At 48.4% G+C, this 288,358-nt stretch overlaps 1 long non-coding RNA gene and 1 pseudogene across 5 annotated transcripts; one reads left to right on the top strand and one right to left on the bottom strand.

The window, feature by feature from the left end:
- Window positions 1-65,365: 65,365 nt before the first annotated feature.
- LOC110349152 (uncharacterized) lies at window positions 65,366-288,106 on the bottom strand. 5 transcript variants are annotated; one of them, XR_015443605.1, is made up of 8 exons: window positions 287,320-288,106; window positions 266,330-269,813; window positions 225,771-263,523; window positions 224,060-224,169; window positions 74,881-75,370; window positions 72,640-72,834; window positions 71,938-72,324; window positions 65,366-71,073 (listed from the first exon to the last, which is right to left on the bottom strand). It is a non-coding gene; the product is annotated as an uncharacterized LOC110349152 (long non-coding RNA). The 5 variants fall into 5 exon arrangements; XR_002394915.2 differs by having other exon boundaries at window positions 225,771-269,813; XR_015443607.1 differs by lacking the exons at window positions 65,366-71,073; window positions 71,938-72,324; window positions 72,640-72,834; window positions 74,881-75,370 and adding an exon at window positions 169,121-189,819 and having other exon boundaries at window positions 225,771-269,813.
- Window positions 139,013-156,985, top strand: LOC101698828 (uncharacterized; annotated as a pseudogene).
- Window positions 288,107-288,358: the final 252 nt, after the last annotated feature.

The raw sequence follows: 288,358 nt of genomic DNA, 5'->3' as shown, positions 1-288,358 counted from the left end.
ATATTATTTGCTGGATGAATGAGAGATAACTTTTTATTACCAGAAAATGTAAATAAAACACAAAGGGGGTAGACAGGGGATGCGTTCCCTTCAAACAGGAACTTAGCTGTGGGGGAGACGGATGCTGACAAATGTCTCAAATTTCAAGGCCACATCGATGGTGCTGTGATGTTTGTGGCGTCTGCGACATACTAAGCTTCCCTCTGTGAGTCCCATTGGCACCCCGCACAATTGTCACAAATCTACTCAAATCTCACTTAAAATAAAATTCCTTTAAAAACCTGGCCCTGTTTTCCCAATAACAACAATTTTTAAAAGTCAACTTGGAAAAAGCCACAGTCAAAAAGTATCATATTTTATGTGTCGGGAGCATTGTGTAATTTTGAAAGACCTTTGAGCCCCTGGATTGCTGCAGCTTTGCCAAGGAGTCTTGTTCACCCCATTTTACAGCCAGGGAGACCAGGAAAGTGGGAGGACAACGTCCCCATGGCTGTGACAGAAGGGAAGTGGTGAGACCAGGATCTCTCCAGGCCTCCGGACGCCAGGACTGAGGATCTCTTTGCTTCCCCAACTTTGCTCACTCATATTTTGGAGCATGAAGTGAAATCACAGTGAAAATCCTTTGCAGTTGGTAAAACATCTGACAAGTACCCTTCTTATGACTTTATTACTGCTGCTACTCACATTCACAGAGCTTATTTTGAGAACTACGAGTGAAGAGTTTGGACAACAGCCCCTCATGGGGTCTCTTTCAGCCTCAGTGCTCAATAATTAATTTCCCTTTAAGATCTGTGGGCATCACTAAATGGGCTGGGGCAAGTCCTTCCAGAAGAAATCAAATAAAGGTTATCAGGGAGGAGAGGCAAACATGAGAAAGTTCAGGACCTTAAAAAAGTAATTATTTCAGAGCAGGAGAAGGCAGCCAACAAAACCACCACGCTTGAGGATTGCGAGAGAAAGTGTCTTTTCAGCCACAGCTTTAATGGGAACCACTATGAACTGGAATAAGAAACAACGGCAAAGGGATGTTGGGGCAGGTGGATACAGAGGCTGAGCCCAGGGAGTGCAGCAGGACTGGAAGGTTGGCTGACTGTGCTGGGAGGAAGTAGCAGCAAGCACATTCACTTGTTCACCTGCTGGATGTCAGCTAAGTGCCAACCACTGTTTCCTGAGACAATCACTTCCTGATCCCTTTCTGGTTTGGCTAAGAAGCAAGGAAGACACTGGGAGCGTGGCTTAAGCATCACCTTCTTTAAATACCAGACCCAAGGAGCGGCTCGGTGGCTGTGTGTGCATGTGCAGAAAGCAAGTGCCCTGTTCTGTGTGCCAGGGTGGCTGCTGCCAGCACTGCCCAGGGTGTCGGAGAGGACGGAGATGCGTGGACTCCCAGTCCTGAAGTCCCGCAGGGTTGGTTCCCGTGGGCAGCATGGGACTTGTCCCGGGCCTGCCTGCTCCTCTCTGGGGATGCGTGTCTTCACACGGCCTGTGCTCTCTGTGTTCTCTTCCCGAGGACACCAGTCCCGCTGGCTCACTGCCACTCGGTTGTCTGCATACAGACCCTACCTCCAAATACCTCCTGTTCTAGGCACTGGGGCTTATGTGTTCAGCATGGGAATTTTCGGTGGATAAAATTCAAGCACAGCTCACCGCTGCTCTGTGTCCAGCCAGGGAGAGCAGCAGGCAGCAAGGAAGGCAGTGAGCTCAGCCAGAATCCAGCGGCAGCTCTGCCACACCGCAGAGGCTGAGCAAGGGGGTGCTTGGGACGGCCCCGCCTGGACAGTTCACCTTCTCACTGCCACCTGAGTCTGGGCTGCTCATGAGAGGGAGGCGAGGACCTCGGCTGGGCTCCAGGCATGGGGAGGTGATTAAGAGGTGACCAGAGTTGTCCAGAGAAACAGCAACTGCAGAAGGAGAAAAATCCGCGCATCTAAGCTGAGGCTGAGGCTGCTGGGGTGCTGCAGCTGGAGGGGACCCCTGAGCCTGATCCTGGGACAAACGGAGGAGGATTCCTTCTCTGCATCCATCACCAGGAGCCAGGCGACCCTGGAAGAGTGGATGCTGCAGCAGAGCTCAAAGGCTGAGCTCCCTCTCCCTCCCAGCTCCGTCTCCCCCTCAGGCCCACACAGCCCGGAGAGCAATCTGCATTACCCAGAGTCTGCTTGTTTCCTGTGAATCCAATGTAAAACATCCCCCAGCAGCTGCGAGGCCAGCATGTGAGCAAACATCAGGGAACTCTGGCCTCATGGAGCTGACTCAGGCAGCCTGGCTGCCTGTCGCCATGCCAGGGACAGAAATGCCCAAGCCCGGCTCCACCCCGAGTGCGTCACTGTGCCCCATCTCACTCACCTGAGCTCGGAGGTCCTCTGAGCTGGATCCCACGGGCCCAGGTGGGTGGCGGGTGGCCCCCAGGGCTGGCGTGAAGCCCCAAACTCACTCAGGCCACGGATTCCATTCACTCAGTGGATGTGCTGGCCAGACAGGGGTGAAGCCTAGGGTGTGTCCGCTGTGCGAGAACTGAGGGCAAAGGGTGATGCCACCAGGGAGGCTGCCCTCGGCAGCTGTGCAGGCCGGCTTTCCACCAGGACAGCTCCTGCATGTCTGCATCGTCCCTCACAGGAGACCTGCCCTCCCACCCCGGCCGGCCCCAGCCCTTTCTTATCTTACTCCTACCAAAGCTGTTTCCAGGAAAACATCCCACATCTGGCCCATGGGGTCTGCTGCATAAGAGCCAGCGCTGCCGCGGGCAGAACCGGTGTGTTTGTCTCCTGCAGTGCAGCGTCAGGCTCCGAGGACAGGACGGAGCCTGCTCACCGCAACTCCCAGAACCCACAGGATCTAAGTGGTGTCAGCTCATGGGGTAATGAGTGACTGTGGAAGGGAGGATGGGAGAAAGAAGGGGACAGCCAGCGGGCAGGTAGGAGGAAGAAGGCTAATGGAGCTCGGCAGCAGTGATCACGAAGGCTCAGCAGCTGTTCAGATGGACCTGGCACCACCCCAAGGGCTTTGCAGTGACTCCTCAGAGTCACCCTAGGAGGCCATTGTGTTATCATTGTGTTCCCTACTTCAGAAACACCCGAGGCACAGGGAGGTATTAGCTCTGTGGAGTTATAGAACTAGAATGTGGCAAAGCTAGGATTTGAACTGAAGGAGTTGGATTCCATGCTGTCTTGGACAGCCCCCTCCCTCTCCCGCTCTCTCCCTTGTCACTTGTTCCTTCCTTCCTTGAAGGTAAGGCAGTCGGGCTCCCCAGTAACCTTCCTCCATGCAGTATCCCCCATGTTGACAGAGGGACTCCCTGTGGCTCTGAAAATCCAAGCACAGAGAGATTTCTCGGTGGGCGTGGAGGCCATGCCCGCTCCCCTGCCAGCAGCCTGTACCGCCTGGGCCCGCGCTGTTGGCAGTGGTGCCCCCATGCCATTGTAAATTGTATTGCTGTTGTAGATGCACCTTGGGGTTATATTCGTTCTGACTCTGTGTGCTGCATGGACAAGCTACACATGTGTGTGTAATAAAACAAAATTTGAACATTTTTACCTTTGTTCTCATAATGCCTAAACCAGGGCCAAGCACATAGGATCAATGCTAATAAGCTAAGAAATAGTTACACTACGACTCATGAGGGCATTTCTATCAACTGAGCTCATCAAGCCACTGGAAGATAAGCATGTTTCATTTGTGTTAGTACATGTTGGCAGCACGCAGCAATTCCATTCAGCACGGGGAGGGGACCCATGCACATAACAGGTAATCCGTGCATTTATGCTGATAGCCCGGGGATTTTCCGAAACTTCCGATTTCCTCTACGAACCAAACTCTGACCTACCTAGCACGGCATCCAACGATCCCCTCACCTGGCCCATCTTACTCTTCCAGCCAAGTATTTTACCAGTTCCCCAAGTCTTCCTCACACAGCATGCAATCCTCACAACTACAACTTGTGCTAATGCTGTTCCCTCTGCCTAGAATAGCATCTCCCCTGCTTCCTCAGCTAGATAACTCTTATTCATCCTCCAAAACCTTGTTCAGAAATCGCTTGTGCCATGAAGTACTTATCAGCAGCCCTGAAGATAGTAACCTCACTCTGTGTGACCAATTCTTGCTATACCATATTGTGGCTGCACATAATTTAGAACAATTTATCTTAGAAAGAAACATTAGTTTCTGTATCCTCAGTTCCTGGGTTCCCAGTCTTTTTTGAGTGATTATTCCACTCCGATATCCTTTCAAAAGCACCGAGCTGGGAGCCTGGGGCATAGGAGACCCCAAAGCTCCATCATCAGTGCCACCTGGGTGTGCCGGAGACGAGGCCATTGGACACGGGAGCTACTGCAGCTGACAGTCAGGCACAGGACACAGCAGACTCACATTTTAAAGATACCTGGGCAAGAAACACTCTTAACCCCTGAATTCTGCATGCTAGGCTATAAGGCCCAGATGGATTCTATTGTCGACCTAAAAATTCCTTTTGAAAATAAATTTTTATAGTCTCTTTTTAAATGGTTGTTTTTCTTGATAATTGAATTGTTCCCACTACTTGCACAAAACTAAAAATGCTATAATCTATAAAGAAGATGATAAAAATAAAACATACAATTATACATTCTTTAAAATAACCTTTATGAACATTTTTATCAAATGTATGCTAGTCTTTTTTCCTGTTAGTATATCGTATTGAGAATTAGTGGTAAAACTCAATGAAAAGGTTTACTATTTCTATTCTTTTGACTTCATAATATATTGTGGGCTATTTTCCAAGTCATTAAATATCACTTGAAATATGATCTTTATGATGGAATTCTCTCTGCCCATATTTACTTGATTGCATGGTTTGTGCTGTGGTTCTTTAGCCTCTGTGCACAATGTTGCGTGAACATAAAGCTTTCTCCAAAGTGGGCTCATGTGAAGGGGCCTGCTCATGGCTCAAGGGCTACAGCTTCACCTCCCAGAGCCGCTGGGGATGAATTTCAGAATACGTTCATCACAGACCTGGTTTGAAAGAGCCTGAAGCGGTGCAAGGGTGAGTGTGGTCACCAGCCATTCCCTGACCCATCCAGCCACAGGGCAGTTTCAGGGGGCGGAGCTATGTGAGTCCATGTATGAGGGGCCCTGGTCCTGAAAGGAAGGGCCATATGGTCCCACGGATGGTTATCATCCTTCCAGATCATGGAGCCCTGGCTGCGTTCAGGAGAAAGAAGTCTGGAGCCCAAGGAGAATCGAGACAAGGAACAGAAGGAGGCCTGTGGAGCAGCTGAAGTAGCTCAGGGTCTGTGACCCAGGGCAGCATCAGCACCAGCACAGGCGGAAGGGGCAGGCTGTCCACAGCCGGGGGTGAGCACAGACTGCTGCCTGACTCTCCTCTGCACCTGGTCTGGCCCTGGCTTTGCTGCCGGCCAGCTCTGGTCTGGCAGGAGTTTGACTGCTCCACAGCCCATGCCCCTCTTGCTGGGCAGGCAGTGTGCTCTATCCCACTTGGAAAGGATGGGGAAGCATGGTAAAATTCTCAGAACAGTGTTGAGAATGGAAGAAGAAAGGAAGGAAGAGACAAGGGGAAGCACACTGTGTTGGTTTGCTCTGATTCAGAGTCACCTCGAGCAGGACATGGGTGGGAATAGTCTCAGGAAAGAGATGGCAGGGAGCCAGCGCTGGGCGGAGCAGGAGCCAACCACCGAGACCTCCAGCAGGGACCCTGGCCAACCCTAGGACCCTGGCAATGGGAGGCCCTGCAAACTGCTCTTGAATTAAGGCAGGGAGCCCAGGCTCTGCTTCCCAGCAATGGTAGCTTGTGAGGTACAGGATAACACCAGGCCCATGTGGCCTTGAGGAGGGCGCTCTGTTCAGTAGCTCTTCCAGCACCAGGGAGGAGGCTGGTGGTTCCAAGAAGAGTCTGTGGTCAGATGCTGCCCCAGCTCTAGGAGAGACCTGCTGTTGACCAAGTACTCATGCCACAGTGGCATCCAGAACTCTCAGGAGTTACCCTTCCCCAGGCTCAGCTCCAAGCTGCAAATGTCAACTGGCTCACTCCTGGCACTGACTAACAACCCTGTAAGATATCTGCATAGCTTTTACTGATGATTGGCCCAGTAACTGAACTTCCAGGATAATAAGGAATAACTCAATTTTTCACCTGATATGAGACAAATTCCTGCTAAAGGCAATCTATTAGTTTTCTACTTTCCCTCCCCTTAATATTCATTCACTTTGTGTTCTCTACTAATATTTACTTCCTACTTGGTTCCCAAATTTGCCTGGATTTTGGTGTTGTTTTTATCTCCCTTTCCTAACTCCGTCTTTGTTGCCCACACTTGTTGAAGAATGAGGCTCCCCTGGTGTTTACCCTTGTCACCTGCCATTAGAGCTTATATCTAGATGCCTCCCCTTATATCTATGCCTCATGTGCTCATAGGTGGGGCTTTTTAGAGTTTTCTGGATCTAGGGTGTGTGATACTTCTATTAAGAGTATGTTGTACTAAATTTGTCCACTGATTAAAATTACTATGGAATTAGCATGGTTCTGGGTGTGGTTGAATGGATTTATTGAAACCCCACCTTGGGTGTGAGTTTCACCACCCAAAAGTCTTCTAGCCTGGATGGGATAAAAGCAAAAGGGAGGCTCCCTGCTGCTGCTTTGCTGCTTCCTGCATACCCTGCCATGGACTGTTTCTCCTCTGCCATGCTGTCTTGCCTTGGAGCCTGATAACTATGGACTGAAACCCCTACAAACTCTGAGCTGAAATAAATCTTTCCTCCTGTAACTTGTTGGTGTCTGGTATTTTTCCTCAGCACTGAGCAAAGTAACTAAGACACCTGCCATAACAAAGCTTCTGTGTGCATTGGCCCATCCAAGACTCCCCTGACCCCTGCACTTCTCTGAGACCCACTCATCCCAATGCTGCCCCGTCCCTACCCCCAGCTCACTCAGCTTCTAATTTCCCTGCAGGGCAGGAATGGAACTTATTTGTATCTGTAGTCACCACTGTGGAATATGGGCTGGCACAGAGCAAGGAACCATAGAAGTTTGTGGACCTTGAAAGGAACGGGATGGGATGGGTGGGTGAGTGGATGAGAGGACTGAATAAATGAAAAAGCTCAGGCACACAAGCTCAAATATCATATGGTTGCTCAGTACAAAGAAATCAAAGAGCAAAATAAAAGTCAGACTATGGGAATCAGAGAGATCTTCTGGAGAAGGAAAGGGGACCAAGCGATGAAGAGGAGGAGGAGGCAGAGAAGGGGAGGTAAAGCAAATGAAGACATGTGTGCAACTCCCAGAGGAAGGCACAAACATGGACTAAAATATAAAAAGGGGAGAAGCTCAATTAATGCTGAGCACTGCCCTTTCCTAAGTGTGCTGTCTCATGAGTTGGGCCAGTGGGGTGAAACCCAAATGTACTTTACTTTATAGCTCATTTATTAAACAAATATTTACGGAGTGCCTACTATAAATTAGATTCTGGAATTGGTTCTGTTGGTGTTGAGTGAGACTCGCCCCCTGGTCCAAGGGAAGTTTACTTTCCATCAGAGAACACAGCTGTGTACTCAGCTGCTTCCATTTCTCTCCCTCCAGTTTCTGGCCAGTCCCTTGCTTGTTGTCTTTATCTACATTTCTGCTCCTCCTTCCTAAGTCCTTCCCATGCCCCATCCCACCCCAAACAGTGGCCGGTCATTCTGAAAAGAAAGAAATTTCTCATTTTTGGTTATTTTTTAGAAGCTAAACATGTGGAAGGGTTGGGAGCTAGCTAAATATCTTTGTTGGCAAGAAAGGGAACATGAAAGAACTTTAAAGAGTTGTATTATTTTCTCACTGAGGAGAAACTGAAATAAATTCTCTAGCTTTGCGTGTTTTGAGTTGGCTTTATAAAAAGTCACCAGTGTTGCAGTCACACAGCTGGACAGTGCACTATCATCAGTCTCCTGCCGGCTTTGCCTTATGGGTTAAAAAAACATTTTCAAGTGAATGAGCCCTCCTCTGCCCTCCAGGAGAAAGCTGCTTTTCTCCACCTCTGGGAAAAGTAGCCTTTTGCTATCTTCCCCTGTTCTTAGGAAAGAGGTGCCTTTTGCATTCTGTTAATTAAGTGCAGAAAAATTAAAGACTCGAGTCATAAGACTTTCTACTCAGTGACTTTCCTTTAGACTTACAGAACCCAGAACCTCCACTGACATAAGTGGCCATGTGCAAGAAAAGCAGCCCACCCAGGATTTGTAACTTCCCTGGAGCTTGGAGCTGCCCTGCACCGGCCCATCCGATCAGAGTCCCCACAGCGCTCTGTGCAGCCTGCTCCCTCAACTCCTCAGCAGGACTGGCCCTCGCCTCTGTCTCCCCTGCTTTGCCAGCTTGCCAAGGGGCTCTTTCTCCTTCCTTAACCCGATCTTTGAGCCACTGGTCTTCCCTAGTGGCCAGCAGCAAACGTGGGCTCACAGTACATCTGAGTTGTTTGACGGCTGCTCTTGAGGCCTCTGTACTCAACTGCTGTTCTTTCTGGTGCAGACAGCCCAAAAGAGGGCCAGCTCCATGCTCAGAGCCAACTGACAGTAGCCCCAGGGCCGAAGCAAAGCAAGAAGACTGCTTGGGGCCTGAGTGGCTGGGGTTTTCCTGCTGTCATCCCTCTTTCCTTTCATTGAGGCCAAGTCCATGTGGCACAAACCATTTGAAAGTGAACCATTCAGCGGTGTTGGATATGTTCATAATGTCGCGCAACCACCATCCTGCCTGCTGTGAAAATATTTTTGTTATCCCAAAGGAAACCAGGAACCCATTAAGGAGAGGGCTCCACTTCCCTCTCCTGAGAGACCCTGGCAATCACCAAGCTGCCTTCCTTGGTCATCCTCCTGCCCCTCTTCACCTCTTTTTTCCCTCTCCTGGATTTCTGCCTTTGGTCCTCCATCCTTCCTTCCCTCCATTCCAGGAAAGGAGGGGCTGTGTGAGTGGATGGTGCAGGAGGACGACAGCTTTAGGCAGCCCAGGTGTCTTCTTGGGCGCTGGTGTTGGGGTAGAAGGTGGAGAGTCCCCATGGCCAGGGAGGTTAGGGGAAGAATCCCAGGTTCCAGACTTGTAAATCAGGCCACACAGTGTTGGACCTGAAACGGACACTCACAGCCAGCTCGTCCGATTGCTTGTTTCAGTGAGAGGACGCTGTGCATCAGGGGACGTGGCCATGCAGTGGGCTCCTCACCTGCTCCCATCGGCGGTCTCCTTCTGGGCCTGCTCCAGCTGAGCCAGGACCACAGCATTCTGCTCCAGCATCACCTTGCCCCTCACCTGGCAGCACCCTGCCAACCCCGAGTGTGGCCCGGGGTGTTGCAAGCTCATGAGGACCGCTTTATGAGCTAGGAATTGCTGTTGGGAAGAATAAAGAAGGCATGATACTCCATCCAGAAAACAGAGCTGAAGGGCACAGTATGGTGGAATTAAGAAAACAGGACAGTGTGAAGGTCACAGAACCCAATTGCTGCCTCCACTGTCCACACGCAGACTTGCTTCACTCCTTCCCTTTTACCATGTCCTCTCTTTCTTCACATCTTGTTTCCTCAGTGCCAGAGAAATGCTGGTAATACGGACTGGACACTTGCCATGCACTGCGCGTGCCGACCATCACCAGGAGTCCCCAGGAGCTGCGATCCTCACCATTCCAAAGGGAGTAAAGCATGGCTCAGGACACCCAGGACATTTACCTGAGGTCACAGTCGGGAAGTGGCATCAGGCATCTGACTCCAGGACCTGTGCTGATCTAAACACCTAACTCCACTGTTCACTTCCTGTTTGGCCAACGCAGCCTCTGGCTGTTGGTTTTGTACCTGCACTTCCTTCCCTCAACCCCAGTCCAGGAAGCCTGACCAGGAAGGAAGTGACAACCAGGCTGTGCTGTTTCTCTCCTGACTGCCTCTGGTACTAATATCTTCTTGTCATTCTTTTGACTTGCAGATTTCTCACCTCCATATTCAGGGTTTGTCTGCTGAGCACAGCCTTCTACAGATGGCAGGAGTGGAAGAAAGTCTGTTGACACACCGGTCACTGGGTGCCCTCTCTACAGTGCTAACCAGGGCCTTGGCGATCCTGGAGGCGACAGCAGGCTTCAGGATGAGATGACAGCAGCACCTTTCTGGAGCCTGCATCCTGTGTGCTCACCTCCACTTCCAGCCAGCTCAGTCACCCTTGGTCATGTCTGCGGTGCTCTTGTTGTGACCTTTCACCTTTGACCCAGAGCCTGGGTCAGCCCTGGTACTTCCTCTGGTGGACCTCATCTGCCGCAGCACTCAGCCAGGTTTGGTGCCGTCCATGCTGCAAGTCTTGCCTGCTCCTGCTCAGCTCACCTCTCCCTGCTCCTGTCCACCATGGTGCAGTCCAGGCAGCCCATCCCAGTGCTGTCTTACAGTGATGACACAGCTTCCCGTCCACCCACCAGGATGGGAAGGAGAAATAAGCAGGGTGGGAATCCCACGGACTTTGAGGGCAGAGGGACCTGAGGGCACTTGCTAATCGTATCACTCGGCAGCTCCAAGACAACATGAGTTCTAGAAACTCTCCAACACTCAGCTTCTTTGTCTGTAACAAGAACATCATAATGTCCACATCCCAGGCACTGTGAGTGCTAAATACAGTAAGGAAAGACTTGGCCACAGTGCCTGGCACATCAACGGCCAGTAGATAGTAGGTGTGGTTACCTTTGCTCTTAAATAGTTGTGGGTTTGAATCCCAGCTGCACCTCTCACTAATCGTTTGACTTTCGGTATTGCCTCAGCCTCAGTTTCTTTATCATTAGGGATAATACTAGTGCTTGATAGGATTCAGAATGAAGGGTGTCAGACATAAAATGCACAGCATGGTACTTGACATAAAATGCCAGGCATCCATTAAAGGTTTATGGTGTAACTTAGTAAATTAATACATGGGCACAATGATGATTACGTGAATCGGATAATTTTGGCTTCTTCAAAGTTTACATGGTCACTTATTGAAGACCTTATTAAATCAAAGCATTATTCCTACAAGCCATTTCATGAGCCCCTTCTAAACGCAAATATTTAAAAATGTATCTGATGACCCCAGAAGGCAAATATTGCCCTCAACAAAGCTCTGTTTGATTTAAGATTTAAGCACCTAAACTTCATATATTGGCACCCATCAAGTGGGAACCCAAGTTTCATCTGGTTATTTAGTCTAAGTGATAGGAAGGCAGCTCAAATAGCTCAGGCCAAAGGGTTGGTTCATATGCCTGGGCAGAATATAGGAGCTCTTTGGGAATGGAAAGAACTCTCTAAATCCTATGTTCTCCAGATACCCTAAATGTGCCCATCTGTTGTGGTCAGGGTTTGCAAGGGAATAGATTTAATACAGGACACATAGTTTATAGGATTATTTTATAATATTCACCCAAAAAGTCAAATGCTGCCTGGGGATTTAGCTCAGTGGTTCCACCGCCTGCCTCGAAAGCACAAGGACCCAGTTCCATCTCCGATTCCATCCCCGGTACCAAAAAGTCAAATGCAAAGGAGTACAAGAGATCTATCCACACACTAGAAATCCAAAGAATCCATCTGAGGGCCTGGATCCCATAGCAATGTCCCGCACAAGTCCAGCTGATGGCCTAAAGTCCAAGGCAGTGTCCTCCCTGAGTCCAGCCAAAGGCCCAGAGCCCACAGCAATATCTCGTGTTTGTCTGTATTGAGGATCTGCACTGGGAAGGCCCAAAGGCCAGTGGTGGAAGCCAGAAAACCTACACCTGTAGGGTGAAGGATTTGTGCCACCAGGCTGAGGGATCCACACTGGAGCCAGAAGTGATGCTCATGGTGAAGATCAGAGCTCCTCTGATGAGAATAGCTCCATTCCCAGCAACAACAAGGCCCCAAGCTCTTCCTGGAGAACAGTCAAGTTCTCATCAGGAAAACCAACTGCAGCAATCTTCTAGAAAATCAACAGCTAACGATCTTCCCCCTCCAGTTCTCCTTTTATGCTATTGGCAACAATCCTCAGGCAGGTCTTCCACCACCTAAACCATGCTGATTCAGTTCAGCTGGGCGTTCCAAGTTGACCATTAGTTAATCCACCATACTATCTAATTTCCATCAGTTAAAATTTGCACATAAAATGTAAAATCAAATGTTGTTTCTTTGCATTCTCTTTCTCCTTCTCTTCCCCACAAAACACTAACTTCTTCATCCTCAAATTCCTCTGAATACTTTATTCATGCAAAATACTTGCCACATTTTTCCTAGGCAGTGGTACCTATTTTTGTATTTATGGGCATCCTGTACATATTAGGTGCCAAAAATCCTTTTTAATAGGTTGATAAATAGATCAAGAAGTGGATGAATGGGAACATGGATAAATAAGTGGGTACAAGTTAGAGATAATGAGTTGATAGGTCAGTATATGGGTGAATGGATAGATAAAATATATTGATAAATGGAATCCTGATTTGATAAATGGATTGCAGGATGGGCAGATGAGTGGGTAGAAGAAAGTGGTGGATCAGTGGTGCTTGACTGAACAGGTAGACCTGCAGGTGCAGAGATGAGAGGACAGGAGACTCAACCTGTGCACTTGGAAGATGCTTCTCCTTTCTGTAGGTATAAAATCTACCTCTCTCTGACAGAGGTAAGCACATGGCTAGAATGATTTTCCTCAGTTTTATTTTTCACCATTATGCTTGTAGAAGATACCAAGAGGAAGTTGCTATCTTCTTTAGATGAAGACTAAAGAAATACAAGCAAAAGGTGTTACCAGTCGTGGTTTCTATATTACACACTGCAGTGCATTTGAGCACCTTGCTGGAGAGAAAAAACAAACGAGATTTGATCTAAATGTGTGACAGCCCATTAATCTTGATGTGCCTCTGTCTTGGACTCTGAGAGCAATTCAGCCCCAGTGACGGGGCTTGGAGTGGGAAGATGTACTGGTTAATCACCTCCACTGACGGCCAACACTGTGCTCTGGGAGATGAACCCTCTCCTTCCCTCGTCCTCCTCCAGCTGCATGCCCAGCACGGGCTCAGCTGCTGCCTTCTCTTTGGAACGAGCAGGAACAAAGTCCAATGCTGGAGCTAAAACATGAAGAAAAGTCCTACATGTCTGGGCACTAAATGCAGCACCCACCATTCTGTCTCATAAACTGGAATAGAGTGGAGCCCCAACTGCAAAGGTGTTGGACGCAGTGTGGCTCAGAAGCTGCCTAATTACAAAGGCTGAGCACCCTTGGAGGCGGCAGATACATGCCTATGTTCAGACTCTTTTCCTTACTACATGAAGGACTTATTTTCTGGAAAGTGTAGAAAAATAAGTGTCTCCTTCCGGTGCCCCTCCCTCCCTAGTCCTCCTACTTAAAACAACTATCAATACAGGAAAACACCTTTTTCTGTCTTTTATTTTATTTTTTTGCTTCTTCATGATTTTCCTCAATTTATTTGCCATTAACATGAACATATTCCTCTTCCATAAAGCGGCAGTTTTGTACCTCATTTAATTTTGACCCTATCTAGGTATTTTCTTTCTTTTTTAAATTAAATTTGTTTATCGGTACATTTTAGGTATACAGTACAGTTACACTCATCCTTGGGATCTTGTACCATTACATGATGTATCTTGGTTCTTATTTTTTTCCCCCTTCCACTGCCTTCCCTTCAACCCCTCCATCCCTCCCTATTTACAAAGACTTTGTTTCCATTTTTTTCATTTTCTCATATTAATTCCATTCCCTTCTTTCCTTTCCCCTACCCCTCTCATTTCCCCTTCCCTTGTGCCCCTGTTCTTCCTATTTCACATTATCTATGATACTTTTTAGTCCTTATTTACACTTTCAGTTTCTCACAGTAGAGAAACTATTCGGTATTTACATGTGTGTTCTATTTATTTCACTTAAGAATATCACTTCAATTTGCATCCATTTAGCTATAAATGTCTCTAATTTCTCATTTTTATGTCTGAGTAGTACTCCACTTTGTAAAAAAAACCCACATCTTCTTTATCCAGTTTCCAGATGATGGGCACTTGGGCTGTTTCCAAGCTTTAGCTGTTACAAACTGTGCTGCTATAAACATGGGTGCACATATATCGGTGTGGTATGATTCTTTTAACTCTTTTAGGAAGATTCCCAGCAGGGGAATAGCTGGGTCAAATGGGACCTCTAGTCCTAGTTCTTTGAGGTATCTCCATACTGATTTCTACAGTGGTTGCACAAGTCTGCACTCTCACCAGCAGTGAAGTGTTCCTTTCTTCCCACACCCCCACCAGCATTTGTTATTGCTTGATTTCGTGATGGCAGCCATTCTTTCTGGAGCGAGGTGGAATCTCAGTGTTGTTTTCATTTGCATCTCTCGAATGACCAGTGATGTTGAACATTTTTTCATATGTTTATTTGCCATTTCTACTTCTTTATCTGAGAAATGTCTGTTCATTTCAGATGCCCATTTTTGGATTGGGTCTTTAAATTTGGGAGGTCTGATTTTTTAAAGTTCTTTATAGATTCAAGATAGTGGACCTTTGTCTGAGGGACAGAAGGTGAAAATTTTTTCCCACATTGTGGGTTGTCTCTTCACACTGCTGGTGGTTTCACTTGCCATGCAGAAGCTTTTTAATAATTAGAGATCCCACTTGTTGATTGTTTGTGCTAGTTCATGGGCAACTGAGGTTTTGTTCATAAAAGCTTTTCCTACACCAGTGTCTTCAAGAGTTCTACCTAACCTCTGTTCCAGCTGCTTTAGCATTTCTATTTTAATATTTAGATCTTTAATCCATCTCGATTTTAGTTTAGTGCATGGTGAGAGATATAGGTCTCAGTTTAATCTTTGGCAAGTTGTAACCCAATTTTTCCAGCACCACTTATTAAAGAGGCTATCTTTCCTCCAGTGAGGGTGTTTGGCTCCTTTGTCCAAGATGAGATGGCTGAGTGTGTCTGGAGTTGTTTCTGCATCTTCTAATCTATTCCACTGGTCGTCAGGTCTGTTTCTTTGCCAGTACCATGCTGTTTTTATCACAGTAGCTTTGTAGTATACTTTCAAGTTGGGGGTTGTGATACCCCCTGTCGTGTCTCTGTTGCCTAGAATTGCTTTTGATATTATGGGTCTCTTCTTGTTCCAAATGAATTTTTGGATTGTTTTCTCAAGGTTCGTGAAGTACGCTGCTGGGATTTCAATTGGGATTGCATTGAATCTATATAACAGTTTTGGAAGTATGGCCATTTTCACTATGTTGATCCTTCCTACCCAGGAGCAGGGGATGTCTTTCCATTTTCTGATATCATCTTCAATCTCTGTTTTCAGAGTGCTATAGTTTTCAGAAAAGAGGTCTTTGATTTCTTTTGTTAGGTTGATTCCTAGGTATTTCAGTTTTTTGGATGCTATTGTGAAAGGAATTGTTTACCCTATTTCTGTCTCAGTGAGTCTGTTGTTCGTGTAGAGGAAAGCTATTGATTTTTGTGTGTTGTGCTTGTATCCAGCTACTCTGCTGAATTTGATTATTAAGTCTAGAAGACCTTTTGTGGTGATCTTGGGGTCTTCTATATCTATATAGAGTATCATGTCACCTGCAAATAATGACAATTGGACTTCTTTATTTCCTATCTTTATTCCTTTTATTTCTTTCTCTTATCTAATTGCCATGGCTAATGTTTCCAAAACTATATTGAACAAGAGTGGTGATAGTGGACATCCTTGTCTTGCTCCTGATTTGAGTGTGAAGGATTTCAGTTTTTGACCATTTAGTATGATATTGGCTGTTGGTTTTTCATAGATGGCTTCTATCAGATTGAGGTAGAGACCGTCTATTCCAATTTTTTTGTAGGATTTTTATCAAAATGCGTGCTGGATTTTGTTAAATGCTTTTTCTGTATCTAATTGAGATGATCATATGGTTTTTGTCCTTGGCTCTATTGATATAGTGTATTACACTTATTGATTTGTGTATGTTGAACCAGCTCTGCATCCCTGGGATGAATCCCACTTGGGTAGGGTGTATGATCTTCTTGATGATCTTCTGCATTCTATTTGCCAATATCTTATTAAGGATTTTTGCATCTATGTTCATTAGTGAGATTGGCCTATAGTTCTCTTTTTCGGTTGGGTTTTTCTCTACTTTGGGGATCAAGGTGATACTTGGTTCCAGGAATGAATTCGGGAGTATTGCTTCTCTTTTAATTTCATTGAGGAGTTTAAAGAGTAGTGGCAGTAGTTCCTCTCTAAATGTCTTGTAGAATTCAGCCACTGGGACCTGGGCTTTTCTTAAGTTTTCAATTACATTTTCAATTTCATCGACTGATATTGGGTTGTTTAGAATTTTTAGGTCTTCTTCTTTCAACTTTGGTAATTCATATGTATCCAGGAATCTGTCTATTTCTTGTATGTTTTCCATCTTATTGGCATACAGGTTTTTGAAGTAGGCATTGCTGATCCTCTGGATTTCTGCTGGGTCCGTTGTAATTTCACCCTTTTCACTCCTAATTACATGAATTTGGGCTCTTTTTTTCCTTTTTCTTATAAGGTTGGCTAAGGGTTTGTCAATTTTGTTTATACTTTCGAAGAACCAACTCTTGGCTTCATTGATTTTTTTTTTATCATTCTCTTAGTCTCCATTGCATTTATTTCTCCTCTGATCTTTATAATTTCCTCCCTTGTATGAGCTTTGGGTTTGTCCTGCTCCTCTTTTTCTAGAAGCTTATTGTTCAGCATCAGGTTGTTTAATTGGGCTCGCTCTGTTTTCCTAATATGAATAGTCACTGCTATGAATTTCCCTCATAAGGCTGCTTTCATTGTGTCCCATAGATTCCAATATGTTGTATTGTCATTGTCATTTAATTGAAGGAACTGTTTGATTCTTCTTTAATTTTCTCTGTGACCCATTGGTTATTCAGAAGTGTGCTGTTCAATTTCCATGTGTTTATGAAATTCTTGTGGTTTATTTTGCTGTTGATCTCCAATTTCATCACACTATGGTCTGATAATATACAAAGGATAACATCAATTTCTTTGCACTTACTTAAACATTCTATGAGCGAGTATGTGGTCTGTTTTGGATAATGACTCATGTGCAGCTGAAAAGAATGTGTATTCTGATTTGGTGGGTGGAACACTCTGTAAACATCAGTTAAGTTCATTTGTTCCAGAGTTTGATTGAGTTCTAGTATTTCATTACTTATTTTTTGTCTAGTTGATCTATCTATTTGTGAAAGTGGGTTATTGATGTCCCCCACTACTATTGTATTAGTGCTTATATGACTTTTCATGTCCATTAGTATTTGTTTTATATAGTTTGGTGCATATATATCTATGATTGTCATCTCTTCCTCTTGGACAGTTCCCTTTACAAGGATGAAGTGTCCCTCTTTGTTTCTCTTAATCAGTGTTGATTTGAAATCCACTTAATCTGCAAAAAGGATAGCTACTCCTGCTTTTCTTCAGGTTCCCTTCGCATGGAGTATTGTTTTCCACCCTTTAGCTTTCAGTCTATGAGTTTGTTTTTTAATTAAGTGCGTTTCTTGTACTCAGCATATTGTTGGATCTTGCTTCTTGACCCACTCTGCTAGTTTATTTCTTTTGATTGGTGAATTGAGACCATTAACATTGATGGTCATAACTTATACATATTGACTTATCATTGTCATGACTTTTTCTTTTTGTTGGATTCTCCCCCTTTGCATTTAATTTCTTGTCACACCTGATGGATTCATTCTGCTGGGCTTCCTGGGGTTATGATCCTCATTGTCTTTTCCTAGGATATTGTCTAAATTTTTTTGGAGTGCTGGTTTGGTATTCATGAAGTTCCTAAGGTGCTCTTTGTCATGAAAGTATCTTATTTCTCCATCAATTTTGAAAGATAATTTTGCAGGGTACATCAATCTGGGTTGGAGGCTGTTTTCCTTTAGGGCTTGGAATACATCACTCCAAGCTCTTCTTGCCTTGAGGGTTTGCATTGAGAAGTCTGTTGTGATTCTGATAGGCTTTCCTTTGTATGTGATTTGTTTCTTTTGTCTAACTGCTTGTAGAACTTTGTTCTTCTGTTGGGTTTCTGGAATCTTAACAATTATATGCCTATGTGTAGATTTTTTTTGATCAAGGCTAGTTGGGGTCCTATATGCCTCACTTATCTGTATGTCAAGTTCTTTTCCCCTGCTTGGGAAGTTTTCTGCCATCACTTCTGTGAACAGCTTTTTTTATGTCATCTGCACTCTCTCCTGATTCTTCACTGCCTCCAATCAGTCTTATGTTATTCTTCTTTACATCGCCTAGCAGCTGCTGGATTGATTTCTCATGTTCCCTTACAATTTTAAAGCAATTTTCCTTTTTCTGGTCACTAATTGCAACCTTATCTTCTATATCTGAAATTCTGTCCTTACATTGGCTCATTCTGCTGCTTAGACTTTCAATGGAGTTTTTAATCTCCTGGAAATATGTTTGTATCTGTTTTATGGATTCCATTTGTTTCCTATGTTGGGATTCCATCATGTTCCTCAGCTCCTCTATTTTTTTTATCTGTGTCCTCTCTAGATTTATTAATCATGTCTTGCACTATGGGTACTATCTCTGCTGTAATGTGAGAAATTATTTCTGATTTCATTTTTTTGAGATCCTCTTTTGTTGCCAGTTCAGAGAGTCCAGGTGGTTGAGTATCAGAGTGTTCCATCTGGTTTCTCTTTGGGGTTGCTGTAGGTGATCTGGAAGTTTATTTTTGAGGCTTGTTTACAAGTCTTCTCATTTTGACAGGGGGTGTGGTGTACTGCTGGCACCCATGAGGCTCATCTCCTCTGGCCTAGCAGTGGTGGAATGGTGGCTGGGGAGCCTCCTCCTGGGCTCTGGGATTGGCTCACCTCCTCTGCCCTGGGAGTGGTGGAATGGTGGCCAGGGACACTTGGAATAATTTTCTAAATGTACAATTGTTAAAATGAAGGAAGATTTAAGTCATCTAATTCCTAATGAGATAATTTACACAAAAAAGCCTGTGAACATCAGTGAAGTAAAATATGAGGGACTTATTATTGTTATGAAGAGATAGGGAAGGTTGAAGATTAACAAAGGCATCAAGTTTTATTTTAATTAATTTAGCAAATATCTCTTAACTTCATGTTAAGAGTTTGAGATCAAAGAAATCCTAGGTGCTAAGTTACAGCCATGAAACATCACAATCTTTACCCTCCAGAAACTAACCATAAATAGAAGATCGGTAAATAACTGTATGAGGTATGAAAAATATGGTGTGTGTTTAAATAATAAAATGATTATAGTAAAAGAAATTGTCATTATTTCCTTCAGAATGCACCTTCTCACTTTGAATACACTTACCCATTGTTCTCACCACTTTCTGTAGCAGCTCTGGAAGTCCTCTTTCTTGAGTGTCTTTGATTGTGCTGTTATGGCTGCCTCCATGCCCTGAATCGATTAAAAGTTGACCTTTTGTGGTCATTTTAACTGTGAGGAAGAACTGGAGGTCATGCAGTGCCAGATCCAGTGAATAAGGTGCATGAGGACACAGTGTCATCTTTTCACAAGCTGCCTCTCTGTTGGATGGCACTCAGCAGCAGTACTCACTATATTTTTTACCACAAATCATACAGACACTCAGGAAAGAGGACTTCCAGAACTGCTTCAGACAGTGGAGAGTATGACAGGAAAAGTGTGTTTGAGCAAAGGGGAGAATTTTGAGGGGGATCAATGGCAATGTGTCTGTCACTGTAGTACATTTTTAAGTTTTAGACATTCACCATAATTTTCCCTCACCCGTCGTGTCTCCGGTGCTTTGAACAGTGCCATCATGAAGTAGATGATGCTTGATAAGCACTTGTTGGGTTAGATAAACAGGCGATGAGGGCCTAGTGCTGCCAGAACAAGGTGGGAGTGCTTTACTATGAGCCAAAGCAGAGACAGGATGTGTTTGATAAGGAACTTGGGACCCAGCTTCCTAGTGAAAAGCTAGAGCCCCAGAGCAAGATGGGAAATGTGCAGGCATGTCCTTCCCTGGAGGCTTAGGCCAGATACCACTTCCTTGGTAGAGAATCTTGGGGAGGGGATGCAGCAGAGTGGGGAGGTGTTGGAGGATGGAAGCACATGGTACATCAATTCCAACTTAGCTGAACATTCCCAAAGCAAAATCAATACCACGCAACACTGAACACAACTCTAAATGTGCTGTTTTCCACAGTTCCCACGTCTGGCCCTCTCTTCTGCACTGTGGCTCGCTTATGGTAATGCCTTATTCCTCATTTCCTCATCCTGCATAGATAAAGTAGTTCTCCTTTCAGAGAACTTTCTTGGCCCTCTTGGCAGTTGATCTTCCTTCACCCTGCCTTACTCATCGCCATCTTTTTACTACTATTCTTGATGTTATTGTTAACTCTTCTCTAAAAGTGAATAAAGCATCTTTGTCTCTTCTTCACTATTGTAACCTCATGTTCCAAGCAGATATGTAGCATATAGTGAACCTTAATAAATATTTGTTGAATGACTAAACAAATGAGTAAACAAACAAAAGATTTTTTTTCTGGGAAAATTATCTTAAGGAAAGGGCATTGTGTTTAATTTTGGTTTTCCATTATCACCCAAGGAAGATATATAATAAGCTCTACTTATGTTCTATTTTATAGACAGAAATTTTTCAAGACAAAGAAATTATAAAATGTTCTTAACACAGTGACTTCCACTTATTGGTTTTGCTTCCTGTAACATTAAGAGAACTTTGTGTGTTATCCTAATTACATCACCTAGAACTAACATAGCGGAGTGAGTTTGTGGAGAGACCATGGATTCAGAGTCAGGTCACCTGAATCCTGGCTCCAGCTCCTCCTCTGGTAAGGGCTGGGACTTTGGTGGAGTCTTGCTTTCCTCATTCATGACATGAGAGCTCTTCATGGGATTATTCTGAGCAGAATGCATGTTAATAAATGTAAAATCTCTTAGCAAGCCCTAATTTGCTATACAAACCTGGCTATCCTTTTAAAGCTATGCCCTTGTGGGATCTAAGTCTAAAATACCTGAATCCTGGACTTCCAAGTTTATCTTCCTCTGCATATTTAATGTGCCTGACTTTGGAGGACAGGATCATCAATATTAATATTCATGAATTATGTACCTGAACTGAGACATTTTTGTTCTACCATTTCTCATCTCCCAGGCACAGTGAGCTTCAGTCAGTAACAGAGTCTTCACAGGAAATGAAGACAAGATACTTCCTTGGGTGCCAGAACCTGTAGTCACCCCACATCAGGGACCATTCACTGCCACCTGAAAGGCAAGCTGCAGGCACATGGTAACATGCATTTAAATTTCCAAGCATTGATCTCAGTCTTCACAAAAATCCCACTGCATCACTCACTACCTATTGACTCAGTCACTAATGATGGAAACCCCTGCAGTGGCAGCCTGGTTACATGCTCAGGCAATGACTGTCCAAAAAGTATGGGGCCCTGAGGATGCTGAAGATGCTACTCTAAAGGAAAAGAGGGGAGAACATGCATGTCTGGTAGAAGATGCTATAGTATTTCACCAGGGAGGTAGAGGAAGATGCTTATGGTAGGCAAAATAATTCCTCCCTCTTCCTCTGCCAAAGATGTCTGCATCTCAATACCATGAAGCTGTTAATACTTTTCCCTGCATGGCAAAGAGGAATTAAGACTGCAAATAAAAATAGGTTGCTGATTAGTTAATCATGAGATGGGTCAATTATTCTAGACTCTCCAGGTGGGCCCAGAGTATTCACAAGAGTTCCTATATGGTTAGGAAGGAGGCAGGAGAGAGACTATTAGAGCAGTACTCATGCCACAGCCTAAACATTAGGCTGTCTTAAAGTTTTCTCCATGAGATTAATTAGTCCACCACCCTTAATCCTGGTCTCCCACCAAGTGTCAGATCATTGGCAAAATGAAGACAAATTTTGTCAGGATATAACACACATAGCCTCTACCTCCAAATGCCAATGGAATCTTTGTTCCAGACTGAAACCTGCTGAGTTTGACCTTTAATGTCTGCATTTCCATCAGTATTATGGTCTTCTGGGTTCCAACTGGAATCTCCTATCAAGCTTCTTACAGTATTCTAGGACTTCTCTAACTGGCATCTCCAAATTCCTCCTACAAACCAGTTTCAAAAGCTTTTAAACCACATGATCAGATACAGTCAAAGCAATAGCCCCACTCCTGATACCAAAATCTGTCTTAGTCACTCTGCCATCATTAGAACAAAATATCTAACATCCACAACTTAAAAGAGGAGAGGTTTATCTTGGCTCACAGTTTTACTGGATTCAGCCATGGTTTGCTGGCTCCAGGCAGAAATGGCATGGCAGAACACCATGTTGGAGGGAAGATGTTTACCACATGGAAGTCAAGAAACAGAGAAAAAGGAGAAGTCAGGAAGAATACAACCTTCAGGCCACACTCCCAATGGCCTACATCTTCTGACCAGGCCCCACCTCCAAATATGAGATTTTGAAGGATATTTTAGATCTAAACTGTGTCAATTACCTTAACATCTAGAACACTGAATTGCTAAATCAATCTGGAAGTTAGAAGGTCAAAGACATTATCCCTACACTAAAGCCAAACAGCTGAAAGATCAAAGGTTCCACTTCTTTCTCTCTGAGGACACTGGACATTGGTTTATAAGATTCCTACAGATCTGAAACCAAAGTCTCCAGTAGTGTGTTGCCTTATGGTTGGCAACAACTGTCCTGATAGGAATGGAGCCACTTGCACAACTGTGGAAGGCTGGGGACCAAACATCAAGATCACTTTTAAAGATAATGCAGTATCACACAAAGCATTTCAGAACATTGCTCTATTTGCTTGCTTTATTTATATACACAATAAATTATACCAAACTTAGAAGTTTACAGCAACAACCATTCATGATTTCACAGATCCTATGAGTAAGGATTCCTGGCATGGTTAGCTGGGTGCTTGCCACTCAAGATCTCTCTTGTGGTGTCAGCCAGGGCAGCAGGCACATCAAGACCTGGAGGACTTGTGCTTCCAAGCTTGGTTGTATGGCTGTTCCTGGGCCACAGGTCTCTACCAATCTCAGCCTGCAGAGTAGTTATATTCCAGCAGACCTTTCACAGAGCCACTCACAGCAGGGTGGCCAGCTTCCTTTAGAGGGAGCAAGTCACAACCTTTATGGGAACTAATGTCTGAAGGGACATTCCACCTATCTCCTACGTTCTGTGCATTAGAAGAGAAATCCTAAGCTGAGCTCACACTTGCAGGACGTGGCACAAGGCATGGATATGAAGAGGTGTGGCTCACTGGGGGCATCTTGGAGGTCACACATCTCAGTCACACTGCACAGTATGGAGAGTGAGGAACTGGTGGATGTGTCCTCCTATTATGAAGGATAATGAGTCTGAGTCTCAGATGAGAGAAAATATCATATTTTATTATGGCTGGTTGGACCAACATTCAGTAGACCACTGTAATGAGCCTGGAGTTGCATCCATGAACCCCTGGCAGTACATCCTCCCAGCCTGGCCTGGGGCTGCAGGGATGAAGGATGGAGTGTTTCTGCTGCTGTCTGTGTGAGCTGCCATCATTTCACACCTAGATGATCGCAAGGGCTCCTTAATGGCCTGTCATCTCTTCATCTTGCTCCTTTTCAGCTCATTTTCCACAATGTAGCAAGAACATCTTTAAAATAAATTATGCTACTCCTTTTTGTAGGGTATTTCAGTGATTCACATGCACTTAGGAGAGAGCCTGAGACTCATAGCAGCCTGCAGGACCAGCCTCATCTGGCAGCTGCCCTTCTTCCTCTCTTGTTTCATGCTCTGCCTCCCCTTCAATCACTCCTCTCTGACTTCCATGCTCTCTTTAAGTCCCTTTAACCTGTTCAATTATTCTTTGCCCCAGAGCCTTCACCCATGTTGTTATTTCTGACTGCTACAAGGTTCTTTGAACTCTATCTGGGTAATTTATAATTAGTTCAAATGGCATATCTTCAAGTCATGTAATTTATGATCGTACAAATGTGTGGGGTTTTTGCCTAAAGTCTATCTCCTTCACGTGCCCTTACCATACTTCACACACTCACTGCTATGTACTAGCATCTTGGGAGAGTGCCTGCACACAAGAACTTGATCCATAGTTACTGACTGAATGAGGGGAACCCAGGAACATCATTTGGAGAAGGGAGATAGAAATATGGCAAGGCAGGAAATTAGAATGAAATTCACAGTGTTGGATTACAGTTGGGATGAATTAATGTAGCCAGGGACTAGAACAGACTCACACATATGCCCTGGGACTGTCCACTGAGAAGGTCTGGGAGCAGTGACATCCCTGTGGCAATGAACACACCCTCTGCCCAGGCTTTGGTAGCTTAAGCCCATTCTCCATGAAAAGAATCTAGCGCTCCTTGTGAAAAGACTGAGTTCAGGGCTGGGAAAGTATAAGATGACCTTGGAGATCTCATGACAGAAATAATGAGGACAACTTGAGGAGTACCCAAATCAGCTTGAATGGACCCCAATAGCTGGGACTCCTTCTGCCAAATTGTAGGCACCCCGAGTATCAAAATAAATAAGTGTGATAGATCATAGTACACTGAATAAAAGAGGGAACCACAAATCCATACTGATGAGCTTGATGATGGTGAGATCTTTACTTGGTGTCAAAGCATTTTGCTATAAAATACTTGTAAGTGCAAAAGTTTGTAGCTGAAAAAGTTTGAGGAGTGACTTTGTAGGAGAGAAGTCTGGCAGAGACCACCTTAGTCAAGAGATCAAAGTGAACAAGTGGGATGACCCGCCATCCCAAGGGTGCCAGGACGCACACTGGGCATCATGCCTGCCATATTCCTGCCAGGAACACATAAGGCAAATCCAATAATAAAGAAATGGAAAATAAAGCCAAATTGGCAGACACTCTACAGAATAAATGGCCTGGATTCTTCAAAAGTCCAGACATCATGAAAGTCAAAGAAAGACTGAAGGATATTCTACACTTGCATAAAACTAGTGCAATGTGTGATTTATAACTGAGACCGTTAGCTGTGAGGGGAATTACTGGGGAAATGGAGGCACTTCAATGGGCCTGTGTGGCAGAGGGTGATGATGTATTAATGCAATTTTGTTTTGTTTTGGGTTTTTTTTGGTACCAAGAATCGAACTCGGGACCTTGAGCTTGTGAGGCAGGCGCCAGAACCACTGAGCTAAATCCCCGGCCCTGCAACTTTCTTTTGATTGGTGAATTGAGACCATTAACATTGATGGTCATAACTTATACATATTGACTTATCATTGGCATGACTTTTTCTTTTTGTTGGATTCTCCCCCTTTGCATTTAATTTCTTGTCACACCTGATGGATTCATTCTGCTGCGCTTCCTGGGGTTGTGATCCTCATTGTCTTTTCCTAGGATATTGTCTAAATATTTTTGGAGTGCTGCTTTGGCATTCATGAAATTCCTAAGGTGCTCTTTGTCATGAAAGTATCTTATTTCTCCATCAATTTTGAAAGGTAATTTTGCAGGGTACATCAATCTGGGTTGGAGGTTGTTTTCCTTTAGGGCTCAGAATACATCCCTCCAAGCTCTTCTTGCCTTGAGGGTTTGCATTGAGAAGTCTGCTGTGATTCCGATGGGCTTTCCTTTGTATGTGATTTGTTTCTTTTGTCTAACTGTTTGTAGAACTTTGTTCTTCTGTTGGGTTTCTGGAATCTTAACAATTATATGCCTATGTGTAGATTTTTTTTTATCAAGGCTAGTTGGAGTCCTATATGCCTCACTTATCTGTATGTCAAGTTCTTTTCCCCTGCTTGGGAAGTTTTCTGTCATCACTTCTGTGAACAGTTTTTTTTATGTCATCTGCATTCTCTCCTGTTTCTTCATTGACTCCAATCAGTCTTATGTTATTCTTCTTTGCATCATCTAGCAGCTGGTGGATTGATTTCTCATGGTCCCTTACAATTTTAAAGTGATTTTTCTTTTTCTAGTCACTAATTGCAATCTTATCTTCTATATCTGAAATTCTGTCCTTACATTGGCTCATTCTGCTGCTTAGACTTTTAATGGAGTTTTTAATCTCCTGGAAATCTGTTTGTATCTGTTTTATGGATTCCATTTGTTTCCTATGTTGGGATTCCATCATGTTCCTGAGCTCCTCTCTAGATTTATTAATCATGTCTTGCACTATGAGCACAATCTCTGCTGTTATGTGAGAAATTATTTCTGATCTCATTTTTTCCAGATCCTCTTTTGTTGCTAGTTCAGAGAGTCCAGGTGGTTGAGTATCAGAGTGTTCCATCTCGTTTCCCTTTGGGGTTGCTGTAGGTGATCTGGAAGTCTGGTTTTGAGACTTGTTTATGTGTCTTCTCATTTTGGGGGGGGCAGGTGCTGCTGGCACCCGCACGGCTCACCTCCTGTGTGCTGGTGGGGGTGGTACGCTGGCCTGGAAGCCTCCTCAATGCAACTGTCTGATTCAGGCGATATATGTGCTTATGCAAGAGGACCCCATCCATGGCTGGAGACACACTCCTTGCAGTCTGGGAAGGAATATCAGGTTGCCAACTTACTCACCAGTGGCTTAGGAAAAATGTTTGTGCACTGTGTTTGGAATTTATTTTGTATGTTTGGGGTTGTATCAGTTTTTTTAAAGGCAAGTGGAGGGATAATGTTACCTTTGCTTTTATAAGGGGATAATACTGATAATAAGCCTGATAATACTGCTGGTTTTCTTCTGCTTATCACAAATTCTAATTTTCAGACATGGATGTCTTTGATTTATCTTAATAAAAGGGTTAAGGAGGAAAGAGAAGAAATTAAGCACTCCATCCAGTCCATGGATTCTTGGGAGAAAAGACTAATGGAAGCTTTAGTAACAGCAACAGCTAACAAGCTCTGTGAATCTCCTGTATTTTAAGTGTTATTCTGTGTGTTTTATATTTAGTAACTCAGGATAATACTTTATAGAAACCTATGAATCAGGTTTTAATTTACAGACAAAGATATGAACCTAGTAAGCAGCAGACCTAGGATTCAAGTGCAAGCATTTTAATGCCTGAGTTCAAATTATATTCTCTGTATTAGTAATACTAACAGTTTGGTCAATAATAGTTCACACTTGTCAAGTATTTGCCACGTCTAAGATATGTGAGGTGTCACCAAACTGTGTGGTGACTTTTTAAAGTTTAAAAAATTTATTACAGTAAAAGACACTTTGCCATTGACCCCCCTCTCTTCAAACATCCCATCGTTTTTGCCACTTTCTGAAACAGTTCTGGAGTTCTCTTTCCTGAGTGTCTTTATGACACATGATCAATCATATGGTGACTGCTGCTGCCAAGCACCATCCAATGGACAGGCAGCTCATAAAAACATGACGCTGTGTCCTCATCCACCTTACTCACCAGATCTGGCATTGTACAACTTCTGGCTCATCCTCAAAGTCAACATGACCATGAAAGAAAAATGTTTTGACCCCCTCAAAGACTTTGTTTACATTTTCTCCTTTTCTCATGATTTTTCCTTTCCCTTCTTTCCTTTCCCCTTCCCCTCCCACCTCCCCTACCCTTTTGGACCTTTTCTTCCTATTTAAAATGATCAATTATTCATTTTAATCCTTATTTACACTTTCATTTTCTCATGCTAGAGAAACTATTTGGTATTTACACATGTGTGTCCTATTTATTTCACTTAAGAGTAACACCTCAATATGCATCCATTTAGCTATAAATGTCTCTAGTTTCTCATTCTTTATGGCTGAGTAGTACTCCACTTTATAAAAAAACCACATCTTCTTTATCCAGTTTCCAGTTGATGGAGACTTGGGCTGTTTCCAAGCTGTAGCTATTACAAACTGTGCCGCTATAAACATGGGTGAGCATATATCACTGTGGTATGATTCTTTTAATTCTTTTGGGAAGATATCCAGCAGGGGACCAGCTGGATCAAATGGGACCTCTAGTCCTAGTTCTTTGGGATATCTTGGGGTGAAGGGCACACAGGGAATGGGGAAAAAATAAGAACCAAGCTACATCATGTACAGGTACAAGCACTCAATGATAAATGTAAATGTATTGTATACCTAAAATGTACCAATAAAAGAATTTAAGCAAAAGGAAAGAGAAAGAAAAATGCTTTGAATGGATTTAGGATGGAGGCAGCCACAACAGTGCTCCTGAACTGCTTCAATAGAAAGAGTGCTTTCCGAACTTTTACGGTAATGAATTTCGGTTTAAAAATTTAAACATACCTTGTATTTTTAATCACACTGGGTAGCACTGAGTAACTTAACATTTTTAATATACATTTATATAAACCCTATAAATTAAGGATTCCAGATGGAGAAAATTTGATGAATGACATCTACTTAGTAAGGGAGGAAGCAGGAATTTAAACTCAGGCCCTAAGCCATCGGTGGAAAGTGAGAAGCCCACACCTTCAGACCGGCCTTTCTCTCCTGGGGCAGGGATGTGAGAATCCAGGAGGTATCATTTTTAAAGTAGACGAGAGATCTGATCTTTGTAAAGTTCTGTCAACAGCTGCCAAGGGCGAATGATCCCGTCCTGTGGGTGGCCGGAGAATTTGTCAGTCTACTTCTGAGTAACTTTTCCTAGCAAAAATCTGACTGTGCAGGTCTTCCTCCCTGCCTGCTCTCACTCAGACTGTGCCTTCTCGAAGAACACGCTGGCCAAAGCCTAGCCAAAACCAAGTTGTCTAGCATCCTCATCTAACGAGTCAGGAGCCGCCAGTGCACTCAAGCATGGTGCTGGGAAGGCAAAGCTGGTCAGCGATGGTGGGGAAGAGAGACTGGCTGTCAAGGCAGCTCTTCCTGTCATCCAGAATTTCAGGAGACCCGGGACAGGGACAGGTTTCCCACATCCTAAAGTGAAGTGCCAGGTGCCTGAGTGAGGCACAGTGAACTGGGTCTGCCCAGGAAAGCACCTCCTCCTGGTGCAAAGACACTGAGTGGGAAGGAAGTGGGGAGAGGAGGCCTCTCAGAGGGCTGTGGGCGCACTGGAGGTCTCTCCTCTCCTCTTCCGTCCAGGCGGAGGAACAGGGATGCATCTCTTGCTGCTAAATTAAATGACAGGTTAACAGGCACATGGAGGACTCCACTGTGTCCTCTCGAGGGGAGCTTCAGGACTAGAGGAGCGGGTGCAGCTCCACCGAGAGCCCCCTTCCCTGCCAGTGGAGCAGAGGTGGGTGCTTCATGGACTACATATCAGCCACGAATAAGAGAGCTTGCTGGGGGCATCTTGGATGGATGCCTAGAGTCACGCATGAGAGGGTGGAGCCCCAGGACAGAGGGGCTGACAGAGAAACGTGACATTTCCCCACCCCGAGAATGAATGGATTCTAGCAGGGGAATCGTCCCCATGGAAGCTCCAAGAAAAGCACACAGAACTGATTCAAGAAAGGAAAGAAAGCAGCCTCAGCCCCGCTACCTGCTGTCGACAGCACCAGCCACACAGACTTGGCCTTCTTCTGGACAAACACAGAGGTGGGAGGAGCCACAGGTGCCGGGATAGAAGGTGACCCAGGGAGAGACAAGGAGCCAATGATGCCCTTTGTCACCGGAGAGCCTGCCTCCAGGCCGAAGGAGGGGAATGAGCTTAACTTGAATTGTATTTGGCCTTATACTGCATCGTTAGTTCAAACCACGTGAAGTTGCCATTTACTTGGGCAAAAAGTTTTCAAATATTGGCCATTTTTCAAAGTTCAACCTAAAAATGTAGACAGGATGGGACAGTTTAAATGCCAAAGGGAAACTGTCTGTGAGTAGGAGAGGAACTCACCCAGCGATGAGAGCTGCAGGACGTTTCCTCCAGGGTCAGGGAGGTGAGTTCTGCCCCGCAGATGGCTTGGGGGTGGGGTGAGAGACATAGGTGTGTGGCAGTGGCCTCTGTCTTGTCCCGCTCGCCCCTACATAGGAGCATGTGTGATACAGTTTCCTGTTGGAAGCAAATGAGAACCTCTTGTATGCAGGAACTGATGTGCTCTAGAAATACTATTTCTTTACTAGTAGATTCAGTCAATAAACACTGACTGAGGTACTAGCACTGTTTAGGTCACAGGAATATGTACCAACGTGAGCAAGGCAGAGAGTCCTGCCCTCAAGGGACACATGCTATTTAGGGAGGTGAGAGGGGCTGGGCCCACTCCCAGGAATCGGCCCTGGGCCTCAATCCATGCCTCCTGCTGGGGATCAAAGGCGAACCTGAGCGGTTTAGGCCCCGCAGCAGAGCTGTCTAATGGTCTCAGCTCCCGCACAGAGAGGGCTGCCCGCCGGCCCCCTGTGAGGGCCGCAAGGGGGCTCGCTGGGAACAGTGCAGTATGAGCAGGAGGGGACGTGGTACTTCCTGGGGAAGTGTCCCCACTGGGGGTCAAGCCCGTGGGTGAAGACCCACCTTGTGCGATGTGGGCAGCAGCCCTAGAGAGGGACCCACGCTGCCCGGAGATCTCACTGATGGGGAGGACGCTTTTGCTGTCCCCGAGGAGCCAGAACTAACACGCTAGCCGTAGTGTGCACAGCCCTGCGTGTGTCAGACCGAGCTCACACAGGTGCAGTTTCCCGGGTCCCATGCAGAGGCTGGAGTTTCTCCAGGCCTGGGTTCAGGTTTAAGGACCTGTCCCTCTCAGGCCTCTGGTGGCCGGCCAGCTGCGTGGGCACACGAGGGCTACCATCACCCTCAGAGTGTGAAATGGAAAGCTCTTGTCATGTGAAAGGTGGTGGGAGGGACTGGCCCTGGACAGCCATTGTGCTGGGGGAGTCGGAGTCACGGGAAGCATTGCTTCCTGCCTGCCATGTGCTGAGTCCAGGCTCCTCTGCTCACCGGCGGGGTGGCCACCCAAAGCCCTCTGTTGCCCTGGGTCTCTTCCTGGAGTGTCAGGCAGACAATAAAGCCCTTTCCGCCAGGCCTTGAGTGCATTGGTGGCATCAAGCAAATGGTGCTTGCCTGCCACAAAGAGGCTGCTGCCCGAGCTGACAAAACAAGTTAGTGGCAGAGGCGGCGCTAGGAAGGCGGCTTCTACTTCCCCAACTGCCTGTGAGCCAGGAGCCGGCCTTGGGGCACAATTGGGCCCGCTGAGGCAGGGAGAGCTGAAGGCCAGCGCCCCCTGGAGCCTGGGGACCAGGCTGGTGGGCGCTTCCTGCCTGGGGCCCTGGTGCTTGGTGAGAGGCAGGGTGCAGCCTCACAGTTAAAGCTCTAAGGGTTTTGAGTCGGAGTCGGAGCTGCTTCCTGAGCCAGCAGAGCTGAAGCACTCCAGGTTGCAAGAGAGGGAGGGCAGCCGGCCCAAGGGCTCAGCTCGGCACCACCTGCGGCCCTCTTGTGCTCCTCCCAGCCTCCTGGCAGGGGCAGTCAGCAGTTCTGGGGACTCAGGCGCCTGGGAGTTGGGCCAGCCTGCTGCTCCCCATCACACCCAGCCGGCCCCCCTGGGCCTGGCACTCACAGATGGAGCCGTGGGTAAGGCCAGGCCCTGTGTGCAGGCCGCTGTGAGCTGTGACAGCCCCTAGGGTGCCCAGCTGGACACCTACGATCTGGCACCAGCTCTGCCTGTCACTAGTGGGGTGACCTCGGGACGGCCACTTCCATTCTCCTTGCCTGGATCTGTACTACAGGCTTAGGGGTTGGGGCAGAGAATAACACAGGCCCCAGTTATCTAGGGCTCTCTGTCTTGGGCATTGGTATTAACCTGTGGACCAATTAATTTGAGAACGAGTCTATCTTGCCATTTCCAATTTACAGATGAGCAAACCGAGCCATGAGACATTTGAATGATTTTCTCAAAAGCACCACTTAGAAACCGCCAGGGCCTCATCTCTCGGCCTCAGCCCTCACGGCTGCTCTCGATAGCGGCTCAAACACGCAGCACTGCACCGCTGGTCTGCGATGGCACACGGGCACCACGCGGGCTTCCGAGGGCCAGTCTCGGACCTGCGGCGCTCAGAGTTCCCCTAGCGGGAGCAAGACCATCAGGAGGGCCACTCCGAGGGCGGAGGGAGAGTGGGGGTGCAGGCCCGGGAAGGCGTGGAGCGGGCAGGCAGGTGCAAGGGGGAGAGCCGGCTGTGCCTGCGGCAGAGTCGCCTCTCCAGGCCCACACGGGAACCTGTGCGCGTGCGCCAAGGGCTGGCCCGGGCGCTGCCCCTGTCCTGGGAGCCTGGTCCCGGAAACCGCCGCCTTCGCTGCGCGGACGTGGCTGCGCTCACTTGGGTGCCCTCGGTGTCCCCCGACCCTAAGGCCCCGATCGGATCGGAGCCCGCTCCTTACTGTCCCCACCCTCGAGCTCCGGCCCGGACGGGGAGCAGGAGCCGCCGGATCTGCGGAGGGGGCGCGTGGGCTCGGTCTTTGCACAGAGCGGGCTGGGCTGGAGTCCCGGGACCTGGAGCCGCCGAGCCGGGCCGCGCAGCCCCAGGCAGTGACTCCCGCTGACCCCTCCTGGCGGGAGGGGCGCGGCCAGGGGCGCCCTCTCTGGCCCTCGGGTGCTGCCCTCCACGATGCCTTCGCCTAAGTCAAGAAGGGGTTTGCCTTGTTTGTCCTGCCGCCGCCCTCATCCCAACTCAGGTTCCAGGACAGTGCCTTTCACCCAGTAGCTTTAAAAACTGCCGCGAAGGACAGCGCCTCCTACAGCCTGGACTCAGGGAATTACAGGCCGACCACGCGGTTACGATTTGGGGAAGACGCTTTTGTAAGTTGTCCGGGTAGCTATTTCAGCGTTACACCACTGCGAAGTGCAGGAAGTCTTTGTAACTAACCACACTCCCGCTGCCTTGGGACACACGAGAAAGAGGAGGAAAGGCGGGTTCCGAACCCAAAGCCAAACGCACCCACAGCGCTTTTCTAACAAAGTGGAAACAGACAAAACTGAAGATAAATCAGGGCAAAGGGCTTCAAGGTGGTCCGAGGAAGGAGGAAGGGGCCAGGTGCTGCTCCGATTGGAGAGGGGACCAGCGGGTGAGCAGGCTGCTGTCGCTCATCGCAGAACCAGACAGTGGAACAACAGTTCTCAGGGGCAGCTGGAGGGGCTGAGCCCCGGCCCAGAAACAAGGACCAGAGCTACAGGGACAGGGCAGCCTCGGAGCAGGCCTGACCACACCGTGAGCGGGTTCTGAGGACCTGAGGCTCGGGGCCCAGCTCCTTGAAAGAACACACACACACACACACACACACACACACACACACACACACACACGAGCCCTGATGTCCTCATGAGCTCAGGCAGGCAGATCGGGGCCACCTCAGTCCCACGTCCCAGGCACCCCCGCCATCCACACAGACTGGACACACGCGCACTGCCACGTGTCAGCACCAGCTCCCCGCCCACAGCATTCATAACCACACACATAACACGCTACTCCCTCACTGCCATGCTCCGCCACCACACGGGCCCACCGTTCACTCCCAACACACGCACACATATGTTCTCCCAGCACAGCACCCTGCTGTCCCACTCAGAATGCACGCTTGGACACGGAGGCACCCACGTGAGCTTCCCTACAACCACACTTCAGCTTCACCAACATGCAGTATAATTCCGTGTGTGCCGCATCATTGTGTATTCTGATACCCACAGATCACACTCTGTCTACATGAAGATGCACACTTCATGTGCACACGCACACACTCATGGCAGGTCTCACAGTCAGCGCCACACCACTGCATGTGTGCTTCCGGTCTTATTTAGCAACTTGAAGAAAAACCATCTGTCCCTGTAGCTCCCAGGTCATTTCCTTATCCTGCTCTGTTAAGAAAAGACAGAATATGATTAAAGCATGTCATATGTATGGAAATGTCTCGGCACAGCACATTAACTTTACAATTACTATGACTGGAAAGTTGTAATAAAATTAATACTTAACAAAGAAAAGGCAGAGCTTACTCTGTCCCAGGTCCGGTGATGTCTATAGTGATGCAGGGAAAACCCTGTATTTGGCCGAGGCCTGGTCAGGTGCTTCCTCGTATTTCCCTTGACGTCATTGCTGTGAGGACTTTGCCTCTTTCTTCTCCCGCCTTGGAGTTTGCAGTTTCTTAGCTGCTATCAGCCACTCATTGTTGAAAACAAATTCTACTGCAATCTGAGTCTAGCAGGCACGGCTGGGATGTGTCTCAGCCTACAGTGAGTGAAATAGGAGCCGGCTGCCGTGCCCTAAGCTGGTGGGGTGGCTCACGGGGACACAGCCATCCCCAGTGTGCTTCCGTTTCCTGTTCCCCAGCAGCTTCGCATTGTCCATCTATTAGATGGTCTCCAATCCGTAGGTCACGGCCCCAGCTCAGTGTGACCAGGCTCTCTGCTCAGCGTCCCCAAGGCTGGAGTCAGTGAGCCAGCTGAGCTGAGCTTCCATCTGCAGGCTTGGGAGGAATCTTCTTCCAAATTCATTGGCAGCTTGGATCTGACTCCTTGGATTTGCAGGACCGAGGCCCTCATTTCCTTGTTGGCTCCCAGCCAGTGGCAGCTCTTGTTTCCTGGATGCTTCACACACACACACACGCACATGCACACACACACACGCGTGCACACGCACACACGGTATGCAACCCTCCAGCATCAGACCTCTGACCTCCAGGCCCACCCTTAATGGCTCCTGGGCTTAGGGCCATGCCTATGGTTCTGTCCACGGAATCTCTTACTGGTACCCAGATTAGGGTTGGATTGAGCAAGTGGGAGAAGGTAAGGGTAGTTATGGCCTGGGAATCTCAGGGTCCTGCCTGCCACACCCTGGCAGTTGGTATTGGGCTGCACACAGCCCCCAGGGTCTCTTTGGGGCCTCAGCCAAATTTCTCCACTTCCACTTTGCTGTTAGCTCCTGCCTCAATTCCCTGGGAGGCCTGAGTGCGTGCTCTTTACCGTCCGGCCTTCGGCTGTCTGAAGTCGACCAGATGTCGTCATGGCCATCATCTGGCTGCTCGCACACAGCCAGAGCCTTTGATTTTTCCTCATCAGGTTCTCTTGACAGGTTTCCTTCTCTCGACTCTGACCCAGCACTCCAAGAATGGTGAGTAGTCAGCCCTGAAGTGGCATTAAAATCCTGAAGTACAAGTGTCTTATTGTGTTGGGAAGGAAGACTGAGGTACTGGAGAAATGCTGAAGGCCACCCAGAGAAGGGCAGCATGGCAGAGTCACAGGCCTGAGCTAGATGTCAGACTCATGCCCCAACTGGGAGGAGGTCGAAGCTCTTCTCTGTGCAGGGAAAAGAGCCAGAGACGGGGCGGGAAGGAGAGGAGCAGGTGCTGAGCCAGATCACATGCAGGCGTGGTGGGTGCTGGGCCTCTGGCAGTGATGGTGAACCTTTTAGGGTTTTCTAGGACAGCAAACAACAGCCTACTGTGGCACATGTGCCATAGGTTTGCCACCACTGGCCTACTGTGTCTTACATCACAGAATAACCCTCGGAGTCAGTGGTGCTTAGCAGAGATAACTCTGTCCCCACCCCAGGACATTTGGGGAACCTGGAGACATTTCGGTGGGATGCACCCAACTGCGAGTAGACAGGAACCAGGGCTGCCCCACCTGTTGTGCGACTCACAGGACGGCTCCTCACAGTGAATGACCTGGCACCAGATGCCAGCGTGTCAGGCAAAGGAACCCTGCTGCCAGCTAGTGGCTGTGATTCTCCACTGTGCCTGCCTCCCAGCTGGCACCAGGATCCCAGGGACTTTGCTTCTGACAAGAGCAATCTTTGCAGTGTAGGCTGTGACCGGCTCCTGCCCAAGTGGAGACTCAGTTTCCAGAGTTGTCAACTGCCTAAATGTGAGTCACATAAAGAAGGTGTCAGCTGGCTTGAATTTGCTCAGGGCCAGGGTGAGCTTATTTCCACGTGTGCAGAGCCAAGCCGAGCCACCCAACCTCCCACTCCCTCTCTGGGGTCCTAACCCTGCCCCAGTTTGCCTGGCCTCCTGCCTGGGCCAAGCTTGGGTGCTCTGCTTTGCCAAGGCCCCCAGGTTTCCTTTCTGGGTGCAGAGGGTCCTTTCTTGGCCAGTCATGGGACCTGCAGTCCTGGGTCCTCACTGATGGATAGAGCCAGAAGGGAGGAGCCATGCACCTTGCAGCATTAGGGTTTCCCACAGTGATACACAACTGGCCCAGTATGCACCCAGCCCAGCTCCTTCCCCCTTGTTCTAACCCGGCTCTGGCTGCCAATCCCGCATCAGGATCACCGGCAGCGAACAGTATCTCACTCATTGGTCAGAAGTGGAACCCGGGAGTGGACATTTTGAATGATTTTTCTTACTCAGGTAACTCTTATGATCAGCCACACTTGGAAGTCACTGTTACACCCATTAGCAATCTGGCCAGGAGAGCTGAGGTTCCTAGCTTCCTGTTCCAGCCAGGGCCTCCCAGGGGGAAGCTAGGGCCAAGCTGAAGGGCAGCATTGCCAAAGCTAACGCTGCAGCCTTCTCAGTGCCCCTCTGACGCAGAGGTGACATCGGGGTCTCAGGAGCCAGATGCTACTTCAGGAAACATGTCGGATGGCGTCACCCGGGCTCTCAGGTGCTGTGCGGTTTGCACACCCATGTATTGAGAGGCAAAAGCACCCCGAGGAGCTGGGCTTCAGCTGTGGCACGTGCAGTGGCAGGAGCAGCGCCATGCTGTGGGTTGACAGCAGGGCTCCAGTGGAGGACCCCGGACTTCACACCAGCCAGATGTCAGGCCTAGGACCATGGTGATGCACTAGGGGCTGCAGGTTGTGATGCATCCGCTAGGAGCTCTGAGGGGAAAGCAATCATGACTTTCTGAAAATCATAAAAGGCCTTGCTAAGAGTCATCGGACTCACACGTTAGCCAAAGAACAGATGCAATTTGTTCTACTTCCTTGTACTTTACATACCAGAAAGGCTATGTGGTGATATTTCTAAAGTCATTCTCCCAGGAGTTCTTAAATGTTATCAGGACCACATGTTTGGAGTAGGAAATAAGTTAGATGGCATATCAAACAAAGGCATTGTATAAAAGTAGAAAGTGCAGAAGGTAGAAAGGAGAGTATTAAAATGACCTTTAATTCTGCTCTCTGCTATAATCATTGTTAACATTTTGGTGTATTTCCTTTTCTTTCCAAATTTCTTTGTGTGTGTTTAAAGATTTTATGGGTTGTAGTTTTTCATTTAACACTATATTGGGAGTTGTTTCCCCTGTCTTTAAATATTTTTAAAATATTACGCACGATACTAGTTTAAATCTGAGTGCCACTTGTGTGCCTAACACTGGCTTTGACTGGGGATGGGAGGAAACTCCGCCACAGGGCTCCTCCCGGAGCTTGGTGTCTAGGAGGAGGGCTTCTCACGGGAGCATGAGAGTTTCAGAAACAGAGTGCTCCCATGGCAGCTGTGAGCTTAATCTCATGGGTGCAGGGGAGCCCTAGGGAGAGGGAGAGACAGGTGTGGGTATTGGGAGGCATGATGGGCAAAGGCACAGCCTGGGCAGGCTAGTGAGTCCCCCAAAAGATATGCCCACGTCATAAGCCCAGTACCCATGAATATGACCACATTTAGAAATAGGATCCTGATGGATGCAATCACATTAAGGACTTCAAGCTGAAAGCACTGGATTTAGGGTTCACCCTACCACTTAGAACTGGTGTCCTCATAAGAGTTACAGAGGGAGAAATGTGAATCCCAGAGGCACAGGGAATAAAGCCACCCGAGACCGAAGCAGAGACTGGTGTCCAGAAACCTCAAGCCAAGGACACCAAGGGCGGCCGGCAGTCACTAAAAGCCAGGAGAGGGACGTGGGATGGACTCTCCTTCCAGCCTCTGGAGGAAACCAAGCCCGCTGCTACCTGGATTCTGCACTATGTTCTCTAGAACTATGGCAGAGGAGATGTCACCTAGGAGAACTAAGAAATTAACGCAGGGCTTTCCTGGGGGACGGCTTGTCTGCAGTGTCTAAGGTGCGGGAGGGTGTTGTCCAGGAGGGGTCCAGGCTGTGGAGCCAGCTGGCTGGGCGGAATCTGCGGTGGGAGGCAGATGGGTGTGTTAAGCACAGAGGAACTCAGAGGGGGCCGATGGAGCCCAAGAGCAGAGCAGAGTGCAGAAGTGGGACTAGACCGGTATCCCTGGGCACACAGTCAGAACCACGGTCTTTGTCCACAGAGCCAGGAGCACCATGCAAGGTCTTTGTAGGCAGCACTAGAAGAAGCGTGTGAGTCAGGCAGCAGGAGCAGCCTGGGGAAGCAGTGACATCAATCCTGAGCCAGAACCTCTGCTGTCAACAGGAAACCATGGCATCCTAGACCAACCCAAGCAGTAGGCGCCATGACTGTCCCCACTTTGTAAGTGAGAAATTGAAATGAGGAGGCTGTAACTGACTGAGCTGAGGTTTAAACCCATGGAGTCTGGCTCCAGAGCTCACTTTCCCAGGAGTTATTCCAAGCTGTTGACTGTAGAGATGGAGCGGAAGGGACATAATCCAGAGGGTGGGTGGGGTTAGGTAGGAAGGCGTGCATGAGAGCACATTCCAGCAAAGGAGAGAAGTGTGTATGAGAGGGAGACATGGCATACGTGCCCCACAACGAGGACAGCGTGTTCTGCATGGAGGCTCAGCTGCCACGCACTTCTCTGGAAGAAGGTAGATGCCCCAGGGGTGTGTGTGTGTGTGTGTGTGTGTGTGTGTGTACACTTGCCCTTTATACTGGTCACTGCCCCTTCCTCTCTGGCATTGTCCCCCTGTTCTGCTTCCCAGCCACCAAGGACTAAGAGGCTTTGCTCAGCCAGGCCCTTCTGCCATGTTTTTGCAGTGGAGCCAGCTGACCATGGACTGAACGCCCTGAAACTATGAGCTAAAGTAAACCTCTCCGCCTTTAAGTTGTAAGTGTTGGGTGTTATGTTCCAGCAATGGGAAAATTGGTTAATACAATTTTGGATATTAACCCCCTATTGGATATATAGCTGGTAAATATGTTCTCCCATTTTGTGATCTACAGATTCAATGCAACCTCTACCAAAATTTCAATGGTAATTTTTACAGAAATAGAAAAAAATCCTAAAATTCATATGGAACTATAAAAGACCCTGAATAACCAAAGCAATGGAGAAAGAAGAACAAAACTAGGGAATTATACTTTCAGTAAGAAAGAATAATTAAAATAGAGCGACACTGGTATAAAAACAGACATACAGACCAGTAGAACGCAAGAGAGATCCTGGAAACAAACCCACATACATATGAACAGCCGAGCTGACAAGCGTGCCAAGAATACACAACAGGGAAAGCAGTCTCTTCAGCACATGGCACAAGGAGAACGGATATCAACGTCCAAAACCATGAATTTGGACCCTATGTCCTACCATGCCCCAAACTCAAAACGGGTTGAAGATTAGAATGTAGCACCTGAGGCTGTGAAACTCCTAGAAGAAGACACAGGGGAGAGGCTTCATGATGCTGGTCATGGTGATGGCCTCTTGGATGTGCTGTCACCCAAAGCTCAGGGAAAGATAGAGGAGGCCTGAGGCTGCATCCACCCGAGCCTCTTCAGTGCGGGTCAGGAGCTCTCAGCCTTGTGGAAAGGATTCACACGGGGCCAGGGCCCAACAGGCCAGGTTAGGGTGCTGCCAAAGGAGAACAAGAATAAGCTGGTCCAAGAGGGGAAGACAAGGCACAGTTACTCCTCCTCCCTGGAGAAGCGTGTGTCCTCCTCATTTCCTGCCTCTCCTTTTGTGTCACTTAGGGGAGGAGCCGGGAGAGTACTGGGCTGCAGAAAGTGAGCCAAAAGCTGGGTGGCAATCCTCACACCCTCCTCATTCACAGCTCTGGGTGTCTGGGCTGCCAGACCCTTCAGCGGGGTCTGCCGGGGACGGACCCGTGTCATTCCCAGCCCTGTTCCCCACGGTGCCCTTCTGTGATGGCGTCTGCCCAGGCTTTGGGTCTGTGACTGCAGCGCCTCCCGGAAGAGCCCTGAGGGTTAGCTGACTGAGAGAGACCACAAGGCCACCCAGTCTGAGCCCCTGCCTTCCAGATGTGGGTGACCAGGCCAACAGGAGGAGAGCTCCAAGGCCTCCCAGTGCGCGGTTCGGCAGGCTGCTCGAGGTCAGCGAGCTACACAAGCAAGACCACTGGTGGATGCCTCTCAGCTCTGCCAGAGAGTATCAGCGTGTGAAGCTGTGGTACAGGTCTGCCTTGTGGATTATGCACGCTACTTACATCTTCAACCATGGGTTACCTTCCTGTTAGGGTGAGAGTTTCTGGGGGTCCACTGCTGCCTCCTGAGCCCCATTCTAACACACAGGAGCAGGGAAAATGATGGATGGATGGGTTGGGGATGGATGGATGGATAAGTGAGGTAGAAGCTTTCTCCCTTCTACCTCTTTCTCCAAAAATGATTTTCCTCTGGGATTGCACCAGTGCTTTCAAAGATTCTAGGCAGTGTCTAAGGTTGAACTGGAGAAAATTGTAAAATTAAGCAAACCTGTTTCCAAGACTGTTTCCCTTGTCGGCTCGTCTGTCAGATCTCACGCCCTGGCCTCACCACTCCACCTCAGCACCTTGGCCTCTTCTCTTCAGCTCTGCCTCAGGTGCTGGATCTTGGATCACACCTGCTTCTCATCGAAACGTCCCTGCCCTGCCTCCCAGTCTCTCCTCTCCTGGTTAATTCTAGGAGAATGAGAGAGAATCTAGGGCAATCTAGGATTAGAAAGGTTTGCTAGTCATCAGTGCCTTTCTCCTCTCCAGTGTCCAGCTGTGAAACCGGGGTCCCTTTGCTTTGGCCCTAAGCCAGCAATCGGGCTGTCACTGAGCTCCCTTGCTTCTTCGTCCCCAGCCCCTCTCTGGTCATTGGTTCTTCCCTGTCTCTGGCACTGTTGACTTTTTCAGACCTTCATTGCTTCCTCCCTGTTGTGCCAGCAGCCTAACTAGTGTTGTTCCCTTACCTCGACTCATGTAGATCAGCACCAAACTGATGATTTTTGGTCCTCTCCCTGCTGCCCCCACACACATACGAACAACTCCACGTACACTCATATTTTCTTCTCCATTTACGAAATAGGTTCGTTGGCAACTCTTTCTGATGGTTCTGTTGGGCAAGGGCATAATGACCACATTGTCATTGATCAGGCACAACGAGAGACAGGGCTGCACTGCCAGTTAGTGTTACGCCATCGGTTTTCACAAGAGTCCCAGAAAATAAGTGTCTTTCACCTTTATTTTATGAATGAGGACCGTGAGGGACAGAGCAGTTAAATAAGTTGCCTGAGTTTAAGAAACAGATTCTGAATTTAAACCCAGTCAGTCTCTCTTGAGAGGCTTGCACTGGGCTACTGAAGAATACACCCTATTAGATAAAAGTCCCACCAACCTCCCCAGCAACACGGGGTGCTCGTTTAGGGTTTTCATTCATACCCCACAGAACTGTCATGGCATGGAAGAAGTCATTTAATATGTCATTGAGTTTGATGCCACTGAAATTAGAATTTCAAATCTCATCCAAGTTGGAGTTGCTTGTATCAGATCAGCCTTCTTGCCAAGAGCAACTATAAAAGCTGAATGGACAACAATAGCAACTATAAAACCTGCTGTTCAGGGCCTTGGAGAGCCCCTGGCCTGCCAGGACATGAGGAGCCTGGGCTGGGGGAAGAGAAATGCAGCAGAGGAGCCCAGCCATCCAGCCTGAATCTCTGTCAAAAGACTGTGGCTCTGTTTGCCGTGGGAGCCAACAGGCCGAGCTCTTAGCATCTTCAGGGACTGAAGTTCGAGGCAGGCAGCAGCACCACTGAGCTAAATCCCTGGCCCTTTTTTTTTTTTTTTTTGAGGTACTGGGGATCGAACTCAGGACCTTGTGCTTTCGGGGCAGGCAGCAGCACCATTGAGCATCCCTAGCCCCAGGGACTGAAGTGCAAGGCTGCAAAGTAAGCAGCACTCGAGGGGCCAAGCTCCTTACAGCACTGGGTGCCCTGGCTTCATCCATCAGGGTGTGTGGACCTGGGGCTGCAGGCTCAACTGTGACCGCTTTGCTTCCAGCACAAGGCTGATTCACCATGTCTAAGAGACCTGGGGAGAAGTTCCCTCCTCCCCTCCACCATTCCAGCAATCACCCAGTCCTGTTGCTCTTGCAGCCTCAATGTCTCTCTAGTCCTCCTTCCCTCCCCAGCCCAAGCCCAAGCCCCCTGCCTGGACTGCTCAGCTCCTCCTGTCCCTCCCTGCATTCCTAACCAGTCTCCTGCCCTCTCCTGACCCCAGGCGAGTCTGTTCTTTTCCGAGTTGCTAACCTGTCCTCCCAAAGCACAATACTGCATCAGAGTCTGAGAGGGAAACCTCTCCGCATTCCGCGCTGCTCAGCAATCTGGTGCCAAGGTCCACTCGTGCCCTGGCCCCACCAGCCCTCTGGTTCCCTTCTCTTTCCATCCTCCACCCTCTGATGCCACCTGGGCCGACAGCCGTTCCCCAACCCTCTCCCCTCTCCCCTCTCTACTCCTAACGCCCACCTTAGGAGAGCTGCGAGCGTGTTGTCCTGCTGGGCACACAGGACCCCACCAGGAGACTGTCTCTCTCGGCTCTCTCCCACCCCGTGTCACTGCAGCACCCTGGTGATGTCCCTCCAGGGCTGGAGAGCACTGGCCAGCAGCCACCACTTGTCTCACTTGACTCTGAACTCAGAGGGCAGAGCCTGTGTGGTCGGTCTGGAAACTGAAACGGAAGCCCAGCTCTGCTGTCTGGAGCTTCCTGAAGACCAGCTGGACAGAGGCCTGGGGCAGCGCACCCGGCCAGGTCCGCTGCGGGTCTGAGGGTATGGGGAAGGTGTTTATTATGCAGCAAGGTTTTTCTCTGAGCTCTGGTTGTAAGTCACACTGGCTGGACACAAACTCACCTAGGCAAAGAAAAGATGCTGTCCATGCACATGGAAGCCGCAGCAAGCCAGTTGTGGCACACAGCGGGGGCTCCAAGCTCAGTGGCAGAGCCCCTGCTCGGCAGCCTCTCTGTCCTCCAGCTCCACTCTTGTAGACCAACTTCTCCTTTGGGTGTGGTAGCTTTGGCCTCCTTTCTACTTGGAAAGAAGCTTCTCCTACTGTGCCTCAGTTGCCCTAGTGTGCAGCCCCAGGCAGGACTCTGCCTGCCTGGCGTGGTTCCTGTGCCCTTCCTCCATTGGGAAGGAAAACACTAACTTTGTCCATATGCTCCTCTCTGGCCTGGGAGGGGCTGGCAGCACTCCCTTCGGCTGCACCACAGAGAAAGTAGATGAGGAGGAGCAGCCTTGCAGCTGCCCGGCTCAGATGCCGGGGGCACAGCTGGAGGGAGAAAGCCCGTCTGTGCCCAGGGCCAGAGCTTCCAGAGGAGGACGTAGAGGGAGGAAATGCAGCCAGCTCCATTTAGCCCCTGCTGCAGAAGAATCAGTGAGCAGACCCAGTAGTTTAAGGCGGCAGCGCTCAGGTAGCTTGGTTCTGCAGGCCAGGAACTGGACGCGGCTCGGCTGCACGGTGTCCCTAGCCTTGGCCAGCGAGACCTTAAACCCGTGGTCACCTGCCAGTCAGTTAGTAGCTCTGCTTCTGGAGGCTGACTGCTTCAGTGACAGCTCCAGGAAAACGGGGCCACGGACCCCTGAGGGTCCAGCTGGAAGGGCCGGGCTGCTGAGACAGAAGGCCACACGGAGCAGGGAGAGTGAGGGAGGCTGACCACTGCTGCACAGCTACTGGAGGAAGAGAGAGGCAGAGGGGAGGCAGTTTGGGGACGTGGAGGGACAGGGGGCTGGGGGCGCGGTCTCGGACGTGCCCTGGGTTGGCAGGGACTCAGCGCCAGGCAGTCAGTTGAGAAGCCCTCTGGGGGCCTTGCTGGTGGACTCCAGAGGACGAGCACCCATGCTGTCCGCCTCAGGGGCCTTCCCTGGGCGACGCTGCGTCTCTGCAATGCTTCCGGCCTTCTGACTCGAGCTTTCCAGGGAGACGTCAAGACTGCAGGGCGGGGCTCTGGCAGGGCTGGAACAGCCACGAGCACTGGGGGCACTGCAAAGGCAGGTCTAAGTTTGGCTCTCTCCTTTTGCTTATGAATTTTGTTCTACAAAAATTAAACAGATAAAACAGAGGCGGTCCCTCTGCGCCACTGACACTGGCTGTTTGGAGACTCCGGAGGCAAGTCAGCAGTCCTGTGATGAGGACAGCATCGGGTTAGGCCAGCTAAGGACTCTTCCGACTCTGCTGCAGGGCTGGGTGGGGCCTCGGATGGCTGATGCCAGGATCTGTTCCCTGCAGCGACCTTCGAGGGGCTTGCAGAAGAGGAGGCTTTGGGATGCCAGGGCCCACAAGAGCTCGTGGCTCAGCAGCAGAAAACTTGTAAGTGGGAGAAGTTCTGTTTTTTAATTTTTTTATCTTTTCACTTTACTTTTTCTTCCAAGCAGAACTATTTTCATCCCCGTTTAGCCTGCACACATCCTCCCGTATACTTTAGTTTTCTATTACTCCGCGTTTGCAGTACATGATGACCACATTCCTCATGGGGAGTTGCCACGTGTACACGACACATCTTAATTCTTTTTCTCCCCTCCCCTCTCCCCAAATCTTGGTCTCCTTCCCTTCTGCAAAACATCTATGTCCTTGTTTCTTACTATCTATATTTTATTTTACTCTTTAATTTATTTATACTTTGCATTCCTCGGGTAAGAGGAACCATTCAATATTTAAGCTTAACATTACGGTCTCAAAGTGCATCCATTTACCTACAGATGATTCAAGTTTATCCTTCTTTATAGCCGAGTAGTACTTCATTGTGTAAATACCATGCATCCTTTATCCATTCATCTGCTCAAGGACATTCAGGCTGCTTCCAAGACTTAGCACTTAGGAGCTGTGTGAAGTTCTGCTCTGCCTGCTCAGTAAGGGTCCTAACAAAATGCACTCCCTCCAGAAAAGGTCAGAGGTGCAGTCAGAGCAGCTGTGGTGCAATGAAGTGCAAACCCAGCACGTCGTCAGCTGCTGCTGTTTCATGAAAGTTGAGTCCACCAGACAGAGGGGAGGTGCAGAATGAATGACAGACTCTGGTCTCTAAACTGTAAGAACCTTCATTCCAGTTTCAAATAAATTGGACCCGGTCGTGGTAGTGCACACCTGTAAACCCAGCACTTGGGAGGCTAAGACAAGAGGATCGGATTGCCATGAGTTTGAGGCCAGCCTGGGCTACATAGTGAGCTCAAGGCTAGTCTGCACTACACAGCGAGATCCTGTCTCAAAAACAACAACTACAAAAAACCCCAACCAAATCAAAAAAATCACATAAGTTGGACTTCTCCACTTGGAAATTGAAAGAGAGAGACAGAGATCACCCAGAAACACCTGCACAGTGGGACCCCCAGCACCTCAGATCTGCTGTGTGACTGTCCCAGGTGTGGCAGGTGGCCTGGGCCTGGGCCGTCTCTGCCTCCCGGGCTCTGCCTCTGTCCTGGGAAGCCCGGAAGTCAAGCTTGGGTGGAAGCACCATGCACCAGGGAGGAACAAACTCATTTTTATTCAAACCAGTTCTGGAAAAGGAAAAGTAAGTATTGTTCACATTTAAAAAAATAAATTATCTTTTAAAATATGTAAAACCAGGGAACACAATGAATGCAGCCACACATAAGAGCTGTTTGCTGTTTCCTTGTTGTCAAGCTCAGTGTGTGTGTGTGTGTGTGTGTGTGTGTGTGTGTGCAGATGGCAGTAACTGTGCCAGTAGCACAAACTACCACGTCTTGCTGTATTGCATGCACATCCCCAGTAGGTTCTGTGTGCCCGTGCCATTTGTCCCAGCTTCCAAATGCCACTTCCTGTGAGGGTCAGGAGCCCAAGTCTGAGCCCTGAGCAGCAGCCACTCCCCAGGCTGAGATGGGAAGAGGATGCATTGTCTCTAGGTGTGAAGCACTCATTTGTGTGGCTCTGCACTCCAGGGGTCGAGCCTAAGTGATGGGGCCATGTTTACTCATCAGTGTTTATAAGCTTCTGATACTTTCCAGGCTCCTTTCTAGACTCTGGGGATATAATGATGATGATGATGATGATGATGATAACAAAGAAGAAGAAATTCTGGAGGAGGAGAAATGCTGATGTGGAGCCCCACCAAAGATTAAGAAAAAACAAATAAATAAAAGCTTACATAAAAAGGGCTTTGGAGAAAAGTGCACTAAGATAAGGAAGTGGCGGCTGGGTGTTCAGAGGGGCGGGAAGGGGTCCCTCTGAGGCCAGCGCTCCGGGGTAGGGACGCACACGCAACCCACGGCCTCACCTCCAGGACAGACAGACGAGGGCAGAGCACCGGGGACAAAACCAAATCCCCAAGGCAGAGGGAGCTGGGCCAGGAGGGCCGGGAGGCTGCAGGAGTTTCCATCCCCACAGGGGAAGAGCGGCAAGGACGGAGAGGCTTGTTCTCCTGAAGGCTGAGTGGGGTGCCCGTGTGACACACCCAGCAGACACTCGGCGTCTGACAACAGGACACCGGCAGCAGTCACCAGGAGGGTGACTCAGCATGCTCATGTGCTCGGCGCAGAGCAAGGCGCTTCCCGTGCATGCTTTCACACCACTCTTCCCATGGCCCAGGACGACTCATCAGGCTGACCACGTAAAATCGCCGAGTCGTACCCTCAGTCCAGCAAGATCCCTACTTGACACATGGGAGAAGTTTGGGGTTAGTGATATTTTCACTGCTATAGCAGCTGTCAAGTTTTGAACGTAAGTCCCGCAAAACCAAAGTGTGAGGCAAGGCTGCCACACTGGCTTCTTCTTCCCTTGCTGGGGCTGGATTTGCACTGTTTCCTGGGGCCTCTTGCCCCTCCTGTGGGATCTAAGGTGACGCCGCAATGACGCTGTTCTGTAAAGTCATGGTCTCGTTAAATCTGCCCAACGACCCTCGTAAGCGGAGCGCATTGCTTCCACTTTTACTCTTCCCATGGGGAAACCGGGACTTGGGAGAATCCTTGCATGACTTTATGGTTAGCGAAGGCGAGGTGGCCTTGGAAACCAGGAGTGAGTGTCCTTTCCTTGGGTTACACTCCTCGTGTGAGGTGAGGCTGCTCACTCACCGAGAGCCCAGAGGGACCGGATGGCGCAGAAGCGGGTCTCCGGGAGGAGGGGACGTCCGGGAACGTGTGCTGCGTCACAGGGGCTGCACAGCCGAGGCCCGCAGGAATCTGGGCTGAGGCCAGGAGAGCTTGGGGAAGAAGCCTTAGTGGGTCCCACATGTGCGTGTATGGACAGGGGAGGATGGGCTTGGGTTCGGGGTCTCTCAGCATTCACGAGTCGCTCTGGTTGTGGCCCTGGGACAGTTTCCACCTCGGCAGAACTAACCTGTGTGCTCAAAGCGCTCTCTTAGACCCACAGGCCAACCTACAGAAATAAGCTGTGCGTCTCAGCCATGATTTCCGTCAAAGTCATCTCACACGGTGAGGCAGAAGCCGAGAGCTCTGCACCCTCCGGGCCACAGTCCAGTCTCCAGATGATGCCGAGGGGCTGCGCAACCCCTCCTCACCCTAGCTCGAAGCCCAGCTGCAGGGCAGCTCCCGCTCGCTTCCCGCAAGAGGAGACAGCTGAAGGGTGGGATTCCCTCTCTTCTTGACAGCTCATCACCTAAAATGCGGAGGAAAAGCCCTGTACGTAGCTGGCGGGAGCTCGCCTGTCCTCACGCAAGCGCCCTGCAGTGGTCAGGCCCAGAGTCTGCATGGAGCTAGCGAGTGCATGTGTATGCAGCAAAGCCACCACGTGTCACACACTCACTCTGTGCACATACAGCACACCTCTCTATACACCTAACACAATCAAAAAGCCTCACTGCACGTGAATGCACACAAATGTATGCACACATGTGACACAGGAATATTCACAAGCGAATGCACACCTCCTACACTCTCAGCATCCCATTGGAAACTGCCCCAGGCTGCCTGGTTTTCTCCCGATTCGGAGTCGGAAAAGGCCTGTCCCTTCCCGCCACTCTTGCCCAGAGGAGCAGATGGGAAAACTGCCTGTGTGTGTCCAGGGGCCACATGCTCTCTGCCACCGCACAACCTGGTGTATCAATAATGTCACATCACAGTCCTAGTCCACGGGCTGGGGATTAGGTAGGAACACGGGTTAGTAATCTGCAGATGACAGTCACTCACATCCTCAAATTGGAGACCAGGTGATCTTGGCCAGCTGGAGAAGCATGAAAAGGGCTCCCCGTCTGCCTTGAACAAAATGAACCCTTTCTTCAAATCCTCTTTAGCAGAAAAGTAGGAGATAAGAAGCAAATGGAAGGTTACTAATCTCTCTTTTTGCCACAAGGACAGTACTTTCTTTTTCATTCTCTGTAAAAAGCCAGTGAAATTGTCAACACAGCCAGAGGCAGATGGAAGGGGAGAGAAATAGACATTTCAGCCTCCAGAGGTGGTTTTCCCCTTCCTCCCAAGACTCAGTTTCCCCATCGATAGAATGAATGCACTCATGCTAGGACTTTCTTGATTCCATTCTCTGGCTGATGCCTCAAGCCAACTATTTCATTTCACAATCAATGTCAGGAGCTCTGGATGCAAGCTCAGCTCCACTGCCCACAGGGCAGCTTTCAGTAAAATAGCCAATTTTGCTGCACCTCAGACTTCTGTAACATGGAGAACTAACTCTCAGAAGGTGGGATTAGTGGATCATGAAGCTGCTTGATAACACACAGGGAATCTAAGTGTACTACTTGATAACTTGGTGAAGTACCTCGGTGACTAATTTTTCACAATTGCAGAAGTTGAAAAGTATGGAGAATAAATGTGTGTTAAGTGCAGTGTAGTATGGACACCTTTCCCTTCTAGTACAGCAGCTTATGGTCTTAGTAGAGAGCTAATTCCACACCCATCATGTTTTTGTGATTTCTTTTCTTCATAAGGGGCTTGTCCTACATCTTCATATATAACATAAACTCCCTGAATACATCAGGCAAAAAATACTATGTTTTGTCCTGAAAAATCAGTGTGGTATATTAGCCAGGGCCATGAAGAACAGTACAGTTCTCTCTTGGCTCCTCTGTGCTGGGTAATTCAAGGGCGTCATGGTCAGAATCACAGGCTGTGATCTTCTCATTTGTATTGTGTGGGTAGGACACTATTAATCTATTAACAGTTCACCTCATGGGGCTATCTCAGAGACTGAATGGAATAACTACCGTAAAAGCACTTTGAAAAGTGCTCAGTTATTAATCAGGTTCTTATCTGGATCAGCGAATATCATCCAAGAAGGTACTGGGCAAAGGTACTTAGCTGGACTCCTCGGTTAATGAATAATCTGGCTGGGGACTCCAACATCCTTTCTCCGCAGCTGACAGAACTGCTAGATGGAAAATAAGTACAAAGAGCTGGGGATTTACCTCAGTGGAGCAGCACTTGCCTAGCACGTGCGAGGCCATGGGTTCAATCCCAGTACTGCAAAAGAGGAGGAAGACAAAGAAAAGACCCAAAAACCTGAAAAGGACCTATTTAACACAAAGTCTGTTCTCTGACCATTAAAACAATAGATGTTCAGATAATCTATGGACAAAAAGGAAGTCCCAAAATAAATTTTTAAACAATTCACAGATTAAATCAAAGGAAAACACAAAATATTGCTATGTGCAAGATGCAGCTAAACCATACAGAGAGGGAAATTAATAGCAATAAATGCTTGCATTAGAAATGAGAAAGTAAATTAATAACTTAAACTCTTGCCTCAAGAACAAAGCAAGCAAAAGGAAGGTATTATAATGATAAAATAAAATTCAGTGAAATTAAAATAGGAAAATGATAGACGATCAGTGAAATGAAAGCTCTTTCTCTGAAAAGAAATCAATACAGTTCATAAACCTTTAGCAAAATTGACAAAGATAAAGAGAAGACAAGTCATTAGGATGAGGAACAAAGTGGGCTGTCAACACAGGTCCTGCAGGCATTAGAAGGGGGGACCAATGACTGTGTGCTCATGAATTCAGTACTCAGAGAGAAGGCAGGTGGGGTGTGGCAAGGCTGCGACCCAGGACAGGTGGGAGAGCTAGCTAGGGTTGCAGAAGGGCTCCCTGAGGGCTCCTGTGGCATTGGAGCTGATCCTTTTCTTAACAGCAACGATGGTAGACATGTGATAAAATTGTGTAAATGCTTCACAAACACAAAAACAGCACAGGCTAAACAGAGAAGTCTGTAATATCAGTGGCTTTGTCAACATCAGTTTCCTGATTGTGTCACTGTAGTTCAGTTTTGCACAATGTTACATGGAGGAAAATGGCACCTGTACATGGTATCTATTGCTTTTAAACAGCACCTGCAAATCTATAAGCATCTGAATCATTTTCAGTTTAAAAGCACTGGATGGCAGCCCACGGTGGGCCTGTGAGCCAGTCTGGAGCTCACACCTTGACCAGAGCTTTTCACCCATGGCAGCGCGTTGAAGTCACCTGGGACGATTTTACACACGCAGCCATCTGCCCAGGCTCAGCCCAGGATTTTGATTGCATCCTCCGGGCTGGGCCTGTGGCTGTTATTCTTCCAGGGCCCCCGGCAGTCCAGCATGCAGTCAGGTTGGAGAAGCACAGTCCTGGAAACGTGAAACGTCCAGCACTTTTGCCAGATTTGCTCCCCTTCTCCACATCTTCTCTAGCCCATGTTCTCTTTCATCAGTCTGTGTTCACAGCACGCAGTGACCGGGCTCTCCGTGGACCTCGGCCCCCGCATGTAATTCACCTTAACTCTGTCTTTCTATCCCCTCCCCTCCTCCGGTCCCCTTCCCTCTTGTGGAAGACCTATCTCCATGTTTCCTATGATCTTTTATTTTACTTTTTAATTATTCATCCTTGGAGTTTCTCATGGAAGAGAAACCATACAATATTTAAGCTTATGTGTGTCTGATTTATTTCACTTGACATTGTGGTCTCAAGCTTCAAGACACTGAAGAGCTAGAAATTCACCCACAGAAAGCCTTTAGGCCCATGCATCCTCCCGTGAAGTCCTCCAGTGCCCTAACCCAGCAGAACCAGGGGCTGAAACAGCAGTTTGTGTCCTGAGCTTCCCCTGGAAATGACCTCTAACCGCATTCTAAGCTGCCAGTCTGACTGTGACCCTTTCGGGTGGAATCCTTTGCAAGTCCGGCTTTGCCTCACAGTGCACCTCTGCCCCTCATCTGTCCTTGCTCACCCAGACCCCATCCGGGCCCCTTGCTCAGGGTGCTACGCCCCTCCACCCAGTCCACCGAGCCTCTGCTCTGCACGCTCCCACCTTTCCAGTCTCATGCATCCCCGCATCCAGGTGGAAAAGCCTCCTCCACTGGGAAAATTCCTGCTTTCGAGTCTCAGCCTCTCAATGAAGCCTCATCCAGGAAGAGCAGCTCCTCATTCCTTGGTCCCTTCTCTGCACTTTGCTTCCACCATCCTGCTGTGTGCCCATCCCCCTGTGCACCTGTCCCTCCGTGTGTCTGTCTTCTGTGTCCATCTCCCTGAGGGTCCATCCCTCTGCACATCTGTCCCCTGTGCATCCATCCCCCTTTGTGTCCATCCCTCTGCTTTCCCCCCCTTTGTGTGTCCATCCCCTGTACCAGCTTGTAGTTGTAATAAGCCTGGTGGCCAGGGTTGGTTTATCTCTGCATCTTGGGTGTCTAGTAAAGCACACAGAACACAGTAGCATATTCAAAGTGTAAAATAATCAAAATAAGGAAACAGGGTCAGGTGCCCACTGGGACTCTGCCACTCTCCTCTTATGCATTCTTGGTCTCTTTACTTTCGGGAAGCCTTTTCTGAGGCCTGCAAATGAGGCTTGCTGTGGGCTGGCCTCCCGCCCGAGCTCACACTGAAACCTAAACCCCAAGGTGATGGTGTTAGGAGGGGAGGCCTCTGGGAGATGACAGGGCCACGACTGACTGCAGGGGCCTCATGAATGAAAGTAGTGCCCTTCTCATGAGGCCCAGGCTCTCCTTTATCCACGCCATCCACAGAGGTTGCAGCAAGAAGGCACAACTATGGACTTCATCAGACACCACTTCTGAGGGCACCGTGATCTGGGACTTCCCAGCCTCTGAAGTCTGAGTAACACGTTTCTATTCTTTATTATGTGCCCATTTAATGACATTCTGTTTCAGGAGCCCAAATGGACGGAACACGATAAGGTAGGAGGCCCTCAGCCATGTTCCCAGAAACACATGCATATCTATTTCAGTGCTTAACTCATTTGTTACTGTAATCTCTGGCTTAATTCTGTGTTTTCTATAGGCTATAAACACCAGGAGATGTAGGTATGCAACTGTTACTCATTGCTTCAGGTCCAGTGCTGGTACAGAGTAGATGTTTGGCAAATGGTGCTTCTATGAATGAATGGATGGTTTTCCTCTAGTCATCTGTCCTTTAGCTCATAAATAATATCTTTTTTTTTTCCTTTTCCTAGAACTAGAGCTTCAATGCCCTGTACAATGTAGTATTTCCAAGCCAAACTGCTGAATTGTCCATACTTTCCTTAGGGAACAGTGAAGAAATGACAATATGTAACCAATCTGCTTTGCCAGGCCTTGGATGTGACATCCCTCTGCCTGATGAGTCCACAATAGCCAACAATTTTGCTGGGCCTGAGGACCTGGTTACACTGTTTACAGTGCATCTTTTTGGATGGGATGTAAGAGGATTTCAACTGAACAGGAGGGATCTCAAGAGGGAGGCATCTTTGAAAGATGGGATGTTATCATCTGTGCTATGCAAATTGAGTTTGGGTTGAAATATCAGTTCTGTTTGCCTGACTTAGAGGCACTGGGTGAAAATATCAGTGTTATTGCAAAGTATGGTGACATCTTGGAGTTCATGCCTCATGCGGAGAGGCCTCCAGTACATGGCACAGTGCAACCTGCTCCCCTTTATTCTTTTATTCAGTGTTTGAGGGAGTTGCTGATCTAATAATTAGTTCTTCTTCTTGGGAAGAGGGCACCAGATGAGTACAAAACAGCATTTCTGATTTAAAAAAAAAAGAGTATGTGGGTTGGGGGAGGAAATCATTTTTGCATTTCTTCAGCTCCTTCCATAGAAGGAAGTGGCCCTGGAAAAAGATATGCTCATTTATTGTCACAGCATCAGAGCAGCAGGGGCTCTTCACTGTCTGCCTTTCTAAGGAAAGAAAATGGATCCACAGGAGAATTTCTGAGTCCACACAGCAAGCTGGAGCCTGGCTGGAATGCAGAGATAAAGATGGGCACCCCTCTTGCAACCATAGGGTTCTGGAGCACAGCGCCATCTTCAAGGGCAGAAGAATGGACAGTCTGGCTGCAAAAGTATGTGCTGAGCTGGTGTAGGAGGGGTAGACTTGACTGATATTTAGAACAGCCCCCAAACTTTAAAAATTAATTAACTTTTAAGCTAAAGTTTCAAGCATGGAGCACAATATATCCAGCCCTATTTCTCCCTTGCCTTTTATAAAGAAACTCTAAGGCTCATGAAAACACTTTGTCTCGTTCAAGATTACTATTCAGGATTAGAATAGTACCTGAGGCATAATGAGTGCTCAATAAGTATTGGTTGAATGAAATAACAAAATCTTGCATATATATATATATATATATATATATATATATATATATATAAAATACGGTAATGTATATTCATGCTGTGAAATAGTATGCAAAGTTTAATGCATACTGGGAAATGGAAAACTCTAAAAAAAGAGATACAAATAAACATGAATAGTTCTCATGATTTTTCCCCATACGCCTCAAAATATTACTATCTGCTCCACTTTGGACTGGATGTAAAATTATTTTTTAACTTCAGGGTAAATATGAATCATTACCAAGGGAAGCTTTTTTAGAATGTATATTTTTATACAGCCTCCTCACTCTCTTCCTCCAACCTTTGCCTTCAGATTCTGATTGAATAGGGCCGATTATGCAAGGCTTAGAAATTGTATTTTTAACGAGTGCTGGGAAATCACAATGTGGGTAGACTTGGTACTATATTTTGCAAAACCTTTGTAAAGAAAGTGTTGACTACCTGAAGCCTAGGTTACTACAGCTCCAAGACCCTGGAGTGAGCCAGCTCTACTTTCTGTGGCGATGCAGCTCTTTGGAGCTTGGCTTTCCAAATAGTAATTCCCCCCCACCCCCGCCCCTGTCAAGGTGCTTGACACCCTAAGGGTCATATTCAATTAGAGTCAACACAAAGAAGATGATTCTAAGATCACCATCTCAATTCCTTGGCCAGACAGGAAACTGGAGTGTTCTCAGGACCACGGACAGCTCCCAGGTTACCAGCTGCCCACTTCACAAGCTTTGTAAATATCTTTCTCAGTTGTTTGCTGCCCCCTATCTGGAGAGTGCAAAGTAGTGCATGTGTCTGAAGTATTCTAGAGTCCCGCCCTTGCTCCCTGAACCCCAGTAAAACCTGAAGGACACTGAAGTGGCCTCTCAATCCCTATAACTACCTATTCTTTGGTGGTTCTTTCTCCAGAATGCTCATGGAACTGAGTTCATATTGGCATCAAAGGATTCATGGCTGTAAAATACTCATAAAATAAAGCAAGAATGAGGAAATGTGGGGATGAGAGAAGAGCATACCAAGTGCGGGGAACTGATCCATCAAAGATGTGGTGGCAAAAGAATTTCCCAAGTATCTATTAAGTACTTACACTATGGCAGGTAATACGGAGGAAGCAACCAGATTAAGTACCTTATTTTGCCTTAGCTTAACTGATGGATAGAAACATAAAAATTGTACTTATTATTAAACACATTGTGATGTTCTGATACAAATGCATATTATGCAATTTTTAAAACAGGTTATATATACCTATCTCAAGAATGTACAGAAAAATTACAAAATACAGTACAAAGTATTTGTATTCCAAATATTAACAACTTGATTAACCATACTTCAATTATCAAAATCAGAAAAGTATCATAAAAACTACTCATATCTGACCATATTCCTCTCAATTTTTTTCTTGATCTGAAATCACATGTTGTATTTATTTTCTTAGTCCCTTTGAATCTATGACAGATCCTCATTCTTTCTTTGTCTTCCAAGACCTTAATGTTTTACTATAACTTATTTATTTTTATATTGAATATATTTTATCAGCAATGATTATAACATTGATCACATACAATGGATTGATATCAATAACACTTCCTTTCTGTTATTTCTAGATATCAGAGATTTTCATCTGGTGATAATGAGTACATGCAAAAGCATAATGAGCTTCTTTGTTTCCTTTTTTTATTTTCTTGTCAAATAAAACTTTTTAATACTTATGGCATTAACAACATGATATTTGCTAATTTGTGCACATTGTGGAATGGCTGAATCAAGCTAATTAACATATCCATTACCTCAATCCTGTTTATGATGAGAATACTTAAAATTTACTCTCTCAGCAAATTGTTATGACTTTGATACTTTTTATTATTACTGATCAGCTATTCTGTGGATCATACCTCAGTTTGGGCTTTTCTAACATTTTCTCTCCCTTCGGGTGAGGTTATGCATTTATAACAAGAATACTACAAAAACGGTGCGTGGTATTGGGGTACCTACTGTCAAAGTGTTTTTGTGATCTACTTGATCATATGGTTACGGTGTTGACAGGTTTTGCCACTGTAAAGTTACCATTTGAAATTAATATCTTTGGAGGCATAGTTTGAGAATATAATAAAATACATATTCTTCTCAAATTTCATCAACTAATTTTTGCATCCATTGATAGATTGTGCCTGCAATAATTATTACTGTGGAGTTTGCCTAAAAGTGATTTTACACTTTCCTTTTTTTTTTTTTTCTGGTACCAGGGTCAAACTCAGGACCTTGCGCTTGCCAGAAAGGTGTGGTGCCACTGAGCTACAACCCAGGCCCTATATTTTCCTTATTTCTTCTCCATTATTAATTTAATTCTTCTATAGAAAGGGCTAATCTATCTCTCCCCTTTATTAAATCAATATAAATCATAATAAATTATTCAATAGAGTAAATATTATAACAATATGGACTCAGGGACATTTATTTTACTTTATTTTATTTTATGAGTAATAACACCATCATCCTTCAATTTGTTGCTTAAATTGTTTCAGCTTTGGCCTTTGAGAGGGCCTTATACTAGCTCCGATGCTTCTTTTTTTTTTATCATGTTCTTACGTTCTGGTATCGCACATTTCCAGGCACACCTGGTATTCTTCTTGTCTCAGCCCTGTAATAAGTCATTTTCTTGAGCGCGCTGGTTCTTTTTATTGGAGAATATCACTTAGAAGCCAAAATCTCAGTATGAAGAATGCCCACTGCCAAGTGGGTAACATTGCTTAAATTCTCTCAACAGCCAGAGCTAGGAGCTACATGCAGGCCTGTGTAAATATCCCTAATGGTTTCTGTACCTGCCTGTGTGTAGTTTAGAACCGCGAGCTCACACTGACACCTCCAATTCCAATACAATAACTCTAGCTTTGGTCTAGTTGTTTTACTCTCCTTATCCATAACTTTGTTTTCTGACAGTTAGAGTCTGACTTTCATTACGTACAATCTACTCGCTTGTTAGATCCACAAGCATACACACATCATAGAGAGCTGTAAGCATAGCCGATGGCAATGCTGGGCTTGTGCAGAAGTTGTTGCTGTGAACCTTTACATCATCTTGCTCCAAAGCACTGCTCTCTGGATGTGGACTCTCTGTGATGTGACCAATGGCACATGTGTGTTTTATTTAGTGCCTTCTGTGACTCTAATGCCCCTAATGTGACTCTTGCCCCATTCTCCAAATGGGAAATGAAATTAAACCAGCGGAAGCAGCTGCCGCTCTCCAGATGACTGCAGTAGGTGAGGGAACGACCCGAGCCTCACTCTGGGTCGCTCTGTGTCAGACACTAAAAGCACCTCCCTATCCTCATGCTCCTGACATGCATACAAATCTGCTCCACAAAGTCCAAGATGGGCTGCTTCTCTGAGTATTACATAAGCAACTGCCAAACCCTCTCTGGCCATCATTTTCTACGCAGATCTGCACTTCCGCCGATGCCTCACTTACCTCTCCCACAGTGTCTATCCCCCTCTACTGTCAACTACGTTTTCCTATTCTCTCCCCGTCCCTGCCCGCCCCAGACTCCAAGTCCTTGAGAAGGCAGACTGTGTCTAACGTGTACATCGAGCTCCATCGCTTCTGTGAGTGCCCGCAATGGAGTAGGGAACAACACCTTCCACATGTTTCTAAAATAACTAAATGAACACGAGTCAGAATGGGGCAGCTTTGCTTAAACTGTATCCTTAGATCACCCTCCAAAGAGCACCCAATTATGTTTGCCAAAAATGCCAACTTTGTGTCTCACTCGGAAGTTGGAAGATTCAGTAGGTTGGGACAGTATGTATCTTTTTTTCCTCAGAAACCTTGGATTCTTACCTACTTTCAGGTTGCTAACCATACACATGTGGCTAATGCAATATCAACCAGAGCCATACTGCAAAGGGAAGAGTTTGGTGGAAGTAAGTGATTAGAAGAGGAATCATTATCAAACTCCTAAGACGGACCCAACCAACTCAAGAGAATGCCAACATGCCAGGTAATGGTGAGTCAACAGCAGCCACCCAGGCCTGGATGGTGGTCTGGGAGAGTGAACAGAGCTTTAGAAATGTGCCCGCTCCTCCCATGAGGCCTGGTACCTGGTACTGAGGATAAGTGATCTAGGCCCAGCTCTACTTCACGTGTCTGAGTAACCCTGAGAAATAGCAATAGGAGTTACTATTCTTTAGTTTTATTAACAATGTTATTCTTCTTATTATTTACCAGATGTTTAAAATATTCCATGCACTATGCTAAGCATGTTGAACACTAATCTTAGATGCAGTTCCTATTAGAACTGCTCCATGTCGTGAGGGTGCTCAGGTGAAGATGTGCTGCCTTTCCTAGAGCCATAGAGTAAGCAGTTTCCCCATCTGCTACTGGGGAAGTATCACCTCCTTCTCAGGACTGGGACGAGTTCCACATTATGAGTGTCTTGGAAATGCTCTGTATGAAATGCAAAAGAACTATTAAAGTGACAATTCTAAGCAAAGGACTCAGACCTGGGATGAAAAGCAGATTAGCATTTCCTTGCATTTTATTCAGCACTTTGAGAAGTTTGTGTGAGCTTCCAATATAAAAAAAAGTTAAAAACAAAAGGGAGTAGTAAGAGAAAGCAGGAGTTGTAGACTGCAGGAAGCTGCTTCCATCCTTGGGCTGGAGGGACAAAGAGAGGGGCAGGGTCACCAGACACCAAGGTCAGAGCCGGTGGAAGTGGGAATCAAGCCGTGCCTGTTACTGGAAGCTGGTCACTGGGAGGCTGCAGCCCCCAGCAGAAACAAGATGACGGCGAAAGAAGCCCTGAAGTGTAATAGAGTAGTTAATTTTGCAAAAGGTGTCACTCCTGCCCCACCACAGGAAGGCAAGGTTTCCTATTCTACGTGGACTTGACCATGTGGCTTGCTCAGGCCAAGAGATATTAGCAGGCACGTGAGCAGAGGCTGAAATGTGCTTTGAAAGCCAGGCTTGTGGACCAAACTCTCTCCACTGCCAGACAAAAATATGCCACGTGTAGCCACCTGGTCACTAAAGAGTACGCGGCATGTGGGACAGAGATGACAAAGACGGCTTGCCAAATTGAAGCATGGAGCCAGCTTCTTCCAGCCTCCGGAGGTCTCAGAAGAGCCAGCTCAGCATATTCACTGGGAGCCATTCATTACACAGCAAGAGCTGACTGATCGCCTAGCATCTCCCTTCCTCCTGCCTGTGATCGTCCACTCACACCTGCATACCATTGCTAAACCCAGCTGCAAGCCAGGTGACTCTAGGTCACGGGGAAAACAGGCTCTTTGTGATACAGAAACAAACAGGTATGAGCAGGAAATGGATCGGGGTACGGGGGCAGAGGGGTGCTGGGTACAGGTTTGTCACAGATAATTTCCACCAATAGTGCCTGGCATGGAATGGTTGTATAAGAAATGCAGATGACCATTATTTGGGGGAAATTACAGGGAGAAGTGGGGCTCACCCTTGGGCCCAGGGTTACTAAGCAGGGTAGGGTGCTCAGCTTCTGGCTGAGGAGGAGCACAGCTGAGCAGCACACTCACTGGGAAGTAACACACAACGGTGCCCTTCTCAATGGCAATGATGTTGATCACCAGTAACACGCGTCAAAAATCTGTTCTGACGACATCATAAATGCCATAAAACTCTGTGGACATTGATGTTACAAGCGTGGCTTCAGTTCTTTACTTGTGGTAATTCTGTCCTCAGAATGACTTAAGAAGCTCCAGTGAAAAGCTTGACAGGCACGTGGTAAACATCTGGACAGCACTCGAACACAAACGCACATGGCTTGGCTGTGGAGTTCACGCTGGGAACCAATACCGCAAACAGGAAACTCCTGAGTTTTATTTAAGAGATATGAGTTTGCATGTGTGTGTGCGCGTGCGCACGTGTATGTGTGTGTGTGTGTGTGTGTGTGCGCGTGTGCATGATAAATGGAGACAGAACTGGCTCCCAGAGCTTAATCGTAAGCTCTGAATTTACAAGCTTCTCACTCCCTGGGGAAGATGAACAGGGAAGAGGAGGCTGGGCGAGGAGGGTGCTGACTTGGAGCTGTAAATCCTCCTTCAGGAGCCAGCTCTTCCTCCTGGGAGACTGGAGCTGCCACTGTCACTGTACCAGGCACACTGGGACACTGGCACCTGCACCGTGAACATGACCAACAGGGGCCTTCTCTGTGAGCTCAGGGACTGGCAGCCGTGTGGCAGGAGTGGCCTGCATTCTCTTCTCAGAAGGACAGGGACAAGGCCAGGAACAAGGCCAGGGACTCTGCCGGAAGCTCCATGGGACAAAAGGCTTGAGAACTAGGGAAGCCTAGGCCTAAACCTTGGTCTTCCTCTTAGCAGCTATGTGATGCTGGGAAAATCACTCAACATCTTTCAACCAACCCACAGACGATGTGGGTGACCCCCTTGGAAAACCAGGTGATAATTCTATTTCTTTAGGAAGGTCATTGGGAACACCCAGTAAGAGAATGCCAATAATGGTAGTGAGTGGCTCAGCTGTAGTCAGATTCCAGATGCTCTGGCAGCACTTTCTGCAGGAGGCTCAGTTAACAGCAAGAGGCTCCTGTAAGTTGGAAGCCATGTAGTTGAGGAGCTTTGGTATAGGTCACCTGGGTTCTAAATCCAGCCCAACCTCTCACCAGCTGTATGTTCTGCAAAGGTTGCGTAACATCTTGGAGCTTTAGCTTCCTTATCTATGTGTTACAGTTTGGGTCTGGATGTTCCCCCAAAGCCTCATTCGGTCAGAGGTGGCTGAATCTCCAATGTGTGATGGGGGATTAAGGGTCTGTGATCATTAAACTACTACACGTGAGTGAGTGGTTTGGCGCAGCCCTAATCCCAGCAGTCTGGATGGGATAAAAGGCACAGAGAGATGAAGTGAAGGCCTCTCGTTACCTTTGCCGCCTTGTGCGCACCATGTTGTTTCTCCTCCATGATCCCTGCTTGCCATCCCTGCCTTGGAGCAGCCAATTATGGACTGAACCCTCTATGACTCTAAGCAAATAAACCCTTCCCTTTGAACTTTGGGTGTCAGGTGTTTTGTCTCAGCAATGAGAGAAAAGTAACTATCACACTATGAAATGGGAGGTCATGGTGCCCCCTTATCCCTGCACTGCTAAGAAATCTCACTCCACACACTTGGCCCTGTGCCCGGCTCAGAATAAACTACTCCTCAGGACCAAGAAGGTGCGTGAGGGAAGCTGTGTTGAAAGACCTACCTGGGTCCCCTCTGTAGCAGGCACCCTGAGCAATAGCTCAGCCCGTGTCTCAGCTGCCCACCTATGACATGGTGACTACAATCTTCTCATGGCAGTGGCTGTGAAAATGAACCAAGTCCGTACATGCAAAGCACAGGAAGTGAAGCACAGCTGAGCAAGGGTTCAGGAACCGTAACATTTTCTGAGTTTCTAAAACTATTGTAAGAAGAAGAGGCAAAGGGTACGAAGCCACCACACATCTACTCAGAGTTCAGGCCTTCAGGGGCATGGAGCAGGGGCAATCACGTCAAATGTCAAGGAAACACCAGGAGAAGGAAGGGGTCTAGACAGGAAGGGATTATTCATTTGGCAGGAAGTGAGTCAAAAACTGGTTTCTAAGTTCTGTGGGAACAGAAAAATTCAGACAAACAATTGTATCTATGGTCCAGAGGAGATTCTTAATGATTTATATATCATACATATATATTTTTATATGTGCATATTATATATGTACATGACATATGGTTGTATATTTATATATTTTGCATTTATTTGTAATTGATAAATAATTGTGTACATGGGGTAAATGCGATATTTTCTTTCTTTTTTTTTTTTTGGTACCATGGATCAAACTCGGGTCCTCGTGCTTTCGAGGCAGGTGGAAGAACCACTGAGCTAAATCCCCGCCCCTATGTGATAGTTTCATCTATGTGTACATTCTAAAATGATTCAATCTAGCTAATTAACATACTCATCACCTCATTCATTGTATTGATTAGCTTTCCCATTGCTGGAACAAAATACTCAGCACCCATAAATACAGGAGGGGAGATTTCCTTGGCTCAGCATTCAGAGGTTTCAGTTCATGGTCTTCTGGCTCCAGACGGGACCATCATGGCGAAGAGGTGTGGAGGCCAAAGCTGCTCACCTCATGGGGTTGGGGACAGAGCCAGGGAAGAACCCAAGAGAGAGATGCACCTCCAGAGGCATGGCTCCACAGCTACCCTTCTCCGGCTGCCCCCATTTTCAAACTGCACATTTGGCTGCTAGCATCAGAGGATTAATCCACTGAGCCTGGACCCCAGGATCCAGTCACCTCTTTGGAGCCTCCTACTCCAGTTGACTTGACAGTGCAGATTAACCGGCATGCCCACTTACTGGGTTTATCTATGGTGAGAATGTTAAAGATCCATTCTCTTAATAACTTTGAGATATACAATACCTTACAAAACGTTAAAACTGGTACACGATTCAACAAAGTTGCAGGTTACAAAATCAGTGTACAAAAATCAATAATATTTCTATATACTAACAACAAATTATCCAAAAAGAAATCAAGGAAGTAATCTCATGCACAACATCAAAAGTTAAAATACTTCGCAGTAAATCTAACCAGGAAGGTGGATGATCTGTATACTGCAAACTAAACATGGTGAAAGAACTAGAAGAAGCCACAAATAAATAAAGGCATCATCTCTTATTCATGGGTTGGAAGAATGACAATTACTGAGATGTCCATGCTACCCAAAAGCAATCTACAGATTCAGTGCAGTCTCTATCAAAATTGATAGTACTTTTCTTAGAAATAGAAAAAACAATCCTAAAATTTGTACATAAACAGAAAAGACCCTGAACTAAAACAATCCAGATCAAAAAGAACAAAACTAGAGGCATCCCAAAGTATAATTTCAAAATATGTTATCGAGCTCTTATAATCAAATCAACATGGTATTCAGAGAAAAAGACAAGACCAATGGAACATGTTAGAAAACCCAGAAATAAACCCATGCGCACATATATAACATATATATAAAATATGAAAATATGAATATTTAAAATATGAATATATAAAAATACATTGACTATATAATATGCAATATATACATGAAATATATAAAATATATTATAAGAATATATATAAATATGAAAATACATATCCATATATAAAATGGGCATATATGGTAAAAGTTAAGGACTCTCCATACGTAGGCATAGGAGAATCTACCCTGGCCTGTGGTACAGGAAACATTGCTCTCTCTAATGGTGTTTAGTAGTGTTTTGTTGAATAATGAACAAATGAGTGTTGGCAGTCTATACGCAAAATAACTGATGATGTACATGACCAAAGGACTACGGAGACCACTGGTCCATAGAATTCTTTTCTAGCCGGTCATGCTAGTGCACGTCTGTAATCTCAGCACTCAGAAGGCTGAGACAGGAGGATCATTTCGAGTTCAAGGCCAGCCTGTGCTACATAGTGAGTTCAAGGCCAGCCTGAAGTACATGGTAAGACCCTGTCTCAAAAAAAGAAAACAACCAAAACAAACAAACAAACAACAACAACAAAAACAGAATTCTTTCCCAATTCCTCCCCTAGGAATGATTCCTAACTTCTTCGATCTCAGCTCCTCTCTCCTTCCATATTCCTGTCCGTCTGCCACCCCGACCTACTCTAACGTTCTTCATGCTCCAGACAGGAGCTGCCTTGCTCCTCTCTGCCCTTGAGATGTCCTTGTGTTTGGCTTTGTGAAACTCATCCTTCCAAGCCAGATTTAAGTCTCCTACTCGCTGTTAAATCTTGGCCCGGATCCCATTCTCTCCTTGTTTCCGTACTGCTTTGCCCACCTTTCAGGACGCTCTGTCACTGTGTGCTGCAGTAGTCGCCTGTGCTCTGCTCCTTTTTCTCCTTTGTGCACACAGGACATTGCTAGGCACCGGGGGACACTCGATTTGTATTTGTGGGAAACGAACGCAACGATGAATTAAATGAGCAAGCGGCTGAGGGCTGTGTTAGCTCCAGGTGGGCTTCTGTGTCTCCCACGAACCCTCCCTACCTCCCGCCTCCTCCTGTGGCTGGGTGTCCACCACATCTTGCTCTTCCTAACCCTCCAGCCTTGCCTGTCTCGTCTCCTTCCTTCCAATCCATGCCTCGTGGCCTGCCCGGCCCTGGTCCCCCAATCTCTGACTGCCTGGTTGACCCCCAGTTCCTCTTTGTATCTCAGTCTCTGATCCTCGTGTTCGCAAAATCCCTCAGAACCACCCACCTGGCTCTCTCCTGCTGCACCCTTGGGGTCCGTGTCTGACATCACTCCCTCCATTGACCTTCCTGTGCTATAAACTCAGACTCTGAAGGTGCCACTGAGGATTGGATCCAAACCAGATTGGGACTCGAAATCCAGCGGGGGACCCCCCCACTTCTGTGATAACAGTCTTCACTTGATGCATCTGCAGCACCTGGGAACCTTCCTGCTGTGACACTGGGAGGTCTTTGTCAAACTTGCAATTAGCTAACTACTGCACTTAAGCTAAGCTCTGCCTAATTAGTGGCCGCTCTCCCCATGGGCCAGTTCAAGAGGACCATGTGCCTGGGTCCTGGCTTCCCCCAGATTCAGAGTCAGGAGCAGGGTGTGGCATCCAGCCAGCCTGGTCCATGCTTGGCACTTTTCTGTGCTCTCATGGGGTGGAGCACAAAGATGACTGGGCTGCTGGCCTCGGAGAGCCCTCGGGAGCGCCATCCTGGGCCACATCCAGCCACCTCCTCGGGCCCATAGCAGGGCCCCAGGGGCCGGCCAAGCACAGCGAACTGTTGGCAAGGCAGATCTGCCGACTCTGACTCCTTCCCTTGGTATTGTGTTCACAAAAGTTTCCAAACTTCTCTGCTCACTTGAAGGCAATATAAGGATCCACAACCGAGACAACATAAGCATGCAGCCAAAAGAAATACGAAAAATCAAATTTTTCCATTAGTAAAATGTTTCCTGTTGATTATAGATTTAGAAAATACAGAAGAGGGAAAAGAAGCAACCTCACTAAAGCAGTTTGCAAATAATTCTGATGCATTTCCCTTTAGTGTTTTTCATTTTCAGGGTTGCATAGTTGTGATCATTCTAAGGTTTGTGATTTGTGATTTTGAACCTTGACGTTACATTAATATTTCCTAAGTATCTCCCTCTTGTGCCTGCCATGTATATCCACAGGCAATTTGAATACAACATAATAAAAATAGCTTGCATTGAACATTTGCAGGGTCTATAGCACACGTCATGATGTTATGTGCGTAGTTTTCAGACTTAAATTTGCCACACAGTGAGCTGAGGTTGCCACACTCCTTCCCCGACCAGGACACAGGCTCAGAGCAGGGAAATGACCACCACAGCAGCAGGAAGGCAGCAGGGTTCTGTTTGAACTCGGATCTTCTAGATCCCAGCACCTGCTCCTCTAACCACTAAGAAGGCACCTGTAGTATCACTGTAACCTGTTTTCTCTCTCTTGTTGGTTTTGCATGAGTTTGTGCACATATGAGAGAAAACCTCTGATTTCTATTCTGAGTTTAAGCAATGTGGTGTCGGCTTTGTTCTTTTTTGTGGGTGACTCTCAGTCAATTTGTGATGTGGTAGGTAAGGTGACAGAATGGGAGCTATACAGCAGTTTCTTTTCATCATCAACTTAAGTCTCATCCCCAAGTTTACCTTATCCCTCCTGATTTTATTATTGTGATCCTAGAAGCTCTGTGGCTACTGATATAACATGGGCTTGAACAAAGATTTTTTTATCTAAATGCTAACACTGCCATCGGTTGTTTTCATGGCTGCAAACAAGTTATATAACCTATGAGATCCTCAGTTTTCTCATCCACAAAATAGGAGCGATAGGACACACCCAGCAGAGATCACCATCAAATCTTAAACAGGAAAACAAATCAGTGGCTGAAAAGCATTTCATCTGCCCTTAACAATTAGTAGAGTTCTATAAAAAGTAAATCCCTTTTAATGTCTGTCTTAAGACATCTGGGTTTTATCTTTCTGGACAGTAGCTATCATTCAGCCAGGCATAATTTTCAAACTTTACTAAGTTTTGATTCCGAGCCAGACTTGGGCTGGGTTACAGAGATGTGGAGAGCAGAAATTCTGATTTAACTATGCAGTTCCCTCTCTGTCCTGAGGCCACGATGCTACTGCCTACAAGCAGGACGTTGAGAGAGAAAACTGAGAAGCCCCGAAGTGGTTCCGGTCCAGTAGACAGAGGGGGCTGGGAGGAGGCGGTGCCCCTGCCTCCAGTGCAGAACTGGGTCGCTCTTTAGGGCATGAAGATCCTCGAAGTTCATGGCATTGCTCACTCTAGTCCAGAGCAAAGCTCACCAGGTGCTGGCAGTGTCTGACGTATGTCATCAGCGTATGGACTGGGACAGGTCTCTTCCTCCAGCATTGGCATCATGGGTGGGGCTGTCACCAGGGTGCAGCTTTGTTAAATCCCCATGTGGGCACCGTCTGTACGTGTGCACATCGGTTCTCACTGTGTGATCAGGACCTCACTCTCCAGCAGTTCTTCCTCCTTATCTTCTGATGCTCCCTCTGCCTGCACACCTTTCCTATATTCATTCACGTATCTTATCTGTTTCCACTAACTAATGTTGGTATTGTTTATCTGATATAAAACACTTGCTTTGTGGCCAATCCTGCCTGTTCAGCAGAATACGCTGTGTAACAGAGTGGATAGATGTAAAATCAAATTGGGAAATGTCACTAGGCAAAACGATCTCACACCTATGCAGTATACAGTGGTTAGAGTGCTGACACCGAGGAGAGCAGTGGAATCTCCTATGGCGGTCAGGAGGTCTCCCAGGGAAGGGAGACTTTGCCCTGGGTCTTTCTGCCTCAGCATGAGACAGGCAGACATATTTCTAACTTGTCTCACAGAAGAGAGGAGAAAGGAGAGAGAGAGAGAGAGAGAGAGAGAGAGAGAGAGAGAAACCAAGGCCAGCACATGCAAACCAAAGCACAGAGGCCTGGACCTTCGCAAGAGACCATGCAACCACTGGGGTTTCAGTGGGGCTAGAGCTCAGGGAGTAGGTGATTGACAGCTGGAAGGGAAGAGTGGAAAGGCAAGTTTGAAGCCAGATCAACAGAGGCTGTCACAGTGGAACTGTACACTAAGGCATGATATTACCCAAGATGGAACCGTGAAATGGAAGTGGACCACCATCCTCCCTGTCAGGTGACCAGCAGTGCAGACCCGGTAGGAAAAGGCGGAATGGATCTGAGCTCAGGCTCAGGTTCAACCCCACTCCCGGCCCCACATCATCCGTGCTCCGGACCTGGCCCTGGAAACAGTGAGGCCCACCCACCTCTGAGGCAGAGGCCTGAGTTGGCCGCCACCCAGGGCTGGGCTTTTGAGAAATAACAGACAGCTGCCTGGATGCGTGGCTCAACCCATGTCTGAGGCTCGGAGCGATCAGAACCCCTGGAGCAGCTACTTGGGGGCTTTCTCCAGCTTCACAGCCTGGGGAGCGAAGAAGGGGTCAGGCAGAGGGGGCCTGGTGGGAAAAGGATCCAAGCTGTGGCTCCTTGTCCCCAGGCGCTCTGGCTGCACACCCCGCTGTCGTGCCACTTACAGCTGAGGTGACCAGAATCTCAGAGGCCACCTTGCTCCATTCTCACACCCTATCATCGGAGCAAATTTAAGCAAAATCTCATCACCCTCCACAATCAGTGCTTCTACCACATTTTAGAATGACAGCTGGGCCTCGTGTAGGAGGAAGCCAAAGTCCATGGAGCGCAAGTGTGAGCCATTGACCTGTTTCCTTCTAGGCGCTAGATGCTGCCTTGGGCAGCGGAGACACAGACAGCACATGCGTCAACACCAACTGACTGTCACTCTGTGCCTCTATGACAGGCAATTCATCTCAGAGCCCTGGGGAGAGAAGGTGAGAGGAGGTTGAAAGGAAGCCACATACCGTTTCACTTCTCCAGGTGGGAGGACCCTGAGCTAAAGGAGGGTTTGGAGCGAGAGAAGGGCGGGCAGATGCGCGGGAGGCGGGATGAGCAGAACTGACCACAGAAAGGGACGGTGGGTGAGGGAGGAGGGAGCCTCGGGGCTGGCGGTGAGCTCTCAGGAAGAGGAGGCAGCTTCGAGTGCTCTGCAGCTCCCCTTCGGCGTCCTCCATCCAGACCCTCAGGGTCCGGGTCTCCAAAGCTTCTCCCAAATATCAGGACACCTGCTGGGTGCTCAGCCTTCCTCCTTACTACCTGGAACCCTGAGATGGCCCAGCTGCTCTCGATCCAGCTTCTTGTCTGCTTCCATCTGCCAGTCACCTTCTCCTCACTCTTTGATAAGCCTTCTCCAAGAGCCAGCGTTTCTAGCCCAGCCAGCTCCGGCTCCACGCACAGCTGATTCCCCCGAACGCCCGTGGCTCTGTTATAGAGTGGCAGTTAACTGACATTTACACGCATGACATTTGTGCTTCTGCTGCCCTATGCAGCATCTAGCGCCTAGAAGGTAAACAAGTCAATGAACCTCATGCTTGAGCTCTATGAGCTTCAGTTTCCTCATATATGAAAAAGGAACGAAGTCTTCTCTCTATAGGTGGTTTTTTGGATAAAATGTGAAAATAAAGGTAAAAATATTTTTGCAGGCTTCACTGTACACTATGTATATGGAGGCACATATTTTTTGTTCTTATTACCATAGTTATTCTTCAGACCAACATTCAGGAATGCTTCCCTCCTAGGAAGAATGAGATGCAGGTATGTGGTTAGCAAGAAAAATGTTACTCCAAGGAACATGGGAAGACATAAGGAGCTGGGTCTGGAACTGGCTGGAAAGCCAGACGCACAACCCAAGTCCAAATTCCAGACTCCAGTTTCCATGAAAATTTCTACTCAGGAAGAAACCTCAGCACAGAGAAAACAGCAATTGCCTCATCATCAACTACTAGGCTAAGCCATGACCAGCAGCACAAAGACAAACTGCAGGGCGCACCTGAAGGTCTAGCACACCCCTCTTCATTGCAGTAGATGAAGATGCATTTGGGTTACGTAGGAAATGTGAGGATGAAACAGAATGGAATGCAAAGTGTGCAAAGGTAAAGGGGAGCTTTGACAAGTGGTCCAACACTGAAGCTATAGAAAAGACCAGGATTGCAGAGCCCTGTTTGTGGTAGCTTCTGCTTATGACAGGGAGACCTCAGGGCTTGGAAGAAAAGCCCTGGCTCCATTTTTACAAATATTTAGACTCCAACATCCACTTTCCAAAAGAATCCCTCCCCAGAACCCTATGCAGGAGTAGCCCTGACCTTAAGTTGGAAGAGACTGTTTCCCACAGAGGCTCACACTCAGTTGTCAAGCCCTCATCTGCCCTGGAATGAATTGCCTCGAAAGCTGTGAAACCAGCCACCTCTGCTCTGCAAGGTCCTTGGGAGCCACAGGTCCTCGGGCAGCAGAGAAGCAGGGGAAATACGAGAGAAGTGTCTGACCAGCCGGCAGAGGCTGACCAGTAGGTTCTCGAGTGTCCAGGAAGGGCCAGATATAAACAGCATTCACCTCACTGCTCAGTCTGTCCAGAGCCCTTCACAGAGGAGCAGCCTGATTTTGAGCCAGTCAGAAAGGCATGAGTTTGCTAATGGACAAACAAGAGGAGCAATCAATGCTGAGTCGGGGCCAGGTTGCAGGATGAGAATGCTCGGTTTCAAGGTCGCCGGCCTGAATTGAAAAGGGGGCAGATAATGCGGCAGGCAAAGCCTGCAGCCTTCGGACCCCATTGGTTTCCAGGTGTATGGATTTTGATAGAAGAATTAGTTTTTCAGTATCATCTATTCTACTTTAAAACTATGAAAACTTTATAGATGTATAAACCTCAAGATTTATCTGTTAGAAATTAAAGTACTTTGGGTGCAAATGAGAAAAATCCAATGTAAGTTAAAGGAAAAGGTAGTTTATCTCCTATCATTCAAAGACAAGAAAAACACAAAATTAGGTAAGACAGATTGTGGAGTTTAATAGGAATAGTTGAGTCTGCTCTCCAGTTCTCCGGATTTTTCAGTGAGAAAGGAAGAAAATGGTAGGAACCTCATCTCACAGAAACCCTAGATTCAGAGCTTATTTCCGATGGTGATAAATCTTTCCAAAAACTCCAGCAGAAAGCCCTGTGGAAGACTCCGATTGGTCTGGCTTGAACCACATGTCTATAACCCTAAACAAGTCACTTTGGCCTAGAGAATGGGGTGTCCTATGGAAAGAGGAATCCAGGACAATGGTGAACTGGGTGCTGTAGAGGGAAGGGGAACGGATCTCTTTATTTTTTCCCATTTCTATGTTGTTAAGACCAGATGAAATAACTACCAAATGAGAAATTGTCTTGTAAAATGAAAATTCTTGTAGAAATGCAGAAACATCTAATACCTGAGAATAACAAATGTTGGTGTTTGTTCACCAATGTTCACAAGCGAGAGGTGCGAGTGGGTCCTTTCTTCAACTCCCTTCCACGGTGAGTACCAGGAAGAGACAGCCTCTGGAGTGAAGGGGCCTGAGTTCAAATGCAGCTGCTCCTCTGTCACAGATACACAATCTAGGCCAGTGACGGCGGAAACGTTTAGAGACAGAGCACCCAAACCGCAACCCCAAACCCACTTATTTATCACAAAGTGCCAACATTGCAATTAAACCTGAGTACTGAAGTTGTAATTTAGAAAAAACTGTCATCCGATGCTCAGCTGCTGCGATGGCTTGGCTTGCATGCCAACAGAGACGGCTCTGCGTGCCTGCTGAAACACTCATGCCATAGGTTTGCCACCACTGATCCAGGGTGCGAAACCCGAACTCACAAGACTGCTGGGAGAGTGCAAGGAAAGGCAAACTGTGGGAGTGCACTGTATGCAAACACAAGAGGAAGCCAAGGGAGCTAAGGCCAGCTTAGAAGGCAAGCGAAGTGCCGACAGCCAGGAGCTGAGAGTTCCCCTTGAATCCTGCAGGGCAGCTGCCAGGCTTGAAGTGGAAAAATCAGCAAGACAGAAAATCTGAGCAGCCAGCAACAGAAGCAGGGAGGCGGGGCAGGTGCTGATCCCAGGAGCTTCCGGCAGATACATTAAGAGAGGAGGACCAGGTTCAGCTTGTTCTGCTCAAGGAGTTGTGGAAGCGTCTCTCCATCCTCCAACAGCACTCTGGTCCTGCAGCCTCCACTTCTGTCCTTCGGGGAAGAGTTCAAGAAACAGGGCTTACCCAGAAGGCAAGAGTCTGCGTCGTGTCTCACTGCCCAAGGGTTGAGGAACCCGGTATTCCCGGTGTGCTGAGATGTGGCTGTGGTGGGAATGGCGAGGAGTGTGAGTGGATAGAGGGCAGGGCAAGGGCCTAGGCAGGGTGCAGGGCGCCTTTACCCCGGATTCTTGGATTCAGTCTCCTCTGGTGGACGTGCGCCAAGGCTGGACCAAGAACGGCCTTGCGTTTGGCCAGTGAATTCACTGACTCAATTAGAATACTTTATCCTACACACCTCACAGTGCTGCCCAGTGTGGCTCCATTAGGGTTTGGTGAGTCCTCGCTCTCCAGGTCCTTCGTGGTACCTGGAGGTGTGAAGGTGAGTGACGCGTGGTCCCTGTTATCCCCAGGACCAGGCAGGTAAGTGCAGGACAGCACGGTGAATGCTGTGAGGGGTGGAGGCCTGGCGAGTCCAGGGGGAGAAGATGGCCCCAAGCCCTGCCTGGGGCAGCCTGAGAATGCTTTCCAGAGGACGGGATCACTGACCAAAGCAGCAGATTTCCAGGACTACCTGCAAGGAGACAAGACAGGCAACATAATACGTGTGGCGACTGGGAAAAAGGGTTGTTTTACTCGAGGGTAAAGGGTGAGGTAAAGGTGAGGGTTGAGGGGGCAATGTCTTGGCTTGTGGTGCATGGTAAGAGCAGAGCCTTATTCACCTTTGTTAGGAAGCCATAGACAGCCCCTGGACTTCATGGTCCAGCAGGAAGACCTTGGAGTGCCTGCAGGCATGATCTCCTAGAGGTGAGGGTAGAGAAGAGAGCAACCCAGGGCAATAATTCAGGTGAGTGATCGCAAGGTTTTAAACAAAGGCAATCACTAGCAGGGATAAGATAAGAGCATCAAGGTGTATTTATAAGGCAAAACTGGCCAGACATGACACTGAACTCAATGCCTAGCTGAGGCTGCAGATGCCCAGCCTTAGAATGCCATTAAGCAAGCTGTGGAAAGGGAAGAGGCTGGTTTGCCGGCCACGGTGGCTAGCCTGGTTTAGGCGTGTTTGAAATGTGCTGCTCATGAAGCCTCCAATGGAGATGTGGAGTAAGAAGCCACAAGCCCCAGGCTGCAGGGCAGGGCAGATTTAAAGGAGTGGTCATCAGGCCAGGGTGGTACTGGGAAGCGTGGAACAGGTGGGATCGCAGGAGGGTCACGGGCAGGCTGAGGAGAGGACTTGGCTGTGCCGCCTAAGAATCCAAGACGCAAAGGGAGGAGGATGAAGGACAGATAAAAGCCATCAAGGAAAATCCAAGCAGGAAAGGGAAGATGCAAGAGAGAAGGTTCAAGGCGCGGCGCGGTCCTCGTCATCGAGTGCTGCTGAGGCGACGGGCGAGATGAGGGCTCACCAGGGCCGACCGGGAGGCCACCGGCGACTTACCTGAGAAGCGCGATTGCAGGTGACAGTGACCGGTCTGTGAGAACCAGTGAGCAGCGCCTCTGCTTTCCCGTCTGTGGGAACGGTGGAGGAATCGAGGCAAAAACCAGATGCAAAGCCAGAGGAGGCATGGGTGTGTGGCTGCGGCCTGCTTCTTCCTCTCCTCTGAGCAACCTGACCCCTCTGCCCCAAACGCGTTCGTTCACTTGGCTTGCAGAGTGGAATGCGCCCAACGCAGCGGAAGGCCTGGTGCTCGCTCAGACTGGCAGGCGAGGAGGGTCAGGAGGCAGGCTCTGCCGTCCCAGCGCCACCGGCCAGATGGCTCTGTCCTTCCGGGAGGACACCGTGGACTCCCCTTCTCAGCAGTGTGGGCAACAGCTGCTTTCCTTCCTTGAAACAAAAGAGAGGAAAATTATATGCTCTACTGACAGTGGTGGGGATGAAAACTCAGTCTTCAAGGCACCGAAGAATGAAGGGGAATCGAGGAACAGGCTGTTTGTGCAGAGAGCGCACTCAGCAATGTCTGGAGAAGGGGAGAGATCGCCCGGGGGAGGTTTGGGGCCAGGGCCCAAGGGTGCCACCTGCGCCAGACTGTGGGCTGCCATCTGATCTGGTGGCCCTGCCCAAAGGTGATCGATTGGTCTCCCCTGCTCAACTTTCATAGACCATACACGCAGATGCAGGCCAGAGAAAGTCTTGTCTTACCAAGCTGATTAGCAAAATCTGCCTTTTCTGCCTCAAACATTGTGTCCTGCAGTGTAGAAAGAACGCTGTTTGGAGTCAGAGTGTCGGACTGGAGTGCTGGCTCTCTACACCTGCAGCAGGCACCGGAAGGACTGTCCTCACCTCTGACGTGGAAGTGACTGGTCTTCTCTTACAGGGTTGTTGGGAAGGTCAGGCCTGGTAAACCAAACCCTATTAGGTTAGTATCAATCGGAGAACGCATTTGAGAACGACTCCTCTCAGAGCCCCAGTGCTCAATGCAAGCTTATTGATTCGAAATCTACTTACTGGCTCAATACTCTTCTCTAAAAGCATCTCAGAACTTCCACGCAGGACTGTTACCCATGACAGCCAGCACGCCGTCACCCTACAGGAAGAAATGTTGCCCAGGAGCCTGGCTGGCTGCTGCAGCACATCTGTGCCTGGCCAGAGTTGTTCGTTTCTAGGGTTGGCCTCAGGAGACTCAGATCCTCAATTTTGTCTCAGTACCTTGAGGTGAAGTGGTTCATGGGGGTGGAGTAGTGATGCCCAAACTGACAGAAACTGAGGCATAATCTTGGTACCAATTTATTTTTTTAACAGCTCTTCTGCTGGTTCGATCGCCACTGTCACATTAACTCATGTCTTCAGTTCCTAGTTCCATCATGTGCTGGATCATGTGAGTGCACACAGGCACGCTTGCCTTCCCTTCAGAGTGTGAGCAGAGACAAGCATGCCAACAGATGCGTGCAGAGGAGAAATGGGTGCAAACGACCCGGACGGTGGCCTTGGGGACGCCAGAGAGGCAGCTCTGCTTGATGGAATCAGGGAAGACTGAGGGCTAGCGGCTGCTGGAGCTGGGTCTGGAAGGGCAAGTGGGAGTTTGCCAGGTGGAGATGGAGAGAAAGAGCATGTACCCAAGGAGCAGAACCTCCCAAGCTCTGGAAGGGAGCCCACACACCTTCCAGGACAGGAGCTCCTCCTGCTGGGAACACACTGGGTGGGAAGAGGTCAGATGCCAGTGATGCACACCTCGGCAGATGCAGAAGGGCAGGTGCGTTTCAGGGAAGGCTGTGGACATGAGGAGCTTGGGCTCAGCAAGCAGGCGGAGGGTGGTGATGGGAGAGGCCCAGGCGAGCCAGCCTCTGCCTCAGGGAGGCCCCGGGTGGGACTGTGGTCTCCCGAGAAGCTGCCTATCGAACCCGGGACTCCACAAGCATGAGTTGGTGTTGCCAGTCAGATCCCTGTGCTCAGTGGTTTGTTGACCTGCTGGCCTGCAGGCATCACTTGGCAGAAGAGAACCCCTGCTGTAGGGATGGGGGTGCTCTAGGCCCCGGGCCTGGCTTCTCCTGACTCGCAGTTGGCCTGAATGTGGGTTTAGCTTTCCCTGCCTCAGTTTCCTCACCTGCAATGTAATAATGATGAGGTAACTGCCTCCCTTGAAGTGTTGCTGGCTTAAATGAGTTGAGATGCATGTGTGCATGTTGTGCATATAAACTGCTTGGGGCAGGGCTGAGCTCCCGGGAGAAGCTAAGCGACGTTAGCTACTGCTGTTATAGCTTAGCAATCAGCTCAAGCCTAACAAGCCCACTCCATACCTGAGAGACTTTGCTAGATGTTGTTGGATTTTCCCACGTGTCAATCAAGGAGATTCAAACTACCTAGATTCAAATCCTGGCTGTCACTTTCAGCGTCTACCTAATTTTTGGCAAGTTGCAAAACTCTATAAATCTCAATTACCTTATCTCAAACTTGAAAACACTATGATACAGCTGCGTTCACAGATGTGCCTGCCACAGAGAGGAGATATGGTGATTTCCTGTCCTTTCTCCTAGGAACCAGCCAGCAGCCAGCCTTCCCTGTGTACTGGGGAAGAATATGAGCCACAAGAAGGAGCACCCAGGGCATTTTGTCAGATAGGTCACAGAGAAGCAAAACTGAAATAAGAACTGACTCAAAATCTGCCTTTAAAATCCAGTGAATAGGTTGGTCATGATGCATGCAAATACGACTGCTAAAATGCACTTGGAAGTTGTGCAAAGCATCTCCTTCCTCACTGACCCTACATGGGAGTTACCTCTCTCCCAGCTGCCTTTCATGTAGGTGATTGGGCTGAAGTCTCAGTCACCATGATGCCTCACTTGGGCAGCAGGCTTTGGATTCCATTACGAATCCTTTGAAGTCGACTTTGAATTCGTCCAGCCGCCCTTCATACACTCAAACCTTTCCCCGGTGTGGACTCACCTGCAGCACACATCCATCTACAGTCCTTTCTTTGAAAGTCCCCGTGTGGGTAGCTGACTTCTCACTGCTAAAGCGCATGGTGGGCGTGATCTGATCCATGATGGACATGCGCAGGAATGCAGGGAGAATATGGGAGATGTCGGAGTTTGGGGTGGGTCTGGCTCCTCGCACAGGTCAGGCCTCTTGGAGATTCTGATAGCTGCTGCCTCCGGAGGGAGAGAGGGGAGATGGTGCCCTGGGCTCTTCCCCTGCCTGAACACTGAGGAGAGAGCAATGCATGACCACCACTGTCCCGATGAAGCACACATAGCAGGGACGAGGAGACTGAAGGCCGTTGGATGATAGCATTTCTGAGCACTTGGCAGCTACCGTGGGGCGCCTGGAAGAGCACAGGCTTAGCAGCTGGAGAGGCTTGATTCAACTCCCATGTGCCTCTCTTATTACTCAAGGCGAAAGGTGCTCCATGCTTTCTTGGCCTTGATTTCTCCATCTGTGAAACAGAAATAATGATAGCTAGGTTTCAGCGAGCAGAAGTTACAGATGTGCACCTTTCCATCTCAGAAAGAACTTGCCCACATCGATGGCTTCCTGGCAATGCAATAGACTGCCTGGTGGGATACTAAGCCGTCTCTGCATTGCTAGCAACTGTCAGACACACGCGACAGACCCCTGGCATAATGAGGGTGAAGTAGTGAGGGAGAAGCAGGCAGCTGGACTAAGTGCTGTTTAAACCCAAAGACCTTAAAATTCTTTAAAAGTCCCTCAACTCTTTAAAATTCCCTATGAGGGTAAACTAGATGCTTCTGAAGACATCAAGATGATTCACAGGAGCTCACAGTCAGGTACCCCTGTGACTTAGGGAAGGAAGGCAGTGCCCAAATATGGGCTTGTTCCTGGGAAGGAAGTTCTGCGGACATTACTGAACCTCAGGGGCATCCACCTGCTGAAGACACCATGGAATTAATTGCTCTGTGGTATAAAAATGGAGACTACAGTGTCATGCTGTCAGCTGGAAAAATGAGAAGAAGAAATATTCAGCCAAGCAGCTGTTCATCTGCTTGGCCCCAGACGTCAGATAGGATGTTTGTTCCTGTGGCTGGACCTGAACTAACTGCAGCATTGACTGGAGGGAGAGACATGGCCCAGAGGGTGGCAGGGCACCAGCTTCAGGAGGAGACCGAGGCTTGGTCTCGTACCTGCCCCTTACCACTAAGTCACTAAGTGCTCTGGACTTTGAGCCCAGAGGTACGCCAGATACCATAACACACCTCATAGCGATGTCCTACCACCCAAGACCTGAAGTCCAGAACGCATTTCTCCACTCACTAAGCTCTGCCTGGTGAAGGGGCTGGGTGAAAGGGGCTTCACCCCAGGGTCCAGAGTGGCTTTGCTTCAGTTTAGGGTTTCACTGCTAGGAAGGACTCCAAGGTTTTGAAAGCTTAGAAACCCTACAACTCTTTCATTGATATCTTCACACATTCACTCTGTCCTGATTTAAGCCCTGTGTCATCCTAGAGCCTGGTAATATGACAGTGACCGAGACAAACAAGGTCCTTGCCTTCCGAGTGCTAAACTCTAGTGGGATGGAACTCACAGCACTGTGAAGGACACAGAAGAGAAGGGGTCATTCTGCATCAGGGGAGCTTGGCTCTGAGAAAACCGACAGGCCTGACCAGTTCTTGGGGACTGGGATCCAAGTGGAAACCCAGTCTTCCCCAGGGCTCCGAAGGGGTTGTGTCCATCTGGCCAGAAGAGGGCAGAAGGTTGCCAAGCTGGGCTCCAGGGTGGACCGGGCTTCCTTCCCCGGCTGGGGCAGAAGCACCTGCCAAGCCCCTCCTCGCCATGCCCCAGGTTTGCCACCGTCTGCCCCTCATTTGGATAAATGTTTACGGTGCAGACAAAGGTGGTCTGTGGGTGGCCATGAGGCAGTTTTCCCTGAGCGTGGGCCACTTCCATCCCCTTCTTGAGTTGTTTCTCTTTATGGTCACATCCATATCCTCCATTGTTATTTACCTATCATGTAGGTGCCAATCTACTCACATTTAATGTAAATAAATCTCTGGTAAGTGAAAAACAAGAACTCCCATGAGCTGGAAGTTACACATAATGAATAAAAGCTACACAGACAAACAATGCTATCAGGCTGGGAAATCGGAGGGTCTGAGTCTGGGGCCTGCTCTGTCCTGGTCACAGTGGTCCTAGCAGGGCTCAGTGCTGTGCTAGGTTTTCCAAGGCCTTCATCAGAAACGTGGAAGGTGAGAAAGGACAGTGGTCTCAGCATGTCACTCAGTGTCGCTTGCTCCCATGATCGCACACCAGCTAACCTGCTCCGATCCCCAGCATCGGGAAAGCCACATCCAGGGAGCTTGCTCCGGAGACCTTCCTGTGAGGCTCTGGGATGTGATGTCGGGGACGTGTCCTTGTCCCAGCGTGTGCTGTGCAGACCTTTCACACATCAGCCAGCGGGGAGCAGGGCTGGAGTTCTCAGACTCAGCTCCAACCCACCCTTCTTTCTGTGCTTCTGAGCAGGACCTGGGGCTCTCTGCATGCTGCATCTCTCCTTTGCTGGAGTGCTGTGCCCGACACTGCCTGTAGGAGTGTCTGAGGGAGCCTGCCCAGTCAAGGAGGGACAGGGACTGCTCTTCCCTTGGGCCTGTGGTTCTGACAGTTCTCTCCCAGTGATCGCCTCCATCAGCACAGGTGCTGTTTGCTTCCCCAGTTTCCTTAAACTCCCCCAACAAGCCCTCATTTACCCCTGAGCGAGGTCCGGGCAGCTGGCCAGGGTCCTTCCCATGCACAGATGTGTACACCTGCACCCCACCTCTAGGGGGACTAGCGTCCAGGCTCTGATTACCCAATAGCTCCCTTGGCTCCAGCCTCGAGGTGGTGGCCTCCCCACAATTCCTGGCTTGGTGGCACTTCCGAGCCCCCTCGGGACCCTTCCAGGGGTCCAGCTCTGTGGAGCCAGTTCCTTTCAGCAGGATCCCTAGGATGAGATGCCTGGTGCTGTCTGATTCCTGAAGGCTTTGGACTAGGGGTGTTGTCCACATCATTCAAAGCACAGCTCCTTCAGAACCGTCTCCCAATCAACGTGCTCTGAATGGTTTTTGGTCTCCACTGGCTGGCCCTCTGACCCCTCCTCTGTCCTGAGTAGAGACAGGGGCTGCTCACATTGGTCAGCATCAACACTAGCTTTTTGTCCTCCTCTAGTGCTCGAGGTGCCCATGAGCCTTCCCTGTCCTGGTCTTCCCCAGCTCTATGGAGTCGGCTCTTCTTGGAGCCTATCCACCTTTCCTTCATTCCCACAGGCGGCTCAAGATGCACTGCCACTAAGGTTTTGATTCAAAGGAAAACAGGAGTCTGGTCCTGGGGAACCCTAACTCTAGGGACAAGCTTAGGGTTAGGGTAAGGGTTAGGTTCAGCTTATTTGAAGTGAGGGAGGATTTTGAGGGAAATTCATGGCACTGTCTTTTACTCTAATAACTGTTTGTAAACAGTCACTGAATGGTTTGACTCCATTCGTACCTCGTACACACTGGTTTCCAGTGTTGGATACACTTTCACACCCACCTCCCTTCCCCTGATTCTCTTGATCACCGTTCAGGCTGTGCCCTGGATGGAACTTCCCAGGGAAGCTTTTGAATTATCCGAGTCGCCCTCAAGTGGGTTCCACGTGATGTGCACTGTCATCCAGCATCTGGAGCTTGTCCCTCTGACTGTCTTCCCTACCAGACTGTGAGACTCACAGGGATGGACAGGGGCTGCCCTTGAGGCTGCCTGAGGAGCGTGCCCTCTTCTACCTGAGCTCAGAGTCTCCAGGATGAAGCCACACTAAGCTGTAAGAAAGGCAGGCTCAAGGTGCTGAGGCTCCTTTCCTTCTTGTGCTCTTGCTGGCTTGCAGCACTCTGTATCTGGCCTTCTCAGTGGGATCTGCTTTCTGCTCTGCTCAGGTAGCTGACAGGCTCCTTGGGGTGTTTAGGATGAGGAAGAGTACATAGGACTGCTAAGATATCACAACTTTTTACCTCATAAAGGTTTCATATTTGTAGATATCAAGGGGAAATTGGATCCACTTGATACAGTAACTGGGATTCCTGATTCCAGTACTAGAATCTAACATCTCAAGAGCCAGTGTACCTCGAAGAGCCCAGTGTTCCCGCTTGGAGACGATGGGGTGTGGGCATCCCCCAGCTCCCTTCCACACCTTCCCAGGCCATCCCCGGTGCACCAGTGACCCCCACTGTCTGACCTACAGGGTCAGGAGGAAGCCTGCTTTCCATCACAAGGAACTGCCCTGTGTAGTCCCACTGCCCCAGTGTCCATGTAGAAACCATAGCAAGTTTTCTGAACCAGTGATCTAAACTCACCTAGGATTAGATCCCGACCACACCCAGTGGCTGTGGAGTTCAGACGCCACATCTTGTTCACAACGTATGCCATTGTCTCTAGCTTATTAATGATACAATACACAAAGAGATGAAGTTAGACAACAACATGTGGGGGAGTCTATCCTGAGCCTGTGCTCAGGTGTGTAAATTCACAGGTAGGAGGTGTGTCTTCCTGAAGGTGCTTAATAAATATTCATTCAATGAATCAAGGAGAGCCATGACTTCTAACTAGGTCCGTCCTCTCAGGAATCAACCTCCTCCTCTTGGCTCTTGCCTGAAAGTCAAGATCAATTATCCTCGAAATGACTGCATCTCTGATTGCTTTCGAGTATGTTGATAAAAAGAAAAGTAAGAAGGACACGCAGGAATACATTTTATGGTGGTCGGCTTGGGAAGACAGATTTGGTTCATTCTGCCACGTGCAAACAGAAAGCTAATACACAGCAGTGGAAACTCAGGGTCCGTCTTTCAGGATGGCAGCTGAGTCCCTTCTGGCTCCTCTCCTGCAAGCCCAGCTCTAGGAGCTAGTGAAGCCCTAAGGGTTCAAGGGTGGGCTACCTGCAGGCCACTGGCTGAGGTCACACACAGCAGCCATGCCAGCACAAGGAAGGTGTGCCATGATCAAGCCTGGGCTCAAATCCAGGCTCCCCAGGCCACAGCTCTAGGAACTGCAAGCAGGATTTCACCTTCGGGTCCTCAGTTTCCTCATAACTGCAGTAATGCCTAAGGTTACATATGGCATGTGGCCAAAGAGAAAGTGACTTATCATTTTTGTGCTACTGTACATATATGATGCAAGCTGTCATGTTTATGATTGTAAAAGCAGTGCTGATCTCAATAACGAACAGTCTAATCAGAGACACATCCATGTTTGAAGCTAGGATTAATGGAAACCTTATATTCTTTAATCTCTCCATTGTATTCTCTTCTTTTGGTACCGGGGATTGAACTCGGGACCTTATGCTTGCAAGGCAGGCAGCGGAACCACTGAGCTAACTCCCCAGCTCTCCATTCTGTTTTTTGAGTGATTTGTAATTTCCTTTTGTTTTCTTAAACAAATCTCCACTGCTTCCAACCAGTCAGGCAGGAAAACATTTGCTTAGTCTCCTGGCAGACCTCAAGACCCGGTAGGTGCTGACGCACACACGCCACCCCAGATACTGAGAGCTTCCGAGAACAAGCCCACATGGCTACCTCCCATCTCTCTCCTGACTCCTCACAACCAGGCCATGGCTGCCTGGTATGGAAGGGGGGGCTCTGATCACAGTGGACAAACAGTTTAGTTTCCCTTTGTCCCAAGCCTGGTATTCTAGCCAATGGAATGATTGCAACACCCCGGCCACAGAGGGGTCAGGAGAAGGTTGTTCAGGAAGGAAGGAAAGGCCCAGCAATGGGCTCCTCAGTCTGACATTTTCCTGGGCATAAAAAGGCAATTTGAGATGAAGGAGCACCCGTGTTGCCCTGGGCTAGCTCTTCAGACAATCACCTTAGAAAAAGAACCTCTTAGAGGGTGGGAGGGTCATCACAGTCTCCTGTGGAGTGGAAAAGGTGACAAAGTGGTGACCCCTTCCTCACAAATGCACAAAAATCTGAAGCCATTATCTCAGGAAGGAACTCTGGGGAACAGAAACACAGGGAAGGTTAGGAAATTCTGGTGCTTTCTCCTCTACTTGCTGTTGAGTACACACTGAGCAGTGAAAACCCTTCTTCAAGAGAAGGGGATGCTTCTCTGGGAGAAGCTAAGACAGAGGCTGTGGGTAGCTTTCATCCTGTTCTGCTTCCAGAGAGGGCTCCATATGAAAGATGGTGCAGGGATGCTAGGAAGGCAGTGTGCATCTGGGACCCTGGAGGAGGAGCCAATCGAAGGCTGACCCAGCCTAAAGAAACTGACCTGGGGTGGAGCCCGTGGAAGAACAACAAGGGTTCCCTGCAGTAGGGTTTTAGTTACAAAGTCAGAGAAAAACTTCTTAGGAAAACTTCCTGGGCCCACAAGTGAAGAGATTGAAGCCCAGCATTGTGGGCTTAATGACTGTGTCCACCCAGGATCCATGTGTTGAAATCCAATAGCCAATGAGATGGTGCTAGGAGTGTGCCCACTGGGAGATGGGTAGGGCCTCGGGGTGGTGCCCTCGTGAATGGGATTCATGGCGCTTAAAGAAGAAGCCAGAGAGCTAGCTCAGTCTTCCTCCACCGTGTGAGAAGATGGAAAAGCTGCCATGTGCAGCTGCACCAGGTGCCGGGTCTGCAGCACTTTGGCCTTAGATGTCCCAGCCTTCGGGACTGTGAGAATAAAACCCCTACTCTTTAAGCCACCTGGTCTCTAGCATCTGTCACACAGCTGCCCACACTGACAGCACGACCAGGATATGGGGCCCTTTCCATGGACAAAGTCTCTCCTTGACAAATTTAGTCAGGCTCTTCTGAGCCCTCTCCTAGACTAAGCTTTAAGTCTGTCTCTGCCCTGTTCTTACCAGTCTCGTTTTAGCAAGAATCTCACCAAAGCCATTTAGCAAGAATCCACTACTCTTAACATCTGATCCTCTTTGATAGCCAACCAACTTCTTCGTCAGCCTCTGTGATGTGAAGTCCTGGGCCTGCCTTCAGCAAGAATCCTGTGAGTCAGTTTAGTCACACTCTCCTTGCCTTAGAAACTGAGCCTCTCTTGCTGTTTCCTGGCCATAAATCCCAGCACATTTTCTGGATTCAGGTTGAGCCTGATCTCTCCCCTAGCACAGTCTCGACACCTGGTTCAATTGTCGTGCTCAAAGTCTTCTCATCATTTTTTTAAGTGTCAGAATATGTTTTTCTTAACAATTCTGTCAGCCACACTTCAGGGTACAAACTAGGGCTCAGGAGTCCACCCTAGGGCTGGCTCCTTGCCCACTCAGGTTTCCTGGTTCACAGGGCTCTGCTGGTTTAGGGTTAGGGTTAGGGTTAGGATTAGAGGGTTAGAGGGTTAGGGTTAGGGTTAGGGGCATGGATCTCTTCTCCTCCACATCCTTGACAAGCCCTGTGCAGACTTCCTTCCTGCATATCTCCCTGCTTTCCCGGAAATCAGCACAGAAATCCAAGCACACATACGCCATCCACAATCCCCTGGTGTCTTAGTTACTTTTCTCCTCCCTGAGACAAAATATGTCACACTCAAAGTTAAAGGTGGAAAGGTTTATTTAGCTCACATTTTGCAGAGGTTTCAGCCCATAATTGGCTGGCTCCAAGGTAGGGTGGCACAGCAGAGGGACGTCTTAGAGGAGAAACAGTTCATGGCAGGCAGAAGGCAGCAAAGCAAACAAGAGAACCAACAACCAACCTTAGAAGCTTTTTTCTGCCCCTTTTCATATTCTATCTAGGCTATAGGGATTAGGGCAGTGCCAAACTAATCAGTCCACTGGTTTAGTAATCACACACCCTTAATCCCAGCATCACATACTCTAGATTCAGCACCTTGGAAAAAGCCCCACCTCTGACCCCATGAGGTTTTGGGAGACATCTAGACACAGCCATAACACCTGGGGCAAGCACCCTGAAGACAAGATGACCCTCGGGGAAACTGTAGCCAGATGTGGTCCTCAGAAGTGTATGTTTGGCCCAGATATTCTTTTTTTTGGGGGGGGGGACCAGGGATCGAACTTGGGACCTTGCACTTGTGAGGCAGGTGGTAGAACCACTGAGCTAAATCCCCAGCTCCCAAGTAGTTATTCTTAAAAGGATAAAGTAACTGGGAACATTAACAATGAAAACCATGCTGGATTCCTAGGTGAGAGTATAAATTTCTTCCCTTAAACATATAACCATGTGGCCACACTAGGCTACCATCTCCAAGGTGACAATCCCAGGGAGCTGAGTAGGTGTTGCTCTCCTAGACGAGGCATCTGCTCCCACCCTGGTTGTCCCTGTCCCTGCTACCACCCAGTGCTTCAAACCCAGTCCACCCCACTTGGTGATTTAACTGCCAGAAGTCTGAAGGGGAAGGCAAAGGAGTCTACAGCAGCAGGAGAGAGCTCCTTGGAACCTGCTGTGTTGTGAGGTGTGTACACACTGAGACAGGCTGGTCTGCACCTGTGAGTGTGGGAGAGAGAGAGAGAGAGAGAGAGAGAGGGAGGGAGGGAGGGAGGGAGGGAGGGAGGGAGAGAGAGGAGTGCAGAAATGGCAAATGGGAAAATCAGATGACGTTTTCTAGTACTGTTGCAGCCTAAACACCACCTGCAAAATCCCTACTTACCATTGTTCTTGTACTTTGATTGTGAGTTGTAGAAAATCTTTGAGAATTGGCTGAAGGGAAACACAGCCCTGAAGGGGAAGTTGTGTCAGGGCTGGTCCTGCAGCACCTGGACTGGACAGTGGCCACCCTAGGTGCGGTCCGCAGTCTCTCCTGCGCCACGTCTCCAGCCTCTTCCTACTCGGCCAAAGCATTTCTGGAGCAGGAGTCTCTGTTTTGCCCTTGCACCCTCACTTCCATCTGTTTCATGAGGGAACTGAAGTTTTGTAGACTGGGACACAGCCCCGTTACAGTGCTCTCTCGCTATCCATTTCTTCTGAAACACTACGAACTCCATCTCCAAATGTGCTAATTTTGTGCTTCGTGTTTCCTGCAATATTGAACTTCACCAAGCAAACCTGTTTTCCTGTGAAGCCTCCCTTTAAGTATCTCCTTGCCTTCGAATTAATTCTAGTTCCTGCTTTTCCTCAGCCAAGTGAGTCATTCGTGCTCTGTGTACATCCCTTACCCACGGGGGTAGTTTCTCTCTCTGGGTGACAACCCGAAGGCCCACAAGGAAAGATACTCACAAGCCTGTCTATCCCAGCTGTACCCCCTCTGCTAAAGCTCAGGATCCCACCTTGCATGGCTCTGGACCTTTCACCCCTGTTCTGCCTGCTGCAGAGAGAGTGGGGGATGAGCGCATGTGGCCCAGGACAGGAAAGGCTCCTGCAATGTCCCAGGAGAGATCCCTGCCCCACTCAGCCAGGTTCTGGCCCCACATAGGAGAGGCTTGACCCCCTCCGTTCTCTGTGGGCTTTGCCTGACCCCGGCCGGGGCCAGTGCTGCAGAGGATGCTGCTGCTCTGCCTGCCTGGTGTCCATGCTGTCTTGAGGCCCCAAAATCTCCTCAAGGAAGCCAGGCACTGTGGCCTGAGCATCTCCACAGGTCTCACAGGAAACTCAGGTCCTCAGCGGGGAGTTCAGGCAGTGTGGAGCAGGCCTGGGTGGCAGAGGGGAGCCCTGAGCCGGGGTGAGGGCCTCTCCGTGGGAACAGGACAGCCGTCACGCAGGCTCTGCCTCTTCTCTTCCACATGCATTCACTCACCTTCTAACTTCCACCCAGTTGTGATCCAGGACGAGGCTCCTACCAGGTGCAGCGTGGGCTTCCGAGCAGCCAGAACCAGAAACCAAACATTTCCCTCATCCTGAGCATTGAACCCAAAGCACATCCCTAGCCCTTTTAAAGATTTTTCATTTTATGAGACAGAGTCTCACTACGTGATTAAATTGTCCGGGCTGGGCTCGTATTTTCAATCCTCCTGCCTCAGTCCCCCACAGTACTGAGATTGCAAGTGTGTGCTACTATACCCAGCTAAACCTCCCTTCTTTGAGTTCCCTGATCTCAGGTGTTCTGCTGTAGCAATGGGAATGCACCAAGACCCGAGCGAAGCCTCTGACTGATTCTTCTATGCGTCCTCAATGGACTGTCTTGCCTTCCTCACTGTCCTGTTCCCTCCGGTGCACGAAGCCAGACCTCCAGAGGGTAACACCAAGCACCGCAGTCCTCTCCTCCGGGACTCTGAGGTTCCTCACCCTTCCTCAGGACACTCAGGGACCTTCTGGAGTGGGTCCGGGGGAGCTGCCCGGCTGTGGTGCCCCAGCTTCCGGCCTCCAGTTCTCTTGGATGCCACCTGGACATCGTCTCTCCCATCGCACAGGGCTCCTGAGAACAGAAACCGTCTCCTCCATCTCCAGTGGACACGCAGCACAGCAGCACAAAAGTAGTCACTGTAGTTATTTGTGCAGCTAATGATGCAACCACAACAGTAAAAACCACAATGTCACGTATGAGCACTAGCGTGTATAAGTTATGTCGCTCATTCCCCTCAAATCCTTAGTGGTCATATTTATTTTTTCTGTTTTCCAAATCAAAGCTCAGAAAGGACATGTGGCTTGCCCAAAGTCATGGGGTTTGGAAGTTCTGGCTGAGCTGCACTGAGGACCTACTTCCAGCACACATCCACAGGTGAGTGCACGAGCAGACATCAGAGTTTGCACGTGGATGTGAAGAGCAGTACATCCAGTGTGAGTGTCGCAGAGTGGACATGACCTTCCTGACCTGCAGGCCGGGTCCGAGCAGGAGGTCGGGCCCTGGCATCTCCAGTCAGACAGGCTGGGTGAGAGAGGACCTGGGGTGCAGAGAGGGGTGGACAGCCTCGCCTCCTGTTTATCCTTCCTCGAGCGTCACATAAATTTTCCTCCAACTCAGAAGTAAACAGGAGACCTCGCTTGCCTCCCTCTGCATGTCCAGGCCTCAGCTCTCCCCGGGCTGCAGACCAGCAGAGCTCCCCTGGAGTGGTGAGACAAGTCGCAGCTGGGTGCGGCTCTTCCAAGGGAAGACTTGATCTGTCTCCGCAGTGAGCATGCCGTGTCCACAGGTCCCCGGCAGACCTAGCTGGCTGGACAGAGGGAGCCCACCTTGTGACTCAGGCGAGGCTCCAGAGCCCTCACCCCCATGTGGATCAGACGGTGCCTCCTGGACCACGAACCTCACGGGGCCTCTGCATGCTGGCAGGTCACACAGGAGGGCCTGGGTGGAGCGAGTTCCCGAGCCACCAGGTCAGTACAGAGAGGCAGACAGACTGACACAGGAAGAGCCAAAGACAGAGGGGGAGAGAGAGACAGAGGCAGGGAGAGAGACACAGCGAGAGCGACTGAGCATGAGAATCAGCTCTGGAGACGCACATGGGCACAGTGTGGGGGACAGGCCCAGGGAGAGGCGGGGGCAGCAGGCTGGGGCTGCGCCCACCCAGGCCCCTGTGGGTCCACAGGGCCGTCCCTGGCACTGTGTGAGCTCCGCCCTGGCCTGCGGTCCCCGTGCAGAGGAGCCTGGGTGCCGCTGCCCAGGGCTGGCACTCAGCACCAGGGTGACCTACCCTGGAGGGGACCGGGGCCTCTGCTCCTCTCCTGCCCTCCGTGGCCTTGAGCTCGGCCCTGCCCGGCACAGCGGGTCCTGAGCACAGTCATGGTGACCGGCCCCGCCTCTCCCCCTCACCCTTGTCTCTCCCACACTGGAAGTCTCCGTCCTCGTGGCCTCCACCTCCAGGGACCCCACTGGGTGGCTTCCTACCCTCCTGTCTCCATCAGCTCTCCCTGTGTCTCTGTGCCTCTTTCTGTAGGGGTGAAAGTCTCCAGGCGCCTCTCCCCATCTCGGTCTCTGTCTCTGTCTCTCTCTGTTCCTCTGCCTTCTTGATCTGTTTCTGTCCCTCGTCTGTGTCTGTCTCTCATGGTCTCTATTTCTCTTTGTCTCTCTGTCTCTGTCTAACTCTAGCTGGGCAGTGTTCGGTGCAGCGGGCAGAGGCACCTCTCACACCAGGATGCCCTAGAGTTGCTCTGGTCTCTGCAGCTCTCGCCCTGGCTGCTCTCTCTGCTCAAACTGTGCCGTGATCCCCTCACTGAGGCCTCCACACTGGGATCTCTTCCTCCAGGAGCTTCCCAGATGGGTCAGCTGTCTGTCACTTGAGCAGGAGCAGATGGGATACTTGGCTTGTGGTTTCAGAGGTGTCAGTCCATGGCTGTCTGACTCCAGGGCGGGAACCTCATGGCAGAAGGGCCAGGTGGAGCAAAGCTGCTCCCTTCACGGTGGCCGGGAAGACTCCCTCCAGACCTGCGCCCTGCAAAGGCCCAGTGCCTGCCCCCACCAGGGCCTCACCTTCTGCAGCACCCCCAGCTCATCACCCCTGGGTGAGCAGGGCCACTTGTGACCCAGCACCTCACCAGAGCCTCCTAACCCGATCAGGCTGACACCAAGGTTAACTGGCCCTTTCTGTGACCTCAGACTGTGACACAGGGCAGTGCTACAAGTGTAGAAACTGAGGCCCTGGGCTTGGTGCCATAGGCACTGCTGCGGAGCAGCAGCTTTGGCCGATGACAGAGGCACTCTGTGTCTCGGTGTCTCCTCTCAGTGCTACATCAGGACAGGAATGTGATGACCGAGTGTGCAGACAAGTACCTTGCACAGAGCCGACCCAGACACCCTGAGAGCCCTGCAGCATGGGTCACTGTTGTGGATCATTCCCCCACGGGAAACTGGACACGAGGAGCTATTGCTCGATATCTGCATGTGCTGCTAGACTTGAGACCTGGGAGCGTCAGAGAGCACGTCTGCCTCATTCACCACAAGTTACAAGTGCTGGGCGAGGTGCATCCGAGTGGGGAAAGAGCTGGGGGAACAAGCGACCCGATCAGTGAGCTGCAGCTCAACACATGCCACATTCACTCCAGAACCCCAAGAGCACCTGGAGTGTGTTCTTTTAGATCCCCGAGGCCAAATGCCACTTCAGGCTTCTGGGAGACCAGAGGCACGCACGCTTATGATGAGGGAGGATATGGGGACTAGAGGTGCAATTTCCAAGCGTGTGCGCAGAGGCCCAGCAGTGGCTGTCGTCATCTGTAGGGCCACATAGCAACTGTGGAAACAGCAAAGAAGCAGGAAGGAGACGGCCTGGACACTGCAGGCCAGGGTGGCGGGGTGGCGGTGAGGGAGGAGGAACCCAAGCCCTGCATCTGCAGAGATTCTTTCTGCGCTCTCCACCTGCCGTGCGCTCTGCAAGGACACCCTGCTCCTCCATCCCTGTGCCGAGGGTGAGCCGAGGATGGCACTGCCTTCAGGGTTCGCAGCCCCGGAGAAGAGCGGAGTCCAAACCAGCACAGGACTGAAACCAGCAGCCCTGGACCCTAATCTCTTGCATAAGTCCCAGGAGGAAAAGTCTTCCAAAGTACAGTGGCAGTGAAGAGGCATGAGCTTAGCAGCTGGAACAGAATTTTTTTTAAGTAGGAAGTTGTCTTTGTAAAAGAAATACCTTAGTGAGTGTCTGGGTGGATAGAAGGTGCAGCTCTGAGCACATGAGGTTGCCAGGAGTTCCGGCGGCAGGGAAGGAGCCAGCTGTTCTGGCAAGATCAAAGAGAAGAGGGCAAAGGGAGGGGAGCTCTTGCTGCTGGGAAAGGAACAGTGGCTCAGGAGTGAAGGAATGGAGAAAGGAGGAGGGCAGAACCGGCAACCTTCATGAGGCTGCATGCTGGGTAGGACAGGTGGCAGGGGGACGAATCCCTGCTGGTGTTGAGATTAAAACACTTTCCTAGGATTTCAAATTGATGCGTAGCATTTGTACACATGTATGGGGTGCAGCATGGTCATTCGATCATTCACATTTCCATCTCTCCAAGCTTTCAGACTGCACTTATGTAAAGGCACATAACAAATGGTCATAGACTATACTTGTCCTGCCCTGGGTGGAGCATTCAGCTTCCGGTCTTCCCTGCTTTAGTATCAGAGCAGGTAGAGTTGCATGTTGAAGTGCTGTGCCTGAGCTATCAGCCTCTCTAAAGCTAGAATGTTCAGTAAAGCCAAACAACATAAGTACGCGGCAGATGTGTGGAAGTGGAAGTACATGCATGTGGGGGGGGGGCTCCTGTGCAGGGTGATCGCGTGTGGATCGGAGACACCATGCAGCACAGGGCAAGGCATCTCACATGGCAAGGCAGCGAGGTCAGTGGCCTGGGGAGCCATGAGCAAGGAGAGGGCCAGGAGGCCTCAGAGAGACAGGGCTTTGACTTTCCGGAGACCAGGATGGAGGCCAGAGCATCTCACTTAGGCAGAACGAGGAGGGGAGACCCTGGCTGGCATCCGGGACACATACAAGTTAAGTGCTCATAAAAATATTTCTGTTCTAATGCCTTGCAGAGTTAAAATTGCCTGCTAAACACAGAAGGGCTCATGGGAAGAACAAGGCTGTGGGGGATCATTCCAGAGCATTTGGACCAGACACTGAGTGATGGCGTGAACGAACTGGCTCTGTGCGAGTGGACAGGGCCTGGCCCCACGGGCATCACGTTAGCCATATGGGACAATGCCATGGGCCCTGGGACTTGGCCATTTGCTCCTCTCCATCCTTCTTGGCTCTCAGACAAGAAGATGGAGACTTCCGCTCATCACAGAGCATCCGCTCACCACCCGAGGGAGGCCTGCTGTTCCTGGGAGTATCTTTGGCACGAGAGCTGATGTGATCTTGGGCACAAAGCAGCCGCTCAAGTCAGGAGAGGCTGTCAGAGCTCCAGGTCTTCAACATCTTTTTCTCTTTCAGCAGTGAGTTTTGTCTTAGAGATGTAATTATACTTTCAGGATATTTTCACTGTCATATGGTCTTTTCTATAGTCCTCACCCACTCATTTTCCATTAAATGTGTATTAGATGCCTGCCATTTTGTGAATATATGACATGGCATATTTAACACATATTTTTGTGGGTTATTGCTCTCTTTAGATCTGGATATCATGTAAGTTAAATGCTCATGGTATTAATCAGAACCTGGCATGGAACAGGTATCCACAAATGCTGCCATGTGAATGAATAAAACTACATGTTCCCAACCTACTCAGCATTTACCTTCAATCCAGAAAAAGCCAAGTTGGAGCCAAGGATCATGGAGCACACCTGCAATCCTGCACTCTGGGAGGCTGAGGCCTGAGGGTGGCAAATTCAAGCCCAGCCTGGGCAACTCAGCAAGACTCTGTTTTCAAATTCACAAATTAAAAAGGAGCTGGGGATGTGGTTCATTGCAAAGGCCCTGGTTTCAATTTCCAGAATGGAAAAAAAAAAGCCAAGTTTGAATTCCTGTTCTGCCCCTCTGTTTTACCCTTAGACATGCTATTAACTCTACTAGCCCTAGTTTCCTTCTGTGCGGAGTGGAAATAATAGTTGTTGTTAAATAATTACTTGAAATAATGTGTGTTAAACACTTAGCACAGTGCACAGTGCAATTCGTGTGCTCCATAAGTGTTAGCTGTGGTTGCCTGGGCATTCATACAGCAAGTGGCAAGATGTGTATCTCGCCTCTGCGTGCATTGGTCAGGCCTGGAGCCCGAGACATGACAGGAGTGACCCTTCCACACCCTGGAGACTGACACACAGAGGTCCCAGGTGACTGCTGGAGGGGGCTCCATAGGGTGCGCTGAGGGAGGGCTGGCACCATGCTGTAGCCACAGCTCAGGGTCTGCTGGCCCCATCTCCACGGCTCTCTCTCAGCCACTGTTTTGTAGACAAGAAGAACATGCTAGTGTGCACTTGTGCACTCCCACGTGCGTCACTGTTGTTGCTTCAGAGGCTTTGAGATGTCCCCTGAGAAAGACATGGCAAATGCTAACTTAATGAAGGGACACACGCTCTTCAAGTCACACGCGACGGAAGAATCAACAGTGACTAGATTCAGCAGTGGGGGAGACTGCTGGCTCATGTGACGCTAGGGAAGAATGAAACGGGGCAGCCTTGTGGGCGGACATTCCAGCAGCTCCACGATGGACGTGTTTGGCTCCCTGTCTAAGCTTTGTCTCCAGTGTTAGCCACGCCCCAAGCTGAACAGGCCGGGTCACAGGATAACAAGGAGCAGGAACCTCACCTCAAGCAGGAAATACTTGCCCCTTCTCCTAATAACCGAAATCCCAAACTTTGTGCTGATTGAGCCACCTCTGAACCAACCCCAGTGGCTGGAGATTTGCATTGTACTGATTGGCTCAGGGCAAAGATATTCCCATCCAATCACAGTGGAAAACAAGGTAGAATGAACTTGCTGCTCCTGGATCAGTCAGGGCCTTCCTGAAGCTGTGCATGCGCAGCGGACAGCAGTGACCCCTTGAGAAGAGGGCAGGACGAGGAGCTAATGGACTGGGCCCTGGTTCACTGCTGAGGAGGCAGCGGCTCGGTAGCAGGGTGTCGGTTTTCTTGACTCTCATGCCAGTGAGACTCTGCTGTTTGCTCTTCTGTAAGAAGTGGGCCGATTTACTATGGATGCAGTCTTTGCACTCTTGGGGAGAGGGGGTAGAGCCAAAGCAGGGCCACTTCCACACCAAGGGTGCTCTCTTCTTGGCGTCACTACTTGCCATGCACCTCATCTGTGTTGCTGCACCACAGGAGTAGGATGAGTGGAGGACCCAGAGATCAGGAATCCGCAGTCACTAGGTAGATCATCCAGGGCCAGGCCAGTGGTGACGAGGGGCGGATTAGTGCTGTCCTCCTGCTGGCCCCTGCTTCCCCAGCCCCAGAGCCCACTCCTTGCAACAGTCAAAAGACACCCAGGCCCTGAGCTGCAGATGGCTCCAAGCCTGGAGAGTCTCGTCAGACAGCAGAAGGAGCAGCAGCACGATTGAAACTACACGTCTCTAGAACTTCTCCTGAACTGCAAGTGAGCCCGTGATTCGTGCCAGACACAGACTCAGGGATAATTTTGCCTTTTGAACTTGAAAGAGAGATGTGGGAGGGAGCCCTATAAAATAGAGTCCTAGACTTTGGATAGAAAGACCTGTGTTCAAATTCCGATGGCCACGTAAGACTTGTGTATTGTTGGCTTTCACATCACTGGGACAGGATACTTGATATGTACAACATAAAGGAAGAGAGGTTTATTTGGCTTGTGGTTTCACAGAGTTCAGTCCATGGTTGGCCGATCTAAGGCAGAGAAGGCATGGTGGAAAGGAGTGGTGAAGGAAAGCCGCTCAACCCACTAGGAAGCAGAGAGGCAGCAGAGAGGACGAAGGGAGAAGCTCGGGGATGAAAGTGCACCCTTGCAGGTCACAGCCCAGTGACCACGGTCCAAGTGGGTGCCCCTGCTGACAGCTTCCAGCTCTACACTCACCAGGGGATCAATTCGCTGATGAGAGTAGCACCCTGCGGTTCAGTCACCCTCCAAAGCCCCACCGCTGGACACAGGAGGCTTGGGAGACATCTGAGACCCAAACCACAACCTGCTTATCCTGAATTCTTCTCAACTAACACTCATCTGTTCGCAAGAAGAGTTTGATTCCATACCGCCCCACAGCTACCAAGCTAATCTCTCCTCACCCAGATTTCCCCAGAAGTTTTCTCCTTTCCCAATTCCTCCCTTGATATCAGTCTTTTCAAAACAGCTTTACTGATGATTGATACATCATCCATTTAAAATCTATGATTCAGTGGGTTTTAGGATATGAACAGGTTGTGCAAACACAACTACCAATCGGGAATTTTTCATCTCCCCAGAAAGAACTCCACACTCTTCAGCTATTACCCCCAATTTCCCTCCTAACTATTTGTAGAACTTTTAAGAGAAAAATCGCCATAGATACAAAGGAGTGATTTAAAGCATACGTAAATTTTAATGAAAATAAACAAAATGTCATCATTTGTTAAATAAGAACAGATGAGAGTTAATTCTTTAAAATATTAAAATAAGATGATTCTCAAGCCCTCCCCAGGTTGACAAGTGGAGTTTGGCTAAGAACATCGATGCTTTCCTCCGATTTCACCCCAGGCTTTCCTCCTAGAATTGTCAAATGTCCTGAATATTTAAACATCAATTTGATTGCTTGTCAGGATAATTTTATAAGAAATGCATGTGTTCTGGAACTGTGTATTGGTTTTATCTGTTTTTGAAAGTTGAATAAATGACATCAAACTGTACGTATTCTTCTGCAGCTTGTTTCCCCCCACATTACGGTCTCAGGCTTCTCCACACTGATATCGTAGCTGTACTTCAGCTATTTTCACTGCTCACTTATTTATGTGGGCCAGTGAGGCACCATTTATTTATCCATCTCCTTGTGCACACACATATGGGCCGTCGTTTCTGCAGTTTTATATGCCATGCCGAAATGAGCATTCTGGTCATAACTCTCAGCACTCATAAATACGCATTTCCACACTTACTTGTACCATGCCAGGTAACTTCACCAGGTGGTGCCATGTTGTTTCTCAAAGCAGTTGTTCCAATTTTCACTTCCATAAATTTAGTAACAATTCTCATTGTTTCTTATTTTCAGTACTGATTTTTTCCATTTAAACAGTTCATTTTGCCTTTTCCTTATTATTAAGAAAGTTAAGAACCTTTGTCTTATGTTCATCACCCAATTCTGTCTCCAGTTCTGTGAGATTCCTGATTTTGGTTTTGACTTCTGTTTTTGGCTTGCCTTTTCTGGTTGTTTCATAGTCATTTGCTGTACATTCTGGATGCTAATTCTTCCTTGGTTACATATATTCCAGATATCTAGTGTCATTTTGTGGCTTCTTTTGTGTCATCTTTTGATGAGTAGAAATTTTAAAATTTAACACTGTCAAAATTATCAGACTTTTCGTTTATAAGTTGTACACCTTTTGTGTTGTTAAAAAATCGATCCTACTCTAAGATTGAAAAAATGTTCTGTTGTCTCCTAATATTTGTCAAAGTTTTTTCTCCTACTTAAAGCTTAGATTCATGGTAAGCGTTTTATGTGTTACATGCAGTGAGGATCTATTGCCACGCTCCCTATAGATCTCCAGTTATTACCACACAGCTGACACAAGGTCGCCGTGGCTGCCGGTCCCAACCACTGCTCCTGTCCCACCGCCGATGCGTCAGGGGAGGGCTGGGGTGTGCTCTCTCCACTGCATTCCCTGAAAGCTGCCATCTGCCACACCAGTGCCACGGACCTGTGACCTCGGTGAGCTTCTGCAAGATGAGCACTGGCCCAGTCCTCCTGGGCAGGATCTGGACCCTCTGCGGTCCCTCTCTCTTCCTTCTGTGATTAGTCAGTCATTCAGCTCAGAGGACTCCCTGGCTTACTGACCGGAACCTTGGTGCACGGGGGGATCTATGGGAAGGGACTTGAAATATTTGTAACTTTGCTATCGTATGTCTCGCCCAGGGTTTGGTCTTCTTCAGTGACTTTCATGTGATATTTTTAGCTTTCACTATAAAAGTCTGGAACAATTTAGCTCAGGTATATTTTGATGATTTTAAATTTTTATAAATATTATTACTGCATTTTTCACTTGACACTTGGTAATGTCTGGAAATGCAGTTGACTTTTATCTATTGATCTTTCACTTAGAAAATTTGCTACACTCTCTTAAAGCATTATAATAATTTTCTGTAGATCCTTTGAAATTTTTGAGGTAGAAAATCTCACCCACATATGACACCTGGATTCTTGGTTTTCAATACATTTATCTTTATTTCTTTTGTTTCTTTGATTTTGCTGCCTAGAAATTTCTAATAAAATGCTGAAAATACCCAGTGATAGCTATTGTTCTTCCCTGATTCGAAAGGGAATGAGTTATATAAATATATAAAATTATATTTTATAATTGAGAACACTTTTGCTGCAGGGCTTTTGTGTATATGTAGGAATATATTTTCAATTCCAAGCCTGATAAGAGTTTTAATATTAGCATGAATGAGTATGGAATTTTGATAAAAATTTCAAAAAACACAATCCCCCACCATTTCTGCATCTATCAAGGTGCATCTGTCATTATTCATCAATCATTTATTTCCCTTTAACTGGGAATATAGTGGTTATACTAACAAATGTTTTTAATTTTGAGCAAACCTTGCATCTCTGGGAGAAGCTCAGCACAACTGTGTCACATTACTGTTTTGCATTCTGCTAGGTTTGGAGTGTGTCTGTATTCAGAAGTGAGGCTGGCTGTAAACTCCTGAATTACAATAGTGTGGTACCGTTCTGGCGTCTACATTATGAAAGGGCTAAAATGAGCTGGGAAGCTTTATAACTTTATTTTCCTGTTTCTTGTCCTTGCAGTACTGAGGACCAAACTCGGATTCTTCCCATCTCAGCTGTGTGAGTCGGTGCCCCTGGTATCAGCATTGTTAGCCATGTGGAATATCTTCCCCCTGCGGTCTTCTCCGTGATCGGTCAGATCTTTGGCTTGTTTTTAAAAACTGGGCTGTCGGTTTCCTTACAGTTGAGTTTAAACATCCTCTACATATGCTCAGCTCCAGTCCTGCATCAGATACGAGCTCCCGGCCCTCCTCACCGTCGCAGGCCTGGGCGCTCCTCGGTGGCCAGGCCCTAAGGGCCTTCCAGATTCACAGGCCGCTGATCGTGTTGTTGTTCAGAGTGTATCGTGATTATCAAGAAATGTAGCTTTTCAGTAGAAAACTAATTCCATCTTGAGCTACACCAAAGGTCAGCCCTTTTTCATTCTCTAAGAGCGTTTTCTAAAGATTAGGACAATAAGTCAGACGCAAGACCGCATGCGCTCACCCCCACACACGGATTTCAGCTGCCCTATTATGTTGCTGAGTGGTCACGTGGCCATTCCGTTTTTCTGTTTCTCCTTCAGGCGATTTGCTGGAAAGTTGTCATCTCACTGGTCTTCAAAGTTTTCAGTCCAGGCCTGTTCACAGTGCTCCCTTTTAATCATTACTTCATGCTCAATGGTGGTTCTCTTTCACACTATCATTTCTCTTTGCCTCCTTTTAGGGGTAGGGGACAGGTCACTTTGACAGAGCTTCATAATTACATGATTTGTGAATGTATGTTTGCTTTCTCTTTCATCTTTTCCCACACTATTCCTTGTTTCCATTCTTTTTCTTTTCTCCTCTTGTCTTTGTCCTTTGCAACTACTCTACTAGTGACCTCTTTAGTCAGATGTTTACTCCACCTATCTTCCCCTGTTCTACACTGTGAGCTTTAAGAGCTCTCCCTGCTTCCATTATAAAACCATAGTTCTGCCCCATGAGTGTGGTTTGGGCCTAGAAGTCCTCAGGGTGGACTCTTACCTTTCTATTAGTTTTGCATTTCTAATAGCTCAGCCCAGGGGCAAAATCAGGCTCTCTCTAGAAGCCTTGCTGGCTTCTGGGCCATGGAGGCAGCCTGCAGAACTCCTGCTTGATTCCCCACAGAGTCCCCGCCTGTGCCTGGGGCCTAGGCCTGTTTCCATGGCGGGAGGACCTTCTGGGATAACGGCTGGCAGCAGCTGGCAGCAGCTGGCAGCTCCCCGAGCAAACGTTCTGCTCTCTCTGGAGCTCTCATTCATGTGCTGCTTTCATGGGTCTCCTAGGTCTGTAAAAAATGTGAATTTTCCAATTAACTAATTTTTTGTAGTGGATGCAATGGGAACATGCATCTGCTACACATTACTTAGAAGTAAAAGCCCTGTGTGGACATTTAAAACTATTCTTATATGCACATGACTCATAATTTTATCTCTAGCCCTGAGCTCTGCCTTGAGCTTCAAATTCATGTGTTAAGCTGCCCAGGATGCAGCCACTGAGTGTCCCGAAGTTCTCTCTCCGGGCGTCCAGGCCTGACCCCCTCCTGCCTGCAGCCCTCCCACCTGCCCTGCCCCGGGTGGCACCATGGCCCTCTAGTCACCCACGCGCTTCCATGAGATGCTCCAACCACAGGGCTCTTCTGTGAGTGCTGTCTGCTCCCTCCTTACTGGTGACCACAGGTGGTGAATAAGTAAAATCTTGCGTCACTTGGGCCAGTCAAGGTCTTCCAGGGGATGCTCTGTCTAAATCCTGTGTCTCTCCCACCCGCGGTTTTGGGAGAGTGTGGTCCTCGTTGTGGGCGGGGCTGGAAGTGACACTGGCACAGACAGCACATGACACGGAGGGGGTCTCAGTGTTGAGCTCTGTGCACTGTGGTTCCCAGCTGCTCCCTAGGCTGGGCAGTTTCCAGAGCCTCGGTGAACAGGTTCCATTTCTGTCCTCTTGACACAGAGCTTGGGCCTCAGAAGGAAACCCATGCTCCTCACTGGGCTCCGAGCAGGGCACAGACTCACACAAGGACTTCCCTGGAGGTGCAGGGTAGTGCGGACAGGTGTACTGAGAGATCCACTGAAGTGAGCGCGCTCCCGATGGCAGGACTGTGTGGGGTGCACTTCCGGCCAGGGTCTCTCTGCAGGTTTCTTGGAGCACAGAGAAACCAGGGTCCCGGAGCCCTCGGTGGGCAGGAAGGAGGGCTCCAGGCAGCTGCCCTCCCCATCTGGCACACACCTAGGGCCTTCCATGCATTGATCGTGGGCATCCTTACAAAACTCATGAGGTGAGTACAATTATGCTCCTCATTATATGGATGAGAAACTGAGGCAGGAAGGGGTTAAGTGATGACCCTGGTGCCACAGCACCTGCTGGCTTTCAGCCTCTGCTCTATCCTGCCCCCTGCTGGTCACCCAGGTATTGCTGGTGAAGAGAATCGCATGTCAAGACGATCAAGGTAACAAAAGCTCCTGGTGCTTGGAGTAAAGCTTCCTGCTACAGAAAAGACTCCCAAGATGCAGCTGAAAACTAGCCTGCAGGTCACAGCCAAAAGCCTTGCAAGTCTGGGCTCGATTCTGTTTTCCTGAGGCCAACACCCCTAGACCATAGACATGGGCAGATAAGTCTTCAGACTCACTGTGAACAGCTGCTGAGAGTGGCAGAGAGCAGCTGCACTGAAATGGCCTGTGCGCCTCCCCCAGCCCTGCCCTGCACAGGTGCAGCGCCTGAGGCTGCAGCCCTTTGTGATCCCACAAAGCTCCACCTTAACTGCAATGCCCTGCCCGTCTCCCCGTGGGTGCCTGTGGCTAAAGGAGGGGTCCTTCCCAGGGCACTGCCTGTGCCCAGGCCTGGCACTGCTGGACACCCAGGCACGCAGCTGCCTCACCCACACTGGCCGGGCAGCGGCCGATCCCAGCACACAGACGGGAGGAGGCGAGGGAGGAGACATCACCAGCCCAAGGCCCTGGGCACAGTTGGGCCAGGCTCAGCCCCTCCCACCTCTCCAACATCCAGAGGACACCGATATCCGCCTCTCATCCCATGGCGGAGCCAGAGGGGCAGGAGAGTTCCTGGCGCTTGGCGAGGCGCGGGCGGTGCAGACAGAGCCTGTGTCCCGCTGGGCCCCAGGCCCAGAAGCCAGGTGAGCGCTCCTGGCAGAGACCAGCATGAAAATGGAATCTGCTCCGGCTGCTGGCTCGCACCTCCAGCTTGGCAAACAACTGTGTCCCTGTCAGATTTGCAGAGAGAGAGAGAGCGAGAGCCCCAGACAGAGCAGGGAGCTCTGGGAAGCCCATGTCCGGAAAAGCTGTCCCAGACGTGCTCACGACAGCACAGAGCCGCTTCCTCCTCCCCAGAAGCCTGCGAAGCCCACAATTCAGACAGTGTCTTGGACAGATGGAGACCTCTCCTCCAGGCCAGGAGCAGGACCAGGCAGGAGGTCTGAGACCCATGTGGAAGTCAATTCATGTCACTGTCACCAGAGGAAACGGTGGGCACCAGTCCACACCTGTCCACCAGCACGAAGCCATCCCTGCCACAAAGCTCCTCCTGGCAGCGCTGCCATCATGAGAGCCGATTCCGGCCACTAGGAGCATTCGGTGGCCTAAGCAAGGCCTCCTCTTTCATCTCCTCAGCCACTTTGCGCGCACTTTTCTGTTTGAAATGCGTCAGCCTGAAACCCGAGAGTGCCAGCCATTCCACTGAGGCGGCAGCTCCCAAGCGTGCAGGGGCTGCTCTCCCGGTGGGCGACAGAGGGCGAGTCCAGAGCACAGCGGTGCCGACCCAGCCTCCTCGGCTCCCAGCAGCCTCTTCCAGCCCCCGCACGGCTGGAGAGGAACGGGGTGCTGAGGAAGGAGCAGCGGCCCTCCCACCTTCCCCATCAGCCTGTGCCTCCGAGGAGCTGTGTGGGCGGGTGATGGGGCTCCTCCAGGTTGTCTCTAAGTTATGGGCAGTTAGGTGACTCTTGTCACCCATCTGCCTCCGACAGACTTCTTCTGAAGGCATTTGTGCGTACCTCAAATAGACACATAGCACGTGCTCTTCCCAGAATCCCTCCCTCCCTGCTCCTCCCGCAGTTCCAGCCATGGGGTTAAATGGGTCCCACTGTCCTCACCAGCCCTGTCTCCTCTGTGACGGAGAGCTCAGCTCAACCATCACGATGCTCATCTCTGCTCCTTTTCCCTGGAAGTCGGAGACGAGAAGATGCAAAGCCCAGAACCCGTCTGTGGCCGCGCCCCATTCCCAGGAGAGAGCAGTGGGCACGGGAGGACAGAAGCAGAGGCAGAAGACGAGAGCAAAGGGAGCCAGGTGGTGCTCAAGTCCTCCCCGTGCAGCCAAGCCGTGTCTCCACCGCGGTGCCACTTCCAGGCTCAGAGGACAACATGAGAGTCGGGTGCGTGCATCACAGAGCCTCATGTGCAGTCAATAAAATTACGTCTGTCCTGAACGTACGGACTTTGGTTCCTTATCATTATTCCCCAACAGGACAGTCCCCAGGACCCAGTCAGGCTGACATGGAGACGGATCATCACAGGCACTTGGTGCATACCTGGGACCCCAGACTTGGGAGGCTGAGGCAGGAGGACTGTGAGCTTGAGCCTACTGGGGCTACCCAGGGAGTTCAGGGAAGGCAGGGTACACAGTGCAGCCTCTTCTCAGAAAACAGAGAGACAAGCAGGAAGTGAGCAGAAATATTCCCAAAGCAAAGAAAGAGTAAGAGCAAAAATTGAACAGTATTCAAGAAGAGAAAAGAAGAGTCTTCCACTAGACATGTTTAGAGAGACTGGAGCATTTAAGGAGAAATATGTGAACGCTCATGGAGCGAGGTAGCAGGTCCATGCCTAAGCTTCTTCACTTACTAAAACCAGTGAACAATTCCAATGCCCGGCTTTCCAAGGATCTTTACGAGCAGTGAATGCAATAACACAGGCAATGTGTGCCTAGGATAATATCCGCACACAGGAAGCAATGGCTGGGTGTTTCCCGAGTTTATTTATACAGGCCTTTTTTTTTTTTTTCGGTATCCAGGATCGAACTCTGGTTTTTGCGCTTGCGCAGCAGGCGGCAGAACCACTGAGCTAAATCCCCGGCCCCTATACAGCCTTTTAACAGTAGCACTAGACACTATCAGACAGTGACAGAATATTTTTAAGTATGTAGACATATACACATGATGGAATTTGGCTGGTGAACTTATATTTTAAATTCCACTAGACTATAATTTAAAATTAATATAAAATATATTCTGGGATGTTAAAGGCTTCACAGAGTTTACCTTTAAAAGACCTATTGTAAAAATTCTCATGGAAGAAAAATATATGTGGCAGGAAAGGAGCCAGAAAAACTAAGGGCTCAGCAGTTCAGCGAAAGGCAATAATTGTTTAAATAAATGGTGGGAGGAGGAGAGGGTAGTGCTGAGCTGCTGGAGGAAACCAGCTCTCGGCGTGTGGGGCAAGGGCCACCAGGACCCAGGGGCTGGGTTGCTTTTCTTTCTCAGAGAACAGATGTCCACCCTCCTTTCACCAGGACCTGCAGGTGGCAAGCTCTGCTCCAGACGTGGCCCCTCTCTGGGAGCCCGGGTGGCCTGTGGCAGTGTGGGAGTGGAGAGGGCCAGGCACAAGGCACCACACCTTTGCTGTGTTAGCAGGTTAAGTGGCCCTCAGCCTGGGCTCCAGAGAGTGTGGATCTCGGAAGGACTCCTGTCCTTAGAAGGACTACAAAGTACTGAGTGAACCCCAGCAGAGTCTGAAACGGAATCTGCCACCCTGAAGAGACGGGGAAGCCAGGGTCACGGCCAAGAGCTATGGACCCAGAGCAGAGGCGGCAGAACCACCGCTGGACACAGGAGGCTCTGGTGGAACCCTGAGGCCCAGTGTGGACTCACAACAAGCTCTCGGGTCTCAGCTCAGGAAACCCATGTACTACGGGGTTTGCCTTCGAGGAGCTCTTCTCATGGGGAAGATCCTAGGTGGACGCCCAGTGGGAGAGGCCCCCTCTGTCACACAGGGTGTTATAGGAGAAACGCTCAACAGCGCCCCGACCTAGGGCCCGAGGGAGCCGCCCTCAGCCTCCCTGTCTCCGAGGCAGGAAGTGGGAGTGAAGAGAGAGAGAAGAAACAACCCAGCGGGCCTGGCCTTGCAAGCTGCCCGAGGGGTACAGACGCTGCCCTGCCTCCTCCCCCTGGGCACCTCCAGCAGCTCACGGTGGAGAGGCGAGGCCAGGCCTCTCCGGGCAGAGCCCTAGGTGGGCCGGGAGGCACAATCTGGACAGTAGCGAAATCCTAGGCCTTTGATATGGATAACAAAGGAACACGTTGGAAGGGGTAGGTGGGTCCTAGGGTTGAGTTCAGGGCTTCTGCAGTGAGCTACATCCCTAGCCCCTTTTAAATTTTTTACTCTGGGAAAGGATCTCACTCAGTCACTAGCCTACCTGGGCTGGGCTCAAACTTGGAATCCTCTGGCCTCAGTTTCCCAGAGTGCTGAGATGACAGGCACGTACCACCACACGTGGATAAGAAATTCTTCTTAAAAGGCCAACCCTTAGTAAGATTTAAACGAACCCTCACATTAGGGACCAACTCGGCTGTCTTCCTGTTCCCTCGCCTGGTGTCCTTCTCGATAGTGCATCTCCCTAGGGTATGAGCGAAATGGCTCCGTCCTCCACGTCTTCCTCCCAACACTCATATCCCAGTCTAGTCTGGAGACAAACACCCGACGAATGTCACCTGAGGAGCACTACCAAGATCCCTGACCAGTTCTTCTCAAAACTTTCAAGATCGTGAAAGCAAGGCAAGTCTGAGGAACAGTGGCAGCCAGGGGGGCCTGAGGAGAAGCGGCCATGAGGTCGGGAGTGCCGGGGGACCTGGAGGGGACTCTGCACGAGGCAGAACTCAGGCTAAGAACTTCCATGGCCGCCGCTTTATGAAGCTGGTGAGTGGAGCCCGCGGATGTGAGAGTTTAACAATTGGAAACAGGCCTGGGTTGTAGAGGGTCCCTCGGGCTAACTGCACAATCACCCCTCACTCTGAAAATGTCCCCTTAGAAGTGTATTTGAAAAGGCTGAGCCACGGCCGGAGCCAGCTCCTGAGTCCTGGGCTCTCTCCCCAGACCATGACGCTGACCTCTGAGGACAGTGAAGGACACCTGCCGGAGCCGGATGGCACCGACATCTGCCATCATGGTCACCCTCACACTGAACTGCGGCGGGCGTCTCTGGAAAGGGAGGAAGACAGAAGAGCACTTGAACACACATAATTATTCGCTTAATCACAGAACACATTAGAAAGTGGGAAAGAGATGACAAGCACGAACAATAAAAAGCCAAAGTAACAAAGTTAATATTCAAGAAAAAACTCAAGGCAAAAACAACCAAAATAAACAGGGAGACATCATAAACAAGCGGCATACACAATGGCTGATGGGTGTAATTATCACAAAACATCTACCACAGGTGTAAACTCACAATGTTTACCAGCAGCCACTGACAGCACCGGCTGGAAACAAGAACTTCTCCATTCTTTGCTGGATATTTCAGTTGCTGTAAGCAGTCATAGAAAATGGCATTTAGGGGAAATTTTGGATAACATTTTTAGCAAGTCAAACTCAGACACATGCACACCAAGAAAGGACGGCAGCTGCTGCTCCCGGGGTCTCTTGGGGTTTTGCAAGTCGGAGGTGAATTAGACCTCAGGGGAGTCCAGGGCTCCTCACAGCCCCGTCTGTGGCCGTCTGTCCTCTGAGTTTAATGCATTGATGAATCCATAAGATAGCCTGTTAAATAATTTCATCTACCTATAAAATAAATTCCAAATAATCCATGGGTTAAGGGGAAATCATGGGGAATAGGATAAAATATTTATAGGTGAGTAACAGTGAACAAACACAGGTCAATACTTGCTATACACAGGTAACCAGTTCTCGGCGGACATCTTCGAACTTTAAATTACAGTCACCAGCTAATGAGGAAAATTAAAAACAAGCAGATTAAGCTTTCCAGTAGAGAATCTAGAAAAATAGCAAGACAGTAAATGTGAAGAAAAGGAGGAAGGCCACTTAGAGACAAAGATAAATGAAAGAGAACAGCATCAATAACCAAAAGCATAGCAGGGGTCATTTTCAAGACAAGTTTTTAAAAAGAGAGTATTTAAGGGCCAGGGATTTAGCTCAGTGGTTTCGCCGCCTGCTGCACCAAGCGCAAGGACCGGAGTTCGATCCCTGGCTCCAAAAAAAAAACAAACAGGAAGTATTTATAGTATTGACCAAAATATAAATGTATGTATCTGCACACAGAGAATAACTCATAATTTAAATATGTTTTTGACAATTATCTAAGACCCAGACTGGCAGGCATGAGGCAGAATGCACACTGTAATTCTCACTCCAGGGAGGGGAGTCAAACTCACAATTTCCTGTGGATTTCTTCATTTGGAGACATACAGAATATAAATATAAATATCATTTGGGGCCGGGGATTTAGCTCAGTGGTTCTAGGGCCTGCTTCACAATCGCAAGGTCCCAAGTTCGATTCCTGGTACCAAAATATATATATATATATATATATATATATATATATATATATACACATTTATGTCAATGAAGTTGGACCTTTAAGTCATATACAAAAATTATCTCAAAATCTATCAAACATCTAAAATGAAAGAGCTACACACATACAACTCTTAGAAAGAAAACAAAGGTATACATTTTCCTATTTTTGGATAAAGAAATTATTTATTAGATCTGAAACCAAAAGCACAGACAACAAAAGAAAAAAATAAGTTGGACTTCAGTGGGATGCAAGAGCATGCCCCTGTAATCCCAGTACTCAGGAACCTGAGACAGGAGGGGCTCAAGTTTGGTGTCACCCAGGCAACTTAGGGAGATTATGTCTCAAAATAAAAAATAAAGAGGATTTGGAATGTAGCTCATTGGTAAAGCATCCCTGGGTTTAGTTGCCAGAGGTGAAAAAAACTGAGCCTCATCCAAATGGAAAACAAGTGTGCTACAAAAGACTTCAAGAAAGTGGACCGACTACCCATGGACAGAAAATACCTGCAAAATACATATGCCCTGTGGCTTTATAGCTGGAATATATAAGGAACTCTTACAACTCAATAATAAAGCACAGCCCAACTAACAAGGGCAAAGGCCCTGACAGACGTCTCCCTAGAGAATTCACAGCAGTGGCCACCAAGCCCAGGACGAGAAGCCCAGCGGCTGGGCATCGGGCACGAAGGACGGAGATGGAGCCGCGCCCTGCAGCCACTGTCAGCGAGCACACAGAGGATGGGCCCTCAGGCCTTGCGGGCTCCACCTGCGGCGCCTCCCGGCAGACCGTGTCTCCGCGCCTCAGGGGGTCAGAGAGAGCTGCAGTGGGCCGCGGTGTGCACCCAACAGAAAGGACATCGCGTCACACAGAAGCCCACAGGTGTTCATGCGGCATTGCTCCTAACGGCCAGAGAGGAAGAACTCAGGTGTCCACAGCCAACGAATGGATAAATGGAATGAGACGCATCCATGCCATGGGATGTGCTCCAGCGGTGGAGAAGAGAAGCGTGGGGCTGCGACGTTCCTCACGTGGCGAGCCTGGGAAGTCAAGCGAAGGGAAAGAGCCATCGCCGGAGACCGCGCATTACACGGCGCGACTCCCGCGGAGGGTCCGGAATACACAAACCTGCGAGCCCACGGCAGGGGGTGAGTCTGAGGCGCCCGCTTACTCGGGGTAGAGGAAGACTCAAAACCGAGCCTGGAAACGTTACACAACTCTGTGTCTGCCCTGAAAATATGTAGTTGTACACTTTAGGTAAATGGCATGATACGGAAATTTTATCTGAAGGAAAGAGAAGAGGAAGATTTAGGAAAATTCAGAAAAAAACTTTTAAAACTGGTAACATGAGCATCAGACAAAGTAGAATTCCAGGTAAAACATTTCATGAAGTTCTATTTAAATTGAGAGAATATTGATTCCAGAATTAAAAGAATCATACGTCTTAAAGAGCTAGAAATAAGACAAAAACCTGACACTCTTTTAGATATTAAATGAGAAATTATTAAAACATAATTCTTATGAAAGTCTTTAATACACTGTGCTCAGTTTTTTACAAAAGAGAATGTAACAAAAGGAGGACAGATTTGATCATTTGAACGGTGTGGTAAGATGAATAAAAACACTTACGTAATTATATTAACATCCAACAGAAAATGCACCCTTGTGAGCATTCATGTGATGCTTATGGAGTTTAATTACATAGCAGGAGTTGCAGAGGCCATACTCCCTGGAAACATTACATAAAAGTCAGAAATTAATCACAAAATGTAATCAAAAACACAGAAGTTAAACAACATTCCATTAAATTAGGGCTGGTTTAGAGGAGAAATAAAAATTTTGATTATGTGCCATTTAGAAAATAGCAAGAATAAGAACAATATTTATCAAAACCAATGGGGAAAGGGCACACACTACTAAAGTGAAGTCTTGAAAAGCTTTCCTTATTAAACACAAACGAATGTAATTAGAGTAAGTCAGCATTCAATTTCTGAAAACCACTAAAATAGCACCAACGTCAACACTAGGAAAGGAGGGCACGATAAGGCTAAACGCAGGTTTTGTGACTCATAAGTAATGAAATAGAAATTTTGATTAAAAGCTGAAAGTGATCCCTGGCTCGGAAGTATTGAGACCTTAGAGGCCCACCGACAGGCGAGGGGGAAGGCGTGGGCTGTGAGCCCCGCTGTGCTGATGCTACACCCGGCCCGGATGTCGGATGTCGGATGTCGGGGGCAAGACACGGTCGGGAGGGGAGAAACCTGGGCAGAGCCGCTGGGGCAGCACAGTCGTCGGTGAATTAACGCCACGCGCGCACGCTCAGAAATACTCAATGTGGATTCTTCTCTCCAGTAGGCTTGGCTCGAGATCATGGGAAAATTTAAAACAAAACCAAAAGGTGAACTATTGCACCCGGAAAACCCTTATTTCTGTGTCACACTAACTGGAGTTGCGGCTGTCTTGATCACTGCCCTCACAAAATAAAAACAAAACACATTCTGAGTACCCTGGAGGGGTGATCGTCCCAAAGCCACGTGGCACCGGAAGCAGCTCTTCAATTCAGACCTCAGAAACTCCCGCGCGCGACAAGCCAGGCACCGTGGTGGAGCTGTATCCCAGCACTCTGGGAGGCTGAAGCAGGAGGGTCACAACTTTGAGCCCAGCACAGACAACTTACAGAGACCTTAACTCAAAAATAAATTAGATAGATAGAGACAGAGAGAGTGAGAGAGAGAAAGAGAGAGAGAGAGAGAGGGATAGCTGGCGGGCTGTGGGGATGTAGCTCAATGTGCAAATGTAGCTCATTGCAAAGGACCTGGGTTTGATCCCCAGTACCACACACACACACAAAAGAACGAATCCCACAGATAAAGTTTCAAAGAACATTATCTATAATCATAAATCATACAGCCTATGTGAGGAAGGAAGCCACCATCACAGGAAGCATCGGAAACAACCAATTACACACATCCACTATAATTATAGGAATTATCAGATAGATAACATATAATCGGATATTTAATTATTGAAAATGATCTATACTTCAATGCAATTCCTTCAAAATCCCAGAAATATTTTTGCAGAAATTGGAAAATCCTTCCTACAATTCACGTGGCATCTCAGGAAATCCCAAATAGCTAAAACAATATTAAGAAGGAAAAACAAATTTGGAAGACTCCTACTTCCTTTCAAATTTTCCTGCAAAGGTACAGTAATGAACAGTGTGGTATGGACATAAAGACAGAGGTACAGACCAAGGAAATAAAATAGCTCAGAAATGAATGCCTGCGTATAGGGTCAAACTATCTTCAACAAGGGCGGCACGACAACACAGCGGGGAGAGGATGGTCTCCAACAAGTGGTGTGGGCGACCCAAACATCTGCAGAATAGTGAAGTTCAGCCTCCACCTTATTCAGCTTCAAAAATTCACTCAAAATAATTGGTCAAATATCAAAATGTCAGAGCTAAAACTCTCAAGAGAAAATATAAGGGTACTTTTTATAGTGTCAGATTTGACAGTGATTTCTTGGAAATGATGTAACACTGAAAGCCTAGAAAACAGGCGCTAAATAGTGCTGGTGAGGATAAGCGGAAGTTTGATCCCCTGTGTGTGGCTGGCGGAAATGTAAAAAGGTACAGTTCCTACACCGAATAATTGAATGATTCCTTTAAAATGTGAATTTATGCTATGACCTAGCAATTCCACTTCTGAATATGCATCCAGAAGAATTTAAAGCAAAGACTTCAATGAATGTTCACAGTAGCATTATTCGCAATAGCAAACATCCACAAGACCCATGCAGACGCCCATACATGGGTGGACACACAGCTAAGCAAATTGTGGTGGATACAATGGAATATCACTCAGCCTTTAAAGGAAGGAAACTCCAATACATGATACGGACAAACCATGAACACACTATGCCAACTGAAATAGGCCAGACACAGAAAATAAATATTATAAGGTTCCACTTATACCAAAAAATAGTCAAATTGGTAAGACGGAAGTAGAGCAGTGGCTGCCACAGGCAGTGGGGGAAGAGAAAGCAGGGTCATTGTTCATTGGCAGATTTTAGCTGAGATGATGAGAAGCTTCACAGTGCGACTGTTGCACAGCAATGTGGATGCGGAAGCGCCTGGTGCCACGGGATGCCACATCAAACGTGACCAAAAGGGACATGTTGAGCTACGTGTGCCTTACCACACTGAAAACACTGATTAGATGTTTATGTACATTGTTCCATTTTTAGAACTAATTTTATGAGTACAAAGAAAAAGTTGCTGAAACTACAATAGAGGAAAACAAGACCATTAGAGGAAACTAAGTAGGGTTTTAAAAAGAACCAAGAAGAGCTTATAGAAAAAAATATGATAATAAATAGAATGATATGATAATAAATATATATAAATATATGATAATAAAAAGTAGAAGCCTTTAGATAAATTCAAAAGCAGACTCACACATCTGGATAGAGGATTAGTAAATAGAAAAAGCAGAGCTGCAGCGAGGGCCCCACCAGGGGAGCGGGCAGCAGCGTGGGAGGAGTGGTCCACAGCCAGCACATCCCGAGCATCCGGAGGCCTGGGGGTCACGGGAGGGACCGCCCCCTTGGCAGCACTGAGGGTGGAGCAAGGTTTGCGGTGTTAAGACTGCAGAACTTGCATGGTTGCTCCCACATGAAAAACCCAAAATATAAATAAAAAGCAAAATAAAAGAGAGATAATAGGAAACAGACAGATCTTCTGTAAAAGCTAAGGGAGACGCAGGAGGGAGGGTGGAGAGGGAAGGGCTGAAAGGAAAGGATTAAACTGCATCACATCCATGCACCAACTCCCCACAGAGGTGTGAGTATCATCCACTGCAAGCAGGCAGCAATAGAGACAAGCAATGAAAAATAAAAAATCACTAATAGCACGGCTGAGCTTCATGTGTGCCTCTGAGTTGTGTGGAATTTCTGGCCCTGATGGCCTCTGGCCACTCCCACTCCACTCTGACTTGTGGCTGGTTATTTTAGACACCTCCTATTCACTGAAATCACACAGCCTTTCTCCCTCTGGGACTGGCTTGTTGCGTGTAGTAGTCCTCGAGGTTTATCCATGCTGTGACATATGACAGAGCTGCCTTGTTCTTTACGGCTCAGTAATATTCCACAGCATGCCTAGGTCACATTTCCGGTGCCCCCCCCAGCTGTCACAAGGCTTCTGTTCAGCAGGACGCAGAGCTCTGTCTCCACAGCGAACAGTGCTTTGACCTTGTTGCTAAGGTAGCTCTCAGGTTAAGTAGACTTATCACAATAGAATAACGTTTTTAAAAGTACTCAGAAAATGTAAACATGAAAACTCAGAAATAAAAACCCCTACTATCCGAGCTCAGTACAGAGGACTGGGCAGGGGCCTCATTCCATCTCCTCTGTGTCCCCGGAAGCAGGCCGGGGGCTCCCGAGTGGGGAACGTGTGGACAAGGTATGCACACTGACCGGAGCTGACGGCCCAGCCAGGCCGCTCCCTGTGACTCTGTCAGCTAACATGGAGCTGCACATGGCAGGTGAAGCAGCTGATAAAGGGGGAAAAGGAGTAGACACCGCTATTTTTAGACTGCTGTACTATTCTAACAGAAAAATTTAAATCCAGAAAAAATTATTCTACTCCAGGAAAAAAAAAAAAAGAATAGCCAACACAATTGGCCCTGGGATTTGCTGTCCTGCCCTGGTCCTTCGTGGCTCTCTGACCAGGGCAGCATGGGTGGTCTGGGCCTGGATGCCATGCTCTGAGTGAGTCCAAGACCACGGGAAGCCCCAAGGCCCGCCCTTCCGGGGCCAGGGCTTGAGAAGGCCAGGGAGGCCACAGGAGGGGAGCAGATGCAGGACCGAGGCCAGCAGGCAGCGTGAGTGTGACCCTCTCCTGGCTCCGCTGGTCAAGGCGGCAGCTCCCAGCACGCCATGGTGACGAAGGGACCCTGTAAAAGGACGGCTGCGGTGTGTAATGTGTGCCCTGTCAGGCAACCTGGTGGCACTGAGGCCCCAAACAGAACCAAGCGGGGCAGCAGGTGTGGCTCCTCCCCTCCCTGCTGGTCGGTGGACCCCTGGAGTCTGCTGAGCCTGGCTCTCTCCTGTGGACTTGGCTGGGGTGGAGGGCTGGTCTCCAAGGGGTGCCCTCTTGCTGGAGGACACAGCAAGGAGTCTGTCAGGCTGAGGCCTGGGCACAACAATGCAGTGTGGACCCCATGTGACCAGGGACCAGCAGGGAGAAGGGCAGTCAGGACATTGGCCAAGGCCTTGAGCTTCATCAGCATGGGAGAGAGGGCTGCACATACACAGCAAGCACACTGGCCAACCCTGCAGGACCACCCGACCCGTACCTCATCCCAGAGATGGGGTGATTAGGGAAGGCTCCATTCTCTGAGAGAAAGCTCAGGTCAAACCACAAGCTAAGCCATCCGGACTCGCCGAGGTGACAGCAAAGGAGGAAGGCGGTGAGTGCAGCTCTGGCCCAAGGCCATGCAGTGACAGTGGCTCCACTACCTCCTATGCTCAGGAAGGAAGGACCGTGGGAAGCAGGGGGAATCTGCTCCTCCTCCGAGCAGAGAGGGAGAACTGTGCATGCAAGGGTTGGACTGTGAGGGCCAAAAGGATGTGCCTGCCCAACTCAAGGGAGCACAGCTGCCCAGCAAGCCCTCTGCCTCCTGGGAATGCACCAGAGCACCTGCTGAGGGCTCGCTTCCCAGAGGCAGCTCCCAGCGATGCTGAGGAAGGCAGGGAAGTAGGCTCCTGTCCAGCATGGCTGTGGCTTAGGGTGCCGAAGAGCCAAGGAACCACAGTGCTGTCTCGGATGCTCCCGCCACCTCCTTTCCCATTTAGGGTCAGACCTGCGTCTCCAGCCCAGCCCCTCTACACTTTCTCACAAGAGTTCGCTGGTAAATCTCTTGCGTGGCTAATGCTTGCCTTGGTATCTGCTTCTGGAAGGATATACTAGATAATGAATATATACCTGTCACATATCCATACAATGAACTCTTTGTATTTTACAACAACAGCAATTAAGAGCAACCCTCATTTACAAACACAGTGAAAATGATCAAATACCCAGGAGATAGAAAAACAAAAATATTTAAATGTATGCTAAGAGAGATTTGTAGAAATACAAAGATTTATTACATTTTTGGGTAAACTCAATATCATAAATATTTCAATTCTTCTTATATCCATTTAGAATGTTAATATAATCCAAAAGGAAATATCAACAGAATTCTTTAAAGAAGCAGACTTGTTTTAGATTTTATATGCAAATAGTTCATACCCTATACTCTTTGACCCAGCAATCTTGACTCCATGAAATGCCCTCTACACATGATGAGTTATTGTGGCCTTGTTTCAATGGCTAAACACCAAATAAAGTAACATCCATCAGGGTGGACTGGTTAAACAGGATACAGAGAATCCACACAAGGCTATATAGTTACTTACATATGTCAGGTAAAAGGCCAAAGACCAAGACCAGACCAGGCCACAACAAGCCCTTATTAGGGGAATAGATCTGCCGGGCTGTCTCTGAACAAAGGAGAGAAATAAGCAATATGGCTGGGGCAGGAGAGTCTTTTATAGAGACTGGGGTGGGGTTTGTAGGAGCTAAGGCGGGGTTGAGTGAGGGAGTGACTAGGGAGTGGAGGAGCTGGTGATGTCACTAGGTGAGCAAGTATTAGGTTACTCTCTAGGTGGGAACAGGGGCATGCTGGGAAGAAGGGTTTGTTCTTTGGTGGGAGCAACCATCTTGGCATGACGTCACACAGGGGAGGGGCCAAGGCACCATAGGAAGAGGGCAGCTGCTATACATAATAGCTGCTGAGGTGGTGGGAGACCTATCAACATAGATCTCTAAGTAACTGTTAGGTGAAAAAGCAGAGAACAGTGTGTATAATATGCCACTATTTGCATATAAAAAAGAGGAAACAAAAAATAAACACATTTGTCTACATTTGCATTAAAAGTTCAAGAAGTTATAAAATGGTTGCCTCTGCTTGGGATGGTTGGACCCAGATATACTGGGAGCAGAGGGAAAGCAAGACTGACTTCAAAGCAGGTGCATGAACAACTTTCCAAACATTACATAGATGCATCCACAGTGCCAATGCAACATAACACTCGCTAGCACACCCTTTTACACACACTGGTTTGGCAAAATAAAAGAGTCTGTGTGTTTAGACAACGGGAACACCCCGTGATGGGGCTCCAGCACTCCCTCCTATACATCTGAGAAAGTCATGCGCTCGGACACTAGACAACGCGTGTGGGAACACTGATGGAAGCGTTATTGTATGGAAAAGGTGTTGGGAGCACTTTATGTAATAGAAAAAAATTGAACAATACAAATGTCCACTGGGGGCAGGATAGGGAACTGATTATATAATACCCATGCAAGGGAATGTCACACTCCAATGAAAAAGAAGAAACTTCGCTACTCACATGAACCACAATAAACCTCAAAACTTGATGCTGAACAGAAAAAGTATTTCCCATGAGGCAACGCACTAGAAGTTAAATATGAGCAGAAGTAGACTAGACAACATTTTGTTTGGGGAAAAGTGCATATATCATAAATACAGCAGTGACTTGTACACTATCCAAGGATGAGGCTCTTGCTCAGCAGGGGAAAGTCAGGCTATTCAGAGAGGGCAAGTCTGGGTTCAGCGCTGTCCCACTAAAATGCAGGGTTTATTTCAGTTTTAACATTTGAAATTATTTACATAGAAATTCAGTGTTTTGACTGTGAAGCACATTTCTTGGGCTTTGTCATGTAAAAAAAGTTGTTCTCAATAAAGATTAATAAAATGTACATTTTTGACAGGAAACAAAACATTACTGAGAAAAGAAATTTTGTGACTGATAAGGAAGAGAAAATATTAAAGAGTATACAGAACCATATGCATTTAAATATTGGAATCTCAGGGAACTGGAAAAACTCTGGGGAAACAGGGATTTAAAACATTTCTCTCAAGCAGGAAAAACCCTGAATAGGTAAGTTACTAGAAAAGATGCTAAAAAATTCATGAAAGAATTACTTTGCAAAAGCTTCTGTTCAGACAGTTTTAAAATTTATTTTTTCAAAATTTCTAGGGACCCAAGTCCCCATGCTATTTAAATTGTTCTAGGCATGAAAAGATATAATGCATATTAAATTTTGTAAAGCCAACAAAATCCTGATTCTAAAATGTGAAAGGGAAAGAAAAATTTGTAGTAAAACTGGTAAGAGGTGCAAAAATCCTGAGTAATATATTATTAGACCAAATCCAACAGCAAAATGGAAAGAATTATTCACAATGACCAAGTAAGACTTATCCAAGAAATGCAAAAATCACTCACTATAAAGAGCTATTAATGCAACATTTCATATAAATGTTTTAGAAGAAAATAGGAATAATAATTTTAATAGGGGAAGAAAAGACAGTAACATTCAAAGTATATTCTATAATCCCCAAATTTGTTTTTTTTGAAAGTTACGAGGCAAAAAACTTGATAACATAGTAAGACCATATCTTAACAAAACTATCAGCATTATTTTTACAGTTAAAAACTAAAGACAATTCCTTCTAAAAGTAGAGACAAAAGCAAGCAAAGAAGAGCCCACAGTCATAATCATAATTCAGTGTGGTTCAGAAAATCCTGAGCAGTACAATTAGAAGAGAGTTGATTGTTGTAAAAGTGACAAAATTATCACTTTGTACAATAATGCAATTAAGTTCTTACAAACCTCCAGAGAACCAGTTTTTGAAGCACATACCTTCCAATCTACTTTTGTGAAGTGACCTCATAGGAGATAAATATTTTTTTTTTTTTGGTACCTGGGATCGAACTTGGATCCTTGTGCTTGCGCAGCAGGCGGCGAAACCACTGAGCTAAATCCCCGGCCCTGGAGATAAATATTTTTTAAAACTATGTTCCATATACATGAATATAATCCATGAGAGAATGACTAAAAGGACATTTTACAGTGGTAGGCAACACCCACCATTCTAAGATTTTAAAGAATACATAGAACCATGGGATACATTCAAAATGTACTAAAAATATAATAAACATTTTTAATATAGAGGAAAAAGTTCATGTGTAAGAAAAATCATACATTAATTCTTCTGAAATTAATTTATGGGTTTAATGAAATTCCAATTAAATTTCTAGTGGGATTTGTTTAGAATTTAATTATTGGATTCTTAAATTCACCGGAGGGGAAAGCAATAATAATGCATACAAAAGAGATCAGTGAGAAGAAGACTGCTGGGAACTTTTTGAAAAACAATGCTTTTTCTACAAATAAATCAAAACAGACAACTATCAAAACTGTATCATAAAAGCAGGAGATCCCTGGAGAGGAGGTGAGAGCTGGAATCTGCTCATCACCAACCAGTGCTCAACCTCACAGAACGAGGGAGGGGCAGATCGTTCAGCGCGTTTTCACGGGGAGTTCAGTGAGTGAGGGTGGAAGCCGCTGTCTCAGCCAGCCCGCCAGAAACTAATTCAGGGGTGACGCAGAATGCAAAGGAAAGGAAGACAGAGAAGGCACAGGTTAGAGCAACACCTGGTGAGGCCCGCGGTCCTTAGTCAGCGGGACTTCCCACCGAGCCAACGGGACGGGAGGTTAATTCTGGCTGGCGTCGCAGGAGTTTCCTCCACGGTCAGCAGGCTCGGTGGAAGGGTCTGCAGCGGTCCGGAAGTGGAGAGAGGGGAGGGCCAGGGAGGGAGGTGCACCCTTCCGGGTCGCCCCACTGGCACCACCCGAGGCGACCCGGTCACCTTCCAGAGCCCTTCTGGGTGCACGAGGCTTTGGGGCCCTCTGGATCTGACCATGACCCCTGTTCTCTCCTCACCCGCCCGCCCTCCATCCCAGGGAAGCCAGAGCGACAGCACGTCCCAGAGGCCTCCCCGCCCCTGCTCTGCTGGCCTTGAAGCCCGGCCTCTGCTCTGGACCAGGCGGATCTCCATGGCTCTTCTGTGTCCCCAGCAGCCAAGGTGACCTTGGTCACAGGCATCTCTGTGTACCCCGCCCACTTCCCTCCCTGACCAGCTACTGCGCTCAGGAGAAATCCCAAGTCCCGTCTTGTTCTATCCGACCCCTCGCTGCCCTCCTACCCCACCTTGGGCGCCCCCCCCCCCCCCCCCCCCCCCGCTGCTCCAGGCTCCCTGCTTTACTCAGTTGTCAAAAGCATCAGCTTGGGCAGAAAACGAAAGTGGGCAATGAAAGAGCCGCCAAGGAGGAAAGATTGACAGAATTGACTGCGTAAAACGTTAAACCCGGTGTGCATAAAAATATCACTGAAAAAACCTGGGGAAGGCGAGGAACGTGGATGAAGGGAAGCAGGATTTGTGAGCAACAGCCAGAGAGAGATGCGGGCCCCCACCTCAGGGCGAGTCCTCCGGCCAGGACCCGAATGCTGCTGGAGGTCACCAGACCAGTGCTCACGTCAAAGAGACGAAAACGCAACACATCAACACATTAAATAGTATACACTGCACACAAACACAAGGGATCACTCGGCCTTTAAAAAGATCTTGTCCTTAAAATGTTCTGTTGAATTATGACTTGCATAAATTATGCAAATGTTCAGCCTCTAATTTCTGTGAAAGCTCACTCTGCACTTTCACACGGCTTTTACAGCCGGGTCGAGACCCTGGCGCCACGCCACGCTGTGACTGCCTCCTCCTGTCCGCAGCCTCTCTGAGAAGCACCGGGACTGACTGGCTCCCTGGATTGGTTTTCCTGTTCTTGAGCAGGGTGAGAATGGAATTCTGAAAATGACCCTTTCCCGTACCCTTCTTCTTTTCTTCATCAAGCACCACACGTGGCCCCCTGTCGGTGGTGGCGCGGCTGTTCTCTATAATCGCGCCTGTCTCTTCTGCTGGCTCTCGGCAGGTTGTTTCCGGTAGAGCCTGGTCTGAACGCTCCTCTGTGGGCGTTCCTGCGCACGTGCCCCTTCCTCGGACACAGAAGCCGCCTGGATCACGGATGGGCGTGTGTCCAGCCCTGGTAGACGCATTCCGAGGTCATGGGAGCAAGGACTGCTTCGCCAGCTTTCCAGAGAGAAGTCTGGTGCGCCCTCCTCTCCTCGCAGCGAGTGAAGACGGAATGGGCTCGGCTCCTTTCCCGCGCGTCCTCTCCCCTCCGCCCGCCCCTTAGGCCCGCTCCACCTCCTGCCTTCCACACCCCTCCTTGCCCACACCCCTCCTTGCCCACGCCACTGCAGACCTGAGCAAGCCCCCTTTGCCTCTGCAGCCCCGAATCTAGAGTGCAGTCCGAGGCCGCTCGGGGCGGCTTCTGCTGGTAATTACCTCCAGTCCCCAGCTCGCAGGAAGACAAGGGCATCCGAGTCAGGCGTGGCGGGAAGGCCCTGCATAGGGCCCTGTGGACCTGGCGCCCGGAGCAGGGCGCCGGGATGGAGGCTCATTAGCGGCTCTGACAGGCCAGGGCTACCGCTCCTGGGCCCTCCTGTCGCTTGTCTCTCCTGCCCCGGGAGATGGTTCAGCTTCTGTTCTGCAGCCCAGCTGAGCCTCTGCCCAGCATGCATTATTCAAACGGAACAGCACGCAGTGTGCAGTGTGGATTCTGAACATCAGCACGAGGCAGGTTGCAGTTACTTGGTTCTCAATCACTGAAGGACAGAAGTTGCAGATCGTTTCCTGTGCTGATAGGGAGAGGAGGAAGCCTTCGCAGGCAGTAGCGTGGTCAGTGCTCAGGCCCCCAACTCCCCTCAACCCGAAGGTCACCATGGTGTCGCCCATGGGACACGCAGAGCCTCACGCCACAGAGCTCACCGAACACTCCAGAATCTCTTCTTCTTCTGGCCCCTGTGGGTGGGCAGGAGCTGCTCCCCTCTTCCAGCCCAACCTGCCCAGAAGCTGGAGTTAGAGTACAAGGCTTGGTCCCCAGGCCCAGTGTCCCAGCCAGTGGAGGACCGAGTCCTGGTACCCTCGGTACAGAGGTACTGCAGCTGGCCAGATCGCCTCGGGTCTCCGGTTACTGAGTACCGAGTACCAAGTACTCGTGGAAGGCAGGCTGGAGGTGCCCTCACTGCGGAGAACCAAGGGGAGTGGAAGGCCATCGGTGTGCTGATTGTGGTGATTTGTCATTACCCGTGGCCTACACACCGGGTAGAAAATCACACTGCACCTCACAAATGCTGTGTCAATCAGAGAGCTTGATCATCAGATAATGACAAGCACTCGGCCTCTCCAGGCCAGCCGAGGGGAGACCCTGGCCCCTCTCCCCACCTCCGTCCCTCCCCTCAGGCTGCCCCTGCTCCTTGGATCCTCTCCCTTCAGCCCAGGTTCTGTGCCCTCCACGTAATGGCCCTGCCCGTCCACGACCTCCAGCCGGGCTTCTTCAGCTCAGCCCGACCCCTGCTTACCCTGTGCACCCAGCTGTGGCAGTGACCATGACCCACACCTGGAGGCCAACGCTGGGGAGACTCCCACCTGCCCACCCGCCAGCCGGGTGGGACTGGGACAGGCAGAGGACAAAGAGACCAGGGTGCGAGTTCGCACAACAGTGTGTGACCTGCTCCCTGACCGTCATCCTCCCGGCCCACTGTGACTGCTGTTGGGCGTACTGGTGCCGGGCAAATCCCAGGCCTGGGTTCAGCTGTGCTGCTGGCCATGCTGAGTGGGCCCACCCTCGTGGTGTGGTGGGGGCTGCAGGCAGGAGGACCGGGCAGCAGCCGTGCACTGCGAGCGAGTAGCAGCCCTGCTGTGAGCCACCATGGGACACTGGACTCTGGGCTGGGCCCTCTATCTGGAAAGAGGGGTGTCCACCGGGCCTCCTCGCAGGGGGCTGTGCCGGGGCATCCTCCTCGCTCTGCGGGCTGTCCCACGACCCCCAGGCAGCACACGCCCCACACATCCCACAGCCGGTGGGCAGGACCAAGCCCAGCGGTCGAGCTTTCTCTCTGCACTGAGGACTGTAACCGTACTCATCCAACACAGGAGACCTGGGTGACTCGCGTCATCAGAGGTCTCTGTCAAATGCCTCTGGTGCTCGGCTTTTGCTGGTCAATATTTTGTTGTTTCGTTTTAAACCAATACTGGGGAGGAAACCCAGGGCCTTGCGTAAGGTTGGCAATTGCTCCAGCCCAGTGCTACTCACTCCGCCCTTCCTGTTTTGAGACGAGGTCTCATGAAGTTGCCCAGGGCTGAGATCCTCCCGCCTCAGCCTCCAGAGTGGCTGGGATAACAGGTGTGTGTCACTTTGCCCAGCTCTGCCTTTGGTTTTACAAAACCTAAGTACGAATTGAGTGTTGCTTAATAAGGTCACTTGTAATAGTAACCTCTAAAACAGCAGCTCCAGGGGCTCAGGTACTCCAGATGCTGAGTCCTAACCAGCTCCTCTGCTCCAACAATGCACCAGCACCACGTGACTGGCACTGCGGCCTCCACCACCAGGGGAGGGCATGGGAGTGAGCGTCACCCAGGAGCCAGACTCCACACCGCATTGTCTGCAGTGTAGACAGCCCTCCCCTGGACTTCCCCCTCAGAAACCTGAGGTGTGGGTTACCATCCACCTTCCACACGATGGAGAAACTGGGGCTTGGGCTGACAAGGTGACCTCCACAGGCTGCCCAAGAGGTTGTCAGGTGGGCCGCCTGTGCAGCAGGGCCCTGACCAAGGGACCCGGCGTTGCCTGACAACCGTGCTGAAGCCCAGAGTCATGACTCTGAGATGCAGCTGTGTCAAAGGGAAACTGCAAAGTGCTTTCTTCACATAAAGAGGCGGAAGTCCTGGACTTAACAGGGAAGGAAAAGACAGTTTGCTGAGGTCACTAAGATGGACAGGAAGGTGAGCCTTTCATCCTGCAACTGGGAAGAAGGAAGAGGAAATGCACACTGGTACTGCTGCTGCATGGAAGCCGGCGTGGGATGAGTGCTTAGGAAGAAGCACAGGGTGTCGGGCTGGTGTGTGTGAGTCAGAAAAAAGCATCACATGCACACACTCACACTCATGTGGCCCTGCCCAGAGCTGCAGGCGTCCACTGGGGACTGCGGATGCTTCCCTGGGGGAATGAGGGCAACTGCTACAGAGATGTTTGTGATTGCTGTTCATTCCGTTTAGGAGGAAGACGTTTCTCTCTACCACACTCTTAAATCTGAGGAAGTCACTCATCAGGGTTCAGCTGCCACTTCTTGTCTGGCCGGAAGAACAGTGGTCCTGCCTCCCTGCCCAGCATGAACGCAGGCTTCTGGGTAAAGTGCTGCCCCACACCCCAGTGAGAGGCACTATTTCCCTTCACCACACTGTGCACCTTTCACACATTCAACAAAGGCACCAGTATCATCCACTGTTATAAATCCCAAGCCTCCAGAAGACAGAAACCCTGTTTTCTAAGATTCAGTGCCCAGTGGCTACAAACCATCACATGCGCACACATTTGCACTTGATGACCGCTTGTCACATGTGTGCTGTGACAGTTCATGGTGGTGTCCACTTGGTGGACCAGGAACCGTGGTGGATTCGTGGGGCCCAGCTCTGGTGTGTCTGGATGACTGGCGTGTAAACCGAAAACTCAGAGGAAACCCCGCCTGGATGGGGGTGGCCCCGGCCGATAGGCTTGAAGCCTGGAAGGAGCGCAGAGGGAGAGAGGGAGGTCTCCTTTCCTCTTCAGAAGAGCTCCCATCTTCACTGCGGCCTGTGGACATGGCTCTCCGGCTCCTTCAGGCTCCCAGAGCTGGCTCCTCCCCTTCCAGTGCGGGCCGTTGACTTTCCCAAGCAGACACCCCCAGATTCCACAGTGAGCACCGGGCCTTCACCTTCCCACAGGATCCTACAACTCCAGCGCCTGGACAGCCCTTTGGATTCTTCCACCCCAACTCCACGGCGCCACTGTAAGCCTACTTGGTCGCTCCCATGTGTTGCGCATGAGTTACATCAGCCTGGGCCCCAGGGAGCCCTTGCTGGCTCGTGTCTCCTCACTGGCTCTCACCATCCACCTGTGGATCAGGCATCGCTGGATCAGGTCACCCAAGGGCCTGAGAGACGCAGAGTCCAACGCTTATGTGAATGAGGACCCAAGTCACCAAAGCCCAGCTTCTCTAAGATACTAACATCCTCCCAGAAGAAACTCTGGCCCAGGATGGGTTGAGGGGGAAGAATGGGAGCAAAGGGGCCTGAAGTGGACCAGAAAGACAAGGCACAGGGGAACAGGGCGGAGAGAGTGCCGAGCTTGGGGAGAACGGAGTGCACATCACAGGTGGAAAGTAGGAGAGAGCAGCACAACTTGACCACACTTCCGCAATAAACCACCTGTCCACTTATTCTCTTCAGGGCTGACAAGAGATTCAAATGAGGGAGAAAAGCAAGAGAATGCAGAGGCAGAAACCTTCTGCCCAGAAACATGGAGCGGTGCTAATTCCGTCCCAGTGACAAGGTGCGAGATCCTTCCCCGACGCGGGGCCGACCTGGCCACAAGGTCACAGGGCCCGGGGCAAGTGCATTTCCTCTCTTTGATTTCTCCTTCCCCTGACCAGCTGAGATGGGACAGGCAGAAGGGGTGGACCGCATCTACCATCGGGGGTCAGAGCACGTGGGAAAAGCTCCCATGAACACGCCCGGGTCCACGTCAAAGTGCAGTGGCACTCGGGACCCGACAAGCCCAGGACCGCATGGGCATCTGGTGCCAGGGAGAAGGCAGCACAGCCCCCTCCACGGGAAGAGGTTGTGTGGTCAGAATTCCATTGCTGGAGGAACTTTCTGCAGTAAGCAGATGGACGCCCTTGCCACAAGCGAAGAGCTGCTCCCCGGCAGCTAGGGTGTGAGGGTGTACCTTGGTCACCAGAGGGAGCAGCCCCAGGAGCCAACACTTGCTGAGCCCACTGCACGGCTCAGGACTGAGCCCCTGACTCCCAGGCTGTGACCGGCAGCCTCTGCCTGCAGGTGCAGGGCTGTGCCACCCTCCGGCCCTCAGGATACCAGGTCTCTGCTGAGACAGCAGGTCGGAGGCAGGCGGCCTTTTAGGGTTGGATCTGCAGTCTCAGCCTAAGCAAGCAGCTCCTGCCACTCGGAAGTCTCTAACTCGGGGTCCCAGGAGCACACAGGGGGCCGAGGGGTGGCCCTGCCAGCAGGGCAGGGACCAAGGCCTCACACGGAGTCCCTTCTTCCTTTTCATTTTCCGAAGGTGATCCGTCCAAGACTGTCCCTGCTTTCAGGAGATCCCATGAGACAGACGTGAAGAACGAAGACTGTGACTCACGGCAAGCACACGTCGCTGGGAGGACCCGGGCATGGAGGCTGTCTCCTCTGACATGGGGAGGGAGGGGCGGCTTCCAGGACCAGCGTCGACCTAAGGGTGCAGGGAGGCTGCGCCCTCGAGTCCAGGGGAGAGGGACAGCCGGGGGCCTCAGAGTCTGCCCAGCCACATCGTGGAGTCCGCACCACCGGCTGGGAGAGGACAGCAGGGCCTCAACCCAGGGGAGCCATACCCAGCCGCCTCCCCACAGACCCCAGCGACCCCTCGTCCCCAAGAGGAGGAGGCTGGGGCTGAGTGGAGACGCCTGACAGAAGCTTGCAGCAAGGGATTGAGTGAGCATTTTAAAAAGCCACAACGGAGCCCGGCACAGAGGCAGCCTTGAAAGGAGTCCTAGAGGGCAGAGGTTCAGCAGGCGTGGTGAGGTGAGGCGAAGCTCGAGCCCTCAGGGAGAAAGCACAGGGCAAAATGGGAGGTGAACCCAGGGACCCTGGGCACGGCCTCTGCCAGGACAGAGGCCCTTAGGCTGGGGACACCCCTAAGCCTGTGTCCGCTGTGAGTGGGAGGTGCCAGGAGGCAGAGGAGTTGGCAGGCCCGCCATGGCCGACGCCCTAGGGCCACCATGGGCTCCGGAGAGAGGTTGAGGTCCAGGAGGTAGGGCCTGAGACCCAGGCAGTGGGAGCTGAGCTGGGGGAGCAGCCTCACTGCAGCCCCAGAGGAGTCAGGAGGCTGCAACCAGGGCCTCCTCTCATTCACCAGACACCTCTCTTCGAAGTCACACCACGGCCCCCCGGAGACAGAATGGCAGCCTGCTGACCAGGGTGCTGCACTGCTGAGGACAGTGCCCTCCCGAACCCTGACAGCGAAAGCTCGGCTCCTGCCAGCAGGTGTGCTTGGCCCCTCTCGAGGCCGTGGTTCATCTCCTTGGAGACACAGGGCAGCACGTATTCATTTGTGATGGCAGCGCCTCCCTTCAGAGTGGAGTAAGATGTGGACACCAACCAGTGGTCAGCGCTGGGGCAGCCTAAGCCTGTCACCTGCTCTAAGGGTGACGTGACACAAGGTGGATGCTCCCTTGGACATCACCAGCGCTGTCCCCTCCCATCTCCACACCTCTGCTTCCAAACATCTGACCTCTGCTGGCTACCCGAGGACCTCCTCAGCCTCACCAGTCTCCGCCACTGCCCACACGGGGTGGGGTCAGGATGACCCCCAGTACCTTTGCTGGGCACGGGAGCCAGAGCATGCAGGACAGCCTGGAGAGGTGGCAGCAGACTTCACACTGTGTGGGGCTCGGACTACTGGGAGGAAGGACAGTGGAGAAAGAACAGGAGAGGGAGGTGCAGGGAGGGCACAGCCTGCAGCTGCATCGCACAAGGGAGGAGGGAGGGGCCTCAAAGAGGTTAATGACTCAGCGAGAGCCACACAGAGCAAGCCAGCAGCAGGTCCAAGTTAGAAGTTACACCCAGGCCTGCACAGCAGCCTGTCAACACTTGGTGACTATTTGCCCTGTGAAAAACCCTGGTTTTGGTGCGCTTTACATGAAATGATTCACCTGACTCTCACAAAGATACATGGCAGAGGTCTTGGTTCCCCGGGAGGTGGGCGCTCCTGTGTGCCCCACCTCAGAGATGAGCGGAGCGGGGTCGCAGCTAGTGGGTGGCAGCACCAGGACTTCAGCTCCAGAATGCACTCTGTGCCGTGCAGACTCTGTTTCATTCCTGATCAGTGACCACTTTGCTAAGCCCTCGAGAGGCGATGTTTTGGCATGGATCTAGCTGTCCCCAAAGCCTCATGCAGTCACAGTGGGGCTTTGTGGAGGGGACTGGATCTAGGGTGTGTGCTGCTGGGATCAGAGATGCGATGCTGGGGTGCAGGAGCCCATGCTGGGTGTGAGTGCCCTGCCCTAAGGGCGGGTAACCCGGCTGGAACACAGGGACAGAGAGAGGCTGCTGTCCGCTTGCTTCCTTGCTGCTTCGCTGCTTGGCTGCCTTCTGCTTGGCACGGACTGTATCTCCTCTGCAATGCCCCTCTGCCAGGCCACCCTGCTTTGAAGCCAGCCGCTTATGGACTGAAACCTCTGCAAGCAAACCTTGCTCCTTTAACTTGGAGTGTCAGGTGTTTCGTCTCAGCAACAAGAAAAGTAATGACATCAGGCAGCGCGCACAGGTCAATGACAGCCGATCTAAGCAGGGTCACCCTTGACTTCACCAGCCAAGACCTGGGCTGCAGAGTCTGCTGCGGAGACCTCTGGCAAGATGGACAGGTGGTGCCCTCTCCCTGAAGTGAGTGCAGACACTTCCAGCTCTGGGGGCTGGAGAGGCCTGCTCCATCTCAGCAGCAAACCTGCACCTCATTCCTCCCCGTCTCGGAGTGGGCTGACTCGCGCCTCTGGACTGGCTGTCGTCCTCCACCTCCGGCACCGCAGCGTGCAGTGCAGAGGGACAGGAGTGTCAGTGACAGTGGGGCTCCGGGGCTGTACACCAGTGAACATCAGAATTAGCTGTCTGAGAATCCCTCGCCGCCACTGTTCAAATCACCGGCACCTGTTCTCAGGAGACTAAATTGGAAGACTCAGCTCAGGCCAGCACCCAGCACTTGGACTCCAAGCTGGTACCAGAGGGAACCTGACGATTTGTCCCCTGAATTTTCCACTTGGACTCTCAGACTCCTCCTCCACCCCTGGTGCCCTCATGCTTGAGGTCAAATTGGCTCCAGGCCTAGGGACCTGTGAGCTGGAAGGAAAACTGAGGCCACATCACAGCAAACACCCTTAGCTTCACCTGGGGTGTCTTGGCATCCATATGGTCACTAAGGAGGGAGTGGGAGCTATTGGCCAGTTCCCACTGGTGCTGATGTCCTCTCTGCCCACTCTGCTGTCAGAGCACCCTGGTGAGGGGGGTTTATTCCTCCACTGTAGCCACGGCAGGGATGGGACACTGTTTGCATCAGAGTCTCTCAGCATGGAGCCACCCTTTCTTCTGAACGCCCACCTTACAGCAGCACTGAGTTCCAGGCTGCCCCTGGCCTCCTGTTGTTGAACCTCACGGATCGCAGCCTCCCATCTGCAGTGCTGAGAATGATGCTGGCAGCGCACCTTGCTCCAGGCCCGATGAGGAAGTGGGGAGTGAGCAACATACGTGCTTGGCCTCATGTTTGCGACTGGGAAGAGCCCAGTTGATGCTTACAAGTGTGTTATTACTTTGACAGTGGAAAAGCACTGTGAGACCAATCCCAATGTGCACAGACCTGGGAACTGCCAGCTGGACACCAGGAAGCCCCATGGCGTCCCACTGGCATTGTGGAATGGTCGGCACCGTGGACGCGGCTGCTGTGACCTGCCTAGCCAGGGGTCGTCATGTCAGTGGATGGGAGCCTGCGGCCCAGTGAGCTTTGGGGTGAGCACCCAGGAGAGGGGGTCCAAGCTCACTCCATCCCAGCAAGTGCTCAGAATGGTAATGAAGAGCAAGAAAGGATGTGGGCACAGTACGTCACACCCTGCAAGCCCTGACCTTTACTCGGTCCTCCCAGGAGAAAACGGCTTGTGCACCACCGTGCCTTTGGAGCCAGTGATCTGAATGCATGCCCTGAAACAGACTCGCACGCGTCCACCACCCGTGGGTTGCAGAGGCAGTGAGGCCCTCTGACCTGCCGGCAGGCACGCTCAGCAATTAGAAGACCCAACAGGAACTCGTGTCAGATGCTTCTCTTCGCGGACCTGAAGACCCGGCCTCGCATTCTCACTCATTCCCATCATAACTAAATCGAAACACTTGTCCAGGTCTAAGAAAGCTCTGTATAGAATACGAGATAAATAAGACAGGGACTTGGGCCGGGGATTTAGCTCAGTGGTTCCGGCTCCTGCCTCGCTAGCACAAGGTCCTGAGTTTGACTCCTGGTACCAAAAAAAAAAAAAATCACTGTTTAAGAGAAAGACTTAGACCAGGAGCAAGGCCGATTCCATTTCCCAGCTCACCGCACCCATCAGGAGCTGCAGATGTGCCGGAGACCCAGAGCGACAGGTGCTTCTTGAGCAGGGCTCAGGATGCAAAGCACTGCTGAGAGCCAGGAATGTGCCTGCTCACAGCTGAGCCAGGGCAGAAAAGAGGCCGGCAGCTTCCTGCTAGGTGCCGACACTGGGGTGGGTGCTCTGGGTGCACGGTCATTTACAAGGTAGGCCCAGGTATTTTGTCACTTTGCAAGGAAACGAGCCAGCCCAAGGTCACCTGGAAGGTCAGTAACAGAGCTGGGAGGAGCCCACGTCTCACCGCAAGGCGCGTTCTCAGAGCCAGGATAGAGGCATTTGGTATTGAAGCAGGACTTAAAGAAAATCAGGCTTTCCCAGCCCCGGGCAGTCCCCTCTCTCGACCCTGCAGCTGTAACGCCTTGTTCTGGCACAGATAAAATTGGCACCTCTGTCCTGTAAACTAAGCTCATGTCATCTCATTCTCTCAAGATTCACAAGGCTCTGTCTTGGAAGGCTGAGGTACACGACTGTCCACCCTTACCGTGTCCCCGTGTACTCACTTGCTGCATCATTAAAAAGACTCCCTACCCCCCAGACAATGTGCATCAACTGGAAACGCCTTGCTCTCTACTCGGTCTTTTGGACACGAGTCCAGCAGAGGCAGGGTGCACCTCATAAGCCCTTCTGCTTCCCATTGGTCTCTCCTGTCCTTGGAATTCTGCCACAGTATCAGTCCCATCACCATTGCACGGTGACCAAGGAGAGGTTGACTTTGCTCCAGGTTCACTCTCGAAGCAGAGCAGAGACAGTGCTGGAGGGGGGGGTTAGGGGCCAAACGTGTACCCCAAGGCCATGCCACCATGACCCACCAGACACACCTGGACGTGCGCTCCACTGGCCCTGGGCAGATCCCAGGTTGATCCAGCTGAAACGAGCTTCAGATGCTGGCCCAGTGCCCAGAGAACTGACAGGTTCCCTCGTCCGTCCTGCGTCCTAAGCCAAACTCCTCCTTTGACCCCCTGGGTAGAGCACATGCGCTGTCCTCAAAGTTCTGCAGTTTTCCCAACTGCCCTTTAGGTGAGAAGAGAAATCCCACCTTGTGCATCCGGGAGGGGCTCATGAGAGTTTTCTGGGGCTGCTCTAACAAATTCCCATACATGTGGCGGCTTCAGGCAGCAGAAACACACGTCCCCCAGCTCTGCAGGCAGAAGTCCTGATGCAAGGCGAGCTAGACCAGACGCGGCTAAGCCTTCTCCAACCTCTCCTTCTGCTAGGCAGGTGGGTGAAGAGGTGCTGCAAACCCACTGAGGGGAAGGTGAAGCCTGTGGCAGGCCAAGCCTGACAACCTGAGTCACCTGGAGGGGCCGCCCAAGAACAGGAGCGCCTGGCACATCCGGTCACTTATTGCTGGGACTTTCTGCACAGCACATGGTGTCACCCCAGAGTCACAGGACAGAAGGGCCAAAGGTCCAGCTGAAACATCTCGCCCCTCTCTTTCCTTCCCAGGATATGAAAGGCAGAGGAGCCTGCACACGGGCCTGGGTCGCCATCCCGGAATCCCGACGAGTGTCTGGCTGGAATGGAGCTTTCCCTAAATCTCTAGGGAAACTGAGCGTAAAAATGGGGTGTGGAGAAGCAAGTGCTGAGGGGGTCACACAGAATGCAGGACGGTGGAGTGGGTGAGTGAGTAGGAAACTCATCAAGGGCGAGCGAGGACCACACTAGGAGAGACATAGAGAAACCTCCGCCCACCGGAGGAGCCGCTTTTCCAGCTCTGAAGGCCCAAAGGGAGGCGCCTTCCAGGGCAGCTGCCTCTTTCAGATTCACCGCCTCCTTTCTCCACACAGAGCCACCTCTCAAAGGTGCACGCTTCTTCTTTTAACAAAACTCAGTTTTCCCTTCTTCCCCTGGCTACAGAGGTATATGGCCCTAACACGGAGAAACCCCTAACCACAACCTCAAACATCAGATGCTAAAAGTCAACTGTGAGAGTCAAGAAAAGAAAAGAAAAAGACTTCTTGTACAGCACGCTTCTTTGAAAAGGCTTTGTGTTTCCCATTATTGAAGTGATGGTATTCAGCCAAACATGAGAAATGTGAAGTCATTGTGGAAGATCCAGAGGAAGTTTGCAAATGGCATTTTCTGCCTGAGATTAGCGGCACGTTTGAGCAATTGCTGAGCATTTCATTAAACACAGCCAATTCCAAGCTGGGCTTTGTTAGTGCAGAAGAGATCCCAAGACTGCATGTGACACCTCCCATTGTGCTTAGCTTTCTACACTTGAGAGAACTGGGTTCAAAATGCAAGAGACGTGGAATTTAAGAATTCCTCAAAAGCTCTGGTCTTTGGAACCCAAGGAATACGTGGCTTCCAGTCAGGCTGGCTTCCTCCCAAGGAAGAGAGCTTCCCAAGGGAGAATGGCCAGCGAGGCTTGTTACCAGCAGGGCTTGTCCCTGCAGGGTCTGTGGAGGCCACCAGTGCATGCTCCTGGAGACGGAGGGCGGCACTCACCTGAAGCCTGAGCAGAGGCGATGGCTCCACCCACAGCCAGGAGGATGAATTTCCCTCCACAGTCTACTCGTGGGCAAGGAGCTGGCATCAGTCAGGCCTGGACTCACTAGTTGGGGTGCCCTTCCAGGCTCAGATCAAAACAGGGGAGCTGAAGGCAAAGGTCGGGGTCCCAGCTGGAGCGAGGACGGCTAAGGCTGAGAAGGGACCCAGGAGCCAGTGACATGACAGAGAGGAACTAGAAGAAGGACTGCAGCTCCAGGTCAGAAGAAACAGAAGCCCGGCTCACGCTGGCACCGGAGTACAGGGCATGGCATCCCAGCCAGGCTGTAGACCAGGGATTTAGTCCCTGCCTAGGAAGCCAGTTAGTCCCAGGGCCCAGGGAAGCCCGGCTTGCTTAGGGGGTGAGGAGGCCCGAGCTGCCAGGGACGCAACAATGGGGAGGGATCCAGGCAGGTTACTGTGTCCCCAGGTACTAACTGCAGAGGAGGGGAGTCCGGGACCACAGCAAGGCGGCGCCAGCATCTGCCAACCGTGCGCTGATTTAATCGTTCTGAGGCAGCACTGCTCGGCAGTGTGCACTCAGGAGGCGCCCAGAGAGCTCATGTTCTGGGGGCTGCTGCGGCAGCTGACAGTGGACGACCCCATTCGAGGGGGCGGCCAGGGAGGGGCGGGCAGCAGCGTGGGCAGCGGGTGGCTGGTGGCAGGAAAATGCCCAGCACTGGAGCTCAGCAGTCCTCCTTCCGGGCCCTGATCCCGGCCCCGAAATTCGCTCCTGGAGCCTCTGCCCTGGGGAGGGGAGAGCTGGCTGGGCTTCTGTAGGTTCCCGATAGGCGGGGTGGGCGGGCTCTTCCTTACCCAGAGGACCTGAATGAAGATCCAACAGTGCCGAGTCAGCGTGCACAGCTGGAGCGGCCCACTTCCGGCCTGCGTGGGCAGGCACCTCACTGGGCCCCTGGCTCCTCTAAAGACTCCTGTGCTCTCAGCAGCTCCCTGCTTCATAACGGGTGCCCAAGGCAGGGTGATTTAGGACGGACAGAATCTTAGCCTCTCTGTTTCGGAGCCTTCGAGCCTCAGACGGAGGTGTGGCCTGGCGTGGTCTCACCGGGCCCTCGAAGGGTCGGAGGCGGCAGGAGAAGCAGAGTGGCCCCCACGAGCCCTCTGTGGTTGGCGCTGACCCTTGGGAGGCCCGAGCTCCAGGCACAAAAGCACTCCCAGCAGACCCGCCTCCAGGCGCTCGCCTCCGGAGTGAATTTTCTAAGGCACGAATTTAGGGGAGAACTTCTTAGAGAGCAGGACGGATGTACCGCTGGCTGTTAGGTAGGCTGCACAGGCTCCGCTGTTAACCACAGCAGGAAGTTGCCGGGCAGGGCCTGGCTCCGTGGCTCATCGCCAGACAGCCTCACGGCACCAGTGCAAGTACACGTGCGTGTAGTTTTTTGGTTGGCGGTTAAAAAGTATGTTTTGACTTTGTATTATTTGTGCGTGTGTGGCACATAACGTTTGCGCTCCCCGTGGGGAGTTGGCACACGCACACAACAAGGGGACAGTGGAAGGGGCAGGGAGGGACAGGAAAGGGGATCAAAACCTAATTTGGCCGCAAACATATTCAGTGCCTTTTCCGCCAGGCGCCTCTGGCTGCACAGGTGGACTGCTTGACTGACAGTAGCTTGAAGTTTAAGAATAATTAAAGCCAGCACTCCCTGCACATAGTCTCTAGCCAAAGTTTTCTTAGTCTCCCTCATGGTCCCCGCAAGAATTACATCCTTACCTAACGCTACCACCCCATTGCTCTGCTCCCCTCTAGTGCGAGATAACTTTCCACACCACCTGTCTCTCGTTCATCTCTCCCGCCATTCTCCCTGGTCCCAGTCAGGCCTTTCCTGCACCAATCCACCAGCCTTATTCCTGCACGGTCCCAGTGACCTCCACATGGCCCAGTCTCCCAGTGGTCTCAGCTTCCACCTCCACCACACAATGCACCCAGTCGGCCTTGTGACCTCCTCTGTAACTGGTTCCAGGCCTGCACAAGTCCCGGCTCCTGTTCGCTTTTCGATTTCTCTGTCTCCCTCCTTCCCACCTTTCCAGCTCCCAAGTTCGGTGTGCCCAGCACTCGTGGGTAGGACCTCATTCTTCTGTGTTTGCTGCATGATTGCTAGCTAATGCTCCCTGGCAGGGCTCACAGTACTGAATAAACTTAAGGCTCCAAATCTATGTTTCTAGCACTAAATTCCAGGCCTGAATGTGCAACTCATGTTTTGACATCTCCACTTCAATACCCTCAAAGTTCACACACCCCGAAGTGGACTTTGGACCTCACTCCTTTCCCCAAACCCAATCTGTCCTTGATCTGACCCTTCTTTCTCAGCAAGCGACGGCTCTGTCCTTCTGGCTGCTCAGCTCCCCCAAGCCCTGGAGTCAGCCTTGGCTTTCACCTCTCTGTGGCACACCCTGTCCATCTTGAGGTCCTGCTAGATCTGTCTCCAGTGGAAATCTCAATCAGGCCACTTCTCACCTCCTGTCCTGCTACCACTCTGGTCCAGGCTACCAAGCAGCCACTCCATCCTCTTATCCTAATTTGCTCCTGTTTTCTCCTCGGCGGATGCACTCGAGTGGATTTTTGCCGCTGGTTCATTGTCTTCCTTCCTCCGTTACAAGATCAGCCAGGGTAGGGAATTTGTTCCTGTGTCCTGTTCACCATTGTGTCGAGAGATCCTAGTTCCATTACTGGCACATAGTGGGAGCTCAATAAATATTTGTACACACATTAATTATACAACCCAAGCAGGAAGGCAGGAGAGTAGCTGCAAGAAAACTAATAATCCTCTACCCATCACGTGTCTCTTTCACTAGGGAAGTCTCCAGAAGAGTTCCTGTCTTCTCATTGTTCAGAAACAGGTCACTGGACCACCTCAAGAAGAATAGGCTTGGTACACAGGAATTCAGTGCCAGAGCTGGCTTCCACCAATCATGGTTCATCCCGAGGGTGGTAGTGGGCTTTCCACCTGCTGCCATACAGAATTGGGCTCTGCTCAGCAGGAAGGGCATGGTGTGAGGAGGTTGTTAGCCAGCCGGTCTGGAAGACCTCTGGATTGCCGGACACACCCAGAAGTGAGATACACACCTCTGCCTCAGACGCGCTCTGTGGGAGGGATTTCCAAAGCCACAGTCACATGGTGATGCTGCAGCTCAGACTCAGCTTGTTCTGGAGCAATTTCAGACGTTGTAAGCTTTGGCCCTCTGTGTCTATGAATTTCAGCTTCCTCAATTCATAAAAGGAGATGTTTTAGCTGTTCAGGATAATGTGAGGACTCACGATGGGGAGGAACTTAGCCCCATTCGGTGGATCCCAGAATCAGCCCATGCTGGGACCTGGTGAACCCAGATGTTGTCACTGCAGTTCTCACCCCTCACACAAGAACCCTTCCCTCCTTTGGGGTCATGGGTCCCTCTTGACGACCATGAGCTCTGTGAAACTATGGATGCCCTGGGCTTGCAGCTGGACTTCTTAGTTTGAATCTTAAATAGGTGGCTTTTGGTATACTGCTTAAATTCTTGGAATCTGCACAACTGTTTCTGTCTATGCGACCTATGCCATGAAATTTCTAAGATTAGTAAACAAGAAACACAGCCATATATGTGTATGGCAAAAGTAAGTGAGCAATAGTAACAGCGCAGTTGACCCCCAGTGCCACATATCCCGATGTAGTCTAACTGTGGAGGAGAGAGAGGCCGGCTAACCTGCACTTTCCCATAACCCCCTCTGTGTTCTGTTCTCTGCTGTGAGCATCAGTCTCAGCAACCATCATCCTTTCTGCAGATGAGAACAAGGCAGCTCTTCAGGAGAGCTGATCCCTCTCATCAGAAGCAGGAGAAACCACATTCCAAATGCTGGGTCCCCACCAAGTTGGGGAGGAAGAAGCCAGACACTGGGTGGAATCATGAGCCGAAAGCCCTCATCCTTCCTAAATAAGCTGCCTTCCTCCCCAGCAGAAGCGAATCCACATTGGAGCCTGTGTGTGGGCACACGCTGAGGCCTCCTTATCTCCTTTCCCCAGCTCCTGGCTCGGACTCCGCACAGCCCTAACTCCGCTGTAAATAGCAGCGAGGGCTGAGTCGTCCATCTCAGGGGAGATCAACAAATCCAGATCCCAAAATGTCTAGCGAACATTTCTGTGTGAAGCACTGTTCCAAGTTCTTGGGATGAAGCCATGAAAAAGACAGAAAAGTCCCTGTTTTTGTGGTGCTTTTGTGGTGATAAATTTTAGACACAAACGTGTCTGCAGCTAGGTGTAAGTGCGGCGAAGAAAATAGGAAATGGGGTAAGATGGGACAGGGCAGTACGAAACAAGGCAGCTCTTGGAGGACTCTTCTAAGACCACATTTGAGCAGAGACAGGAAAAAAAATCTCGAATAGGCTTTATTAATGTTTTTCCAAATACAGGCAGTTCCCAGTGGGTTCCGTGGCACACAGCTGTCGACACACCACGCGGGGGAAGAGCGATTTTAACAATGGCAAAATTAAGATTGTTCCACGACCTTTAAAATGCTTCCGGAAACACTATTCTTACTGTCACCTATAAATCTGTAGAGTAACAAAAAGCAATAAAGCCAGCTCAGCAGTCCCGTTTCCTTCCGGGCACGGCCTATCAGCGACGGGACTGCATGCAGAGGAAGAGTGATGTGGAGCAGAGCGGGTCTCGCACTTGCCCAGTCAGGGAGACGCACAACACAGCGTCACTGCTCCGAGCACTCCAGTGAGCTCCAGGACCACGCAGAGGGCTCCATAAAGCAGAGACTGCTGGGCCCACGCTTAGCTTTCCTCCTCCTGTCGCTCTTGGGTGGAGACCAAGAACCTGCATTTCTGACAAGGTCCCTCCCAGGGGCCAGGAACCCACCTTCAAGAACATCTGCTCTTACAGCAGCAGCAGGAAACTAATGTGGTGTCTCTGGGCAGTGAATATGGAGCCACACAGAGCTGCTTCAGTGGGCTGAGAGCTACAGCCAAGGCTGAAGAGCACTTAGGCTACCCCTGAGGTTGAACTTGAGTCACGTGGGGGTTGTGACAGGTGTGTACTAAAGTGTAAGACGCGAGTACAGAGTACAAGAGGAGTGTGAGAATGACAGCACTGGGGAGGCACACAAGGGGCCACGGCGGGAAGACTCTCTCCTGCTAACACACTTGAAGGTCACCTTCAGACTGAAGGTGACTTAAGCTGGGTAGAATTCAAGTAGATTCATAAACTTGAATGGTGGAAAATACCTTATCTGAATTCTCCAATGAAAATCTGGCTTTACTTTTAAATGAGAGCATCTGCAACAAACCAGATTATTAATAGCAGTAACTATAACTTTTTCAGCATTAGAAATTACAGATATTTCATGTTTTGTTAGTACCACAAAATATCATATGCATATTTCACTACTTTGCAAGTGTGTTGCTGACAGCAGCTCTTAGCCTGCTGAGTATCTAGGCAGTCAATGTGCCAATAAAGGAGTATATATTTTGCTATGTTACAGATTTAAAAAGACTTTTTAATGATTTATTTGAAAGTAATTTTCTTCATAACCCTATATATTTAAATCTCATGCATTTGAAACATACACACACACAAGCCTGTAGGTTAAGAATTATCTAAGAAAAAATGGGAAAATATTGAGAGCTTGCAAAAAAGAAAAATATATGATCAGGTTTCAATTTTATAGAAATCACTTGTGCCTTGTTCAGTAGACTTCATTTCAGTATGGTAACAATGGATGAAGCAAAATTAAATAGCAAGGGTTGGGATGTGGCTGAGCAGTAGAGCATTTGCCTAGCATGTCTGAGGTCCTGGGTCTGATCCTCAGCCCTACCTCTCCCCCGACAAAAGAAAGAGAGAGACAAACAACTGTTCTGAGCCACTAAGATCTGGGAGTTCAATTGCATTGCAGCATAACTTAGCTACCCAGTTGGAACAGAGGGGAATGGCCTGGTTGTACATGGACAGGGGAGAGGAATTTGGCAGAAGGACTCCTGGGCTTCACTGTCAGAAAGATTGGAGTTAAAATCCTTCCAGCACTTACCCACACCCCGAGGGGAGCCAGGGTCCCTGTTCTCAGAAGCCTCCACCTTTGGGGTGTTCATCCAGATACAACGCATCTTGATGACTCCTCTCACTGGGGAGTGGCACTGGTGATGCTTCTCAGGGGCTCCATATGGAGCCAGGATGAGTGCACTCAATTTGGTTAGAGACCTTCCAGTGCAGCCTGACTCATGAATTCAGAAGATACTAACTCAGGCTTCTGCTGGGCGGACATCAATAGCTCGTCCTGTCTAAAGAGGGATGAGAAAAGAAGGCCCTCAGAGACGTGTGAGGTGGCCGCTAGCAGAGCGTCCTGAGGTCTTTCCACTCCCTGGCTTCCATCTTCCCTAAGGTCCCTGCTGCTTCCTCCTTGGCCAAGGACGTGCACACTTATACACATTTTATGACGAAAAACCCCAATCCTCCTACTGTTTTTCTTTAGTAATCTGCAATAGATACCTATAACTTCCACACAGGGAGTGGTAAGAATGGAATTTTCAAACAAAAAACCCATACACTGTGATAAGAGCTATGGTATCGGTCTATTGACTGCTCTGTGAATGGTTTTGAAGCATCTGATCGTCCTAACAACCTGGCAAGCACATTCTCCTTATGCTCTAAGATTGAGAGACAGATGCAATTACAGGTTCCTTTGGCAGGATTTAAACATAAAATCACCCACAAAGATACCATTCTCAAAATACCAGACGCTGCTGAGACTGGATACCCTACAGGGAGTGGTAGGAGGTGGGCTGTTTGGTTTGTGCTCAGAGCCGAGGAGGGCGGACATGGGAAGGAAGAGCCTCCTGCTCTGCTTTCTCCAGACTGCACCTGCTGTCTTGCCGGAAGCAGCCCTCAGCCTCAGAGGCCCCTTGCTGGATTCTGCTAACCAGTGCCAGGCCTGCCTCCTACAGCGAAGACCAGGCGTTCTCACCTTGCTCATCGATGTACAGCATTATCTCCCCCCCGGAACGTTTGGTCTCATTTTTAAACTGACATCTGCTCAGTGGAAACACTACATGAGGGGTGATGAGGCATGACCACGTCCGAGGTTCGTCTGCACTTTTATCGACCTATTCCTCCACTCACCACCCACTCATCAACCCTGCACCAGCCATCCCCCTATGCAGTACATATTTGTTTATTCATGTAAAATGGAACTATCAGATTATAGTTGACAATAATACTGCACATCCTAATAATGTGTTCCAATGACACTAATAGGACTGCATATTCCAAAAGACCTAGAAGAAAGCTTTTTGACTGCTCTCACCATAAGGAAATGATACACATACAAGGTATTGAATATGCTAATTACTGATGTTACTTGTTTGATCATCACAACGTATACACACGGCAGATTATCTCTTTGTGCCTACAGATATACAGTTATTATGTATTGATTAAAAACAACAAGAACACTAGTGAAATGTAATTATCAGGCACCTCTTGTGGGTCAGATCTCATGCTATAGTCACAAGCACAAAGACATTGTAGACACAGAAATAAATACAACGATTCCTGCCTTGCAGGAGTTTCCAGTCTCAGGGCAAGTAAGCGCAAGGACTTTGATCTTTGAGGTGATGGCTGGTTTATTACAAATTGATTAAAACATTCATTGAAATAATGCATGTAAATAAACACTAAGAACAGCCTGGTATTCTGATGCCTTTGTACACAGTATATGTTTCCCATACTTTTACTTTTAACCCATTTGTGTCTTTGTACTTAAGTACAGTGATGCCTTGGTTCATGAGCACTTCTTTTTGCAAACAATTCAGTTTTCAAACAAAAGCTTTCAGAAAAAGTTTGCTTGCATTCACAAACTCCGTATTGGGTGAAAACACCACACCCATCTTCCCCAAAATCGTAAAACAAAATAAATTCATAAGCTGAGGTACCACTGCAGTTTCTCATAAACAGCATATCATCACGTCTTGCTTTTTTTAATCCAATCTGACCATCTCTGGAGCATTATACCATTTTGTTTTAATATAATTATCAATATGGTAGGGTTTTAAACCACCATATTGTACATGTTTCCTTTTTATCCCATCTGTTCTTTATTCTTTTTTTTCTGTCTTCCTTTGAGTTGATTCAGCGTAGTTTTGTATTTCATTCTATCTCTGCTATTGGCTTATTCTCTATGCTTTCATTTACTTTTTTAGTGGCTGCTTTCAATTTTACAACACAGCACTTTGATTCATCACAGTCAACCTTCAAGCCGTATCACCCCACTTTGTGCTGAGCACGAGAGCTATGCAGCACTGACCTCCACTTCCTGTTTCCTGCCCCATGTTCTGGTCACCTGAGCTTTCTTCTACAAATGCTGTAACATAAACCCCACAGCACATTTTAGTACCATCTTATAAAGTCAATTAACAGACTACAAATAAGGAAAAATCACATTTATTTCAATATTTACTACTTCTGGTGGTATTCATTCTTTGTTACAGAGTGAAATTTTCATTCTCTGTATGCCTAAAGACCTTATATTTTCTTGTAATACATGGCAATGTTTTGTAAATTATATCAACTTTTGCTTTTTCAAGAAGGTATTTTTTGTTTTAATTTTTTAAAAATATTATCACCGCATAAGCAATGCTCCTGCTCTACTCTGTGAGTGTGTTGCTTAAATGCTGAGCAGCTTGCATAGACCAGGAGAAGTCACCGTCATCGCTCAGCAGCCTGCTCTGCATATGACATCTTCCTGTCCCTCCCCACCATCCTGCTTTTCTCTTTCCCTCTGGTTTTGGAAACTTAACTATGATGTGTGTTTATGTGACAGTCCTCATGTTTACTCAGGATTCACTGGACTTTTTGTTCTGTGATGACATAAGTTTCATCAACTAGCATCAAAAGAGTTTCTAAACCATTATTCCTTCAAATATCTTTCCTGATTCCTTCCTCCTTCTGGTATCCCAAATTCACACAGTTAGATTGTTTTCCACCAGCCCACAGGACACGAACATTTCCTTACAGCCTATTTTAAAGAATTTGAGTTCCCTGAGCATGCAGCTCCCAAGCTGCAAATTCTCTTGGGCCCCCCCTTCTGGCCTGGGACATTTTGGAGGCCAGGGGAATGAATGCAGACTGACACTGTGCAGCCAGCTGTGCTGTGCATAACCAAGCTGCTTTGCCTCGGACCCAGAAGGCTAGGGTCATCTGCCAGAGCCCCAGATGCCAAGCAATGGAGAAGAATCTCAGTGCACAGTTCTTACAGGCAGCTCCCTGTCACCCCTCACTCCACACGGGGATCATGAGGACCCCGCCCCTCGGATAGAGTCACGCAAGTGCGGCAGGAGCTCTGATTCCAGCCAGGGAGACAGGAGAGGAAGCTGCTTCGCGTGCTGGTGGACAAAGCTTTCTGTTCTCTGGGGGGTGGGTGAGGAGAAGAAAACAGGGTCAGGGTGTGGAGGAGGAAGTTGGGGTACACAGACTCTGCACCGTCATCTCCTGAGATGTTTGGCTGAGTGGCTGTTGGCCTTAGTCCCAAGATCAATGGAAGACGCTGGGAAGAGGGGAGCAGAAATGTGGAAGCACTCGGGTCCCTGTTTGTAATAATGTGGCTGAGTCCCTACATCAGCTAACTCGAAGATAAACTTCCTTATTGCTTTTACCACTTTGAGGCAGAATTTCTGGTGTTTGACACCATTATCTTGGGGGCGGGGTGGAGCTATGAAAAAAGCAGAAAAGGGGAAAATAGAGAGGGGAAATAGAATCAGAAAGAAAGATCTCTTCAAAAGGTGCTTCCTGTGGGCTTCGCGGACTGACAACCCCTCCTGTACCCAAAGATAGCAGAGGTCTCCCAGGGGGAGAGCCTAGAGACAGGCTCGGGCTAAGCAGGAAGCTGGCCGCCGGCAATGTGAGTTCTCTGGGATGCTGGAATAGCTCAGCCCGTGACCACAGCCTCTCATGGTTTCAGGGGGGTCTTAGTCACTTTTCTCATCACTGAGACAAAATACCTGAGGCTCAAAGTTAAAGGGAGGAAAGGTTTATTTAGCTGACAGTTTGTAGAGGTTTCAGTCCATAGCCGGCTGGCTCCAAGGCAGGGTGGCCTGGCAGAGGAGAAACAGTCCACGGCAGGCAGGCAGGTGAGGGCACATGAGCCTCTTTCTGTCCCTGACATTCTCTGCAGGCTCCCTTCCCTAGGGCGGGTGCGGCACTCACACCCTCAGTTCTAGCCAGAACTGTGCCAAACCAATCCGCGGACTGGTTTAGTGATCACATGCCCTTGATCCCAGCACCCCTCACTGCAGATCCAGCCACCCCTGAAAAGCCCCCCATGGCTGCATAGGCTTTGGGGGGACATCTGGACACATGCCAGAACATTCTGCCTGGGCTGGTGCTAAGATTCCTACACCTCCTTCAGCCACGCACGCATGCTGGTCCCACAACTCACAGAGAAAGCACAGGAAAGGGTGACCGAGAGCAGCGAGGAGGAACTGAGGGCCGATCAATGAGAGGGAGGGGCAGAAACAGTATGGGCTTCACCTAAAGAGGAAAGGAGAGGAGAGCAAAGCAAAGAGAAGCGCAGGCAAAAGAAAGAAGAGGCTAAAGGAGCTAACTTCTCTCTCTATATTTCTTCTTTATTTTTATTTATTTATTTTTTTTGAGACAGGATCTCATGATGTAGCCCAGGCTGGTCTCGAACTCACAGCAATCCTACCGCCTCAGCCTCCTGAGGGTATGGATTTCAGGTGTGTACCACCACATCTGGCTTCTCTTAAAATGTAGCTCTGCTCCTGTAACCTGGGCCAGATGAAGTCCCCAGGAGCCTGTGTCCTCGGGTACGGAAGTGGGGTGCTGACGGGTGGCCAGCACCCAGCCGTGCACAGAGCCTCCACAGTAGGGAAATGCCTGTCGATCGAACCCATGGCACGGTGACACCAAGTCCCTGCCTGCGAGTGCCCCCCCCCCCGCACCAACTCCTCCACGTATCAGATACACGTCTGTCCGTGGCCTCCTGCAGTGTCACCTCCTCCCTGCCAAGCACGGTGGTGACAGACGGCGCCCGAGCAGTCAGCCAGATGCCGTGGTCTCTGTCCTCAGGGAGCCAGCTATTCAGAAACGCAGGCAGCCTAGGAAGTGTGAGCTGAGCGGATGGAGTGAGGATGCGGTGCCCAGCCCAGGAAGCTCAGGTTTGGGAGCGGAAGGAAACTGCAGAGCCGGGCAGACCCAGACCTTCCGAGGAGGAGCCAGGCCGGGGCTCACAGAGGCCGAGGGCCCCAGTCAGGCGCACACGGGAGAGGACACGTCCAGAGTGACAGCTGGGGACAAGGGCAGCTGACCAAGAGCCAGAGGTCCAGGCTCCGCAGACCCAGCCGGGAAGAGGGGACCCCAGGGTTGGCTGGGGGGAGACACGGGGGACGCACGACTCAGGAACCTGGGTCATCGTACTTGCTCTGGGACGTCTGACCCTGCGAGAGAATGCAGGAGGTCAGCGGAAGGCAGGCAGTTGGAATAGTCAGGAGGCTGATGCGGCCGTGCAGCATAAGGGGCCTTAATGAGGGAGCGGCTGGTGCAGGAGACATAAAGAGCTTCTGAAAACAAGCCTGGCAGAATCCTGGACAACAGGACGAGGAGCAGGGTCTGTGACTTTCTGGGCTGGGCGGGTGGCGGCACTGTCCGCTGTAGTGTAGACGGCGTGAGGGGGCTGAGAGGGCTCAACCATGGCGAGTGCAGCTGCCCAGGGGACCTCGGCAGAGTCCAGGGGGAGTCGGGAGACCGGCCTGGCCCACCAAGGCCGAGAGGATGCGGGCCACCTGGGCAGAAGAGGCTGCATGGCCGAGGGTCCTGCGGCCAGCATGCCCTGCCCACCCTCCTCCTCTGGCTCCGCTTCTCCTCCCAGGCCTCAGCAGGTGGGACAGGGCTGAGCCCCTCAGAGCGGGACTCACCACAGACTTGGAGGGGAGCTCTCAGCGTCCACAGGCAGCAGCGCAGCCTTCTGCTGCTCCCCTGCACCCTACAGAGACCCCTTTGGGGAGCCAGCCGTTTCTGTGCTGCGGTATTTGCTGCAGTCCTTGCCTTCCACTTTCCCATGGTGTTTGTAAAAATCTTCCTGAGACCCCAGCCTGTCGGGGTCATGTTAAGGGGGTTTTGTCAGGGTGGGGCCTGTGGGGCTTGGTGTGGGTCCCAGGAAGCGCTGTCCCCAAGGGCCCAGCCCTGGCACTGTGGGAAGGTGCTGGAGCCTCACAGCTGGGCGGACTCGGAGGGGCAAAGCAGGGGCCCTGGGCCCCAGTCTCCGCCTCTGTTTCCCTCCAGCCACAAGCAGAGCATCTTCGCTTGGCACGTGCTCCTGCCATGTCGCCCACAGCCAGCCACGTGGTGGGGCTGAAACCTCTGTGACTGCGATCCAGGCACTGTGCCCCAGGGGTCTGTTACGGAAATGTTATGGACTCAAAGCTGAGTCCCAGGGAGGATGGGCTAGGAAGAGATCCCAGGGAGAGCCAAGCGGGGGCCAAGCCCGGCCCAGCCCAGCCCGAAGGCGGCCCCCTGGACACGGATGTGGTGCTCTGTTAGGGAAAGGGAAGGACCCTGGAGTCGGGAGAAACCAATTAACCACACTTCAATGTTGGGAGATCCGAAACTTGCTGCTCGGAGCCTGTTTTCTCACAGGCAAAATGGAAATGATGATACTGGCCAGGCTCGCAGCGTCAGTGCAGACAGCAGGCCCTCACCCGAGGGTGCTGGTCATGGTCCCTGTGGGTGTCCACGCAGTGACAGCATCCAAGGACCAGAACTCAGAGGCTGGGGACCCTGAAGAGAGGACCATGGGAACAAAGGGCAAGAGTAATGTGGGGTTGAAGCCAGGGACAGGTCAGACACAGGGAGCGCACAGGAAGGAGGAGGCGGGCGCAGAGTTGGCTCGGAGATCCAGCCCCAGACCACAGCCTGCCCCTGCCCTGGGCTTCTTCCATTTTTCTTGCTAGGGCACAGATCTAGTCCTGGCCTCAGTTTCCCTGCATGGCCTGAGGCTGGCTCAGGGACCACAGGAAGCAGGTAGACAGAACATAAGGGGGATTTTTATTTCAGTACTAGAGACGGAGATGGAACCTGGGATCTTCACACATTTCCAGCACTTTTTATGCTCTATTTTGAGATAGAGTCTGGCTAAATTGTCCAGGCTGGCCTTGAACTTGGGATCCTCCTGTCTCAGCCTCCTCAAGTAGCTAGGATTACAGGACTGCACCACCATGCCCTGTGATAAGTGTGGTTTCTGATTTTCTCTGGTTGCTGAAGAGCTTGGCAGAGCCTTCACGCTGAGCCTTAGCTGCTGCCAGCGACAACAAGTCCAGATGAAGCCGCAGCTGCATCCCCCACTGAGCACCTTAAGGCCAGGCGAGGGCTGCAGCGGGAGCCCCTCAGCCTCTTGCCCAACTGTCCTGCAGGAGGGAGGCTGTCAGGGCTGTGTCCAGACATCCCCCAAAGCCTCACTCAGTCACGGGCGGGGCTTTCTGAAGGCGGCTGGATCTGGGGTGTGTGGCTGGGGTCAAGAGGAGATGCTGGGATTCAGGGTGCCCCACCCCGGCTGTGAGTGCTACCGTCTCTGAGGGCGGGTCGCCTGGGTAAGGTATAAGGGACAGAAAGAGGTCTCTGCTTGTTGCTTGTCACTTGCTCCTGCTGTTTTTGCTGCCTGCCATGGTCTATTTCTCTTCTGCGATGGCCCTCCGCCACACCACCCTGAATGGAGCCAGCTGATTATGAACTGAAACCTCACAAACTGTGAGCCAAATAAACCTTTCCCCCTTTAACTTCAGGTGTTGGGTGTTTTGTCTCAGCTGTAGGGAACAGGGAAAGGGAACGTTACTAGAACCTCTGCAGTGAGTCCTAGTCTCCTGCGAGCCATGGCAGCACAAGGCGAATTAACTTATTATACAGGAAAGATAGAAAAAGGAGACTTGGAGAAGCTGAGCTTTGGGTCTGATTAGTGCTGCTCTGGGCAGCAAAGACGAAAGCCCTCAGCTTACTGCACCTTTTATTCGGTACATCAGGAGAAACAGATGTAACAGATGACTCGCGAGACTTCAGTACATCGGGATAAACAAAGTATAACAATCCAAGAACAAGGAGGAACTGAGTAGATGTTTGCTCCTCCCAGGATGTTCTCAGCTCCCAGGATATTTCTTGTCCTGGAGCATCACAGCATCACCGGATCATTGAGGTCTCAGTTGTAACTCAAGGCCTAAATGGAATTATGTCTCAGAATGCCATAGCTGGCCTGTAGGCAGAACTAGGCCGAATCAAATGATTTTTCCCTAAAATTAGGTAGCATTGCTCCTGACATATCTCTCTTTCTTTTTGTTTTATGTGAGGGTGTTTTTAGAAAAAGCGAGCACACCCAACAATGGCTTGTCTCTATGTATTGAGAGGATCTATAGTGTTTGACTGGCTCAGCTGTCTATCATAAGCATAATTTCTCTTATTTGGGGCTGTAAAAAGATTAAAAATCTAATAATTTTTTAAAGCAATGTTGGCTAAAAAACTGAAAACTTTTGTTGAACTCAAATAACTATTGTCTTTAGTTATACTTCTCTACTGGGTGTTTAAGACCAAGTTACGGGGAGACCTATATTAAATAAAATCAACCACTTGCTCTCTAACTAGGTCAACTGAGTCTCCACAGGCACTGTCTTGGAACCATGCACAGAGCCTCTTAGCTCCTCTGTCAGTGTCAGCCACCAGGATATGTCACGGCCTTGCTTGACCAAGTTGCCTTCTGCGAAAGCATGGGAGATTGTTTCCCTCCAGGTGACATTCCTTTGGCCCACTTTTTGTTGGATCTTTACTGTTTTGGTGTTCAGCAACCTCCCTGCTCAGGAGGTTGGGTGACTCACCAAAGATGCAGGATCTTGGAGAAGGTTCCCTCATGACCTGGATCTTTTTGCTACTGTTGTTGACCTTGGAGGGCCAGGGCCAAAATATTGGCTGCCTTCTTAGCCCAGATACCTCTTTAGTTTTGGCCTCTAAACTTTGGTTGTTGAACACCCAGAAGAGAAGGTCAATAACATTAGCATTGTAAGAGGAGTAGTGGACTCAACTATTATAATTTTACCTGGATATTAAGCATTTTGGAATAAAAATATAGTTAAACCGTTATTATTGCCAATTATGGTTGTTCTTGTGGTTGGATCTGTAAGTAGCTATCTTTTTATAGAACGTCATCTAAGGAAAATAAATCAGCCTACAAGTGTGCTTATTATCATAGGTGCTGGAGCGTAAGAGAAGGGCAAATATCTGAATCAAAGGTTATTACCATACACAATATATTGGAAGACCCATACAATTAGAGGGCATGAATACACTTTGTACACCAGAAAAGGAACAATAATCAATATCACAGTTATGTTCTCCAATGTAGTTTGGTACCAAAATCATCTTTCTAATAACACTCTTTTGTTTATGCCACAGAAATTAATCTTTTGAAGATGATCAATGTAGACATATCACAATAACATTTTTAGAATTTAGCCAATATAAACATTTTATAATAACATATTTAGAACTTAAACTTCAGTGATAACCAATGTAATCAATTTATAATAACATAGACGGTATTTATTGTGGTGTGTCTCCCATAAGATTATGAAAATTACTAGCGGGTCCCTTTAGTGAATTAAGATCAGAATAATTATTTTCTGGGCGGCAGCTTCTTTATCACCAAAGGGAGTACCCACAGTCTCTGTGTACTTTGACAAATAAATCTCGATGCCACTTTGATCAGTTAGCAACCTGGGGGAAGAAGGGCATGCCTTTAATTTAATAACACTTATCTGTAAGCCAATTTAATAATAGGTGAATATCTTTTAAGGAAAAAATTGTTTTTTCAAAGGGTGAAAAGGAAAAGAGGAAAAAAATTTTGAGCTCAACTGTACAGACGGACAAACAAACATATAAGATGATTTATAAAATTAGAGTGCACTCAAATATATTTGGCCAAATCAAATTATAATATCCCTTTTATGGTTTTTAGGTTTATAATTGTATATAAGACTGGTCAAAAACTTTTGTAGTCAATTAACAGAGATCTCTTAAGATTAGAATCAGAAGGAATGGAAGCACTTATACCTATAACTGTAAAAAGAACATTTTCAAGTTGTCCTTCCCTTTTTTTTAACCATAAATCTATAATTATTCTTTCTCTGGGGACATCATTTCAATCCTGGACCCCACTGTGGATTTGTTGGTCCTTGCTGGTGAGGTGGGTCGCTCAGGTGCAGCTGGCTCATTGCTCTCAGCAGGGGTGCTATCACCCATTCTCCAAGATGTTGGTGGTTCCACCAGTGTGACCCACAATCGCTCACTCCAGGAGGGCAGCCACAAGGTTTCATCCTTATGTGTCAGGACACAGGCAAAATGTCTCCCCCAAGTTATTAAGGCAGGAGCAATTTTTTGACATATGGCCTTTTGTAATCTTAAAAACAAGTTTAATAATTTAGGTTTTAAGGTAGAGCAAGCCATAGCACTTTCCACTCTTTGAGTCAAACCAACTGCATAAATGGAATCACTCAAAATATTAAGAGGTTGGGAAGGGAAGTTTTCAATCACAAATATAATGGCTAGCAACTCTGACCTCTGAGCAGAGAGACCAGGTGTAGGCAACACATAGCTAAAGGAAGAGCTCCAAACTGCTGCTTGGCCCTTAGAGGAGCCCTTGGTAAAATAGGTTGAGGCACCTTGCAACGGCTGAAATTGAGTAGTCTTGGGGAGAATAAACTCATGACGCGAAAAAAGCTGAAACAGAGGATCACCAGGGTAATGATTATCTACCTGTCCATAAAATCTGCAAAGGCTACTTGGCAATACAAAGCAGTTTGTAGCAGCATCTGCATTTGAGCCTTATCAATTGGGATAATGATGAAATGAGGGTCAGCACCAAATAATTGTCGGGTATGATTACGTCCCAGGGAAACTATTTTTGCAATTTGTTCTAGATATAATTGTAGAGATTTCACTAACTGGTTAGATAAAAACAACAATTCCATGGGAAAGACTTATTTCTCATACCATTGCCCTATTAAGCCTGTAGGTGAGTAGGGGGTGTTAAGCACAAACAAATGAACTGGATAATTAGAGCTGATAAGAAAAACCTGCCAGTTATGTAGTCTTTGTTCTATTAATTGTAACTCCTTTTGTGCCTCTGGAGTTAATCTTCAAGGGGAATTAAGATCAGAATCTCCCTGTAATATTTCATATAAATTCAGCAATTGAAAAGTTACTGTACCTATTTTAGCCCTAATCCAATAAAAGGCAAATCGAGGTCGGCCGGTCAGTCAGCCACAAAGAAATGTTGAAAAAGCAGTCTCCTAAATCTGTAAGTGGACACTTCTGGGAGATTGCCACTGGGTTTGGTAAGCCGGGTTGCAGTGCCCCCATTGGAATGAGGTTTGCATTAACTGCATGTAAGTCCTGAAGCAAACGCCATTTGCCTGACCTTTTAGGAATAACTCCAAGGGCTCACAGATGGTTCTAAATGCCCCCTGTTAACTTGTTCTAATATGAGTAGCTCTAGAATGGTTAGTTTCTCCTACGGTAGGGGCCATTGATTAAGCCAAATGGGATCATTTGATTTCTATTGTAAAGGCAAAGCTGCCTTGGGCGGAGAAACTTCTTCAATAGCCCCAACTAAAAATTTTGATCATATCCAATCCCAAAGCAATTATTGTTTTGTTTCTGTTCTCTAGGCTGTGTTGTTCCCTGAAGTTGCTTGCCTAATCCTTTTCCTGGTGCATATCCCATTTTAGATATCATCTGTTGGCCCAGTGAAGTTTCAGGGGGCAAAGTAGTCACTGTGACTCTCCGTTCTTCCAACAAATCTCTGCCCCATAAATTTACAGGCACGGGAGCTATGGAAGGACAAATATGTCCCGATTGACCCTTGGGCCCTTCATGAGGCAGGGGAGTGGAGCTTTGCAAAACTTGTGGGGGGGGGCGCCAAGGCCTACCAGCGATGTTTTAGTTGGGTTTTCCCCCCAAGATGACGGCCAAAACCATGTGCCAATCACGGACACATCCACTCCTGTGTCTATCAGCCCTGTAAAGAATTTGCCATTCAATTTAATTTTGCACATGGGCCAGTTTTTGGAAATCTCTTGGGTGAAATAAATCTCTTCTTGAGGAATTTCTGGCTGAGGATCCTCTCAGGAATTTTAAAAGCTAACATCATTTAATTTTGGTTTAGGCAAAAGCAATATAATCTCCTTGTTCTATGACCCAGAGTCCTGTGGCGCTAACAGGGACACACAATTCAGAGGTACAATCAGAATCAACAACAGCCAGAATAACAGTGATGCCTTTCAAAGTTACAGAGAATTTTCCAAGTCTCAAACCAATGGTTCCGGGGGGTGGGGGTCCATGAATTCCTGTGGGGACAGATACTGGAGTCTCCCCTCCCAGCAGGTGACCTCTCTGAGCAGCAGGAAGATCTATTCCTGAGCTCTCCAGTGTTCCCCTGACGAGGGAAGAAATGTCCCTCCGGACACCCACGCTGTCTGATTCTGTACTTGCGCACGGGTCTGAACCGGGTACGGCTGACTCAGGGGCACTGGGGCCCCCTGGCCCTGATCCCCTATAGTTTTCTGGGCCCAATCCCCATGTTCCTGGCAGCAGTGTCCCATCCCTATCCTATGTGGAGCGGCAGGCTTTAGCCCAGTGGATGCCTGTTTGACAGGGAGGCAAGGGCCGGGCGGTAACTGATGTTCTCTGGATGCCTGACTCAGTGGCCCTGGGTCGGCTTGTAAGGCCCCTTTCATTTCACCGTTTTCATTGCCAGCCTATTCTGGTGGGGCCTGGGTTCCAAGCTGAATGGGCAGATGAAGAGCAGGCCTATCTGCCCTGTTCCCCACCTCAGGGAGGGAGCATTGTATCTGCTCCATTCATACAAGGCGTTCTCGCTGGAAGGATGGAGTGCATGGCTTTGATCTGCTGAGAAGGTTCTGTTCTACTTCCAGTCTCCTGATAGCTTTGACCATGAACAGCTGTAGAATTTAGTCCAATACTTTTTCTCCAACTCGTGACAGGATCCTATGGCTTTTCCCTTCCTCTGTTAAAATGATGACTTTTGGTCAAACTGGTCTTATTATTATTATTATTATTATTTTGGTACCGGGGATTGAACTCAGGTCCTTGCGCTTGCACAGCAGGTGGCAAAACCACTGAGCTAAATCCCCGGCCCTAAAATGATGACTTTTGGGGGTGGATCTTCCAATGCTGAACCAACACTGCCATCCCTATAACAAAACCACTTTCTACGTCCTGCCAGATCTGACTTCTAATAGTTTGTGTTGTTAAACAAATTTCTATCTATGTTCATACTTTTTTCTTCTATTATCTTTATCCAGTTTTAGGATTAGCACAATGTTGAGTTCCTAAAATGAGGGGAGAAGTGTTCCTTCTTTTTTCTGCTTTATATGTTTGATATAATTTATCAGTTAAAATGCATATGAGCCTGTTGTTGTCATATAGGTAGGTTTTCAAGCTAGGAATATACTTTCTTTAATAGGTGCTATTCAAATTTTATATTTCCTCCAGAGTCAGTTTCATTAATTTGTCTTCTAAGGAACTTCTTAGAAGTTGTCAAATTTATTTCAAAAAAGATTTTTGTAATATGCTTTCTACATCCTTTTAAATTCTGTAAAATCTGTGGTAATGTCTCCTAGATCTTAATATTGTAATTTTAAAAATATGTAACTGATATTGTGTAACAGGAAGAAAAGGTCTAAAAGAGCAGGGGAAGTGGGAGGGGTAGGGGAAGGGAAAAAAGGGAAAAGAAAAATATGAGAAAAGGAAAAAAAATGGAAACAAGGTCTTTGCAAATAGGGAAGGGTGGAGGGGGTGAAGGGAGGGCAAGGGAAGGGGAAAAGAAATAAGAACCAAGAGACTCATGTAATGGTACAAGATCCCAATGATGAATGTAACTGTATTTTATACCTAAAATGTACCAATAAAGTTAATGCGGGGAAAAAAAAGAAAACTAAAAAAAAAAATAAAATTAAACCCCTAAGATCCCTAAAAAAAAAAAAAAGGAAAAAAAAAGAAAAGTCACCCGTGTCCGATAACATGTTGATAGTAACTTCTCTCGACTGAGCATCTCCCTGAGCATTTTTATGAGCCTGTTCCCTGATTAAAGAACGAAGTTCCACCTCAAAGTGGAGATACTGACCAGGGGACAGGCACGTTTTCGCAAGGTGAAAAACGTCATGAGGAACCAGAGGATAAGTCTGAAGTACATTGTCCAACAAACACACTGTGTAGGGGCTTTGGACGCCATTCGTTAGCACGCTCTGCCTGAGGTCCTTCAGGATGTTAAAATCAAATGAGGCGAGAACATACGTGTCCACCTCTGAGCTGTCAGGATCAGGCAAGACTGAGACAGGACAGCACAGAGGGTCTCCCACCGCCTTGGTCCATGTCACAGCCTTTGGCGGGGCACGGCGATAGGGAGGGAGTGGCCCCAGAAGAGGGCTTCACAAGGGGGCAGCTAGACCTCTGTGAGATGGCTGAGGGGCTAGAGAGTTAGGGTCTTCCTCAGTGCACTGTGGGGGTGGAGCAAAAGCCGCAGTGAGATGAAAGCAAACCGGAGACGAAGCCGAACAAGGGGAAGCCTGGACAGAAGGGCAGGTGGCGGGGGGATAGCCGAGGTCTCCTGAACTGACTGAGAGAATCTGAGAGCAGAGCGTACTAAGGCCCAAGTGGGGAGCGTTCGGGGGAGAGACGATCACCCCTTCGCCGGGCCTCACGAACGGTACCTACGCGTTCCCATGCTATTAAGTTAGTTGTCCCTTCCCGGGGAAAAGATGGGCCGTACATTTGTATGTCTTTTAACAAATCTATCACAGCACCCTTAGGTACTGGGTACATAGCTTGCTTTAACAGCGACTTAAGTAATTTGGCAAAGTTATGCTGTTCTGTTGACAGAGACTGACCCATAGTTGTAACTCAGCAAAGATAGAAAATTACCCCCAGCTGGACACTCTTACCACCAGTGTCCCTCGTCCGACTCCAGAAATCGTCCTGGGAGATCCGTGTGCTGTCTCTTTTACTCCGAGTTTGTCTCACAGGCGAGTTCACCCCTGGATCTGATTCACATCCATGTCGGGTGCCAAATGTAGGGAACAGGGGAAGGGGACGTTACCAGAACCTCTGCAGTGAGTCCTGGTCTCCCGTGAGCTACGGCAGCACACGGCGAATTACAGGAAAGGTAGAAAAATCAGACTGAGAAGAAGCTGAGCTTTGGGTCTGACCAGTGCTGCTCTGGGCGGCAAAGACGAAAGCCTGCAGCTTACCACACCTTTCATTCAGTACATCCGGAGAAACAAATAGATGTAACAAATGACTTGCAGAGAGTTCAGTATATTGGGATAAACAAAGTGTAACAATCCAAGAACAATGAGGAACTGAGTAGAGGAAGATTTTGTTCCTCCCAGGATGTCTTCAGCTGGTGTGATCTCGTCCTGGAGCATCACAGCATCACCGGATCATTGAGGTCTCAGTTGTAACCAGAGGCCAAAATGCAATTATGTCTCAAAATGCCATAGCTGGCCTGTAGGCAGGAGAACTAGGCCTCATCAAATGGTTTTCGCTAAAACTATGTAGCATTGCTCCCGACACTCAGCAATGAGAGAAGTGACTGAGACAGAGGGGCCACCTCCTGGGTGCCCAGCTGGAGGGAGGCAGACGCCAAGAAGCAGGTGTATCTGCAAGCCCCCCGGTTGTGCACACTGATCAGGCCAGCGCTGAAGGGATCACTAAAACCGCCAAGCACAGGGCTCCAAACTCCAATGCCCTCAGCTCAATCTGAACTCCTCTGTCCCGGATCAGAGCAGCTCTGCCCCGCCCCCGCCCCCCCCCCCCCCCCAGCACTCAGCTCTCTCCTGTGGGCACAGGTCCCATGTGGTCCAAGGCCATGAGCTTCCAGACACATTTGGGAGGATGGAAAGTCACCTCCCGGCTCCAGAACGGGAGTGCGGGACAAGCAGCCCTGGAGCTGCTGCGTCAGGATGACTCATGTGGGGGGAGGCACTGCAGCCCCTAAAGGAAACAAACTGTCCTCGAGGTCCAGCAGGGCCCAGCAGTGAGCCAGTGTCGACCAGGTTCTCACTGCTTGAAATGCCAGTGCTTCTTCCTGGTTCGCTAAGAAACCCCTCGGGTTCTCCTCCCTCTGGGGCCCACAGGATGTCCTTACTGCCACACCCTCTCTGAGCTGGGTTGGAGGCCCTGGGGAGCTGACTGAGCCTCTCTGTCCCTGGTAAGGTGGGAGAGCCCCAGACTCATGCTCCCTGTGCGCTCGGCCCAGCGCTGGCATGTGGTGGGCACTGATGGCTGTGGCATTCAAGAAGGGCCAGTGGAAGGGGAGCTGGTGCTGGTACTTGTGCTGTTCAGTGTTGTATGGACACCTGAGCAGCCCAGCACGCCCAGACCACAGGCTCTGGAGACATCTGTGAGGGTTTCCCAGTGAGGCTGCATTGGCACAGGGACTCCGGCAAGCACACAGCCCTCCCCAAGCTGGGCGGCTGTCAGAGAATCCCTTGAGGGTCTCAGTATCCCAAGAGGAGGAGCCAGGAGGAACCTGACCTTTCCTGACTCACTGTGTGAGCTGGCACATCCCACCCACCTGCTCCCATACCAGACTGTGGCACTCACTGCCAGCAGCCAGCTGCCCCGGTCCAGGCCTTCAGATCACACTTAATCGGCCCATGGACCCCTCTGGGTCTCCGTGCATGGACAGACCCTGTGGGCTTCTCAGAGTCCACAAGCCTGTGACATGGTTCCTCCCAGCTGCTCTCTCTCCTCTCACTCTACATGCACACTTTCCTGGGATTCGACCAACTGTGACCAGAAGCACTGGGGGAGGAAGGCGGCGGCACCAAACATGTGCGGATTTCCCTCTTCATTCTTCCCCAAACAATAGCCTGTAGCTATTTACATCAAGTCTATGTGGCATTGGGCATTATGGGAGATTTAAAAGGATGCAGGAGGGTGTCTGAGGCTACATGGCATTTTAAATAAGCAGCTTGAGCACCGTGGATTTTAGTGGGGGCCCTGGATGCAGTCCCCATGGGAACCCAGGGAGGACCTGTCTGTCCTACTGGCTCTGTTTCTCTGGGAAGCTCTGGCCTTAGGGGATTTCACCCAACTCTAATTCTGAACAAGTCCACCCTCACCCGAAACTCTCTTCCTTGCTCTGCAGCCTGGAATGAGTTGTGGGAGATCAGTTCTCCCAGAACTCGAGTCTAACAAGGTCCCTTGAGGGCAGACCTAGCCGGGTGTGGTGTAAGAGGAAAGAGTGACAGAGACATGACAGCCAGACTGAGACTTTCTATTAGAGGAGCTGGCAGAGAAGTGAACAGGCAAAGTCAAAGCACTGCCCCACCAGTGAGTCCTACACAGGCCTGTGGCATTGCACCTTGCTGGTTGCGTTGTCAGCAGCCTAGGAGCCTGACAGGAGTGACAGAGCAGAGTTAGGGTCAGCACGAGTAGGAACAGAACTGGAGAGGGGCGAGAGAGGAAGGTTCTATTATGATGTCGTGTGTCTCTGGGGAACTGAACTGCTTCCTCTTGAGTTCTGGCTGCCTAGGAACATGACGCAAGCTCTGCTGCACCTTCCGGCTGTGTGGGTCCCAGGAGAGGGCAGGGCGCCAGTTAGGAGGATCCGGATCTGGTGCCACTGTCAGTCTCAGCTGCAATCCTGGTTCCCATGTAACAGTCACCGGTCCCCTGCTGCCGCCCTGACCTGGTCCCTGGCCACCAGGCTGCACCAGGTGGACAGAACAGTGCCCCGGGGGCCAAGAGAGAGCACTTCTCTTCCCTCCTAGTAGAGCTGGTCCCTGACATCCCTGCCACCCCACGCTCCTCCCACTGCAGCAGCTGGTGCCCCTCAGGATACACAGCAGTGCCCTCAGTCTGGCCTGCCACAGAGTTCTCTTGTCACGCCTGTCCTGGCCTGGCTTCCCTTCTGCAGCACCACACTGAGCTCACTAAAGAGGCCAGGTGTGTGCTGTGGCAGTGGAGAGCTGCTTTAGTGCATAGAGCCCTGAGGACACGTGTTTGTGGGCATTTTGCACCTTCTGATTACTTCCTCACGTTCTCACGTGTGAAGCAGGCCACTGGCAGGTGAGTATTTCTCTTTTCACAGAGTAGTAGCCAAGTTGCAGAGAAATCCCCGCGCTCGGCAAGGACAGCTCGAGCTGCAGTATTCTCTGGCTACTAACCTGCAGATGGGTCTTTGCCAACGCACTTAGCTTTCCCAGGCCTCAGTTTTCTCGGCCCCAAAATCAAGGCAGTAAGACCAACCTTAAAGAGCTTGATCCATAAGCTGACCATAATGCTTTGTGAGCTCTAAAGTTCCAGGCCGCTGGTGATGGTGTGACGGGCAGAGGCCGAGCCAGACTCCCTGGGTTCCAGTCCTGCCCTCCTCCCTCACTCCAGGCCTGGGGGAGGTTGCTTATTTCCTGTGGATCCATCATCTGGAGATGGAAAACCATAGAGCATATTTGAGGTTTATTTTGAGGGTTGGGCTGAATAGTGCAGGGCAGTACCTGGCAGAGAGGCCGAGCAGAGCAAAGGTGCCACCCACAGCTGCCCTCACCCTCATCGTCACCATTAACCTCTAGTAACAACCTCAGGCCTGGTTCTAGGACACCTGGTCTGGTGCAACACACATCCTCTGTCCGCTGTGACCTCAGCCCTGACCTCAGACCAGAGGTCAGGGCTGGTGCGCTGGTTCCGTGGCACCCCCTTCTGTGTCCACAGACAGGAGTGTTGGGGCTCCCAGAGGGCTGGAGTCATTAGAGGTGGAGTGGGCTTGGGTAAAAGCTGAGAGTCCAGCCTCAGCTCCTCCCTGGGCTCTCGGTCCCTGCTCCTTCCACACCTGCGTCAGAGAGGCACAGGTCTTGGCACAGCAAGGACGTGGGCAAAGATCTAGCTCACCCCACCACTCGGATGGGTGGGAGAGTCCCGACACAGGGGAGGGGTGGCCGGGTACAGGGACATGGCGACAAGGCAGGCTCCTCCCCCTTAGCACAGGCCTCGCCTCACAGCCTCCCGAGGAACCTCGGGCTCTGAAAGGGGAAAGGCGAACTACTGGCTGGAAAGTCATAGCAGAAGCTAACACTGATTGCTTTTAGGAGCTGGTATTTCCATGCATGATCACCTCATATAATTTTCATAAAACAAAACAAAAAAGTGACAACCCAAAGTATAAATGAATCAGGGAGCAAAATAAAGTACATGTAATAGGGAACCGGGAGATCTCCTGCAAGAGACAGGGAGCGGGAGGGGAGTTCCGGTGTGAGGAGCGTGACCATCAGGCCCCGCGCACATGGACTAATAACAACAAAAGTGAAAAAGCGAGCAAGGTGAACAAATGACAGTCTGGAAGATAAAGCTCACACAGCCAGAAAGCAGAAGAACTGGTGTCAAGCTCACGATTCCTGCTAATGTGGAAGCAGGGACTCTTATCTGCTACAGTGGCCTCAGTTTGGAACAGTCCCCAGCGCGCAGTACTTGCACCATGAACATTTTTAAACACAAAAATAGAGATGACATTGGCAAGACGGTACAGGAGGAGACACCAACCTTCACTCTCCTCCAAAGACAATGAATAGACCACTTTAGACTGAGAGCCTGGTAGAGCCCAAAGCTCTGGTCAAGTAAGTGCAGAAATGCCCTGGAGGACAACCCCACCAAGCGGCTGGGGAGATCAGCCCTCTGCCTCCACCGAGAGAGCTGGATGCCTCGAGCAGGGCAGGAGCTCAGTACTGACAGGGGGCAGAGGCCGCTGCAGCTCCCAGCTCCCACTGAGCAGGAGATGCCACCAGTTCCCTCAGCCTGTGTCCCAAGACCCGGAGCCCCCACCAGGTGGAACATGCACTCCAGGTCCCAGCCCTGCAGACCCAGGACACCCGGCCAGTCCTGAGACCCAGAGCCACTGCTACAGAAATGGGAGCCACACCAGGCCCCAGGTCTGAGCCCAACTGCACTGCCCTGAAGAACTAACGTGCACCCAGATGCCGGAGCTGGGCAGCACTCGGGCCTGTCCCTGGGCCCCGGGCTGCGAGTGTCCCACTACATTGCTCCCTGTACACTGCTGCAGGAAGCAGGAGGGTGCATGTGCTTGGGGCACAGCCCAGCCCGCCCCCCCAGAGCCAGGAGGCTGCACCCCACGGGTACTGTATGTGTCTCGGACACTGGTGCCAACCCTGCAGAGAGCACATGGGCATGCCAGACCCAGCACCCAGAGAGACCTCGGGGCTAACGTCCCAGGGGATAAAAAGAAACCAGGAGGACCACACAGGCCTGCCGCAAAGACTCCAGCAAGACAATGCTCCACCTCCCCTCATGGAGCCAGAGTTGCTGTTCACCGCCCAGCTGCCCTCAGCAGACTCCTGCACAACATTCTTCCCCATGAAACCAGCCCCATGGTCAGTGAGGCCACAGCACCATTGGTCCACAGGTCTCCCGGGAAGACAGTGGGAGACAGCAGGACACACCCACACCGAGGAAGCACCGACTTCTGAGTGGCTCATCCCCAAGAAGTGGAGGTCTGTGGGCTGCCTGGCCAATAATTCAAAGCAATTGTTCTGAACTGTAAAGAGCAGGGAGAAACAATTCAAAGAAAACTCAGGAAAGCAATAAACAAACTAACAAAGGCTAGCTGTTTAACAGAGAAACTGAAACCCTAATAGAGAGCCAAACAATTCTGAAGCTGGAGGACACAACAAAGAAATGAAGAGCACAGTAGTGTCAATAAAGAAGAAGGAATCTGTGAATTCAAAGGCAGGCCACTTGAAATTATATAATCAGAGGAGAAAAAGAAAAATATAGCAAAAAGGAAGAAACATACCTACCTGAACCACAAACTCCAATGTCATTCTATATGCTAAAAGGGTTCATTTATACCACTAGTTTATCTAAGTTCATTGCAAAGAAAGTTTGTATTTTTCTGGCTGTTCATTTTTTGTAAGAATCTTTTTGTGTATGTCTTGTAGTCTAAATAACTACTTTGAAGATACTACATGGTATAATAACTATTGTTATTCTCTTATTATTTGATTATGATATCTTGTTTTATTTTTTCATAAAATAAAAAATTTTTTAAAAGCAAAATTGAAAAGGATTTAAGAAAACCTACAGGATTTATGGAACACCATCAAAAGAGCTAAATTCATATTTTGGAGTTCTTAAAGCAAAAGAGTGTGAGAAAGCTTGCTTTTAAAAAATAAGAGTGGCAGTCCCCTCCTGTGGCTTCTCCCACCTGCTGTGGCACTGTGACCTGCGAAGTGTGGGGTCTGCGGGGAGAAGACTGGAAACCCCAGCAGTCAAAATAGAACTGTTGACATTCAAGGATATGGCCACTGATCTCTCTTTAGAGGAATGGGAGTGCCTGGACCCTGCTCAGCAGAATCTGTACAGGGATGTGATGTTAGAAAACTACAGAACTAGGTCTAGCTGATTCTAAGCTACACCTGATAACCCTTCTGGAGCAAAGCAAAGAACTTTGAATTGTGAAGAGTCAAGATACAGCAGCCATGTATTCAGCTATGTCTTATACCCAAGGATTTTCATCACAGCAGGGCATAAAACATTCATTCCAAAAAGTGATCCATCAAAGATACAGAAATTGTGGCATTACCAATTTATACTTAAGAAAAGACTGGGAAATTGTTGGTGAGTATGAAGGGGAGAATCCATGTTTTAATGGACATAACCAATATGTGACAACTAAAGACAACAGAAATATTACTGCCAAAAGTGATAAAGAACACATAACATCTCAGAAAATATTTGAATTTTTGCCACTTACTTTGAATGACCAACGTGTTTCTATAACTAATGATTCACATCCAATTACAAAACATAAGCTTTCTCTCAAAGAAAATTTGGAAAAGCCAAAATTAGATCCAGTCAATGGTTCAGTTAACTATTTGAACAATTTCAAAGGTAGTGTTGGATTCAATTTTCATTCAGGCATTTCTATAGACAAGAGATTGAAAATGGATGAACAAAGTTCTAAATATTGTCAATTTGACAAATCCTTTAAGAGAAGTTCATTATTCAATAATCAACAAATATGTCTACTGTGTGCAAAAATGTACAGTTTGAATAAATACAAGAAGGTGTTTACACACCCATTAGTGTTCAAGCAAAACCCATATACAGATCTTTTGGAAACTCAGGACATCTATAACGAACATGAGAAGGCCTCTTGTGAGGGGTCTATTCTAAATAATTACCAGGATATTTATACTGGACAGAAACTTTGCCAATGTAAAGAAATTTATAAAATCATAAACCAGGACTCAAACCCTAGTAAGCATCAGTGTACACATTTTCAAAAAAACATTTAGAAGTGTGATAAATGTTGCAAAGTCTTTGACCAGTGCCCAAAACTTACTTTTTCATCAAAGTATCCATATTCAACACAACCTTTCTAAGACTATAGACTTAGCATTTGCTAATGATTCTGCCTTTCATAAACACCAGAGAATTCATACTGAAGAGAAACACAACAAATGTAAAGAATGTGACAAAACCTTTCATCAGAGCTCAACCCTTAAGAGACTTTACAAATGTAAAGATTGTGACAGAGTCTTTAAATATTGCTCAACACTGACTTGACACCAGAAAATTCATACTGGAGAGAAGCCTTACAAATGTGAACAGTGTGGCAAAGCCTTTAAATATTGCTCAACTATTAATCAACATCAGAGAATTCATACTGGAGAGACACCTTTCCTGTGTAAAGAATGTGGCAAAGCTTTTAATCAATGGTCAAATCTTACCGAGCGCCAGAAAAGTCATACTGGAGAGAAACCCTTCCAATGAAAAGATTGTGACAGAGTCTTTTATCAAAATTCAGCCCTTAATCAACACCAAAGAATTCATACTGGAGAGAAACTCTACAAATGTAAAGAGTGTGGCAAAGCCTTTAACCAAACTTCAACCCTTAAAAAACACCACATAATTCATAGTGGACAGAAACCCTACAAGTGTAAAGAGTGTAATAAAACTTTCCATAGTTCCTCAAACTTAACTCAACATGAGGGAATTCATACTGGAGAAAAACCCCACAAATGTAAAGAGTGTGTCAAAGCCTTTGATTGAAGTTCCACACTTACTCAGCACCAGAGAATTCATACTGGAGAGAAACCCTACAAATGTACCAGATGTGGCAAAGCCTTTAATCTAAGTTCAAGTCTTACTAGACACCAGAAAATTCATACTTGATTGAAATGCAAATGCAATGGTTGTGGCAGAACTAGAGCATAGAATATGTATTAGAAACACTAGAAATGTAATGCATGTAGCAAAGCCTTTGATGAAATTTCAATCTTTACTGGACACTAGAGAATTCACATGGGAAAAATGCTGTACAGGTATGAAGATTGTGGCAGAGCCTTTAATCAAATCTTAAAGCTTATTATAAATGCCTGTTTTTTAGTTCCATTTTTGCAAACTGGATAAAGAACAACTTTTAAATTAGTCATTGTATCAGAAGAACAAAACTTTCTGATGGTTGTTAAAGGTTTGTTTCACAGAAAAAATAATAATAAGAGTGGCAAAAATTGTTACAATTACAAGGAGTAATAAAAACGGGTTTGACAGAAAACTTGGCTACATCTCTAGTAACCTTTGATGTGCACACATCCACATATACATACACATATACATATACATACATGTACATATATACGTACACATGCACATACACATATACATGAGTGCTTGGGCAACACATCACATACACATATACATAAAACCAGAGACAGATTGCTTAGGTAATATGTTCAAAATTTTAAATACATATTAAAATAGACAGTATACAATTTTCTTTCAACTATTTATGGAGCATTAAATTAAAAAATAAAGGGGTGGGGATTTAGCTCAGTGGTTCTGCTGCCTGCCTCATACGCACAAGGTCCCAGGTTCAATCCCTGGTACCAAAAAAATAAATAAATAAAACTAATTGCATGTTAATTTACAAAGCAAACATCAATGAATTCCTACAAGAAAAAACTGTAAAGGCCAGATTCTTCAACCATAATACAATCAATGTAGAAATCATGTTCACAGGCTTTTCATTATTATTTTTCATGGACATTGTCAGACAGGTTTGTATTTTCACTAAATGATAAAAAGTTAAATTTCCAATTTTTAAAATTTTAGTTCTGATTTTCCTGAAATTTGAAATACCAAACCTGCCTTACTTCTATCTGTGTCAAATAAATGAGAATTTGTTCTATTATTATTAAAAAATATTAGAATACTCCCCAAATCTGGGGAAAGATAAATATCCAGGTACAGAAAGTTCAAAAGTCTCCAGTAAGATTGAACTCAAAGAAGACTACACCAAGACATATTATCAAACTGTCAAAACTCAAATACAGAAACAAAATCATGAAACCAGAAGACAAGATCTTTGCATACATAGGAGCCTCTATTCAGCTATCAGTGGATTTGTCTGCAGAATTGTTGTCAGACAGGAGAGAAGGGGAGGATGCAGGCAAAGGGCTGAAAAGAAGAGAGAGAAGAGAAGGGAAGGGAAGGGAAGGGAAGAGAAGAGAAGAGAAGAGAAGAGAAGAGGAGAGAAGAGACCTTGTCAACCAAGGAAATCTATCCTTTATAAACAAAGGAGAGAGAAATACTTTCCATAAGCAAACAAAATCTGAGTTCACTGTTACATCTGCCTTAGAGTAATTTGTGAGACAGTTCTTCAACCTGAGATGAAGGATGCTAATTCATAACATTAAAACCTATGAGTACAAACTCTCTGGTAAAAGCACATAAAATCTGAATAATCTGATACTGTCATAACCGTGTGTAAATCACATATTTCCATTATAAAGGTGAAAAAACAAAACTCAGAAATAAGTATAGTGACATTAATTTGTTAAGAGATACACAAAACAAAAATGTAAGCTGTGACACATGCAATGTTGGGAGTGTGGAGAGGTTGCACAGCCAGAAGAGACTGCTATAAGATGTTTTAAAATTCAAGCCGCATGGTAGTCATTATGCAAAAACCTGTAGTAAATAAGTTGACAAGTGATAGAAAGAGAAGAATCCAAAAATACAACTGCAGAAAATCCTCAAATCAGAAAGGAAGACAGAGAGGGAGGAAATAAAGGACTTACAAAACAACCAGGAACCAAGAAGCAAAAAAGGAAAATTCTTATCTATCAATAATTACTTGAATGTAAAGGATTAAACTGTCTAATCCAAAACAGAGTGGCTAAATAGATTTAAAAAAACAAATGTATACTGCTTACAAGAGACTCATGTCAGCTTTAAAGACATACATAGACTGAAAGGGAAAGGATAGATTTATTTTCATAGAAAAGATTTTCTGTACAAAGAAAACCCAAAAGACAGCAAAGATAGCTACATTTATATCAGACAAAATGAGTGAGTCAAAAATTGTAAAAAAGAGACAATAAATGCCATTATTTAATGATAAGGGGCTTTTCTTATCAGAACGTAATCACTGTAAATGTATTTGTAACTAACAGTAGAGAACCTAAATATATAAAGCAAATAGTAATAGATCTGAAGGGCTGGATAAGCAGCAGTGCAGCAACAATAGGGGAAGTCATGTCCCACACCAGCAGTGGGTGGTGGTCCAGACAGGAAACCAACAAGGAAACGCTGGACTTTAAGTGCACCTTAGGCCAAGTGAACCTAACAGATACACGTAAAACAAACCAAAACATGTTGTTTCAAGCATTTGTGGAACATTCTGCAGGACAGATCACATCTTAGGGCACAATGTAACCTGTAACAAATTTAAGAAATAATGTGAAATAATATGAAATAATATGAAGTATCTTCTGACTACAGCGATATAAAACTGGAAATCAATAGTAGGAAGAAAATCAAAAATATCACAAATATGGAAATTAAACAACATGCACCTGAACAACTGATGGGCCAAAGAATAAATCAAAAGGGGAATTTTAAATTATCAGAGACAAAAGAAAATGGGAATGCAGCACATCAAATAAGGAAAATAATAAAGATCAGGACAGAAATAAATGAAATATAAACCAGGAAAAAAGAGAAAAGATTAACAAAAGTAAAGAGTTGGTTTCTTAAAATGATAATCAAACTTGACAAACCCTAATTTAGACTAATTTAAAAAGAGAAAGGGAAGATCCAAGCATAAGCAATGAAAGAGAAAACATTTCAATTGATCCTATAGAAAGACAAAGGTTAAGACTATGATGAATAATTATATGCCAATAAATTGGATTACCCAGGAGAAATAGATAAAATAGATAAATTTCCAGAACTAACAACTTACTAATACTGATTTGTATAGAACTAGAAAATATGAACACATTGATAATGAGTAGGGAGGTTTAATAAGCAATTAAAAAAGAAGAAAAAATCTTTCCAACAAGAAAAATCCAAGACCTGGTGGCTTTACGGTTGACTTCTACACACATATAAAGAACCAATAGTAACCCTTCTCAAAACTCTCCCTCAAAAATCAAACAGGAGAAAATATTTCCAAACTCAGTTTAAGAGGCCAGAACTACCCTGATACCAAAGGCAGACAAGAACACTACAAGAAAACTACAGAGAAAATATTCCTGATGAGCACTGTTGCCAAATAAAACACTAGTCTGCAAACCAGATCCAACACACAACATACCAAGAGGGTCGTTCTCCATGACCAAGTGGGACAGGAACCGGCCACAGAGATGGCGGGTCAATAGATGTGATGCAACACAGTGGACAGAAGCAAAGGTGAAAACACACGAGTATCCCAACTGATGCAGAAAAAGTGGGTGACAAAATCCAACACCCACCCAAGATAGAAGAATCAGGAAGGTACCTGAGCAGAACCAGGACCACCTGTCACAAGCCCACTCCTGACATCGGACTCAGCACTAAGATGCTGACAGCTTCTACTGTTTGTACACGCGGACCACTTCTGCTCACCGTGCTATTGAAAGTCCTAGCCACAGCAGCCAGGTAAGAAAATAAACCAAAGTCACCTGAATCAGATAAGAAGAGTCAAATTGTCCCCATTTGTAGGCGACATGTTCTTCTATAGAGAAAACTATAAAGCCTTCACCTAAAAACCCCTAGAAAGGGTAAATTACTTCAGGAAGGTTGCGGAGTACAAAATCAACACATAAAAATCTGTAGTTTTTCTCTATATTAACAGTGAGCCATCAGAAAAAGAAATCAAGAAAACAATCCCATTCATAACAACAACAAAAACTTAAAAATACACTAAACAGGGGCCGGGGATTTTGCTCAGTGATTCTGCCACCTGCCCCGCAAGCTCAAGGACTTGAGTTAGATCCCCAGTACCAAAAAAAAAAAAAAAAGCACTAAACAGGAGTGAAAGACTTGTACACTAAAACCCACGAAATACTGACAAAAGAAATCAAAGAAGATACCAATAAATAAAAATATACCCTATGCTCATGAATTGGAAGAATCAATATTGTTAAAATGTCCATGCTCCTGAAAGCAATCTATAGATTCAGTGCAATTCTTATTGAAAGTCCAATGATATTTTTCACAGAAATATAAAAAATAATATAAAATTCATTTGGAGTCACAAAAGACCCTACTAGACAGATCAATCTTAAGGAAGAACAAAACTCCGGAGGCATCACATTATCTGATCTCAAAACTTGCCAGGAAGATACAGTAAGCCAAGTAGCATGGCCGTGGCATGAACACAGGAACGGACCAGATACAGTGGAAAGCCAGAGACATCCACACACTGATGGTCAGTTTGTTCTGGACACAGATACCACAGTGAGAAAAAACTTCTCTATAAATGGTGTTGGGAAAACCAGAAATGCACGTGCAAAAGAAGGAAACTGGTAGGCCCACGTCACATCATACCTAAAAACTCAACTCAAAATGGAGTAAAGACTTACACATGAACCTGGAAAGCTACTGCAAGGAAACAGGGAGGGCTCCATGACACTGGTCTAAGAACATTTTTTTTTTGGTACCAGGGATCAAACGCAGGACCTTGCGCTTGTGAGGCAGGCGCTGCACCACTGAGCTAAAACCCCAGCCCTCAGAACATTTTTAAACATAACCTCAAAAGTATAAGCAAAAAAGGCAATGGGATTGCATCAAACTAAATGCTTCCACATGGCAAAGGAAAAAAATCATCAGTGTAAGGAGCCAAACTATGGAATGAGAGAAAATATTAGCAAACCATCTATCTGCAAGGGCTTGGCAGATGTCAGACAATTATGTTGCCAAGGAATGAAAACCACTTCCTCTCCAAGTGGCTTAAGTCATGATTAGCTTGAAAAGAAAAATCCCATCTTTATGTGGCAAATCACGGAGCTGTTTACAAACTACCTGGAAATGGCAGGTCAAAAAGGAATGGACAAGCAGACGTTCGCCGTTTTTGAACTCCCTCAGAGCGGGGCTTCGCATCCTGACTGTACCGCTTCCAGCTGAGAGCTAGGAGTCAGCTGACCTCCTGAGACTCAGTTTGCTGATGTCAGCCCCACACAGCCAGTGTGAATGCTGCTGTTCCCCCCGACACTTCTCTGGAGCCTTGGCCCCTTGCGTGTGAGCTGCCTTGTTAGCTCTCCGGTTTCTTCGGATTTTATTTTAATTTTTCACAGTATTTTTTTCTCGTTCTTGGAGGAGGCTCATCCAAACAAGCTCATCCATCTTTACCAAATATGGGAGTTGCAGCTGCACCTTTATCGCTGTAAGGAGCCTTTCCTTGCCTAGTGATTCCCTAACAGCCCCAACCACCATCTTGCTACCATTTTATTTAACTCTGTTTTCCTGTCCATTCAAAGCTCCGCCTTGCTACGGAGCAGCCTAGACTTCCAGTGTGATGGGGTGGGGTCGGAAGCCGCTTTGTTTCACCTCCGCCTCCCTAACCTCCTCTGCCTGGTGTTAGGTGGTCAGGAGAAACGAGGGAGACCAGCGCAGTATCACCCGAAGGCTGCGCCATGGTGCGTGGACAGGACTTTTTCTGTAGAAAACAAGTGGCCACCCAACCTTGGCCCTGGCAGTGGTGTGCTCAGGTTCCGGGTGTCACAGGCCCCCGGATGCTGGCTTCTTGCAGAGGAAGAGCCTGGGGCCTCCCACCCTGAACGCCTGTGAGGTGCCATGGTCCGGACAGGGGACCCATCTGCTCCCCGCACCCTAAGTTCACCACAGGAACTCCTGGTGAGAGTCTGCGTGTGCACCTCAGCTGTCTAGAGTAGGAACTTTCCCAAGCAGCTGCCTTCTGCGGTCTCTGAGACCCACAGGAAGCGTGTGCTGTGTCCCCACCCAGTCCTGGAGAGGGGGCTACAGGATCCTCCAGGTGGCCAGGCCCGTCCGGTCAGCTCCACCCTCTCTGGAGACAGTGACCCTGCGGGCCCTCTGGGGAGGGGGCAGCACGAGCAGCAGTCAGCTTCTCACGCAGCTTTCCTCCCGAGGGGCCGCTCAGCTCCCGGCTCCCACCCTCTTGGGTACTGAGCGGCTGTGGACACTGGCGGGTGGCACTCAGGGACAGGGTCCACACAGCGCCTCGTCAGTCCTGAGGTGGATGCGGGGCAGCTGACCGTGGTCCTGTGAACTGGAATATGTGATTCTGGGCACCTCCTTTCCTCTGTTCTGAACCCGCCTCAGCCAGGAGTTTAGAGCCACAGGGAAACTGCCTGATGCCTCAGAGCGGCACCAGCAGCACCCGGAGAGCAGCAGTAACTGCTTCTGCCACGAGTGACATGCTGGAGACACAGCAGTGCGCAGTGAGCCGCCTGCAAGCGCTCTGCGAGCAGAGCCCTCCACCACCTGACCTAGGCTGTCATAAACTTTAGAGCAAGCATTATCAGTACCCATCTGTAGTACCCACCGGTCACTTTCCTCAGGGGACATCTTAATTCCTGGAATGTCCCCTTCCTCCCCCTCCCTCTGTCTCTCGGTCCCTTTCTCATTTGCAAAAGATCTATCTCCTTGTTTCCTACTATCGTCATTTATTTTTCTCTAAGTTATTTATATGTTGGGTTTCTCATATAAAAGAAGCCATGTGATATTTAAGCTTGTGTTGACTTATTTCAGTGAATGTTACAGTCTCAAAGTGCATCCGTTTTCCTACAGATGATTCAAGTTTATCCCTCTGCATGGCAGAGTAGTGCTTCATTGTGTACAAAAGCTGCATTTTCTTTACCCATTCATCACTGAAGGACATGTAGACAGCTTCCAAGGTTTAGGGTTATGAGTTATGCTGCCATAAGCATGGGTGTGCATGTCGTGTGTAATCTTCTTTTGGTACCGGGGATCGAACTCAGGTCCTTGTGCTTTCCAGGGAGGCAGCGGAACCACTGAGCTAAATCCCGGCCCTGCCTTGTGTAATCTTTACAACCATCCTGCAAGGAAGACACAGTTGTTACCCCCAAGTTACAGGTGCGAGGATGGCAGGCCCGTAAAGTTAAGAAATCGCCCCAAGGTCGCTCAGCTAGAGGAAGCAACTGAGTTTCAGTCGTGGCATCCCAAGATCTTCCACTCGACGCAGTAAATTTCCAGTCAGAAACAGTAACAACCTCCCTCGCCCACGAGGTCGCGCGGTAAGTTGACAGGCAGCAGGCCAGAAGCCCAGGCGCAAGGAACAAATGCCTCAGCTCTTCTGAGGAGGGCTCCTCCCGCCACCTCTGGGTCTGCGGGGACAGAAACACACAGCGAAGGCTGAGAAGTATTTTCCCAACACTTTCAACTTCGCGAGGATCACAGAGTGCCCCGGGCTGGGTCCCACAGCTATGGGACTACATTCTTCTCCCTTCGCCTTCGCAGAAAGTTTGGAGAGGGAAAGCTGCTCTCCTTGGAAGCTTCCTCACTGCCTACTACCGCACTCATTTGCATTTCAAAAAGGCAAGCAACCAAATATCCTGCTGATCTCCAGAGCTGAGAGTGGAGAAAATCCTGACCCTACAGCCCTGTAACCCAGGAGGAGCCTGGAGCAGTGCCCGAGGCACTGCCCACTGTGCAGGCTGAGTAAACCCGAGCCCAGGCAGAGGGAAGGGGCAGTGAACAGGGCACTATCAGGAGGCGTCCGCGCTTTCCTTCGCAGGTGCAGGCCACCGCTGTTCATGAAACAATTACTTTCTGTTCACATAGCTTAGTCGCTTCTCAGGAACCTGCTGCTCTCTTCCTTCCTAAGTCAGCCTCCTGCCTGAGGGCACCCTGTGGGAGCCCATGAGAGGCTGATCAGTGGGGCTCAGAACAGAGCGGTCACATTTCCCTGCAGACAAAGGATTCCAATACTCTGTGCTTCTGAAAGTATCCATAAAATCTCAAACTAGGGTGCACATTTTCTTCAACCCAGAGTTCCACTTTCTCTTGTAGACAAGGCAATACAGGAAAGGATCCTCACTGTAGCCTTTGTCATAGCAAAAAGCTGTGACAAACCACTTAAGGCAGTGGTTAAATCCGACACGGTGCATCTGAAGTACACAGTGGGATATCGTGGAGTCACTTGAGAGAGCAGCATGTACTAATATAGATCACACTTAGATGTGGTGTTGGAGGGGAAACAGCACACAGGATGGCATGCAAGAGTGCCAGTCTGGTGAGTTCAGGCAGTGCAGCCATCCCAGAGCCATGCCTATGGTTAGCCAGGCACCTTTAGGGGCAAACTCCCACACCAGTGCAGCTTCTGTCTTTTCTTTTGCTTCAGCTGAAACTTAACGCTTGTTCCTGTCTACTAGCCTTTGGACACTGACCTGAGCATGCCCAGAAGTGTCTGCTCAGCCATCTTAACCTTTCCAACACATGTTCCATGACCGAGAGAGGAGCATGCCCAGAAACGCACCCACCATTTTTCCTTCTTGAACTATGACCTTAAACTAAGCATGCTCAGAATTGTGCACCTGAAACTGAGCATACTCAGAAGTACACCTTAAACTGAGCATGCTCAGAAACATATACCTTAAACTGAGCATGCTTGGGGATAGCCCACCCCTAGAGTACTTTCTTATAAGAAAATGTATAGATTCCGCAAATAAAATCCCCACGCCTCAGTTCCTTAAGGAGAGCATTATTTGTGCAGAGAATTTTTCACTGCACCATCCTGAATCTTTATCTATTCTTTCATCTTCTGGATATGATCACTGGATTTGCATTCATTAGAGGGGACCTTGTTGCCTTCAGATACACTATCACACTCCAGGAGAAGCCATTAAAATTTTGAAAAAATTGTAATTCTTTCCTTTCCTCTCCCCCCAAAAGTAAAGTAAAAGGTAATGAGAGAGAGAGAGAGAGAGAGAGAGAGAGAGAGCCCTCCAGGTGTCAAACTGAGTTGGGTTTTCTGCTGATGACAATAGTCTGAGGAGGCTCAGAGCCAGATGACAGCTGAGACTACAATTTTCTTGGCCCTGCCAGGGCTTAAGATGGAACTGAGAACCACACTTCTTGAAGAGCTGAGGCCTTGAAGAAAGAGGAACTAAAATTTTCACTAGCTTAAATAAGGAGCTAATAGAGAATCCTACTTCTCATATAGTGCTAGATGGAAAGAAGCTAAAATCCCAAACTTGAGCTACATATAAATAATAAAGCCAGAATATATGCTTTCCCCATGATACAAGAATAGAGAACTAATCTGTAGTTGTCTCTGTATTGATAAATATTTTTGGAGAACACAGAAGAAACTAATACCAAACCACTTTTGGAGGAAATTTCTCTAACTCACATGGAACTAGCCAGGAAAAAATAAATTCCCAAAGATGTTAAGCTTACAGAAAAATAACTATGACTATAAAGCTAATGCCTCACTATAGGGGTGACTGAACAGACATAACATTGAGATTTAAGCACCCACAAGAACTTGAGATCAGAGAACAAACCACACAAAACCCTAAAATAATAATGTTTAGAATGACTGAGAGATGAGATAAAAGGATAGCAACCATATGAAAAAGCAGAACTCTATGGGTGGGGCCAAGAACATATTTTCAAAAAGAATGAAATATGGTTTTGGATATTAAAAATATAGTCTCTAAATTAAAATTTAAAGCAGACTTCAGTTTAAATATAGTTTATCTCTATAGCCTTCTTGAACCTTACCATAGTGATAATAAAAGAATTAAAATTGTACAAGCTGAGAAAGTAAAGTGACCATGAGAAAAGCTAATATCAGATGAGAAATGAGAGCACAATTTTGCTAAATGGAACCAACTGTACAAAATAAAAAGGCTGATACACATGTTCCTGCAGAGGAGAAAATGAAACAGAAACAAAATCAAAATAAACAAAAACCACTAATATGCATTTGCAAAACCCCAGGAGAACTTTAAAATATTGAGGTCCTGATGCCTAGGAAGGGGAGGTGGTAGAAACAAAAACTATTTATTAAAACTCCAAAGAGCTGTCGGACCTCCCTAAATTCTTAACTTCACACAGCCAAGTGTCCCTCTGTCCCCCAGTTTAAGCAGAAGACTTTACTACCTGTGAAATGGAACTGGAGAAATTCTGTCCTTCTCCACATGAGACACAGCAAAAAGCAGAATAATATGAAAGATAAAAGGTAGAGAGAGGGAGGGAGGGAGGCAGGGGAGGAGAGAGAGAGAGAGAGAGAGAGAATGAGAGCACCAAGACATCTCCAACTCAACCCTCAGTCTTCAGCAAAGCCCACCACTCAACAAAGTCCCCCATGAGACAGGATCAGTCCATGTGAATGTCACACAGCCCAGGGCCGATTCAGCCATGAATGATCCACGTCAAATGGACCCTCAAGGTCTCCACTCCAGAACATCCACAGCTAAGAATTACCTGGGTGAACTGAAAGGCTGTTACAGTGTGAGGGAACGTAAAGGGAAATCAACAGGAAAAGTGAAGTCAGATCACAGAAACATAAGAATAATGCAAAGTAAACAGGAGAGATGTGGCATGAACATAACCGAAGTGCTGGAGGGGGAGAGTGGGAAGCAGGAGGAAGAGATAATTGTTCACAGTTTCCAACTCTTGTTAAAGACATAAATTCATATTTCCAAGAAAAACAGAAAATTCAAAGAATAATAAAAAATAAAACTATAGCTAGAAACATCAAAGCCAAATAGAACTGATGGTGGAGAGAAAAATCTTAAAAAGTTCAAATAAAAAGGAGAAACTGACCTCAGAGAAACCAAACAAACAAAGAGCTTGCCAACAGATGCCATAAAAACCAGAAAACAAAGGAATAGCCTCCTAAAAGTGCCCACAGGAAACAGTTCTACCCCACAGAAAGTACTCTTCAAACTTGGAGGCAAAATACCGACATTACCGGAGACTCAGGTTGAGAGGGGCAAATCCGAACTCATGCCGGAGAGGGAGGGGAGAGGAGAGGCTGGCCGTGGAAAGTCACCAGGTGTGCTTGGGCCCTGGGAGGGCAGGAAGAATGGGGGGCCAGAGGAGAGGGCGAGGAGGGACTAGAAGTGGAGACTCACTCGGAACCTCCCAAAAAAGGAAGATAAAGCGGCCTAATAAAGACTCACTGTAAATCCCAAACGGCAGTAAGCAGGAGCGGCAGAGCAAAGTGAGAAAGAACACAGAGCTGTTAAGAGCAAGAAAATACTTTGCTAAATTTAACCCCAGTTGTATGTGAGTGCATTAAATGGAAATAGACATTCCCCTTGAAGGGTCGTCACCTGGAAAGAAGACCTCCCATGCTGACTGAAGTCAGGTTCAAAGTGAACTGATGGAAAATATTTATCATGTGCTATGGAATCAATAAGGCAATGACAGCATGCGTGGCTGTGTTACTATTAGAGAAGGGAGACTTGAAGAGAGTTAATAGGAGAGAAAAAAGTGGGACATGTAGTGAGAATAAATTCTACAGGAAGACATAGCTACCTGAAGGTTGAAAGTCTTTACTAATACACCTTTAAAATCTATAAATTTTAAGTAGACCATTGGAGAGGTAGGTGAAACCAAGACAAGGTTTGGAGATCTTAACGTACATCGATCAGCAGGGACAGAGCAGTCAGAAGAAAGCAGTGAGGCTGTAGAAGACGTGGACAATGTGATTACCTGGCCTCACCAAAGTGAATAATCCAGCAATGTGGAATGCACATCTGTTGCATGTGGGCAGGCACGAGATCGGGTGTACTGTGGGCTATAAATCAAGGCTGGAGAAATTTCCGAAGAGGGAAATAATTTGATATGCACACTCTGATAGATGTGGAACTGAACTAGAACACAATAATAGAAAGATAATTAGAAAATTCCTGATGGTGGAAAATTCCATATCATACCTCCAAATAGTGCCCAAGTGGAAATCACAATGGAATTTAGAAAATGCTTTAGCTGATTACTAAACACTCAAACACTAAATATCTAACTTTGTGAGATGAAGCTAAAGCATCAGGTATTTGTGTGCACTGGAAAAAGAAGAAAGTTGAAAGTCGATGTGAGCTTCAAACTCAATAAACTTGAAAAAACCCACCAACTAAAGTTCAAAGACAGCTAAATAAAATAAGAAAAATAAAAGCAGAAAAAATCCACAAAGAAAATAGACATAGAACAGGGCCAGGCATGGTGGTACATGCCTATAATCCCAGCACTCAGGAGGCTGAGGCAGGTGGATTGCCATGAGCTCAAGGTCAGCCTGGGCTACATAGTGAGCTCAAAGGCAGCCTAAACTACATACAGCCTGTCTCAGAGAGAAAGAAAGAAAGAAAGAAAGAAAGAAAGAAAGAAAGAAAGAAAGAAAGAAAGAAAGAAAGAAATTTAATACAGACAAGTTGGTTCTTTGAAAATAATAAAATAGATAAAATTTAACAAGAAAAATAGATAAATCAAAAATGTAAATTGCAAATGTCAGGAATTAAAAGGTACTTTAATACAGAATTTGTTGACATTTAAAGAATGAGTATATTATAAGCAATTTTATTCCAATAATGTTTAAATGGATGAAATAGACAAAGTCCTCAAAAACCACAATTTACCAAAAAGAAGAAATAGAAAACATGAATAGGCCTATACCAAATTGGTTTCACTAGTAGATTTATTCTGACATTTGGGAAATAACTAATATAAATCTTTTCAAAACTCCCCAGAGGCCAGAAACATTTCCTAGCTTTTATTATGAGTTCAGCATAACCTTTTCCTAAGACCTGTCACGAACACCACAAGAAACAAGCGTTAGTTCAATATCCTTCACAATTATAGAAGCAGCAATCCAAAACAAAATATTAGCAAGTCCAATTCAGTGGCCATTTTTACTTATGCCAGGAATGTATGAAGAAATAAACATTTCCAGAAACACTACCAAAAAAGCATGTCTATCTTTCTTGTTAATACAGAAATAAAAATCCCAAATAGTAACAATAAAAATCAAATAAGAATAAGAATAATGATAATGATAAGATTCAAATTGTATAGTAGTATTTATTCCAGAAACTCAAAGATGATTGAACATTCAAAAACCAGTCATAGAGCCAGGCTGTCGCGCTTTGGGAGGCTGAGGCTAAGGTTGTTAGTTGGAACCCAGCCCAGGCAATTTAATGACTTATGAGAGTCTGTCTAAAAAGCAAACAAACAAAAACAGGGATGAAGATGTAGCTCAGTATGAAGGCCCTGAGTTCAATCCTAAGTAAACAAAAAAAAGAAAAAAAATTAGTCCTATAATTCCAATTCTATATAATCAGAAGAAAGACAAAATTTATACAGTTATCTCAGAAGATTCAGGAACAGCATTTGGTAAAATTCAACATTTATTAATTCATTCTGAAAAATAAAGAAAATCTTAGTGGGCTAGGAATTGGAAAAAAAAATTTAATCTGATAATAATTGAATATTATGTTCAAAATATGCCTATAACCACATAATCAATGGTGAAATGTGGCGTTCAGAACAAGGTAAAATTTCTACTTTTAACTCCTATTCAATTGCACAGGATTCTTCAAAGAAATTAATAGAATAAGTAAGTGAATTTAATAAGGTCAATAAATACAAAGACAATATATGAAAATCAACTAGATTTCTATATTACAGTTACAATGGCAGCAAAAACTATCGAATTCTACAAGTGCAGTGTTTCCATATATTCACTCTAAGAAGATGCTACTTCCCCTCAAATTAAGCTGTAGATTCATTCAGTCCTCATCAAAATCTTAGAAAGGGCATGTGTGTGTGTGTGTGCATGTGTGTGTGTGTGTGCGTGTGTGTGAATAGACAAGCCCATTTCTAAAATTTATATGAAAGAGGAAATAATCTAGAGAAGTTAAGAAAATCTTGAAGTAGAGCAAATATGTAGGATTTGCCTACAGGATCTCCATACTTCCTAAATTGCAGTAAGTATGAACGTGCTAGGATTGGCTCAGTGATGGACACACAGCCCATGAAGGACAGTAGTGATTCGGGAATCAAGCATGTACATTATCTCTTGGTTTATTGCTTGGGCCTGAGTGCTGCTCAGAAGGAGAAACGTGGTGTTTTCTTTTATTTTTCTAATGTATTTTTACATTTTTTAATTTTAATTTTTAATTGACAAGCAATAACCATACATATTTACAAGTGTCAATGTGACATTTTAACGTGTGCTGCATGATGACAAAGTCTGCTGAGTCTCACCTCCTTTGCCTCACATACTTTTCATTTCTTTGTCATGAGAACATTTAAAGTCTGCTCTCTCAGCAATTTTGAAATACTGTCAGAATTGTGAGTGACTTCTTCTGTGAGCATTCTACAAGAGGAGCAAACATTTCTATGATCACAACTGGGCCAAGGTGTCCTCTCTCTCTATCTCTATCTCTATCCCTATCTCTATCTCTATCTCTGTCAGATTGTGGGTGACTGTCTCCCAACAGCATGAGGTTATGGAGGAGATCTTGTCTGCAGAGTGGGAGGAGGAAAAGACAGAGGAATCTTTCACTTCAAATGAGGTTAGAGAGATGTGTATAATGTGGGAAACTGCAAAATTTTGTAGAAAAGCAATACCCAAATAAGGCTGTAGCAGTGCAAGCGACGGATCTGTTTAATGACAATGCAATGTCACATTTCTGCAAAATCCTCAAAGGAGGCAAAAGCAAGTGTCATTGGATAGCTTCCTTGTTAAAGCTGCATGAAAAGAAAAAGATTGCATTGAGCCAATAGCAGTGATTCCTTTAGTGACAGTGAAAGTCGTGCTGCACAGTGACCCTCCTCTCTCTTGGCTCCCTCACACCAGCCACAAAGGTTTTCAAAGGTAAGTGCAGCTTAATTTGTTTATTTTTATTTATTTTTGTATTTTCTTTATTATTGTGTATTACATTACAGTATTGCTATCATTTTTATATGAATATTTTTGGGTTGGGGAATGAATCACCTGAGTTTCCATTATTTGTTATGGGGAAATTGGCTTTGATATATGTACAAGTGCTTTGGATTACAAGTATGTTTCTGGAAGGAATTATGCTCAAAAACCAAGGTTTTAGTGTGCACATCATTGCCAAGGGGCTTTGTCAATACACCATTCTGAAGCAAGTGGCTCGGGCTGCTGTTTGGATCCTGGTGTCTTGGAGGCCCGTGTGTTGAAGGCCCGCTCCCAGCCTACTGCTCTGGGGAGGTGGTGGGACTTAGGGCACGGGGCCTGGGGGGGGTCTTTGGCCCTTGACAGCGGTGCCTGGGGAAGATGTGGGGCTGCAGCCTCTTCTCCTGTGCTGTGCCTGGCATCCTGGCCAGGAGGGTCTCCATGCTCTCCATGCTCTCCACTGTCCCCATGGCGAATGCGCTGCAGGCCCCATGGCAAAGGTCGCCACTCAGACCTAAGCCTGCGACTCTGCACAGCGGGGCCTCTTCTCGCCACAAGCTGAGGTCTCGGGATTTGTCATGGTGATAGGAGGCTGATGGACACCACAGCTATGGAAAGGTCGTGCCCTGATGTCTCCCTGTCTCACACCAAAAACCAACCTGAGGTGGGACACAGATATAAAAGTTTTGGAAGAAAACATTGCAGAATGGAAATATTTCTTAAGTGGGACACAGAAAACACTAAAAGTTTCTTTAAAAGTTAATTTGTATTTACTTGAAAGCAAATTAAAATTAAAAATTACTATTCATTCTTTAATCTAATAAAATAGTGAATAGATGAGCCCAGGTTAGAAGGAATTCCCACTGTGCACAGGGGACAGGGACTCATATCAAGAAAATATATTTTTTCACTTAAAAAATCCAGTTAAAAATAAGCAAGATTCTTGAGTAGACACTTCGTAAAAGAGAATATCCAACATATTACAAATGGCCAGTGAACACATGGATATTTGCCCGACGTTGGGAAATGCAAATTAAAATCACAACACATCACAACACTTCATACTCAACAGATTAGCTAAAGCTCAAAAGACGATTCCAAGCTTTGGCGAGGAGTGGAGCTGCTGGGTCATAAGTGACCCAGTAACTCCACTCCCATGTATGTGCAAGAGAAATGAGTCCATATTTCAGTAAAAGGCATGCACAGAATTGTCATGGCAATTTATTTATAATAGCAAAGCCTAGAAATTATACCAACTATCAAACAGAAAACAGACACAATTTGATCTATATGGTATGAAATACTGCACAGCAATAAAAACTAACAAACAAAACATGCAACAAAATGAATGAGTCCCCCAGATATGAAGCTGGGTGACAGAAACCAGTAGCTTCTGCATCTTGACTGGATCCCTCTGATACAATGTACACTCAATGATCCCATTCATGGCAGCTTTACAAATGGACAAAATTAACCTATGGTAACAGATGTCACAGCAGCTGTGGCCTCTGGGGTGGGGATATTGACCCAAGAAAGAGTGGAGGGAGTCTTTGGAGGAGCTGATCATATTCTATATTTGGATCATGGTGGTAGCTGCACATCTGGATAGACACGTGAACATTCATTAAGCTTTTTAAGTTAGACTTCAATGAAAAGAGATGCACTAACCTGCCCTTTCATATCCATTTACTCCAATATCACCTTTTCCTAGGCAAGTCATAAACATGTCTTCATGTTACAGATACTGTCTCTTCATCCATTAGCAATATTAAAATATTTCACCTCTATTTTTATTGATTTTGCCCTTTGGCTCTGTTTATGGTTGTATAGAACTTAAAATTTTTATATATACAAATTTGAATATCTGGTCTTTTATGGCTTTGAGGTCTCTAGCTAGATGGTAGGTAGCAAGGTCTCTGATTGTGCATGTAGTTCTCTGGGCATTTTGTAAGATTTTTATTCACTCATTTTTATACACTTAAAGCTTTCATCTGTGTGTGCTTATTTTTGCATATATTGTATGCTTCGGACTGAGTTGTATCCCACTTCCAAATGTATGTACTGAAGCCCTGACTAAAGGAATTGTGTTTCTGATGGAGGTCGTGAGGCTGGGCCTTGGCCACTGAGCACTGCTGACCCTGTGATGAGATGCAGGGAGCTGGCTCTCTCCCCGGGTGAGGACAGTACTGTGAGGTAGGCGTCTCTGAGCCACCAAGAAAGCCTCTCAGGAAGAATTCCCTGGCCCCTGAGTGGACCTCTCAGCCACTGGAGCTGTGAGAAAATGAATTTGTGCTGTTTAGGCTGCTCAATTCTGTATCCTGTAATGCAGCTGAGCAGATGAAGAGCGAGTACTGAAGGAATCTCCTTATTTTCTTCTAGGCACATCATCCATCCCTCTTAAATACACCTTTATTCCACTAATTGAACTTCTCAAATACTTTGGGACCAATGCCTGAAATCTCTATTACATTGCATTGATGATTTTACCATCTCTATATAAATTTCAATACCATATGAAAGAAAAAACTGTCCAGGTGTATCCAAAAGAAGAGGAGAAGGAAGAGATGAGGAGGAGGAGGACAATAGAAGTACATGACTATGCATGCTGGAAGACCGCAGAATCAAATTAGTCCTGCATCATTGCCAGTGGGGACAGACTGAGAACATAAAGCTCACAAAAAGCTGGTGAAAACGTAGTGTTTAGTGTTTTTGGAAAACAGTTCATTCAGCATCTATTAAATTAATAACACATATTCCCTTTAATCCAGCAGTTTTGATTAAGTGCATATCTTCCAGAGAAGTAAAAGCATAAGGAAGTAAGACCTGAGGACTGAGGTGTTTACTTCAGTATTGTTCCAAATGGCAATGAAGTGGAAATAAGGTTAATATTCATCAATAGAGAAATGGCTGGGGAAGGCATGAAGCATTTGCACCATGCAACATTATGTAGGCCATTATAGAGAATGAATGAGAGCTAGCTGAAGATTTGGAAAGATTTCCAAAATGACATCAAGTGAGAAAAGTCAAATAAGGAAAGATTATATATGACAATCGTGTTTTTGTAAATTAAACATTGGCGACAAACTTTGGATATGCATATGTACATAAATGTCTACATGGGATCAAAGGGATACTGAGAGAAATATGGAACAACTCCACATAGATTATTAATATTTGTATACAGGGAGAAATGTGAGGGAGATTTTTTTTAAAAAAGAGACTGCACTAAGAAGGAGCAGGTATATAGTTACATTTATACATTTGTGCAAAATCACGTATGTGTGAGCAGTAAAACATGCACAAAATTTTTAAAAGAATTTTGATAGAAAAGAAATACTGAAAATTAGTCAACTGAGATTAAGCAAAAGCAGTTTCAGTAAAAACCTGAGAAAGGCTAGAACAGTGGAGAAAATATCAGAAATTAAAGAAATAGGAAAAAGGAGATAAGCAATAAAGTCAAAAGCAAGTTATGGGAAAGACTGATAAATTCATGAACCCTCTGGCAAAACTGATCTAGGAAAAAGGAACAAAAGCGGCAGACACCAGCATCCTGCACAGAGACGCCTGCCAAAGGTGGTGACAGATCGTTGTAGGAACCCAGGTTGGAAGAGACGTGAAACTGACTCCTGGCACAGCAAGTACAGGGGCTCAGGTCTCCCTCGGGTGCTGCCCTCACAGGCCCTACAGCCTCTCTCACACACCAGGCAGCCTGGCAGTCAGGAGATCCGAATCACAGTCACCTCTGCAGTTGTGAAAACATGAGAAAGAAAATAAGCTTTGCTCGCATCCCTGAAAGCTTCCCTCCCTGGAAGGAAGCTCTGCAAGCTCTCCACACGATTTCGTCTAATGCTTGTGGCAGCCCGGTGAGCTGAGACTTCCGGTCATCATCATCATCTTGTTTGCCTATTTTTTCAGGTGAGGAAATTTCAATACAGAGAAGTTAGATACTTTGTCCGGCGTCCAGTGGCAGGTGACGGAAGAGGCCCCTAAGCCCTGGTTTCCTGGGTGTGGCGAGTGGCTGTGACCCGCTCTCAGAGGGAGGATGGAGAAGCAGAGAGGTCAGAGCTTGAGCCTTGGGGTGGGCAGGGCTCACAGCAAGACTGCTGAGCTGAGCGAGCACCCCCAGGTCAGAGAGAGAAAGCGGACTCTAGTTAGGGTTTAAGATCAAATAGAAATGAAGAAGTTAAGTTAAATTTGAGCTTCACATAAACAATGAATAATTCTTAGCCTACGTATGTCTCGTGCATTACTAGAACATAATTGTTCTTTTTTAATGTTTTTATTTTATGAAAAATGAAACAAAATTTCATAAGAAAATAAGAGAATAACAATAGTTAATATACTGTGTATTGTTATCTTGACAATAGTTATTGTTCATTTGAAATTAAAATTTAACTGGGCAGTATATATTTTATCTAGGAACTCTACCTAATTTTTCTCATCTGAAAAAATAAGATAAAAGTACATAATTGCCTAACAGTCTTCTGGTCATCTCCAAATATCCATCCCTCCCTTCTCCTGTAGTATCAGAACCCTGATTTTTGCCTGGGTACATAGAACTTGGAGAAGTGGCCACATGTCCTAACGTCCCTGTGGAGGGGAGTAGTTCTGTGTCTAAGTCTGTCCCATGAAGACATAAGAAGAAGAGTAAAGAGAAAGGATTTGGCCTTGAGGGTGTCCTTCCTTTGTCTGCATTTCCTCCATCCTACTTCCTAAAGCACAAGCGTGATGCCTGGAACTGGAGCAGTTAGAACATGAGGCTCTAACGCACACACACATGTGCGCATGTGCCTGCACACCCACACGAACCTGTAATGGCCATCAGCCATGGTCCTCACCTCCCCAAGTGCTGGAGACTCCCAATGACCCCAAACAATGAGATGGGAAGTCCAGAATGAATCAGCAGGAAAGCACCCAGCAGCCCTCAAGGCCACGTTAGTGCTCAGTGGACGTCTGTGTGTCCGGGCTTCCCAGGCCTGCACTGTGGGGCTGATGGTGAGCACAGCCAGGCTGAGTTCTCCCCTGTGCTCCCCAGACAGGCCCAGGAAGACCAGCACCATTGTGCCCTAACTCGGAGCACACTGAGGGGCTCAGGGTGGCCTAGAAGCCAGCTTGGTTGGTGTTTGCTTGCTCACCAAGCCTTCCAGGGGAGATGTCACCCCAGTGTGGGTCAGTGAGCACTAGAGGGCCAATCAAATGTCCCATTGCTTGAGAGAGGCCCCTGAGCATGCAACTGTTTGGAAGAGAAATAATTAGGTGTTTCGTTGTTAGGGGAGGAAACATTAATATCCCTCTCCTTCGCAGAGGAACACTGGGGGCAAGCCTTCACCAATTTAGGATCCTGTTCTGCCTTAAAGTTAGTTTCCAAGCCATTTATTTATTTGGAATGAAGAACATTTACTTAGGGAAACTGTATTTGTAATTACCTGTAGGATTCCGGAGTGGAACCTTTACCTAAAATATACTAAATATCCATTACATGTCTAAAATATTTTGGAGTGCCGATTTGGTATTCATGAAGTTCCTGAGGTGCTCTTTGTTATGAAAGTATCTTATTTCTCCATCAATTTTGAAAGGTAGCTTTGCAGGGTATATCGATCTGGGTTGGAGGCTGTTTTCTTTTAGGGCTTGGAATACATCACTCCAAGTTCTTCTTGGCTTGAGGGTTTGCATTGAGAAGTCTGCTGAGATTCTGATGGACTTTCCTTTGTACTTGATTCGTTTCTTTTCTCTCACTGCTTGTAGAACTTTGTTCTTCTGTTGGGTTTACGGAATCCTAACAATTATATGCCTATGTGTACTTTTTTTTTTTGATCAAGGCTAGTTGGAGTCCTATATGCCTCACTTATCTGTGTGTCAAGTTCTTTTCCCCTGCTTGGGAAGTTTTCTGCCATTACTTCTGTGAACAGTTTTTTTTTATGTCATCTGCACTCTCTCCTGTTTCTTTGTTGACTCTAATCAGTCTTAAGTTATTCTTCTTTGCATCGTCTAGCAGCTGCTGGATTGATTTCTCATGGTCTCTTACAATTTTGAAGCAATTTTTCTTTTCCTAGTCACTAATTGCAATCTTATTTCTGTATCTGAAATTCTGTCCTCACATTGGCTCATTCTGCTGAGTAGAGTTTTAATGGAGTTTTTAATCTCCTGGAAATCTGTTTGCATCTGTTTTATGGATTCCATTTGTTTCCTATGTTGGGATTCCATCATGTTCCTCAGCTCCTCTACTTTTTTTATCTGTGTCCTCTCTAGATTTATTAATCATGCCTTGCACTATGGGCACAATCTCTGCTGTTATGTGAGAAATTATTTCTGATTTCATTTTTTCCAGATCCTCTTTTGTTGCTAGTTCAGGGAGTCCAGGTGGTTGAGTATCAGAGTGTTCCATCTCATTTCCCATTGGGGTTGCCATAGGTGATCTGGAAGTCTGGTTCTGAGGCTTGTTTATGTGTCTTCTCATTTCAATGGGGGTGGGGGGTGAGGGTGTGTTGCTGGCCCCCTCTGTGCTGGGAGCAGTGGTAGTTTGGCCCTGAAGCCTCCTACTCTGTACTGGGAGCTGTGGCATGTCGACCCGGAAGCCTCCTCTGTCCATTACATGTGAAGTAGACTGCAAGTTCTTTTTTATTTAGCTTAAGCCACCAATTGCATGTTGCACAAGGATGGAAATGCAGCCCCAAATCCAGCTCTGGGGTTCAGGTCACCCAGACATGCACCCCCTCCTCCTCTGACCTGGGAGGTGATCAGATGTGTGAGATTCTCCAGCCACGTCTGACCCACCAGATTCTGCTGAGCTAAAGTTTCCCATGGGCACTGGAATGGGACGCTCATTTCTCAGGGTGTCCTGAATGCAGCTGTGACTCAAATATTCTGAATCCAAACGCATCTGATGCACCTCAGTTTGAGTTGAGCAGTTTCTATCAGTTTTATATCTCGTCTCCCAAGAGGGAGTGGAACCATGTTTCAGCCAGCAGAACAAGACAAGAACAGGAGCACTGGGGACAAACTTTAAACATGCCTCTCCTCCTTCCCCTTGTAAGGTTGGTGGAAGACTGCACAGCTGGCCACCAGTGTTAGCCTACCTAGAATCCTGTCTGCCTCGGTTTGGCCAGGAAATTCACCTGACCGGTGGAAAACACAGTGCAAACAGAGCAGCGGAAGGCAATGTGAACTGGAGCTGCTCTGTGAATCCCTAAACTCTGTTGCAGGGAGGCGTGGGGTCTAGCTGGCTAAAGAGCCACAGGATGACCCATGACTCAGTTGTTCCTGTCACCCCAGCTGACAATCTGCCAACTTTTATTGCTGTCACAGACTACTCATCACTAATCTACCAGTGACTTCTGGCTCTGAGCAACCCCAGCAGAGGTTAGCTGAGCTGACCCAAAGCAGAAGAACCACCTGCCCACTGAACCAGAAGGACAAGCAGCTGTTTTAAACCAGAGTGTTTTGGAGTTAGTAATTAATTACCAACTAAATCTAATGGGTGTAGAGACTGAAAGTTGCAAATGGAGCCCAGTGTGACCAAACTCTTCAACATGTGACACTGGTTTGAGGACCAAGGGATGGAACTGAGCCAAAGATAAGGAAAGAAGAAACCCAGCTCAGGAAAATGCTGAGCAAACCATTAGAAGGGACTGAAGAGTTGTGAGGAAATTGCCAGGGAGCAGGGAAAGGGGGCCAGCACTGTCTGGCTGGACCTGTAGGACCCCAGATGACAGCAGAAGTCTTTCAGCTCCTGGACCTCAGCCCAGTGACTTGCAGGCACAAGGCTGGGAGAATCATTCAGCTTGCTTAGGTGCCTGGGAGAAGATACAGGAAAAGAGAGGAGTCAAGAAAGGTCAGAACTGAGAAGTCAGGATCTGTGAATGGCAACATAAATCTGTCTCTCAACCCCAGGCTTATGAGTAGGTGAAAATCCTCAAAACAAGTAAAGTCCTTGAGGAAAACATAAGCCAAGGATTGGCTCTAAAGGACCCTGTGAAGACCTCTGAGAGATGTAATGAGCTACCTATCAGACATCCTTTGATAGACAACAGGGCTTATAAAAATCAACAGCAGTTGTCCCAGAGAAGAAGCAAGCTCAGGTGAAAGGGGGTGGACCTACAACTGGGCACATAGAGAACAGAGGAAGTGTTAAGGGACTTGTACCTGTAAAACAGTCAGTGGCTTTAACTGGATGGGACTGACATTGCTCACATTGCCAAAGTCCTCAAGCTCCCAGCTCTACATAGGCACGAACCAGGCAGAAGGAGCTGCTCAGCTGCCAAAGCTGGTGTTACTTCTTATGAAAAAGGAAGGATGTCTCAAAAGAGAGCATTAAGACCCAAGACAACAGACCACAGGAGGCAATAGACTTGAGCCCTCTCTCCAGGGTTCCTTTCCTTTCCTCTCCTTTCCTCTCTCTGTGGCTTGTTGGGCGTGATTAGGTCAGATACCCTTTCTTAGTCGGGAGATCCTGGAATTGAATCCTGACTGAATGATACTTTGGAGATGGGACAAATAGCATATGAGCATGCAGGTAGGTAGCCAGAGTCTTTTTAAGAAGACTTGCACACCAGGGCTTGGCCACTCTCGCTTCCCTTGAAACACGGCACCATTTGAACAAGCCCGGGCAGGCCGCTGGGTGACCAGATGATGACAGCCATGTGGCTCAGTCACCTCTAGTGCTCCTTGCCAGAAACCCCAGAGACAGGGGAGCACTCCAGCCACCCGCTGGTGCCACAGCACCTCACAGCTGGACACAAGCACACGAACCGGCCAACCGAGATGCCCTGAGTCCATTCAGCCCTGGAGATCCAACCATGGGAATGGGAGCAGAAGCTACTGGTACCTGAGTGTCAGCTGCCTATTAGTAACCAGCTCACCGGTGGGAAAGGTACCATAAACCGTGCAAATCATTCCCATTTGGAAGCCCTAAGACTGGCTAACTACATGCTCCATCCACCCTGCATATTTATCATTCCTCTTCCTCCACTGAAAAGCAAGTTTGCTCCTTCATTTCCTGGAGAAAGTCTTCCCCTCTTCTCTCGACTGTGAACTTCTCTGAGGTAGATGTGGCATAAGGTTGATGGCCCAGATGTCAGAGTGCCTGGTTCAAATCTCAGTGCCACAAGCGCCAGTTCTGGGACTTGGGAAAATGTCTTCCCTCAGTGTGCTCCATCACTTCAGCCATGAAGAGGGGTAAAATTGGATGACTCCATGGGGCCGTGGAGAACTGCATGGCCCAACACTCGCTGTGTGTTCACTCTGGTCCCGGGTGTGTGTGCGCAGCGAGGTACGCATTTCTGTTGCTTGACCTCAGAGATGAAGCTTGGTCAGTACTGGACACCCTCTCCACCATGCTTTGCGTATAACACATACCTATAAATAAGTGATCATTAGTAAAAGGTGTGGGGAATTCCAGGGCACTCGCTGGATGAGGAGGCAGGGGAGCTGAAGTAATATATTCAGAAAGTTAGCAGTGTAAGCGTCTGTATCGCTTTGCTTTTGAGGTTCTAAGACTTCCCAGCCCTGCCACCCACCCTGAAAACTATGGTTTCAATGTCAGTTTGTTTTACATTGGAACTTTGCTTTATTTTATTTTATTTTATTTTATTTTATTTTATTTTATTTTATTGGTACCGGGGATCGAACTCGGGACCTTGCGCTTGCGAGGCAGATGCCAGAACCACTGAGCTAAATCCCCAGCCCCTTTGCATTATTTTTAGAATGTCCTCTGCACAGAGAAAGCAACAGGAAACATGTGGCACCATCTCCAAGGCTGGCCATGGGTGACAAGAGCAGCTCCTGGTGTCCACATCCCCCCCCCCCCCCGATAGCTTCTGCCATGTGCGCTGCATCAAGCAGCACAAGGTCTTTGCAGGTGGAGCCACAATGGTTTAACACGTTCACAGATGCCTTGCGAAGACATGCAGAGGGACAGGCCGGAAAGCAGGCAGAGGGTGGGCTGGTGCAGCTGCAAGTAGAGGAAGACCCAGGATTGCTGAGGAGCTGGGAAGAAGCAAGGGAGGCCTCCCTCAGGGCCCTCAGAAGGGCTGAGCCCCAGCCACTTCCTCCAGATTCCAAGGCTGCGGGTTTCACACCGCTCAGGTGGCGGCTCTTGGCTACAGTGATCCTTGGACACAAATAGGTCCTGTCTGCACGTATTTCTGAGGGAGGGAGGGTGGCTCGGGAGATCTGGAGGGAAGAGTGTTCCAGTATGGGGCACAGCCAGAGCAGATGTCGGAGCAGGAGTGGATCCGGCGTGTGCTGTGATGCACACCCGGAGTGGCTGCAGCAGGGCGAACACAGAGAATTAATGGGGACAAGTAGGGAAGGGATTGGGAGTTTGTAAAACATTCAGCTCTTACTTTGAGTGAAAAGGGAGCCGTTGCAGTTTTGAACAGAGGGTGGCTTGATCTGCCTTGAATTTTAGTCCATTTTCCTCAATGAGAATAAGGGAAAGTAGGGCCAGCCAGGGTGCAAACAAGACCAGTTATGAAGCTCTGCAAAGCTCCAGGACAGGCGTAATGGTGAGCTGGCCCAGGGTGCAGCAGTCAAGGTGGCCGAAGGCATTGCCCACAGGGTTCACAGTAAGGTGACCCTACGCCTGCCCCCAGGCCATGCCACTGACGTGGTCCGGGCACTGTGGGTAAAGTCAGCATTTAATACAAAGGGAGCCGTGTCACATAAGCCCATTGTCTGCTGTCTTCTTCTCAGCATAAGGCTTCTGAGAGTCCTCCTGTTGGTTTATGCATCAGAAGTTGTATTGCTGCTATTCGTACCATCACACGGCTGGAGGAGGGTTTAGACCTCGAGGCCGTGGTTGATGAAGAGCTGGGTTGTTCTGAGCCCTTGTGAACGAAGAGCCCATGAACGCTCACTCACGTGCAAGCCTGTATGGACGTGCACTTTCACTTCTCTTGGGAGATGTCTAGGAACGGGGTACAGGCACTTGCTTTTTAAAGAAACCAGCAAACTATTTTCCAAGTGATCGTGCCATTTCATAGTCCCACCAGCAGTGTGTACGTTCTGGCTAATTCCCCTCCCTGCCGACATCGGACATGCCAGTCCTTTGAATTTAGACACTGCCAGGTATGCGATGGGGCCTCGTTAGGGTTTTAATTCTCCTCCTCGTCACTGACAGTGATGAGCATCTTTTCTGTGTCTCCTGGCCATTCTTTTATCTTCTTTTGAAAAGTGTCTGCTCAAATCTTAGGCCAATTTCTACAGCTTTCTTGAGACATAAAATATATACAAGAAACGTCACATCATAAAGTATGTACTTTGACACATTTTGACAAATGCGTATCTTTGTAACCATACACAATCTTCCATCAAAATGTTTTCCATCAGAGTGTTGGTCTTGGTTTTAGCAAGCGTTTAAGCTCCTGGATGATCACTTGATCTTGAGGTTTGTTTTGCATCTTTGTTGGATTAAGCTTATCATTCCCCTTGACTTGGGCCATTTTACCCTACTACAAAAGCCTGGCCCTTCTCGGCCAACATGGCCTCTCCACTGCGCCTGACCCTCGCTCTCTAGCCTCCTGCCCTATGGGCTCTGGGAGTCACTTGACTCAGCGCCTGCTGTTCTCTGCCCGACCTACTTACACTGTCTGCATCCGTGTAATGCAGTGATGATGTGACATTCTGCAACAGGCTCCAGGACACCTGTGCGCTGGAGAGGACGCTCCCCATTCACACTTGCTCTTCTCTGCCTCTCTGCCCTGCAGCTCATTGAGTTCTTCAAGCTCTGCTCTTTGTCTTCTGTCAGCGAGATGGCCAGGCTGTCCTGAGACCCCGCTACTGACCCAGCGTGTGCAGAGTCGCCCCCCCCCGCCCCCCGAAACCCAGGACAATGGCGGAGCCCTTCCAGGACTCTGGAAACTGGTTTTTCTCATATATTTGGTTCCTTTCTCTAGCCATTTATTGCAGGAGGGTTAGTCCAGTCCCAGTTATTCCATCACAGCCAGAAACAAAAATCCTATGTAGAAACAGGTTTAAATACAGTTTGTAGTAGTCATTCTGTTTTTTGCAGTAGGTGGCATCGAGCTGGCTGCCATGTCTTTGTGACACATTCCTGTAAAGTTCAATGACCTCCCTGGTTCAGGGAGGAAGACTCCAGATTCATTGCTTTGTTTGGTCTGACCCAGATCTGGAATCAGACATTTCTCCAGAGATCCCTGTTCCCTAGCGCTGGAGCAATGGCAGATGGGGACCGTTCGGGATGGGGGAGCTGCCCGCAGCAGGAGTGGCCACCAGGTGGCAGCCTCACGGGTGGGCCCGGCTGGGGCACAGGGAGGCTTTGCCGTTTTACATAAAGAAATGTACTTCAAGTGGGAATGAGTCCTGGGTCAGGTTTGGCACTGTGGGGTTTTCATGTGAGCGCTTTAATCTGACACCTCTGCACCGTTTCCCAAACACTGATAATTCTGGTTCTCAGTGATAACAATACACATTTAATTTATCTCACATTTTCATAAAAAACTCTCCGAATGAATCATGAACATAATATCGACATCAGGTGCTGCAGGTGTTTAAATTTAGTTTATAGACATTTTTATCCCCCTGGAGATGTAATCCAATTATTGTGTTTGGAAATAATTCTCTATTCAGTTGTGTGATAACTTCAACACAAATAATTAAATTTATTTTTCTCACTTTGATTTCAATTTTTAGAAATTTCTATTTTGGTGTAAATTCAGTTTTGCTTTGTAATTATGTGAAATATCTTCCTTGTTCTAGAGTCGAACCTATGGGGCAGTTGTGGCGAACCTATAGCGTGCGTGCTACAGCGGGCTGTCTGTAGAATCAAAAGCTCTCAAAGGTTCGCCATCCCTGCTACGGGGAAGGCACATGCAGCTGTGTAGCTTCTCCTGCTCTGCCTCAAACCCTGTGTCTTCAATGCCTCACAGCTATTATAATCCTTTTCATCTGTGCTTGTGCTTTGTTTTCTTATCATAAATATAAATACACATGTGTATGAATGTAAATGTATGTGTCATTTACATTTTCATCCCCATTCTCTTTAATTACATTTTTTGTACTTCTCCTAGTTCACCTGTTTTAGTCTAGAATAGAATCGGGATATCATGCCCTAGCTACAAGCACACCCCTTGTCACAGATCTGAGTCTATCAGAGTTTATGCAGGTGTACTCTGGGGTTTCCACTCTGTCACACACCTCTCCTTGTGGTGCAGTGTTGTAGGTCCCTTTCAAGTGTACATAAATACTGGGCCTGCTGACAACAGGAAGCTGTAACGACCGTTGGAGGTAGCAGATGGAGGGAGCACACCTTGTTTGTTAACTCCAGCTTAACGAGTGTGACTGGTCCCGGGCTGTGTCAGCAGTGTGTGAAGTGTCATGGGGACACCGAGGTGAACAGAGCTGTCCTGCTGAGGCCCAGGTGGAGCTGAGCTAATCGAGTAACAAAAGGCAGGATGAGAGCAGGGCAGGGTTTCGGGAGAATTATAAATGAGATGAGGAAAACGTGATACCTCACAGGCGGGAACAATGAGGTGTGGCTGCAAACACAAGACTGTGTGATGTATTAAGAACTTCAGGGCTTTTGAGCTGTGGCAGAGGAGGGTGGGGTTTGAACACCAGCGTGCCTGGGGGCTGTGCTGAGCGGGACAGCACCACGACAGCACTGTGGTTAGGACTCCAGGCCTGGGAGGGGCAGCAGAGCCCAGGTCCTGGCCCACCCACCTCCACTGGGCCCTTTGGCTGTGTCACTGCTTCCTCACAATGCACGCGACCCTGGAGCAGGCACCGTGACTTCTTCCATGCAGCTGAGGCCTAAACCAGGACCCTAGTGCATGACCTTGTCCACAGCACCCTGAGGTCCAAGACCCGCTTCCTGGGAGCAAACCTGCAGAGCAAACCTGGCCTTCGTCCTCAGCACCGAACCCTGCCCAGGCCCCCACCTCTGTGGCAGCACCTGTCGTCCCGCAGGGTCCTCAGAGAACTTGCCCAAGCTCAGTGGTGCAGACCCTCAGCCCTTCCGCGACCGTGTGTCAGAGCCGCCCCACCCTTTGTCCTCACCCCAGCACCCTGGGCTCAGCTGCTATGTCAATCCCTGAGCCACTGGGATGTAAAGTGACCCTTCACCTCTCTCAGGAAAGATCACAATGACAGATGGCGAGGTAACACGTATGTTACACGTGCGTACTAGTGGCCTGTTTTGTCCCAGGTGATGCTCTAGTTCCTGAGGATAAAGGAGTGAACAGAACAGATGGAGACAAGGCTGCCCTAGTGTGTATGAAATACACTTGGCATTCTGCTCAATATCCTGCCTCAGGACAACCCTCTCAGGTACACATTTTGTGAGGCCTCTTATTTAGATGAATAAAATGAGTGCTCACTGGTTGGACCAACCTGACATCTGACTTCGCACCCTTCTCTTCCTTCTCCTAATTGGAGGTGAGTCTCATACCCACTCTTGGCCACACTCTCACTGTCTGGAAAATGGGGATCATTGCAACCACCTCAGTGTCTTCTCATAAGAAATAAATGAGGTCTCACCTGGGAGAAAGCCGAACAACGGTACTGGGCACATGGAGAGGACGTAATAAATGCTAGCAAGTTCTACTGTATATTTCGAGCTTTAGCTCATGGCGAAACACTCATTTGTGTATGCATTTGGCCCATGACCTAGTGAGAGTCTAAGGATCTGGACTTTGTTTTCTTCATCTCAAAATTCTTGTGTGGAAAATGGGGTTGATTATGGTTTGCAGCTGAGTTACAAGAGCAGAGGGAATGTTTCTACGAAATCCTTACCAGTTTCTAAAATACAGTATGTAATTGATGAATTTCTCTAATTATAATTATTATTGCCATTACTACTAACACTATTACTTAGTAGTATTATTCACTAATTAGGATGACCATCCTCCCAGCAATGAAGACGGCATATGTTATGGCTTGTATCTAGATGTCCACCCAAAGCCTCATGCACTCATAGGTGGGGTTTTTCAGAGCTGGCTGGATCTAAAGTGTGTGGTACTGGGATTAAGGGTGTGTAGTACTAAATCAGTCCACTGATTGATTTAGCATAGTTCTGGGTGTAGGTAATGGGAATCCCTACCCTGGATGTGAGTGGCACCAGCCAAAAGGCTTATAGCCTGGATGGGATAAAAAGGAAAGGAAGGCTTGCTGCTGCTGCTTGCTGCTTTGGTGCTTCCTGTCTGCCCTGCCATGGACTGTTTCTTCTCTGCAAGGCTACTCTGCCATGCTGCCTTGCCTGGGAACCAACTGACTATGGACTGAAACCTCTATAAACTGTGAGCTAAAATAAACCTTTCCTCCTTTATCTTTTGGTTGTCAGGTATTTTGTCCCAGAATGGAGGAAGGTAACTAAGACAGCATTGAAAAACATGTTATGAGCCAGGTGGAAGTGAAGGCTAGAACTGACTGAAGCCCCAAGTAGAGCCTGGGGCTACCCTGGTTCCTGCTGCTAGCAGAGCAGCAGCTCACCATATGCTTCCATTAACACTGAGCTCACCCCTGCTACCTACTAACAAATAATACCAAGGTTGCAAAATTTACTCTTTAATGATCTTCAATGATCTTTAATGGCCTCCTGGAAAATCTCACTAGCAGGCATCAGATCCGTTGGGGCTTGGCCAAGGAAGATTTGCACACAAGGCCAGGGGACATTAGTAGAGAATACACCATATCCAAGCTGCAGAGGCCTTTCTACTGGGTGACTGAGAGCCTCCTTTTGTTGCCCTCTTCTGTCCATCTGTACCCTCAAACTTTCCCTGGGACAGCACCATAGTTAACTGCCAGCTGATCTGCCTGGTGCCAGGCTCCTCTTGCACAGAGCCTCCCCTAACCCTAACCCTAACCCTATGAACACATGAGGCTCTTGTGGGACATCTATGTATAAACCGTGATAGTGACTTTCTTCTTCCTTACAGTCTCCTTCCTCACAGTATTTGTACAGAGCCTAGCATAGAGGAGATGCTGCATCTCCATCTTTATAGGACCCTAGGATGCACACTGGCAAACTACACTCTGCAGACCATCCTGGCCTGCCACTTATTTTTGTTAATAAAGTTTTATTGGAACACAGCCATGTCCATTCATTCATACATTTTCTATGTCTGCTTTCATACTACAGTGGCATTGCTGAATGTTCAAAAAAGAGACTAATGGCCCACAAAGCCAAAAATATTTGTTGTTGTGCCCGTTATAGAAAATATTTGTCTGCTTGTACAGGATAATCTGGATTGGAGCACTCTAAATGTGAAAGTCTCCACTATCCCTTCTAGGATCAAGCATATCCTCTGCTTTTCTGAGTTCTCAGCTCCAAGCTTCTCTCTTCTTTGTTACTGCCTGTCACTGACCTCACTCAGCTCAGGTTTTATTAATTATTCTCACGCATCTCCCTCTTGGTGCCAAACAAAGACTTTCTGCTATTTGGACCAGCTCTTACGTGGTCAATTTGCCAATGTCCCTCTCCAGTACATGCTTCTGCACACTTGCCACCCAGGCTGCTCTGTGGTACCGGTAGGGCTGCCTGCTGAAGTTTCCTCACAGCCCAACTGGCCGCTGCCAGGAAAAACACAACTGCCTCACTCACGAGGAGTAGGAGGGCAGGTCAGGCAGGCACAGGGCTGCACTCATCCCTACTTCTTCTTCATTTCCCTCCACCTGTCCTCTTGGCCTCAGACCTGGCTGTCTCCTTAGGTGCTGCCATGACATCAGCAGCTGTCAAAATTCCTTTCAATCCTCACCAGGACTGGTAAGATTCTTTTTTTTCTTTTTTTTTGGTACTGGGGATCAAACTTGGGACCTTGCATTTGCGAGGCAGGTGCCAGAACCACTGAGCTACATCCCCGGCCTGGATCAAGTTCTTTTTAAAGAAGAATTTAGAAACTATGGAGCAGATTAAAAAAAGAAAAAAAATTAAAAATAAAGTTCTGAATCAATTTTGCTTCCAAGGGGGTGAATGCTCAACTTCCAAATCAGCTTCCAACTCAGAAATTCTGATATCCCACATATTTGGAGAGTGACAGTATTAACCCATTTTTCATTACTATTACAAAATTCCTGAGGCAGGCTAACTTTATAAAAAAAGGTTCATCTAGCTCACAGATCTACAGCTTCAAGGGCATGGCACCAACACTGGCTCAGTTCTGATTATGGCCTTCCTGCTGGCAGAATTCCAGGTAGCACATAGCATCACATAGGAAGAGACAGCAAGCTTGTGTGTTTATATCATGTGTCTGGTCTATGTCCCTCTTCTTACAATGGGCTGGGATTTAACCATAGGGTTCAACCCCAATGACCTTATCTAAGCTAATCACATCCTAAAGGCCCACTGCTAACATCATAGTTGGATGGTTTCCACCCTCACTACCATTAGTGTTTGACTTTGGGGACTAAACTCCTACATGAGTTCGGGGAAGGGTTGGAGACACACCATGTTCAAAGCATACCAGGATCCTAGCTGATATTTACAGACACTGTGTTTAGCATACACAGGGCAGGACCACAGGCTGGATGTGTGACAATGTTGCATCCTGTGGGCCTCTGTATTTATGAACTAAAACTCTCCCCACCCAACACCCTAAAACTCCCTTTCTAGGCCAATTGGCCTGGAGAATGTTGTGGTCTTGGCATAGCTGCAAAACAGTCAAGGAACAGCACGGGTTGTGAGAGGCCCTCTTCCAGAGGTGTACTAGGAAAAGGAATAACTACTGAGTAGAAACAATTAGCATTTACCAATGAGTTATCATTATTTAAAATATATGATAAAATATCCCATTTCTGAGTATCACAATATTGAAAATATCGGAGTGTGCACACTGAAGGCCTATTTTCATTTTTCATCTCAGAAGGACAGGAATCTATTCTATCCAACTGGCTGCTTTCTTTCCCTTCATAAGGCTTGAAATTTAATAAATTATAAATAGGTACAAATCTATAAATAGATTTAATAAATCTAATAAATTCCACATCCTGGTGGCTCTGGTGCATGCTGGAGATGGGATTTGGGGGACATAAAGGGGGATATCCATAGTCCCACATATCAGGAACATTGCTAAGGACTTCCCTGCATAATTTCATTTCATTCTCATATCAACCCTATGAGGTAGAGATGATCACACCGGAGCTGCATAGTGATGATTTTAGGGAGTGTCCATGCTCAGGGTCGAGTCAGTGCTATACTGCACTGATGCAATCGAGAGAGTGAGTGGTCCCTTACCACTTTCACCCTGGGCTCCTCACTTACCTAAGCTGCATTTGGCTTGATCATCAGCCTTGTAGAGAAGAGATCAGAGAGGTTGAAGCTTATCCAGAGTTATATTTCTGAAAACCAAAGGAGTTGTGAATTAAGCCCAGTTTGCCTGACTCCAGAGAACTTGCCTTTACAAACTAGATAATGCTACTCTGCGTACAAGTGAGGAAGGTACCATGGAAACAAGGTGAGGTCATTCTATGGGGGACAGAGTGAAGGTGTCCCACAGAGACAGGACAAGAGCATCCAACAGAGACATGGCATTCCCTGGAGACAGTGTGAGAGTATCCCATAAAGACAGGTCAAGAGTATCCCGCAGAGACAGGACGAGGGTATTCCACTTAAGTAGGGTATCCCCTAGAGACAGGGCGAGGGTGTCCCATGGAAACAGGGTGAGGGTGTTCCACTGACACGGGATGGAGTGCCCCATGGAGACAGCGCCAGGGTATCCTGTGGAGTCTGTTCTAAGACCTAGATAGGAGAAGCTGGTAGAGAAGGTGTTGAGAAAAGGGACCTCCCAGTACTGAGTGCTCCTTCACTGAGAGCCTCATGCTGACCACAGCTGGTCGGGAGCAGCTGCTTCCCCTTCCCACTGTGCAGTCAGTTTGGCCATGGCTCCACCCTGCTTTGTTCTTTCTCTCCTGGTGGAGCACACCTGCAAGTCTCCTGACAGCCCTCCTTAATCTCGCTTCCTAGTAATTAATTAAAGTCTAAAATAGTTCATTACCTAACACCTCCCCAGTGTCACTCAATAAGAGATTGCCTCCCAGCTGGGTACCTTATTATTCAGCATTTCTCAATTTGGATTTCTTACACTGTAGGCATCAATGAAGATTCATAGCAGAGTTCTTCACACCCAGGAGAATTTCATGGGATGGTTTATGCAACCTGTGTTCCACTTAATAATTTTAAGAATGTGAGTGTGAAAAGTGGGGTTTTTTCTGCCTTTGGGAAAACAGAAGAGATTCAACTCATGTTCCATATTTGACTAGCAAGGAGTCACTGAGCTGTATGATATGCAAAGGACTGCAGTAGCTTCACCAGGACACATGAACATGAGCTGGGCTGTTCAGATTCTGTCTCCCTCTTGTCTGGACATTTGGCCCATTTAATGCCTACCAATAGATCCACCCTGCTGGCAACTTGGAGAGCAATTTCCAGATCTCCCCAGCCTCTTGACTTAGCTCTTATTCTCTTGGTTATATGAAGTAGAATTTTGCCATTATTCAACAGTCAAGCCTCTAATTTAGGGACCAGACTTCTTGTTTGATCCTCTGTACACTCACTAGTGCTGCCCTTACTCTTCCTCTATCACCAAGTGGATCTCATGGTGTGACAGAAAGAAGAACATGGCCTTGGAGAGAGGGAGGCCCACACTAAAGCAGGAGGACACTTCTGGTCCAGATATATTCTGCCGGTACTTGGTAACCCTTCCATAGTGCAGGTATGGGCCAGGGATTGTACTGAGTGCTTTTCCTGGGTTTACTAACTGAAAGCTCACACAAACTCCGCAAGGAGCCATGGTGACTTGCCAATCTTATTGGGGAGGATGTCCATCCAGGAAACAGAGTGGTCCAGAGCATAGCTTAGGCAACTGTGCTCTCAATGTCTGTGCTTCCTAGTCTCTTGCATGGATCTGCTAGATTCAGGTAATGACAACAAAAATTAAAGTATGATTCCATTTGAAAGCAATGGGAGATCATACTGAGGCCTCATGCAAAATGAATTTAAAGATAGGGTGGAGATGAACATCCTGGAGTTGGCATTTGAACATATAAGGAGCTGGAACTGGGGTCTTGACAGCTACCCAGCAGGAGACATGAAGAACTCAGACCTGTTAAGTTGGGAGCCCAGAGCTGTTCTTGGCATAAAGCATGTGCTGCGGACGGATGTCCCTTCTGTGACTCAGTGGTAAGAAACATAGCCATGACTTCGATTTTCAGATGAAACTGGTAACCAGAGAAACCTGCCTGGTACAGAATTCACAAAACTCTGGATGAAGTATGAAAATGGAGGAAGCCTCCAGAGGTTAACAATTGATGGAAAATACAGTCTAGAAGGAATTTTATTCTTTTCTGCACAAGTATCTGTCAATTTCTGGTTGCCTAGAACTTAGGTTTTAACAGACTATTCACTCAGGGGACAGTAGACAAAACCATGGATGTCAAGAGGAAAAAAGCATCTGGAACCTATAAATAAAGATAAGGTTATCATAAGTGGTTTATGAGAAATAAAACAAATCAATAAACTTGGTCTCTAGAAAGCAAGGTTGGCAAAGCAGATTAAAGCATCTCCAGGAATCTGCATCCTTAAGCCCACCTGCTCGGGAGTTCAAGCCCAGAATTCACATGGAGTGCGTAATCCAAAAATATCCCGAACCAAAAATGTGCAGAAAAACATTCCAGTGCTTTGGTAGTACAGAATATCAGTAAAATTCTCTTTTGAGGAATACACTTTGATTCAGTCTCTGAGGACCAAAATTCCAAGAAATATGTACTCACAGCAACAAATTACATAATACATAGAAGCAAGTTACAATGAGTAAGATTAAACTGAAGAGTAACAATAAAAACTCAGACTGCACAACTAGACTCCTGAGGATAATCCTTTTTTGGAATTAATATGGGCAAAATAAAAAGTTAATATAAATAATATACACAAATGGCCAATAAATACATCAAGAAATGCTCAACATTGCTGGCCATTAGAGAAATGCAATTAAAACAACACTGAGATTCCATCTTACCCCAGAAAGGATGGCAATTGTCAAGAAATCAAATAATAACAAATACTGGCAAGGATGTGGGGGAAAGGAACGATTCTACACTGTTGGTGGTAAAGTAAACTAGTATAATCACTATGGAAATCAGAATGCAGATTCCTCAGAAACCTGAAACTAGAAATTCCATTTGACTCAGCTATTCCTCTTCTAGGCACCTCCCCAAAAGAGTTAAAGACATCATATTACAGTGATCTATGCATGCTCATTCTTATAGCAGCACAAGTCATAATAGCTGAATCTTGGAAGGGGCCTGTAAGTCCATCAAATCATCAGTTCATGAACGGATAAAGAAAATGTGACATTTACACACGATGGAGTACTACTCTGCCATAAAGGAAGATAAAATTGAGTCATTTGTAGGAAAATGGATGCACTTTGAGACCATAATGTTAAGTAAAATAAGACACACAAGCTTAAACATTGCACAATCTCTCTTACGTGAGAAATCCAATGTATAAACCAAGAGCAAATTAAAAGACAGCTAATAGGAAGCAGGGAGACAGATCTTTCTCGAAAGAGATGGGGACCGAGAGATGGAGGCAGGGGAAGCAGGGGAGGGAAGGAGGATGCAAAGGGATTCAGACGTGTTGTGTACGTGCACCAGCTCCCCACAAGGAATGGGAACATTATGTGCTACTCACATGTAATAGTAAAAAAAGAAAGGCATTGAAAATACGACCAAAACGCACCTCCTCTGCCCCCAAAATTATCAGAACCAGAAAAAAATTTAAAGAAATCAAATGGAGCTTTCAGAAATAATAAGTGAATAAATGAAAATTAGAAACTCCACAAATTAATTGAATGGCAAGTAATATAGAGATGACAAGAGTCTTGGAGAAGTGACAGATAAGTTTAACTAATTACCAAGATGGCAATCAAGAAAAACCATGTAAATATGAAACAGACAAGATGGTCTACCAAGTAGCCAATTAAATTTGTCCAAAAGCAAATAAAAGAAAGACTGGGGATAAAGAGGCCATATTTTAAAAGATCATTATCTAAATGATTTTGAAAAACCATTGAAAAGTACCATTCCACAGGCACAGGGATCTAATGAATCCCAGAAAACAAAAATATGCATTGCTATCACAGAGTATAGACCAACAGCTGACTTCTCGTCCACAAGCATGGAAGCTGGGGACTGTGGAATAGAGTATTTTAGGAGGCCAAAATTACTGTCAGTCTAGAACATACATTAGCAGAGGAAGCATCCTTTAAGAACAAGGGTTATGTAAAGACTTTTGAAACAAATAGAAAAATAGCATCTGTACCAAAGTCCCTCATAAAGTGCAGTAACACCTTTGTACTCAACTGCTTTGAACCCATCCAATTTGGCACTCACTGCCTCTGGGTGAAAATTTTGTCCTGTACTTGTCAGTTGTTTGGTACTTGACTCACAAGGTAGAACTTACCCTTTCCAGCCAAAAGAATTTATTTGATATTCATCATTTTTGATGCTGATCACACCTCCTGGAGCCAATCAATAGTGAGCGCTCCGTACCACTCTCTGCACCCCATGGAGAAGAAAGCAAACCTCAGTGAAGGTATGTGATCAAAGGTAGGATGACACAATATTTAAAAAGGTTAATGTGACAAATCTAGTCTTAAAGCACTAAAATTATGTCTTATGTATGAGTTTAGTAAAGAACTAAAAATAAATGAGTTTTTTTTAATTTGAAGGGAAGCAGCATAACAAACTTTCAATAGTCCTTCTGTTGTTCACAATGATGACCTTTAAATTTGTTTAAAGTTAAATATACATGTTCAAAGCTCCAGGATAAAGTTCCGCTAAAAGTCTATAACTACCGACGCTTCTAATTTTAACATTGGTAGTAAGAAAAATATAATATGAAAAAAAATCTCAATTCAAAGATAGTATAAAATGAGGCTAAATTTATGAAGACACAAAAACAAACAAAAATAAAATGTATTAATTGATTGCATTTTCCATGGAATCCAAGTCAGCACTGCCTGTGTGTTTCCCCAAGGGGAAATGGGCAAAGACATGTGGTCCAGCAAAGCAGACTCCCTAAGTCCTCTGCACAGGCACATGCTGTGTCACTCAACAGAGTGTGTTTGGAAGTCAAGGCTGACAGAGCTCACCAGGGAAAGCAATGCCCCTGCAGATGCGCTGCAAATAAGAATCACAAGCTACACGATCGACAAATGCCACCAGGGCTGTCAGAGCAAATGTCAGCGTCACACCCCAAGAAGCATGAATAATAAAAATTTAGCAGCAGTGCTCTGTAAACATGGCAAGTAGGCGTCAGCGAAATGCAGGTGTCTTTCCAGCTTTCAGTATGCTACCATTGTGCCAGCATTCTGACATACGTGGAGCCAAGGACAGACTGGAGATGGGGCTTTCAACCTCAGTATGTTTTAAATGTTCAGAGAGATAAAGGGAGAAAGACAGTCATAATAGAATAATGGTATGGAAAAAATTACTCACAGACTTGAAGAAGAACCAAACATAAAAATGTGGAAATGGAAAATACAATAAGAGAAAATAATAATAAAACCTAAATAGATAAGTCAGTAATTAAATTTTAGTCCTACCAGCTAACTTTGGTTAGGCAAAATTACTTCATTTTTCCTAGTCTTGGGTTTTTGCACTTATAAAACACCATATTAATATGTACCTCATATGGTTATTGTGGAATTTAAATGAATAACAGACATAGAATTTAGCACATTTCTGTCCAGTGTTTTGCCTTGTATAATAATTACCTTATGTTTGACTTTTCCACTACATCCTTTACAAGCCAGATCTAATAGAAAGTTTACACGTAGAAAATTATGATAGGTAATATTTTATATAACATGGGAAAAAACAAGAACCAAGATGTATTATGAAAAGGAACAAGTTCCCAATGATGAATGTAACTGTATTGTATACCTAAAATGGACCAATAAACTTAATGGAAAAGAACTTTATATAACACAAATAATATAAAACATATACAAATACATTTCACATATATTCAAAAAGGAAAATAAAGAGAACATAGAGGTAGAAAATGAAGTTAATCCCAGCACTTGGGAGGCTGAGGCAGGAGGATTGCTGTGAGTGCAAGACCAGCCTGGGCTACATAATGAGTTCTAAGCCAGCCTGAACTACACAGTAAGACCCTGGAAAAAAAAAAGAAGAAAGAAAGAAAGAAAGAAAGAAAGAAAGAAAGAAAGAAAGAAAGAAAGAAAGAAAGAAAGAAAGAAAAGAAGTTAATCTACAGAAAGTGTTAGTATCCAAATGAACTAAAAAATCCTGAGTCATTTCCCCAAAGTTGGATTTACTGAGGTAGCTGCAGACAGTAAGCTTTTTCTCTGAAGAGACAGAGTAGAGCAGGGGCTGTTGCTTGGCAGCAGAGTGCTTGCCTGGAGTGTCCAAGGCCCTGGGTGTGATCCCAAGCACTGAAGAGGGTCAAAAAGGGTCACAGGATCAGAGAAGCCAGGCGTGGTGGTGCACACGTGTCATCCTAGCACACTGGGAGGCTGAGGCAGGAGGATGGCAAGCTCAAGCCCAGCCTGGGCAATTTAGCAACTTAGCAGAACCCTGCCTCAAAATAAAACATAACAAGGGCTGCGGTGCAGTTCATTGTGGAGGCCCTGGGTTCAAGCCCCGGTGTAAAGAAAAAAGCCACCAAAAAACAAAACAAAGCAACAACAACACTAATATGAGACTAGAGTAAATACACATTTGAAATTCCAGGGTGAAGTTCCACTAAAAGTTCTACCTACCACCTTCAGGGGTGATATGGCTTTTGCTGCAGCTACTCAACCCTGTTGTTTTGTGCAAAATCAGCCATAGACAAAGTGTAAATAAATAAGGCTGGGATCTGATAAAACTTTATTAATAAAATCAGATTACAGGCTGGATTTGGCCCAAGGCTTTAGTCTGCCAGCTTCTGAGACAGGCTCCCTTCTCTCTGTGTGCTTTTGCCTTATAATTCCTGTCTTCTTCAGTCTGTCACTCTGTATGGACATTGCCTGTGCATGCATCTGCCTCCACAACTGGACCGTGGACTTCTTCAGGTTAGGAGCATGTATGGGTTACAGTTACAGCCAGCAAAGGCTTTGCTCAGGATAGGAGCTCTATAAATTCAAAGATGAATGCTATAAGGAGGGTCTCACTGAACAGATGCAAGTGATGAATGTCACTCGACAAAAGTGACATTGAGGAACATTTGAAGGTGGGACAGGAGGAACACTGCAGCTTCTGCTTAGGTCTCTTGGTGAGAAGGCAAAGGGCTGAGCAAGACAGAACTGGGAGAAGCCCTGAGACTGAGTAGAAACGGGGGCTGGCCAAGCTGAGAGGAGCCTCACAGCTTCCTGCAGGCAGCAGCACAGCGGCAATGGTCCTGGACCCTGAAACCCTCCACTGCCCAGACTCCACTAAAACCATCAAGTGGCTCCAGGCGATGCACTGTGGAGCGGAAGAATCATCCGCTGAGCCTTGTCTGATATTCTGGAGAGGCCCTGAAGTCTGTTTCAGGCCACTGCATTTTGGAGCCCCCATCCACCTTTGAAATTCCACATCCAGGGCCCAGACCAGTCCCTGCTGCTTCCCAAAGGAGTCTCTGTGGTCCTCAGGCCAAGGTCAATATTCGCTTTGTGCACACCAACAGCAAGTGTCTCTGTACCACTCTTTGGAAATTATGACATATTTGTCTAAAATTGTTAAATCTTACCTGGCTGCTACATTTTTTATTCTCATATTTGTGGAAAGTTGGGCTGAATGGGCTCCAAGTTCTCCTGAACTCAGTGTTATGGTTTATTTCTGGATATTCTCCTGGAGCCTTGTGTGCACATAGAGGAGTTTTTGAAAGGTGATGGAGTAGTAGGGGTGCACACTACATGTGCCGTTAAGAGGTGGGGTCGAGTGGGAAGAGGCAGTAGCTGGGGCAAGACTCAGAAAGTCTCTCAGCTTCCTGGTCCCCATGATGTGAGCAGCTTTCCTCTGCCCAGACTGTTCCACCACCACCAACTAAGCAAAGACTGAAACTTCTGAGACCAATATAAACTTCTCCTCTGTAAGGGGTGATGTCTGATATTTTGTCCCAGGGACAAGGCAAGTGACTAAGATGCTGAGCACTTACTCTTGAGTCATACTTAGCAAGAATAAGGCCTGGGACAAACAGGAGGGGTTCACAAGACCCGGGCCTGCGATCCTTGCATGCCACATTGTGGTGTGTTTGCATCTAGGCACAGCTGGACAACTATGGGTTCCTCTCCCTGCTCACTGCACTGTCTTTGTGTGGGGTGAGCATTGGAGTGGCCTCACAGAGGAAAATACTGTGTTGGGCTTGGGTGTCAAGGAGATTGAGCTCCCACTGCTGAGGCAGCCCTCAGTTGCCAGGGGACCTGGAAAGAGGTCAGGGTAGGGCACCAAACTTTGTCCTCTCCTGTTTGCCCTGTTGGCTACCACACCTCTAAACCACCACTTCTGAGCCACCAGACCCACCGGCCACCTGCCTTGGCCAGAGGAGCACAAACCTGCTCTGAACCAGGAAGAATTCCTTTCTCCCATGCTCTGCATCCTTGAGCAGTCCTTCATGGATCCACAGCAGATGTTTCTTAGTCCTTTCATTTTCCTTTTTCAGAGGAATTGTACTCAGCTGCATTTTAATTAGGATCTCCCTCAGGGTACATCAGCTCTCTTTGGCGCCAAGAGTTCATGGATTTCCTCTTCATGCACCAGACTGATGAGATTTCTTAATTCCCTAATGTTTGCCCTCGTGACACCTAATGCCCTTATAGTGGTGAGGTCTATTTCTCTCCCCTCTCACTACAGTGCTAAATCCAGGTGGGGTCATTGGTCAGGTGCTGGCTCTTTCCCGTTCTTGGGTGGGTAAACAATCCTTGCAAACCAGGATCTCCATGGGTGAACATCTTTGCTGAAGCTGGGAGGCGCCCCCTGCATGGATTAGTAAGGGTCCTCCTGGGCAGCAGCTTGGGACCAGCTGGCCTCTGCACCTGAATGAGGTAGGCTGGGGTGGTGGGCCTGAGCCCAGACAGGGCAAGCTGAATCTTCCCATTCAGCCAGTCACTTAATGCATGGGTTTTTATTGTGCTTCTAACATGTGCAGTGCAAACATAAGATAAAGATGGTTCTAATGTCATGGAAATTATCGATAAGAGAGATGCCAATGAGTGAAAAGACAATTAACCACCATGGGATGCTGTGAAAGTGATTTGAACAAAGCAGGATACCCGGCAGGCATTTAAGCCTTTGGGGACTAGAGAAGATTTCTGGGAGAAAAGAACTGAGACTTGAAGGATAAATTGGAGTTTTTAGGCCAAGGAGAATGGGGCCAGGGTAAGAAGTATGGTAGGAGAGGGGTGAGAGTTCTAGGCAAATGATGACCCCAAGGCAAGAGACAGCAGGGTCTGTCTGAGACCTACAAGGGTCTCATTATTGCTGAAGGGCGATGCAGTGGACAACCACTGGGAGCAGGGCAGGGGCCGAGTGAGCAGTACTGAGGGCAAAGTAGATAGGCAGATAGACAGTGGGCTCTGTCCCCTGTTCCCCTTGGTTAGGTGATAAAACCTAGTGGCTCTGAAACACCATTGGGCAAGCGCATCCACAGTCACAGCAAAGGCCATGGAGGGCAGGAAAGAGGTGCAGAGACTCCTGCCAGATGCAAAACGGTCAGTGTGAACGCGCAACCCAATGCCCAGCCCAGCTCACAGGACAAGGTATCTGACATTTGCTTGACTCCTCTAGGCTACTGAAGAGAAAGAGAAGAACGAAAGGTCAAAACAGAACCCAGGGAGGGTTTTCAAGTCTTCTCCACCAATCCACTATCACAGCTCCCAGTGTGCCCTTCTCAGCAACAGAGGGAGGTGGAAATCCTGACGCCCAGAGGGAGGCTGGAGACTGGGTTAGTGCTCGGGAGGAAGGAGGAGGCTGTGGGAAGGAGCATGGAAGGAGGAGGGGGGCCAATCCCTCACCAGCTGGGGTGGCCCAAGGGCTCCTGCTGGCTGGCAGCTGGCTCTGTGAGCTGCCGTCAAAGCCCCATTATCCTGAACGATTGGAACCTGCTGGCTGAAAAGACGGTTAAAGGGGAGAAATCTTTAAAAATGAAGTATGCACACTTCAAGGTTCTGTTTGAAAGTAAAACACATCACTGTGCATTTGTTTGTGTTTTGCCATGGGGCCCAGGCCTTTCCTCAAGTTGGAGCCTGCACGTTGCGTATCCCCATGTTGTTCCAGTCTTTGTAAGTGAGCTGGGGATTAGGACACATGTAGCAGTCTGAGGGAAGAACTGCTCTCCGTTTTTACCGCCATTTCCCAGCCACTTACATTAACTTGCCAATGTCTGATACGAACACAGAATAGCATTTCTCTTCTTTTTGGTTGCAGGGCTGGGGACGGAACACAGGGTCTTGTGCCCGCTGGGTGGTTACTTGCCAGGGAACCACACCCCAGCCCCTGAACAGTGTCTTAAAACAACTTGGAGTTTTTAGTTTTTCCAACTAATTTAACTTAGTTTTTGTGACAGGCCTGCTCTATTTCCTTTCCCATGCACAATTTATTAACTTATATAATAACTAATTAGGTTAGAAAAGCAGTGTAGCAGGGCAGCCAATGGAACTCCCACCCATGACCCAGAATTAGGTACTAGGTGGAAGCCAGTGGCAAAGTGGCCACTCCCAGCCCACACGCTGAGGGAACCGAGAATGCCGGGAGCAGCACATCCCTGGGGGCAGCTAGACCCCCACCCCTCCCTGTAGGAGCAGAGGCATGCCTGGGGGAGGCCGAGCTGCAAGGTGTCCTTCCCTTCCTCCTCGGGGGAGAGAGGGCCCTCCTCGCCCCAGGACAGGACTGCAGGCTGCTGGCATCCCCGGTAGAGACAGCCAGCTCCGAGCCACATTTCTGATCCAGCAGAGGGAAATGCTAGGGCCGGGAGGGAAGCAGCAGACAGGCTGTGGTGAGGATGAGCGGGCCCTGGTGGGTGAGCCGACCAGAGTGGGCCTCTACGGAAGGGGCGCCCTTAGCAAGTCTGGAGCTGCAACACAGGCCCGAGCCAGGGCAGGGTCACAAAGCCACAGCGAGCAGGGGGAAGCCGCGTGCGGACATACGCAGGGCTCCCGAGAGCCAGCACCAAGGACCAGGATTGTCCTCAGCTTCTCCTCCCTGCTACACTTCCGGGTTTCTTCCAAAGGGTAAAAGATTTTCAGACAGGAACACTTTCCTAGCTCAAGGCGGTGGATCTCCAGAGCTGCTCTTCTCCCTCTGCGTTCTTGGACCTGAGTGTGGTACCCAGCACTGCGCGGCCGTTTTCATTTATTAGGTAGTAAGTGTGGTTATGAAGAGCCAACCTGCTAGGGCTAGTGAGGCAAAAGGATGAATGATTCAGTCTTTTGTGGCATCATCCAGCTACTGAACTGATAACAGGTGCAAAATCCTCAGTGGGGTACAGGGGTATCGGTGATCCTGGGCCATGTTTAAGTTACTCACAAGTGAAAACATTCCCAATTATTCATATTCACTTCCAAACAGACATATACCTAAACTATAAAGTATCAGATTTGAAAGCCCCTCCATTTTGTTCAGTACGTGTCCATCAACAGATGAATGGATAAAGAAAATGTGATATTTACACACAATGGAGTACTACTCTGTCACAAAGAAAGATTAATTTAAGTCATTTGTGGGAAAATGGATGCACCTTCAGACCGTATGTTAAGTGAAATAAATCAGGCACACAAGCTTAAACATTGCACAATTTCTCTTACATGAGAAGTTCAAAGTATAAACCAAGAGCAAATTAGAAGACAGCTAACAGGAAGCAGGGAGACAGATCTTTCTCGAAAGGGACAGGGACCGAGAGATGGAGACAGGGGAAGGAGGGGAGGGAAGGAGGATGCAAAGGGATTCAGACGGGTTACATCCATGCACCGACTCCCCACAAGGAATGTAAGCACCATGCACTGCAAACGTGCGCTAATGAAAAATCTCAAAGAGAAGAGTATTACATCAGGTATGCAGTGTCAGCTCAATACATACCAGTGTGTCAACTGTCTATTAAGCAACAAAAATAAGGCCTTTTTCGAATACCTGAGATGAGTTCTTATGAAGAATAATCTATAAGCAGTGCTCTACGTACAGGAACTTCTATAGAATTACCCAAGCTCACATGAAAAGGGAGCTAGTGACTTGCAAACATTGGTGTGACAGGAAAATATCCATCATCCCCCAGGGTTTATCAGAACAGTGATAAACGTTTCAGAGCTTGCTCCAGGTCTATGATGATAAGTTCGAAAAGAGATCAGTTTTAATTATGGCAGCCTTGTAATATGTTTTTAAACCAGAAAGTGTAATTCTTCCAGCTTTGTTTTTCTTTCTCGAGATTGTTCTGCTTATCCAGGGTCCTTCGTGGTTCTGTGTGTTTTAGAACTGTGTTTTTAATTTATGTGAAAAAACTGCCATTGGAATTTCTGTATTGCATTGACTCTGTAGATTGTTTTGGGTAGTAAGGACATGTAAACAATATGAAATCTTCTCATTCATAAGCATGGGCTATCTCCCCATTTATTTGTATGCTGTAATCTCTTTTATCAATGTTTTATTATTTTTATGTACATACTTGCACCTGTTTGAGTGCCCTTGTAATTGTTCTTTTTGATGCTATCCTAAGTGGGATTCTTTTCTTTTCTTTTTTTTTTTTTTTTTGGTACTGGGGATCGAACTTGGGTCCTTCCACTTGTGAGGCAGGAGGCAAAACCACTGAGCTAAATCCCCAGCCCAGGATTATTTTCTTAATCTCCTTTTGGAATAGTTCTTTGGAAACCCACTGATGTTTGTGTGTTGATTTTGGTATCTGAAGCTTTACCAGATTCATCTAATTCTAGTGTGTGTGTGTGCACGCGCGCACGCGCACGTGTGTGTGTGTGTGTGTGTTGCCATGAGGGCTTTCTCATACAACGCTGCAAGTAGATACACTTTTCCTCCCCTGCTTCCTCTCCACACACCTTGTATTTCTATTTCTTTCTCCCTACTCCCGCGGAACTTCAGGGCTCTGTCACACAGAAATGACCAGGGTAAGCATTGCCTCATTCCACATCTGGGGGGAAAGCTTCAAGTTGTCCACTGCTTAGCACCATGTTAGCTATAGGCTTGTCACATGTGGCTTTTACCATGGTGAGATCAGTTCCTTCTACTCCTTGGTTGTTGAGTTCTTATCATGATGATCTTTTCTTATTTGGGATCTATTGAGATGACTATGTGACCTGTATACTTCATCCTGTCGATGTGGCTATGACTTTCATTGATTTTTGTATGCTGAATCACTCGCATCTCAGAGATTAACTCCATGGTGTCTGACCCAGGACCAGAGTGGAGAGCCCAGAAATGAACCATACCCATGACAATCAATGATCTGTGACAAGAGTGATGAATTATACAACAGAGAAAAAGCATTCTCTTAACAAATGCTGTTGGGAAAACAGGATGTCCCACATGTGAAAAATTAAATTGGACCTTTTTTTACATGATACACAGAAAAATCAACTTGAAATGCACTAAAGATCTAAACATAAGATCCAAAACTTTGAAATTCCTTGAAGAAAACATGGGAGAAAAGCTTTATGACAATGGTCATGTTGATGATTTGAAAGCTATGACCCTGAAGGCATAAAAGCAAAAGCATAATAAATGAATGGCACTATTTCATATTAAAGTGCTTGTTTGGAATGGAATGGAGGAATGTATTTGTCAACTATATATTTGACAAAGGATTTATTTCCAAAATATGTGACGAATAGCTATAATTCAATTGCAACAAACAAATAACGTACTTTAAAAATGGACGGGGTTGAGCAGGGCCTTCAGTACTGAAAGTTCTTGGTCAGATCTCTTTTGACTGCAACAAGAGAACCAAGCCCAGCTCTTTAAAAGGGAAAGGGTAACTGTAGCTCATTTAAAAGAAAGGCAAGGCTAGACCCAGTTGATCAGACAATGTCGACAGGAGGAGTCTCCCTCAGCCCCTCAATTCTGTTTTCTACCGAAATGCTTTAATTCTTGGCCAAGTCTTCCCCATACAGATGGGAGTGGTGGGCTAGAGCGCAGAATCACCCACCAGTGCCATGCTTGCAGGCTCTAGCTACAAAGGCAAGTGGAAAGGTTCTCTTTTCTAGAAGTCACAACAAAAATGCTACAGTTTCATTTCATTGGTTATCAGAGCAGGTCACATGTCCTCTCTGAACCAATCACTGTGGAGGAAGGGAAGTCCACTCTGTGTGTCCAGGCTTGTACACAGCCACTGCAGCTAGGAGTGAAGTCAGGTCTACCACAGCCACGTTGACTGAGGGGGGCTGGGTGCAAGAAGAATGTCAGGGCACCTAGTAGTGAAAAATGAGATGGGTCCACGGCAGGAAGAAGCGGACGGCTTCTACAGGCAGTCATTGAGCAACCATTAATACAGCACTGCTCTCAGGTCAAGGAGGCTTCTAATCTAGATAAACTTGCAGGACAGACATCACAATCTCTATTTTACGATGGGAGAAACTGAGACTCACAGCATTTAGGAAACTTTGGCCAGCATCACAAAACTAATAAGCAGAGTTACGGGGCTTGAGCACAAATACATCTTATCTCTAAATGTTTGTCCCTAGTTTCTGCTTTCCATTTTTCCCTTTATAAACGTACCTACCCAGGCAGCAAGCAAGTTCTTTTCAAACTATGGTGGAGTAGGGTTAGTGGTTATCTTCTGTGTGCTAGTAGGACAAGCAGGAACTTCAAAGATGAGCAAAGAATCAAATGGGACCTCGCGGTGGGGCAGAGTCAGTTAATCAACAAGAAGAGACATTATCAAAACTGTGAGTGGTTAATTTCTATCTTATGAAATGCCACAGAAAAGCTGGATTATACATCTAAAATGGTTGCCAGTAAGTGCTTCAGGGAGTTAAGATTTGAGGAACTGTTTCCTTTTTATACTTTCCTGATTTTTCCAAATATACTGCCATGAGAATGATTTATTTTTAATAGCAGAAAAATCTATCTAAAAGAACCCTGAAAGTACAGGGTTAGAAAAGGTAAAATAACCTCTGAGATATTTGAATCAAGTTGATAAGGTGGAAAAGGCTGTAAAAAACCTTGTCAGGTTTCTGTGAATGAATTTTCTCAAAAAATGAAGCACCGGAGTTAATAGCAAATTCTCCACATGAACAGAAGTTAATATCTTCCCACCCTCCGGCACCAGAGGCCAGCAGCACACAGTGCGTGGACGGAGATTAACAACCTGAACACGGTACACACGGCAGGGGGCTGCTGACTGGGCTGGGCTCCAGGACTGGGGGAGGGAGCAGGGACACACGGGGCTCCTCCTGGAAGAGGGGGTGCAGGGCCCCAGGCAGAGGACAGGCAGGCCACGAGTCCAGGGGGAAGAAATGAAACGTAGACACCGCTCTGGGCCTCAGGACCCCAGAAAGCTCTCAGAGGCCCGGGCTCTCCTACTCCTGAGCGGGGTTAGGAGTCTCCAGAGAACACAATCCACACACATGTGCAAGCATTCCGAACAAAAGGCAGGACAGGGAAGAAGAGAAGATTCTCTTTTACTTCTCCTTTCTCTCCCCCCGCCCTCTCTGAGATATCTAGGGATAGTTCCAGAGCCTGCTCATGGTATACATCACAGTCCATGTTTAAAGTCCTGAGAACCAGGAGTGCCAAGGGCAGAAGATCAGTGTCTCAGCTCACGCAGCCAGACCCAGACAGACACAGACAGAGCAAACACTCCCTCTGCTCTGTTCTATTCTGGCCCTCGATGGCTTAGTTGATATGCAAGCACACTGGGGAGTGCAAAACCCTTTACTCTTCCCAATCCACATGCTCATCTCTCCCAGAAATGAGTCTGGGCCAGCTCTCTGGACATTCCTTGGCCCAGTCACATAGACACATACCTCCTGCGGTCCTTTTCCCCAGTACAAGCCAAGAAAACGACCTTCATCATCACTAGCCACTGGGATTCTCCTTGCTGCCGCAGTCTACGGGCTGCTTCCTCATTTAGTCTCCATTGCATGCCTACCATGTCCTGCTCAGGTGAGCAGGGCGAGGAGAGAAGCCACCGTACAGCGTTAGCCGCAATTATCTCACGCCGGAAGACAGAGAAAACAGCAAGCTCAAACTACTCAAGTTATGGGCTAGAGGTCATATTTTAAGAAAGCCAAAGTGATCTTGGAATTATTAGCAATAACTCACTGCAAAACTCTGCCTTTCTGCATGTTGCACTAAGAAAAAAATAGAGCTGGGTCTTTAAGAAATCTGTCTCCTCCCTAAAGGGAAAAACCAGCACTGGAGGCTCCCAGCGTGACAGGCAGAGCAGGCACCGCTGCTGCGATGGTCTAGCCAGACAGGCGCAGCCCAACTGACCCCGAAGAACCCCAGGCTCTGTCCCAGAGGGGTGTCCTGCACCCACCCGGCCAGCACGATGTGGTCACGAGCGGCAGACAGGAAGCAGCTCTCTGAGGTTAGAAGTCCTGAAAAGATGGCAGCAACTTAAAGCATCACGGGACTCCGGATGGACTCGAGAGCAGAGAAAGTCTGTCTGGAGACGAAAGGCATCATCTGAACAAATGGGGCAATGTGAGTAAGAGCTGCAGATCCGATGCTATCATCAGAGCAACGTTGACTTCCTGAGTTTGTTCCCTGTATTCTGTGTAAAAGAATGTCTTTGGTTTAAGAAAACACCCTGAAGTATCTGGGCCAGAGGGGCATCAAGCCCACAACTTGCTATAGAATAATTCAGAAATACATAGAGGATAGACAGACAGACAGACAGCGACAGACATCATGACAGGTATAGAACGATAAAGCCGATGGACAGAGACGCCGAGACTGAAATATGGGTGTGGATATTATGTGTATGTCCTATTAATAACAAGGAGACTCCAAATACAAAAATAAAAGGGTTTGTTGCTCCACACCTGCACTTTTACATTCAGTTTTTAACTATTCAAAGTAGAAAGTTTAAGAAGAGAGGAGAAGTGAGGAAACCATCATTCCTGCTAAGGCAAATCTGAGTCGGGGTGGGGATGAGCACAAGGCCCAGCTCTATGTCAGAGGTTCTGCAGAGGGCAAGGGGTCTCCTGAGTCACAGTGGGACAGGAGGCGCACATGCACTCTGCCCCTTTGCAAGCCAGCTGGGCCTGGCTTGATTCTGCTCTTTCCCTCCACTGCATCAGGCACTTGCAGCCATGCTACCCTCCTGTCTTGAGGGAGGGGAGAGCCCCCGAGAGCCTCTCACCAAGGACCAAGGTTACTGGTGAAGCAGATTAGTGCTCTGATCGTCCACAAACAGACCTCACCTAAGAGGGCAAGTGTTCAGGAACACATCCCAGCTGGTCTGCGCGGACTGGTGGGCCGGGCCAAATGAGCTGTTTTCAGGGCTGATGCAATGGATGCCCAGGGTCGCCGCGCCTTGGCGAGCAGACACCATCCCTCCTGCAGGATGCTGGCCCATCTGTGAGACACGAGTACCTGGAGTCGGCACCAACTTCTCCAGTGACAGCAAGACATGGCCAGGTTCCCCTGTCCTGGGTTGGGCTCCTGTCCCCTGAGCTGGCTGGGCCTGCTGCTCCTTGCTCAAGTCAGGGAGCCTGGGATCTTTAGACATGGCTTTCTACATTCACCTGTGCAGGGCCATCAGTGAGAAGACGTGACACACACAATGAACATCCAAGTGCCCTAGGAGGGCATGGTGGGCGAGGGGCAGGGCACCCTGTACCCCGTGACTCCTCTTCTTCCTGGGAGCTTGGCTGCCACACACAGCGCTCAGAGGGAAGGGCAGTGAGCCACCAGGAGCAGGCACCACCAGCAGCCTCAGCAACTGGGCCTGGGACTTCTGGAAATGTCTCCTCTTGCATGCTAAGAACCAGTTGAGGAATATTTTTATCCAAAACGGATGATGGAAATATGCCAACAAGAGCCGCCTTAATAAGGGAAAGTGATGTCTCATGACATTTGGCAACAGTCAAGTTGTCCTTTTACATTTCTCTGTTATTTTTACAGTGCAAGTCTCCACTCTAAACAGTAAGCACCCTGTGGGCAGGAATTCCTCTTCTCATCTACATTTCCTTAGTGCCCAGAGCAGTCCTCAGCCTGCAGCCAATACAGAGCTGGTGTGTGTCTGAGCAGACGAATGAGTGAAGCAGAATCTCAAGGGTCTGGCACAGCTGCACAGAGGTCACTGGGACACTCTGTCTTCCGCCTGGATGACACTCATATAAATTCCATTTGTCTATTTTCTTCCAAAACACTTCCTCATCTTGCCCTTGCCCATTCTCCGGATGCATCCTGGGAGGGTTTGGCTCCTGTGCTATGGGGGCGGCCGGCTCGCAAGAGGCTCCTGATTCTCAAAGGCACCACGAGGCTGTGTCTAGTCACTTCCCCGTCCATGGGCCAAACACCCGGCACCCACGGGAGGTCAGGCCTACTCGGTTCAGGACCGAATGGTAGTTGGCTGGCTCCCAGGGAGAGAGGACAGGGCAGAGGAGAAGCCGCTCATGCCATGGCTGCAGGGAGCAGAGAGAGGAGGAGCCCGGAGGGAGACAGGCCCTGCCCTGGTGCCCGCCTCTGCCGGCCAGGCCCACTTTGCACGACTCCGCCGGCTTCTGGACCCAGTGTGTGATTCTGCTGACGGTACAGCGCCCTCTCACCCCAGGTACCTTCCATGAGCCCACGGTGAGCACGGCAGGGCTTTAGGGGATGTCTTGGTCTGAACGGTTCTTCATCGAATTGGAACTAGAACTGTGTCCTGGGGCACTGCTGTCCCCACCAGAGGCAGAGTCATCCTCCTTCCATCTGTGGGCTACAGCAGCCATCCAGGAAGAAGCCGTGGGCAGCAATGGGGACCAGATAGAAGCAGGGGAGTCTAACGCCCATCTGCAGAGGCGCAGTGGGTCCAGGGAGGAAGACTGCATCCCCCAGTGACCATGGGGACCTCCTCACTCATGTGCACCGCAGTCGCAGATGGAACACGATGAGAGGAAACAGTTCACAAGCTGAGCTGTAAGTACGGCAACAGAGGAAAGAAACTAGAAAAGTCCCGCTCCTGAGACAGCATTCAATATCGGCTGTGCTCATGGCCACCCAGTATGAAGGATGAGCAGGCGCTGACAGGACCAAGGGAGACCTTGGGAGGAGACCGGGGGCTGTTGTTGGATGAGGGCCACGGGGGCAGAACGGCCCCGGAGCCACTCTGCCATGGGGACCATGCTGTGGCTGCTCTAGGATTCCAGCCACATTGGATGAGAAGCACTGCAGTGAGCACAAAGCACAGCTGAGCTGGACGACGTGTGACACTCACCCTGCCCGACTTTGACACTGACTCCACCCTGCCCCATCGAGGGCTCCTCAAAAGACCAACCTGAAACTCATGTCAATGTTTAGACTGCCAGTGTGTGATTAAGCTCGGAGATCAATTGCTGATTCCTACCTGTCAGCCTCCTCCTCCTCCCTCCTGTTCCCCCCATGTAGTCACTGGAAGAAGCCAGCGTTACACACGAGGCTCTAATTAGCAGATGGGATTCAGGCTGAAGATCTGCAAAGGTTCGGTCACAGATGCTGCTTTTATCTCTGCAGATTATTCTTCAGCACCCAGAGAGACTTCAGTGGCTTTCCTGGGCCTTTGAGGAATTTCACCTCATCTGAACAACTTCTGGGCTTCCCAGAGACTACTGAGGAGTCTGGGGCATTGGCCCGAGCTAGGGCTTGGAAAGGGCTGAAAGGACTCTCAGCGGTCAGCTTCTTTCCCACTCTATCTGCATCTTCAGAGGAGGCTGACATCCTCCTTTTGAGTTGTTCTCAGCTGCAAGGACATCAAGATATGGTTCTTCCAGTGCTGGCTTCAAGTGGCGAAAGAGAGAGGCAGGCAGCAGCACACTGGCTCTCACTACTGCGAAGAGGCTTGGTGTGGCCTCTGCTGTCACAGTCTCCCCCTCTGTCCCCCTGCACTGCCCTTGGAAAGGTCCCTCTTGCCTCTGGTGTGGACCACCATCTCCCTGGACCCTGTCACCAGCATCTTCACGCCTGGGGCTTTCCTGCTGCAGCCACAGGAATGACCTGTATACCCCGGCCCACACCGCCATGTTCAGGCCAAACCTTCAGTGACTCCCAGTGGCCCGGCGGCCCAAGCCCAGAGCCTCCCCACCTGCTCCCACCTCAGTTCCAGGTCTTCACGCTGCAGCAGCCACGCATCCTGAAGTCAACGGGCTGCATAGCAACTGAGACTGTGAATGAAATTTGTACAAAATAGCAGAGACTTGCATGGCTTTTACTGTACATCAGGCTCTGCTCTAAATGTCTCGCACACTCACAGGCATCTCCCATGGGCTCTGGGAAGCAGGCACGGTTGCCAGCACTCTGTTTTATAGATGAGGGTGCTGGGTCTAGGGAGGTTAAGTACACGGCCCAGGATGGCTACAGACAGGCTGGAGCCCAGGCGTCCCGAGGCTGGCACCACGCACGCAACCACGCTCCGATGCTCTCCCCGACTACAGAACCCCATGCAGCAGCACAGAAGATCCACAGGGCGGACGGGGTACCTAAGGACAAATATTTCATGAAGGTCCCTTGCAGATAAATACAAATCACACACACAACCCTAGAAAACACGCATAGCGCAAAGTGCGCACATTGTCGGGTGCCGGGCCCACCGTGGTGTCTGGGGGAGCGGAAAAGTGCTGTGTTCCAGCCGCAGAAGGACCTGCCGGGCCACCACGCCTGCTCACTGTGATTGTCCTTCCCACTCACAAGCTTCTCGAAGGCTCGCCAATGAGGGCCATGCCCAACACAGAACGAAGCGTCTGCCGGGAGCTGCGCGCCCCAGCCTGTTTGCCTCCCTGGGTCACGGGTGTCCAGGTCTGTATCTTCTTCCTCTGAGTCCAAGACAGCGCGGTCCCCAGGGGTGCAGCCTCAGCACCACCCAGAACCTGTTAGAGTCGCCTTGCTCAGCCCCACCCCAGAGCTGCTGACTCCAAGGCTTTGAGGGTGAGAAGAGCAACCTGTGCCATAACAAACTGATCCTGAGGCTTTCTCAAGACAGGACCAGCAAGTCAAGGGAAAGCCACATGTGCGTGCCCCGGGAAGGGCTTGTTCTTGACTTCTCTTGACTCTTGGCATGCCAGCTCAGTCTGGTCCTCGTGAGGACACGGTCCTGTGGTCACCGGTGGGATCCGGGTCTGCAGTATTCCACACCACACCCTGATCCCCCGGTCCAGGCTTCCGTGCAGTCGCCGGCCATTTAGTCCCAAAGCAGGACAGCTACATCCGCAGATCCACCCCTGCTCCAGGCTGACAGCTCCTCACTCCTGCCACACAGGCGTTCACAGGTGGAGCCCAGCACAGAACCGTAGGTGCAACGGCTGGAGGGCAGCAGGCCAGGCGTGCACAGGATGTCGTTAGAGTCCATGGGAACCTGGAAGCACAGTGTTCTCCAGGCAGAAAGCATTTCGAAGGTCTGGCCAGAGCAGCTCCAAAATAATTACAACTCAGTGCAAGTCCAGGTGGGTTAGGCTGGAGATCAAGCGTCACAGAGAATCCAATGACCTGGAGGCCTGGAAAGTACCTGCTGGTGGATCCCAAAGCCTTTCCATGCACACCTGATATTTGAGTGAATCCAAAGGCGAGTTCCAAGAAGTTAAGGAAAAGGAGACTTCCTCCCGTACAGGGAGGGAGTGGAGGAGCTGGGGTGCAGGCCCAGCCTCTCTCACACTGGAGGCTCCTTGTGGGCCACCCTGCCCCCAGCCCTGCCAGCCCTGCAGGGCTCCTTCCTCTTTCTCTGCTCGCGCCTCCCTGGCCCCAGATGCTATAGGGCTGCTCCCCTGCACTCACTGGTGCTTTTCCTTCAAGTGCTTTCCTCCAGATATTCCCACAGCCATCCCCTCCTTGTTGTCAAGCTCTGAACTCAGGCGCTGCTTCCTCCCGATCACCCTTCCGCCCTTATGTTCACTTCCTGGGGCTGCAGGAACAAATGGTCACCAACAGATGGCTTAAGGGGCAGAAATGCAGTCGCTCCCTGTTCCAGAGGCCTGGAACCCAGAACTGAGGTGTCTGTAGGCCGTGCCTCTCTGAAGGCTGGGCGCAGATCTGCCCCAGCCCCTCTGCTGGTCCAGGTGTTGCCACGACCCATGGCTCACCTTGGCTTGCAGGTGCAGCACTCCCCCTCTGTCTCTGCCATCACAGCCTCTCTTATGGGTTTTCACAGAGCACTGCCGTTACTGCATCTTCCTCCTGAGGACAGCACCGGCTGGACAGGGCCCACCCAAACAACATGCCCAATTCTTAACGCAGTGACTTCTGCAGAGGCCCTGCTACAAGGTAAAGTGACAGCCACAGGTAGCAGGATTAGGACTTTAACATACTTGAGGGGCAGGAGACAGAATTCTACACGCGCTAGTGTATCTGTCCTGCCACACCCCACATCATCTTTGCATAGCACTTCAGCACACCGTTATCCCACTTATTTACAAGTGCGTGCGCTCACTGTCTGCCCAACTCCACCCCAGCTGGAACCTTTGATCCCCACAGCAGCTGCCTCTCTGTGTTGTTGGCAGCTGGACCTCCAGAGCCTGGAATGGGGGCACAAAGCAGGGTCTGGCAGGATGCGCTGACTGCCTGTGTGTCCTCCCCCAGGGTCTCTGCTTCCATGGTCTCCAAGGGGGTGGCCGTTCCAGATCTCGACTGTCACCCACAGGCCCAACCTGTGCACCACTGGGAGGTGGCAGAACTCAGCTCACGGGGTCATGCCAAGCAGGAATGAGGACACTGGGACTGTGACCTGGAGGAGGACATCAGGACCCGCCACGCTTCTCCGCTGCCATGGTGAGGGCAGCTTTGCTTTGCCACAGCTCCCACCACCACGTTCTGCTCACCACAGCCCCAGGGCAAAGGAGCCCCAAACCCCTGAAGCCAGGAGCCAAGGGCAGCACCTGCTTCCAGTCCCTCGCCTCAGGCTATGTCGCAGAGATGCAGGGCTGCCTGACACAGTGACCAGAGCCAACCCCGCTGAGCCACTCAAGGACAGACAGTGAGAGGAGCCACAGGCGTCCTCCTGCATGCAGCTAGGACCCATGAGGCTGGTTCCCGGGGTGCCAGATGAGTGAGAACGACCAGGACACTTTCAGTGTGAGTCCCATATGGAGTTTGTCCCTAGTGTTTGAGACGTTCGAGGTGTGATTTTAAAAACACTATGGTGAAGTCTTAATTTTTAAAAAGCATTATTAAAATAAAAGACACATTTCCATTAATTCTTAAAACACTATCTTGGCTTCAAAAGTGCTCATCTCATTGTCCTTGTCCCTTTCCACAGCAGCTCTGGAGTCCTCTTTCCTGAGTGATTTCAGTTGTCCTGTCATGGCTGCCTCGATGTGGCGAGTGAATTCAAAATGTTTTCCCGTCATGGAGGGAGAGACTGGGCCTCCCCAGAGACTGGGCCTCCCCAAAACTGGGCCTGCAGCCCCAGAACCAAGAGAAAGGCTGGTCCGTCGCTTACGAATGACCCTGTCCCAGACGTTCTGTTACAGCAGCAGGAACAGGCCAGGTCTCTTCTCTGTCCCTTCCCCTTGCAGTTTCTCTAGTTAGAAAGGCAGCATTGGTCAAATACTTAACTAAATGAAAGCATCATTGCATTGAGAGCTACCAAAGAAAGAAGTGACGAACACGCCATTGACTATTCGACAAACATGTGCTGCACCCTCTGCATGGTGGATGCTGCTGTGGGTGCTGGGTGGACCTCACTTTGTCCTTCACAAGCTGGGAGCTGTGTTAACTGGGCTCATTCCACCCGAGGTCCTCTCAGGCCTGGCTCGTGCAGCGAGCTTCCTCCTACCCTTTGCTGGCAGCCGAGAATTACACACGTCAGACCCATTAGCTTAAGCGTGCAGAGTCTGGGCTTTGCAGTCAGTCACCCCAGGCTCGTGAGAAACCAGAGCACAGCCAAACAAGAGCTTGAATCAGCGAGGAGCAGGTTGTTATGTTATTTTGGCCTTTGAGACTGGTAGAATTTAGAGAATTATGGAGTAGAATTAATGTCGTGCCCGACTGATTAGCATTAAGGAGCTCTGCCCTCTGCTGATGGCTCATGATGGCTTATGAGGCGGGACCTGGAGTTCTAACTGCCTGGAATTAGCCTTTGCGTTTTCTGTGCTCCTGCCTGCCCATGGCTTCTCGCCAAGTCTGACGGCCCCTGGGATGGTTTGGCTCCAGACTCACCTGCTGCAGTGCAGTCAGCCGAGGAAAACCCAGCAGTGGTTTTTTTTTTTTTTTTTTACCATGAAATGCCCTTGCCCCACGTGCACAGCATTCTGGCTCTTTGCCCAGACTCAAAAATCTCAGAAATTTGTAAACTTAGAAACAGCCTTCGGGTGCTCTGGACTTCAGAGTCTCAAGGGTTCCTCAAAAATCTAATGACTGCAGTAAAACCAACCACTTCTCATTATCTCAGGGAGCATTTAAAGGGAGGGAGAGAGGGCTACAGCTCAGGGCAGAGTAGCAGCAGGGTCTGGACATGACATGAGACAGCCACAACCCTGTCAGCTCTGGGTCCCGCGGACCCTCTCTCCACCGACCTCCACGTTTCCTTTCCTCCCTGTAGGAGTGGAAGGTGGCTACTCTACAGCACCTGTGTCCTGTACCCTCGTGTCAGCCCTGTCAGAGTGCACTGGCTGCTGCTCTGCTGTGCCACACACTGTGTCACTGTAAGTAGGACGCACCTGCCATGGGCCAGGCCCTGTTCTGAGGCTGTCCAAGTATCTACTCACTGAACTGGGTCCCTCCTGTGACCCAGCCCACCACCATCAGGGCCCCTTGGTGAGGTTCAGCAACACCAGCTTTCCCACAAGGCAGGAATCTTGCTTCTCTTAGTCATGAGGAACTGGGTGGAAAGCATGGCTCTGTTTGTAGACAAGTGAGCTCTTTAACACTTGTGCCCAGAATTTAAGAGCCTTACTCCCCGACGCCAGTAGCTCTCCAGCAGCCCAGGCACATGGAAGACTCCCTGCCCCAGGACCCCTTAGCACCTACACTCTGAGGAGAAACAGGAGGAGCTGAGTGAAGTGGGTCCCTGTGCTGCTCTTCAATACGCCCCAGAGAGAAATCTCTTCCCTGCCTAGAGCTGGTGCCCAAAGAGGCCGAGAGGCCGAAGCAGAGCTAAGGGAGCTCCTTCCGGGAGGGAAAGCTCAAGCGAGGGCAAGCCATTTCCTACCCTGAACCATCACAGCGAGCGCTGCTCACTGGCCCAGTTGTTTCGCTGTTGTTTGTTTTGCTGAGGCAGAGTTCAGGGCCTCGAGCGCACTGGTCTCCATGCCAGTGCTCAAGCCCTGGGCTCACCCAGCCCTTACTCTTCCCAGAGGAAATCCAATTTCCCTGTGCAAAACTTGTGCATGTAGATGCTTCTGCTGGAGTGCGTCCTGCAAAGTTCTCATCCCCATGGTCCTAGTGCTTGTCGGTTTACTGTGCCTGATGATGCCCACTTCTGATGCCTGCTACTTTCTCTAGCCAGTGTCGACTAACCTCTTGCCCTGAACTGACAAGCTAAATAGTCTTCCTGTTCTCATGCCTCCCCTTCCTTTTCATTACCTCCGATTTCAGTTGATAACTGTGCTTTTGAAATCCCTGTTACATGATTTATCAGCTTTAAGTGATGTCTAGCAACCTTTGGCCATAGAAGATGAAGAAGGCAGCAGATAATGCACCGTTTCCACCTTCCCACCTCCTTTCTCTCCAGCTCTTAAGCGAATCATGTCCACATTGGAGGGTTCGTGTGGCTTTGTTCTGCCTCCAGGATCCCAGTTTGCTTCAGCCTTGGTCCTGGAGTCAGGTGGCTCCATGCCCACTGAGCACCTGAGTTCCACTTCCCTCCTCCTGTCCTGAGGTCCAAATTCCAGTGGCTTCCTCAGGCCCCGAGGACGTGTCCTGAGTCACTGCTCACCCAAGAACGTCAGTCTTCTGCCTTCATGTGCACACTTCAGCAGCATAACAATACCCTCTACCACAGCGTTTTCCCCTTAAAGGTTCTGTAAGGACCGTGCCACTGCAAATCGCTGGAGAAGACTGAGACCTTTCTGCTGATGCTGTTGTGCTGTTGATGCCTTCTCAATGATGTAAAGAATTGATTCCTGCCTTCGAAGTCCAGTAAACCTAACCAATCGGTTCTTGTGGTTGACCACCCTAGGCCAAGTCTCCCAGGGATGCCAGTCCCTTTGACAATACAGATAGATGGAAGAGAGACAGAAAATAGGTGATTGACAGACAGGCAGATGATGATAGATGATAGATAGATTCTAACTTCTGGAAACCTTTAATAAATTGTATTTTATATAAATTATATTTTTATATTATATTTATATTTATTATATTTTACATAAATTATATTTTTATTATTTTCCTATTTTATTTAAAAAGATATGTTTGTGTTTTAAACAAAATAGAAACATTCACTACATGTATGTTTTGCTTCCTCTGTCCTCCCTCCATTGCTATCGTTTTATTTCTAATCCACGTTGCCCTCTGTCCTTGAATGTTTTATTTAAATGACTCCTTCTAATCTTTGTCACACTCCTGATTATGTCTTCAGCCATTCTTTATTTTCCTTTATGTACCTCTTGTGGGAGAAAGCCTTCGTCTTTATGACGGTTGGATTCTTGTTCCTCTCTTCTTGTCCCGAATACCGCCTGTTAGTCTACCTCACCCTGCATCTACTTAAGCTCTATGGTGTGAAGGTGGTTGTTGCACTAGGGTCTGTTTCCATAAAGTTGCTGATGAGCCATCCGTTTGAATAATCTCCTTCAGTGACACAGCTAGGCTGGCAGAGCTGGCGCTTAGGCTTGGACCCATCAACCCATCAACCCCCCCTGCCACACACACACACACACACACACACACACACACACACACACACGGGAAAATGCCCCGGCGTCACCACAGAGGGCCTGGAAATCCACATTGTCCTGTGTTTTGGCTCAGGCCAGCCACAGCGGGATTCTAAGGTTCTCTGCATGTTACCTCTTATCATGTGGACTCATTCCCACCTAAGAAAGAATATTCTTTAATCTCACTACTTGCTTATCTTTCTAGATTTCTAGAGAACGTTCTTCCCTGTCCTCTGGTACTCACAACCCATCATCACCAAAATTCTGACTCTTCTCTGAGTTATCCCGTGCTCTCTCTCTCATGCCCCTGGCTCTGCATCCCCCTGGTCTGCAGGGGCTGCTCCTCCTCACGCTGCAGGGACTTCCTGAAGCTCTGCTCTGAGCTGGAGAGCTAACAGAGTTTTGCTGCTCCGGTTTTGTTTGCTATCTTTGCAGAGGAGAAACAAGCTCTGACTCAAGGATGGGCTTTGGAGCCAAAGGCAGCCCAACACAGGTTTTCGCAAATAAAGTTTTATTGGAAGTGCCATGCCCGCTCATTTGCATATTGCCTATGGCAGCTTCTGTGCTCCTGCTGCAGGGCTGAGTTCACCCAACAGAGCCAACTTGGGCTCCAAAGGCTCAACGATTTACTACCTTTTCCTTTACCAAACAGTAGGCTGAGCCCTGACCTGCACCCATCCACCTCCCTGGACTTGCACTTGGAGGTTAGGACAAAGCTCCAGCACATCACAGACACCGCTTTCCTCCCCTGGCCACACACTCCACTTACAAGATGATGTAACTGGTCTCAGATGAGATTTGGACACACCTGGGTTCTCCAGACCATAGGCCCCAATTTATTTGCAAAAATATTAAAATGTGGGTTTCTTCATACATTTTCACTTCGGTTAACTTCTGTGTTATCATCCGCGTTCACAGGTCCATGATGGTGGGACAGGAGCAAGGGATCATTTATGGGCCACACAGCCCATCGCACTGTCCGGAGAGCCTGGCAGGGCTGCGGTTGGCAGCTAGGCGACACTGGGTGAAAAGCTCAGCCTCCTTCAGCTTCCTGTTCCCTTCCATAAAACAGATGACTGGAACTGACTTCCGGTCATTGCAAAGACGCTGAGATCACAGGGGCCATGCAGGTATCATAAGTACCAACCGTAATTCATTCACCCCTTTTTGTCATCTCCCTGCTGTGCACAGGGTGCTATCTGCCCTTTGTGGTCTCAGATCTCCTGCCCAGTTGTATGAAGTGACCACCAATAAAGATACATCCTGCCCCGGACAGAGCCCAGGGTCTGGGCTTTCCTTGTTCCTCTATCATGGTGTGTTTCCCAACGTCCGTGGGCTGAGGGAGGGTGCAGCAGCACCTTCTGAGAGGCTTTGTTTGTATCTCTCCTAGACATTCCTCCTGTCCTACTTTGTGGCTAAAGGAAAGAGGGCTAGGCCTGAACTCTCCACCCTGCTCAGGGCCAGCTGTGTAACCTGGGGCACACTGCTGCACTTCTGGGAGGGACTTCCTTTTGGGACGTGGGGACAGTAGCACCTCCCTTATTATCAGAAGGCTGGGAGGCCTCAGTGATGGCTGAGACATAAACTCAGGCAGATATGGACAATCCTGGTACATAGTCATGCAAATGCTTCCCACCAGTCTCTCTCCCTGTCCCACTAGGAGACAGAGCTGCTGAGAGGGACTGCGTTGCTCGATCAGCATGCCATTCATTCAGGGAGAAGGCAGCCAATGTGTCAAATGAATTGATGGGGATTCTCTTCGAAAATATGTTTTATTTTACCTTATTTATAGCACCCTTTTGTAAAGAATTTTTCGAATTTACTTCCATATTACTACGTCTCATCACCATCTAGTTACCAGTTCCTACCTGGGTAATGAGTAAGTGAAGGGTACACAGGTCCTGCTTCTCTGCTCTCCACTCCTGTCTCTTCCTTGTCCCTTCCATGCACCTGCCTGGTTTGTGTGGCTGCTTCCCTGGGTCTCCTTCAACTCCCCGCTCTGGGAAACAACACGGCCCCCATGACCCAGGACGGGAGTGTGCCATAAAACACACCAAACAGGCAGCTCGCTGTGTTGTTAGCACCACGGGCTCTCAACTAGGACTGGGTGGTTTGAATTCCACAACTGCCACTTATTAAGTGTGAGACCTTGGCCTGGTTAATAAATATCTTCAAGACTCGGTCTCTCCCTCTAAAAGCAAGCATGGGAACTGCTCCGAGGGCTTTCATGAAAATTATATCAGCAGGTGTACACAGAATACTTAGAACTTGAGAGGTCTGTGCCTGCCCAGGGCTATGGACTTATCTAGTAGGCCTGGTATCCTCATGGGAAAGGGAGGTTGGACAGGAATGCACACAGGGGGAAGATGTGTGGAGACACAGGAACAACGCGTGGAGTGGAAGAGTCTGGAGCAATGGGTTGGTGTCAAGCACCAGGAAGGGGGGAGGAGCTCTCTCTTTCCAGCCGCAGAAAGAGCACGTGGTCCTGCTGTCCTAGTCACTTTCTCCTCCCTGGAACATAGTGTCCCACGTCCCCAACGTAGAGAGGCTTTGAGGCTCAGTTCGTAGAGGCTGCAGTGCATAGTCAGCTGGCGGGTACGGCGGAAAGGCCCGGTGCAGGAGAGCTGCTCAGGTCACAGGCCCCAGAAAGAGAGAAGGGAGGAGCGCAGAGGGAGACGCTGCCTTCCAGGCCACGCCCCCAGTGCCCGCCTCTTCCATCAGGCCCCGCCTCCCAACGGCATATTTAGTTGCAGTGCCCAGTGATCTTGCAAAAGCCCAGCCTCCCAGCACAGGAGAGTTTGGAGGCCGTTCTTGATCTAAACCGTAACTCCTGCCAACACCTTGGTTCAGACTTCTAGCGTCTGCAACAATGAATGTCTGCAGCTGTTTTGCTTTTGGGGGTTTCGTTGTTGTTGTTGTTGAGACAGGATCTCACTGAGTCACTAAATTGCCCAGGGTGGCCTTAAACTTGTGATCCTCCTGCCTCAACCTCTCAGAGTGCCCTGATTACACTACCACACCTGGCTTTCTGCTGTTTTAAGCCACTCAACTTCTGGAACTGGTTATAGCAACCTCAGGAAACGAACACATTTAGCTATTTTATTAAATGGTTAAAATGCTTATGGAATACAAGAATGGATTCTCAGGGTGCTTGTGAGAGGACTCCTCCTTCTGGTTCCTGGGGCCCCCTGGGATCCTGCAGTACGAGAACTCAGAGAGCAGACAGGTTTGCAGAGTCATGGACAGCATCAGACCCGTTCTTCTCATGATATCAAGGCCGTCAAGTCTCCAGCCTGCTTCGCCAGGTGAACTTTACCTGAGGCTGATGGAAATCACGAAGCATCTGCTCCTCCCGCACCCCCACAGTCCTCACCCGGGGTCTCCCTCAGTCCCGTCACCGTAACAAGCCCCATTCCAGGACAAGTCCAGGCAGGTCCTCCCAGCCAGGCAGAGACTGTCCTCGGAGGCACACCCTAGCTGGTTCACACACTGCATTTGACTCTCTGTGCCATGAGCTTGGAAACGCTGTGCATGGATTCAGATCTCAGCCAAAATCCCGGCTGAAGACCCCTCCGTGCCCAGGCGCGTTCTTCCCTCAGACTTGTCCCAGTGTTGGATCAAGAGGGCTGGCGCCGACCGAGATGAGCACAGGTGGCTGGCTGCACAGTGTCTTTGGCCCTGTGGTCCCCGACTGAATGGCAGTCATGGTCAGGGCCCAGCCCTCCTCTGCAAGACCCTACCTCGGAAACCCAATACCTGGAGAGCAGAATCGGCTCCCCAAGGGCTGAGTACAGCCTCGGTTCCCCAGGGCTCGATTCAGGGGCCGACACTACTCAGTTCAGGTCTACAGCATATGGGGCTGCAGATGCGCTGTCAGGAAAAACCCGCGCCCCTCAATCTCCGCAATCTAGAGAAGGGTGGGGAGGGGCAGAGAGACAGGAGCAAGGAGAGGGTGAGCGTGCAGAGAGGGGCCCGTGCCTCCCCTGGGCAGCCCTGGGTCCTCGTGGGGCCCCTTGCCTGTGGTGGAAGTGGCTCTGAGGGTGACAGAGACATTCAAGAAGGCAACCGGGTCCTTGGAGGAAATGTCGACCTGCTTCGTGAACCAATTCAGAGCCTGACATGTGCCCTCCATGAGACTATACATTTTCTTTACTTGAGCCAGTTTGAGTCTATGTCTATTCCTAGCAAAATAAAAATAAAATCCTAACGGCTAAAATATCATGCATTTTTAAAACAAAATTGGCCACATCAAAAAATAAAGTCTGTTATCTTGCTTCTTTGCTTATGAAGAATATTCTCATAGGTCGGTAGATCATCTTTACAAATTTGATTCTGTGTAGACATTATTGTATTTTGGAAATGCATCGTAATTTATTTAACCACTCATATGTTGAGTAATTAGATTATTTCCATCTTTCACTATGATAAGTAACATTGAGGTCAACATCTATACACCATCCTTAGCTCCTTAAGCAGAGAAGTAGAATTATTACTTCTAAAAAACCGAAGCAAAAAAACCTTCTCAGAGGCTCTTGATATGCCAGTTGCTTTTGCAAAGGTGGAATCACTGGCCCCCAGTGGCATGGTATAAGAGGCAGTTCTCCCAGCAGCGCTAAGTCCCCAGCAGTTTGGGAACTTCACGTAACAACTGCAGGGAGGTTTTCCTAGCCCCACACTCAGGCTTCCCTGAGTCAAGTAAGTCAGAATCTCAGAACAGCATCTGGGTGCAAGGACTTAGTCAGACTCCCAGTGGTTCCTCCAGAGTGTACCCCGTGCTCTGAGATCTGGGAGGGTCCCAGGAAAGAGCAGAAAGGGGGAGCGGCTGGAGCCTGTGCAGAAGCAACCTCTGTGTGCACCCACAGATAGGTGGACGGAGAAGCACCCCACACACGCATGACTGAGTGAGGCAATGGACAGGTCAAATTAGCTGCATGGTGGTAATCATTTCACAGTGTGTACGTTTATAGGAACATTCCTTTGTGTACCCTAAATATAGGCAATTTTTCTTTGTCAATCATACCTCAATAAAGCTGGAGAAATGTAAGACAAAACAAAATAAAGACAACTGCAGTAAAAAAGGAAATCCCTCTTCCTGAGGTGCTGGTGGGGAGATTGACCCCCTGGCCTGTGAACAAACCAGGCACTAGGCACTGGGAGCAAGGCGGGGCCTCAGAACTCCTGCTCCACCAGGCTTGTGGGTGAGCGGCACCTGTCACCAGAGGGGACGACAGCCTCAGCACAGTGCCTGCCAGCCCCGCCAGACAAACCCAAGAAGACAAGGCAGTACCTGGAAGTAACTGCCCCGAAGCCAGACCTGGATATCGCACACTTCCATCCTACCTTCTGGGTCTCTGTCACCCTCCACAGTGGCCATTCCCCTGCCACCAACTAAAGGGAAGCTATTCATGCTCAGGGCTTCAGCAGGTCTGCTGTTGAATAAAACCTTTCTCTCCCAGGATCACAAATCAAACCATCACTTTCTCTTCCAATCAGCTCTTGCTCTGTGGCTGTTTCTCTCCCCTCCCATTTCCACCCCTCCCCTCTTCTCCCCTCCCCCGAGCCCGCTCTCTCCCTATCACTAGCAGGTCCTGGGCTCTCAAGCTCCTCCAGAGCAGGCAGGCAGCCCCAGGCCCCGGCTGCACGTGAAGCTGTCAAGAGCATCCTGGGGCCCCACATCTGTCTGTGGCTGAGCTGAGCCACCATGAGGCACAGCTGTGGCCAGAGAGATTGACAGCAATCAGAAAGCAGGTCGATGCTAGGCTTTTCAAAGAAAAAGCTATGGAGAGTCTAGGGGCGTAGAGCCCTGGAGACCCAGGAGGGAAAGAGAGTCTGGAGCACAGACTTACGCTGACCTCAGTGAGGAACCTGGAGGAAGCAGGAGTGAGCATCACACCCCACGGACAAGGTAGTGACAGCCATTTCCACCTCTCAGCTGCCCTGTGTGACTGCCAGACCAGATCCCAGCTCCGTCCTGCATGCCAGCACCGCCAGTCAGCAGCCACTTAAGCACCGCACTGATGAGGCCTTGAGGCCACCCCTGGGCTCACAGACAAGACCCAAGTGACAGACTGGCAACGTCTGCCCGGAGGCGGCCAAGGAGAACTACAGCATCACTCCGCGTGCTCTCCGGCTTGGAAAGAGATTGGCTCTAAACCCACATTTCAGCTCTAGCTCCCTCGGATCCTACGCAGCCATGGCAAAACACAGCATCTTTTCACTAGAACACATTTTTCTCTAAAATTGTGGTAATTACTTGCCATCTTTGGGAAAAATGATGCCAGGGATATTTTAAAAAGGAATGCTTGTGGGTTTTCTTTGCTCCTAAAGCTCCTAAAAATATGAACATTTAAGAGTGCCAGAGGCTGCTGCTTGCGTCCCTGGGAGAGATGGAAGAAGGAAGACAGCTGGGAGGACTTAGGACACTTGTGAATTAGTTAGGACCCTTGCTCCACTTGCACTTGCAGAAAAATCCGGGTGTGGAGGTTTCTGCTGCACGCACCCTGCTTGATCAGTGAGAAGTGTGGGACCAGGCCTGTGAGATGGAGGAGCTGCAGCCAGGGCCCAGGAGCAGCAGAGCAGGCAGCCCTGGGTGCTGGACAGCCTGCCGTGCAGTCATCTGTCCACCCTCGCTGGATCAAGCAGGGACAGGCACGGTTGCCAGGAGCTCAGACCCGTGGTGTTTAGAGGCTGGCGATCTTTGGAGCAGAATTCTCCAGCCTAGGGGCGTCCAGGGCAGAAGGTCGCCCTTGGGCTCAGCTCTCCTCTGGTCACACAGCAGGTGCAAATCTGTAGCAGAGGCTCTGGGCTGGACCTTTACTCCTAAAAGTCCCCAAAGCCTGTTTCCCTCAGCCCCACCTACTGCTGCCCTAAGCAGACCCTCCCCATCCTGCCTCTGAATGCCTGCCTGAGTCCTCATGGCCTCTCCACCTCTCACCTGCCCTCTGTCCACCCTCAAGCTCAGCCACGCTCACCGTGTCAGAGAGGGCACCTGCCTGTGTTGCTCTGGATAACGCTTCATGATTCCTCTGCCTTCACAGAGTCCCACGTCCTAGAAACAAATTTCTGAGATGTGGTCCCAAGCATGACTTCAGACCTCCACTTCCTGTGCTGCCAATACCAGCCAGGAGCTTCCCTGCCCAGGATGCGGATCCGGCACTGTCCACCTGGCTGGCCCTCTCACCCGCCTGTGGCCCCGAGCTGTGTGCTTCTGCTGTGCTGTGTTTATCATTTTTTTCTAACCACCTGCCTGTGTCTCTCTACTCTTCCAGACAGGCACTTTTTGTGAATGGAAACCATGCCCGCTCATCTCTAATTTCTGCCACCTGAATGTGTGCTGGGTACCCTACAAACCTGTGTTGAGTGAATGAGTACGAAGAAAGTGCCTGCCGTAAGTGAGGCTCCTGCTCTTCAGCAAATCCACCCACAGGAAGTTCTCACTATCCTAAAAGGGTGAACGCAAGGGGAACTTGGAATTTGAAATGTGCTGCACGAATAGTCTGCTTGCTCCTCTCCTAGCTGATCTTCCCAGTTTGAATTCCTAGAAAACCAATAATTTCAGCACTCACTAATGATCCTCACGGTTTTAGTGGGAGGAAGGAAAAAATCTGGTGGAGGAAGCCAGAATTGATTCATAGATACATGGCAGTTCCTTAGGCCCCGGGTCCTACCTGAACATTTCAGCTATGAGGTCCCAGGCTTTGTCCAGATTTCTTCATTCTTTTACCCCTGGACTATCACTGAAGGCCTCGGTGTGTGTTAGACTGGGATCCTCTTCTTTCTGTTTTTTACAAAGGAAATATTAATAGTTGATTTTGTAAAAGAAATCCTATTATGGTACTAAGATGATACATGGATCTATTGGTTCCAAATGCTGCTGAGAAAAAATTTCTGCCTGATTCTTGACATTTTCTTGTTGTGAAGGAATTCACACATAGTCCGCTTAGACTTCCTCTCCTCCCTGGGCTGCCACTCTGGTTTCCAGCTGAGTGACGCATTACAAGGGTTTCCGTGGCCTCTCCCTTGTGGGCGTCCTCACCTGCAGGTGGCTGGTGAATGCTGACCCAGGCCAGACTCTGAGCTCTCTGCTGTGACCCCGGACCCCATCTGCTGCCTCTCTAGCCCTGAGAGATGAAGACGAAGACTCACACACACCGTCACCAAACAGGCTTCTGAAAGGGTCAGCGGACTAGAAGTGAACAGCAGAGTTTCGTTTTTGGACAAACCCCTGTCAAAGCCTAGGTTTCTTCTGCACAGATCACCTGGCCCCTGGCCGCCCTTTTCGATCCCAAAGTCCCAGCTGCTGGCTGTTAACTGCCGCTTCACAGACTGGAGAGTGAAATGTGCCCACCAAATGGGGGCGCTGGTGGAAGTTGGAGCGGGAACTAAGTATGGTTACACCAGGAAAACAAGGGTCACTAGTTGACTTAAGCGTTTTACCTCCCTCTTCTGAACCCACCACTTTGCCAAGTCCCAGGAGGGAAGCCCTGGGGTCACAGCAGTTCCCTCTGGGACTCACTACAGGGGAGTAGCCCTAACCCCAAAGCTTGGGACCAGGAGTGCTAGAGATTTGGGATGTTTTTCATTTGAGAAATTTGCATATGCATAGACAACCATGGGGGAGGGGCAGTGTGCACACGCTATGTACTCGCGTTTCCCACAGAACACGTTGTTAACGATTCCGAGCAGGAGACAAAGCTCCAGGCTGTGGAATTTTCCACTTGTGGCAGGTCGGCACTCAAAGTGGTTTTGCATTTTGGATTTCATGTTTTCAGATTGGAGGTGCTCAGCCTGCGCTTGCTCCCACCCCACCCAGACCTCCCAGGTTCTTTTATCAGGGTCTCGGTGACCCTGGACGCAGGACCGGGTCCTGCTCGTGTCCCCTGTCCCAGGGCTTGCACGGGGCCAGTACGCAGGGGCCCTGAGGGCCGACCCCGCCCCTGCACAGGGAGAGACTTCCCGCGGTCACAGCTCTGCACAGGTAAGGCCTCAGTTGTGCTGACAACGCAGCCACACCCTTCTCCGTTAATTTAAATAACTATGAAGCACCCCTAGCCCTCCAGCCAGGGCTCCTCCCGCCTGTGCTAACAAGGGGTTTTGTGTCTTTGTTTTGCTGCTACACTGTCTTCCTGAGTGCACCCGCCCTAGGTATCCTTGGATCCCTGCCTTTTCATTCTTAAATTTTCATTTTCTTTTTGCTGCTTTTGCTGCCCAGGCACTATGCCTGCTTTCTAGCTATGAGGTTATTTTTTTTAACTGGGTCATCGGATTCTGATGCCAATGGACCTCAATGGAATAATACGATAGATTAACCCTAGATGGCCACAATTAATTCCTAAACAGACTTAATTTAATTTCCCTTCTCCAATAAACCCAATTTACCTCTGTGGAGGTGTGACATGTTTGATTAGACACAGCGATGAAGAACGCAACCAGCCTTGCTGAGAGGACCCTGTGTGAAGAGCAATAAGGCATCAAAGCCTGGAGAGTCCACAGCCCCCAGCTTGGGGTAATGAAGCCCAACCCGAGGCTCCCGGTCCCTCGCTGGGCGGGGCCTGGAGGAACTGACTTAGCAAGGGGCAAAGAGACTAAGTGCAGGAAGTCTTCACCACTGTTCCTGAGTGCTCGAGCCCAGTCCAGGTGGCACAGTGCTGCCAGGACACCAGGGCCAAAAAGAGCGCCAGACACTGGGCTTTGTGTCGCTGTTCATGCAGACGACCGCTGTCTCAGTTAAGCAAGGGTTGACTGGGTACCTGGGTGTTGTGGCTCCTGTCTAGATGTACCCCCCAGGAGGGGTGCTTTTCAGAGCTGGCTGGATCTGGAGTGTGTGGTGCTGGGATCAAGGGTGTGGGATTGTTAAATCAGTCCACTGATTAGTTTGGCATCATTCTGGGCATGGATAATGGACGCCTACCTGGGTGTGAGTGCTGCCTGCCCTATGCCCAGGTAAAGTGGATAGAGTACAAAGGACAAAAAGAGGGCTGCTGCTGTGGCTTGTCACTTGCACTTCCTCAGTACTTTGCTGCTTGGCTGCCCTCTGCCAAGCCACCCTGCCTCGGAGTCAGCCAGATATGGACTGAAGCCTCTACAAATGGTGAGCTACAATAAACCTTTCCTCCTCTAACTCTGGGTGTTGGGTATTTTGTCTCAGCAATGGAACAAGTAACTAAGACACCATGTAAGACTTGGGGAGCTGAGTTTCTGACCACACTGCTTTGACCTGCTCTGGACGTTGAGAATAGAAATTAATGAAACACACAAATTCTTTGACTATTTCTCAGAAACTGTGCAGGTGAGGGTCACAGACTGATGTTCCCATACAGTTGCCATTAGTTAACTTCTCCCACACAAGGGCATTTTACCAAGTTACGGCTCTCACCTTAGCCTTCTTCCCATGATGTGGCAGAGGCAGCTGATTCTGGGGTTCCCATCCTTTGCTCCTGCCCTGGACCGCTCTGAGCTCCAGTCCCTTCTCCAAATGAAGGCACAGTCAACACTGAACCAGGTAACTCACTATCCTGCTTCGTGTGTTCTGACAGAACACTGTGGCTCCCCCAGGCTTTGCCACAGGGACAGCTGCCCGCCTCCCTGTGCTGCTTGGGACAATGCTTTAGAGGACACCTAGACTAGGGAGGGGCACCGCCTCTGGGCCCGAGGGTGATGGCAGAACTGGGTTATAAGTAAGCGCCACCGTGGGAGCCACCGTGATTCCAGGCAGTTTCCGAGCGGGAGGGGTTGTGAAGCTGCAGCCACAGGCTAACAGTCTCCAGGAACTTGCCTCTTCCGCAGGACGGCTGTGTGACAGTGGAAGAACTCTGGTGCCAAGGTGGAGGGGCACTGGAGGGGAAGTCGGACCGCCCCATCTGAGTGGATGCAGAGCTCTCCCCAGCAGTGCCGGGTGCACGCTGGACGGTTCCTGGTCCCATGGACAGGTGCGATGGCTCCAGCAGCAGCCAGCAAGGAGCGAGGCGAGGGTCTCAACACAATGAGCCTGGAAGTCAGCTCGGTACCTGTGTTCTTCACTGTAAATTACACCTCCCCCCATAGACTCTGCCCTCAAGGAAGCTGCAATCTGAGTGGACAGCGGATCTCGCTTGACTCTGCTGGGGTTGGTCTGTACTGCGACAGCCACCAGCCAGGCGATGAGACACAGTGGGGCACTCACCCTCATTGCCTGTCTCGGAGACACCCAAGCTTCCTAAGTATACCCACTCCAGATCATACTGCGCCCTCTCCCGAGAGCCTGTGCTCTGCTCCTCTGAGTGTGTGCTTCAAGTTTCTGCCTATGTCTGCCTGATGCATCTGAAGTATCCACATGGGAGTCAGCGAACCTGCAGCCCCGGCCTCTGAGCAGGCTGGGCTCAGCGACTTCTGGGGGCCAGTCCAGGGACACGGCCTCCACATGTGCAGACCGCTGCTCAGATTCCCTCTGCGTGTGAGGACCTGGTCACACTGTCGCACCAACCACAGACAGCCTCAGTGTAGCAGAATGGCATCTTTAAGGACCTCACCTTCAAATACATTTCCTGGCTTCCGTCCTCATTTTCCTGCCCATGACTTCCACCCTAACTGACTGCACCTGGGCCCACGGCTTCAGACTGGATCTCCATCCTGCAGGCTCCCGGGATGCACCTGAAGTCCAGACTTGCGTGCAGAAGTGCCCCTTCACACACACACAGCCGCATCTGCTGTGCGCCTCACAGTTACCCACACAGCCACCTCCGCTGCGCCTCTCAGCGACACACCCACACAGCCACGGCTGCCATGGCTCACAGTTAAGCCTTCAGAAGGCCACTGTTGATCTCCTACCCAAGGCCCCTCGCTCAGGCTTCCCCTGGCCACGAGATTTCTCAAGACAGGGTCTCTGTGCCCCCTGGCTCAGCTCCGCCTCCTGGTCCAGCATTAGCAAGTCCTGGGCTCCTGCTGCAGTGCAGCCTGAGCCTCTTCTCCCCACTGAGCCTGCAGCTCCCTGTGCTGTGCCTGACTCGCTACACAGGGAGACATCTTTGAAAGACAAATCCCCAGCCCTCTGGGGCACCCATGTGTTCTGAGTAAGACCCAGATTCTGGAGCCACATGGTCCTTTGGGGTGGAGTCCTTACCGTGACATCTCCCCCTCGCCTCCTTCCCCTGCCCAGCTCAATCTTCTTTGCCAGACACAATGATCCTGCTACTCCTTGGAAACACCAAGCCAGTGGCCACCCCAGGGCCTTTGCACTTGCTTTACCCTCTGCCTGGGATATTCAGCCCACAGACAGCATGTGGCTTGCTCCCCACTTTGTTCAGTCATCTATACAGGCCAATTTTCTTAAAGAAAGCTTTCCTGATTTGTTCCTCTTCTCCCATCTTCCCCAGTCAAATCCTATACTTTACCTATTTTAATTTTTTATAACGTTTAAATGACACATATTTGTCTATTTGTCTTCCCTACTGGTATGCAGGCTTCGTGGGGAGGGAAATCTTATCGGTCTGTTCACCCATAGCTCTAGTTCCTATAACGGTACCCAGGATGCTAAAGGTTCAAGAAAGCCTTCTGTTAAAGGAAAAAATGGGCAATGGTGGGAGACAGACGTGGGGCAGGGTGCCACACACCTCCCTACCTGAAGCCCCTGCTGGTCAGGTGTCCACCTTCTTCTGAGAGTCCCAGGGGCCATGAGCACCGCACACGGTGACACACGAGTCCAGCTTTGTCCTAGCTCAGCCGAAATGCTAGGCGTTAGGGGGTGACTGCAGTTCAGAAAGACCATGAGGCTGATGTCTGGACTCACGGGTATTAAACTTAGAAGTGACCCGGGAGTTTGTAGGGGAGAAGACAGACACCAGCGCCCACCCCAGCCTGCGTCATGGGCTTATTTCAGCAGGAGAGCATCTGATGGAATATTTTCATTTTTCTTACACAAGAGGAATTCTAGGATGGGTATTTTTTAAAGGTGCAGAATCCATCATGCTGAATTCATACACAAGAGCTAGACTACTCAGAATACACGAATGAGCGGTTCTCTCCCTATAGATACAGCAGCGCAGCCTGACACACTTTCAGGCGCCCCTCCCTGCTGGGCCTGAGAACTGACCCTCAGAGCAGCCGGTCAGCAGTGGTCTCCTCTGCAGTGATAAGAGGCTGACATTGGGTTTTGCGTTTTCTTTACCCTCTGCCAATCAACTGCCTCAAGGGTTTAGAGATAGTTTCACTGATTCCTAAAATCTCTCTATTCACCCTTCTATCGATACTGAGCTCAAGGTGAACGGAGGACCATTTGTCTTACTGACAGAATCCCTCCTTTTGCTGGCTGGCCTAATGCAGATCAATCTTATTAATAATGCAGCTAGTATCTCACACCCTCCCCTCCCTCATCCTGGCTGCATCTCACCCCTGGCCTTGCTCTTAGAGTCATTGGCTCTCCCTGGGAATGCCCTGGAAAGCTGGAGGGTGTGGACCTCCCTCTCCTGGCCCTGGACTAAGGGCGCTCAGCCTGCAGCTGATACTTCTGAAACCATGTGCTCACTTAAGAAGATGCGAGTGGAAGGAGGCCTTCTGTGTTGACATCTTTTCTCTGGGTAGAATTCTAAGTCCAATCTCACTGTTTATCTCTCTACTGTGAGCAATTATTACTTTTCTATAGTTCAAATCCTTTCCCTGCTGTAGGTCAGCCCCACTTGGAAACTGGCACAGGGTTCAGGGAGGAGCTGGTCCACAGGCACAAGAGGGTGTGTGGAGAATCCTCGAGGAGGAGCTGGAGGCCCCACAGGGCGTGTGCTGGGCCAGATCTCCAGACTGGAGAGTCAAGGGCAGAGCGGTGGTGAGCTTTTCCTTGCTGGTACAAAACGCCTACGCTAGTCCACTTCCTCAGAGGAGAGGTAAGTCTTGGCTCAGTTTCCACACAATCATGACACAGTTGGACACCAGAGGGCTGGGAGTCAAGCAGGGTTCAGGCCCCACCTGCTGCTCATTACAAGCAGGATTTTCTTCTGGGACAGTTAAGAAATTAAAAGCCAGCTTTGCTGTGGACCGTGGCTCTTCACTTGGGCCTACAGGTAGGTAGCCAGATGGGGAACAAAGCTTGGCCTTCACTTACTGTATACCATGGCCTGCATTCCTTCTCGGCCCTGCAGGTAGTACTTTAATCATGTAGGCAGAGTCTGTCTGAAAATTGTCAAAACCAGGTGGATGACCCCTGAATTTATGTACTCTCACCCCTTCAAGCCTGAGGCCACCAGGATGGACAATTCCCAGGGACATCAGCCATGCCCGAGGCCTCCACCCCTGTCCCGAACCTGTGAGCACCTGGGGTCCAGGCAGGGCGGAGCCCGCATGACTGAGACCCCCACAGACGAGAGAGATGTCCGTTCCTGGGGAGGAGACCAGCCCTCAGCCATGAGGACTCCTGAGCTGTGGCATCAGGACTGAGATGACCATCAGCCGGCCCCGCCACCAGCGACCCAGGAGAGCGGGCCTCTGCCTCTGTGGGGGGCGACTGCACCCCTGCCTCAGAGCCACCCCTCCTGCCACCTGAGCTGGAGTCCCTTCCTGTCTTCCTCTAGGTCCCCATGGCAGCTATTCTTTCCTAAACGTGTGCCTAGTTTTCATTTCCATTTGTCCTAAAGCAAGGACCCATGCTCACCAGCGATGGTGTCAGAGGTGCAGTCCGTGTGCTGCCTTTAATTCTCCTCCCAGGAACCCAAGCAGGTGTTGGTAGGATGGCCTAGACCTGACGTTGGCTGAGGGGTGGCACTACAAAAGGTGGCTGCCGTTTTCTCATGGCCACTGTGCTCCCTCTCACAGTCATCCGCTCCCACCCATAGAGTCTACTTCTTCTGCTTTTAGCTGGCCCACACTTGCTCTGCAGAGCAGGTTTCTTTTCTTTTCCTACCTTTAATAAATGTAAAACTTCACTACCTTTTGTGCTTGTCTTGACAAAGTCTTTATCCAGGACAAAAAGAACCTAGTAACCACCAACAGACAGAGACCCCAGCACCCCAGAACCCAGTAATGTTACTGACAGTCATCATAGTCACTTTCTTGTCAGTGAGACACAGCACCCAACACCCAGTTTAGAAGAGGGCTTGATCTAGCTCAGTATGTGGAGGTTTCAGTCCACAGCTGGCTCTGAGCAGGGTGGATTGGTGGAGGAGCCTGACAGAGAAGGCTGCTTATGGCATGCAGGAGGAAGTGGCAGGGACCAAGGAGGGAGCCAGACCTGCCAGGCCACACCCCTGGGGGCAGCTCCTCCCCAGGTTCCACTCCCCAACCTCACACTCAGCTATGAACTCACCAGGGGACTCACCCACTGCTGGGTATAGCACCCCGTGGTCCGGCCACCTCCAAAAAGCCCACCTGTGAGTGCATGAGGCTTCAGGGGACAACCAGACACAAACCACACATTACCACAGTCATCCTTACTTCATTTCCTGATAATTATTTGGGAGATGGGAGAAATGGCCTTCTCATTTGTAAACTGGAGCCAGCCAGTGTGACAGAGAAACAGCAAGAACAGAAACCAAGATATTAGTGATGATAAGAGTCATAGTCCCCAATTGTTGAAATTCTTCTATGTGTTTATCATTTGCCATTCATGCAGTCCATACACCTTAATTTACTTGATTTTTCTCCCGTTTTTGGTTAACTTTGGTAATTCTTACTTTATAACATAAAGATGAACACTTAATAATTATCTTCATGCATTTTTTGTTTCCCTTTGAATTATTTTCTTAGGATAAATTTTCAACAGTGGCAAAAGAAGATAAATCCTCATATGGGTCTTGATGCTTAATTACAATATTGATTTCAAAACTCATTTGGAAATGTTAATTTCAGCCCACTTCACCAGCAGGGCCAAGTTTTAAAATGTTTACAAATTCTACCAGTGAAAACTCCTCAATAATGCCTTATTTTGCATATCTTTGATTACTAGTGAGATTAAAGGTTTTTTTATTGTTTTGTTGATGACTCTAGCTTGATTACCGAATAGAGTCCTTGTGAAACACTGAGTTTAAGTGAACACAAGCTCACACTGTTTATAATCTAATATTTCAAAATGAACTAAAAGGAATTAGCAGCAATAATAGAAGATGGAGAGAATAACATAAATCAGAGTAAGATGTACTAAAAATGGAGTGAAACTCAAGGATAAGTCAGAAACAAAAGAAAAACAGCCTTTTGGAAATGCAGACTAAAATAAAGGCCTTATAGAGAGTGAAACAAGTACACAGAGGATAAAAGGAAGACTGTTAACATAAAAAGAAATAAATGGGAAGAAGCAAAAGAGAAAGTGACAAAGAACATGAGAAAAGATAATCCAGCACAGGTATTGTTGGAATGGTTGAAGAAGAAGATGAAAGAAGAGGAAAAATCCATTGACTCAAGGCTATCCTAAAATAAATATACATATTTTTAAAAAATGAAATTATATCACAAATTGCCAGACTAAGTTATATAGAGACACGCTAATAAAATTTCTCGACTGAAAAGGAAAAAAAGGCTTGGGGCACCCAAGTAAAAAGACTAAGTCACCTGTAAAGGAAAGAGTGGCCGAAGATGATGGCTAACACGGCCAGTGACTCACAGGAGGAAGACAGAATCCAGCACTTCCTATGCAGCCAGCTGGCCTGAGGGACAAGGCTCATGAGCGGCCGTCGCCATACAGGACTCGAGGATGCTGTTCCCCGGCACTTCCTGAGTACTGCGAGCCTGGGCTTCGGTTGGGCAAAGTCACTGTAGAGAAACTCACACTGAGCTGGCGGTGGACATTCGTGCACACACTCACCCAAAGCCACAGCCATCTGCGGGAGACGGTGTCCATGCCATGATACATGTTCTGAGGCTGCTGATACAGCCCAACTGCCACAGGTGGGTGGGAATGGGAGCATTCAGTTAAGGTAGCTGATTTACAATTATTACCTGGGAGTAAAACATGTATTAGCTGGAGGAGATAGAACAGCAGGAAAAGAGGCTTCTTGCCAGTTCCAGGGTTGCTCATGGTACACAAACAGAATCCACATCTGAGGGCCATCAGTGCTCAGCTGAGGAAGGCAGTGAGGACAATTTCCACGCCATTGTGGAGTGAATCCCAAGATGTACGGTTAAGAGAAAATAAGAAAGTTAATAAACATACACATAGTATGTTGCTTTTTATTAAGAAAAAGGACTTGAGTATGTATGAGTATCTACTTCAGTTCAAAAATGAAAGATAAACCACAATTTTCTGAACAGAGTGAAAAGAACAGAGATAGAAGCTATTTTTATTTGAATATATATTGTTTTGTAGCCTTGATTTATAATCATAAACTATGTCATTAGAAAATAAAATATGTGACTAACATTTTTAAAACTAAATGCAACAACAACAATAACAGAAACTCCTAAGAATGAATTCAAATGGTGGTAGAGTCACTGTAGAGAGGAACTGATCCACACAGCTTTAAAATACAGTTAATATTAATTATACATCCACAGTGGGTTCACACCAAGGAATTCTTAAAGTACAAATAAAATTTAGTTCTTTTCAGTAATCACAGTATTGGAGATAATAATAGTAATGTTGCTCTGTGTGTTTGTAATGATAAAGCAAACTTCTGTGTTACTGCTTTGGTCAATTTTCATGAGATCAAGGATTTCAGAGAAGAAGAAAGGAAATAGGATGTAATATAAAAGAGATTAAGGAAAATCCTTATAACACTGGCTTAGATTGAAACTATCAAGATAAATTCATGATCTATTTTATCTCTTAAAAAAACATTTCTTAGCACCGAAACAAGACTTAGAACAATGAAAAAAATCTAAGAGTAGTAAACATTCCAAGAGCACACATTATAGTCTTGAAATAGCATTTCCCAGTAAATCAGTACTCCTTAGAAAAATGACTAATCCTGGTCTGCAGCAGAAAATGGACAATGTGAACTGAACATGTCCATGCTAGATTCCTGGAAAAATAAAAAGACGACCAAAGTAATGTCAAAAATCCAGCAGTCCAGTACAAGAGATTTTCATTAACCAAAAATGGGACGTTTTGAACATCAGTGGAAAATAACTCAAATGGATTAAAATGTTTCACCTTTATTTATACCACGCTTAACATTTTGAAATTAGTTGGCCACTATTCAAAGGTATTAGAGAACTCCATGACTGTTTATAAATACTTGCCTTCCCTCACTTTAGCTCACCAAATAATAGAGGTGAGAAGTTGATTTTTCTAGAATTGATAATTTAGATTTAGTCAATAACATAGTAAATTTAAAAAGGGGCAACTGATATAGGAAGTTGCCATTTTGTAAGCCCTAATTAACAGACACAATGTCTATGCACCAACTTCACAGACAGACAGCCTGTTTAGGTGTGCCTCCTTTGGGAGAGAAGTGCTAAAAAACTGAACCTAAATTTGACTATGCCTTGAACCCAATGGCCAATGTGTGGGAAATACAGAGGACAGAAAACAGTTTTAAATATAATATGTGGATACAGCCACTCAAATCCAAACTATAGGAGACTGAGGAACAAGACATAATTGCAAGGGGGAAAGAGAGAGATGAAGGTGGAATGTATACATCAGGTTTAAAGAGTCTTAAAATATGTCCACCAGTCACAAAGTACAGACCTTATCCAAGAAAACTAGAGAAAAGTGGCATTAATGGAAAATAAAAATTGGAACACTATTTTAGTATTTGATGATATTGAAGAACTAGTGTTAACTTTGTAAGGTATGACAATGATAGCATTATTTTTTAGTGTCCTTATCTTGTAAATATATATACTGCAATAATTCTGAGGGCAATTATATAATGTCTCAGATTTGCTCCAAAATAATATAGACAAAATATACCTGCGCACACACACAAATTAGTATGAGAATACAGGTAAAACTGAGGAAATCAAAGGTCAATATTCTGTTTGTGATAGAAACTAGGATTAGGAAAACTAGGCAAGGGATGTGTAAATCTCTGTATCATATTTTAGAATTCCATGTGGATCTACCATGATATCCACAGCAATTCCAGTGTGTGATCCATGGTGGGTGTTTGTGGAGGTGGAGACAGACTGGTGATGCCAGGAAAGAGCTGGCAATGGCTGGAGCTGCTTGGTGGAGTCAAGGGAGTTCACAACATTATTTTATGCATATTGTATATGTTCATAATTTTCTCTAATACAGTTTTAATGAATTTATTTTTATGTCTCTCCATTTGTGACCTTTTCAAGGACAGGATTTGCATCCTGTGCAGCCCTACCACCTCAGTTATTCACGTCGGCATTGGCTGAACATGTGTCTGATACACTACGGATACAGAGACAGGGGTGTGGGTTGTGAGGAATGCAGGAAGAAATGGAAATGTACAGACAAGTGGTGAAGGGTTTTCTCCTCAGGTCTGATGCAAAACCCCAGTCCGATACCCATTTTCATCCATCAAGGACTGGATAATGGGAGCGTGGCAGACTGTCTACTTGTCCGCATCTGATTTCCCACCTTGAGGGAGGGTTGTAATTCCAAACCCCAGTGAAATCAGGTTCTTCATATGACTTGCTTCAGTTAATTAAATATAATGAAAATTTGTGTCCCTTCCAGGAAAACCTGTGAGGAAAATTCACCATGTTCCCTCTCTGTGTGGGACAGAAAGTGTCACTGTTCCAGACAGTGACGGCTCTGCTCCAGCGCAGGGGTCTCGGGATGGTGTGGGGCGAGAGACAGCCGACCGACGAGAGGTGTACAGTATGTTTGTGAAATGCGACTTTGTTGTCAAGAACCAGTGTGGCTTTGCAATCGCATGCTGTTACACCACGTGACAGAACATGGCTCTGCTCTAACTTAGCTGGAACGAGGACAGTAAAGGTGGCCTTGGAGCTGCCCAGACAAGAGACCTTGTGGAGGTTGAATCCTCAGGACTGGGAAGATGAGGAGATGGCTGTCACCAAAGGGCACTAGAAGTGCACTTTGCACGTACCTTCCAGCTGCACCACAAGGAACTAGAGTCGCAAAACAGACTGTGGGTAGTGAAAGAGTGGGATGTGAGCCAAGGCCATCCCAAGGTCGAGAATCTCACCTGGCCTCCAGCCCGGGCCATGCCTGCCAAGTCCCTAACAGATGGGTGAGTTCCTACTTCCCAGCCATGGCCAGGAAACGGCTGCAGGAACCTCACAGTGCCTAACAAGGCCAGGTCAGCAGGTTTTCCCCACAGTAAGCAGGCAGCCTTGCCCCTGGGGTAGACAGACTGCAGAGCAGCCATCAATAACCACTCCTACCAAGGCTTTCAAGAGCAACTGTTGGAAGGTCAGGCTCCTGCAGGCTGGAGCTTTCTGAGCTTCAACCTCAAGTAGGTCTCTTTCCAGAAGCCTCTTCTCTCATTAAAAGGAAAACAAGCCAAAGAGATCTAACTAATGCATTTTTACTTTTTAGCTTCCTGAGGTAGTCATCTTTTACTGCTAGTGGAAATAATAAAATGACAATTTAAATTTAAAAATATATCATACTTTATTATATGCCAAACATTAGCTGGAGGGCTTCGTAAAGATCACCCTAATAATCATTCATGTACCTCTCACATGAAATTATAAAAAAAAGTATGATAGAAAGTAGAAAGCTTTACTTGCCAAGTGTTTTAGTTACCTTCTCATTGCTGAGACACAATACCCAACACCCAAATTCAAAGGAGATGTTTATTTTGACTCACAGTTTGTGGAGGTTTCCGTCCATAAACTGCTGGCTCCGAGGCAGGATGGCGTGGCAGAGGGGTGTCACAGAGGAGAAACAGTCTGTGGCAGGGCAGCAGGAAGCAGAGAGAGATCAAAGGGCAAGGGAAGGATAGACCCTTCCCGGCCATGCCACTTCTGACCTCTTCATCAGTGGACCGATCCACCAACGAGAATCACGATCCTAGGATCCAGTCACCTCTCAAAAGCCCCACCTGTGAGCACATGAGGCTTTGGGCGACACGAAGATATGGACCACACACTGAGAAAGGGAAGTGCTGGTGGCTCCAGGTTGCTGCCTTTGCTGAGTGAGGTGAGGATTACAGGATGTGAGCTTCATGGAATCAGAGCTGTATTATATTATTCTGTGATGAGGATGAAGTCAGTAATAAAAATAGGAAGGAGACCAAGGAGTTAGATGGCAATATCTGGAAACTGGAGCCCTGGGTAAGGTAAAGGAGAGAGGAGCAGACATGAGTACACACACATAACACATACACATATAATACACATACACATCGCTGATGCAGTGTCTAAAAATACCAAACAAATCAGTGTTGGTTGCAGGATGTAGCATGTAAAGCTCTTCTGATTTCCCCCTGCAACATCTCTACCAAGACAGCCTTCACCAATGCTCTAAAAGGATTTGATGGATGGATGGTTCTAAGAAGGTACTAAGTCCTGTTTTGAGGCTAGGATAAGACAAAAGCAAGGACAGTCATGAGGACTTAAAGCAATAATTAATAACAGTTACACGTTTATGCAGCCGAAAAAATCCAGTTCTGAAGAAGTCACTAACAAAGGTACATCCATGCAGTGGGATGATACCTGGCGATGAGACAGAATGAGTGCAGCTTCCACAGCACACGAACACGTCTTCAATGAGCTTGTGAGGTGAAAGAAGTCCAGACCTGGAAGCTCACAGCGCCTGATTCCATTCACATGATGTAGAAGAAAGGACAAAGGCACTGGATCAGAAAGCAATCAACAGTTCCCAGGGGTTGGAGCAGGACAGGGGTTGATGACAAGGAGCCCCTGGGGGAATTGTAGGTAGGGGAACTGTTCGGTGTGGCTCCAGGTGGCAGATATGTGACTCCAAATGTCTTCCAAAATTCTGGCACATAAACTTTACCACATGAAAAAATTTCAAAGGGAACTAGACTCTCCAGAGACCCCAGGATAAAACATAGACTGTGAAAAAGAAATCGAGCTACATCACAAATGTGCGGCACAGCCTCGCTAATGGGAGAGAGGGAAACAGAATTGACCTAATCGTCTTTGAAAATGGCATTTTGATTATATACTAAGATTTCAAATGGAAGTGAATACATTGAAGAGAATAAGAACAAGAGTTCTTACTGTCAGAGAAAGCAGTTTAAAGTAGGCAAAGAGGGAGAACAGAAGAAGGCCCCAGGTATGGCCAGACTCACTGACTCATTTACATGGAAACAGTTACAGAAAGGAAAAGGAAAACACTCCTGACAGTGCAGGACTCTGCAGATGTCCCTTAACCGGTGGTCAGATGAGCACTGGCAGGCAGATGGAAGTGGTAAGAAGACATGGTGGCCTGCAGGCTTCTTTCCCAGATCCCATCATCACAGGAGCTTAATAATGAGAAAAGCATCAGAAAACCTAACATTGAGGGACATCCTATAAAATACCTACCCAGTTCTCACTTCTCTTCAAAACCATCAACTACTCACAAAAAGCAAGAGGAGAATGAGCCAGGGCCACAGACCAGAGGACATGCGCGCTAAATGCAGTGTGGACCCTGGATTGGATTCTGGAAAACAGAGCATCGGCAGACATCGGGTATGATCCCATGAGGTCTGTGGTTTAAACGATGGAAATGTGTCCATGGTGATCCTGCTCCTGACCAATGTGCCACAGTTATGTGAAATGCTGACATGGGAAGCTGTGAGACTTGCATGGGAACTCTCTAAACTGTCTTTGTTCTGTAAGCCAAAAATTATTCCCAAATGTTGCCATATCCCAGGAGTAGATTACATCACCTACTCATATAGTATTGTCTGGAACACAGACACATATCCCTAACCTACCTGTATAACAGAGGTGGGAACTGTAACCTGCCTGCACTCACAGGAAGAGGAACATAAACAAGACGCGGCTAACACTTAGCATTGCCTCTACCACTGCAAAGGTATAAGCCAGAGACAACGGGCAAGAGAAAGTTCACCACCATGGCTTCAAACAGTGTTTTTCCTGTAATGAAATGCTTTTCACTCTATCCTTTAGGCACCTACAGAGTAACCAGGAATATTTTGGAAATAGAATCAGAACTTAGGGGCAGTTGTGCTGCTGCGGAAAGACTTTGTGCAGAACTAGCAGGAATGAGTGCTTGGAGAACCTATATTAGCTTTCCCGTTTCTGAGACATCCACAACCTAAAGGAGGAGAGGTTTAATTTGATTCATGGTTTCAGGGGATTCAGTCCATGGTCAGCTGGTTCCAAGGCAGGAACATCAGGCGGGAGGGCCTGGTAGAGCAAAGATGTTTAGTTGATGGTGGCTGGGAAGCAGAGCAGGGGAGCAGTATCAGAGAGGAGGCGCGAGGGACCAGATACAGACCCAAGGTCCAACCAGACACACCCAGACATGTGCTCCCCAACCCCGTGGTGGCTCCTAAGACCCACTCAGGCTTAACCACCACAGTGCCCACACTCTAATGTGCTCTAAATGTGCTGTCCTCACAGTCACTGCCAGTGTTGGCGATGTGGAGCCCTAGGACTGAAGAAGCTTGGGGGTTTTGCCACACGGACCTCCCAAAGGAAACAAAAATGCAAACTTGCACAGCTGTTGTTATGGCTTGAACTGGGCCCCTTATTGGCCCCCATAATTTATATGTTAAAGTCCTAAGGCCCCACACCTCAATGCGCGACTGCATTGGAGGTATTAAAGAGATGATTAAATTAAATCACATATTTAGGGTAGACCCTTATCCAGCATGACTGGTGTCTCCAGAGGAAGATGACACATGGACACAGCCATACAGCAGGGATACAGTGTGAGATTTGAGGGGAAGATGCCTTTCTGCAAGCCGAGTAGCAAGGCTGCAAGGTACCAGCCCTGCCATGCCTGGATCGTGGTATTAGAAAATAAATCGTCATTGTTGAAGCCATCCAGTCTATGGTTTGGGTCCAGGAAACTAATCAATCTCTCTGAAGTTATTCCCCAGCCACCAGGCCCAAAAGCAGGGAGTGGAGAGTGTATTTCCATTCTTAGTGGGCCTTTGCCAGGTGGGGAATCCATGCTGAGGGAAGCAGGGACAGGTGCCCCACACTGCTCTGAACTCGTCCACCACCCCAAGCGTGAGAGACCCAGACCACCCTGCTCAGGAGTTGGGTCAGCAACCGAGGGAGGTGCCAAGACCACCCAGCATGGGGATGCACTTAGCAGAAGCATGGGGTTCCTCCAGGGAGGGCTGAGCCCAAGTCAAGGTTTGGAATCTGGTGCACTGCGTCCACATCCCTCGGTCATCATTAGAGCTCTGAATTCTGCTCATCTGTAAATGGGAACAATCTCTCCGTGCCCTCCCAGGACTCCCTAGGCCCTGAGGAATCCCATGCATGAAGATCTCAGCTCAGACTCGGGCTTATCAGCAGGGCTGTCAGAATTCAAGGTTCAGTTTGCAAATGTCTCTGCCACTTCCCCACCAGGCTCCTCTGAAACACACCTGAAGGTGTGGAGTCCTAATCGCCAGCCAGCTGGGCTGCCAACGGGCAGAGTAGGAGCCTCACCTCATGACCGAAATTCACAGGCAACATGACATAGCCCCAGACTGTGGGGTTCCCCGGGATTGGGACTGAGCTAGGGACTCAAAGCAGCCAAGCGAGTGCAGCATTGTTAACATGGCCTGTGCTAGCTTTGAGGCATGGCTGGCTCCTCACATATCTGTTTCAGAGACGTCCCTCACCTAAAAGGGCCAAAAGACCTTCAGGGAGGGAGGACGCTATCCCTGATCCCAGACATTTTTCTGGGAAAAGAAAGAAAGTGCTCATAACAGCTTAGCTCGCATGCAATCCTGTACTCAACAGTGCCGCCAGCTCCGGGCATTCTCTTATTAGCTGGTCATTGCGCGCATAATCACTGGCTGGATGGGCCACAGGGAGGGATTTACTTGATGCCTGCTTTTGATCGTAATTGTAAGGCAGGTGGAAGAACTTTACAGACCGACCCGGGATGAGGCTGACAACCTCTCCAGTGGAGTCAAAAGCAAACCAGCCAGCCCATGGAAGCCCAGCTCAAAATGCAGGCAAGCTGGGAGGCCCTAGAGAAAACCGAGCAAGCCCTGCAGGGGCTGACAGAGGCACCGGCCTCTGGGTCAGCCACCACACAGGAAGAAGTGAAGGGCTGCTTCTGTGGCTCCCATGGCTGGCATGGGCCCCTCTGTGCTCTTCTTCACAGGTGCCCGCGATGTCCCAAATCTCAGCAGCCAGGGAAAGCCCATGTTCTGAGCTTCTGCCTGAGAATGACCATGCTGCCCTGCGACGCTGCTCTAAGGGTCACTGAGCTCCCGCTCAGTACACAGGAATCGCTCCGTGTGTGTGGACAATAATCACAGGTGATGGTTGTTAAGTGTTTAGGACATGCCGAGCGTTTGATGTGGGTTATCTCACTTAACGCACACAATCTGATCCATCAGTACTATTGTTCTTCCTTTAAAGGAAAAAAATAAGGTTAAAGAAGTTAAATAACTTTCTTTGGTCTCAGAGCCAGCAAGTATAGACTAGAGCCAGGCTTTCATCGCAGGTAATTGATTCCCAAGTCCCACCTCTTAATTACTGCAGTATCAGGACCAGCAGCAGAAGCAGGAGCGTCTGGATTCACTGATAAGAATAGTTCCATCCAGCTCAAAGCCTCATGGGGGAGTCAGACACATAAACACTAAGCGGCCAGATGATGAGCCAGGTCCCAGGATGGATCACGGGTGCAATGCTTACCAGCCTAGTGGAGCCAAGAGGGCCTGGCAGAGAGGCAGGGTAGGGGAACAAACAAGGAAACGGTGTAGCCAGCAGAGTTAAAATCATGAAAGGGCGTGTTTTGTTCAGGCCAAGCTGCAAAGCATAGGCGCCCTTATTGGGTGGAGCAGGAGGAGGGGTGGTGAGTCTTTCACAGACAGTGTCTTGGTCACTGTCCCATCCCTGGGACAGAGCTCTGGGATCCTGCCATGGTCACCTGGCTCCAAGGCAGAAATGGCGGGGTGGAAGGGCATGGCAGAGCAAGGGTGCTCACCCCATGGTGGCCAGGAAGCAGAGAGAGAGAGGACAGTCCTTCAACTCCCACCCCAGGGACCGCCCCTGTACCAGTTCCACTTCCAAGCACAGGAGACACTGGGGACAGTTGAGACCGGAGCCAGAGCAGAGGGGCTCCCTGGGCCAGCAATGGGGATCTGTGTCCTGCAGACACGGTCCAGGGCATAACTGTGGTGCCTGCAGAGCAGACTCAGCTCCCTGGTTCCCCACTGGCCACGGGGAGCAACCGAAGCAGTGGTCTGGCTACATGGGTCTGGTGCAGTGTGGACAGAGAGGTTTGTCTACATCAAGCCAGCAGCATAATCCATCAATTTCAGGCACATCAAAGAGACCAATTTAAAACAAAAGACTTTTCATCGGATTTCTGCATTTCCCATGTACACAAATAATCGCAAGGAGCCGAGCCATGCCTGGGCATCTCAATCTTCCTCCTCCCCGATCCTAACACAAGCTGACATTCTTCAGGGCAACTTTTCAAATAAACAGCCCGGAATGGACAGCAGGCAAATGCTGTGTGCAAACACCGATAATTCTCCTCCGTCCCTGCATATCGACATGTGCTCACTGCAGTCTCTTCTACTGTAACCCATTCTCCGCCGGGAGAGATGAAGAGGCTCAGCAGCAACTTCCAAGGCGCGGGAGTGGGGTGGCTTTGGGGATAGTGGCCCCTGTCCACCCCACGACCTCGGCGCGGCTGACCACCTCCCCTGGTGACCCCCTCGCCAGCCCAGCAGGCTGTGGTGTCCATGATCACGAGTCTTTCTCTGTGCTGTGCTCACTCTTCTGCTTCCTCAGGGCAGAGGCCTCCCCGCCTCCCCAAAGCTTAGCCCCTGGCTCATTGGGGCAGCACATGTCGCACAGAGCAGGGGGTATGCACCGGCCACGGAGCAGCCATGAGGGGCTCGCAGCAGTCTGCCCACCCCCACTTCTAAGCTCAAATAAGTGGAGCTCGTGAGAAATTGCTATGCAAGGTACGATGCCTGGGATGCCTTGTGCTGGTCCAAGTGCCGAGTGGCAGGGCAGGCAAGGCCCAGGGCCTCTTTGGCCACTAACACAGCCCAGGTCCAATCCCTGCCAGACAGTGCAGCAGTGGAGAGAAGGACTGCACCGTCCAAGTCCAGCTATGCCTGTGACTTGCTAGGTGATTTTGACCCAGGCGCTTAACCTCTCTGTCCCCTTGTGCCATCGTTTGGGAAATGGAGAGTACAAAGTTAAAATATAAGGCTTTTGGAACAGTGCTTGGCATATAACACAGTATTACAATCAGCTCCTGTTCTCAGCATTACTGCTTTCCCTATTAGTGTGGATAACTAGAACCTGGCGCCTGGCAGTCCCCTGCCATCTTCAGAGTGCAGCATATCTTAGAGATTTGTACTCCAGCCTCCTGCCATTGTGCCCTTAAGGAGTGGGTGACCAACTGCAGAGGGAACACACATTTCCCAAACACCCACTGGTGCTACACAAGTGCTAGGCGCTCACTACACACACAGCATGGTACGTGGGTGACAGCGAAGTATGAAGACACTCGCCTCCAGGCACAGAGCTGGTCTGGAACCCCACCAAGACTGCCGAAGACTCAGCCCCAAGGAGCACGTGGTCAGCTGCCATGCCCCTCTGTGTCTGGGGGTCCCAGGCGTCTCCTGCTGCTGTGACCCCTTCAAGGTCGTCGACTGTGCAAAGTGAGTGCAAGAACGAGTGTGAGACATGTGGGAGCAGGGCAAGGCAGGACACCCACGGCCAGGACGCCGTTCCCAGGACCCTCAGCTCAGAACTGCCCTCCAGGGCTTGCTCTGCAGCTCCCAGCCCATGGCTCCAGGGTGTGCTGACTGCCTCACACTACTGGGCAGCTCGGACTCAGTATCAGGCCGTGTTCCACAAGCAAGCACCTTACACCACAGTCTCGAGCCCCACCCTGGGGAGTCAGCACCGCAGTGATGAGGACCTGAGAAACCAGAGTCACTGAGGAGCTTGCTGGAAACGGAAATTCTCATGACCCCCAGACCTGCTGGTCAGGCACCTGGGGCGGGCAGAAGCCCTCCTGGTGACTCTGAAGCACACTCACATCTGAGAGCAGTGGCCTAAAGAAGAGAGGTGTCAGGCACAGTTACCAATGCTTCATCTGGAATCCTAGCAGTGGAGAACTCAAGTAACTTTAGATCCCTAAAGGAATCGGGAAGTCACCTCCAATCCCCCACACCCTTCAGTCCCCATGTCCAACACAGCCCCTCCCACCCCTATACCTGCTGCCCAGGGTTGTTTTCACACAATAGATGGCGAGGCCACCAGACCAGAAACATGTACTGTTTAGCCCTTTGTGGGAAACTGTGCCAACCCTTAAATAGAGAGTCCAGAAATTCACCCACCCACGTGTGATGAGCTGCTTTTTGACAAAGCTGCAAAGGCAATCCCACTGAAAGTCTTCTCAACACCAGTGATGGAACAATTAGACAACCAGCTATTAGGCAACTGTCCGAGAGAAAATGAACACTCACCTCCACCTCACACCTTGGGAAAAATTCACTCAAAACAGATGATCGCATAAATGGAAAACATAATCACATAAGAGTTAGAAGAAAATAGCGGAGGGAAACATTGTGTTCTTTCAATAGGCGAAATATTCTTAGACAATGATAACAAAAGCTTGACCCATGAAAGAATAAATTAAGAAATTATATTTCATTAAAATCAAAAACTTCTGTTCTGAGAAAAGCAGTGTTAAGGAATAAAAAGATGAGCTGGGAATTAGAAGATACTATTCACAAATCACACATCTAACAAAAACATATTTTAGAATATGTTAGAAACTCTTAAAATCTCTTCAGTGTTTTAAATGAACAAAAGATTTGAACAGATACTTCACCAAAGAGACTGTTTGGATGACAAGTAAGTACATGGAAAATGTTCGATATCATTAGTCACTAAGAAAATGCAAATGTCAATCATGAGGTGTCCCCACACACCTATTTGAAGGGCCAATATGTATTTAATATGTAAATCTGTCACAACTAAGTGTTGGCAAAAATGTAGAACAGTGGCTGGTTTGTGCTTCGCTGGTAGGAATCTAAAATGACGCGGCCCCTCTGGAAAACATTTTGGCACTGTATGAACATTCTGGCAAATTACAAGCATGACTTACTGCATGTCCAGACGCCACGTCTGTTTACCATGGAAGAATGAAAACATACTCCTCCTGTACGTGAATTCCCAGATGTGAATGCTTACAGAAGCTCAGTTCCAAATTCTTCCAAATTGAAGACAGTAGAGTCCTCCTTCATCGGGGAACTGAGTGCATAAATCACACACACAGTGTAGCCCAAAACAGACAGCGGTCACCAGTAAGAAGCAACTGATGAGGGTCACCCCCTAGGTGGGCCGTGCCAGCAGGATACAGAGAGAAAGAAGCCAAGCTGCAAAGGTCATCAACTGGCTGATTCCACCCACACTGTGTTCTGAAAAGGCCAAATCACAGCCATAGTGCCAAGGACTGGGGCTGGGGAGCGAGTGTGGGGCAACGGAGATGATGAGCCCTCTTTGCCCCTGCTGTGAGGGCAGCCAGCGCTGAAAGGCATGGAGTAGGACAGCAGAACAGAGTGAGTTTCGCTGTGTGTAAACTGAAAACAAAGAAAACAAGTAGAAGGTAGACTCTTGGGTCTTTGTCTGTATTTGGCTCCTGGCTGCAAGTCTACTGGCTGTGTGACCTTGAAGGAGTCACTTAAACCTCTCTGTGCCTCAGCTTCCTAACTTGTAAAATATGGACCATTCACCCTCACAGAGCTCTGTAAGGACTGACAGAGCAGTGGCGTAAACACTCGGCCAGCTTGACGTGGAGCATAAGTGTAATGACATACATTTATTCATTATTAAGCTTCCTCAGTTGTCAGCATTGAATGGATTTTATGTTGTTACTCAAAAGCTGATTGTTTACGGGGTTATCCAGTAATTTTCAATTCATTCGCAATGTCCTCTCACAGCAGCTTTTTCAACTGTCTAAGACTCAAGATTCTGCGAATTTTGTGATTCACTCTTGTATGACCACGGGATCATCTGTACATATTAGACTGTCTCTCTCTCAGGTTTCAAAGACTTTTCAGATCTGATAGCTTAAAGTCATTTATGGGACAATGTCCATAACCAAAATGGAGTGGTACTCTCTGTTCTAACCCTCCGTAGTCTGCATTCTTTCCATCGGTCTTGAAAGTCATGGCTTTGATGGAGCAAATTGTAATTCTTGACACATAACAACAAATAGCTCACAGGCTATTCTTCAACCATGGGATTTACTCAATTATTCTTTTCTTTCTTGTCCTGTGGTTCTTGAAATAATCCCTCTTTTATGTTACTTGCATCCCCTGTCCCCAGCCTTCCCCAGCCCCTCTGAAGTAAGTGACGGTGGCCTTTGATATGCCATTTCAGTCTTCAAAGGAAGAGTCTCTCCGTTCCCTTTTGCAAATCATCATTAGCTTTCTTTAGCACATTTCTCACTGGAGATAATTGTTGTGACATGTCCTCAATTCCTTTCTACTGGAAGTGGAGCATAACTCTAGGCTTTTCAGAATGTGAACAAAAGGATTTCAGCTCAGTCACACATAACACAGTCATAGCCAGCTGTTGGTTCAATGGCTTAACAAATGTAGATTGGACACCATTTGTGTCTCACATGAAAGGGACAAACATGAGTAAGACTCACCTCCCTGGAGGCGCAAGGATTCCCGTACGCTGCTGGTGAGAGTGTACATTGGGATAACACTTGAGAAAACAGCTGGCCACCATTAGCAAAGCTGAAGACACATCTATGATCAAGCAGCCAGACTCATAAGTGTATTTCCTATAGAAACCCAGGCCCATGTGCTCCATGGCAAATGTATAAAAACGCCACAGAAGCATTGCTCAGAATAGGCCCAAACTGGAAACAACCCAAATGCCCGTGGACATTTGAGTGAATGAACATATTGCTATATATTTAGGCAATGGAATAGAAATAAAAATCAGCTAATGGAAGCTATACACAATATTGGTAATCTCAATGTTGACTGAAAGGGGTCTGCTATGGTTTAGATCAAGGATGTCTCCCAAGACCTCATGCACTCAGAAGCAGCGAGGGCTTTTGGAGGTGACTGGATTATGGAGCACCATAGCTGGCTTGCTGTTGGCAGGTGGGGCCTGGTTAGAGGTGGTCCCTGGGTGTGGCCTGGAAGGGTGCACCTCCCTCCTTGGCTTCTCCCTTCTCTCTCTGCTTCCTGGTCGCCATGATGTGAGCAGCTCTCCTCCACCCAGTCCCTTCCATTATGCTGTGTCTGCATATCAGCTTGCCAGCTAGGGACTGAACCTCTAAAACCTGTGAGCCAAAATAAACCAGTTCATCTTTAAGTTGCCAGTGTCCAAGTATTTTGTCCCACCAATGAGGAAAGTGACCAAGACAGATTTTGGTAACAGGGTGGGGTTGTTGCTCTGACTGTACCTGACTGTGCTGTTTAAAAGTCTCTGGAACTGGATCATTAAAGAAGCTTGGAAAGGCTTGGAGATGTGGGCCAGAGAAGTCCGAAAATGCTATACGCTGAGCTTGAAGGGACATTCTGGTTAGAGCTCAGATGCTAGATATAGACAGAAATGCAAATGTAGGCTAGGTTTGCGAGGTTTAAACTGGGAACAAGGCCTCCATTAGCAGTTGGGACATGAAATCATGTGTTATGCTCTGGCAGAAAATTGGTCTACATTTTGTTCATGTCCTGAGACTTTGCAGGAGGCTGAGATTAAATGGATTAATTAATCTGGTGGAGGAAATTTCAAGGCAGCCTAGCAATCAGGCTGTAGCATACCCATGCTGTAGCTTACCCATGTTGGGGGATTTTAGCCAGCTTTATATTGAGAATCAAGAGCAAACAGCACAGCTGAGTGATTTTAAGTTTTGAGTTTCACCAGAAAGAAGTACCTGTAAAATTGGGCCCTGTAAAATTTTGACCCAGGACAAGTTGGTTGCTGAAAAGATTAGGATCAAAAAGAAGCCAAGTACTTTACATCAGGACCATAGGAAGGATAGTTTGAGTGCATCCCAGGAATCAGCAAGAACTCACACTTCTCAGGCTCAAGGATCCAAAAGTGAAAGGCTGTGTTTTGAGAAGACAGCCCCTGGATCCCCTGCTTATGAGTTGGTTCCCTGAGATTCACTTCACAGTGCTTAGACATCCAAACACTCGGAGGCCTCTGCCGCTATTATCCAGTGGAGCTGGGGTAGTGCTCAGGCTAGTGGTAGAGCTTGCCACATCCACATGGCTTTGGTTTCACAGGCAGGCAGAATGCAAGAGCTATGGAAACCTGAATCAGGGAGGTTTCCATCCAGATTTCAGAATAAGGCCTGGGAAGCCAGGCAATGTTCCTCTGAGAGTACAGTTCATGAAGCTGGGAGTAAAGCCAAAGGTCCAGTGGAGACCCCAGGAAGTTGGAGAAGTCAAGAATGTGGAACATCTGAAGAAAGACCCAGGCAGTGAGCAAAGACACCCCAGAGGGAGGCCATGAGAGCTGCAACCAGCAGTACTTCAGGAGTCTGAGCACCTATGCCATTTGGAGTTCATCTTGGCCTCTAGTGCTGGACATGAAGCTACAGGATTTAATGTTCACCCTGCTGAGTTTAGGTCATGCTTCTGACCCACTGATTCCAATCCCATTCCTCCCTTTAGAAATGGGGATGCTTCTGTACCACTGTATGTAAGCAGTGTTTAGTTTCTTTTTTTATTTTTACAAGGACTCACAGCTAAGAGTTTGCTTTGAGTCTCAGAGGAGACTTCTGTTTTGTTTTGTTTGGTTTGGTACTGGGGATTGAACTTGGGTCCTTGTGCTTGCGAGGCAGGCAGCGGAACCACTGAGCTAAATCCCTGGCCCCGGAAGACTTTTGACTTGGACTTTTCAGCAATGTGGAACTAACTGCTAAGACTTTGGCGACTCTTAGAGATGGACTAAATGCATTTTGCATAGAGATGCATATTAATCTTTTGGAGGTCAGGGGCAGAATGCTATGGTTTAGGTCAAAATCTCATGCACTCAGAAGCAGGGCTTTTGCAAAGTGGTTGGGTTATGGGCACCACACCTGGCTTACTGTGAGAATGCAGAGCCTGGCTGGGTATGGGTCATGGGGGCAAGACCAGGAAGAGCACATCTCCCTCCTGGGCTCTTCTCTTGTCTCTCTGCTTCTTAGCTGCCTTGATGTGTGCTTTCCTCCACCAGGCCATTCCATTATGGGATGTCTGCCTTAACAACTATGGACTGAAACCTCTAAAAACTGTTACCCAAAATAACCCTCTCCTCCTTCAAGTTGTGGTGTCAGGTATTTTGTTCTAGTCATAAGGTAAGTGACTAAGACAGGGCCAGACATAGAAGAATATGTTAAGCATGATTCAATTTACATAAAGTTCAAAGAGACGTAACTATGCCATGTTGTACTGTGGTATAGATGGTAAATAAAAAAAAGTCAGGAAGGAGCTGCCACACACTAGGGGAGAAAAGTCACTTCCAGCAGGGAAGGGAGACATTGTCACTGAGGCCCTGGGATGTCATCAGTGTTTTCTTTCTTAACCTGGGTGGTTGCTTCACAGATGTCAACTGAGACACATTCGATTATACATTTATAATGCGTGCATGTTTCTTACTTATATTTCATAATGAAAAGTTTTAAAAAGACAAAACTTAAAGGAAAAAATATGAAGACAGCACATGACCCCTTCACCTGCCCACTGAATGCAGGGCACATGGAGCAGCTAGTTAGGGATTCTGGGAAGGAAATCCTACAGGTAGGCTGAAGACAGGAGTCCCAACCACTAAGCTGAGGAGAGCCAAGCATAGCTTTTCCTCCAGGATCCTTAGTCTGAAAGTAATGCTGGTGGAAACTGGGAGAGAAGCAGCCACAGAACAGAGAGGGCTCCCGCACACACCTGCTGCTGCTAGCTCCATGCACCAAAAAGAGGACTCTCAGGGAGTGTGGAAATTCCTATTTCACCTTTGCCCTCTCATACCTGGTCCCAAGGCACCTTCTAATCAGGCCTCAGATCAGTACATCTGTGATTCTATGAAGATGGAACAAATGCGGATTGCTACACACACACATTCACACACACACACTTTTGGAATCATTTCAGATTTACAGGAGAATTGCACAGATAACACGGGGTGCCGCTACCCCATAGCCAGTCCCTCACTGGTTGCAGCGCATGTGAGTGTCACTGTCTCTGTCCTCCTGCAGCTGGGCCTGGATGCAGGCACAGCTCAGTGCTGCAGAGCAAGGTCACTAAGCCCCAACTTCCTGGCCACAGGCAGGGAAAGGGTGGCCTGGGCAAACATAAAGCACCGGGTCCTGGGGTGACAGAGGGGCTCAGGAAAGTGAATGCATAGAGTAGTTATGAAGTCCTGGGCTCACACTCTAGTGCGCCTGCCTGCAGCTGACCCTAATCAGCAGAGCCGACTCCTTCAGGTCTGGACTCAGAGCATAGCCAGTGCCCATGGGTGATGCAGGCATCCAGCGATCCGACCTGCACTGCAAAGCCCAAAGCTGAGCAGATACTGGGACTGGAGTCTACACTAGCAGATACTGGAACTGGCCACCCGCCCCGCCCCAATTGATTGCAAAAGCAAAATTACCAGCATTCCATAGAGGCTAAGTAAGGCCCGTTACGTAAGATGTTCAAGATGCTCAGAGCTGAATCTAAAACTCTGCAACAGACTGAGAAGAAGTAAATGCTCAGTTTCCAGGGAATCAGCAGGTGTCAATGTCCGTGAGGTACAGATGCTGAGCTCCCTGACAAAGCCTGCGAAGCAGTCATTGCAAAAACGTTCCAGCCTGCAGTCCCGAACAACCTGGAAGCCAGTGGAAAAACAAAACGCCTCCTAGAAGAGATCTAAAAGAATCAAATAGAAACTGAAAATGCACTGCAAAGAACACTGAAATGTTTAAAAGCCCACCCGACTGCGGATGACAGAAGAAACACTCTGTGAACTTGAAGGTGCATTAACAGAAATTGTCCAACTAAAGAAGAAAGGGAAAATGGGCCATAAGAGAAGACAGCAATGAACCAGAACAGCTGGTACTCATGTCACCAAGTCTAAAGGGAGCGAAGAAAGTGGACAAGGAAAAAGAACGGGAAGACACAAAGGCTGAAAACCCTGCAAGCTTGACAAAAGCTATAACTCTACAAATTGAAGATCCTAGGGAGGATCCACTCAGAGGCCCACGTGCATACCTACAAGGGGCAAAATACATAGTGAGTGCTTCAACTTTAAAAATTTATCACTTAAGAGACACTTTGCTAGTAGTAATGCCTTTCAAAATCCCCCTCACTTTGAACTCACTCATCCCTTCACTCTTGCTGCTTGGAAGCCCTATTTCCTGAGTGTCTTTACAAGTAGAAGACAAATTTAACTGGACAGAGAATGGAAATCATACATAATATGTTCACTGACTATAATGGACTTAACGCAAAGTCTGGAAAATCCCAATACACTTGTATATAACTAACATACTTCTAAATAATCAATAGATGAAAGAGAAAATCTTGGGAGAAATTATAAAATATCTTGAACTGAAAAAAATATAGCATACCACATTTGTGAGCAGCAGTCAAAACAGTGCATAGAGGGAAAATTATAGTATTGTTTATGTTAGAAAACAAGAGAAGTCTCAAATTAATCATCTAAATTTTCACTTTCTTAATTAGCAAAAGAAACCCAAAGCAAGCAGAAAGAAGAAAATAGGTTATATGTATATACAATTAATGCCCAAAACCCCACTATTCTACAGAACTCATTAAATAAATAAATAAAACACAAAAAAAGAGGCAGGAGGAAGATTTCTTAGCTGATGAATATATTTCTTAACTAGATGACAGTACTGGATTCATCCATTTTAATGATAAATTATAAATATGTACAATAAGTTGTATGTCAATCATGTCTCAAAAATTATATGAAATACATTTATACCATTATAAGTCTTTGATACAATTAAATAAATCAGCCCAAACAGTCCCACTTTAAAAGAAGGGAAGAGCTGAAGTTTCAGAGAAAAAGAAAACAATGAAACCAAAAATCATTTTTTAAACATAAAAAATTATAAATGTCTAGTGAGATTTAAAAAGAGAAGGCACAGATTTCAGTAACAAAAGTAAAAGAGAGAATATCACTGCCGACCCTGCGGGCATTAGAAGGATAAAACATAAATGCCATGAACAACCCCATTCACGTGAATTGGCTGGTTGAAAGACACAGACTGACTCCCTGAAAAAGTACAGGCTACTAAAACTCACCCCAGCGAAATGATTGGAATAGACTCACAGCTATTACAGGTACTGAATTCAGAGTTTGAACCTTCAGGAGAGGAAAAAGAAAGGGAGGAAGGGGAAGGAAGGGAGGGAGGGGAAGAGAAGAAAAGAAGACAGAAACAAAACCCCCACAGCCACAGTCTCAGTCCCACATCCTCCGAAGCATGAGGAGGAAACAGCACCAGGCCCACACTGTCTCTTACAGAAAAGTGGGCATGGACAGCCCTGCCCTCTCACCTCATGGCCTGCACTCCGTGCTTACCGGGCTCCAACTCACCTCCTGACTCAGTTTCTTCCCCTGGAGGTGGGGCTGGTGACATCCCACTTCGAAGATGGCTATGGCAGGGAAACAAGCTCACAAGAATACAGCACTTGGCACGCTTACCTGGCATATAATAGTTTTTGATAAATATTAGCTGCAAATATCACAGTGCCCTTCCTGCCAACATCCCTGGCAAGAATCAACCCTAACATACGTGGAAGCAAGGTGAAGTCAGCAGCTGACCCCTCACCTCCACTTCTCTCACTGCTGTGCGTAACTCTTGCCCTTGCAGTGAACTCTTCCAAATGTCACTAACAGTGGCGTGGGCTTTTACAGGAACAGTACTCCAGCTCCCCAAGGTAGTGGTTTTAGCCCTTGATTCTGCCTCCAGCAAGCTGGGGAGCCCGGGCAGTGCCACACCCTTCCCTGAGCCTGGGGTCGCCCCCTGTGCGCACCCCTTTCCCAGCACACAGTGACCTAGGGCTGCGTCGGGGAGGGTGGCGGCTCCTCTGCCCTCCAGACCTCCCAGGAGCCACAGTGCTTGAGGCCTGAGTCTGCCTGGGAGACTGAAGGTCACAGTCCAGAGGGGCTGGCTAGTGGGACAACTGTAGCTCTCTGGAATTCAAATCCCCCTTACAAAAGCTTCACGGAGTCACGAGACCACAGCCTCTGCTTCCACACTGCTCCCCTGGACTGGACACATGAAGCCCACCTGCTGCTGGACACTGTCCCCGGGTGGAGGAAGAGTCCACAGCACTGGGGACAAGGGCCCCAGATGCCAAGCCGAGCCTCCATTCCAATCAGCAGTGAGCGCCTGGACAGGACACTCCTCTCCAGGCCTCAGTCTGTAGTGGGGAGGCAGGTATGGAGTTCCATGGTGGTGGTCATCACACGTGATACAAAGCAGGCTTGGGGAAAGTGCATCCTGCTGCAATGAACGTAATTGAAGTAGGTCTCCTGGGGTTTTCTTTTGAATGTGGTTTTCTTTTCCTTGGCTTTTGAGTCTTCTGCTGTCTCTTCACTGGGTCTTTCCCCTTTTCAAAGCTCTCCAGTGATGTTCGCTTTTTACTCATTTTGACCAGGGTTGACTTGTAGGCTACGAAGACTCTGACTGAACCAAATGTACAGGGTGGAAAGCGGCACAGATGGACACGGGAAATAAAGTATCAGGTGGAAAACACAGCACTGATTGAAATAAATCAGGTGCATAGTATCTCTCATTTGAGTAAAGCAAAGTACAAACAGAGCATAATGAAGGATGGATAGAAGGAAACAAGGAGATAATCTCTTGCAAACAGGAAGGGGTTCAGGAGACTGAGGGGGACGGGGGAGGAAAGAGGAAGTAAGAAGAATTAAGATATGCCATGTACAGGAACCTAACAACCTCAGTGAATGTAAACGTTATACATTATAAACATGAGCTAAGAATAATAATAACAAGAATGAAAATCGGGGAAGGGGATTTAGAGACAGAAAGAGGGAGGTGGGTGGGAAAGGAAGGGGAACTAAAAAAGAATCAAGCTGTGTTACGCACATGGACACACTCCCTGAGATGAATGTAGATTCTGTGTACTGCAAACATGTACAACTAATAAAAAATAACAGGTGGGCCAGGTGCAGACTAAAATACGTGTTGGAGTCTCACTTAAAGCTTCCACTAGACGCAGCCTATTGTCACTTGGCACTTGCCAAGTGGGTTTTGATCCGAGTCTGCAAGAAGTTGATTTGTCGTGGTCTCAGTGCAGGCAGTCCTCTCTGCTAATGTTCATCTGGATTTGCAGCTGCTCCCCAGGGCTAGTGTCACTGCCTCAACTCCACCTCAGATCATCAGGCATTGGGATTTTATAAGGGGCACAACCAGATTCCTCTTACACATAGTTCACAGTAGGGTTTGCACTCCTGTGAGAATCTAATGCTGTGACTGATCTGATAGTAGGTGGAGCTCAGACAGTGATGGGAGCTGGGAGGAACAGCTGTGAATACAGAAGGAGCCTTGCCTGATTCCCACTCCCCACTCACCTGCTACTGTACGGTCCCATTCCTAAAAGGCCACGCTTTGGTACTAATTTGTGGCCTGGGGTAGGGGACCCCTGAGCTAAACAAAAGCAAGGAAGTTCCAGTCCATCTATACTACCATAGGTGTCAAATGTACCACAGCACAAATGCAAGATGAGTGATGCAGAATGAGGCAAGAAAGGGACATGTTCTTGTCGATGCCTCCTATTTGGGGCACAGGAGAAGCCAACCCAACACCATCGCCCAGTTAGTTCTCCTCCTGAAACTCATTAAGGCTTTCTCAATTTGGGGTCTATATATTAAAGTCCTTCTGTTTTATAAAACAGTATTTTACGATTTTGATAATTTGTGTTTATATTACAGAAGCAAATGGAACCCTACCAAATCCTTGATCTCCTGAGACAACAGAGGAAGAAAAACCTGAATTGCAGACTCTGGACTTAATATCAGCCTTCCTGAGCCCTGGCTCCACTTGCACTTTGCGGGAGGGCTGGTGGCAGGGGGTGCCCACCTGGCCACAGGCTTCATGGGGGAGGGACTAGCTTCAATGACTTGGAGACTGACACAAGTCAGGCACAGTGCTGATTCTGCTACAGCATCAGTTCATTGAGTCCCCTGAGAAGCAGAGAGGGAGGTGCCATTGTCCACACTGCACAGATGAAGGGTGGACTTGGGTCAGGAAGTTCTGCTGCCAGGGGATGGCTGCTCTGAGATTTGGGTCATCTGACTCCAGCACCCATGGAGTTAACATCTCTGCCGCCACAGTGGTTGACAGTCTTTCTTCTGGAAATATCTATTAGCACCAACTTTTCAAAGCCCTGGAGATGTGAGGGGAACTACACAGGCAAGGACCCAACCTCATGATGCCAGCACACGAGAGTGGTCAGACTGTGAACCGGGAATCAGGGACCCAGGGCTCATAGCAGGCCCCACCCAGCCCCTGTGCAGCAAAGCTCCTAAGCCCTCTCTGTAGGTCAGGCTGTGGTATGATGAGCCATCCTGCCAGGCTCATGTGGCCTTCCACCTAGACCAGGCTCCCAAACAGTGCCAGCAGTGCAGATTTGAGTGAATACCTTCCCTGGAATTGTGTTTCCCTGATGCACTGACACATGATCCCCTCAGTGTTTATGTTCCCTGGGGATTGCTGCTTTCTGAGCTGCCACAGTTTGCTGCAAGCCTGGGCCAACATCTTCTCTAATAAATGCCCAGATGAACTCCAAGCTGTGCACAGTGTACTTTGGTTCTCAGCATGGAGATGGATACATAAAGGCCCATTTCCCCAGTACAGCAGTACCTCAGCTCACCAGCTTGTTCCATCCCACAATTCTAGAAAGATGGACATGTTCATGTTCATGCAGCAAAGACAGCCATCATTTGTTCATCACTCGATGCAGAGTTCGAAAACGAAAATGAAATCAAAATCTTGCCCAATGCTTCTGTTTGTGAATTGAATAGTTTGGCAACAAAAGTGTTCATGAACCACGGTGCCACCATATTTCATTATCTACTATGAATCTGTCTCCCATGTTTGTTTCTTGAAATTGGGGCTTATGATTCATTTTGTGTTTGGGTGTACTGTTTGGCACATAGTAGGTGCTCAATAAATGTTGAATGAATGAATCACTGATTGAGTTCAAAGCCAGGGCTATCACTTATTTCCTGTGAAATGCTGGGCAACTTACTCAGCTTGGGGCATCTGTTCCCATCTGTAAAAGGGAGGCTGCAACAGTGCCCACCTCAGGGAGCTCTTAGGAGGAAGGCAATGTGCGCAGCTCTCAGAAGAATGTAAGTAAATGCTGTTCTCCTGCTTCAAACATGAGGCATAGCGTGGGCTGTTTTCCTGATGAACACAACTGTCCCATACACATTCCCAGGGGTATTTACAAAATTTGGAATGTTTCATATAAGGTATGACTATTTTCCCCAGTCCATATTTTTTTCTGTTTTAAATTTGCTTTTTAATTCTTTAAACTTTTATTAGTTTGCATTTGTCACACATATGGATCACGCTCTTCATGGGGAATTTGTACCTGTACATACTACATCTTAATTCTCCCCCATTCTCCTCCCTTCCTTCCATCCTCCTTCCCTTCCCCATTTACAAAAGCTTTCTTTCCATCTCTTTTTTTTTCCTTTTCCCTTTTTTCTCTTCCCTCTCCCACTTCTTTGTTCCCCTTTCCATTTGAACATGTTCTTCTTACTTCCCAATATCTGTTCTCCACTCTGCTCCTTACTTAACCTTTGGGTTTCTCACCCAGGAGAAACCATGTGACAGTTCAACTTTTGAGTCCAATTTATTTTCACTTAAAATTGTGGTCTTGAGGTCCACCCATTTTCCTACAAATGACCCAAATCTATCCTTCTTTATGGCAGAGTAGTACTCCACTATATATAAATACCTCATTTTATCTGTTCATCTTTTGATGGGTATATGGGCTGTTTCCAAGATTTACCTATTATAAACTGCAGTACTATAAACATAGTAGTACGTTTATATCTCTATGGTATGATGCTTTTAACTCTTTCAGGAAGATACCTAGAAGGGAACAGCTGGGTTAAATGGAACCTCTAGTTTTAGTTTTTTGAGGAATCTCCATACTGATTTTCATAATGGTTGTACCAGTTTACTCCCACCAGCACTGGAGAAGAGTTCATTTTTTCCCTACAGCCTCACCAGCATTTGTTATTGATTTCTTGATGATAGCCTTTTTTTCTGGAGTGAAATGGAATCTCAATGTTGTTTTAATTTCCGTTTCTCGAATGACCAGTAATGTTGAGCATTTTTTCATATATTTATTTGCCATCTCTACTTCTTCATCTGAGAAATGTCTATTCATTTCATTTGCCCATTTTTGGATTGGGCACTTAAATTTGGGGGGTCTGATTTTTTTGAGTGCTTTGTGTATTCTAGATGTTATTCCTGAGGAATATCTGGTAAAAAAAATTTTCCCATTCTGTTGGTTCCCTCCACTCTGTTGGTACTTTATTTTGCTGTGAAAAGACTTTTTAATTTGATGTGATCCCAGTTCCCAATTCTTTATATTTCCTGTGCAATCAGGGTTTTGTTCATAAAGTCTTTGCCTATATCTAAGTCTTCTAGAGTTTCCAAGTCTATCCACTAGCAGATTAAGTGTTTCTGTTTTTACATTTAGATCTTTTATCCATTTTGGTTTTAGTTTAGTGCATGGTGACAGATATGGGTCTAGGTTCAAATTTCAACAAGTGGAAAGCCAGTTTTCCCAGCACCATTTGTGAAGGAGACTGTCTTTCTTCCAGTGAAGGTGTTTAGCCCCTTTGTCAATGATACAGTAGCTGTGGGTGCTTGGAAATGTTTTCTGCAACTTCTGTTCTGTTCCATTGATCTGTTGGGGGTTTTCCCCAGTACCATACTGTTTTTATCATGGTAGCTTTGCAGTATAACTTCAAATCAAGGATTGTGATGCCCCCTGCCTTGCCTTTGTTGCCCTATCAGAGACACCTGCAGTGGGTTTCAATCTCCTGCTTATTGCTACAACACAAAGTTAAAAGAAAAACTCAAAGATAGAATTAAAGAGACAGAGAAATGGGGAGCCAGGACAGCCAGTGCTGAGCAACCAGCAAAGGCCCTGACCAGTCCAAGCCACTGCCATTTATTGGTTACATCATGGTCAAAGGGGAGTAAACGGGCTATATGAGGGGATGTGCAGTTGCTATGGACACATTACTGATGCAGGCAAGGCTTGTAAAGAAGACAAAGCATTTTTGAGTTAGGAACAGAACAGACAAAATATAGAGTTGTAGTTAGCAAATAACCTTGTCCTTCTAGTTAAAAGGGTTTTAACGGTGGGAAGGGAATTTGGGGTAGGAGTTACTCTGGCCTTGGCACATAGGCATTGGCCGGATTCACTTCTCAAGCCAATTGTGGGGTTAACTCTTTACAGCCCATACTGAAGCCTGCCTTGGGCATAATCAATAAGGCAGTCCCCCACAGCCCAGAATTGCTTTTCTATTCTAGGTCTCTTTTGGCTCCATGAGTTTTAGGATTGTTTTCTCTAGTTCTGTAAGATACTACTGGAATTTTCATTGGGGTTGCATTAAATCTGTATAACAGTTTTGGAAGTCTGACCATTTTCACTACATTGGTTCTGTCTATTCAAGAACAGGGGTTATCTTTCCAAATTCTGATATTCTCTTCAATCTCCTTTTGTAGAGTACTGTAATATTCAAGGTACAATAATACCTCAGTTCATGAATGCTTCTGTGAAGAACAATTCAGTTCACAAACAGAAGTGTTTGGCAAAATTTTGCTTTCATTCACTAACTCTGCAGCAGGTGATGAACATGACTGTGGGCGTCTTCCCTGAGAACACAATTGTGGCCATCTTCCTCAGAACAGTGGAATGAATTAAGTTCATGAACCAAAGTACCACTCTCTAGGTCTTTTATTCCTTTGTTAGACTGATTCCTTAGTATGTCATTTTTCTTGGTGCTATTGTGAAAGATGTTGTTTCCCTAATTTCTCTCTCAGGGAATTTGTTATTTGTGTACAGGAAGGCTACTGATTGAGTGTTGACTCTGTATCCTGCTATGCTACCATATCTGGCTATTAATTGTAGGAGTCTTTTGATGGAGCTTTGAGGGTCTTCTATGTAGAGACTCATGTCATCAGCAAATAATGATAATTTAACTTCTTCCTTTCCTATCTTTATTCCCTTTTTTTCTCTTGTCTAATTGCTCTGGCTAATATTTCCAGAACTATATTGAACAGGAGTGGTGATAGTGTGCATCTTTGTCTTGTTCTGGATTATAGAGTGAAAACTTATTAGATTTGACCATTTAGTATGATGTTGGCTGTTGGTTTGTCATAGACAGCTTTTATCAGATTGAGATAAAGATGTTCTATTTCAATTTTCTGTAGTTTTTTTATTAATATGATCATGTGTTTTTCCTTGGTTTTGTTAATATGGTGCATTATATTAATTTGTATATGTTGGAACATCCCTGCATCCCTGGGATGCCTCCTACTTGGTCATAGTGTATAATCTTCTTGATGATTTGATGCATTTTGTTCGCCAGGATCTTACTGAGGATTTTTGCACCTATGTTCATTAAGTAGATTAGCCTGTAGTTCTCTTTTCTGGTTGGATCCTTTTCTGGTCTTAGTATCAGGGTAATGACTGCTTCTATGAATGAGTTTGGGAGTACTGCTTCCCACTCAATTTCATTAAAGAGTTTGAGGCATAGTGGCATTAGATCTTCTCTAAAGTTCTTGTAGAATTCATCAGTGAATCCATCAGTACCTGGGCTTTTCTCTTTTGGTAGTTTTTACATTACTTTTTCAAATTCATTGACTGATGATGGGTTATTTAGAATTTTAGTATCTTGAATCAGCTTTAGTAATTCATATGTATCTAGGAATCTGTCCATTTCTTCTGAGTTTTCCATCTTACTAGAGTACAGGTTCTCAAAGTAGATACTGATGATCTGAATTTCTGCAAGATCTTTTGCAACTTGCCCTTTTCATTTCTAATTGCATGGATTTGAGTCTTTTCCTTCCTTTTTTGATACAGTTAATTAAGGGTTTGTCTGTTTTATTTAATCTTTCAAAGAACCAACTCTTTAATTCATTGATTCTTTATATTTTTTTAGTCTCAATTGAATTAATTTTTGTTCTGACACTTATAATTTCCTCCCTTGTACAAGCTTTGGGTTTAACTTGCTCTTCGTTTTCTAGAAACTTGAGGCTTGACATTAGGTTATTTATTTGAGCTCACTCTATTTTTCTGATGTGGGAATTCATCACTATAAATTTCCCTCGTAAGACTGCTTTCAGTGCATCCCATAAGTTTTGGTATGCTGTATAGGCATAACTGTTTAATTGTAGAAACTCTAATTTCTTCTTTAATTTTATTTGTGAGCCATTGTTTGTTCAGGAGTGTGTTTCCACATGTTTATGTAGTTTTTGTGGTTTCCTTTGCCACTGATTTCCAATTCCATTGCACTATGATCTGATAATATGCATCAGATAATGTCAATTCCCTTTCATGTACTTAACCATGTTCTATGAGCTAGCATGTGGTCTATTTTGGAGAAAGTCTCATGTGCTGAGAAGAATGTGTATTCTGTTGTTGTGGGGTGAAACATTCTGTACATATCTACTAAGTCAATTTGTTCAAAGGTTTGGTTCAGCTTTGATATTTCTTTATTGACTTTTTGTCAAGTTGATTTGTCTGTTTGTGACAGTGGAGTATTGAGGTCCCCCACTATAACTGTGTTAGTGCTTATCAAATTTTTCATATCCATTAGTGTTTGTTTTATATAATTGGGTGCAGTGGTATTTGATGCATGTATATTTATGATTATCTCCTCCTCTGGCATTGTTCCCTTAATAAATATATAGTAGACTTCTTTGTCTCTTCTGATCAGTCTTGGCTGGAAATCCACTTTGTCTACAAATAGAATACCTACCCCTTCTCTTTTCTGGGTTTCTGCTGTGTGAAGTATTGTTTTCCACCCTTTGACTTTCAGTCTATGAATTTGTGTGTGTGTGTGTTTTTTTTTTTAGTTAAATGTGTTTCTTAATGCAGCATATCGTTGGATCCTGTTTCTTGATCCATTCTGCCAACCTATGGTCTTTTGATTGGTGAATTGAGACCATTTACATTGATGGTTAAACTTGATACATATTGACATATCCTTGTCATATTATTTTTCTATTGTTGGTTCGCTCTTTCCTTTCTGTTTAATTGTTTGCCTTTCCTGGTGGATTCATTCTATTGGGATTCTTGGAATTGTTATATCCACTGTTTTTTTCTAGAATATCATTCATACATTTTTGGAGTGCCAGTTTGGTGGTTATAAATTTCTTCAGGTGTTGTCATGGAAGTATCTTATTTCTCCATCAATTCTGAAAGATAATTTTGTGGAGTTCATCAATCTGGATTTGAGCTTGTTTTATGTTAAGGCTTGAAATAGTTCACTCCAAGCTCTCCTTGACTTAAGGGTTTGTGATGAGAAGTCTGCTGTGATTCTGATGGGTTTTCCTTTATAGGTGATTCATTTCTTTTTTCTAGCAGCTTTTAATATTTTGTTTTTGTGTTGAATTTCTGGAATCTAACTACTACATGCCTTGGTGTAGTTTTTCTCTGGTCATGACTATTTGAAGTTTTTTTCTATATGCTTCATTTACCTGTATCTCAAGTTCATTTTTCATGCTTGGAAAGTTTTCTGCTATTACTTCTGAGACCAAGTTTTTTATGCCCTTCTGGTTCTTCCTTGATTCCAATTAATCTTGTATTCTTTTTGGTTGTTGTTGCATCATCTAGCAGCTGTTGGGTTGACTTTTCATGGTCCCTTGCCATTTTTAAGAGGTGTTTCACTTGATGATTGCCAACCACAACCCTGTCTTCTAGATCTGACATTCTATCCTCACATTGGTTGAATCTGCTGCATATACTTTCAGTAGAATTTTTAATCTCCTGGATTTCTATTTGAGTCTGTTTTATGGAATCCAGCTAGTTGTCCTCTATGTTGGGCATTCATGACTTTCATGTCTTTCCTAAGCTCTATTTTTTTATCTGCATCTACTCTAAATTCACTAATCATTTCCTTATGATCATCTCTTTAGTTATCTCTTCTATTTTTGTCAAAAAGACTTGCTCTTCTGTTTTGTTACTTCTGCTGCCACCATTTCATAAAAATGAAGCTGGAAGGTTTTTGATTTCTTCTATCAATGGCCCCTTGATTTGCCTTGGATGAGTTGGGGATTAAAGGTTTCATCTTGCTCCTATGTTTTCTCATTTTCTTTTTCTTTTTAATTTGTTTTCTGTGTTGAAGCTTGTAAATTGCTTATGGTAGATAGCTTTATTACTAATATCAAGACCTCTTTAGGAAATTACTATTTTTCAGAAATGTCTTCTATGGTTTTGGCTTTTGAATCTGTCCCAAGATCTTGCCTCTTCGATTTACTAGGGGTGAAAGGTTGATGGATCTTTGATCTGGCAGCCAGTTCTTTGATACTTGAGTATAATATTGTTTTTGAGCCCCCAGACAGTCTAGGTATTGGCATACAAGGAAGATCAATTAATCACAGCAACTACATCACCTTGTCTACAGTAGTATAATCGGTAATAACAACAGCATCAAGCACAGACTAGAAAATGACAAACTGTGATAACTAATAATTTGTCACTTTTAACCACAGGCATAAGATATATAGTTATACAACAAAATCTAAGACAAATCAGAAAATTATATACAGTAAATGTCCACACTCAATAGAGTGATTTTACTCTAAGGGGAGAAAATTTTAAAAATACAGAAATAAAAGAAGGAAAAGAGATTAGAAGCAAAGGTGACAGACAAAGGAATTTCAACACTGGAAGCCCTGGGATGAAGCCAATCTACAGCTGCTCCAAGTCCAGGTTCAGTTGGCTCCTCCCTAAAATGGCATTCAGCCGGCACTGTCTACAGGGTACATGGATGTCAACTGGACTGGAGTCACCCACCAGCTGTTGTAGCTCACCGCATCCACTGCTCCATTCCGCTGGTGCATTTCTCCCTGGAGGCCTCTGGAGTCACCCACCCTCGCTGTGTCTCTGTAGATTCCATCTTCTCTCACACCAGGAGCCAGGAGCTGGGGAGAAAAATGCAGTTTGCCTCCTCCTTTTTCTGCATTGAGGTCTGTCTCTTCAATTTCTCTATGGACTCCAATTTTCCCTTCAGATCCTTCCTGATTCCCGGGGATCTACCTCCTTCATGATTCCTGGGGATCTACCTCCTTCCTTCTTTTCTTCCCCAAATTGTTATTTCCTAGTGTCTGGATTCTGAAGTGTGCAGAGGTTGATTTGTTGTTGCCACCATCATCCCAGAAGTCCACCAGGCTGTATCTTCCCTGTGCATCTTTTTGGGTGGTCATTTCTCTTGTGAAATTTTTTTCTTGGAAAGGATATTTCTCCAGAGAACCTCCGTGTCCCTTTTTTCTGCAATGATTTTTCCAATGGATTCTTCTCCTAGCAAATATTTTTGCAGTGAGCATTTATAATGAACATTTTCCCTGGGGATATTTTTTTTCCTAGGGAAAGAGTTTTTAGTGCAAATTCTTCCTGATGTGTTTTTCTGGTGTATTTTTGCAGACGGTACATGTTTCCGTGGGATGTGCTCTAGAGTGAAATTTGTGCCTATAGCTATTTCCTGACAGGCATTTGCCCTACAGTTACATATGTTCCCTCAGGGAGCCCTGTCCCTGAAGTGGGCTGAATTGTGACTCCTCAAATCTATATGTTGAAGTCCTAACCTGCAATGTGACTGTTTTGAGACAGGGCCTTTCTAGATAACTAAGGTTAAATGAGGCTCTAAGGACAGGAGCTCTGACGTAGTATGACCTGTGACCTACAGAAAACAGAAAGACACAGGGAGGAGAGGCCTGAATGGGCCTGGGAGGAAGCGGCATTTGTGGGGTGGGCAGCAAGGAAGAGGCTGCAAGAGAAACCAGCCCCGCACTTCACTCTTAGATTTCAGCCTCCAGGACCGAGAAACCAACTGCTGCATATTAAGCCATCCAGGGTTGTGTTTGCTGAGGAGCTGAGCAAACTAACGCAGTGCTCACCTCCTGAGGCTGCAGCTGGAACTGAGGCAGGACAACCTCCTTGCTTTAGGCCTGTCTGCTGGACCCCCAGAGGCAACCCCGCTCATCCACACTAAACACTAACTGAACATATGCAGGAAGCCTGCGTTGACTGACTTGAGACTCTGCCATCCTAACCCAATTTACTCTCCAGCCTGCACCTCCATGACTCAGCCCTGCCGTTTCCTGGGATGCAGCCCGGAAGCTGGGTATGGAGGGTGTTGGACACAGGACCATCCTCAGGGTGTGGGAGAGGCAGCTCCTCTGCTGACATCTGTCCCCACAGCTAGAGACACCATGTGTGATTGGAGGGCTCTCAATAGTGACAGGTAGCAAGTGGAGAAGAGCTCCCCATCCTGCAGTGCAGCCTCTGGATGAATGGGCACTCACTGTCCCTGATCACAGGGAGAGCCCAGAGACCCTGACAGGCTAGAGGAGACTGCTGTTAAGAGACATCGCATCTCCAACCCACCTTCCAACCTCCCTCCATCCACTCCCTCCAGCTGGTACCCATGCTAATGGATCCTATTCATGCTTCACAATTAAACAGCGAATATCTTTCACTCTTCTTTCCATTAAACTCTTCTAGACAACAAAAATAATTTAAAAAACTGATTCATATTGAAGTTAAAACAAATGGTGACAACTCATAATGTGACTCCATTCTGTTTCTTCTTTCACACATTCCTTATAATTAAAGGAACAAAGATCCACTCTACACAATTCCCAAGATGAGCTCCTTGGTACAGGGATGGTCAGCAGGTAGCAGGACACTGGCCATGTGCCTCTCTCTCCCCTTTCTGTGCTTGGGCAGTGAGAAGACTACAGTTGTTGTCTTGCCTGGCATTGAGGTTCTGCAGGTAGCAAGTAAGACACAAGTTCTTCCCCACCCAACTCACCCAGAGGCATTCATAGCATCATGAACAACAGAGCCAGCATGTGCAGTGGAAATGTGTAATAATGTTCCCACTGAGGTGTCCACACCAGCTCCCTGGAGTCTCTGACCACATCTTATGCGGTCACAGGCACTGGGCAGAGGACAGATTATCCTGAAGATCTAGAGGGCTGCATTGTGAGGGAGGGACTCAGGGGTTCCAGAAGTTTGAAGGGACTTCCTCCATTAGGGACACATCCTCCATCAGGGCTTCTGGAAGGAGCCCAGTCCTGCCTGATGACTTCACCCAGCAACACCCATCTCAGACTTCTGACCTCCAGGACAAAAGATCATAGATTTATGTTATCCAAACCATGGTTGTAACTTGTTCCCACAGCAATAGCAACAAACACACCATGGCTCCAGCCACTGCCTTGTAGATGCAGAAGTGTCTGATTAGCCCAGAGTGACCCCCTGGCTTCAGTCACAGTGAAGAGTTGACTTTTCAGAGCCAGGTACGTGGAGCATAACTGCAATCCCACCACTCCAGGAAGGCAAGGCAGGAGGATGGCAAGTTCAAGCCCAGCCTGGGCAACTTAGCAAGATCTTGTGTCAAAATAAAAAATAAATGGACTGGAGTTCAGCTCAGGGTGAATGTCCTGGGTTCAATCCCAAATACCCCCAAAATTAAAGGTAGCCTCTCAGGAACCCACTTCCCTGCCCTGGGGGAAGTTTTCTCCCCTGCACTAGCCATCTCTCTGCCAAGAAGACGATTTGCAAGGAGCTTCCAAGCCCCTTCAGAAGTGCTGGTCCACTCCTACCCCAGAAGGGTCTCCCTGCCTCCACTGTAGACGGTGGAAATGAGCTCGTGGGGGGGGAGTCGGGCCAGATCACAATATCAGGTCATGACCTGAAGTCCAACCCTTCTGTCCACCACCTCACTTGTGCTTTCCGTGTCCCCTGGCCACGCTGGGTCATACTGGAAACCTCGGCAGCAGGCTCCAGTCTCCTGCTCAGTACATGGTACAGACCTGAGGAAAAAAACTAAGAAACAGAACTAAGACAGAAAGCAGGGTGGCAGGACCACCAATGCTGGTGCAATCGACAAAGGTGCTGGCCAGTCCAAGTCACTGATTTTTATTGGTAATAACTGTAGTAAAGGCAAGCTACATGCAAGGGCAGAACTACGTGCAAGGATATGCAATCATGTGGTGTCTATGGAAATTAATATAAGGAAGGCTTGTGAAGGGCAAGACGAAGCATTCTCGAATTGGGAACAGAATAGACAAAATGTATGGTTGCAATTAGAACATTGTCCTTATACTCAGAAGGTTTTAGCTGTGGGAATGGAATTTGGGTGCGAGTTACTCTGACCTCGGCACGTAGGCCTCAGCCAGACTCCCTTCTGTAAACCAGCCGGCTGTGGGGTTGACTCTGCACAGCCTGCACTGCTCACAGCCTGCTTTGGGCATAATCAATATCGCAGTTTCCTGCAGGGTCACGGGTCACCTCCGCTCACTTCTAAGTCCTTATGCCTCATTCTCACCTTTAAGCTGCTCGCAGGCTCCAGGGGCCACACTCGCTTCTACCTGCCTCTCCCACAGCCCGGGAAACAGGCAGATGTTCACTAGCCATCAGTCACTCTCCCAATGCTGTGGCAGAATACCTGACACCGGCATCTTAAAGGAAGAGAGCTTTACTCCAGCTGGCTTCAGAGGGCTCCATCCAAGGTCTGCTGGCTCCAAGGCAGAAGCAGCATGACTGAGGGAGGTGCTCACCCCATGGCAGCCAGGAAGCAGAGAGAGGAAGAAGGGAGGAGCTGGGAACAAGCATGCACCCTTCCAGGCCAAGTCCCTGCGACCCACCTCTGACCAGGCCCCCTTCTAACAACATGCACAGCCATGAACTCATCCACTGATGAGCACTGGGCCCAGGACCCAATCAGCCCCCCAAAGCCCCACCGTGGAGCACACAGGATTTCAGGGGATGTCTAGATCGGAACCCCAACATTCAGTGAGCGGAGAGCAGAGCAAAAGCGGAGGGAGACGGGATGAAAGAAAGATGAGGTGGAGAAAACAGGGATGGAAGGGATGGAAGGAAGGAAGGGGATAAGGAAGACAGAGGATGGAGGGTGTGGAGGGTGGGCAGAAAGGGAAGCATGTGTGTGCCGACCGCTACGCGCAGCCCTGAAGCCTCCTGCGAGTAACCGAGTAACCTGCGTGCCCACTGCTGAGACCAAGCCTCACCCGGCACCTGCGGGAGGGAGGAGCCTGTGGACCGTGCCCGCCCACTCACACTGTGCTGATGTGACGCAGGGCGGGAAAGCACTCGATGGCAGCCCTGGCCTCAGTCTGTGGACTGCTGAACTGAGGCAGCCATGCACTACCTAAGATGTTGCTGAAACCTCTGCATGTCCCTGACTTCTCGGGAATTTACTCTGGGTCTTGTGAGATTTACAAAGTGCATTCAGCCCCAGGTGGGCTGTTAGTGTCCCGCGTGTTGCTCTGAACAGCAGAGTTTTGACTGACTGGGCCCAGAGCCTGTGAGTCCCAAACATGAAACCGTCAGCACTGAATTGAGCGAATTTCCATCCACAAGGCGGCCCTGAATCTGAGCCTCTCCTCGCCCTTCTCCCTTCCCCACTCCTTCCAGCTGTGAGGAAGACACAGCAGGTGACACCACATCTTCCAGCTGAGCAAGCACTCTGGGAAACCCTCCCCCTGCGGGAGGAAACGCTCCATCTCCTCTGGGTGGACGCTGCCACCAACGCAGCTGAGGGGGTGAGGCTGGGTTCCGGGGCTGATGGTTTTGGGGTCCTCTTCCCGCAACCCCCAGATCACTCTCAGAAGGAGCCACACGACCTGCTGACACAGGCAAGGCGGGCCCCTGCTGCACATGGGGTCCACAGCCCTGTCACCTCGAGCGAAAGGAAAGTCCTTGCAAAGGCCAAGAGGCCGCATGCTTTCTGCTGGGACCAGGTTTCTCCCGCGGTCCCACTGCTCCTCCATCCTGGCCACAGCACCGTGCAAATCAGACCCAGGCCTCAGGACCCTTGCACCTCCTTTCGTCTTCTGGAGCAGTCTTGCCTGGCTCCCTCGCTGTCCCCTCTATCAATGGGGGAATCCTCCCTGTCTGTAACCACACACTCACCCAGGGGCCATGCCTGTTCTCTCTCCCGGCTGTCCTCCACTCCTGCTCACCGCATCGCACATGGCACAGCCAGCAGAGCTACCTTGTTCCACTGTCTGTCCAGCACCTCCTGGGCACAGGTTCGAGAGCTCAGGCTGCTACTCTTTGCTGACTACCTAGCACCTGGCACATTTGCTGGGAACCTTTTTTTTAAAAATGGAATATAAATTTTGCTCTGCCCTTGTATTTGTGGAGCAGTATCACAGCTCCTTATATCTAACATACTCATGCGGGCCCTCGACAGGTCCAGAACTTCACGGCTAGCCCAGACCTGAAGACGCGGACGGGGATTCGTAAGACACCAGGCGTCTTGGTCCATTAGGCTCCTACAAGGGAAATGCCATCCACTGCGCAGGCAAAGACTTCCTTTTCACACTGCGGGGACATGGGCGTGTGGGGCTAGCTAGGCTCCTGGGCCCTGCTCTCGTGGCGGAAGGGGCAGGCGCCCCAGGTCTCCGAGGGGCTGTACTCCCGGCACCTGGGCCCCAGAGCCACCCAGAGTCACCTGGCACAGCCAGCCAGAGCAGAGCAGTGCTGGCTGGGGATTCAGGGTGTGCTCTGGCCCTTCCATGCCTGCTGATGCTTCGTTTCAGGGTCAGCGCGATGTGGGAACAGCCTCTGAGCAGGTCGGGAGCCTGGGTCCAGCTCAGCGCTGCTGCTGATGGCAACATCATCCCTTCTCACCTTCTGCTTGTAGTTTGCTCGCTTCTTGCAAGAAGCCAGGCAAGGAGAGGTTGGAGCCAGCATCTGTTCCCTCCACAGTCTGCACCCCGAATCGGCCACATGCTGCCGGACGTTCTGGTGTTAAGTGCCCGCTTCCCCAGCACCCTGGGCAGGGCAGCTGCATCCTCCCCAAGCTCCCCAAGCTGAATGCTGGGTGACAGTGCCACGCAAAGTGCAGCCCACCCCATGCTGGTGCTTGGTGATGTTTCTGAATAAGTGATTTAATCCTGAGGTTCCTTCACGGACTAAGCAACATATTCCGTGCCCACCGCAAGGTGATTTGGAGCTATTACTCCGAGGGTCGTGTCGGCAGAGTCTCCCTGATCCCAACAGCCTGTGAATCTTCAGAGCGAGCTGCTCACCCTTTAGGACAGCAGGGATGGACCGCATCTTCCAAGGACTGAAGCGTCTTCCTCACAGGTCCCGCCGGGCCTCCTGCAGACTCCTGAGACAGGGTTGGCAGAGAGCTCACCTGCCTGGGAAGCAAGTGTGAACTTCTGCATTTCGGCCAAGACTGGGGGTCAGGAAAGAAAGCGACCATTTCCATCACAACAGAAATGCATGATTTAAAGAACACAGCGTCTCCCTGAAATCTATTTATAAAGAATGTGTAGGAAACAATTAAAGAAATGAGCAGCAGATGAAGTGCTGGGCTCTGGCGTGCATTTCCATCTCCCACTGCACAGCACTGAGGACAACGGGCTGCCAGGGGTCCAGGGGTGGGCCAAGGAGGTGCAGAGAGGAGCGAGGCCTTCCTGCCCCACGGGGACAGTCCCCTCCATGGGCGAGCTCAGTACAGCCGGCCTTCAGGCCATGCCTGAGTGCTCTGATCCTCCGCAGTGACCCTGTGTGGTGGCACAGGACCCCCAGGAGAGCCCAGAGCCCACTCACATGGTCACCAGAGCCTGCCACCATCCGGGCCCTCCAAGGCGCCCCGCCCCGCTCAGCACCCCACGCCCAATCCTTGTCCTGCCAGGCTGCCCCAAACTCCACCTGAGGGAGGGACACCCCTCACACTCCCACCTCCGCCTACGTCCTCCCTGCTACCTCCTGCAGGCCTTTAGCCAAGGACCCAGGGCCACACCGACAGCACGCAGCAGAGCACCCCGAGGGCGTTCCTGGGCCACACCGAGGGCTAGGGTGGGCACCTTGGGCAAACCCGACTGTCCAGTCCACCCCACCACAGCCAAGCCCTGGCTGCAGTTCCCTCCCTGGCACCAAGCTTGGGCACTGGAATAGCCTGGGCACCTGTTCCACAGGAGCTGAGGGTCTGTGTCTCCCTTTGGAGGGCAGTGGGTGCAGGTGGCCTCTGCCAGTCCTCTGTCCCTCATCCCCCCAGGGTTACAGCAGGCAGGGACCTCCTATGGACACTCCTTGCCCTGGGCTACTGTGGCCCCAGTGTCACCTCCTTGCCTCACGTGGAGATGTAACCGGCATCCTGGCCGCTCTGAGCAGGGTGAGGCCCTGGCTCTGCCCTCACGAGCCCGGAAGTGAGCAGCACCTGCATGTCCTGTCTTCCAGAACTCTCCAGGCGAACTCTGGAATGTCTCCTCTTCTATGGACAGAAGCTCTGTGTCCAGCTGGCCCCGTTGGGAGCAATGCTACATAATTCTAGGGAAAAATCATTTGAGCAGGCCTAGTTCTCCTGCCTACAGGCCAGCTAGGACATTCCAGACATAATTGCATTTTGGCCTCGGGTCACAACTGAGACCTCAGTGATCCCCCCCCCCCCCATGCTGTAATCTCCAGGACAAGACCACACCTGCAGGAGAGGCCAGGGAGGAACCAAATCTTCATCTGCATAGTTCCTCATTGTTCTCAGATTTCCACTGCCCCCCAGCCTTTTGTTACACCTTGTTTATCCCAATGTGAAGTACTGAACTCCGCATTTCACTTGTTACATCTCTTTCTCCCGGTGGACTGAATAAAAGGTGCTGCAAGCTGGGGGGCTTTCGTCTTTGCCTCCCAGAGCAGCACTGATCAGACCCAAAGCTCAGCTTCTTCTCAGTCTCATTTTTCTACCTTTCCTGTAATTCGCCGTGTGCTGCTGTGGCTCGTAGGAGACTAGGACTCACTGCAGAGGTTCTGGCAATGTCCCCTTCCCCTGTTCCCTACATCTCCCTGCCACTGAGCCCAGCCCTGCTTAGCAGGGCACCGGGCCCGGACTTTTCTGCCCACACCAGCGTGCTCAGTGTGGCCTCCGGGACGCCTGTGCAGAGCGAGCCCCCCAGCCAGGCCATCTGCAATTTGCTCCATTTCCTCGTGGGGTGGAGCAGCTCCGTCCACAGGCCTGGCCTGCTGAGTGCTGCCCTGCGCTTAGCAGCACCGGCCGAAGATGGCATCACTGGATGGGGCCTGGTGGAACAAGTCATGGTCGCTGGGCCACAGGCAGGCAGCTCACTGCTCATGGCTTCCTGCTTCTAAGACGCTGGGAGTCCAGGTAGGAACAGCCCTCGCCCTCCTTGCCTGGCATAAGCTCAGCAAAGGGAAGTTATAATCATCACTTTATTCTCCCTTATTCTGTAATATTCTTGTTATTACTGCCAATCAATGGAAGTTAAACTTCTTTTCCTTTCTTCCCCACAGAAAGTCCTCTCGGGGCAGCTCTTGCCTAATGCGATCCTTCCCTGCTGCCATACTGAAGTTCCACTTCCTTGCAAAGGGCTGCAAACCAAGTGATAATGGCTGTTTAATGAGCAGCTACTATGCGCAGACACTTGAGGTGAATCACCTGTACTGCCCTGAGTACAGAGGGAGGAGGAGCAGACCCTGAGGAGGTGGAGGCCCCTGTCTACAGCGACAGAAGCTCAACCAGCAGTGCGATGTGGCCAGGGACGGGCTGGGCCCCAGGCAGGGAAGCACAGAGAACGCATCCAGCAGGGCACTGACTGGTCACCACTGCCCCACACAGGGTCTGTGGCCTGGAATGTGGATGCCATGTCAGGGCTCCTCCAGGGCAGCTGGACTTGTGGGGGACAGGGGAGAGCAGGAAGGGGAGAGGCTATGCCACCCTGGACTCCCCACCTGGGCAGCACTTGTGGGAGAAATAGAAAATATTCTCCAGCTCACTTGAGGCGGTGGGACCCAAGCTTTTCCACAATAATAGCAGGACCTGCCCCTGACCTCTACGCTGGCTGTGTCATTAACCACGACGGGATCCTCAGAGACGGCGAGCAGTGTGCCTGAGACCATGCAGCTAAAGCGTCACCAGGCTTATTTGAGGGTCGGTGGAATTTCTCCCAGGATGCAGATCTCCATGGTTAATCTGCCAGCTGTCTGAACTCAGGGCAGAGGGGCTCGGAGGCCTCCCCTCAGCCCTCAGACAGGGGGGACCTGTCCCAGGGCACCCTGCAGGTTGACCACCCACCCTTGGGCTGGATTGAGCTAAGGGACAGCAAAGCACCACCCACTCTTCCATCCTCTATTTCTATTGTTCAAAAGGTTCCTTGGCTGGGCATGGTGATGCACATCTATAAGCCCAGCAGCACTCAGGAGGCTGAGGCAGGAGGATTACCATGAGTTCAAGGCCTACCTTGGCAACATAGTGAGTTCAAGGCCAGTTTGAATTAACATAGCAAGTCCTGGTCTCCAAAAATAAAAAGGAAAGGAAAGCTCTTTGATGTGACAACTTTCTGATGTCCACAGCGGGACTGTGACCTTTCAGACCGGCAAGCCTCTCCCGTGTCCACACAGGCCTTCCGCCTCAGTGGAGCCTCAGGTCTGTGCCTTCGTCACCTGTCCCCTCCTTCGCCTTCCGCTCGGGGTCAGAGCCGTTCTACTCTGCACGCCATCCTGTCCCTCACCTCAGCAGCATCTGCCCAGACACCAGCAACAGGGGCGACTGCACCCAAATCCACCCAGCGTGACTTGGGGCGCTGAGCAGAACAGAGGAGCCCGAGAGGGCGCGGTCAGAGTCTGGGAAGGGCCCCAGCGATGCGATGCTCCAGACCCCAGGACTGGCCTCCTAAACAGGTTCCCGGTGCCCTCCGGGCCTGTCCTGCCCTCCCTTCTCTTCCTCTTTCCCCTGCGAGTGTAAGCATGTCTGTGACCTCAGGGGTCACCCGAGAGCCACCCAGGCCCAGGCCTTCATCTCCCAGCTCCTCTGGGCTCCAGACTCAGGTTTAAAGGTCTTTTTTGAGACAGGGTCTTACTTTGTAGCCTAGGGGGCCTTGAACTGTGTAGTCCAGGCTGGCCTCAAACTCACGATGATCCTCCTGCCTGGGCCTTCTGCATGCTGGGTTTACAGATGTGCACCACCACGGCCCGCATCACCCAGCCTTGATGCACCACTAGCACTTCAAATGCAGTCAGCCTAACCTGAACTCAGAGACCTCTCTCCCTCTCCCTTCATGCCACTTCTGACTTTCCTCCTGCATCTCTCTTCTGGCTACTGTCTCCAGGATCAGCTCAATTTCCCCACCTCTGCCTTCCACATCCCTCTGCTCAGCCAGTCTCGTCTGTGTCTCTTACATCTGACCCCTCCACTCCCAGGGCCACTACTGAGTCCTCCTCACCATTTCTCTAAACAACTTCTGTAGCCCCACTAACCCCCCTACTCTGTGCCTGCACAGCATTAGCATCAGGCTCTGGACACACATGCTGGACTGGTTGCTTCGTCACTTAAACCCTCAGAGTGGGGGCCCTTGCCCCCCGCAGATGCTGCCCTCACCTGCCACGCTGCAGTTTACATTTCCCACCCAACTCCTTCCTTCCCTGACCCAGCTCCTCCACACTGACCTCCAGCTCCAGGGTAAGCTTGTGGGCTCCCAGCAGGCCCGCTGTGCAGCTGTGTGTCCTCGCCCTTTCCCTTCCTCCTGTGCAACCCTCCTTAGGGAAATGAACTTCCCCAGCCACCTGCTCAGTGAACCTCCGCCAAACCCCTGCCATGTGATCACAGATGACTTTCTAGGTGGCCACCTTTTGACTCTATGAAGCATGCAATTAAGGGGCAGTTGAGGTGGCAGACCACCAATGAGCCCTTCCTTTATGCCAGGCACCACCCCAGGTCGTGGCATGTCTTCTTCACCTGACCACCGTGAAAGGCTCTGAGGTCACCAAGTGCAACACAGTACTAAGTTCAATGCAGGGTATTTGTCGAGCACATACTGTGTGACTGATGCCAAACACAAACCGCACTGTCAGGCTGGACAGGCTGAGGCTTTGCTCCAGGCCACTGCAACAGGAGAGAGGGGCCGGAGCTCTGTCTGAGCCCCACTGCTCTGAAGAAGAGGGAGGGAGAGCTGCTGAGAGCGGGACAGGGACCCGAGCAGACACAGGTTTTCTCGCATCTGGGACAGGAAGCGCTGCAGCTTGCGGCAAGGCACCCACCTAGGTCAGGCTCCTCCCCTCTACTGTGACAGAGATGTGCTGCCTCCACCACGGTCACACTCCAAGCGGTGCTCCGTCCCCCAGGACCCAAACCCGCCTGAGTGTGAACTGGCAAGAGGCTTTTAAAGAGACTCACAGCTCAAAGAGGCAGAGAGAGAATTTGCAATTATAAGTTCCACAGTAAAGGCGCTCACCCCGGAGAGGGAGGGCCTGGAGAGGCAGCAGCCTGTCCTGAGTGAAGCAAAGGGGCGCTAAGGCCGTCCTGGCGAGGGCACCATGCCCAGCCCTCCTCAGACACCACTCATCATGACCCTCGGGACAGCCCACAGCAGCAGGGCTCCACACGCAGCACACACACAAGAGCACGGCTGGCTGCACACCACAGCTTGCCCTTCAGGCTGGCCCGGCTCCTTCCCCTCAGCAGCTCCCATGTGCGCCAAGCCAGATGTGTAGAACCCAGCAAGTCCATTTGTGGAATGAGTAAGTGAGCTTTGCTCTGTGCTTCTCTGGTGCGTACATGAAATAAGATGGCAGATCTCATGAGACTCTATGAGCTCTCAGGTGGCATGTGGTGGCTCTGTCTCAGGATACAAATGAGAGCAAAACACAGGCGTGAGGACAGAAGATGGAGGAAATTTAACAAAATTTGAGCACAGCAAAGGGCTCTGCCCTTCAGGCCTCTCCGGCCCTGGGTAGCTCTGGTCAGCAGCTCCATGACCGTGAGCAGCCCCTGTATGCGGCCAGTGATGGGAGGAGTCTGATCACCCAGCCAGGACAGGGGTGTTAGCCTGTCCAGGGCTGCCGTGCCTCAGTGCCACATGACAAGTGCATCAGACGATGGGCGTTTCTTTTTCCTGTAACTCTGAAGGCTAGCAGTCTGAGGTGGAGGTCTCCGTTGACTGGCTCCTTGTGAGTGAGCTCTTCTGCCTGGCTGGCGGACGGTCGTGCAGCCCTGACCCTTGCATGGCTCCCTCTGGGTGTCTGCCTCCTGGGCCCCTCTGGTAAGGATGCCAGGGGCCATGGATTAGGGCCGATCATCGTTTCCCCTCATTATCTCTTTGAAGACACTTGGCCCCAGCCAGCATTACAGCTAAGAAATGGAGCTGCAGGCTGCAGTGAGTCGGGGCCCAGGTCAGCTATGGCGTTTACTGAGGTTAATAAATGCTACGCAGTAAGTGTTAAATGCGTGCAAATGGTTTGTGGGAGCACCGTGTGTGTGTGTGTGTGTGTGTGTGTGTGTCAGACCACTCCCTGTTTCCTCGAAAGTTTTACCTCCACGTCCCGTGTGACCCTAAACAGGAGCATGGCATCTACTGCAGGAAGGACCATAGGTCGCCTGCTGTGTGGTGGCCAGTCCTTGGGCTGTGCTCGGGAAGCCCCACCCTCATCGTTACTATGATATTTTCGTATCTTCAGCATTTTATCATGTGCCAATTACACAGCTTTACTTTTACAACCACCGCTGGGGGTCAACACACATGAACCAGGGTAGCCTGGAGTACCGTGTCTTCCTTGTGGGACTGCATAACCTTTGTTCCTTTTCTCCAGCCCCATTGTGATTAAATGTGAGTTAATGGATAAAGATGCTTGTTAGTTTTGGGACACTAGATAAAATCTGTAACAGACCTAAAGTCCCAAAGTAAACTACTCAACTCCTTGTTTGCCCAGAACTGATGTTCCGGACACCACAATCTATAGAACAAGCTGCAAATGTCTGCTGACCATCAATACGTGACAGTCGACCACTAACCTTTGTCCCCTTTTCTTTAATTCTATATGTTAACTTCCCCCTCAACCCCCTATAAGAACAGCCTCGGACTCTGAGCCAGTTGCCTCTCTAAGCTATTTTGCCTTGGGAGTGCGGTCTGGCCAGACTAATAAAGGCCTGTTTTACTTTCCATCTTGTCTGGTGTGTTCCTTCCCAGGTGTTCTTCGCTGCAGTCAGCCCCTCAGTGCGTTTGGTAAGGCCCTCGGTCTTACATTCCTGAATGTGCCCAAGCCATCTGTCTGGTGTTTGTGCTGGGACCCGCTGGAAGCAAGGCCAAGTGCACTGATCATGGTGTCGGGGTCCTCTTGTGCAGGCGGGGAAGAACGAGCCATGCTGTCCTCCACTCCTCTGCCGCCCACCTGGCGTCTGACGGCCGGCCGGCAAGGACGCAGTCTCTGCTGGCGGTGTGTCACAGCTCGCCCTAGGCAACACCGGCCTCTCCTCAGCTCACCTGTCCAGGGGGCTACAATTGCACTCCCTGCTGCTCACTCGCCCTTACCAGTTCCCATGCTAAATGAGGCAGAAACTTCTTTCATTTAAAAGCTAAAGAAACCCAACTTGAAACGCAAACTAGCAAGAAAAGGGACTTGTGGACTCTTGTCACTAGAAGTCTGAGCTATTCCAGGAGAACTATCAGACATGTGCCACCACACCTAGCTGCCCTGAGCCCCTCTTGAGGCCCTGACTGGTGGCTGCTCCCCGTCCTGAGCAGCTGTCACTCAGCACCTGGCCACCTCCCTTGTAGGCTCACACTCGGGGCCATGAGGCTCCCACCCTGATCCCTGCAAGGCTGGGTACCACACAACAAGGAGGCCTCTGCCCAGAACCCACGGAAGCCACTTCCATCAGCCCACCTGGCTGCCCGCCCTGGCCCCTGTCCTTCCCAGGGAAACCCCCAGCGCCCCAGCTCAGAGCCTCCTCTGCCCCCTGAACTCCACTTCTAACGGCCCTGTGCCCCGTGCTGCCCTCCCTGGGGCACTGCAAGGACGAAGCCCTCTCCAGCTCCTCTCCAGGCCCGGCCTTCCCACAGCTCACCCAGCCTTGCGGATTAGACAGTCAGGCAGGTGAACGCCCAAGTCTTGATATCCAGGCAGGGTGGCCTCAAATCCCCACGCCCGAGGCCGGGAGAAGCCCTAAAACTCCACCCAGGCTCTGCCACTTCCTTGCAGTTCAGACTCCTGCATCCTCACATAGTTTCTGCCCCAAACCCAAAGCGCCTCAGTCAGAAGTTCTCCTTCTTCATGTGTTTTCAAAAGAAAGCCACTCCCAAATAGCGGTCATCGAACTGGGCTGAGGACTTGGCCAGTGAGCGGGCAGACAGGAGAGGATGCCGGGGGACACAGTAGTTCCAAGAAGATGCAGAGCTGCTCTACACCTCGGGAGCTCTGGCAGCTCTGAGCTGGTCAGAGGAGGACGTGGCCAGAGGGGAGACCAAGAGCGGCCTTCAGGAAGGCGACAGGAAGCAGGAGACTGAGTCCTCCAAAGCCAAAGGACACAGGACCCTGTTGATGCTGAGAGCTGCTGCAGATACAGCAACGGATGCTGGTGGGATTGCTGGATGCTGCAATACACAGCCCTGTGGAGCCCTCCAGATATTTTCCAGGAGAGCAGGCGAGACCGAGATGGGCACTGCATGGGAGGTGAGAAGACAAATGCACACATCTCCTTCAAGGAGCTCCAGGAAGAATGGATGAAAACTACAGTGGGAGATGTCACACATGAGGTGCCCCACATGCCAGCCTCCAGCTCAGTGCCACACGCAGGCGGCGGCGAGCCTCAAGGGGCCTTGGAGTGAACAGACGGATGACAGGACAGTACTCTGGACCCCCAGGCTGCTCCTGTGGCCAGGAGACCAGGGCAGAGTTGCCAAGGAAACCAGCAAGTAGCAGGACCCCAGGCGGGCGGGCAAGCAGCAGAGCAGCAACAGCAGAATACCAGGACCGAAGACTCCTGCGGGTTAACCCTTGAGCCAGACAGCACCAAAACAGAGACAAAACCCAACCCGCAGCAGTGAGGTTTATCCAACAGGAAGCAGCAGCCGAATGAAGTACGTCCAATACCATAGCTGGAAGCATTTGAGCAAGATTTAGAAAGTAATACTGAATCCTAACCCAAAGTATAAAACAAGAATCCACGAGTCTACTGACGTAAATACAGGAATAAATTAATGGGGGCAGGGACAAATCTGCTGTAGGGGATTCCCAGTGACATTTCCCGCAAGGTGCAGTGAATGCTCCCTTGCTAAGTGTGCGTTCTGCACAGTGACTTCCTTCCAGAGTATGGGGTGGGCAGAGGGACATCGGACACCACACCTCAACCCTGGTCCCCAGGGCCACCATGCCCGGTGACAAGCCACACTGATAGTGTGGACCCTTGATGCGCTATGATAGAAATGGCACACTACCTTTGATCTTCCCCCAAACCCATAACCCCAGTCTCCTCATGAGCAGATGAGATGATCCCAACTGTGAGTCAGTCAGTGCAGTGCTCCCCAAACTGGGAAAGTCGTAAAAGCAGAAGGTGGGCAAGGTGTCAGACCCAAGAGGTGCTGAAAGTGATGTAGCAGCCCAGATCCTGAAACAGAAACTGGAAATGAGGGGAAACCTACCCAGAGCACAGCCTTTATTTAGTAATCCTGTGTGAAGGTTGTTCATTCCTGTGACAAATGTACCATACCAAGAAAGAGGAGGCCGAGGGTGTGGAGACACAAACTCTCTGTACCATCTTTACAATGACTATGTAGATGAGAAACTGCTCCAAAAGGAAGCAGCTATTAAAAATGCAGAGAGGAGGGGTTTCAGGGCTCTGCACACTGCAGAGGGCTCTGAGCAGCCACTCTACAGCATTACCAGCAAGAGCCCCAGGGTTCGGGCAGAATGCAAGCCCTGCCCCTCCACCCACCACCTCCTTAAGCTCACAGAAGAGCCTCTTCCTTTCTCTCAGGCTCCAACTTGCAAGGAAACAGGGGCAGCACCCTCAAAATGAACGCATGAATTATAAAAGCTAATGAACAAGCTTAAACCCTGGACACTGGTTAGTGGACTAGGTTTTCTCCAAAGCAGTGGAGGCCCATTTGGACCACCCGAACAGAATGGCCAAAAGAGTTTGCACTGTCCAGCTGCACGCAGTGTGGGCCAGTGTGCGGCTCCTTCTCCATGGGGCTGGGGCCCAGCTTTCTTAGGGATCTGTGTAGCATGCACTGGGCCCCAAGCCAGATTCCATCACTCAACTGGAAATAAATGCCATTAAACAGCAGCGAGCAGAGGCCTCCTTCCAGTGCATCCACAGAAGGGAGGGCTGGGAGCCCTTGCCATGCACTGTGGGTCACCCGCTCTGTAGGGCGATGGCACAGATGCCCACACAAGTTGTCCTGCAGCCATCCGGAATGAACTCCTACTCACTCCGAGCCACCTCTTGGGAGCTCACTGGAGAGGCCAACTGCCCCCCGCTGCCGTTGGGTCGCCTACCCTCATGCATGCCTCTGATGCCACCTTCAAGTTTCCCTGTCCAAGGGGGATCCAGTCCACCCCTGCTCTCTTCACAGAAAAGCGGAACTCCAGGTGGGGAGCTTCGCAGACCATTACTTCACATGCAGCCAATTTTAGAGAAAGGTCCAACAGATTCAAGCTGACCAACGCTGCATGGTATAATTAAAATTTAAATAAACATGTACAATGGCAGACCACGGTGCAGAGCCTGCACCCTCCCTTACACTCATGTGCAGGGGAGTGTGGAATAGGGCCAGACAGGGCATCCCACAAGCCCAACCTCGGCCCCACCTTCTCCCCGTCCACCCTGGCTGTGAGTCAGTAGATCTGGGCCAGGATCCAGGAATTCAAAGCTTTCTAGTGATGCACACTGCTGGACCCTGAACCATATTTTGTGCGGCACTGGTATGGACAAAAGCAATTAACTACCATTACCTAGAGATTCTGACTCACTTGGTGTGAGTGGGGTCCGCCTCATGCCCTTCATGAGAGACCCCAGGTGACTAACATGTATCCAGGATTGAACCACTGCCAGAGTCCATGGAGAGCACAGGACATAGTGGGCACACACGCGCGTGTACACACACACACACACACACACACACACACCCTTACACAGATGGCGCAGGGTCACAGGGCTTTGAGAGGGTCTGACCAGGCCAAGGTCTAAGACCCACCCAAGGAGAAACTGAGCAGCGCTACCCTAACTTCCTAGGGACCAGAAGGATAGTCAGGCCCTGGAGGTTGTGGAGTGTAGTGATGGGGGTGTGGCTTAATTTGTGGGTTCCAGGAGCTCAAGTGTTGACTGGACTCTGCACCTTGTGGTGTAGCAAAGATGCAGAGAGAGCACGTCTGGAAGAACCTAGCAGTAACTGGGCCCAACAAAAGTAGGATCATCCATTCTCTTCAGATGGTTCAAGTAGATCTCCAGTGCACTGAGAAAGTCACAACCTTGGACCCATGTCCAGGTTTTAAGCTTGTTCTTTAGCTTTTATAATTCATGCATTCATTTTGAGGGTGCTGCCCCATTTCCTTGGCATGCTTGGGAAAGGGGAAATGCAAGATTCTGTTAAGGAAAGAAATGCAGGCAGAAAACTCTCATGCATTCACTCAACCAGTAGTTCCAGAGAAGGTACTCCACGCTGAGGCAAAGTAGTGAGCAGAACTTGTTAGCTCTTTCCCCAGTTTCTCATGTCCTCCTCTCAGTGAGTGTGTTTGCCCTGTCTGTCAGAAGCATCCGCATTCTCTGCAGACAGAGATGGTTAGAGAAAAGGATGAAAAGGAAAAAAACTGCCAACTGCAGGGGACTGATGAATGAAAGGAGTCTCCCATCCTGCCCCCAGTCGCTCTTAGAAATGTCTTCCAGGATGGTTGTTCCTGAATTCAGAGGCATGCCTGGACTTAAAGTGTTTTTTTTTTTAAGTGATCAAACAAGAATTGGACACATTGGCTGAAAAGTCAGAGTTCCACTGAACAGTTGTAAAGCTATTTTCCTTCCCCTACCCTCATTAGGAGTTGGTTAGACAGCAAGTTCTAAAAAGCTATTTTCAGGGTAACTGGAGTATAAATGGATACTCAAGACCTAGTAACAACCATTTAAAGAGTGGACAAAATGTAATATATTATACATTTCTTCAGTAACTGCTTGTCTCCTACTTTAGTTTGTTTCCTGAATGCTCACTGCACACAGTGCAGGACTGAGAAAAGGACAAGCCATGACCCCCAACCAGCTCATGATCTGATAGGATGACACATGAACAGTCCAGAGCAGTCCAGTTTGAGGTGCGCTATGAGCAGAGAAACTTGCAGAGGTAGCTTGTTATAGTTGGTGTCTAGATGTTCCCCCAAGCCTTATGCAGTCATAGGTGGGTTTTTTTTAGAGGTGTCTGGATCTAGGGTGTGTGATGTTGGAATTAAGTGTGACCCTGGGATTAAGGGTATGCCACCCTAGGTGTGGGTAGCACCACCCCAAGGGTGAGTAGCCTGGATGGAATATGAAGGCAGGCTTGGCTGTTGATGCTGCTGCTACCTCACTGCTTGCTGCCTCCTGTCTGCCATGCCATGGACTGTTTCTCCATGATCCCCTGTGCTTTGTGCCACCCTGCCTTGGAGCCAGCTGACTATGGATTGAAATCATGAGCTAGAAACTGTGAGCTGAAATAAACCTTTCCTCCTTTAACTTTGGGTGTTGGGTATTTTGTCTCAGCAACAAGAAAGTAACTTACAGAGCTCAACTCCTCTGCAGGGAGCTGGGAAAGGCCTTCTGGAGGAACAGACCTCTGAACAAAGTTTTGAAAAACAAAGAAGAGTTGATCTTTGCTGTGGTCTGAATTGTGTGCCCCAAAATTCATATGTTAAACCCCTAACTCCGAAAATGATGGTATTTGAAGATGGAAACTTCCTTGGGAGGTAACTAAGGTTAGACAGAGAAGAGAGGTGCAACCCTCATGATGGGATTAGTGGTTGTGTATTTGAAGAGAGGGGAGAGCAAGATCTGCCTCTCTGCCCTGTGAGGACAAGGCAGGAATGTGTCAGCCACAGAAAGCCTGGAAGAGGGCTCTCATCCGGAACTGAATCTCATGGCATCTTGATCGTGGACTTTCCAGGCTCCAGATCTGTGAGGAATAATGCTGGCTAAGCCACCCAGCACATGGCGTTTTGTTACAGCAGCAGAGCAGACTAGCAGTCTGGTTACAAAGGGAAGCCAGCAGGCACCCCATAGAGCTGGTGCAGCCCAGGGATGAAAGGAGCACAGTAGCAGAGTCCTGGGGGTGTGCGAGCTGCTAGCCTTGCTGGTTTCTTCTGTTAACAGGCTCTGGTCTCACAAGCCATGTCACAAAGATGATGACAATTAAAGAAAGGACCCATGAGCTGAATCAGTCAACTCTCACCAGTAGTGCACCAAGGAAGGGTAAATTCAGGGAACACCAGGAGGCATGTTCCCATCTTGCCTTCCATTGCAAATTGAGCATGGCCTGCCTCTCTCCTCCCACCCACTCTGCAAAGTTTGCTTTCCATAGAAAGATGATCAGGGACAGTAAGCTGCTTGAGGCAGCTTGGAGTGGCTGTGGCTTTTGTATCTTGTGCCTAGAGCTCATTCAGACTGGATAGATTAAAGTACCTTCGGCAAGGACTTTTAAAGCCTCTGCCCTGGGCTGGGGATTTAGCTCAGTGGTGCCATGCCTGCCTGGCAGGCACAAGGTCCTGAGTTCAATCCCTGTTACTCGGGGTGCAGGGGGAGCCTCCACCCGACCAAGCACACACAGGCCAGCTTGGCTGACCAACTGACTGGAGCTGGGCGTATGTCAACGGCAACCCCTGAGGGCACGAGCCCATGGGATCAGGAAGATGGTCTGCCAGAATGGTGGTTTTCACAAAGCTTGCTCCAAGCACATACAAATAGTTTCGTCCAAGAATTAACAGATATGTTTAGGGAGTTAGTTCACTGTGTTGGGGTTTTTCAGAAACATTTACACTTTAAAACCAGATTCTTCAGACTTCTAGTCGCAAAAGTGTTAAATCGGAACATTGTACTTGAGAAAACAAACTTGTTTCAGAATGCATCTGCAGCAGTGGTGCAGTACAGGGATGTTTTCCATTCTTCTTCAACTTTTTAAAGGTAGCCAAGAGAGCTGGGACCCCCTGGAGGATCTTAGTAGCTGGCTCCCTGCTTACCTCTCTGTCCTCTCCTTTTGGAACCCTTTAGGTGACCTAATAAATTAAAATATTGTCAAAATATTGGTAGTTAACCAACTGGTTCATGCTCTGGAATGCTCCTGCTTCTCTGCTGTCCCCTGTGCCCAGAATGCATTTTGCTGCCCTTGGCCAAGTGACCCTTCTGACACCTGTGAAATAATCCGACACACGATCCCCCTGGGCGTGAGGGGCATCTGCAGCAGCACCTTTGAGGTTGCTCCCGGCTCTGTCCCATGCTTACCCAGAGCTCCCGCAGCCGAAGCAGGGGTGCTCCTCATCCAGCTGTGTCCATTCTGCACGGTATCTGCTGGACCCACGGGTGCATGGGTTGCACATGATGACAGCCGACAGCTCCAGAGCGCTCAGTGCAAAGAGCTCCTCTGAGGACTCCAACTTCCAGTAACTCAACATGTGGATTGTTCTGGCTCAATCCTCATGCTCCTGGGCTTCCAGAGCAGGGCAAACACAAGATCAGCCCATGCTGGCCAAGTGGCCAGAAGTGAGCCTTGTACCACAGTCTTCCGATGAGCTCTGAGTAGAGACTGGAAGCAGAGTCATGGATCTTGCCTATGGAACCAGGAACGTCACAAGCAAGGGTCCTGTCCCATCACCAGCCTTATGGTGTGTGTCCCCTCTGGCTGTGAGGTCCAAGGACCAACATTTAAGCGAAAAAGGTGTCAATTTAAAGATACTAGAAGGTGCAAGTGGATTGGATTCAGCAAAAAATAGCACAACTCAGTTTATTACATAGCAGGCTATTTGCTTAGCTGATGAAAACCATTCTGCCTTTGCTGGAGAGGGTCATTAGTCTAACTGTTTTCCAATGAATTCATTTGATTCTCATAACAACCCTGTCAGGTAGGTTCAATGCTAATTTTAGGGCTGTAGGACAGAGAGCAAAGGCAGAGAGTAGTTTGGACAACGGCCCCAAAGCAGCCATCATGGAGACAGCAAGCAGCAAGATTTGAAAGCAGGCAGCCTGGGCTCAAACTCACGCACACAGTCACTGTGACACACTGCCTCCAGGGCCACACATGGGAAAACCAAGCCGGCCCCCTCTCCTTCTGCTGCATCCAGCTCTGGGCTGCAGCCTGGTACAGAGCAGGAGCCACAGACAAAATACTCTTGGATAAATGGGCAGTGGAGAGGAAAAGACAATCCTTTGGCTGCATTAACCTAGCTATGATTTATGGCTGTTTACATATCTGTCTTCCCCTTAGATCTCGAGGCTCTTAAAGAACTCGATCTAACTTCTCCCAGAATCTTCTTGCGTCCAGCACATGCCCATCACACAGTTTTTGCTCACTAAATTCATTCAACAGACATTTACTGACTGCCTTATAAGCTTCAAAAGCGGGCGTCCTATCGAGATGCCTGTAACAAACCGGGGAAGAACTTTGCAACTCAGAGGTGATCGGTCTTCGAGGCCCTCAGTCCCTCATCCCTCATCCCCACGGGCCTCTCCCTTGGAGGAAAGGGTTTTCACGGAAGAGAAACCAAGCAACCAGGCATGCCGAACGTACCACAGAGGACATGGGCGGGGGGCGGAGAGCTACACTGATCCAGAGCACACTGGGGCCTCTCCTTTACACTGGAGAGGAATGGACCCAGGAATGGACCCAAAGCTGCTCTACTTTCAGAACTACAGTGCACACCAGTGTGCAAGCACAACTCAGAGGCACACGTAAGTGCACCAACCAGTCTTGGCCTGGTGTTATGACCTATCGTGCTGCCTGGAGGAAAAGCCCAGAGGGTCTCAGCAGAGAGTGCCTAATTCCTGATAAAATCATGCAGCACCCACCCTTTTCATTATAATTAGCAGCATTATCCAATCTAGCACAGTTCAGAAGAGTGGAGGAAAAAAATGAACTTTAAAGGCAGACCCACATGGGTTCAAAGCCCAGCCTGCCACTTCTAATTGTGTGCCCTAGAACATGTGACTTATTTTTGTTTTCTCAACTGGAAAAAAATAAAAGAAGAATTTCCATGTGCACAGGAAATGATAAAATAACAACATCCGATGCCAGACATATAGAGCTCTGAAACAGAGCAGGGCTTCGGCCCCTTTTCCTCTTTCCTATGACCTTCCTCATTCATTAACAATAACCAGCTCTGGTACTAGTGAGAAACTCCGTAGTGGAAGGGTCTGCCCTGCCAAGTCAGTCGGATAGGAGCCCTGGTCCGGGAGAAAGCAAAGAGGTATAGCAACTGACATAGAGTCATTTGAGGGGCATTTTAGGGGGCATTTAGGGTTCTTGGAACACTCCGCTAAGGATGCCCAGGGCCCTGCTTCCTGGAGCAGAGTCTACAGCAGGCATTGTGTGGGCACAGACTCAATGGTATGGGGTCCTTTGCAACCATGTGGCCCAGAGCCAGGCTGCTTAAGACCACAGAATGGACTAGTTTGTGCACACTTAGGAAATGTCTCAAACTTCTTTATGGCCAAACCTTGTCATTTGTAAAAGAAAGATAATACCTGCCTTGAAGACTATTTGGAGAACTGAAATAATGTACCTCAACCACTTAGAATAATGCCTAACATGTAGAAACTGCCCATAAACCCATAAATCATATACAGCCCAGAGTACTAACAGGACTGTCTGAGTGGTATGAGGATGACTGATTCTCCCTGCTTTCTATCTGTCTCTAATTTCTGGATTCATCCCAACACTGGTATTAATTTATGTTCTCACATACTTACAAACCTCGATTTTATTTCCATATTTTAATGGTTTGTTGTCATTTTAATGGGAAGCTCCAATTCAAAGGACTGAAAGAAAGTTGGGAGCTCAGGTGGGAAGATCCCACCACCTAGCAATGCCAGCTACAGCAGCTCAGGAAGAAGGCAGCTCCGGAGGCTTTGAAATAGACGTCCTGGGCCCACAGGCCCTGGAGTGAGGGATCTGCAAAGCAGGGTGACAAACTCCAACACCTGCAGGGATGCCCCCGGGTAGTGCCAACGAGCAAGGCTGAAGATGGATAACCTATGGTGGCGCTACGAATCTGTGGCACACATGCCGAAGCAGGCTATTTGTATCATTGAAAGCTCTAAAAGGTTCACCGCCACTGACCTACAGGGAACAGCAGGGACCCCAACACTGGCCAATACACACCCTAATCTAATGAGGTCACCGCCAGCTCTCCCTGGTGTGACCACACCCCAGGCCTAGACCTTGTGGTTTTTAAAGAGACCTCAAAAATCCAGAATTTTAGGGACAATATTCCTATTTTAAATGTTGGAAGATAATTGAAAAAATTTTACAATATTTAAAGCTCAAAAAAAGTCACGAAGCCATCAGTTTAGAACTGATGCACTAAACTCTCACCTCCATCCTAAAATTGAAGTGTATTATCACGAAGGGACCAAGGAAAGTTCACATTAAACGCACAGGTGTCTGGGAGACATCCAGGGGATGGCAGCCCAGAAGGGGCACAAAGACCTGGGTTCCCCATGACACTGCTGAGGTGGAAACCAGGCCGGGCCTCCTGAGTCCTGTTTATTAGCAACCAACGCATGGTGGCTCCAAGGGTGGCAGCCAGGCTCCCATTTGGTTGCAGCCACAGGCAGGCGCACACTTTCGTGAAACCATCTGGGAAGAAAGGAGGTAGCAGGGACAGGCAAGCACCACAAAACCTTTTTCTTCTCATTCATTTCGCAGATAGCTACTGTGTGCCCACACTGTGTCACACGGGGACAGAGAGGTTTGAGGGGAAATCAAGACCCAACCCAGGGCACTCACCGTCCAGGCGCTGTTTGCAGCTTCTCTCCACCCACTCAGAGCAGACACTGCGTGACTCGGACACAGACATTTGTTCCTCACTGTCCTGGAGGCTGAAGATCACGGCCAGCAGAAGCGGTGCCTGGCGGGTCCTATTCCTCCTGGCTGTTACAGTGTCTCCTCCATGCTGCAACCTTGCACAGCGGGCAGTGAGCAGCCCTGGTCTCCTCCTCACAAGGAGCGAGTCTCATTCTGGGGCTCCACCCTCACGACCCCTCTCCCCAGGTACTCCCCAGTCCCCTCCAGCTGTCTCACTGGACGGGCAACAGCATGGGCACCTGGCCGGACAGAGGGCACAGACACCCCGGAAGCCACGGTTCACCTTCTCGGCCCACACGGAAGAAGCGCTCCCCTGAAAGGCCAGAAGTGTGAAGGGCTGCTTGCAGGAGCCCAGCAGGGCAGAGCGCTAAGCCTGTGTCCCAGCTTCCGGTGCGCCGCCGAGAACCAGCCTGTGCGCGACCCCAAGAGCGGGGTCAAAATGGTCCCTGGCCTGGTTCAGCCGGGCTGCCGTCCGGGCCCGCTCTCCTCTCCCGCCACCTCCTGGCCCGGCCCAGGCGACAGCGCCACGCACAGACGCCCTCGGCCAGGGCCCGAGGACAGGAGCCCGAAGGCGCTCAGCAGAGAGCTGCGCAACCCAGCGCAGGGAGGAGACAGCCGCGCGTGGCCTGACGGGAGAGCAGGAAGTTGTGCCCTGGCCCTTTCCGGTTTCTGCCCTCCGACCTCTCCGCCAAGCTCCCCCCGCGGAGCTGCTGGCGCCCTGTGCGGAAAGGCCGACTTGAACTCAGAGGGTGGGGCATGTCAGGCATCCAGTGGGAAGGAAGCTGCTCTCCTCCCACTGCGGAGGCCCCGCTCTCCGACTGCAATGGGCAGCAGGCCCCAAGCCCAGAAAAGAGAATTTCTCTCCAAAGAGCTCTATTTCCTTCTCCAGTTAACCCAAAGAAAAGATGTTCTCCACCTTTGTCCCTCGGACCTGATTAGCTGAGGTGGCTGAGGCTAGGCA

The sequence above is a fragment of the Heterocephalus glaber genome, unplaced genomic scaffold, assembly GCF_053883595.1.
Source record: "Heterocephalus glaber isolate CG9 unplaced genomic scaffold, H.glaber_assembly_v1.0 deba00001572, whole genome shotgun sequence".
In the NCBI taxonomy this organism is placed as follows: Eukaryota; Metazoa; Chordata; class Mammalia; order Rodentia; family Bathyergidae; genus Heterocephalus; species Heterocephalus glaber.
Note: the sequence above shows the minus strand (reverse complement) of the source record. Positions and strands in the feature narration are given on the sequence as shown.